The 288358-nt window shown below is 42.8% G+C and overlaps 1 protein-coding gene across 2 annotated transcripts; it reads left to right on the forward strand.

The window, feature by feature from the left end:
* The first annotated feature begins 23578 nt into the window (after positions 1-23578).
* Positions 23579-221689, forward strand: LOC126470773 (heat shock 70 kDa protein 14-like). 2 transcript variants are annotated; one of them, XM_050098779.1, is made up of 10 exons: positions 23579-23769; positions 23931-24011; positions 24157-24391; positions 123615-123813; positions 165287-165448; positions 183111-183369; positions 193503-193718; positions 213384-213572; positions 221218-221276; positions 221538-221689. In XM_050098779.1, exons 1-10 carry the CDS (start codon positions 23710-23712, stop codon positions 221626-221628), a joined length of 1551 nt encoding a protein of 516 aa, XP_049954736.1. In that variant the 5' UTR covers positions 23579-23709; the 3' UTR covers positions 221629-221689. The 2 variants fall into 2 exon arrangements, with proteins under 2 accessions (XP_049954736.1, XP_049954737.1); XM_050098780.1 differs by lacking the exons at positions 221218-221276; positions 221538-221689 and adding an exon at positions 213837-213990.
* Positions 221690-288358: the final 66669 nt, after the last annotated feature.

Raw genomic sequence — 288358 nt, forward strand, 5'->3', positions numbered from 1 at the left:
GGGTGGTTATAATTAAACTTTCCCTACTTAAAACGTTATAACACGGAACTAACTATCAATCTTGGCAGCGTTAATGTCAAGTACATGGGAAAGAGAAATAATACAGATTCACTTCAACTGAAACACTTTTAATGTGCTGCTATCTTTACATAGCAGCATAACATTCGTACCTGTACCATTACTGCTACAAAAGGATCTCAATATTTCACTATTTCACTGTCACACTTCCCACAATTTGCATTTTTTACCACAAAACTGTAACTTTTTTTCGCTTGATCACTATGAACAACCACACTAGACGCCATCTTGCCTGAGTATGTTGTCAACTAATTTCCAAGTGATTTATTTAATTATTCTGGAGTTTGAGATAAAATATCTCTCAAGTTCATTGTCTATTATATATAAAACTTTATCATATACTAAATATTTGAAACCAGTTGGTTATACAGTTTCCAGACTATCTTTATCCAGCAAATCACAAACCTATTAATCACGATGTTTTGGCAGCTTTCGAATTCTACCAAGAAAAGCAGAGTCTTTGGGAGTATCAGCACCTAGTTTTGTTGCCATATCTACACTCTCTTTCCACACACAAGTGAAACCTAAGCCTGATCTATGCATTTGGTTGAAATGATCACTTGTAGCTTCTACTAAGTTGATTGCAGAAACAATATCACAGTCTTTGCCCTGAAGGAAACCATATACTGATGCACTTTTCTAGCAAACTTGAGAACAGACGTAAAAGAAAAAGAAAATAAAAATTGAACTTTGCACAAAACCCTAATGCTTCTAAATCTCGTTCTGAATTTTCTGCCAGAATGTGTATTAGGGTTACAATGGTACCTTCAACTGTCTTATTCATAGCCAAACATAAGCCATAGTAACAAGTCCATCTAGTGTCACAAACTTTTTAATTTCATTTCTCCCCTCTTCAGTTTTCTTGTGCATCAATAAACATTTTCTGCACTGTTCCCCTACTCATAAAAGTTCCTGCAGTGTCATACAAAAAAAAATCTGCTGTGTCTTGATCCCTCCACATGTTGCTACTATGATGAAATTCAACTTATGGTTCATACAGCATGTATATATGGCTTGTGTGACTTCCCCGCTTAAAAGAGCTTGAACAACTACACAAGAACCACTTAGAACTGTAGTTTGTTCAACACAGTAATTTAAATTATCTTCACAGTGTGCTACTTTTTTTTATATGCAGACTATCAAAGGAGACGTGTGTAGTTATTTTGATGGTTCAAAGCCTAGATACCTTCGAGCGTGTTACCATGTAAATAGTATTCAAAAATGGTTCAAATGGCTCTGAGCGCTATGGGACTTAACATCTGAGGTCATAAGTCCCCTAGAACTTAGAACTCCTTACACCTAACTAACCTAAGGACATCACACACATCCATGCCCGAGGCAGGATTCGAACCTGCGACCATAACGGTTGCGCGGTTCTGCTCTGAAGCACCTAGAACCGATCAGCCACCGCGGCTGGCAAACATTATTCAACTACAGTTGATAGTTACTCAGTTTTTGAACAGTCTTTTGACTCATCAACAATTAGGGCAGAATACTGGGCTTGTTTTGCTTCATCTGGGATATGTTCTAGCACGATCATGATTATGGTGCTAAGAATTTCATTTTGTAATAGGATGACCGGAGCGAGTGTCGTGGTTGGGGTTGTAAGGCGTGGCTGGGTAGAAGAAGGTGGCTGTTATTAGCTATCTTCCTCTTTATTGTTGGTTCTCCCAAAACATTTTCCGATAGCTCAACCCCACCGCTCGTGTCGTGGTGGAGACATGCTGATGCGCGCAGTCCGGGGAATGCGACGCCGCGCTCGGTCAGTGGCTGCGCAGGCGTTCTCATGCTACTTATAGGCAGAATTAGACCCAGTTGCTCTTTTGCAAATACTGAAACACTCACTGATAAAACTAACCAATTCTGTTTTTCTGTCTTCAGTTTGGGCATGCAATAATCGATACATACAACAAAATGCAGCACCACGTATGATACTATATTCCAGCCATGGGCGAATTTCGTACCAACCTGGCTGGAATTTTCATCCATCTCAGTACAAGTGAAAAGGTAAATGCCATAATAGAGGTTGTTTTGATTCATCAGTAGGTTTTGTGGATGTATCACAAACTCAAGCAGATGCTGGGGCTATTGCTAGGAATAGAAAATAAATCGTTAATTTTATTTTCATTCAGATTTTCATTTTACAACTGTTTTAATTCTTCTGCTACTGTTTCATGATCATAAAAAGGTTTCTATATACTTCATTTCCTGGATCGTGAAATTTAAACTCTTCAGTTACAGACAAAGAGATTGTAATGTCCTAATTTGGTTTAGTAACTTTTCGTTGGCGACTCAAGAAAACTGATATGCTAAGCCGTTCTGTCATGTTACTATAATCACATACAATTCACTACAATAAACAAATCACACACCATGATGATACTAAATATGATTATATTTTTCACCATTAATGCAAACTATAAAACTTACGTGCCAATAGAAAAAAAAACTGGGGAAGAACTGTTGGTTCGATAGATCGATCGACTGGTTTGTTCGCTTGTAGCTCAGCATGTAGGCATCAATATATAGGTTGACGTTAGCTTTTTTCATAAAATTCACTTCAAATATATATGTTTCGGTTTACAGCTATAATACGGGACAATACAAATCTGTTTGACAAATTGATGGAGTGCTTTACCTGATGCCTATAAATATATACAGTTTATTTTAATTTTAGCTTTAGTCTTTTATTCTGAAATTTGACCATCTTTTTTGTGTACATCAGAAGGTGGGCCAAGAAAATTATAAGTGAGCCTGGGCCCACCCTGTTTAAAGTCCAAACAACACAAATCACCACTTGGGGCACCATCATGAGAGAGGTGCCAATGTGGAAGGGGCATCAGAGGCGTCACAACCAAATATTTCTATACACGAAATATCACAATTAGTCCTTTTGCTGTTGCAGACATGCTCTCTCCATTATATGGCGAGGGTGGCTTTTTTTTATGGCTCTACTACTCACTAAATGTTGGAATGCCCGTGCTGAGAAGTAGCGTTCTGGCCGATACGAAATAGTTACTCTGATGTCACCGCCAGACGGCACAGTTGCTAGGTGGTAGCCTTTAAATCGGCCGCGGTCCGTTAGTATACGTCGGACTCGCGTGTCGCCACTATCAGTGATTGAAGACTGAGCGCCGCCACACGGCAGGTCTAGTCTAGAGAGACTCCTTAGCACTCGCCCCAGTTGTACAGCCGACTTTGCTAGCGACGGTTCACTGACTACATACGCTCTCATTTGCAGAGACGACAGTTTAGCACAGCCTTCAGTTACGTCATTTGCTACGACCTAGCAAGGCGCCATATTCAGTCACTATAATTACTGTCTTCAAGTATGTATTCTGAACAGATAATATTGTGAATCATGTAAGTCAAGAGCGACGTTCATCATTAATGGATTAAAGTTAAGTATCAAACTAATTACGTCCGCTTTCTGAATTCTCATTCCTTGTCATGTTCCAGACCTCACGTTAGTATAGTTCTTACCTTCTCACGCCAGCCTGCGTGAGCTAAAACGCGTGCATTTCGGCCTCCACTCGTAACACGGTGTTGGCTCTTCTGCTAACACAAATGTTACCATTCGATATTTCTAAAACAATCAGATGAAAAAAATTGATATTTGCGCATCTTATAGTCGGATATCTTCACTCAATAAGGATCTGAATTTCTTTTCGCTATCCATCATACTTACTGCGCGACGTCAAATTGAGTAAAACATTGCACAAAGTTTTTAAGAGTCTGCAGAGGTAAAAGTGCATTGCGTCAACGTTGTATGTGGTTAATTTTAGCCCTAAAATTGCTGAGAATGAAATGTATGTAGGATATCGAAATTTTATTTAAAATTGAGAGGAAAACAATATCTCATTTCGTTCACTAGTTATTGGGTTTTATATCCGACGGACGGTCGGGAGCAATGAACTCATTCACATCCTTGCACATCGGGAATCACGTGGTCATAACAATAGTCATACCTCATAAACGATACAAGATATCGAAACGACGTTTTTTGCGAATGATAACACGCACTAAGGCACATACGTTGTATAATAAATACACCAAACATTTTTATTCAGCAAGACGTGTAAATAACTCGTCCACAGCAGCGGGAACTCAACAGGTCAGGACGCAGAAGTCCACAGCGCAATAGGAAAGCCCAAACGGCGAGCTTATACACGTCCACAGCACCTCGAGATCGGCATAGCAGGATGTGTATACACGTTCTCAGCAGAGAACGGGTTAGTAACGAAAACTAACATGGTCAGATGAGTATGAGAAAAAGGGGAAGTGAGGTGGGGCACCATATCATGAGTCACTTGTGTGAAAAAATATTCTCAAACCAGAGATGGGTGAGACACATTCATTACGAAGTATCACTACAAGTAAGAATTGTCAAATTACTAACATATGATAAAGATCATAGCATTTATAAGTAAATGATTTCTATTCGAAATATTGGTCTTTTATCAATGTGACTGACTCCGTACATATTTTTGTAGTTTATCAACAAAACATTCGTTTCCAGACTAAGTTGTCCACGTCTCACTACCTTCCTACAAAATTGAAAGGTGCAATTCTCTAATACAAGACAGCGATTGTTGAACACTGACACTGTATTGAGCTAATAGTGCTAGGGACATCAAAAGTGGAAGTAGGTCACTGCATCCACATTCCTGCTCCCCATAGTGGGAATGCAAATTTTGACAGGGACAGGAATTCCGAACAAGGCAACTGCAGTATGTAAAGAGGCATCTCACTCCCTCTTGGTAGGAAGTTCAAAATAATCCTATAGACCAAATTAGCAACTGTGGATAAAATTTTGGCAGGGGCAGGAAAACTCGAAACTAGTTCATGCGTACTTAGTTACAATGGAACATGACCAATCTCACCAAAACTTATGCCAAAATATTTACACATCTAAATTGTCACCAAATGAGGTAGCGCAGTGGTTAGCACACTGGATTCACATTCGGGAGGATGATGGTTCAAACCTGTTTAAGGCCATACTGATATAGGTTCTTCATGATTTCCCTAACTCGCTTCAGGAAAATGCCGGAATTGTTCCTTTGAAAGAGCACAGCCAACTTCCTTCCACATTCTTCCCTAATTTGATGGGACTGATGACCTCGTTCTTTAGTCCCTTCTCACCAAATCAAACAACCAATCTAAATTGTCAGTATTATTATTCTGTAGCTGTACAAAGCACATGTTAGCTAAAATAATATGCCTATCAAAGGTCATAATGTTAATTTCAAGTCTAAAATATATCTCAAAAATACATAAGCTTCATTAGCAACATAATGTTTATGATAATGTTATTTCCATATCCAAAATGTCTGTCAAAAATACATAAAGTATGTAACTTGCAGTACTTCCATGTCTTGTAGTATTTATCAATAATTTCTAAGCACAAACAATGATAATGTCAATATTGTTTCCACGTTTATATCATCTGTATTATTGATCTATAAACACATGTTAGTTAAAATGATGTGTCAGTTACTGAAAGAGTGCAGTTATTGTATAACTTACACTTGACACTTAAAAAATGATTATAGTCTCTCAAATTAAGTGTCACAGTGCTATTTCCAAGTCTAAATTGTCTATATTATGAGTCTACAAAACACGTGCTAGCTATTATAATGTGTCAGCTACTGCAAGAGCGCAGTTACTGTGTAACTTGGACCTGACGCATAAATCACGACTGTTGGGTCTAAAATTAAGTTTGCAATGCTATTTCTATGTCTAAATTTTTCGAGAATAGTACAAAACACATGTGGCTGAAAATAAAATGCTGCAGTAGCCGTTGACGCTTCATCCTACACCTAATTGAGGCTGTGTTGCAAGTATAAACTGAGCAAGCATCAGTTTAGGAGAAAAGAAAATGATGCACCAAGAAAAATATAATTAATGTTATTACCTGGCTACTATAGCTTTTTCAATTACTTTAGCTTTTCAATTACTTTTGATCTGGGATCTATCTTTGGTAGCATGTTTAGCCACCATTACGTTTTCTGACGCTTGAACATACCATACTGTATCAAAAATGGCACAGTTCAATGAGCTCTTTAATGCGTTGTATAGCTTAAACTGCAACACACAAGTATAACTATGAAAACTGGATAAGGTTCCATACAGAGAGGAAAATTTCGATACCCCAAAAATTCGATTATTGCACCAAAATAAAATGACTTATGAAAATATGTAAAGATTTTTTGTACAAAACACACATGGACTGTATATCATAATATGCAAGTATAAGTGCAGGTCACTGAGCATGGTCTAAAATTCAGTCTTTGGACCAAAATAAAATCGTCTGTTTTATTTATCAAAATATGTAAAAGTTTCACTTACCAAACATACATGTCAGTACTGTCATACTTTAATTGTTCTATAACATTTTAAAAAATCACATGGTTCACTTATTTGGACTACTGACATAAGTTATAGGCAAAACTGCGCTTGGCAATGAGTCTAAATCGATTGTTGTACCACACTTTAAAAACACTGAAAATTGTCTATATTATTTATCAAAAAATATTAGGGTTTGTTCCATAATATTACAAAACACACTGTCACTGTTGCTGATCTAACTTATAGCTTAAAGTGTGTACTTGTTGAAAACTGCTGTCTCACAGTGGAAAATACATGACACTTTGATGAACTAGCACACTGAACAGTAATAATAGACATTCATATAGGTAAAAAAATGAGGGTTGTTAAGCTGTTGACTACCCACTTTCAACAACTTTTGAGTCATCCAAATACTATAGTGACTCCAAGTTAGTGTATCAACTTCATTTTGCAGTACAAAATGTTTGGCATCTTCTGCTGATAATGCTAACTTATGTTACTGCACAATGGAGAGTACATGACAATTTGCCCCATAGATCGCCATTTTACAGTAAAATAGTAACAAATTGACCCCCTACACTGCTGTGCAGTCAAGGGCGTCTTGCCATGGTTTGCACTGCTCCCTCCGTTGCAGGTTCGAGTCCTCCCTCGGGCATGGGTGCATGTGTTGTCCTTAGCATAAGTTAGAGTAAGTAGTGTGTAAGGCTAGGGACTCCCCCCATGAACCATAGACCTTGCCGTTGGTGGGGAAGCTTGTGTGTCTCAGCGACACAGATAGCCGTACTGTAGGTGCAACTGCAACGGAAGGGTACCTGTTGAGAGGCCAGACAAACGTATGGTTCCTGAAGAGGGGCAACAGCCTTTTCAGTAGTTGCAGGGGCAGCAGTCTGGATGATTGACTGATCTGGCCTTGTAGCATTAACCAAAACGGCCTTGCTGTGCTGGTACTGCGAACGGCTGAAAGCAAGGGGAAACTACGGCCGTAATTTTTCGCGAGGGCATGCGGCTCTACTGTATGGATAAATGATGATGGCGTCCTCTTGGGTAAAATATTCCGGTGGTAAAATAGTCCCCCATTCGGATCTCCGGGCGGGGACTACTCAGGAGGACGTCGTTATCAGGAGAAAGAAAACTGGCGTTCTACGGATCGGAGCGTCGAATGTCAGATCCCTTAATCGGGCAGGTAGATTAGAAAATTTAAAAAGGGAAATGGATAGGTTAAAGTTAGACATAGTGGGAATTAGCGAAGTTCGGTGGCAGGAGGAACAAGATTTTTGGTCAGGTGAATACAGGGTTATAAATACAAAATCAAATAGGGGTAATGCAGGAGTAGGTTTAATAATGAATAAAGAAATAGGAGTTCAGGTAAGCTACTACAAACAGCATAGTGAACGCATTATTGTGGCCAAGATAGACACGAAGCCCACACCTACAACAGTAGTACAAGTCTATATGTCAACTAGCTCTGCAGATGACGAAGAAATTATTCAGGTAGTGAAGGAAGATGAAAATTTAATAGTCATGGGTGATTGGAATTCGAGAGTAGGAAAAGGGAGAGAAGGAAACATGGTAGGTGAATATGGATTGGGGCTAAGAAATGAAAGAGGAAGCCGCCTGGTAGAATTCTGCGCAGAGCATAACTTAATCATAGCTAACACTTGGTTCAAGAATCATGAAAGAAGGTTGTATACATGGAAGAACCCTGGAGATACTAGAAGATATCAGATAGATTATATAATGGTAAGACAGAGATTTAGGAAACAAGTTTTAAATTGTAAGACATTTCCAGGGGCAGATGTGGACTCTGACCACAATCTATTGGTTATGAACTGTAGATTAAAACTGAAGAAACTGCGAAAAGGTGGGAATTTGAGGAGATGGGATCTGGATAAACTGAAAGAACCAGACGTTGTAGAGAGTTTCAGAAAGAGCACAAAGGAACAATTGACAAGAATGGGGGAAGGAAATACAGTAGACAAAGAATGGATAGCTTTGAGGGATGAAGTGGTGAAGGCAGCAGAGGATCAAGTCGGTAAAAAGACGAGGGCTAGTAGAAATCCTTGGGTGACAGAAGAAATGCTGAATTTAATTGATGAAAGGAGAAAATATAAAAATGCAGTAAATGAAGCAGGAAAAAAGGAATACAAACGTCTCAAAAATGAGATCGACAGGAAGTGCAAAATGGCTAAGCAGGCATGGCTAGATGACAAATGTAAGGATGTAGAGGCTTACCTCACTAGGGGTAAGATAGATGCTGCCTACAGGAAAATTAAAGAGACCTTTGGAGAAAAGATAACCACTTGTATGAATATCAAGGGCTCAGATGGAAACCCAGTTCTAAGCAAAGAAGGGAGAGCAGAAAGGTGGAAGGAGTATATAGAGGGACTATACAAGGGCGATGTTCTTGAGGACAATATTATGGAAATCCCCCTGCAGGTCCGGGGTAAGAATAGGCCCGAGGTATTCCTGCCTGTCGTAAGAGGCGACTAAAAGGAGTTTCAACCGTTTCGGCGTTTCATGCGATGGTCCCCCTTGGGGTTTGACCTCCATTTTTCAAAATTCTACGGAAGTACGAACCTTTTGGGGAAGGACGCCTTACGTGGTGTCTCACTGGTCTTCAGTGCACTAAGACCTTGGCACTCAGCATTGTAACGGCGTTGTAACCACACCCACTATTCCTCAAATTGGGCCTAAACGCCTGATAGGTTGCACAAGTTACGCCCATAGTGCGTCCCCATCTGCACCTACGATCATGATGGACTTTCCATGGCACCCGAAATCCAGCACGGTAACCAGCCCGTTGTGGTGGGGTCGTCATGTACCCTCTACGTTGTAGCCCCCTGACAACACAGGGATCGTACTGCCGATACCTGAGCTGCACCCTCCCCACGTCGGCCAAGGAGTAGATGCCCGTCCCCTTGGGGCATCAGGACTCCCGGCAACGGTCATCCTGCCAGGTGGTCCTTGCTGAGGCTGGCTGGCGCCCGTGGGGAGAGCCCCGGGTCGGAGTGGGTGGTATCGGGGCGGACGTTTCGCAGATGAAACGACAACATGTATCAGGTCGCTCTGCGACCGAGTCTTTTAAAAAGAAAGGTACTGTCTCTGGTTCTGGTTCTCCTGCCCTTTCCCCCTAGGCCACTCCCTGGGAGGAAGGACAGGCCTGCCAGCTTGGGGTGAAGTACTTCCTCTGCTATTTAGTCTGTTCTCGGACCGATGGGGGGACGTTCGCCACCTCCAAGCCCATGTTCTTTGTCCAGCACATCGAGAACATCTTCGGGGAAATTGAGGCTCTCAGTAAAATGCGTTCGGTGTCCGTTCTTATAAAGACCACCTCCACCACTCAGTCGGTGGCGCTCCAGGCGTGCGACCGACTAGGGGACATCCCAGTGTCCATTGTCCCACATCTGGCACTGAATAGGACGCAGGGGGTTATTTTTCATCGGGACCTCCTGCTGCAATCTGATGAGGAGCTCAGGGCCAACCTGGAGCGCCGAGGCGTGCATTTCTTCCGGCGAGTCCAGTGCGGCCCCAAAGACCGTCGCATCGACACCGGGGCCTTTATCCTCGCCTTCGAGGGGGACGTTCTCCCGGAGAAGGTAAAGGTGATGTGCTACCGGTGCGACGTGCGACCTTACGTCCCGCCTCCTATGCGCTGCTTTCGGTGTTTGCACTTTGGGCACATGTCGTCACGGTGTGGGGCTGAGCCCCTTTGTGGCGATTGTGGACGTCCTCTTCGTGAGGAACATACATGCACCCCAACACCTTGGTGCGTCAATTGTTCTGGCATCCACTCGCCTAGATCTTTAGACTGCCCTGCGTATCAGATCGAGAAGAAGATTCAAGAATTAAAAACTTTGGATCGCCTCTCTTATTCTGAGGCCAGGAAGAAGTATGACTGCCTCCATCCCATGACGGTGACAACTTCGTTTGCCTCAGTCGCGTCCACTCCTTTCACAGTATCCTCACCCCTATCCTGCTCCCGGCCGTCCTCAGTTTCGCCGGGACGCTCTGCTGCCAGGCGCTTAGCTGGCCTCTCGTCGGCGAATGATGCTGCCCCTCCTACGCAACCCAGGAAAGTGGCCGCAGCTGGCGATGACTCGATGGAACAGGATCCGCCTCCCGCCGGTTGTAGCGTTGTTCCCTCGAAACCTGGCCCTCTGTGGCCATCGAGGTGACCAGCTCTTCACCCGTTTTGTTCCCCCTTTTTTCTGACTAGCGATGGCTTTGTTACATTGGAACATAAGAGGTATTCGATCTAATCGGGAGGATTTACAACTGCTCCTCTGCCTGCACTGTCCGCTCGTCCTTGGTCTCCAGGAAACCAAGTTGCGCCCAACTGACCGTATTGCTTTTCCCCACTATACCTGGGAGCGGTCTGACCTCACCCCTGTGGACGGTATTCCAGCTCATGGTGGGGTCATGTTGCTCGTTCGGGACGATGTCTATTACCATCCCATCCCATTGACCACCCCACTCCAAGCAATAGCTGTCCGTATTACTCTTTCTGCCTTTACTTTTTCCGTTTGTACTGTCTACACTCCATCGTCATCCACAGTTAGTCGGGCTGACATGATGCATCTGATTGTTCAGCTTCCTCCGCTGTTTTTATTGTTTGGCGACTTCAATGCCCATCATCCCCTTTGGGGCTCTCCTGCATCCTGTCAGAGAGGCTCCCTCTTGGCGGATGTCTTCAACCATCTCAATCTTGTCTGCTTCAATACTGGCACCCCGACTTTCCTCTCGGACTCTACTCATACCTACTCCCACTTGGACCTCTCGATTTGTTCTACCACTCTTGCCCGTCGGTTCGAGTGGTATGTCCTTTCTGACACCTATCCGAGCGACCACTTCCCCTGTGTCGTTCGTCTCCTGCACCACACCCCATCCCCACGTCCTTCGAGCTGGAACACAGCGAAAGCTGACTGGGGACTTTACTCCTCCCTGGTGACCTTTCCGGACCACGACCTTCTCAGTCGTGACAGTCAGGTCGAATACCTCATGGCTGTTATCATCCATGCTGTCGAACGTTCCATTCCTCGTACTACCTCTTCTTCACATTGCGTTCCCGTCCCCTGGTGGAATGAGGCTTGTAGAGACGCTATCCGTGCTCGACGACGTGCTTTACGCACCTTTCGCCGCCATCCTACGTTGGCGAATTGTATTGGATACAAATGACTCCGAGCGCAATGCCGTAGAGTCATCAAAGACAGCAAAAAAGCTTTTTGGGCCTCTTTCACCAGCTCCTTTAACAGTTTTACTCCCTCTTCTGTCGTCTGGGGTGGCCTGCGCCGGCTGTCGGGCATTAAGGCCCACTCCTCGGTACCTGGCCTGACTTCAGGTAATGAGGTCCTTGTTGATCCTGTGGATGTCTCCAACGCCTTCGGCCGCTTTTTCGCGGAGGTTTCAAGCTCCGCCCACTACCACCCTGCCTTCCTTCCCAGGAAAGAGGCAGAAGAGGCTCGGCGACCTTCCTTCCACTCGCTGAATCTGGAAAATTATAATGCCCCCTTTACTATGCGGGAACTCGAACGTGCACTTGCACTGTCCCGGTCCTCTGCTCTGGGGCCAGATGCCATTCACGTTCAGATGCTGGCCCACCTTTCTCCGGCAGGCAAAAGCTTCCTTCTTCGTACCTACAATCGCGTCTGGACCGAAGGTCAAGTCCCCATGCATTGGCGTGACGTTGTCGTTGTTCCTATACCCAAACCTGGGAAGGATAGACACCTTCCTTCTAGTTACTGCCCCATTTCTCTTACAAGCTGTGTCTGTAAGGTGATGGAGCGCATGGTTAACGCTCGGTTAGTTTGGTTTCTTGAATCTCGATGGCTACTTACCAATGTTCAATGCGGCTTTCATCGCCGCCGCTCCGCTGTTGACCACCTTGTGACCTTGTCGACATTCATCATGAACAACTTTTTGCGAAAGCGCCAAACAGTAGCCATGTTCTTCGATTTGGAGAAGGCTTATGATACCTGTTGGAGGGGAGGTATCCTCCGCACTACGCACAGGTGGGGTCTACGCGGTCGCCTGCCTCTTTTTATTGATTCCTTTTTAACAGATCGAAGTTTTAGGGTACGTGTGGGTTCCGTATTGTCCGACGTCTTCCTCCAGGAGAACGGAGTGCCTCAGGGCTCCATCTTGAGCGTAGCCCTTTTTGCCATAGCGATCAATCCAATTATGGATTGCATTCCACCTAATGTCTCAGGCTCTCTTTTTGTCGATGACTTCGCGATCTACTGCAGTGCCCAGAGAACATGCCTCCTGGAGCGCTGCCTTCAGCGTTGTCTAGACAGCCTCTACTCTTGGAGCGTGGCAAATGGCTTCCGGTTCTCTGAAGAGAAGATGGTTTGTATCAACTTTTGGCGATATAAGGCGTTCCTTCCGCCATCCTTACATCTCGGTCCCGTTGTTCTCCCATTCGTGGACACAACTAAGTTTCTAGGGCTCACACTGGACAGGAAACTTTGTTGGTCTCTGCACATCTTTTATTTGGCTGCCCTTTGTACACGTTCCCTTAATGTCCTTAGAGTTCTTATTGGTTCATCTTGGGGAGCGGATTGCACTGTCCTGCTTCACTTGTATCGGTCCATAGTCCGATCAAAGCTGGATTATGGGAGCCTCGTCTACTCGTCTGCTCGGCCATCCCTCTTACGCCGTCTCAACTCCATCCACCATTGGGGGTTACGTCTTGCGACCGGAGCATTCTACACTAGTCCCATCGAGAGTCTTTATGCTGAAGCTGCCGAATTACCATTGACCTACCGGCGCGACGTACTGCTTTGTCGGTATGCCTGCCGGCTGTTGTCAATGCCCGACCACCCGTCTTATCAGTCCTTCTTCGCCGATTCTCTCGACCGTCAGTATGGGTGGTATGTGTCTGCCCTGCTGCCCCCTGGAGTCTGCTTTCGTCGCCTACTTCGACAATTGGATTTTGCCCTCCCTACCATCTTCAGAGAGGGTGAGAGCCCGACACCACCGTGGCTCCAGGCTCTGGTTCATATTTATCTCGACCTCAGCTCGCTCCCGAAGGAGGGTACTCTGGCTGTAGTGTATTGCTCACGGTTTGTCGAACTTCGTGTGCGACTTGCCAGTCACACCTTTATTTACACTGATGGCTTCAAAACTGACGATGGTGTCGGCTGTGCCTTTGTCGTCGGGGCCAGCACCTTTAAATACCGGCTCCTCGACCAGTGTTCCAGCTTTATGGCCGAGCTTTTTGCTCTCCATCAGGCCATTCAGTATGCCCGCCGCCACCGCCATTCATCGTATGTACTCTGCTCTGATTCACTCAGTGCTCTTCAGAGCCTTGGAGCTCCATATCCGGTCCATCCCTTTGTGCAACGGATCCAGCAGTCCCTCCATTCTTCTGCTGCTGATGGCTCTCCTGTCAGCTTTCTGTGGGTTCCCGGCCATGTAGGAGTGCCTGGGAATGAGGCTGCAGTCCTCCTGCCTCGGCCAGCCTCCCATTGTGTCCCGTCATCTGACATTAGTGGGGTTGTTTGTAAGAGGCTTGTGTCTTTGTGGTGGGATACTTGGTCATCACTTCAAGGAAACAAGCTCCGGGCAGTAAAACCGATCCCAACTGCTTGGACAACCTCCTCCCGACCATCTCGGCGAGAAGAGGTCCTTCTGACCAGGTTGCGGATTGGGCATTGCCGGTTTAGCCTACCTGCTCTCCAGTGACGCAGCCCCGCAGTGCCCTTGTGGTCATGCATTAACAGTGCGCCATGTTTTATTGTCGTGTCCTCGTTTTAGTCAGTCTCGTGTTGTCCTGTCTCTGCCATCTACTTTACAGGATATTTTAGCTGATGACGCTCTAGCAGCTGCTCGTGTTCTTCGTTTCATTGCTTTGACTGGCTTGTCCAAATTCATCTAACTCCTTCACTTATTTTATCTGCATCTTTGTAAGAACTTTCTGGGGTCCCCCCCCCCCCCCCTTGAGTTTTACTAGATTCTATGTGCTCTAACACTTGTGACTGGGCGCTAATGACCTCAGTAGTTGAGCGCCCTTAAAACAAAAAAAAAAAAAAAAAAAAAAATTGTGGAAATGGAAGAGGATGTAGATGAAGATGAAATGGGAGACATGATACTGCGTGAAGAACTTGATAGAGCTCTGAAAGACCTAAGTCGACACAAGGCCCCGGGAGTAGACAACATTCCATTAGAACTACTGACAGCCTTGGGAGAGCCAGTCCTTACAAAACTCTACCATCTGCTGAGCAAAATGTATGAGACAGGCGAAATACCCTCAGACTTCAAGAAGAAAATAATAATTCCAATCCCAAAGAAAGCACACATTGACAGATGTGAAAATTACCGAACTGTCAGTTTAATAAGTCACGGATGCAAAATACTAACGCGAATTCTGTACAGACGAATGGAAAAACTGGTAGAAGCTGACCTCGGGGAAGATCAGTTTGGATTTCGTAGAAATATGGGAAGACGTGAGGCAATACTGACCCTACGACTTATCTTAGAAGAAAGATTAAGGAAAGGCAAACCTACGTTTGTAGCATTTGTAGACTTGGAGAAAGCTTTTGACAATGTTGACTGGAATAATCTCTTTCAAATTCTGAAGGTGGCAGGGGTAAAATACAGGGAGCGAAAGGCTATGTACAATTTGTACAGAAACCAGATGGCAGTTATGAGTCGAGGGCCATGAAAGGGAAGCAGTGGTTGGGAAGGGAGTGAGACAGGGTTGTAGCCTCTCCCCAATGTTATTCAATCTGTATATTGAGCAAGCAGTAAAGGAAACAAAAGAAAAATTCGGAGTAGGTATTAAAATCCATGGAGAAGAAATAAAAACTTTAAGGTTCGCCGATGACATTGTAGTTCTGTCAGAGACAGCAAAGGACTTGGAAGAGCAGCTGAACGCAATGGACAGTGTCTTGAAAGGATATAAGATGAACATCAACAAAAGCAAAATGAGGATAATGGAATGTAATCGAATTGAGTCAGGCGATGCTGAGGGAATTAGATTAGGAAATGAGACACTTAAAGTAGTAAACGAGTTTTGCTATTTGGGGAGCAAAGTAACTGATGATGGTCGAAGTAGAGAGGATATAATATGTAGACTGGCAATGGCAAGGAAAGCGTTTCTGAAGAAGAGAAATTTGTTAACATCCAGTATAGATTTAAGTGTCAGGAAGTCGTTTCTGAAACTATTTGTGTGGAGTGTAGCCATGTATAGAAGTGAAACATGGACGATAAATAGTTTGGACAAGAAGAGAATAGAAGCTTTTGAAATGTGGTGCTACAGAAGAATGCTGAAGATTAGATGGGTAGATCATGTAACTAATGAGGAAGTATTGAATAGGATTGGGGAGAAGAGCAGTTTGTGGCACAACTTGACAAGAAGAAGGGATCAGTTGGCAGGACATGTTCTGAGACATCAAGGGATCACCAATTTAGTACAGGAGGGCAGTGTGGAGGGTAAAAATCGTAGAGGGAGACCAAGAGATGAATACACTAAGCAGATTCAGAAGAGTGTAGGCTGCAGTACGTATCAGGAGGTGAAGAAGCTTGCACAGGATAGAGTAGCATGGAGAGCTGCATCAAACCGTTCTCAGGACTGAAGATCACAACAACAACAAGGCAAGGGACCGATGACCTTTGCAGTTTAGTCCCATAGAACTTGACACAAATTTCCAAATCTACCCCATACACAGGCCTGTTACAGCAAAATGGTAACAAATTGCCCTATGCATCGTTATGTTACAGCACATTTGTAATTGATTGCCACAATACATCACCATGTTACATAAAATTGTAACAAATTCCACCATACCCCAAATCAGTGGTGACAGTGTGTGTATGTGATATAACCAGAGAGTGGGTGTCAGCTACTGAATCCCAAATAGTATTCTTAACACTGGCGGCTGCCATTATCCCAATTAAGGTGTGTACCATGAGCTGAAACGCATGTTGGATACTACTGGTGTCATGATAGTAAGTTTACATGATGATTGCTGTTATCCTGATCAGTACAACTACCATTACTTTTAATGTACGATTTTACTCAACAATTAAAAAAATAATGCCCTGTCAGTTGGTCTCAGCTACTGGATCTCAAAACTGTATTCTAATACCAAAAGCTTGTAGTGTATGTGGCATAACCTGACAGTGAGTGTCAGCTACTGGGTCTCAAATAGTATTCTAACAGCAGAAGTTGACACATGTGGCTATAACCCAACAGTGAGTATCAGCTATTGGATCTGGATCTTAAATAGTATCCCAAACACCAAACAAAATTCAAAAAAATGGGTCCATTCATCAGCACTACTTTACAAAATTGTAACAAATTGCCCCATACATCTACATTGTTGCACGAAAGTGCAAGATATCACAACTCTTACACAAAATTTTCAAAAATAGCCACATACATCAACATTCTTGCACAAAACTGTAGTAGACAGCCCTTTTCATTGTCATTGTTACACAAACTGCTAAGAAATTGTTTCATACATTGTCATTTATGCTGATGTCATTTATACATATTCTTAGTTAGCAACATATGGTGCAATTTGTTACAATTTCATGTCACAATGATGACGTACGATACAATTTGTTAGTTTTGTGAAACACGAGGTGTATTGGGGCAGTTTGTTATAATTTCGTGTACCAATGACAATGTATGGGGCAATTTGTACAATTACATTTTTGCCTAATCTATAACTGTCTGCCTACATAAGTGACTGGTCAGCATAAATGGTTGGCACACGGAGGACCTGGGTTCAAGTCCTCCATACTGCCAAGGATTTTTCCTTGGTGGAGGACTGGTATGGGATGTACTCAGCCTTGTGATTGCAACTGAGGAGCTACTTGACTGACTAGTAGTGGCTCCACTGTCCAGAAAATCTGCCAAAAGGCCAAGATAGCAGTGTGCTGATCACATGTCCCTCAATAACACATCTGCTTGACACTGCAATGCAGAGGATGACACGGTGGCCAGTGGACAGCCCTTTGGCATTCACGGCCTGGCCAGGAGCTCGTTTTTTATCTATAACTGTATGTAAAATGGGAGAATTGGTTACAATGTTGCTGTATCATGGTGACATACAGGGTATTACAAAAAGATACGGCCAAACTTTCAGGAAACATTCCTCACACACAAAGAAAGAAAATATGTTATGTGGACATGTGTCCGGAAACGCTTACTTTCCATGTTAGAGCTCATTTTATTACTTCTCTTCAAATCACATTAATCATGGAATGGAAACACACAGCAACAGAATGTACCAGCGTGACTTCAAACACTTTGTTACAGGAAATGTTCAAAATGTCCTCCGTTAGCATGGATACATGCATCCACCCTCCGTCGCATGGAATCCCTGATGCACCGATGCAGCCCTGGAGAATGGTGTATTGTATCACAGCCGTCCACAATACGAGCACGAAGAGTCTCTACATTTGGTACCGGGGTTGTGTAGACAAGAGCCCCCATAAATGAATGTCAAGAGGGTTGAGGTCAGGACAGCATGGAGGCCATGTAATTGGTCAGCCTCTACCAATCCATCGGTCACCGAATCTGTTGCTGAGAAGCGGTCTTATACTTCATCTGAAATGTGCAGGAGCTCCATCGTGCATGAACCACATGTTGTGTCGTACTTGTAAAGGCGCATGTTCTAGCAGCACAGGTAGAGTATCCCGTATGAAATCATGATAACGTGCTCCATTGAGCGTAGGTGGAAGAAACTAAAATGAGATCTAACATGGAAATTAAGCGTTTCCGGACACATGTCCACATAAAATATTTTCTTTATTTGTGTGTGAGGAATGTTTCCTGAAAGTTTGACCGTACCTTTTTGTAACACCCTGTATAGGGGCAAAGTGTCAAGTAGCCTCATACCCTAACAGTACCCATCATACATTCAGGGTAATGGTACTCACCATGTCAAATGACCATCATTACGCTCAGTAGTATCAACCATGGCAGTCACCATAATTAAGGTTGTGGCAGTCACAGTCTACTGTTCAGCATGTTATTTCATCAAAGATTCTTGTAGTCTCCACTACGTAATAGCATAAGTTAGCAATGTCAGCAGAAGATCAAGAACATTTTGTAATACAAGATAAAGTTAATAACTTAGCATGGATGCACTATAATGCGTGGGTGACTTTCTAAAATAGCTGAAAATGGATAGTTCAAAGCATATCAACCCTCATTTCCAACCTGTATGAAGGTGTATCAATGTTGTTTCATTGAGGTGTCATGTAGTTTGAACAGAGTGACAGCATTTTTCAGTCATTGGCAAGTGCACTTATAAGCTGAAGGTTAGGTCAACAGTAATGTTACATGTGTTTCGTAATTTATACAACGGATCTTTAAATATTTTGATAAATAATGCACACACATTTTGTTCTCTTTAAAGCATAGTGCAGTAATCAAACTTTGCTTGTTGTGATGTGCACATTAATCTATTAGATATATCAGTAGTGCCAATAATCTGTATTTTTTTAACAATATTATAGAAGAATGAAATTACTTCAGTAGCACCTTTTATGTTTTGTACTTCAGATACACACATAGTTTGATTGCTTCAAAGACTGAATTTTTGTTGACAATCAGAGACCTGTAGCTATACTTGCATTTTGATAAATAACTTTGTTTTGATAAAAAGATCTCATTTTCAATACCTGGAACTTTCATCTTTGTGTGAAACCTTTTCCATCTTTTCCTTTTTACATTATGTATTTGGTACTTTTAACAGAGCAGAAAAGATAGATTATTACTTGCCATACAGATAACCTGCTAAGTTGCAGATAGGCCCAATTAAAAGACACTTACACATAAGCCTTTGGCCACAGTCAATTGGAAAAAGAGAAACACACACCATTCATTACTACAAGCAAGCACACCTCACGCATAGCCCGCCCAGATATCCCTGCAGTCTAATGCGCTGTTTCCCGAGTGGGAAGCCTCAGCGATTGAGGGCTGGTTCCCCTTATTCCACCTCAGTCACACTATGTCAAATTCTGTCTCCATGTACACGTAAACCATAATTACTCTACCACGCAAACATTTGGGGTTTACACTTGTCTGGTATGAGATGTTCCCCAGGGGGGGGGGGGGGTCAAATGGGGGCTGAACTGCACAATAAACCTGGATTTGGTGTGGGGCAGCAGTGGGGTGGGTGGTCTGCTGTGGTCTGTTGTGGGGTTGTGAACTGTTAGGGCTATGGCAGGACGAAGCCTCTCCATCGTTTCCTGACTGCCAACTCTGGCAGCACAGGCTGGAGTGCAACTATACTGTGAGATAGAAGCAGTAATTTGAATGGGGTGAGGGAAGGGGAAGTGCTAGCAGTGTATAGGTTAGGGAAGAAAGGAGTGTCATCTTGCGAGGTGTGCAGGTACTAGAACGCTATCAGGCACAGCGTCAGGAGGTTGTGGAGCAGGGAATTGGGGAAAATGGAATGAAAAAGGAGAGGAGCAGAGAAAGATGGGCAGGTGCATTAGCAGAGGATGACAAAGAAAGAGTGTAGGCGATGAGAATGGGGAGGAGGTAATAGGACAGAGAGGGTGGGAAATGTTGGGTGGAGGGTGTGGGGACAGTATGTTACCATAGGTTGAGTCCGGGATAATTACAGGATCACAGAATGTGTTGTAAGGGTAACTCCCATCTGTGCAGTTGAGAAAAGCTGGTGGTGGATGGCTTGGTTGGTGAAGCAGCCATTGAAATCAGGCATGATGTGTTCAGCTGCATGTTGTGCCACAGGGTGGTCTACTTTCCTCTTGGCTATAGTTTGGTAGTGGCCATTCATCCAGGTGGACAGCTGGTAGGTAATCTTCATGTAGATTGTTCTTATCCCTATGACATTTAACTGGTGAATAAATAATGCTGAAACTTGTAGTGCAATGAAAGATAGATAGCTCCATGTCATGCATTTAAAAAATGTATTAGTCATTTACAATAAAATTCAGGTACAATGTGAGATATACAATCACAGCACATTACGATGCGTAAAAACACCGATTTCCTAACCATATACAAATTACAGGGTGGTATTTCTGTTGTCACAATAAACTGCCAGCACATACAAAAATAAGAACTTGGGATATATATATATATATATATATATATATATATATATATATATATATATATATGAATATAATAGAGGGAAACATTCCACGTGGGAAAAATATATCTAAAAAGAAAGATGATGAAACTTACCAAACAAAAGCGCTGGCAGGTCGATAGACACACAAACAAACACAAACATACACACAAAATTCTAGCTTTCGCAACCAATGGTTGCCTCGTCAGGAAAGAGGGAATCTCCTTCCCTCTTTCCTGACGAGGCAACCATTGGTTGCGAAAGCTAGAATTTTGTGTGTATGTTTGTGTTTGTTTGTGTGTCTATCGACCTGCCAGCGCTTTTGTTTGGTAAGTTTCATCATCTTTCTTTTTAGATATATATATATATATATATATATATGTGTGTGTGTGTGTGTGTGTGTGTGTGTGTGTGTGTGTGTGTGTGTGTGTGTGTGTGTGTGTGTGTGTATATATATATATATATATATATATATATATATATATATATATATATATATATATATAAAAACCACAAAGATATAGCTTGTTAGCCACGCTTTAAAGTTCTCTGTAGAACATTGTGTGTGAATTCCCAGTTATAATTTAGTTATCAGAGGAAGACTAAATTATTTTTGGATGTATCTACTTTTGCATGGATGGGTACACATACAGCAACCTAGAGCACTTAATACATTACATTACATTACCTGAAATGTCAGCAGCTGTTTCCAAAGTGGTAACTTCAATGTGAGCAATGTTTGACATTCAAGTAAATCAGTTTCCAGAGGATTAGATCAGATGAGGGAAGGAAGGCGGGAAGTATTTGCTTGATTCTGTGAGGAATGCAATGAAAAAGGACATTAGTGGATCTTTCTATGTAAACAACACAAAGAAATCCTTTCAAGTTAAACATCTCTGATTTCTGCCACATTTTCTATGTTCAATCATCTCGGTAAGAGATGAACAGCTACCGATCTCTGCCATACACTGTCAGATGGCTTGCGGAGTATGGATGTAGATGTATATGAGAACCCTGTGGAAATTACAGGCCTGCAAACTGAAACTAAAATTTACTAGACTTGTGATTCTAATCTATATAGAGCAATGGACTTACCACCAGAAAATTAATTTAGTAGGCCCTTGCATTAATATGCAGTATGACTTCACATCCTCCAATTAATCTTTTCCCTTCCTATCCCAGACTGTCACCAGCCAGCAGTCAAGGTGATCCTGGGTGTAGAGGAACCTTTCTTAACTTAAATGTGTTGTCTCCTAGAGACTTCCATAGAATAACATGAAAGTGTGTATATGTGCCACTTCCATTTTCATTTATCAGTGCAATATAATGAAACTATCAGGTTTCTTTCCATGCGGAAGGAGGTGCGCTTAGTAACTGTACTAATTTCAAGTAGTAAAGGGTACCCCTTACTACTTGACATTGAAACTAAATAACTCAAAATATACCACACACAGAATATATAAATATACTTTTATAAGGATTGGATAGGAAATTTACGCTTGTATTATAGATTTTAATTAAAATTGTACCAACCATCACCACCTCACACATTATCATTGGCACTTTCGTCAGTGAAATTAATTTCATAATTACGTTCTTGAATGCGCAATGACAGAACAAGCAGTGGCAATGGCCAAGCTAAAGAAGTTTTTTTTTTGTTTTGTTTATGCCTTCTGGCTGGATCAACGGAAGCGTCCGATTCCACCCGTCTGCTTTGACCCGTGACGTAATGGTATTGTGGTGTGTGACGTCACGACGATGTGGAGTTTTTGAGTTGGTTGTGTTTCTAGGTGCCATGTTGTTATATTTGCTGGTGCCCTCTGCTGGTAAAAATAGACGTGCTCAGTTTAACGGGTAACATTGTGTTCATTTGAGTTAGGGTTGTCATCGTGCTAAAGTAGTTTTGAGTTTCTGTAGTTAGTGCGATAACGTGGGTTGTGAAGTATTTTCAGTGAATTATTTAGGCGAATAGCCTAGGAAGAAATTGACTCCTTGCGAGAAAACGTAAAAACTGAAAATTGTGACCGGAATGTTGCGGCATTTTTTGTAACACAACTAGAAAAAAAAGGAAGACCTTAAAGAATATGGTACCATTGTCTAGGTGAAAGATAACGTATGCATGAGACAATACAAATTTAGGCTGAAGTTCTGTAGAAGCCAAATTATTTTATTGTTGCCAGTGCCACATAAGCTTTCTGTGTATGTGATTCACACACTTTTAACTTTTGCTGCAGAGTTTTAAAGGTGGAAAGAGAATGTAGCAACGCATCAGGAACATTCGTTATGGTCATACAGTGCAGTATTTGTTTCATGCAGTCCCGCACTGCTAGTATGTTCTTACATCCATGTCTCAATTATTAAAGCACGATAAGATGGGTTGGAATGACACTGACGAAATTACATACAAATAGTGTTTAACAACAGAGATCAAGGTACTGCGGTGTTTGCTACGACTTTAAACAGCTTCTACAACACTAATTTATCACCCAGCAGGAGCTGGAAATCTTTCGGATACTAAAGACGAACGCAAAGTAAAATGATCTCGCGTTCGTAATACGCAGGTATCACAACAGTTCACAGGGAAAAATTCACCCATTACAAATGCAAATACTAATTAAGTCTGTCATATATGGAAATATCCGACTTATTTCATTACACATTTCTACATTATCCCACTCTTTTGTTCTTTAATTTTGGTGAGATGATAACAAATAAATAGGCAAAACGATTTTGGCTCATTTATGCACAGCCTTGACTTATCCGCGTTATTACCGACAGACGTTCCTTTACACAATTAATTATACTAAACGAGTTGATGGAAAATTGCGCTCATTGCAATTAACAAATATCAGATTTTTAAGCTACACAGAAAAAACACCATGAAACGCGAAAGATAATATGGATCACAATTTCATTTTTGTTTATTATGAAAATGTTTTCAATTAACAATTCAGTATTGATATTTTTATTTCTTTAATAATGCGCTATTTCGCTAGTGGCATCTGGGAAAATGAAATTCGTGCTAATTACTGAATATTTTCGTATTTCTTATTTTTATGACTGACATATCTCCCCTTCTAACATCCTTGATTACGTCTTTGACAGCAGAATACTTCTTTGAACGCTATGCAGAGGAAAACAAAGACGCGTGAATATTTGTATTTTGGCGGCAGTAGTGTGTTGTTTGCGCATCGTGTACGGTTTGTTGTCGTCGAAGACTAGCAAAATGGCTGGTGTTTTTGGCATTCACGTGGGGAATTCTTCGGCCTGCTTGGCGTATTGTAAGGTTGGTAATGTTTTTCATATTTGTTGTTCACTGAGAACTTCTAATGTGCCAGAAGTGAAGTCATGAACGATTATTCTTCTAGCTCGAATGTATTCGTGAGAAACGTTCTAATAAGATCATATCAATGTAACTTTGACATTATTTTACGTTTTGTTTCTCAGGATGGGAAAGTTGATATTATAGCCGACGACAGTGGCAACAGAATAATGCCTGCAATAGTCGCGTTTGTAGACGGTGAAGAGGTAAGGAAATTTTGTACTAAGCAGCAGTTTATTTGAATAGTGCCCTCTAAGCTGAAATTGCCTGTTACTTCTTAATTTAGTTGGTTTACCACTGTTCCGTAATTCCGCTTCGTGATCAAAATTTAAGAGATCGAATGTGTTTCAGACTGTTGGACTCCCAGCGAAGGCAGCTCTTGTTAGAAATGCCACATGTACAATCGTTCGCAATAAGAAACTCTTAAATGACAGTATTCCTGACGACGAACTTGAGCATCATATCAAGTCAGTGAAATGTAAAATAGTGACTGAAGGAGGCGTGAAATATGAAATCCGAGATGAAGACAAGATTGCTGTGTATACCCCAGAAGGAGCCATGACGTGCATTTACAAAAAGCTGTTTGGTATGTAGAAATGTTTTTATACGTATCGCCCCGATCTCATATTCCTACGAGTAGCTAGTATGGTTCATTCCGTGTAATCTCACAGGGGGTGAAAATGTGGCTATTTCAGAATTTAGTCATATTTGGAACATGGATGCCCACATGTCTCAGTAGTAAAACTGCCAAATAGCACTGTTCTAACTCTTACCATTTTTGATAAATTCAGGTTTGAAGATTCATGGGTGGGTACCCAGTCATTAGGAACCGGTTTCCGTATTCTCAGACACTTGCTATTCAGTAATGAGGTGACCTACAGACATCAAGTATTTTAGTCATGTACTGTGTGAGTCATTAAGTTGATATATTGCATAAAAAGTAGGATACATCTCTGTTTTTTATGACTAACGTTGAGAATTGCTCTTTCTCCGTGATGTGCTTTACATGTGTGATTTTTTACAAATTATAACTTCACAGAGGGGAAAAATGCAGACTTCATCGTACGCACTATAACTCTTTAGTGCTAGCATTAAGTATAAATAACAATGACAAGCTTTTGGCATTGAAATTAGTAGTTCTTACCTTCACTTAAAGATGACTCCATCACAAAAAAGGGCAAATTTGACAAATTTCAAAGTCCTGTGGGGTACATAGACAATTGAATCACAATATGATTTTTTGCTGAAATGTTTATATATCTGTCAGCAATCTTATCTGCAAAGAATACAGGGCATTAATAATAAAAACGTGTATTCCTTGAAAAATTGACCTGTAGGTCAGAACTGTAAACAATTTAGAGCTGAAAAGAGTTATGAATCATTTTTCTCAGTGTGTATGTTGTATTTCTCTGTTAAGCGTCTTTCCTGTGTAAAGAATTAAGGGACAATGTGGGTGCACAAATGAGGTGATACATCCGTATTCTGTCACTGCAACTTAAAAAGACAAGTTAAATGAAACATAAGAAATGGTGTAAGCAGTAATGAGACACAGTAATAACTTTAAATATGTACTTATATGTACAGATATAAAAATTTTACAAAGAACATTTTGATAAACAAATTCAAATATAAAGAAGGAAACTAACTTTAAAACCCTTCCACTTTGCATATAACTGTTTTCCTCGACATCTTGATGCAGAAGCAAAATGAGTTCACTTAAATGTGAGAGATATTATTTTTTTCCGAAGCACTTGTTGTCATGTTTATACAACTCCTCACTGTGTCTTTGTAATGATGGGAATCTGCCTGACATGTAGCAGCATTGGATAAGGGGACCCAAACAGCATCATTCCAAGCTAGCCATGAAGGGAATTGTAAATCAGCAGTAGGCATGCAGTTAATCTCAACATCTTTAAACTCATGTGATGCCTGGGAAATGGGTCCTGTGTGCCAGATTTTGTTGTATTTGAAAGCCACGTTCTGCCTGACTTGCAACTTTTTCTGCAAACCATTTCATGAGCTCCCATTGCGACACTGCTCCTTTTTTATATGTTGGAAGTCTCTTTATTATAAAGGTGTTAATTGCAGTGAGTAGTAATGTGTGGTGCAATCATATTACTGGAAATGTCATTGCTATACTGTACCTGTGTTCTGAGAAACCTTAATGTTACTTGGTCTGTGAAGAAGCAGAGCATATTAGCACCCTGTATTGTCTGGAGTGCCCTGTGAACAATGCAACCAATTTTCCGATATAGGGAGCTCCTAACTCAGAAATGTAGAATTCAGCTCGTAATGGACAGTTTCAAGTTTTTATTATCTGCTCCACCTTTATTGAGTATTGTCAGAGTAACTTCTACTGTTGGTGTCCTAGAGCACATCGGACTTGGAGAAAGAACAATTAAAGAGAGTCATGGTTTAATTGCTGCTCCAGAATGCAGGAGTGGTCAAAAGATGTTACCTGGAATTGTCAGAGAAGAAGTAGTGATATCTTACGAAAATGATAATATTTCAAGACTTTGTGCAAGGAATTAAAGACTCCTTCCACCATGGTTCATAACAAGAAGATTCACAGAAAATTGCATGAAGGTTTCTTGAAATACAAGTACAGCACAGTGACAGTTTCAGAAACCCAATTGAAACAAGCATTTCTAGTCATTGCTACTATCACCTTTCTAATGAAGAGACTTCCAATGAATGCAAATGGGAGCACTGTTGCTATGGAAACTCGTGAAAATGCTTTTTGGGAACGATTGCAAGTTGAGCAGAATGTGGCTTTCAAATTCTACAAAATCTGGTACACAAGACACATTTTCCACCAGTCACGTGAATTTAAAGATGTTGAGATTAACCATATGCCCCCTACAGATTCACAATTCCTCTCATGGTGCAGTTGGAATGATGCTGTTTGGCTACCCTTTGCCATTGTGACGTCTAAGGCAGATGTCCTATCATTACAAAGACATGGTGCACAGTTTTATAAACATGACAATAAGTGCTTTGGAGAAAAATCATATCTCTCACCTTTAAGTGAACTCATTTCATTTTTGCATCAAGATATCAAGGAAAACAGTTATATGCAAGGTGTGTGTGTTTTAAAAATGCAGTTTCCATCTTTGTATTTGATTTTTTTATTTTTTTTATGAAATTTTTCTTTGTGGAGGTTTTATATCAGCATATACTGGTATATATTCAAAGTTCTTAACATCTCTCATTATTGCTTGCTGCTTTTCTTACTTTTCACTGAAGTTTGTTTTTAATTTACAGTAACAGAATAAAAATATATCACCTCATTTGTGCACTAAAGTTATCTATTGTAATTCTTTACACTGAAAAGACAACTAACAGTGAAATAATAATAAAAAATCCCGTGGAGGCCCGGGAAAAGAATAGGCCTCCGGTATGTTCTGCCAGTCGTAAAAGGCGAAGAAAAAGGAATAACCACTAATAGGGCTAACCCCCCTTTTAGTGTGATTAGTTGGTTCAGGACAGAACTAAAGAAGCCTCGGACAAGCGCCGTCATGGTCGGGGATGACGCTTGAACCCTATGCCCGCCCACAATGGTAATGACACTGCTAGCCAACTGGAAAATGATTCAAATCCAAATAGAGGTGTTTTGCAGGATATGCTTCCTGCAACCACCCTAGAAGGAAAACAAAAACAGAGGATGATATGGTCAGATGAAGTTAATCGACACCTCATGCTCTGTTATTACCAGGCAACAAACCTAGGAACCAACACAACTGGATACAGATCACAAGTATACACAACATTTATAATCAGATGCCCAGAATTAAAATTTTTAACAGAACAACGACTAGCTGATCAGATCGGTGTAATAATAAAAAATAACAGGATACCCCAGTCAGAATTAGAAAACATCAAACAACAAGTACAACAAATACTGGAACAAAATAATGTGCAATCAGAAGAAGAAGAAAATACAGTAATGGACTCAAACATCCCAGAGCAAACAAACAAAGGACAACACGCATCAATTAAACAATCAGAGGAAAACTAAATCTTAAGACAGCCACCAGAACAAGCACAAATAGAACACGAAGTGACACACATGTTAGATATAGAAGAAAAAATTCAGCTGACATATATAGAATACAAAGACACAAATACAGACATTAGACCATTCTTGCATAGACCACCAAATAACCCACAAGTCGAAACAACAATAAAAACTATCAACACAATCATACACAACAAAATAAATGAAAACACAACTATGGAAGAGTTACAACTACTGGTTTATATAGGAGCACTCACTACACTAAATATACACACTAGGCAGAGATCAGAACCAACCAACACACAGAAGAAACCCACAAAACCAGCATGGCAACACAGGCTACAGATCAGAATAGAAAAACTGAGAAAAGACATCGGACAGCTAACACAATTTATAAGAAATGAAATGTCAGAAAAAAAGCGAAAAAGGTTAGGTAAAATCTCACAACAAGAAGCGATAGAGCAATTAGATGAAAAGAAGCAGAAATTACAAGCATTGGCCAAACGACTTAGGAGATACAAAAAAAGTGAAAATAGTAGAAAACAGAACCAAACATTCAACACAAACCAAAAGAAATTTTACCAGACAATAGATAACACACACATTAAAACAGACAATCCACCAAACATAACAGACATGGAACACTTCTGGAGCAACATATGGTCAAACCTGGTACAACATAACAGGCATGCACGGTGGATACAAGCAGAAACAGACACATACAAGATGATACCACAAATGCCTGAAGTGATAATTTTGCAACATGAAGTCACCAAAGCAATTAATTCTACTCACAATTGGAAAGCCCCTGGAAAAGATAAAATAGCAAATTTCTGGCTAAAGAAGTTCACCTCAACACATTCACATCTAACTAAATTATTTAACAGTTATATTGCAGACCCATACACATTCCCAGATACACTTGCACATGGAATAACTTATCTGAAACCTAAAGATCAAGCAGACACAGCAAACCCAGGTAAATATCGCCCCATAACATGCCTACCAACAATATACAAAATATTAATTTCAGTCATTACACAGAAATTAATGACACATACAACACAGAACAGAATTATAAATGAAGAACAAAAAGGCTGTTGCAAAGGAGCACGAGGATGTAAAGAGCAACTGATAATAGATGCAGAGGTGACATATCAAGCTAAAACTAAACAAAGGTAAAGGTCGCTACACTCCGCATACATTGATTACCAAAAAGCCTCTGATAGTGTACCCCAGTCATGGTTACTACAAATATTGGAAATATACAAAGTAGATCCTAAATTGATACAGTTCCTAAACATAGTAATGAAAAATTGGAAAACCACACTTAATATCCAAACAAATTCAAATAATATCACATCACAGCCAATACAGATTAAGTGTGGAATATACCAAGGAGACTCGTTAAGTCCTTTCTGGTTCTGCCTTGCTCTGAACCCACTATCCAACATGCTAAATAATACAAATTATGGATACAATATTACTGGAACATACCCACACAAAATCACACATTTGCTATACATGGATGATCTAAAACTACTGGCAGCAACAAATCAACAACTCAACCAATTACTAAAGATAACAGAAGTATTCAGCAATGATATAAATATGGCTTTTGGAACAGACAAATGTAAGAAAAATAGCATTGTCAAGGGAAAACACACTAAACAAGAAGATTACATATTGGATAACCACAGCAACTGCATAGAAGTGATGGGAAAAACAGATGCCTATAAATATCTAGGATACAGACAAAAATAGGAATAGATAATACAAATATTAAAGAAGAACTAAAAGAACAATATAGACAAAGACTAACAAAAATACCGAAAACAGAATTGACAGCAAGAAACAAGACAAAAGCTATAAATACTTATGCTATACCAATATTTACCTACTCATTTGGAGTAGCGAAATGGAGTAACACAGACCTAGAAGCACTCAATACACTTACACGATCACAATGCCACAAATATAGAATACATCACATACATTCAGCAACTGAAAGATTCACATTAAGCAGAAAGGAAGGAGGAAGGGGATTTATCGATATAAAAAACCTACATTATGGACAGGTAGACAATTTAAGAAAATTCTTTCTAGAACGAGCAGAAACTAGCAAAATACACAAAGCGATCACTCGTATAAATACATTGGCTACACCACTGCAATTTCATAACCACTTCTACAACCCTTTAGATCACATAACATCAACAGATACGAAGAAAGTAAATTGGAAAAAGAAAATACTACATGGCAAGCACCTGTATCATCTAACGCAGCCACACATCTATCAAGACACATCCAACACAAGGCTAAGAAAAGCCAATATATACAGTGAGACGGAAGGATTCATGATTGCAATACAGGATCAAACAATAAACACCAGATATTACAGCAAGCATATTATTAAAGATCCCAATACCACAACAAATAAATGCAGACTTTGCAAACAACAAATAGAAACAGTAGATCACATCACAAGCGGATGTAAAATACTAGCAAATACAGAATACCCCAGAAGACATGACAATGTAGCAAAAATAATACATCAACAGCTTGCCTTACAACATAAACTTATAAAACAACATGTTCCCACATACAAGTATGCACCACAAAATGTACTGGAGAATGATGAATACAAATTACACTGGAACAGAACCATTATAACAGACAAAACAACAACACATAACAAACCTGACATCATACTCACTACTAAAAGAAGAAATTAACACAACTAATTGAAATATCCATACCCAATACAACAAATATACAAAAGAAAACCGGAGAAAAAATTGAAAAATACATCCAACTGGCTGAGGAAGTCAAGGACATGTGGCACTAGGATAAAGTTGACATTATACCAATTATACTATCAACTACAGGAGTCATACCACACAATATCCACCAGTACATCAATGCAATACAGCTACATTCAGACTTGTATATACAACTACAGAAATCCATAATTATTGATACATGTTCAATTACCCGAAAGTTCCTAAATGCAATATAACATATACCACACAGTTAAAAGGAAGCCACGCTTGATGAAGGTCCGCGTCACTTTCCATTTTTGACCAGACATAACGTCTGAGAAAAGAAAGAAAGAAATAATAACAATAATGATAATAATAATTTATTATCATTCAGCTCTTACAGCAATAGACAGTCATAAGCGTACATTTCTATATGAACAACTATATCAATGTAATTTAGTTTACATGAAATAGGTAAAACTAGAAATTATATGTTAGAGAGCAGCATTTTCATTTCCAATACATTTGTCAACTGGGTAAAGAGGTTGTTTACTAGTAGCTTATACAGAAGCGTCTGATTCCACCCGTCTGCTTTGACCCATGACGTCACAAGTATGGCGGAAACGACCGTCCACTATGACTCCAATATGGCGCCTATGACTTCATTACGTAAACATAACAAACATGAAAATACATCGAAAACACACACACACACACACACACACCTTCCACGAAACACTTAGTCAAACTAATGGGACAAGTGTAGGAAATTGGGGGTTTTTGGGTGGGGACAATTAAATATAAACACACGCCACTAACCCAAACGACAAAAAACACTAAAATGACAAGACCCCACAACTTCCACTACACACAAAATCCACTGGAATCGATCACTTCCCTTGGTCGACAGAAACAACTGCTACCACACTATAAATCTCAGAAATTTCACCACCACCACACCTAATCCTACCACACAAAAACACACACACACACACACACACACACACACACACACACTCTAGGAAATCAAAATTGCAATCAAACACTTCCCTTGACCTGTTATCCTTACGACACATCCACATATAGCCATCCCTGGTCAGAGACGCCAAAACTTTAGTAAGTCTCATTGCTTCACGACACACTGAACACTTCACGACTTCAGCCAACAGCCCGCATTGCTGAAGAAATTCTATTAGAGACAACGCACTGTCCCCGAGCATCGCAGACAACCAAAAACTGTTGACCTTGTCAGTCATATCCATACCTACCAAAGACATAAGCAAAGAAATTTACCAAAATTTACACATGAACAGAAAAGAAACTACAGTAACGTCAACATAACAAGACCAAAATCATTAATTCATTGAAATATATTCCACTGAAGGCACAGTCACCACTGATACTACACACATGCAATGCTACCACACAAGTGAACCCCATATGCCACATAACACGCTACCCATAAACACACCAACAGAGAGAACCACCGACCGCAACAATACGCCACCTATAAACACGCCACACACACACACTAAACCAAAAACATCACCTAACATACAAATACACCACTGGAGACCACCACCGATCACATCAAAACAACACCTACAAACACGCCATTCTCACAAACTAAACTCCGCGCCGTGGTGACATCACACACCACAACAGCCTTACGACAAGAGTCAAAGCCGACGGGTGGGATCGAACGCTTCCGTCGACCCGCTTATACAATTTAGCTTTAAAAATATTTATAGGCAATTCTGTAAAATCTACCCTTGGCCTATTAAACATCCTTAATCCAAAGGCTAGGTAGGAGTTACGTGATTTAGATGATGTGTGGTATGGTATGTCTACATGTGTGCTGTTTCTAGTGTCAAAACTATGTACATCAGTTCTCAGTGTGAAATTAGAAAAGTTGTTTCTAACATAGAATAAAACATTATAGATGAATAAGTTTACTGTTGTCAGACGTTCCAGTTTAATGAACAGAAGTTTACAATGTTCTGTTTTATCAGAATCTGTCATTATTCTTATTACTTTCTTCTGCAACAATAAAATGTCATTTGCTTAACAACTGCTACCCCATGAAAAAATTCCGTATGATATGATACATTGGAAGAAAGCAAAATTTTGTGATCTTGCATAGTTATTTGGAACATATCTTTTTAAATTTGTGGTTATGAATATAATAGAGGGAAACATTCCACGTGGGAAAAATATATCTAAAAACACAGATGATGTGACTTTCCAAATGAAAGTGCTGGCAGGTCGATAGACACACAAACATACACATGAAATTAAAGCTTTCACAACAAACTGTTGCCTCATCAGGAAAGAGGGAAGGAGATGGAAAGATGAAAGGATGTAGGTTTTAAGGGAGAGGGTAAGGAGTCATTCAAATCCCGGGAGCGGAAAGACTTACCTTAGGGGGAAAAAAGGGGTATACACTCGCGCCCGCGCGCACACACACATCTGCACATACACAGACACAGCAGACATGTCTGTGTATGTGCGGATGGATATGTGTGTGTGTGTGCGCGAGTGTATACCCCTTTTTTCCCCCTAAGGTAAGTCTTTCCGCTCCCAGGATTGGAATGACTCCTTACCCTCTCCCTTAAAAGCCACATCCTTTCGTCTTTCCCTCTCCTTCCCTCTTTCCTGATGAGGCAACAGTTTGCTGCGAAAGCTTGAATTTCATGTGTATGTTTGTGTTTGTTTGTGTGTCTATCGACCTGCCAGCACTTTCGTTCGGTAAGTCACATCATCTGTGTTTTTAGATATAAATTTGTAGTTAAATAAATAACTCTTGAAAAGTCTAGAAAATATATTTTTAATATGTGGATTCCAGGCCAATTTATTGTCAGTAAGAACACCTAAAAGTTTAGTAGTTTTTAATTCATGATGGTTAGGAATCTCTTAGAGGCTAAAATTAAGTACATGTGTTTTACTTTCATTTAGTAAGAAAACATCGCAGTACCCACATCCTGCGAGGCCTCACTCAGTGAAAACTAACCAATATGCAAAGATGTTTTGTGTTGGCCTTGTAGGTACTGCGATGTTTGCATATGTCTGGTTATGATTAACCAATCATATCCGCTCATCTGGGGATAGATTGAGTCGAAAGTTGATCGAAAGGTAGCGATTTGAAGGGCAAAAGGGAAAAAAGTGCCAAGGCAAGAGCCAAGGGAAAGAAACCTGTGTGATAGTTGGGTCAGATTTTACGAGCAGTAGCAGTTTTCTTGCTGTCTGCAACAGGTCACGCAAGGCTAGATTTTGATTCTAGTGGGTATCTTGCAGGCAGATGCCTTTGATGTTGTGCAGTGGTGTTTCTCGGCGGCTGCAGCTTCTCGGTCAGTGTCAGCATACCAGTAACAGTTAGGTTCATCATCATTTAGTGTCTTGATAGGTTGTATATTGGATTAACAGTGTAGGGCGGTGTTGGCGGTTTCTTTGTGCGTTAGTGTGCGAGCTTGTCAGCTTCCCTGTTGTAGCCTGTTGGTCGGCTATAATAGCAACTGGCATATCCAGTCAATGTTGCTGATGTTGTCATGTGAGAATTTATAAATAAACACGGATTAGTAATAAAAACAATAAAGGACTGAACACCGATCCTTGTAGCACTCCAGGCCTAACATAAAACAAATTTGACTTCTCGCTATCAATGCACACAACTTGGTGTATGCCCCCCTGCGGGTCCGGGGGTTAGAATAGGCCCGAGGTATTCCTGCCTGTCGTAAGAGGCAACTAAAAGGAGTCCCTCCCCTTCAAGGGGGTAGTTAGCGCCTGTGTCCTGAGACGGATGGTTCCACGACCTATATTTGTGGTCATTTTGGTTTTTCACTTCTCGTTTCTTCCTTCCATTGTTGGTTCCTTTCTTTGTTATTCTCCATCTCACTGTCTTCCTTACTCTTTCCCTTGCCTTCTTTCCCTTGCCTTCTTTCCCTTGCCTTCTTTCCCTTGCCTTCTTCTCCTTGCCTTCTTCTCCTTGCCTTCTTCTCCTTGCCTTCTTCTCCTTGCCTTCTTCTCCTTGCCTTCTTCGGTCTCCGTCTCAGGGTTTGAGACAGTCTGTCCTCTCTCTCCCTCTCTCTCTTCTTTTTCCTCTTCTTCCTTCCTCCCTGTGCGCGCCTGAAGGCCGACCTACGCGTTCGCACGCGTAGCTGGTGACGGGGTAACGCGTAATTCCCCGCCCTGGGTAGACAAGTAAGGCACGCACGTACCCCCTGGTAAAGGCCAGGCCCAGGGAGGGGTGATTGCCTGAGCTGATACCTTCTGACCATGCCGATTGGTCCCTCCGTCTGTTTCTCGGGAGGTGTGACCTGAGGTGTAAATATTCACTTAAGGCGGGAGTGCCCTCTGAGAGGGTCCCCACAAGGAAGGAGCGTGCCATCGGAGACGCTGGCAATCATGGGGGATTCCTCCGCAATGGATTTCTCTTCTTCTTCTCTCTCGACTTCTGCCCACAAACGGAAACTTGACCAGCCACCAGTGACAAAAGTACTACCGCCTGCCCCACAATTCGTGGTAGTTTCTCGATCTGAGGACGGAAAGAATTTTTCCTCTGTCAACCCTTTCGTTATCCAGAAGGGCGTAGATGCCATAGCCGGATCGGTCAAGTGTTGTACCAGGTTGCGTAATGGTACCTTGTTACTGGAAACTGAGAGCGCCTTTCAGGCACAAAAACTGCTTCGGGCCACACTCCCGTACACGTTCCCTGTCCGGGTGGAGGCTCACCGCACTTTGAATTCGTCTCTTGGTGTTGTATATACTAGATCACTCGACGGATTGACTGACGAGGAGATTCAGTCTTTCCTCGCTGAGCAGGGCGTGACGGCTGTCCGTAGGGTCATGAAAAAGGTCAACAATGACCTTGTACCGACCCGGACACTTTTCTTGACCTTTGATAGTGTTCAGCTGCTGTCGCACATTCAAAGCGGGCTACGAGGTTATTTCTGTTCGCCCCTATGTCCTGACACCTACGCGCTGCTACCAGTGTCAGCATTTTAATCACACTCGCCAGTCTTGTTCCAATGCGACTAAATGTGTCACTTGTGGCAGGGATGTCCATGAGGGTGACTGTCCACCTCTGTCTCCTCGTTGTGTGAACTGTCATGGTGACCATGCAGTGTCCTCCCGCAACTGTCCCATCTACAAGGAAGAACGCTGTATCCAAGAAATTCGGGTCAAAGATAAAGTGTCCACCTCGGCTGCTCGCAAGCTATTTGCTAGTAGGAAGCCCACGCTGCTCCCAGCGGGGAGATACAGTACTGTCCTTGCCTGTCCTCAGACTACCAGGGAGGTGGCGACACAGGCATGCGATCTGACCTTCAGCACCACGGTCGTCCGTTCGGCCAGTGCTAAGATCGCGCGGTCGATGTCTCCTCTTCCTCCCGTCACCCCTCAGACACAAGCACCTTCATCAGCTTCTGCCAAGACGAAGACCCAGAAGTCAGATGCATGGGCCTTCAAGAAGGAACCGTCCCGTGCAGACTTCCTACGTACCTCGAACTCCAAGCCATCGACCAGTACTTCAACTAAACGACCTTCCAAGAAGGCTCATAGGAAGCACAGTTCTCCTTCTCCGCCACGGCACATTTCTTCTCCTGCACCACCCAGCCGATGCCGCCCCAGGCTGTCATCCCTTTTGCTTGGCCGCACCGCTGGTAGCCGAACATCTGGCTGTTCACCTGCAGAGAAAGCTCCCCCTCCTGGCCATCTTAACAAGATGGCCGATGAACCTATAGAACCAATGGACGATGACTGTCCGCCTACTGATAGCGGCGGCAGAGCTCGCTCGAAGCCAGGCCCTCAGCGGCCTTCGAGGTGACCCCTTCTTTCATCTTCCTTTTCTTCTCACGATGGCACTTATTCACTGGAATATTCGCAGCATTTGCTCGAACCAAGAGGACTTAAAGTTGCTGCTCCGCTTGCACTGTCCGCTCGTCATAGCCCTCCAGGAAACGAAGCTACACCCATGCGATCAAATTGCCTTGGCACACTACACCTCTGTGCGTTTTGACCTACACCCTGTGGTAGGTATTCCGGCTCATGGAGGGGTTATGTTGCTGGTCCGGGATGATATTTACTACGATCCCATCACATTGCACACCGGCTTGCAGGCAGTTGCCATCCGAATTACTCTCCCCACTTTTACATTTTCCATTTGTACCGTTTACACTCCATCGTCGTCTTCCGTTACCAGGGCAGACATGATGCAAATTATTGCTCAGTTATCTGCACCATTTTTGTTAACTGGAGACTTCAATGCCCACCATCCCCTTTGGGGCTCTCCAGCATCCTGCCCGAGGGGCTCTCTGTTAGCAGACCTTTTCAACCAGCTCAATCTTGTCTGCCTCAATACTGGCGCCCCTACTTTTCTTTAGGACACATATCACACCTATTCCCATTTAGACCTCTCTATATGTACTACCCAACTTGCACGCCGGTGTGAGTGGTATGCACTTTCTGATACATATTCGAGCGACCACTTCCCGTGTGTTATCCATCTCCTGCATCATACCCCCTCTCCGTGCTAAACTAGTTGGAACATCTCCAAAGCAGACTGGGGGCTCTTCTCTTCCAGGGCGACCTTTCAGGATCAAACCTTCACAAGCTGCGATAGTCAGGTCGCACACCTCATGGAAGTCATTCTCACTGCTGCTGAATATTCCATCCCTCACACTACTTCTTCTCCACGTCGCGTACCGGTCCCCTGGTGGACCACAGCATGTAGGGACGCTTTACGTGCTTGTCGACGTGCTTTATGCACCTTTAAACACCACCCTACAGTGGCGAATTGTATCAATTATAAACGATTACGTGCGCAGTGTCGTCATATTATTAAAGAAAGCCAGCTGGGCTGCTTTCACAAGCACCTTCAACAGTTTTACTCCTTCTTCTGTTGTCTGGGGTAGCCTGCGCCGGCTATCTGGCACTAAGGTCCACTCACCAGTTTTTGGCTTGACGGTCGCGAATGACGTCCTTGAGGCCCCTGAGGATGTCTCCAATGCCTTTGGGCGCTTTTTCGCAGAGGTTTCGAGCTCCGCTCATTACCACCCTGCCTTCCTCCCCCGAAAACAGGCAGAGGAGGCTAAGCCACCTAACTTCCGCTCCTCGAATCGTGTAAGTTATAATGCACTTGCCCGGTCACGGTTCTCCACTCCAGGGCCTGATTCTATTCATATTCAGATGCTGAAGAACCTTTCTCCTGCGGGTAAAGGTTTCCTTCTTCATACTTATAATCGCGTCTGGATTGAGGGACATGTTCCTGCATGCTGGCGCGAGTCTATTGTTGTACCAATTCCTAAGCCGGGGAAGGACAGGCACTTGCCTTCCAGTTATCGACCCATCTCGCTTACCAGCTGTGTGTGTAAGGGGATGGAGCGAATGGTTAACTCTCGTTTGGTTTGGATGCTCGAATCTCGACGCCTACTTACCAATGTACAATTTGGATTTCGTAGGCGCCGCTCTGCTGTTGACCATCTGGTTACCTTGTCGACCTTCATTATGAATAACTTCTTGCGGTAGCACCCGACCGCGGCTGTGTTCTTTGATTTGGAGAGGGCTTACGACACCTGTTGGAGGGCGGGCATTCTTCGCACCATTCATGCATGGGGCCTTCGCGGTCGCGTCCCACTTATTATTCGTTCCTTTTTAATGGATCGACAGTTCAGGGTACGTGTGGGTTCTGTCCTGTCAGACACCTTTCGCCAGGAGAATGGGGTGCCACAAGGCTCAGTTTTGAGCGTCGCTCTCTTCGCCATAGCGATCAATCCAATAATGGATTGCCTCCCAGCTGATGTATCAGGCTCCCTTTTCGTGGACGATTTTACCATCTATTGCAGCGCGCAGCGTACATGTTTCCTGGAGCGCTGTCTTCAGCGTTCTCTTGACCGTCTTTACTCCTGGAGTGTCGCCAATGGCTTCTGTTTTTCTGCCGAGAAGACGGTCTGTATTAACTTCTGGCGCTACAAAGAATTTCTCCCACCGTCCTTACGACTCGGTTCTGTTGCTCTCCCATTCGTGGAGGCAACAAAATTTTTATGTCTTACATTTGACAGGAAACTTAGCTGGTCTCCACATGTGTCATATTTGGCTGCCCGTTGTACCCGTTCTCTACATGTCCTCCGTGTTCTCAGTGGTATGTCATGGGAAGCGGATCGAACCGTCCTACTTCGCCTATATCGGTCGATCGTCCACTCCAAGCTGGATTATGGGAGCTTCGTATACTCCTCTGCACGGCCGTCCATTTTACGCCACCTCAACTCCATACAACATCGGGGTTTACGTCTTGCGATCGGAGCATTTTGTACTAGTCTTGTCAAGAGTCTTCATGCCAAAGCCGGTGAATTGCCACTCACATACCGGCACGATATACTGCTTTGTCGGTATGCCTGTCGGCTACTGTCAATGCCGGACCACCTGTCTTATCGTTCCTTTTTTGACGACTCTCTCGACCGTCAATACGGGTTGTATGTCTCTGCCCTGCTACCCCCTGGAGTTCGCTTTCGTCGCCTCCTTCAACACCTTGATTTTTCACTCCCTGCAACCTTTAGAGTGGGCGATAGCCACACGCCACCTTGGCTCCAGGCTCAGGTTCGCGTTCACCTTGACCTCAGCTTGCTCCCAAAGGAGGTTACCCCCGGTTCGGTATACCACTCCCGTTTTGTCGAACTTCGTTCGAAGTTCATTAATATGACCTTGATTTATACATGTGGCTCTAAGACCAATGACGGGGTCGGGTGTTCTTTTATTGTCGGGGCACAAAGTTTCAAATACCGGCTCCATGGCCATTGTTCGGTCTTCACAGCTGAGCTCTTTGCCCTCTACCAGGCTGTTCTTCACATCTGCCGCCACCGACATTCTGCTTATGTCATCTGCTCCGATTCCCTGAGCGCCATCCAGAGCCTAAGTGATCCGTATCCAGTTCACCCTTTCGTGCACCGGATCCAACGCTCTCTTCAGCAGCTGGTGGACGACGGTTCTCTGGTTAGCTTTATGTGGGTTCCTGGCCATGTCGGTATCCCTGGGAACGAAGCTGCAGATGCCGCAGCCAAGGCTGCGGTCCTCCAGCCTCGGACAGCTTCTTGTTGTGTCCCTTCATCAGATTGTAGCAGGGTCATTTGTCGGCGCATTTTATCGCTGTGGCATGCCGATTGGGCTGCACTTACGAACAACAAGCTTCGGCCCCCCAGGGGGTCCACAACTCTTTTGTGGATACGTGCGTAGCGAGCACGGGACCCCGAGCTAATATGGCCCTCCTTCCTTTCCGGGCTGCATACCTTCCTTTTCTGCATCCTTCCCTATCCCCCATCTTCGCCCCCCCTCCCCTCACCTCTGGCTCTTTCCATCCCTTTCTCCCCCTCTGGGAGTATGATTTGTGCCTACATCCGGAGACGGACGTTCGTAAATGTAACGCATTCTTCGCCGTCTCTGCTTGTATATCTTCATCCTTCCTTTGTCCTTCTCTTTTCCTTACCTCTTCTCTTTACCCTTTTCTCCGCTGCGGCGTTTGAGACCTCTCTTCTTTCCTTTCCCTTTCTTTGTTTTTCCCTTTCTCTTTCTTCCTCCCTGTGCGTGTCTGAAGGCCGACCCACGCATTTTTGTGCGTAGCCGGTGATGGGGTAACGCGTAATTCCCCACCCCGGTTAGACAGGTAGGACACGTACATACCCCCTGGTAACAGCCAGGCCCAGGGAGGGGTGATTACCCGAGCTGATACCTTCCGAAAGTGCCGATTGGTCTCTCCGTCGGTTTGTCGGGAGCTGTGAACAATCACCTAAGGTGGGAGTTCCCTCAGAGAGGGCCCCCACAAGGGAGGAGCGCGCCATTGGAGACGCCGGTAATCATGGGGGATTCTTCTGCAATGGTTTCCTCACCTTCCACTATGTCTGCTCACAAGCGTAACTTCACTGAGTCTCAGCCACAGACAGTTCTTCCATCGTTGCCACAGTTCCTTGTTGTTTCTTGGTCTGATGAAGGTCACGACTTCTCCACGGTCAACCCTTTCATTATTCAGAAAGGTGTCGACGCAATTGCAGGTCTTGTTAAGTCTTGTTCCAGATTACGGAATGGCTCCTTGTTGTTAGAAACAGTCAGTGCCCTCCAGGCACAAAAATTGCTGCGTACTTCACTTCTCCACACCTTCCCTGCCCACGTGGAACCGCACCGTACTTTAAATTCCACGCGTGGAGTCGTTTATACACGCTCCCTCGATGGATTGTCTGACGACGAAATTCAGCACTACCTGTCTGACCAGGGTGTAACGGCTGTTCATAGAGCTATGAAAAGGGTTGACACGAATATCATTCCAACCCGCACTGTCCTCTTGACATTTGAGAAAGTTCAACTCCCATCCAAAATCAAAGCAGGCTATGAGATAATTTCTGTTCGCCCTTACGTCCCAAACCCTACGCGTTGCTATCAATGTCAGCGGTTCAATCACACCAGCCAGTCCTGTTCCAATCCGGCCAAATGTGTTACGTGTGGCAAGGATGCCCATGAGGGTGCTTGTCCATGTCCATCCCCTCGCTGCATCAACTGTATGGGTGACCACGCTGCTTCCTCTCGAGATTGCCCCATTTTTAAAGACGAAAAGCTCATCCAGGAAATCAGAGTGAAGGAAAAGCTGTCAACCTTTGCTGCTCGAAAATTATTCGCCAGTCGACAGCCCACCATGCCTCAGACAGGAAAATACAGCACTGTCCTTGTTTATCCGCAGCCAACAAAGGAGGCGGCCACACGGACTTGTGACCTCACCTTTAGTGCCACGGTCGTCAGATCGGCCAGCGCAAAGATCGCCCGTTCAACCTCACCACTTTCGCCTGCCCACTCTATGGCTCACCCTTCATCGGGTTCTGCTAAATCTCGAGCCCAAAAGTCAGACACCGAGACTTTGAAAAAAGAGCATACTCGTGAAGATTTTTTACGTACCCTAACTTCACAACCATCGGTTCCTCCTTCATCTAAACATCATATTTCCAAGAAGGCTAATAAGAAACCCAGTTCATCTCCTTCTCCGCCAAGGCGTGTCTCATCTACAGCACCACCTGGCGGAAATCGCCCTCGGCCGTCTTCTGTGTCGCCGAGGCGCACTGGTGGCGACCGATCAACCGGCCGATCGCTGGTGGCAGGAGCTGCTCCTGAACAACCTATGGATCAGGATCTTCTGCCTTCGGCTGAATGCCATTCCATGCTGTCGGTCGCAAGCTCTGAGCAGTCGTTGAGTTGACGGCAACCTTGGTCACATTCCTCCATTTTCTGTTCACCCTATGTCCATTATCCACTGGAATATCCGCAGCATTCAAGCCAATCGGGATGAATTGTTGATCCTCTTACGATCCTACTCGCCGGTCATCTTCTGTCTTCAGGAAACAAAGCTGCGTCCCCATGACCGCTTTGTTCTCCCCCATTTTTCAGTCCGTCCGATTTGATCTCCCCTCTGTTGAAGGCACTCCAGCCCATGGAGGACTCCTGATTCTTCTCCGTGATACTCTCCATTATCACCCAATCCACTTAAACACTTCCTTCCAAGCTGTCGCTGTCCGTCTTTCCCTTTCTGGATATACCTTTTCTCTTTGTACTGTATACATTCCATCATCCACACCAATGGCACGAGCTGATCTCCTTCATCTTCTTGGTCAGCTTCCACCCCCCTATTTGCTGGTTGGGGACTTCAATGCCCACCACCCGCTTTAGGGATCTCCACATCCTTGTCCACGTGGCTCACTATTGCTAGACGTCTTCCACCAAGTGGATCTAGTTTGCCCCAACACTGGGGTCCCTACATTTTTGTCTGCCTCTACGACAAATTTCTCTCATTTGGACCTTTCGGTCGGTACTGTTCCGCTAGCTCGGCGCTTCGAATGGTTCGCCCTTGATGATACACACTCGAGTGAACACTTTCCATGTGTCCTTAGACTGCAGCCCCAACTGCCCTATATGCGCCCGCGACGCTGGAAGTTTGCCCAAGCCGATTGGACACTTTTTTCGTCTCTAGCGGCATTCGATGACCGTCACTTTCCTAGCGTCGGCGATGAGGTCTCACATATTACCGACGTTATTCTTACAGCTGCGGAACGTTCAATACCACGCACCTCCGAATTGCCCCGGCACCCCCCAGTTCCTTGGTGGAACGAGGCATGCCGTGACGTAATATGTGAGCGGCGACGTGCTCTTCGCGTTTTCCGCCACCATCCTACTTTGGCCAACTGTATCCGCTATAAGCAGTTCCGTGCGCGATGCCGTTGCGTCATCCGCGATAGCAAGAAGGCAAGCTGGAAATTCTTTATTAGCTCATTTAACACCTTCACTCCCTCCTCTGGAAGTTTGGAGTCGGATTCGACGGTTATCAGGCGCGCCTAGTTTCTCCCCGGTCTCTGGGCTCACTGTCGCGTGTGATACGTTAGTGGACGCCGTCGCAATTTCTAACTCCTTGGGTAAACACTTTGCTGAGATTTCGAGCTCTTCAAATTAGCCACCAGCGTTTCTCCCGAAGAAACATGCAGCGGAAGTGCAACCTCTTGCTTTCTTCTCTCAAAGTCGCGAGAGCTATAATACTGTTTTCTCCATGCGGGAACTCCAACATGCACTCTCTTCTTCTCGCTCCTCCGCCCCAGGACCGGATGGTATCCACATCCAAATGTTCCTGCATTTATCAACCCATAGTCTGCGTTACCTCCTTCGCCTTTATAATCGAATTTGGACTGACAGTACTTTTCCCAGACGATGGCGGGAAGCTATCGTCGTTCCTGTTCCGAAACCTGGAAAGGACAAACATCTCCCCTCTAGCTATCGCCCCATTTCTCTCGCGAGTAGTGTGTGTAAGGTTTTGGAGCGTATGGTGAATTGCCCTTTAGCTTGGTGGCTGGAGTCCCGCAGTCTTTTAACACCTGCCCAATGCGGTTTCCGAAAGCATCGTTCTGCAGTTGACCATCTTGTTTCTCTCTCCACTTATATCATGAACAATTTTCTCCGGGAACGCCAAACAGTACCAATATTTTTTGATCTGGAGAGAGCATACGATACCTGTTGGAGGACAGGCATCCTCTGCACACTGTTCTCTTGGGGCTTTCGAGGTCGGCTGCCCCTTTTTCTTCGTGAATTTATGACAGAGCGCACATTTAGAGTGCGGGTGAACACTACTCTCTCCCGTACTTTCTCCCAAGAAAACGGGGTACCCTAGGGCTCCGTGCTAAGTGTTGTACTGTTTGCTATTGCCATAAATCCAATTATTGATTGTCTCCTTCCTGATGTCTCGGGCTCCCTCTTTGTGGACGATTTTGCGATCTTCTACAGCTCTCAACGGACCAGCCTTCTTGAACGACGTCTTCAAGGATGTCTCGATTGCCTCTACTCTTAGAGCACCGAAACCGGCTTCCGTTTTTCTCCCAGTAAGACCATTTGTGTTAATTTTTGGCGACGTAAGGAGTTTCTTCCACCCTCCTTACATCTAAGGCATGTCAACCTTCCATTTTCGGACGTCGCTAAATTCTTGGGTCTTATGTTTGACAGAAAACTGTGCTGGTCCTCCCACGTTTCCTATCTTTCGGCTCGCTGTCTGCGATCGCTCAACACCCTCCGTGTCCTGAATGGTATGTCCTGGGGAGCAGACCGAGTGCTCCTTCGCCGCGTCTATTGCGCCTTAGTGCGCTCGAAATTGGACTATGGAATCATAGTTTACTCCTCTGCTCGGCCGTCTATTCTTCGTTGTCTCGACTCTATCCACCACCGAGGATTACGTTTAGTGTCTGGAGGTTTTTACACCAGCCCTGTTGAAAGCCTTTATGCTGAGACTGCTGAACCTCCACTGTCCAATCGGCGAGCAGTCCTTCTGAGTCATTATGCTAGCCATCTGTCTTCCATGCCTGCTAATCCAGCCCATGACATTTTTTTCGACACCTCCTTTGATGTAGGGTATGCAGGCCGCCCCTCCTCCCTACTACCACCGGGAGTCCACGTTTCGTCAACTGCTCCATTCTCTTTCCTTCCGCTTTCCTAAAACCTTCCTGACAACTTGGGGTACAGCACCGCCTTGGCTCCGTCCCCGGATCTGCCTGCTCCGTGACCTTTGTCAATTTCCCAAGGATGGTACCCCTTCACTTGTTTATCGCCGGGCATTTGCTGCTCTATGTGCACAAATGAAGGAAGCCACATTTATTTACACTGATGGCTCGAAAACATCGTTAGGTGTAGGGAGTGCCTATATTGTTGGCAACACCCTAAATCAGTTTCGGCTTCCTGACCAGTGTTCGGTTTATACTGTAGAACTTTATGCTGTTCTCCAGGCTGTCCACTACATCCACCGCCATCAGCGGATACAGTATGTTATCTGCTCAGATTCTCTCAGCTCTCTCCTCAGTCTCCTAGCTCTTTACCCTGTGCACTCTCTGGTCCACCGGATTCAGGACTGTCTGCACTTGCTCCACCTGGGGGCATCTCGGTGGCGTTCCTCTGGCTCCCGGGACACGTTGGTATCTGTGGAAATGAGGCGTCTGATATTGCGGCCAAGGCTGCAGTCTCTCTTCTTCGGCCAGCTATTCAATCGATTCCCATCGCCGATCTACGGAGCATTTTATGTCATCGTGTTGTTCTTGTATGGCACACAGATTGGTCGACACTTCCCCGTAATAAATTGCGGGACGTGAAAGCTCTTCCTTGTGCTTGGACCTCTTCCTCCCGAACGCGTCGTCGGGAGGAGGTAATTTTAACTAGACTCCGGATAGGGCACTGTCTTTTTAGCCATCGACATCTTTTAAGCGGCGATCCTTCCCCACTCTGTCCCCACTGCTCTCAGCTTTGGACGGTAAGACACCTTTTAATTGAGTGCCCCCATTTTACTCCGTTATGCGCCTGTCTACAGCTGTCGCCTGATACATCGTCAATTTTAGCAGATGACACGCGCTCGGCCGATCGCGTTCTCGAGTTTATTAGTGCCAGTGAAATGACGTCAATCATTTGAAGCTTTTTTTTTGGGGACAACCAACCCCTTTCTGTAGTGGATTTTTAAGCCTTCCTTCTGCTTTTAGTTTCTCCAATTTTTTGAGTTTCGTTCCCACTGCTGCTGGTTTCCATTTTCGGTTTTTACTGTTTCCTAAGTCACAGACCGGGCGCTAATGACCATAGCAGTTTTGCGCCCTAAAAAAAAAAAAAAAAAAAAGCTTCGGGCCTTGAAACCTCTTCCCGCGGCTTGGACGTCCTCCTCACGCCCTTCTCGGCAGGAGGAGGTTGTTATGGCCCAGTTACGAATTGGACACTGCCGGTTCAGCCATCGCCATCTGCTGACGGCTGCGCCGGCGCCGTTCTGCCCATGTGGGCAATTGCTGACGGTCCGCCACATTTTAACGTCCTGTCCGGATTTTAATACACTGCATCTTGATCTTGGCCTGCCATGTACTCTAGATGCCATTTTAGCGGATGACCCAGGAGCAGCTGCTCGCGTTCTTCGTTTTATCAACTTGACAAACTTGTCTAAGGGCATTTAATTATGCTGGTTTTTTTTTAATCCTATGTCTGTCAATCGGTCTTTTATCGTGTTTTCCCTTTTAGTTGCTGTTTTAAACTTGTGCCTCGCGGTGCATTCGTAACGTAGTCTGGGCGCTAATGACCTTTGACGTTGTGCGCCCTAAAACCACCAAAAAAAAAAAACCCTTGGTGTGCAGTTCTGTAGCAAAGATTGAAACATATTTAAGCTGTTGCCATCAAAACCATAGTAGAATAACTTATTCAACAAAGTATCATGCTCTGTGCAGTCAAAGCTCTGCTCAGGTACAGAATGTAGCTTGGGAATACCCCTTAGCCTCGAACACACCTAGGACAAATTTTACTATAGAATCCATTGCATCAGTTGTGGATTTACTTTTTCTAAATCCAAATTATTTGTCACTAACTGTATCCAATTTATCCAAGTAAACACTAACTTGGAAGAAAGGACAGATTGCTGCTTACCATAAGGAAGATACATTAAGTTGCAGACAGGCACAGTTAAAAGACAGCCTTCATCAGTAAGAGAGACACACAAACATCGTTCACACACACAAGCAAGCACACGTGACCGCCAACTCCAACATCTCGAGCCAGAATGCTGGAGTTGGTGACGGCGGTGTGTGTTTCTTTTTTTTTTTTTTTTTTTTTTCCTTCCTGCAGTTTCCATTGTTTGATAAACACTAGCTTGATCATAAAAAATTTTATAGAGTACAGGGATTATGGATATAGGCCTACAACTAGCGGGACTGTTCTTTTTGCCTTTTTTATATATAGGCACAACCCCAGAAATTTCTAGTAGATCAAGAAACTTACTATCACCTAGACATATATTTTCACAGTAAGTTAGGGGATAAATTATACAGTCAATAACGTCTTTCAACAAATTGCAAGACAGTTTATAGGTATCAACACTAGCTTAGCTTTTGAAATTTTTCACTATTTTCGGAATGGTTTTTGGACATTCTTCCGTGTAAGTAAACATGCCCAGGGGATGCTTTTCGAACCAGTTATCCATTATACTAAGTGCATTTTCATGGAGGTTTATTTGTGGTACTACTAATATTTTCAGTAGATTGGATGCAAAATTTATTAAATTCTTCTTGGGTTATGGCAATATCATTTTGTTTGGTGTGTACAATAGAGTTGATTACACTCCTGGCTTTTTATGTTTGTTATGGGACTTTTCAGTTTGCTATATTATGTAGTTCATTTGCTTCATCGATTACCTATCTATACTTCTATATAGGCACAATAAAAAAACACACACAAACACACACACAAAATTTCGAGCTTTCGCAACCCACGGTTGCTTCGTCAGGAAAGAGGGAAGGAGAGGGAAAGATGAAAGGGTATGGATTTTAAGGGAGAGGGTAAGGAGTCATTCCAATCCCGCGAGCGGAAAGACTTACCTTAGGGGGAAAAAGGACAGGTATACACTCGTGCGCGCGCGCGCACACACACACATATCCATCCACACATATACAGACACAAGCAGACATATTTAAAGGCGAAGAGTATGGGCAGAGATGTCAGTCAGCCTTTAAATGTGTCTGCTTGTGTCTGTATATGTGCGTATGGATATGTGTGTGTGTGTGTGTGTGTGCGCGAGTGTATACCTGTCCTTTTTTTCCCGCTAAGGTAAGTCTTTCCGCTCCCGGGATTGGAATGACTCCTTACTCTCTCCCTTAAAACCCACATCCTTTGATCATTCCCTCACCTTCCCTCTTTCCTGACGAAGCAACCGTGGGTTGCGAAAGCTCGAAATTTCGTGTGTGTGTTTTTTTTATTGTGCCTATCTACCGGCGTTTTCCCGCTTGGTAAGTCATGGAATCTTTGTTTTTAATGTATTTTTCCCATGTGGAATGTTTCTTTCTATTTTATTTATACTTGTATATACCTTTATACCTATATATACCTTTAGCATACAATACTTTATGCAGTTCAGGATAATTTTTATATTTGCACCAGAATACATTATGACAGTATTTTTCAATTGCCCTAACTCTGGAGTACACCAATCTTTTTTTTTTTTTTTTTTTTTTTTTTTTTTTTTTTTTTTTTTTAAAAGAAAAGCTGCTACTAATATTCCTGTAATTTTTCCAGAGGAATGTTGCTTTCAAACATATTTAAAAATGCAGAGAAAAACTCAGTGAAAACAGTATCAGAGGAACAACGTTGAAGCCTACTGAAAAGGGAGTCCCAGTTTTAACAAGTGAGGGCATGTCTAAACCTATCAATCTTCTCTTTACTAATTGCTCTAGTAGTCACAGTTTTAGATTTTGGTTTGGAGGTGTTGGAAGTTACAATACTACGTCTAATAAATACTGCATCATGATTGAGAAAGAGACACTAATTACATTAGAGGACATAAAAGTTCTCTTAATATTTGTAAATATATTACCAAGACAGGTAGGGCCTCTTGTAGATTTACAGTTAACATACAAAAGGTTAAATTGTTGAAGCACATGTTTGAGCTCAGTCACAGTTTTTTTGTGCTGCAGTATGTCAAAACTTGAACTGACATCCCCACTGATGAGAATTTGTCTGTTTCCCATTTTGGTATAGTACAGATGTACATTAAGAGGTCATCAGTGGCCTGTACACTACTCCTACATCTAGCTCAAGACTCTGTTACTAGATGTGATATTTCCAATTGCATTAATGCATTTCAACACAAAGGGTGTTGAGATATGACCTACCACAGTTTGGCCCAAGAGATGTTTTTATGTGTATTGCTACCTCCTCCTCCCCCCCCCCCCCCCCCCCCTTCCCCCATGCAAGTGATGGAGACGAGTCCTCTATTATACCAACTAGGTAATGTGTAATCATTCAGTACTTTGTACCTAAGCCCTTCCTTTTTACACCAATGTTCACTTAAATATAAAATGTCCAACATGTTTTCATTTGAAAAATCATTAACTATTAGATTTGTATCTGCCATACCTTGAACATTGAGGTAGCCTGTCCTAAACTCTACTTTTGGCATTACTTTTTTCATATATACATAATTGACGTAGGCCAATGTTACTATGTAAAAGTTGATCAGGTTGTGTTCATGTGGCACTGGAACATCCAACCTGGTCTAATCCTGTAAGTTTTTTATCATCTCAGTTGAAACATAACCCAGAGTATTGATCTGTCTTCCTACCTAAGTTTATCCAATAATATTCTTAGACTTGCATCACTTAAAACACATTTACCTAGTTTGTTGAGATGTTGGCCATGCTTGGTATGCCAAACTCTGCGGTAACTACTAGTGTTAGGTAAGGAAACATTCCTAAAGTGTTTACAGATAGCTTTGTACTTCTTCTTGGTTTGCTCCACTTCCTTAGTCACACATGACTACTGAGGCAAATCATGTTGATAAAGCACATCGATGATAATCATATTGGTGTGGGTTAACACTTAGTGTCTTCTTCAGTGTCAATGTAGCTGTCTTCCTCTCATTTCCGCTGATGTTGTTCGCTCCAGCCATTACTACTACAAAGTCTTTGTACTAGGGGGCTGTGCTGTCTTTCTTAATAGATGTTGAAACATCTTGCAAACCAGCCCCTAATTTAACAATTCCTTCTATTTTAAACTCTTCCGGCACAGAAGGTCCACTTCCCATTAACATAACTGATAATCCTCGCGCATAACTGTCTGTGTTAATCTTGATTTTACATTTCTTCTTATATACTAGTTTGCTATTTACTAAGTTTTGAGTGTCTTGCATTGCCTTATCAGATGAGCGTGCTGATGCGATTTCAATATCATCCATGTTTTGGAATGAATTGTGTTTGTTGTTAATTGATAGAACAAAATCCTTCTCATGTTGATGGTTTTGTAAGGACTCCTCTTTGATTTCATAGTTCCGCATGCTCTGCTGGACCTGTTATTGTGAGTTATTAAAGTCCTACCCTTGCTTTCTGGCAATCCTTCTGGTTTAGATATATTGAGACATACTTGATGATTACTCTCTTCCAAGGTATGCTGGAGTCTTTGGTTTTCATCACTCAGTATTTTTAAGTACTCTTGTAGCTCAGCAATAATTCATAACAAAGAATTTTTATCTTCATCAGATAAGTTTTACAATGTTACCTAGGACAAATCCACTCTGTGCTTTCTTCAGGTTGGTCATTTGTGGTAATGTTTGCACAAGTGAAGTGATTCCAATGATCCCACAAATCACCCAAGATACCATTTCTTACATTTCTGTTACATTTTACACACATTTTGGATCAACCTGTTTTTTACGGTAGCTGAATCACTACCTACTACTTCGATCAGTGCCATGTTGTGCAACATATGTACTGAGAAAAAGACTGATAACTGTTTTCAGCTCTGAAGTGTTTACAGTTCTTATCCACAGGTGAACCACACATATATTTGGGGAAAAAAAAAACAAAGAATGCACGTTTTTATTTATCGGTGCCCTGTAGTGTTGAATGTGGATGGCATGTGTAAGTGGCATTTTCATTTTCTTCTTTGCACCTAACGTTGTTACCCGATATGTAAAAATTTCAGCAAAAAATAAAGTTGTGATACAGTTGTCTATGTAACCCACAGGACTTTGAAATTCGTCAAATTAGACCTTTTTTGTGATGGAGTCATCTTTAAGTGAAGGTAAGAACTACCAGTTTCAATTGCCATTTATACTTGATACTAGCACTAAAGAGTTACAGTGCATAAGATGAAGTCTGTACTGTTCCCCTCTGGAATGTTATGATTTTAAGAAATCACAAATGTAAAGCACATCATGGAAAAGTGTGTTTCTCAACATTTTTAATAAAAAACTGAAGATGTATCCTACTTTTTATGCGATATATCAACTTACTGACTGGCGTAGTAGATGCCTAAAAAACTTGAGGTCTGTAGGTCACCTCATTAGTGAGTAGCAAGTGTGTGAAAATACAAAAATTGGTTCTTTACTAATGACCAGTACACGCCATTGTGTCTTCAAACCTGAATTTATCAAAAATGGTTAGAGTTATAACAGTGCTATTTGGCAGTTTTCTATTAAGATATGTAGGTACCCATGTACTGAATATGACTAAATCCTGTCATGGTCGCCTTAGGAGCTACCAAAATATAATTTTAAAGGAATGACCCGTACTGCTCTTGGATCACAGAGATGTATTAGTTTTCTCATCTTGACATTAAGATTTATAAGAAATGTAATTATCAGCTTGAGCTAAATTTTCTTCTAGGTATGGCTGCTTCACACTATTTAAAATTAGACCACCAGCTGCTGGCTGGAGTATGGTAGTGCCACCTATCCCGAAACAGTGATTTTCATGACAGTTTTACATTAATTTGGAAGGCTGCAATTTGATCGTGAGCAGGCAAAGTCAACGAATGTGTATCAAACATAAAGATTTTGATAACAGATTGATATACGGTGTAGCCTGATGTGTACATTTCCACCATATCTAATGCACTTTGGCATATTTGACCTTTCTTGTCATGCAAACTAGAACTGGCGGCTGAAGTCTAAATACCTTTATTGAGTAATAGACATATCTTCTCCTAGTATTCTGGTACGTACAGTGTGGGGCAAATAAAAGTAGCTCGGGCAAGAATATATGATAAGACGACCATTTGTGGCAGCATTGACAGAGAGGGAAAAGACATACAGTTACTTCCAGCACGATGGAGCAACTCCCCATACAGCCGGCTGAACCTTTAGAGCACATTTACACAGTCTACATGCCTTACTGAGTTGTTAGGAGAGGTCAGTCTTGTTGTGGACCTGGCTGGCCAAGCAGGTCACTTGATCTATCATTGTGTGATTAATTTGTGTGGGGAGCCCTCAAGTCTAAGGTGTATTGCCACAACCCTCGTTGTCTTCAAGAACTGCAGCAGAACATATCAGATGATATTGCAGTAATTCCAGCAGATCAGCTTCGATCCATCTTCAGCACCTTGCTGATAAGGGCCCAAAAGTGCCAAGAGATAAATGGTGATTACTTTCAAGATCTGCTGTTTTCTGTTAGTACTGTATTTCCTTTTCTCTGCTGTGTTTCATTGTACACTGGAACTATGTTCCCAGTGCTATTTCTGTTTGCCTCACCCCGTAGATTGTAAATGAAATTTAAAAAAAAATTGCAAGAGAAGGGGTAAGTTATGTTTCCTGAAAATTTTTGATCCAGTTTAATTCTAATGCACAGGAAAGGGAGGGAGGGAGGGTGGGTATGGGTAATGTCTGACACTGCAAATTTTGTTATACTAGTGATGCCAGTTAAGGGAGATTTGGCGAAGAAAGTTTGATCATAACCAAATCTCTCGAAACTAACTGAAGCTTCCCCACATTTGATGGTTAATCAACTGATTCAAAACCATGTGGTGTTCTGGATAATGTATCACTACCACTCCAGTGTCTGCCAGAAAAGTTTTCTATAGTAGCATAGCTAAGTTGGTGGTGAGGAGGAGGTCAGTTCTCCCTGTGCTACATCTACATCTACATCTACATTGATACTACGCAAGACACCCAACGGTGTGTGGCTGAGGGCACTTTACGTGCCACTGTCATTACCTCCCTTTCCTGTTCCAGTCGCGTATGGTTCGCGGGAAGAACGACTGTCTGAAAGCCTCCGTGCGCACTCTAATCTCTCTAATTTTACATTCGTGATCTCCTCGGGAGGTATAAGTAGGGGGAAGCAATATATTCGATACCTCATCCAGAAACGCACCCTCTCAAAACCTGGCGAGCAAGCTACAGTGCGATGCAGAGCGCCTCTCTTGCAGAGTCTGCCACTTGAGTTTATTAAACATCTCCGTAACGCTATCACGGTTACCAAATAACCCTGTGACGAAACGCGCCGCTCTTCTTTGGATCTTCTCTATCTCCTCCGTCAGACCGATCTGGTACGGATCCCACACTGATGAGCAATACTCAAGTATAGGTCGAACGAGTGTTTTGTAAGCCACCTCCTTTGTTGATGGACTACATTTTCTAAGCACTCTCCCAATGAATCTCAACCTGGTACCCGCCTTACCAACAATTAATTTTATATGATCATTCCACTTCAAATTGTTCCGCACGCATACTCCCAGATATTTTACAGAAGTAACTGCTACCAGTGTTTGTTCTGCTATCATATAATCATACATTAAAGGATCCTTCTTTTTATGTATTCGCAATACATTACATTTGTCTATGTTAAGGGTCAGTTGCCACTCCCTGCACCAAGTGCCTATCCGCTGCAGATCTTCCTGCATTTCGCTACAATTTTCTAATGCTGCAACTTCTCTGTATACTACAGCATCATCTGCGAAAAGCCGCATGGAACTTCCGACACTATCTACTAGGTCATTTATATATATTGTGGAAAGCAATGGTCCCATAACACTCCCCTGTGGTACGCCAGAGGTTACTTTAACGTCTGTAGATGTCTCTCCATTGATAACAACATGCTGTGTTCTGTTTGCTAAAAACTCTTCAATCCAGCCACACAGCTGGTCTGATATTCTGTAGGCTCTTACTTTGTTTATCAGGCGACAGTGCGGAACTGTATCGAACGCCTTCCGGAAGTCAAGAAAAATAGCATGTACCTAGGAGCCTGTATCTAATATTTTCTGGGTCTCATGAACAAATAAAGCGAGTTGGGTCTCACACGATCGCTGTTTCCGGAATCCATGTTGATTCCTACATAGTAGATTCTGGGTTTCCAAAACCGACATGATACTCGAGCAAAAAACATGTTCTAAAATTCTACAACAGATCGACGTCAGAGATATAGGTCTATAGTTTTGCGCATCTGCTTGACGACCCTTCTTGAAGACTGGGACTATCTGTGCTCTTTTCCAATCATTTGGAACCCTCCGTTCCTCTAGAGACTTGCGGTACACGGCTGTTAGAAGGGGGGCGAGTTCTTTCGCGTACTCTGTGTAGAATCGAATTGGTATCCCTAATGTCCTCTTCTACATGAATTGCCAATTAGTCGTTTGCTCATCCTCTGACTATGTATGCACACTGTTGCCGCAACTTCATTTTTACAGTGATTGCTATTCAAATATCGCCATAAGGAGACCATGCCTTTCAGTGGCATACTTATGTGACACTACTTCATCTGATTCATACAGCTGTTAGTGGTACAGTTTTAATTATCTGTTGTTGGTGATTCAGTCATATGTGTGTAGACTGTTTGCAAGTGTTCTTTTGCTGTGATAGACCAAGTGATTTGAACCACCATCCTCCTGAATGCAGGTCCAGTATTTATTACTGGGAAAGACCAAGTGGAAGTTGAACTTTCTTTCTGAAAGATTGTGGTTCACACAATCATCCAATCATTCAGATACAGATCTTCTGGGGTTTCCCTAAATTGTTAAAGACAGATGCTTGGGTTGGTCCCTGTAAAAAGGATGTAGCCAACTTCCTTCCCCACCCTTCTACTTCCAAGCTTGTGCTTCATCTCTTCCAAGCTTGTGCTTCATCTCTAATGACATTTTATTGTGAGACTTTAAATCCTACTATTTGCACAGAGAGAAAAATGTGTTCCCTCTCTTAATGTCCCAAATTCTCGGTTGATTACAGTTTGCTGCACTTTCTTAAGAGAAAGCTAACTTTCCAAACTTGTTCACATATTCTATACTGTTTCTTAATTTTGAGTCAGCTTGAATCAGTCCCAAGATAGATGTACACAAAGGGGGAATCACATAGGAAGTGTATGAATTTATTTATTTATTTTTTATTTTCACATCAAGCTCCGTATGACCAAATTGAGGAGGAAATCTCCATGGTCATGGAACATGTCAGTACATGAAATTAAAACATAAAAGTAATAACAGATAAAAATAAATGCTTATGAACCCGAAAAAAGTTAGTCCGTAAATTTGAGTAAACGCAATCAACAATACAACAAGAAGCAGCTTAAGTTTTCAAGGAACTCCTCGACAGAATAGGAGTAGTGACCCACAAGGAAACTCTTCAGTTTTGACTTGAAAGCTCGTGGATCACTGCTAAGATTCTTGAATTCGAGTGGTAGCTTATTGAAAATGGATGCAGCAATATACTGCACACCCTTCTGCACAACAGTTAAGGAAGTCTGATCCAAATGCAGGTTTGATTTCTGCCAAGTATTAACTGAGTGAAAGCTACTTATTCTTGGGAATAAGCTAATATTGTTAACAAGAAATGACAGTAAGGAATATATATATTGAGAGGCCAATGTCAAAATACCCAGGCTCGTGAACAGGGGTTGACAAGAGGTTCGTGAACTTGCACCACTTATTGCCTGAACTGCCCATTTCTGAGCCAAAAATATCCTTTTAGAATGTGGAGAGTTACCCCAAAATAATAACATCAGACGGCATGAGTGAATGAAAATAAGTAAAGTAGACCAATTTTCGTGTCGAATGATCACTCACTTCAGATACAATTCGAATAGTGAAAATGGCAGCATTAAGTCTTTTAGCAAGATCCTGAGTGTGGGCTTTCCACGAGAGCTTACTATCTATCTGAACACCTAGAAGTTTGAACTTTTCAGTTTCACTAATCATATGCCCATTCTGTGAAATTAAAACATCAGGTTTAGTTGTATTGTACGAGTCTTACTGTGATTTGGAGATAGTTTATTTTCTACAAGCCATGAACTTACGTCATGAACTGCTCTATTTGAAACCAAGCCAATGTTGCACACAACATCTTTTACTACCAAGCTAGTGTCATCAGCAAACAGAATTATTTTAGAGTTACTCGCAATATTAGAGGACATATCATTTATATGAATAAGGAACTAGAGTGGCTCCAACACTGATCCCTGGGGCATCCCCACTGAGACCCCACATCACAGCCATTCTCAACATTATGAATAATGACCTTTTACTCTCTGTTGCTAAAGTAAGAGGTGAACCAATTGTGAGTAAATCACCGTATTCCATAATGGGCCAACTTCTGGAGCAATATTTTGTGATCAACACAGTCAAATGCCGGAGTTAAATAAAAAAATATGCCTGGCATTCGAGACCTTCTGTTTAACCCATCCAGTACCTCATAGAGGAAAGAGAATATAGCATTTTCAGTTGTTAAACAACTTCTAAAGCCGAACTCTACATTTGATAGCAAATCGTGTGATATAAAATGATCAATTATCCTTACATACACAGCCTTTTCAATAACTGTAGCAAACACTGATGGCATAGAAATAGCTCTAAAATTATCTACATTATCCCTTTCTCCCTTCTTATAAAGTGGCTTTACTACTGAGTACTTTAATCGTTCAGGAAACTGACCATTCCTAAAGGAAAAATTACGAATATGGCTAAATACAAGGCTAACATGTGCAGCACAGTATTTAATATTCTGCTAGGCACTCCATCATAACCATGAGAGTCCTTAGTTTTCAGTGATTTAATTATTGACTCAATCTCCCTCTTGTCTGTTTCAAAGAGGAGTATTTCAGACATCAATCTCAGAAAGGCATTTGCCAAGAAAGTTATATGATTCCCTATAGGAACTAAATTTTTATTTAATTCACCAGCAATGCTCAGAAAATGATTGTTAAATACCGTACATATATCTGATTTATCAGTAACAGAAATATTTTTACTGCGAACTGACTTAATATTGTCGCGCTTGTGCTGCTGACGGGACGTTTCCGTCACAACTGACCATATGGTTTTAATTTTATCTTGTGAATTAGCTTTTCTGTTTGCATACCACATACTCTTAGCCTTCCTAATAACATTTTTAAGCACCTCACTACTGTCACTTGGTTGTGACTACTTCTAACATTTTCATATAATTCCTGCTTTGTTCTACATGATATCCTTATCCCACTAGTCAGCACCCAGGCTGCCTGTTACTGGTAGTACCCCGTTCAGAATGTTCGAATGGGAAGCCACTCTCAGAGAGCACGAGAAATGTGTTACGGAAAGCATTACGTTTATCATCTGTTATTGGCACTATAAACATCCTGCCACACTCGTTCCATGACAAGGTTTAAAAAACTCTCTAATGCTGTTGGATTAACTTTCCTACATAGTTTGTAATGAAGTGTAACATTTGTTTGAGTACTAAAGCCTTTGAGTGTTAGGATTTGTGCATCGTGGTCTGAGAGGCTGTTCACCCTTTTCCTAACAGAATGCCTATCCTAGTAACGAAGAAAGAATAAAAATATTGTCTATGGCTGTGCTACTGTTCCTCTGCACCCTAGTTGGAAAAAACACAATCTGCTTCAGATCATATTAATTTCGGAGCTCTACAAACAGCCTCTTTTTTTTCTTTCTCCCCACCATCATATACAAAATTTATATTGAAGTCACCACATATAACAAATTTCTGGTACTTCCTGCAAAGTGAATCAAGAACACTCTCTAGCTTGAGCTGTCTTTGTGACAGGTAATTCCAGAAGTGTAAAACCCTGTTGACCCTGCAGATTCTTCCACCAAAAGCATGTGATGTTTTACTTTGAGTAGCTCAGAGAAAATGTGCATAAGCACAGAAACTGGAAATCTGTGATAAAGAAAATAGGTTTCAGTTTTTGAGGATAAACGTTACTGGAAGATGAACTGTTACTGATTTCAACAATTTCCAGTAGGTGGTTTTTGCCAAAACTGTTTTACATTTCTGTAATCACAAGTATTCCACACATGGAAAAATTGCTACCTGAAAAAATGTATCGAAAGAAAATTCATTTGTGGAGAAAACTGTGGAATTACCGATGCGTGCCTGAGCATTTGTAAAGGCTTGGAAGGGCTTGCCTTAAAATCTACTAAGCGGTTACGAAATGGTTCCTTATTGGTCGAGCAGAACTTCTTAAGAACTCACAAAAATTGGGTGGCTATGACGTAACTCGAGCAAGGGTGTGGTCACATGCAATGATATTATTGACATAGATATCTCAGAACTAAAATGAGAATGGCATCACAGGAGATAATGGGTGTGGAACAAGGACATCAAGGAACAATGGGGCAATTGAGAAGACTGCCACCTCAACTGCAACCTTCATTTCTCCGATGCTGCATTATGGCAAGGTTCCTCCGACTTAGGCATTATGTACCTAACCCTATGTGTTGCAATAAATGGCCATACAATACTGAATTGTGAAGGTTAAGCAACCTGCACTGCCCTGGTCTTGAATTGGTACCCTCCTGGGCTCTGCTGTGCTGTGGCCGGAATGCCCTGGAAGGCAGATCACTGGTGGGAAGGTGTAAAGTCTAAGAAGGTGGACTCGGGGCCTGCAGTCAGACTGATTGTGGTGAAGGCTCAGACTCATGGTGGTTGCTTGTAGAACCATATCACCTCTCTTCATGGTTGGTGCTGCCAGATTAGAACCCGTTGGCTAGAAATACTGGGTGTTTGTACTCGTTAGGTGCTCATTTGTTGAGCCAATGCACTGCTTCTAACCACGTATGGTGTAAAAAGTCCATCACTCAAAGTTGTGGAAACTGCCCAGCCAGTCCTGCAGAAATCCTGTCCTCTTGCTGTGTCATCAGTATTGCAATGCTGAGGCTGGATCGGCCCAGAGTGTATGAACAGGCCAGTTGCCACAACTGCCATGACAGTGTTTGGGCTCCCGCCAGCTTAGAAGGCTTTTTGTACCTACTGAGGCAGAGCTACTATTTTCATAGTGGTGCCCCAAAAATAGTGGCTACTCTACATACCTCCCTTCTTCAGTATACCGGGTCTCTGCCTCTGGTTGATCTGCAAAGACTCAACGTACATGAAAAACAGTGTACAATATATTCATTTGCTCCTTATGTGCTTGTCAGCTTGAACCGCAGTGTTCAGCAGCTGTGAACTCAATCTACAATTCTAGCTAACTGGTTTTCAGTTTACGTGTATCTAGTAACGTAGTAACGTGCCTGAAATCTCCACTGCAACTGACAGGATAGTGTGCTCAAATGCCCACTCTTGCTTACAGTTACTTGACAGTAAATTCATCTCATGGACTCCTTGTAAAATTGCACAACAGAATTCAACTGTTAGCATTGTTGGCACTTATGCAAAATGTCGTTTGCCATAAAAAAAGAAATAAAAGCCACTTAAGTGTACCATGCTGTTAGGTGCATCAGCATTCTGTCACATAAGTAAAAAATCTGCAGACCATTTTAAATGCTAGGAAACAGATTCCATAGCTTTTGTACATTAAATGCTCACATATCACAACAATTTTTAACCCTTCATTTCCCACTTTTTTTGTGGATTATACATGATTGATAATCCAGTCTGCTGGTCGCTGGTGTAGTGGGGGTTCACATGGATGGGCAGCCCTCCATTTAAGGCAGATGAAGGCTGCACAGAACAGAGTCAGAAGTGTTGTGGTGCTGGATACTGTGAGACTAATGATCATAATGGTCATAACTGTAAGACACTTTTTCCTGCTACTGCTGCACATGCTGAAGGATTTATTCCACAGGTATATACTCCCTCCTGGGTTGCTACGAGTTGGTTCAGGCAGAGGATGAGGTCAGATTCTAATGTACCATTGAGTTAGGTCAGATTTAATGCTGGGAGCACCAATAGTGGTTTGTCCGGCTAGTACAACTGTGTTTATGTTATGTTCATACTGGTGGTCCCCATAACAGTAGCTGTAAGGTGAAATGTAGGCCCCGTTATTTTGTAAATTGTCTCGCTAATTAGCAATCCACAGCCATGTAATCCCAGTCACATTGTTCCTGGGTCATTCCATGTCAGACTGCCAAATTTCAGAATGTTTTCCTGCTCGGGCATCACCTTATGTAAACATTTTTTCATGTCCCTGATGAACACTGGTTAAGTTTAACATTCCTCGAAGCAATACTGGCTGGGATATAGTTGGAGTGAGTGTGAATTTCTGGCACCTTTGAGCTGTTATATCTTGGACAGCATTTTGTTGGAAGAAATGAAATGTGGCCATATGAAAAGAATTTTAAGAACCATATTCAGCCAGAAAAATTAAGACAAATTCGCTCAGAAAAGTCAGCCCCCCCTAAAATTGCTGGGACCACAATTAATGCTTACAGATACTGTGAGACTGAAAAAACTCAAACAAGCAATTCAGAACCAGAGAAGAGGAATGTTGAGCAAGGGCGTACACATTCTCCATGACAATGCTCGCCCACACATCGCTCGGCAAACCGTTGCCCTCCTGCAACAGTTTCAGTGGAACACAATCACCCACCCACCCTGTAGCCCTGACTTGGCACCCAGTGACTATCACCTGTTCCCTGGGTTGAAAGGACATTTGGCTGGAAAGCGATTCAGTTCCAACAGTGTGGTGAAAGAAGAGGTTCACAACTTTCTGAACAGCATGGCGGCGAGCTGGTATGACATGGGCATACAAAAACTGCCACAGTGTCTACAAAAATGCATCGACAGAATTGGTGATTGTTGAAAAATAGCTAAATGTTCAAGCTGTAAACTGATGTAAACTATTGTAGAAATAAACAGGTCTATGTACTTATAAAAAAAATAGGAGACCTTACTTTTGGGATTACCCTCGTACAATATCCCCTGTTAGTCGTATTTGGTACGGGTCACAGACATATGAGTGGTATTCTAGAATAGGTTGTATGAGTGATTTGTAAGCAATCTCCTTCATAAACTGGTTGCATTTCTCCAGTATTCTACCAATAAACCAAAGTCTACCACGTGCTTTACCTGTGACTGAGACTGTGATCATACCAGTTCATAACCATACAAAGTGTTAAAACTCGGCTTTTTGTATTAGTTGGCCAATTCCATCTGTGACTTGTTGATATACCAGTCATAGGATAACGCCCTTTTTTATCATTTTGTGAAGACACAATTTTACATTTGTGAACATTTAAATCAAGTTGCCAATCTTTGCATCACTTTGAAATCTTACCGAGATCTGACTGAATATTTATACAGCTTCTTTCAGACAGTACTTCATTGTAGGTAACTGAATCATCTGCAAAAAGTCTGAGGTTACTATTAATACGGTCTTCAAGGTCATTAATATAAAACATGAATAGCAAGGACCCCAACACACTTTCCTGGGGCACACCTGAAGTTGCATGTACTACATCTGATGGTGATCTCCATCCATGATAACATGCTGTGTCCTCCCTACCAAAAAATCTTCAATTCAGTCACAAATTTCACTTGATACCCCATATGAACATACATTTGACAATATGCATAGATGTGGTTGTGATTCGGATGCCTTTCAGAATTCAAGAAATACTGCATCTACCTGACTGCCCTGATCCATAGCTTTCAGTAAGTCACGTGAGAGAAGTGTGAGTTAGGTTTCATATGTTCGAAGTTTTCATTCTGTTTGTAATACCACATTATGTTTGAGCTCAGAATATGTTCTAAGATTCTACAAGAAATGAATCTCAAGGATAATGGACGGTAGTTTTGTGGATCATTTCTACTATCCTCCTTGTAAACATATGTGATATGTACTTTCTTCCAACTACTGGACACAGTTTTTTCTTTGTGATATTAGATAGGTTATAGTTAGAAGGGAGGCTAACTCGGCCCCAAATTCGGGATGGACTCTGATAGGGATTCCATCAGGCCATCAGCTTTGTTCAGTTTTCATGCTTTCAGCTGTTTCTCAGCTCCACTAACACTTACTGCGCTCATCTTTTCAGTGGTAGAAAGATTAAACTGGGGCGATTCTCCAGGGTTTTCCTGTGTAAAGGAACATTTGAAAAACAGTTAATCGTTTGTGCTTTTCCTTTGCTACCCTTAATTTCAGTTTGTATCTCATATGCAAGTGACTATACATTATCTTTGGTGCCACTAACAGCCTTTACATACAACCAGAATTTCTTTGAGTTTTATATAAGATCATTTGACAGTATTCTGCTGCAGTAGTCATTGAAGGCTTCATGCATTCCTTTCTTGACAGCCAAGTATGTTTCACTCGGCATCTCCTATCCATAGCCCTATGCTTTCTTTTACACCTGTTATGTAGTAGTCTCGGTTTCTTTAGAAGTTTCTTTACAGTGACTGTAAATCGTGGAGGTTTCCTCCCATTATGAACTGTTCTACTGGGTACATATCTTTCCAGTGCCTGGCCAACTATTCTTTTAAACTTGAGCCAGAGTTTCTCAACATGCTCCTGCCGTGTACTGATAGTTTAAAGTTCATCATTGAGATATGGCACTACTGATTTTTTGCCTAGTTTACTGAACATATATACCTTTGTGTTAGTTTACCTTTGTACTTTGGTAATCATTGTTGCAACATTCGTGTCATGATCACTAATACCAGTTTTGATGTAGACATTCTCAAAGAGATCAAGTCCCTTAGTTGCTTTATTGATCCAATATATTTCCGTCATGAGTGGGGTTCTGAACTATTTGTTCTAGGTAATTGTCAGCAAAGGTATTTAGTACATGATGTCTGGTCATGTTCACTACTAATAAAACTGCAAGTTTCCCAATTTATTGTTGGATGATTACTGTGTGATTGGGGAACTTAGGCATAAGTTAACTGAGGTTTGGTTTAAAATTTTCAGTTAAATCAGGAGGGGAATGTGGCAGTCGATAGAAGGATCCAATCACCACTTTATGCCCACTCCTGATACTGAGTCTTGCCAAGTCAGCTCTTGGATATGCCCATCATCTACAGCCCCATCACTCTTTTTTAAAATCCCCCTCCCCCAGCACCCAACCAACCACATTTGTGCTGTTGCAAGGTATTTAGTACTACGAGGACATGCCAAAAAGTAATGCCCCCGAATTTTTTATGTGAAAACTCTTAAAGCTTGCTATATAAAACAGATGTTATTACCATGTCTTCATGTCTAAATATTTGTTTCTCACCATACACACAGGTGATGGACACATTTCCACAAATGAGATACAAGTTTGTAATTTTAAAAAAAAATTTTTTTAATTTATGGACACAATCACATGTATATGACACAGTCGTAACCGATTTCAGCCATGCAATGACCATCTTTAGATTCTAAAGGCGGCATACACTGAACACAGGTTCATGGGTTCGACAACGCATGAACCTGTGTTCATTGTATGCCGCCTTTAGAATCTGAAAATTGTTATTGTATGGATGAAACTGGTAATGACTGTGTCATAAATATGTGATTGCGTCTACAAATAAACAAAAAAAAATTTACAAAATAATCAGTCACGCATTCCATAGACAAAATGTCCTTATTTCCAGAGACAAGTTTGTTGATACCGCCACTGTAGAATGTTTGACTTTGTTGATGGAGCTACAACCTCACCTCTGCTTGCAACACTTCATCACTATCAAAGTGAAGACCTCGAATGTATTCTGTAAGTTATGGAAACAGATGAAAATTGGATGGGACCAAGTTGGACTGTGTGGAGGATGATCAATAACAATGAACTCGAGGCATTGAATTGTTGCAGATGTCGCAGTGCCCATGTGGGGTTTGGCATTGTCATGCTGAAGGAGTGGGTGATTCATGTGTGGACAGGCTCTTCAATTTCAGAACCCGATTACAGCACCCTGTTTCTCGTGCACAAACTTGTTTTATGTTCAACTCGGAGACCTCTAGTGGCAGATGGCTGCAAACATGTAGACATGAATTATAAAGATGTAGAATATTCATAATTTTCGTTTTATTTAAAAAGTGTTAAGAGTTTTTATATAAAAGTGGAACTTGCCCTAGTGGACGAAGGTGCTCAGCACCAGGATACCTGCAGCAGCGTAGGACCCCGCTGCGGTTCCAGGGGTTAGAATAGGCCCAAGGTATTCCTGCCTGTCATAACAGGCAACTAAAAGGAGCCTCAAACGTTTTGGCCTTCAGTGAAGGCCCCCGTAGGGTTTGATCTCCATTCTCCAAAATTCTTGTGAAAATCGAGCTAATTGGGGAAGGGGGCCTTACATGGTGCATCGTGTCCCTAGTGCACTGAAACCTTCAGCGTTCTTTATCACCGTGACTTTGCAGTTCCACTCATTCTCCATATGTTTCATGAGGGTATCTTCCCGCGTGCCTTTTCCTCCATCCACTGTGCGGTGTCTCTTTCTGCGCTGACGATGATCGTGGACTTCTTTGCACCTCATATCCAACATGGTAGTCAGTCCGTTGCGGTGGGGCTGCAGTGTACCCTATTGGTTGTAGCCCCCTGACAACACAGGGATCACTGTGCTGATGCCTGCGCCGTTAACTCCTCACATATACCAAGGAGTAGATATCCATCTCCCTGGTGCCTTTGCTGAAGCTGGGTGGTGCCCGTGGTGAGGGCCCCTGGTCAGAGTGGGTGGCATTAGGGCGAATGACATGCCATGACGTGTACTACATCATCTCTTGCTGGTGGTCCAACACCAGCGTTCTCTATATGGTCGAGATCTAACTTTAATGCGAAGAAGTAGGACTCCAAATCGTGACCACACCAAGGGAGGAACGCCTGGCTAAGTATGGCAGTGACCTTAATTTGCCCCAGTATCTCGTACGTACGAGAGCTGATGGGGAATCTTTCATCTTTTTTGTGGAGTATTTAGAGGACAAGTTTGGGTAGGTGGAGGGATTGTCCAAAATGCGATTCTATTTCACAGGGACTTTCTTTCGCAGCCTGATGATGAGCTGCATTCCAATTTAGAGCGGCGAGGGGTTCATTTTGTGCGGCGCTTCCATCGGGGTCCGAGGGATAATGAGGTTGCCACCAGTGCCTTCATCTTGGCCTTCGAGGGTGACACATTACCTGAGAAGGTCAAGGTCTACTGCTGTGATGTCAAGCCATATATCCCTCCCTCAATGTGGTGCTGGAAGTTCGGCCATATGTCTTCCCATTGTACTTCCAGCGTCACCTGTCGAGATTGTGGACGTTCTTCACATCCCAATACTCTATGTGCCCCCCCCCCTCCCCCCCCCGCCCCATATGTGTCAACTGCAGAGAGCACCATTTGCCTCGCCAGACTGCAGGATTCTACAGAACGAAAGGAAAATCATGGAATACAAGACACTGGACTGACTGACCTACACTGAGGCTACGAGAAAATTTGAACAGCTACATCCTGTGCATATGACATCCTCTCATGCCACCACTAAGACAAAGGTTGTAGCCCCATCAGTTCTGCCATTTACAGTTGGCTCTCAGAGCTGTAAGACTCCACCTGCACCTTGATGGTGGGGGGCACTTCTATCCCTGTTGCTCCTGCAGCACCTACTTTGGAAGCAATGCCCCCTCAACCATCAGGGCATAGTCCCCACTTCTCAACTGGAGAAGCATCAGTCTTCTTCAGCTCCTCTCACTAAGAAAGGGTCTCTTGGGTCGCTCCCTTCCCAGGTTCCTATCAGTTGGAAAGTGGACACCCACCAGTGGCTGAAGCGCCCACAGGCAGCTGGTCATAGGGCTTCATGATCCTCCTGTGTCCCTTAGTCTGAATCAGCGAAGCTCTCCCAGCCAGAGAATCCTAAGGAGCAGCGAGATAAACCTAAAAAGAAAAAGACCCCCAAGAACCAAGACACTGCGGTGGCACCCACACTACCACTACCTACAGGCTCTGCATCTGAGTCTGAGGTGGAGATTCTGTCGTCCCCCGAGGACCTATATCTCGCTGGCCGCTCGGACACAATGGATATTGATTGCACAGGTACTCAGTAGGTGGTAGCATGTGACCCTGAGGCGTAAATTGCCTCCTTGAGTGCTTCATGCCTTCCCAGCCTCATGATAATGTCATCCTCCAGTGGAATTGCTGCGGTTTTTCCCACCAGCTGGCTGAAATATGGCAGATGTTAAGCTTGCATTGCCCTCCAGGAAACCTGGTTCCCGGCAAAGCGGACCCCTGCCCTCCGCAGCTATAGGGGATATTACAAGAACCATACCGAATATAATAGTGTCAGGTGTTGTTTGCATCTGTATCCTGGACTCGGTATGTAGTGAAACTGTGCCCCTTCAAACTCTTCTTGAAGCTGTGGCTGTCTGGAAATAACAGTCCGCAATGTACATCTTCCTCCAGGTGGTGCCGCATCCCTGAACATATTGGCTGCACTGATTCATCAACATATTTTTATGCCCATAACCCCTTGTGGGGTGGCACCATGCTTACTGGTCGAGGTCGAAAATTTACTGTCTAAACTCGACCTCTGCCTCTTAAATACTAGGGCCCCCACACATTTCAGTGTGGCTCATAGTACTTACTCGGCCATTGATTTATTACTTTGCAGCCCAGGACTTCTCCCATCTGTCTACTGGAGAGCCCACAATGACTTGTGTGGTAGTGACCACTTCCCCATCTTCCTATCACTCCCCCGGTGTCTTTCCCCAGATGTCTACCCAGGTGAGCTTTAAACAAGGCAGACTGGGAAGCTTTCACCTCTGCTGTTACCATTGAATCTCCCCCACATGGTACCATTGATGTGGTGGTTGAGCGGGTTACCAGAACAATCATTTCTGCAGCAGAAAATGTAATCCCTTGTTCCATAGGGTGCCCCCAGTGGAAGTCAGTACGTTGGTGGTCGCCGGAAATTGCTGAGGCCGTTAAAGAGTGTCGATGAGCTCTACAGTTACATGAGTGGCACCCTTCCCTGAAGCACTTAATAGCTTTTAAATGTCGCCGTGCCCACATTTGCAAACTTATAAAAATAGCCGGCCGGAGTGGCCGAGCAGTTCTAGGCGCTACAGTCTAGAGCTGCGCGACCACTATGGTCGCTGGTTCGAATCCTGCCATGGTCATGGATGTGTGTGATGTCCTTAGGTTAGTTAGGTTTAAGTAGTTCTAAGTTGTAGGGGACTGATGACCTCAGCAGCTGAGTCCCATAGTGCTCAGAGCCATTTTTTTTTTATAAAAAGACGAAAACAGGTGTTTTATGATAGGTACATCTCAAACATTGGGTACCATACGTTGCCTTCACAAGTCTGGACGAAGATCAGACGTGTCTTTGGGTACCAGACCCCGACAGGTGTCCGTGGCCTTAATATCAATGGAGTGTTATCTACCGACGCAAACGCAATTGCTGAGCTCTATGCTTGAGCCTCTGCTTTGGAGAATTACTCTGCAGCCTTTCGTACTCTCAAACGGCGGATGGAAGGGAAATTCTTCTCATTAACTGAACATCACAGTGTACCCTATAATGTTCCATTTACTTAGTGGGAGCTCCCCAACGTCCTTGCACATTGTCCTGACACAGCTCCTTGGCCAGATCGGATCCATGGTCAGATGATTAAACATCTCTCATCGGACTACCAGCGAGACCTCCTCATGATCTTCAACCAGATCTGGTGCAACAGCATATTCCCATCACAATGGTGGGAGAACACCATCATTCCAGTGCTAAAACCCAGTAAAAACCTGCTTGATGTGGATAGCTACCAGCCAATCAGCCTCAACATAATTCTTTGTAAGCTGTTAGAACGTATGATAAGTTGGCAGTTGTGTCGGCAGTTGTGTTGGCTCCTGGAGTCACGTGGCCTACTGGCTCCATGTCAGGGCCACTTCCGCCAGGCTCGCTCTACCACTGATAATCTTGTGTCCCTAGAGTCTGCCATACGAACAGCCTTTTCCAGATGCTTGCTGTCTTTCTTGATTTGCGAAAAGTGTATGACACTACATGACGACATCATATCCTTGCCACATTGTATGAGTGAGGTCTCCGAGGTCCACCCGTGATTTTTACCGAGAATTTCCTGTCACCTCGTGCTTTCCATGTCCAAGTTGGTGCCTCCCATAGTTCCCCCATATCCAGGAGAATGGGGTCCCACAGGGCTCTGTATTGAGTGTCTCTTTATTTTTAGTGGCCATTAATGGTCTAGCAGCAGTTGTAGGGTCGTCCGTCTCACCTTCTCTGTATGCAGACGACTTCTGCATTTCATACTGCTCCACCAGTACTGGTGTTGCTGAGTGGTGGTACCTACAGGGAGCCATCCACAAGGTGCAATCATGGGCTCTAGCCCACAGCTTCCAGTTTTCGGCTGCAAAGTCGTGTGTTATGAACTTCTGTCAGCGTCGTACCATTCATCCAGAACCTAAACTTTACCTTAATGACAATCCACTCACTGTAGTGGAGACATATTGATTCTGAGGACTGGTTTTCAACACTTGATTGACTTTGCTCCCCCACCTTCGTCAGCTTAGGCGGAAGTGCTGGCAGCCCCACAGTGCCCTCCGGTGCCTGAGCAACACCAACTGGGGTGCAGATCGTTCTACACTGCTGCATCTCTACAGAGCCCTTGTTCGGTCCTGCCTTGACTATGGGAGACTGGTGTATGGTTCGGCAGCACCCTCAGCCTTGCAGTAACTAGACCCAGTGCACCACTGTGGAGTTTGACTAGTGATGGGAGCTTTTAGGACAAATCCAGTGACCAGTTTACTGGTGGGGGCTGGAGTCATTCCATTACAGATCAGGCGTGCACAACTGCACGTGAGTTAGATCACACACATTCGTAGTTCTCCTGAGCATACAAATTACTGTCTCCTTTTCCCAACCATCGTGGTTCATCTCCCGCATCGGCGGCCCAGGTCAGGGCTTAAGATTGCTGTTTGCATCCGATCCCTTCTGTCTGAATTGGAGTCCTTCCCTTTACCACCTCTACTCAAGGTCCATTCACATACACCTCCACGGTGTAAACCTAGGCCGTAGCTTTGTCTGAATCTTTCACATGGCCCTAAGGACTCAGTTAAACCCGTGGCTCTCCGCTGTCAGTTCCTCTCGATTCTTGACATGTCCCGGGGCTCTGAAGTAGTTTACACCGATGGCTTGATGGTCACGTTGGCTTCACCTGTGTTCACAGAGGACATATTGAACAGCACTTCTTGCCAGATTGCTGCAGTTTCACTGCAGAGCTGGCGGCCATATCTTTTGCTCTTGACTGCATCTGTTCATGTCCTGGTGAGTTGTTTCTTCTCTGTAGTGACTCCTCAGCCTCAAAGCTATCGACCAGTGCTACCCTTGCCATCCTTTGGTAGCGACCATCCAGGATTCCATCTATGCCCTGGAATGGTCCCATCATTCAGTGTTGTTTGTCTGGATCCCAGGGCACGTCGGAATCCCAGGCAATGAACTTGCTGACAGGCTGGCCAAACAGGGTACACGGAACCCGCTTTTGGAGATCAGCATCCCTGTAACTGACGTTCATTCATTGTTACACCGCAAGTTTTTCAGCTTTGGGATAAGGAATGGCATAACCTCGGCACGCATAACAAAGTGCATGTCATTAAGGGGGCTGTGAATGTGTCGAAGTCCTCCATGTGGGCCTCGTGCAGGGACTCTGTGGTTCTCTGTCGACTCCGCATTGGCCACGCTTGGGTGACCCATGGCTATCTCCTGCGCCATGAAGACCCACCTCAGTGTCGGTGCGGCATCCAGTTGACAGTGGCCAATATTCTGTTGCACTGCCCTACTTTGGCTGCCATATGACGTAATATTCGGTTTCCAGACTTGTTTCCATTCATTTTAGCTGACAATGCCTCATCGGCTGATTTAGTTTTATGTTTTATATGTGAGGGTGGGTTTTATCATTCTATGTACGTTTTAGCGCATGTCCTTTGTCCCTCTGTGTCCTCCATCCTAGTAGTTTTATGCTGGAGGTTTTAATGTGGACTGATGACCATAGATGTTAAGTCCCATAGTGCTCAGAGCCATTTGAACCATTTTAATGTGTTGCAGAGTGGTTGCCTTATCCTCTCATGATCAGCCAGCCATGGTCATCTGATCTCTTGTTTTAATCCCTTCTACCTGTTTCTTGCATGTCTCTGTGGTTTTCTTGTCCTATTTTGTCAATTGTAGTGTTCATTGCTCTTCTGTCTTTCTTGTGGTTTTTTCCCTTTCTCCCAGTTTTGTGTTGTAAGTCGCATTTGTTTTATTATCGCCCTTGTGGAATTGTTTTAATAGGAACAAGGGACCGATGACCGAGCAGTTTGGTCCCATGCACCCCTCTTTAAATCAACCAACCAACCATCAAACCAATGTGGGATGGTGAATGACTGCATTGTCCTGGCCTTGAATTGTTGTCCTCCAGGGCAGAAGTCCGCTGTGGCCATAGCAAGTTGCAGGGCAGCTCGCCAGTGCGAGGGCACCAAGTCCAAGAAGGTGGACTGTGAGTCTGGTGGTGAAGGCTCAAACTTGTGGTGGCTGCTTGCAGGACCAAATTACCTTGTCAACTGACATAGCCCTCTCCTCATGGTTGGCACTGCCAGAGTGGATTCCCTTTAGCTAGAATTACTGGGTATTTTTACTGGTTCTGTGCTCATTTTGTTGCTGCGATGTACTGCTTCTAACCATGTACAGTATACTAAGTCCAGCACTCAGTGTGGAAACTGGCCATCCACCTCCACAGTAGCCATATCCTCTTGCTGTGTCATTGGTATTGCAATGCTCAGGCCAGTTCAGCTCATAATGTGTGAATAGGCCGGTTGCTGCAACTGCCATGATGGTGTTTTGGCTCCCGCCAGCTTCTAAGGCTTCTCACACATGCTGTGGCAAAGCTGCAATTTTCGTAGTAGCACACAAACAGTAGTGGCTGCGCTACATACATCATCAGGCCTGCAAATGAAAGACGTCCTTCCCACCCCTCCTAAAGTGGTATTCTGCTCCTCACCCAACCTCCACAATATCCTGATCCATCCCTGTGACACTCCCACTCCCAACCACTGTCGCGGGGGTCATATCCCTGTGCAAGATCCAGGTGTCAGACCCGCACCATTCACTCACACAGTACACCCTACTCTAGTCCTATCCCAGGCTTATCCTGTCCCACCAGTGGCAGGGCCACCTGTGAAAGCAGCCATGCCATATACCATATTTGCTGCAATTCCTGCACAGCGTATTACCCGTGTATGACCACTGCCAAACAGCAACCAGGAGCAGAGTTGACTGACCACCCAGTGGCAGAACACTCTGCTGAGCACAACATGCTAGAGTTCAACAGCTGCCTCACAACCCATGCCATTTTAGTTCTTCACCCAGGTATCAGCTTTTCTCAACTACGTGGATGGGAGCTATCCTTGCAACATGTCCTCCATTCCCACACTCCTCCTGGCATCAAATTTCTGCTAACCCACTGCACCCACACCCTCTACGCAAGTCTCCCCTCCATCTGCTCTGTCACCCCTCCCAGTGCACTTCTCCATATTATCATCATACACTATGACTCACTGGCTCTGGTGCCTGTATGTCACATTCCTATCCTGCATACCAGCTGCCTCCCTCTTAGCCATCGGCTATCTTTCCCCAACCCCTCCTGTCGCTTCCTGCCTCCTTACTTCTTCACCCGTCCACTCCCTCCCTGACAACACACAAAACACTTAACCCCAGTATACTTCCTAGACTGCAAGCCCAGTGATATGTGTTCAGCTGGCCCAATGTAACTGCAAGAGTATGTGGGTGTATGCGCATATATATGTGTACTCTAGTTTGTTAAATGATTTGTCCCTAAGCTAGTAAAGTTTTCATTCATTTTGTGTGCATGTCTGTGACTCAGCACTTATACTATTCAGTGAAGTGCCTCATTGATTTCTTAATTATTTACTTCAAGAAAGAAATAGGTATGGCATTTCTGAAGCTACTTACATTATTTTCAAGTTTTAGAGTGACAGTAACTCATGTTTTTTCCCTGATGTGGTATTCTGCAGACATTAAGGGCATTACTAAATAGCTCCAAGAGCCACAGGAATACTGTGTGATGAGTGTTTATTGTCAGGAGTGCCCTAGGGCAGTGTAATAGGACTGATCTTACTCCCTATATGCATAAATGATCTGATGGACAGGGTGAGCAGCAGTCTGTGGCTGTTTGCTGATAATGCTGAGTTGTACGGGAAGATGTCATTGAGTGTCTGTAGGAGGATACAAGATGACTTAGACAAAATTTGTAGTTGGTGTGATGAGTGATAGCCTGCTCTAAATCTAGAAAAAATTTAAGTTAATGTAGATGTGTAGGTAAAACAAGTCCATGATGACCAAATGGAGCAATACCAGTGTGCTGCTTGATACAGTCATGTCGATTAAATAGCTTGGCATAATGTTTCAAAGTGATATGAAATGGAACAAGCACATAAGGATGGTAGTAGGGAGGGTAAATGAGTGACTTTGGTCTTTGGAAAGTGGACATCATATGTAAAGGAGACTGTGCAAACCATTCTTGAATACTGCTAGAGGGCTTGGGATCCCCACCTGGTTGGGTTGGACATCAAAGCAATTGAGAGGTGGGCTGTTAGATTTGTTACTGGTAGGTTCAATCAGCACACAATTATTATGGAGATGCCTCATGAACTCAAATGGAAATCCCTGGAGGGGAGAAGATGTTTTCGCAGAACACTGTTGAGGAAATTTAAAGAACCAGCATTTGCAGCTGACTACAGAAAGATTCTGCTGTTGCCAACATACATTTTGCATAATGACCATGAAGATATACCCCCTGCAGGTCCGGGGGTTAGAATAGGCCTGAGGTTTTCCTGCCTGTCGTATGAGGAGACTAAAAGGAGTTTCACACATTTTGGCCTCCATTCTCCAAAATTTTCCCGAAGAGCGAGCCAATTGGGGAAGGGCACCTTACAAGGTGTGTCGTGTCCATCTTGAATTGAGATCTTTAGCCCACTTTCTCGTTGTCGCTTTGCAGTCCTGCCCATTCTCCATCTCTTGGGTGAGGACATCTTCCTGGGTGCGTTTTCCACCATGCACTATGCAGTGTCGATTTCTGTGTCGACGATGACCATGGACTTCTTCGCACCTGATATCCAGCATGGTAGCCAGTCGGTTGTGGTGGGGCCATCATGTACCCTGTTGATTGTAGTCCCCTGACAACACAGGGATTGCTCTGCTGATGCCTGCGCCGTTACCTCCCTATGTATGCCAAGGGGTAGATGCGCATCCCCTGGGGCATCGGGACTCCCGGCAATGACCATCCTGCCAGGTGGCCTTTGCTGTGGCTGGGTGGCGCATTTGGGGAGGACCCCTGGTCAGAGTCAGTGGCATCAGGGCGGATGATGCACGACGAAGCGTAGTACATCATCTCTTGCTGGTGGTGAAACACCAGCAGTCTCCAAGCAATGACGAGCTCAATTCAACGCACAGAGTACGACCCCAAATCGTTCCACTCCCTGGCCACACCATGGGAGGAACAGCAAGCAAAGGATGGCAGCAGATATTATTTGCCCCGGTACCTTGTATGTTCGAGAGCTGATGGCGAATCTTTCAAGACGATGAAACCTCAGTTTTTTGTTGAGCATTTAGAGGACAAGTTCGGGGAGGTAGAGGGCTTGTCCAAAATGAGATCTGGGGCAGTCTTGATCAAAACAGCATCCTGTTCCCAGTCACGGGAGTTACTTGCATGTGACAAGCTGGGGGGATGTTTCTGTAACCAACACACCCCATAAGAGCTTAAATATGGTCCAGGGTATCGTATTTCACAGAGACCTTTTGCAGTCCGATGATGAGCTGTGCATCAATTTAGAGCGGCGAGGTGTACATTTCGTTCGGCATGTCCACCGGGTACCAAAGGATAATCAGGTTGCCACCGGTGCCTTCATCTTGGCCTTCGAGGGTGATACATTGCCCGAGAAGGTCAAGATGATGGACTACCTGTGTGATGTAAAGCCCTATATCCCTCCCCCGATGCGGTGCTTTAAGTGTTTCTGTAACCATCTGTAACCATCACACCCCATAAGAGCTTAAATATGGTCCAGGGTATCATATTTCACAGAGACCTTTTGCAGTCCGATGATGAGCTGTGCATCAATTTAGAGCGACGAGGTGTACATTTCCCGCTGTACTTCCAGCATCACATGCCGAGATTGCGGATGCCCGTCACATCCCATTACACCATATGCCCCGCCTCCCATCTGTGTCAGCTGTGGAGAGCACCATTCGCCTTGCTCGCCTTTCTGCAGGATTCTCCAGAAAGAAAGGAAAATCATTGAGTAAAAGACCCTGGTCAGACTGACCTACACTGAGGCTAAGAGAATATTTGAACGCCAGCATCCTGTGCATATGACATCGTCTTACGCCGCCGCTACAACAGTTCTGGCACCATCAGCTCCACCAACACAGGTCACCTCTAAGAGCAGGAAGATTGCAGCTGCCCCCTTGATGGTGGAGGTCATTTCCCTCCCTGTTGCTCCTGCACCACCTACTTTGGGAGAAACACCCCCCCCCCCCCCCCCAATCATCGTGGACATCCATCCCCACTTCTAAGCCGGAGAAGTGTAAGTCTTCTTCGGCTTCTCTCGCTAGGGAGGGGTCCCTTGGGTCCCTCCCTTCCCAGGTTCCTTCTAGTGGGAAAGACGACACCTGCCAGTGGCTGAAGAGCCCAAAAAGCAGCTGGTCATACGGCTTCACACTCATCCTCAGTCCTGGAGATTGAGCCAGTGAACTCCTCTGAGCCAGGGAAACCCAAGGAGCAGCGAGGGAAATCCAAAAAGAAAACCCCTAAGACCAAGGAAATTGCGGTGGCACTCACACCTCGGCTACCTACAAGCTCTGCAGCTGAGGCTAGGGTGGAGATTTTGGCATCCACTGAGGACCTAGGTCTCTCCAGACCCTCAGACACAATGGATATAGACTGCTCAGGCAATAAATCGGTGGCAGTTGGTGACTGTGAGGCGTAAACTGCCTCATTGAATGTTCCATGCCTTCCCAGTCTCACGACGTCATCCTCCAGTGAAATTGTGGCTGTTTTTTACACCGCATGGCTGAGCTACGGCAACTATTAAGCGTTACACCTGCTATCTGCATTGCCGTCCAGGAAACCTGGTTCCCAGCAATGTGGACCCCTGCACTCTGCGGCTATAAGGGATATTACAGGAACCGTAGTGACTATAATCGAGTGTCAGGTGGAGTCTGCGTTTTGTCCTAAACTTGGTTTGTAGTGAACATGTGCCACTTCAAACCCATCTTGAGGCTGTGGCTGTCAGAATGACGACGACACAGGAAATAACTGTCTGCAATGTATATGTTCCTGTGGATGGTGCAGTACCCCTGAATGTGTGAGCTGCACTGATTGATCAACTCTGTAAACCTTTCCTTCTTCTGGGAGATTTTAATGCCCATAACCCCTTGTGGGGTGGTACCATGCTTACTGGTCGAGGCAGAGATGTTGAAACTTTACTGTCTCAGTTCGACCTCTGCCTCTTAAATACTGGGGCACCACACATTTCAGTGTGGCTCATGGTAGTTACTCGGCCATTGATTTATCAATTTGCAGTCCATGACTTCTCCCATCTATCCACTGGAGAGCACATGATGACCTGTGTGGTAGTGACCACTTCCCCATCTTCCTGTCACTCCCCCAGCGTCAGGCACATGGATACCTGCCCAGATGGGCTTTGAACAAGGTGGACTGGGGAACTTTTACCTTTGCTGTCACCACTGAATCTCCTCCACACGGTAACATTGATATGACTAGCACAATTGTTTCTGCCACAGGAAACACGATCCCTTGCTCTTTAGGGTGCCTGAGGCGTAAGGCAGTCACTTGGTGGTTTCCGGAAGTCGCTGAAGGAATTAAGTAGCGTCGGCGAGCTCTACAGTGGCATAAGCGGCACCCTTCTCCGGAGCACCTCGTAGCCTATAAATGGCTCTGGGCCCGTATTCGCTACCTTATCAAACATGGGAAGAAGTGTTGGGAGAGATATGTCTCAACCATTGGATGCCACATGTCACCTTTCCAAGTCTGGGCAAAGATCAAACGTCGTTTCAGGTATAGGCCCCAACACCTGTCTCCGGTGTTGCCATAAATGGCAAGTTATGTACTGACGCAAACGCGATTGTCTAGCACTTTGCTGAGCACTTCGCTCATGCCTCTGCATCAGAGAATTACCCGCTAGCCTTTTGCACACTCAAACGGCGGCTGGAAGGGAATATCCTCTCATTGACTGCACCCTGCAGTGAAAGTGAATCCTATAACGCCCCATTTACGGAGTTGGGAGCTCCTCAGTGCCCTTGCACGTTGCCCCGACACAGCTCCTGGGCCTGATCGCATCCACAGCCAGATGATTAAACATCTCTCATCTGACTACAAGCGACATCTTTTCGTCATCTTGAACTGGATCTGGTGCAATGGCATCTATCCATTGCAGTGGCGGGAGAGCACCATCATTCCAGTGCCCAAACCCGGTAAAAACCTGCTTGATGTGGATAACTATTGGCCCATCGGCCTCACCTGTGTTCTTTGTAAGCTGCTGGAACGTATGGTACGTCAGCAGTTGGGTTGGGTCCTGGAGTCATGTGGCTTGCTGGCTCCATGTCAGAGCGGCTTCTGCCAGGGTTGCTCTACCACTGATGATCTTGTGTCCATCAAGTCTGCCATCTGAACAGCCTTTTCGAGATGGCAAGACCTGGTTGCCATCTTTTTTGACTTGCGTAAAGCATACGACATGACTTGGCGACATAGTATCCTTGCCACATTGTATGAGTGGGGTCTCCAGGGACCACTCCTGATTTTTATCCAAAACTTTCTGTCGCTCCGTACTTCCCGTGCCCAAGTTGGTGACTCCCATAGATCCATACATGTCCAGGAGAATGGAGTCCCGCAGGGCTCTGTATTGAGTGTCTCTCTATTTTTAGTAGCCATTAATGGTCTAGCAGTAGCTGTTGAGCCCTCCGTCTCACCTTCTCTGTATGCAGACAACTTCTGCATTTCGTACTGCTGCTCCAGTACTGCTGTTGCTGAGCGGCACCTCCAGGGAGCCATCCACAAGGCGCAGTCATGGGCTCTAGCCCATGGCTTCCAGTTTTCAGCTGCAAAGTTGTGTCTCATGCACTTCTGTCAGCAGCGTACCGTTCATCCGGAACCCACACTTTACCTTAATGATGATCCACTCACTGTAGTGGAGACATATCAATTCCTAGGACTGGTTTTTGAGGCCCGATTGACTTGGCTCCCTCATTTTCCTCAGCTTAAGCCTCATTTTCGTCAGTTTAAGCGGAATTTCTGGCAGCACCTCAATGCCCTCCGTTGCCTGAGCAACACCAGTTGGTGTTCAGATCGCTGTACGCTGCTGCAGCTCTACAGAGCCCTTGTCCAATTGTGAATTGGTTCAAATGGCTCTGAGCATTATGGGACTTAACATCTATGGTCATCAGTCCCCGAGAACTTAGAACTACTTAAACGTAACTAACCTAAGGACATCACACAACACCCAGTCATCACGAGGCAGAGAAAATCCCTGACCCCGCCGGGAATCTAACCCGGGAACCCAGGCGTGGGAAGTGAGAACGCTACCGCACGACCACGAGCTGTGGACCAATTGTGAATTGACTATGGTAGTGTGGTTTATGGTTCAGCAGCACCTTCAGCATTGCATTTACTCGACCCTGTGCACCACTGTGGGGTTCGACTAGTGACAGGAGCTTTTAGGATGAGTCCGGTGACCAGCTTACTGGTGGAGGCTGGTGTCCCTCCACTGCAGATCAGATGTACGCAACTGCTCGCTAGTTACGCAGCACAAATTCATAGTTCCCCTGAGCATCCAAATTACCGTCTCCTTTTCTTGCCCGTGGCAGTCCATTTCCCGCATCGGCGTCCAAGATCAGGACTAACGGTTGCAGTTTGTGTGCGGTCGCTTCTCTCCGTACCGGAGTTCTTCTCTTCACCACCTCTACTTGCGGTCCGTTCACATACGCCTCGGCCGCAGCTTCGTCTGGATCTTTTGCGTGGCCCTAAGGACCCCATTAATCTCGCCGCTCTCCGCTGTCACTTCCTCTCGATTCTTGACGTGTTTCGGAGCTCTGAAGTGGTTTACACTGACGGCTCAATGAGTGTTGGTCACATAGGCTTTGCATATGTTCATGGAGGACATATTGAGCAGCACTCCTTGCCAGTTGGCTGCAGTGTTTTCACTGCAGAGCTGGCAGCCATATCTTGTGCTCTTGAGTTCATCCGCTCATGCCCTGTTGAGTGTACTGACTCTTTGAGCAGCCTGCAAGATATGGACCAGTGCTACCCTTGCCACCCTCTGGTAGCATCCATTCAGGAGTCCATCTATGTTCTGGAACAGTCCCGCCGTTCCGTCTTGTTTGTGTGGACCCCAGGACACGTCGGAATTCCCGGCAACGGACTTGCCGACAGGCTGGCCAAACAGACGACGCCGAATCCACTTCCGGAGATAGGCATCTCCGAAGCTGACTTGCTTTCTTTCTCACACCACAGGGTTTTCCGGGTTTGGGAGACGGAATGGCATAACAGCATGCACAACAAACAGTCATTAAGGAGACTATGAATGTGTGGAAGTCTTCCATGCAGGCCTCTCGCAGGGAATAAGTTGTCCTCTGCCAGCTCCGCATTGGCCATACGTGGCTAACGCATGGTTACCTACTCCGACACGAGGACCCACCTCAGTGTCGCTGTGGCTCCCAAATGACAGTCATCCACCTAATGCTGGACTGCCCACTTTTAAGCCGCTCTGCGGCAGACTCTTAACTTTCCCAGCACCCTGCCTTCGGTGTTGGACGACAGTGCCTCCACAGCAGCTTTAGTTTTACGTTTTATCTGTGAGAGTGGGTTTTATACTTCTACGTAGGTTTTAGCACATGTACTTTGTCCCTGTGTGTCCTCCACTCTAGCGCTTTTAGGGTGGAGATTTTAATGTGTTGCAGAGTGGCTGACTTTCCCTTTTTATTCTCGTGGTTGACCAGCCACTGTAATTTGCTTACATGTTTTACTCTCTTCTGTTTCTAGTGTCTCTCTGTTGCTTTCTTGTCCTCTTTTGTTCCTTTTAGTGTTCATTGCATTCCCTTCATTCTTGTGGCTTTTTCTTCCTTTCTGCTTTGTGTTATATGTTTCGTCTGTTTTATTCTCACACTTGTGGCATTGTTTTGTTAGGAACAAGGGACCGATGACTTTGTAGTTTCGTCCCTTCTCGTGCCTTTAAACCAACCAACCAGCCAACCAACCAACCATGAAGATATATATGGAAGCATATAGATAGTAGTTTTTTCCTCACACTATTTGCGAATGGAACTGGAAAGGAAGTGACTATAGTTCAATTCTTTTATCTTGGCGGTTCGCGCATGCCCGCCCAGATGCGGGAGATTGCTGCGTTGCCAGTTGTACGCGCCAAGAGAACAGCGCCATAGTATAGTTCGCAAACTTACGTTTAGGGGGGAGCGAGCAGTTTATGAAGTAAAGCCACCACGGCCGCATTAACCCTTTCGCTGCTGCAGAGACATGCTCCCCGCATTCCGGGCTGTGCGCGATTTTGTCATCACTGCACTGCTCACCGAGCGAGGTGGCGCAGTGATTAGCACACTGGACTCGCATTCGGGAGGACGACGGTTCAATCCTGCGTCCGGCCATCCGTATTTAGGTTTTCCGTGATTTCCCTAAATCGCTCCAGGCAAATGCCGCGATGGTTCCTTTGAAAGGGCACGGCCGACTACCTTCCCCGTCCTTCCCCAATTCGATGAGACCGATGACCTCGCTGTTTGGTCTCTTCCCCCAAACAACCCAACCCCCCAACTGCACTGCTCGCCTGTGCAGACACGTGGTGTTTCGACTGCTTTGACACACTTTATCATTCGATTTCACAAAAACTATTTGCCCCAAAAATTTGATTTTTACACATCTTCTTGACTGATACCTCCCCACATAACTGACTTAATTTTGTTTGGATGTTCAACGCAGTTATTCTGCAGCATTACATGTAGTAAACCACTGCACAAAAATTTGAAGAGTTTGCAGAGGTAAAAGTCCATAGCATATACTTTCCACATTGTCGATTTTAGTTGCCACTACAAATTTCAAAAAATTACATTCAAACGAATAAAATTCATAAAGTAAGACACTTCGATATTGTTTTTAAATAAAGAAAATATTAAGCATCAAACAAGATTTGAACTCACAACCTTTCGCTTGGCAACCAAAATATTTAACCATTACGCTAACGCAGCTCATCCTTCAATAAATATCCGGCAGGACTTTAAAATGGCACGCAAAATACCGACAAACACTGCTGGTATGACTATGAATTACTCACATTTCGTCGAAGTACAATAGGAAATAAACAATTACCGCTCTTCTTTATTGCGAAAAAGAGGTTAGTGAGAATGATACAGACACCTTTCCTTGTTATCGCCTGAATTGGAGGCTTATTGCTTGTTTGTTTTAATTAATTAATACAATATGAAGCAATTGGTATAAAGAATGCTTTTTCCAAACTTTCTGTAAAAGAAAGTCTGCTATCAAGACATTGCTTTTGTTCAATTACTTTATTTATGACTGAACGTTTCTAAAACTGAAGTCACTCGTCCGTGCTCTGCACTGCAGTCGAGCTCTGGCAACGTCATTCTCTGTTCATTGGCTGACTATGTTTTGTGACGTCAGATGCGCAGAACGAACCTAAACTCGGCCGCCGTCGTAAATGATGTGCACTTTAGTAGAGGGACAAGATGTCCTCCGCCATGCACCGTGAAATGGCTTGTGGAGTATGTATGTTAATGAAGGTCTACTTAATGAATATTACTAGGGGTGTTCAATGTGTAATGCAACACTTTTGTTCTGAAAACCAGTTGGTTTTTTTCAGGATTCCAATACATCAGAGCCGGCCACAGTGTCCAAGATTCATGTTTGCAGCATGTGCAGGCTGTGGGCAGGCCAAGACTCAGCCTCCCACTCTGCTTTGCTCAGTCCTTAGAAGTACGTGGAACAGTGCTATGTTTCATTTAGCATTGCAGTGCGGTATTTTTCAGTTGGTAAAACTCGGAGTTCGGCAGAATCGTACTGTCAGCGCTGTTTAACCTTCGCTGTTTGATCGTGGCGTGAAGGTCCAGTGGCTGTTTGCTCAAAAAGAGGCAATCTAGCGAACTGTCTTCACAATCTGTTAAAATGAATGGGAATGACAGGAGAGAGGGATGAGAATTAGCAATTTGCATAAGCGACAGATACTACATATTTGCTATGAAATGACATTACAATACCATGCAGAAAGAATTTAAAGATTTAGTTGACAATGAAAGAGCAAAGAATTACAATGATCAGCAGATGTAACTCATTGTTCTGTACATCAAAAAGCACTTTCTGCTAAATTTGCTGGCCTGCAGCATGTGAAGAAATTGGTGATACAAATAATAAAAATTTCTGAAGTCGCACGCATTATTCCATTCAGAATCAACAGTTTTCAGTGGAACTGAATGAATAGTATGGATACTTGATATATTACTGCAAAGTATGTTGGTTAAGTCAAGGAACATGTCTGGAATGATTTATCAATTTAAAACTTGCTATTGTTTAATTTATTAAGGACAAAGGTGTGCAAGAACTAAAATTAGAATGGAATGTAGACTTCGCGTTTTAAATGGATTTCACTGCACATTGCCCCCAGCAAGATGTTACAAAGTAACTTATTTCTGATTTGATGGGGATACATTTAAAAAGAACATCAAATTGTTGAACGCAAAGTTTGAAGAATTCAGTGTGGCCTTGAAGGAATTACAAAAATAGTTTTATAAAGATCTTGAGGGCACTGTCTATCTTACATCTGTTTCTGATCTGTTTTTGAGATCGTTTGCCATTTCAGTTGAAAGCACCACTGTGCATGTGCAGATGTAACTGATTGACCTGCAAGGTAATTCTGGTTTTAATGAGAAATCTTTTTGTGCTAAAACTGCTCAGCATGTCAGCATTGCTTTCCTCAGGTAAAGTTTCCAAGTCTCCATAATGAGGTTGCAAAAACGCTACAATACTTTGATTGACATATTTGTGTGAAGGACCTCTTTTCAATTATGAAATTAAGTAAGTTGCGATATGTGGCAAATTATGTGTCAAACTCAGTGAAATTGTATAGATCTGTCTATACACCAACAGTTTGTACCAGTTAAAAATCATATTATGTCTTCAGTGCACCAAAAATAATTAAAAAATACTGGAAATTTGTTTTGTGTGTGTTCTATGTTGTTGAGAAATGTAAAATATAAAACCAAGTAGCATGCGGTGCGACTGTACTGACATTTTAAATGCAGCACATTCACAGTTTTCCCTCTTACCCCTCTTTGTGCTCAGACAGCGTGGTGTGGTAGTGGGGGAAATGTGAAGCAAAGCTAAGCACTTTGGCACTCGTGCCCAGGCCAGGCCCATGAGCTGAATTCTTGGCCATCCATGCAATACATCATTTTATTCCCCACTCTTTTGGCTACAAAACCCTATTTTACAACATAATTTCAGTTCAGTGTGGCAGCCTTATGCCATCTTTCAGGGAGGGCTTGTATGCCCGCATGGTACTACTCTACTGGTCGATGTCAGACCTAACATCTTGCTGCTTCAACAACCGCCCCATCATCTATGTACTGCTTCCCGTGGAGTGCATCCTTCATTAGGCCAAACAGATGGAAGTTGGAAGGTGCAGCACCTGGGCCGGGCTATAGGGTGGATGAGGAAGAACAGTCCAATGAAGTTTTGTGAGCTCCTCTTGGATGCACAGCCGTATGTGAGGCCTTGCAGTGTCATGAAGAAAGATAAGTTTTTTGCATTTTTGTGACACTGAACACTCTAAAGTCATTTCTTCAATTTTCTGAGGGTAATGCAATACATTTCTGAGTTCACTGTTATGGCGTCAAAATGTATAGGCTCTAGCACAGCCAGGAAATCTGGCAAAAACCCTGGAATTTTTTAGAAGTCTGGGCTTTTGGTTTTGAGTTAAATTATTGTCATTGTGACTGGTAAGAACTGATACACTAACAAAGAATTTTACTTTAGCCCACTACTACAGCAAACTACTGCACCAATAAAACATAAATGAGAGAAAAACACCAATATAAAACTTAAGTTACAAAGAAAATGCACCACTTGCAACAAAACATGGTGCACACAACTGTCTGCCAGCAACAAAATGTGTCAAAGGCTTTAGGACAAAGACTATGCAATACTCCATAACAACAAACTGCTTTCGATGAGCGTGGCATCACAAGAGTTTAAATTCTAACAGGTTGCGGGAAAATTTGTGAAACGTAGTTTGAGAAACTTTACTTTAAAAGTAAATATACTTTTATACAAGATAAATTATGTTAAGTGTCGGACTCTGCAATGAATTTTTTAAATCACAGAGTGTTTGACTTTCATTCAAACCTTAACACTTTGTTGACCAGTCACTTGGAAAAATTTTGAGCACAGAAGACCAGCCATTGATGCCACTATTTCAAATTTTACCAGCACATTTGCGTTTGATATGTCTTGCGGTAGCATTCTCGCTTCCTGAGTACGGGGTCCCGGGTTCAATTCCTGGTGGGGTCAGGGATTTTCCTTGCCTCAAGATGATTGGGTGTTGTGTCATCTTCATAATCATCATTCGTCCGCATTATGGTCAGAGGAAGGCAATGGCAGTTGTGATGACCGGGTGGACTATCTCACAAGTGTTATCCTTACTGCTGCAGAACTCTTTGCACTTCCTCAGTTCCACGTCATGTCCCATTCCCTTGGTGGACTGAGGCATGTCACAACGCAATTCATGCACAGAGACGTGCTTTCTGCATTTTTAACTGCATCCCTGTGCTGGAAAATTGCATTCATTATTTCCAGCGTGCAAAGTGTCGTCGAGTTCTTCGGGATAGCAAGAGAGCTAGTTGGATTTTGTTCACTAGTTCCTTTAACAGTTCCACACCTTTCTCTGTTGTTTGGGCCAACCTCTGATGGCTCTCTGGAACAAAGATCCAGTCCCCCATTTCTGTCCTGACAGTAGGCGCCGCTGTCATCGTGGATCCTGTTGCTATCTCCAACACCTTGGGCCGCCATTTTGCGGAAGTTTTGATCTCTTTCCACTATCACCCTGCCCTTATCCATAGGAGGCTCGGGCGATACCCTCCTCTTCTCAGAATCGTGAGTGCTACAATGCCGCCTTCACTATGAGGTGGTAGCTAGATCATGCTCTCAGTTCATCCCGGTCCTCCACCCCAGGACCAGACACTATCCACAGTGATTTCCCTACATCTACATCTACATTTATACTCTGCAAGCCACCCAATGGTGTGTGGCGGAGGGCACTTTACGTGCCACTGTCATTACCTCCCTTTCCTGTTCCAGTCGCGTATGGTTCGCGGGAAGAACGACTGTCTGAAAGCCTCTGTGCCCACTCTAATCTCTCTAATTTTACATTCGTGATCTCCTCGGGAGGTATAAGTAGGGAGAAGCAATATATTCGATACCTCATCCAGAAACGCACCCTCTCGAAACCTGGCGAGCAAGCTACACCGCGATGCAGAGCACCTCTCTTGCAGAGTCTGCCACTTGAGTTTATTAAACATCTCCGTAACGCTATCACGGTATAGGTCGAACGAGTGTTTTGTAAGCCACCTCCTTTGTTGATGGACTACATTTTCTAAGGACTCTCCCAATGAATCTCAACCTGGTACCCGCCTTACCAACAATTAATTTTATATGATCATTCCACTTCAAATCGTTCAGCACGCATACTCCCAGATATTTTACAGAAGTAACTGCTACCAGTGTTTGTTCCACTATCATATAATCATACAATAAAGGATCCTTCTTCCTATGTATTCGCAATACATTACATTTGCCTATGTTAAGGGTCAGTTGCCACTCCCTGCACCAAGTGCCTATCCGCTGCAGATCTTCCAGCATTTCGCTACAATTTTCTAATGCTGCAACTTCTCTGTATACTACAGCATCATCCGCGAAAAGCCGCATGGAACTTCCGACACTATCTACTAGGTCATTTATATATATTGTGAAAAGCAATGGTCCCATAACACTCCCCTGTGGCACGCCAGAGGTTACTTTAACGTCTGTAGACGTCTCTCCATTGATAACAACATGCTGTGTTCTGTTTGCTAAAAACTCTTCAATCCAGCCACACAGCTGGTCTGATATTCCGTAGGCTCTTACTTTGTTTATCAGGCGACAGTGCGGAACTGTATCGAACGCCTTCCGGAAGTCAAGAAAAATAGCATCTACCTGGGAGCCTGTATCTAATATTTTCTGGGTCTCATGAACAAATAAAGCGAGTTGGGTCTCACACGATCGCTGTTTCCGGAATCCATGTTGATTCCTACATAGTAGATTCTGGGTTTCCAAAACCGACATGATACTCGAGCAAAAAACATGTTCTAAAATTCTACAACAGATCGACGTCAGAGATATAGGTCTATAGTTTTGCGCATCTGCTCGACGACCCTTCTTGAAGACTGGGACTACCTGTGCTCTTTTCCAATCATTTGGAACCCTCCGTTCCTCTAGAGACTTGCGGTACACGGCTGTTAGAAGGGGGGCAAGTTCTTTCGCGTACTCTGTGTAGAATCGAATTGGTAGCCCGTCAGGTCCAGTGGACTTCCCTCTATTGAGTGATTCCAGTTGCTTTTCTATTCCTTGGACACTTATTTCGATGTCAGCTATTTTTTCGTTTGTGCGAGGATTTAGAGAAGGAACTGCAGTGTGGTCTTCCTCTGTGAAACAGCTTTGGAAAAAGGTGTTTAATATTTCAGCTTTACGCGTGTCATCCTCTGTTTCAATGCCATCATCATCCCGTAGTGTCTGGATATGCTGTTTCGAGCCACTTACTGATTTAACGTAAGACCAGAACTTCCTAGGATTTTCTGTCAAGTCGGTACATAGAATTTTACTTTCGAATTCACTGAACGCTTCACGCAAAGCCCTCCTTACGCTAACTTTGACATCGTTTAGCTTCTGTTTGTCTGAGAGGTTTTGGCTGCGTTTAAACTTGGAGTGAAGCTCTCTTTGCTTTCGCAATAGTTTCCTAACTTTGTTGTTGTACCACGGTGGGTTTTTCCCGTCCCTCACAGTTTTACTCGGCACGTACCTGTCTAAAACGCATTTTAGGATTACCTTGAACTTTTTCCATAAACACTCAACATTGTCAGTGTCGGAACAGAAATTTTCGTTTTGATCTGTTAGGTAGTCTGAAATCTGCCTTCCATTACTCTTGCTAAACAGATAAACCTTCCTCCCTTTTTTTATATTCCTATTAACTTCCATATTCAGGGATGCTGCAACGGCCTTATGATCACTGATTCCCTGTTCTGTACATACAGAGTCGAAAAGTTCGGGTCTGTTTGTTATCAGTAGGTTCAAGATGTTATCTCCACGAGTCGGTTCTCTGTTTAATTGCTCGAGGTAATTTTCGGATAGTGCACTCAGTATAATGTCACTCGATGCTCTGTCCCTACCACCTGTCCTAAACATCTGAGTGTCCCAGTCTATATCTGGTAAATTGAAATCTCCACCTAAGACTATAACATGCTGAGAAAATTTATGTGAAATGTATTCCAAATTTTCTCTCAATTGTTCTGCCACTAATGCTGCTGAGTCGGGAGGTCGGTAAAAGGAGCCAATTATTAACCTAGTTCGGTTGTTGAGTGTAACCTCCACCCATAATAATTCACAGGAACTATCCACTTCTACTTCACTACAGGATAAACTACTACTAACAGCGACGAACACTCCACCACCAGTTGCATGCAATCTATACTTTCTAAACACCGTCTGTACCTTTGTAAAAATTTCGGCAGAATTTATCTCTGGCTTAAGCCAGCTTTCTGTACCTATAACGATTTCAGCTTCGGTGCTTTCTATCAGTGCTTGAAGTTCTGGTACTTTACCAACGCAGCTTTGACAGTTGACAATTACAATACCGATTGCTGCTTGGTCCCCGCATGTCCTGACTTTGCCCCGCACCCGTTGAGGCTGTTGCCCTTTCTGTACTTGCCCAAGGCCATCTAACCTAAAAAACCGCCCAGCCCACGCCACACAACCCCTGCTACCCGTGTAGCCGCTTGTTGCGTGTAGTGGACTCCTGACCTATCCAGCGGAACCCGAAACCCCACCACCCTATGGCGCAAGTCGAGGAATCTGCAGCCCACACAGTCGCAGAACCGTCTCAGCCTCTGATTCAGACCCTCCACTCGGCTCTGTACCAAAGGTCCGCAGTCAGTCCTGTCGACGATGCTGCAGATGGTGATCTCTGCTTTCATCCCCCTAGCGAGACTGGCAGTCTTCACCAAATCAGATAGCCGCCGGAAGCCAGAGAGGATTTCCTCCGATCCATAGCGACACACATCATTGGTGCCGACATGAGCGACCACCTGCAGATGGGTGCACCCTGTACCCTTCATGGCATCCGGAAGGACCCTTTCCACATCTGGAATGACTCCCCCCGGTATGCACACGGAGTGCACATTGGTTTTCTTCCCCTCTCTTACTGCCATTTCCCTAAGGGGCCCCATTACGCGCCTGACGTTGGAGCTCCCAACTACCAGTAAGCCCACCCTCTGCGACTGCCCGGTTCTTGCAGACTGAGGGGCAACCTCTGGAACAGGACAAGCAGCCATGTCAGGCCGAAGATCAGTATCAGCCTGAGACAGAGCCTGAAACCGGTTCGTCAGACAAACTAGAGAGGCTTTCCGTTCAGCCCTCCGGAATGTCTTTCGCCCCCTGCCACACCTTGAGATGACCTCCCACTCTACCACAGGTGAGGGATCAGCCTCAATGCGGGCAGTATCCCGGGCAACCACAGTCTTAGTCCGATCAGGGGATGCGTGGGACGAGCTGGCCGTCCCCGACAAACCCCCATCCGGACCCCCACAGTGATGCCCATTGGCAACAGCCTCAAGCTGTGTGACCGAAGCCAACACTGCCTGAAGCTGGGAGCGAAGGGATGCCAACTCAGCCTGCATCCGAACACAGCAGTTGCAGTCCCTATCCATGCTAAAAACTGTTTTGCAAAGAACGTCTGAACTAATCTACAGAGAGCGCAAACAAATCAACAAAATTTAAACGGTTATTAAAATACAAGATTGCCTAGTAAATGCAGTAATGCTGCTACTTGCGCTCCAGGCAAATGCCGGGATGGTTCCTTTCAAAGGGCACGGCCGACTTCCTTCCCCGTCCGACTTCCTTCCCCGTCCTTCCCTAATCCGATGAGACCGATGACCTCGCTGTCTGGTCTCCTTCCCCAAAACAACCAACCAACCACTATCCACATTCAGATGTTGCAGCACCTCTCTTGCGGGCAAGCACTTTTTGCTTAACACATACAACCACATCTTGGCTGACGGCACATTTTCTGGATGCTGGCGTGAAGCTACTGTCATACCCAATAAGGACAAAAACCTTCCTTCTAGCTACCGCACCATCTCTCTTACCAGTTGAGTTTCCAAGGTGATAGAACGTATGATTCATGCCCGGCTGGTGTGGTGGCTCGAATCTCGCCATTTACTCAAGAATGTACAGTGTGGATTTAGAGCGCGGCGTTCTGCACTTGACCAACTCATTACTTTGTCCACCCATGTCATGAATGGTTTTCTGCAGAAGTCCCAGGCTGTGGCTGTGTTTTTCGATTTCGAGAAGACTGACGATACCTGCTGGAGAACTGGTATCCTCCATACTCTTTACACGTGGGGCTTCCGTTGGGGCCTACCCTGTTCTTTTCGGGCATTTTTACAGGAAGAGTTTTCAAGGCGCGTGGAGGTTGTGCTTTGTCGGACACTTTTATTCAGGCAAATGGTGTACCTCAGGGTTCCGTCTTGAGCATCATCCTCTTTGCTATCGCCATTAACCCTATCATGGCCTGTCTCCCGCCAGGCATAGCCAGCTCTCTTTTTGTCGATGATTTTGCCATCTATTGCAGTTCTCCACAGACCTGTCTCATTGAGCGACATCTTCAGTGCTTTCTTGATCGTCTTCACTCCTGGAGCATCGCCGATGGCTTTCGCTTTTCCACTTACAAAACCGTCTAAATTTCTGGCAGTGAAAATGGTTTCCCCCACATCTCTACATCTTGGGCCTGTTGCCCTTCCGTTTGTTGGCACTACGAAATTCCTTGGGCTAATGCTTGATACATAACTCGCTTGATCCTCCCATGGATCTTACCTGTCAGCCCGCTGTACACAGTCCCTCAATGACCTAAGTGTCCTCAATTGTACTTCTTGGGGTGCCGATCGAACCACCCTCCTTCATTTGTACCGGTTCCTTGTCCATTTGAAACTCAGCTGTGGGTGCTTTGTTTATGCACCCAGCATGCCCATCCCTTTTACGCTGTCTCTACACTATCCATCATCGTGGCATCCGTTTGGCGACAGGCATATTTTACACCAGCCCGGTTGAGAGTCTGTATGCTGAAGCTGCTGAACTACCACTGTCGTACCGCCGTGACTTTCTCCTCAGCAGGTATGCATGCCGTTCGTCTGCCATGCGTGGCCACCCTTCCTATACTTCCTCCTTTGATGGTCAGTATGGGGCTCGTCCCTCTTCTCTGTTACCTCCTGGAGTCTGTTTTTGCCACTTGCTACCGGTGGCTTAACTTCACGCTACCTGCAACTTTCCCTTTGGGTGTGAACCCTTCACCACCTGGGATTCGTGAAGCAGCCAATGTTAACCTGAGCCTTCATTTGCTTCCTAAGGACACTACTCTAGCCTTGGTCTATCGCCTTCAGTTTCACGACCTTTGCATGGAACCTAGTGATAGTACCTTTGTATACACTGATGGCTCTTGGACAGACCATGGGGTTGGGTGTGCATTTGTCATTGGCACCTATGTCTTTCGATATCGGGTTCTGACTAACTCCTCAGTATTTACAGCCGAGCTTCTCTCCTTGTATCAGGCCGCAGAGTACATCCGGCGACACAGCCTTCCCAACTGTGTCCTCTGCTCTGAGTCACTCAGTGCCCTTCAAAGTCTCTCTGCTCTGTACACTGCTCATCCCTTAGTGCAGTGGGTACAGGAAAACTGTCACTTGCTCACTCTTGGTGGAGCCAATGTCATGTTTCTGTGGGTCCCTGGTCATGTTGGTCTGCCAGGAAACGAGGCTGCAGTCCTCTTACGTCAGCCCGTGAGTACCTCTATTCCCTCCGATGATCTCTGCGTTGCCATCTGTCAGGAGGTGGTGTCCCTTTGGCATTGCCAATGGTCCCCTTTTCATGGGAATAAGCTTGCATATTAAGCCTCTCCCAGCACCTTGGACGACCTCCTCTTGGCCCTCCAACTGAGAGGAGATTATTTTAACTTGGCTGCATATTGGGCACTGCCTTTTTTAGCCATCGTGGCGCTGCCCCACCACTGTGTACACATTGTGCCCAAATTTTAACTGTCTGCCACTACCTGCTGGAATGCCCTTTTTTTACTAATTTACGTTCCATCTTGGGTTTGCCGTGTAATTTATCAGCTGTTTTAGCAAATGATGTGCAGGCTGTTGCCCACATTTTACTTTTTATCCACAGAAGCAATATGGCGAAATCCATTTAATTTTTAGTTTGGGATCTCCATTTTTGTATGGCATTTTTTTTTTAGTCCTTTTTCCATGTGCCTTGTTTAGATTTCTTCTAATCTTTCCATTGGGACTGACATCTACTCGTTTCCCTTGTCTCTGTGTTTGCGTCCTATAGTTTTGAGTTGGGTGCATCTGACCTCAGTTGTTTTTTGCATCCTAAAACAAAACGAAACAAAACAGAACAATGAACTGCTTTCTCAGTTACCTGCCTTATCAATTTCTCTTGAGTATTGAGTCCCTGGTATTTGGAATTGATGCAGGTGAACACAAAGCTCTGCTGTAATCTTGGATTAACACTTTTTGGATGCTTGTATATTACTCAAGTCGAAAGTAATATGTCAAGTGTTTGAATTTTTTTTCCCAAAAGAAATTACGTAAGTTTTAGTTTAAATTTAGTATTACTTCAGGCTACCAGGAAACAAAACATTCTATCAGCTGTTATTGGAAAGTTCTTGTAGAATTTAAATACTGATGACCATAGATTTTAAGTCCCATAGTGCTCAGAGCCATTTGAACCATAAAAAAACACACACACACACACACACACACACACACACACACACACACACACACACACAAATCTATGCTCCTACAGGGTACTGTCTGGACTAAGACTGCAAGTGCTCTTTTTTGGCAGTCGAATTGGCTGTTGTCAGGGTAGTATCAGGTGGAGTGGGTAGGGAGGCAAGGAGAGAGATTGGTGATGGGTGGCTAGTGGCTCAGAGGGATGCGGCCAGTTTGCCTGCTTGGAGTGTGTGAGGGAGGGATGGCAAGTACATGGGCTGGCCTGATTGTAGCAGCTGGTGGGAAGCGGCACATGCTGAAGGTGATATGGGTACATGAATTAGAAGGGGATGACAGGTTGGGGTCGCACCTACAACTACTTTTCCTTTGAGGGGAAAGTTAACGAACAACTTAGTGGCACAACCATGGGCACCTTTATGACACCCTCCTATGCCAACCTCTTTATGGGCTATCTAGAGGAAACCTTCCTACCTCCAAAAACTCTCAACCCCTAGTCTGGTTCAGGTTCATTGATATCTTCATAATCATTCCTTCACAACCTCAACACCTTTTCTCCCATCCCCTTCACTTGGTCCTCCTGTACCCAACATGCTGCCTTCCTGGACGTTGACCTCCACATCTCTGATGGCTCTATCCACACCTCTATCTGCTTGAAACCCACTGACCCCCAGCAGTGCCTGAATTTTGACAGCTGTCATCCTTTCCACAGCAAAAAATGCCTGCTGTACAACCTAGCCATATATGAATGACATACCTGTAGTGACAAGAATTCCCGTGTCCAGTGTGCTGAAGGCCTCACAAAGGCCTTCACAGACAGGCAATACCCCCCAAACCTAGTCCACAGAGGGATTTCTGTGCCATATTGACACATGCAACCAGTCCTCCCACCACACCCAAGAATCAGCTACAAAGGAGTGCCCCCAATGTCACCTATTATACCCCAGACTGGAACAATTGAACCATATCCTTTGCCAAGGCTTTAATTATATCTCATCCTACCCAAGATCCTTCCCCCCCCCCCCTCCCCTTCCTTCCACAATCCTCTCAAAGTGGTGTTTCATCGCCCATCAAACCTACACAACATTCTAGTCCTAACCATGTGCCTCGGGGATAATATCTCTGTGACAGACAAAGATACAAGACCTGCCAAATCCACCCACCCAGCACCTCCTCCTCCAGTCTTATCACAGGCTTATCCTACCCTACCAGAGACCGGACCACCAGCAAAAACAGCCATATCATATTTCAACACTGCTCAGCTCTATATGTTGGTATGATTGTCTATCAGCTGTCCACCAGGATGAACGGCCACCGCCATTCTGTTGTCAAGAACAAAGTTGTCCACCTAGTGGCCAAAATGCAGCTGAGCACTGCATGTTTAAATCCAATGGCTGCTTCACAAATTGAGCCATCAGGTGCCTTCCCTCCACCACCAACTCCTCTAAACTATGCGGGTGGGAGTTACCTTTACAACACATTGTCCACACCCATAATCATCCTGGACTCAATCCGATATCTCACTGTCCCTACACCCTCCTCCCAACAGTTTCCCTTTCCTCCATCCTGTCACCCCTTCCAGTTCATATCCCCAGTTCACCTTCAGCATGTGCCGCTTTCCACTGGCCAATACAATCGTGCCACCTATATACCTGTCGCCTGTCCCTACTGCATTCCTAACTGTCAAACTGGCTGCCTCCCTGCGAGCTGCTAGCCACCCACCCCCCCAGTGCCTCTCCCCGCTTTCATCTACCTCTCCTGATAGTGGCCCCACCACAACCAGTCAACCTGCCAAAAAATAGCATTTGCACTGTTAGTCCTGTCGCCACCATGTAGGGGCATAGGCATGTGCGTGCGTGTTACTTTAGCTCATCAAAGGATAACTTTTAAAGCTAGTCAGTTTTCTTTCTTTTGTGTTTGCCTATCAACCACTGTAACACTTCTGCCGAGTGGGGTCTTCAGGGCCCGCTTCAGATTTTTATGTGCCAGTTCCTGTTCCATCGGTTGTTCAGGGTTCGGGTTGGTACCATTTTCAGTTCTCCACAGACCCAGGAGAATGACATCCCACAGGGTTCTGTATTGAATGTACTTCTATTCCTCATTGCTATAAATGGACTTGTGGTGTCTGTCGGTCCTTTGGTCACCCCTGCTCTGTATGTGGATGATTTCTGCATTTGGGTTAGTTCCTCTTCGATGGCCTCTGCAGAGTGGCAGCTCTAGGGAGCTACACGGCATGCCTCTGCATGGGCCCTCTCAAGCGGGTTTCAATTCTCTCCTTTAAAATCGCAGATGGTCCATTTCTGTCTCTGTACTACGATCCACCCCGATCTGGAGCTCTACCTCGATGCATAATGATTACCTGTGGTCCCACGGTTTCGTTTGCTGGGTCTTCTTTTTGACAACAAGCTCACTTGACTGCCTCATATTAGACTTCTGAAGGTAGGATGTTTTTGTAAACTCAATGTCCTTCGCTTACTTGCCCACATCTCTTGGGGTGCGGACCACTCCATCCTTCTCCGCCTTTATCGAGCCTTGGTGCTGTCTTGCTCGGACTATGGTTCTCAAGTTTATGGTTCAGCTGCTCCTTCCACACTGTGCTTTCTGGATCCCGTCCACCATCATGGTATCCGTTTGGCCACTGGTGCCTTCCCTACTAGCCCTGTTGATAGTCTCCTGGTTGAAGCTGGGATCTCCCCCCTTTCTGTTTGGTGGTCCCAGCTTCTGGTTTCTTATGGAATTGCTGTCCGTTCCTCCCCCACTCATCCTTCCTTTCCTGTTCTGTTCCCAGACCAAGGACGTTGCCCACCTGATTCCCGCCCTCAGGCGGGTTTACCAGTTGGGCTCTGCCTTGCGTCTGTTCGCCATGATTTTAATGGTGTTCCATTGTGCTTTCGACCAAATTTTGTGGGAGTTTTGGGGTGCTGTTGTTTTTTACACTGATGGCTCTAAATCTGCTGATTGTGTGGGATATGCCTTCACGTCCTCTGTTGGCATGGAAAATCATCTCCTGCCAACTACATGTGCCGTGTTTACTGCGGAATTGATGGCAATTTTCCAGGCCCTTACCTTTATTAAACAGTTCCAACTCCACCGTGTTTTGCTATGTACGGACTCGAGTGGCCTTCTCGCTATTGACCGGGGTTTTTCCCGCCATCCCTTGGTCTCGACCATCCACAACTGTCTCGCTTATCTTCACTGTGCTGTTGTTCTGTTGACTTCCTTTGGGTCCCTGGTCATGTGGGTATACCAGGTAATGAGCTTGATGATTGTTTAGCTCTGTGAGCAGTCACTGACGCTCCCCTTCTCTGTAACCCCTCATGGGGCGGATTTACGGCTTCACATCAAATCTCACTTCACACAATCATGGGCCAACTCTTGGGAGGCTACCTCCCTGTCTAATAAACTTCATGCAATTAAGGTGACACCTGTCCTGTGGCGTTTTTCCTTCCATCTCTCCCAAAAGGACTAGACCACCCTGTGTCATCTCCACATTGGCCATACCAGGCTGACCCATGGTTTTCTTTTGCGTAATGAGCCACCCCCACTTTGTGATTATGGAGCCTTCCAGTCAGTAGCCCACTTTTGGTGGAATGCCCCCTTCTTTTGGCTCTGCGTACTAAGTACAGACTTCCCCACACTTTACCTTTAATGTTGGCAAAAGATTCGCGGATGGTCGAACTGGTTCTCTGTTTCCTCCATGAAAGTGGTTTTTATTCTCAGTTTTAAGGTTTTTAATCTCGCTCTGGAGTAACGAGCGAGGTGGCACAGTGGTTAGCACACTGGACACGCATTCGGGAGGACGACGGTTCAAACCCGTCTCCGGCCATCCTGATTTAGGTTTTCCGTGATTTCCCTAAATCGCTTCAGGCAAATGCCGGGATGGTTCCTTTGAAAGGGCACGGCCGATTTCCTTCCCAATCCTTCCCTCACCCGAGCTTGCGCTCCGTCTCTAATGACCTCGTTGTCGACGGGACGTTAAACACTAATATCCTCCTCCTCCTCTCGCTCTGGAGTAGGGGCAGGGTGATGAGGGTTGGGGTGTCTCCCACTGTAAGCTGTGTTTGGAGATCCCTGACTCCCCTCCTTGGCCAAGATCCTCTTTTCTTTCCCTTTTACTCTGTTTTTATCACTTTTTAGAATTGGTTAGTCTCCTTTTACAATACACACTTCTACATTCTAGCAGTTGAACGCTTTTGAATAGCAGGTGGTCTTGCCTGTACTGTATCAGAGGTGGAATATTTCCTGCCTCTAGCATAGCCTTAGAGTTGCTCACTTCTTGACTTCCCTCATTTTGCTTTCACCATTGACAACACGACTGCACTTCTATGTTTTTTAGCCTTTTAGCTTTTATTGTTTTGACTTTTCTGAGATGTCAGTCTGTCTCAATGGACCACATTTGAAACAAGGGACTGATAATCTTGCTGTTTGGTCCCTTCAACCCCAATCAAACAACCAACCATTTTTTGCATAGTTTTCTGCTTGTTGAGTTCCTTCCCAGATGTGAAATCCTCAGTGCAGTACAGTACTGTGGAACATGGAGGAAACTTTGACGTGCAATTCAAAACAAAAGGCGTGGAATGCTCAGTCCAGGCATTGTGTTGCTTCATTAAATGCATGTCCCCATTCTGCTGGTTTCACACAAAACCTTGTTCAGAAATTTGGTTGGGAGCGGTTCGATCACCTTACTGTACAGCCCTGACCTTGCACCTTCTGGCTATCATTTGTTCTTGAATGTAAAGCTCAAGTTTGGAGGAAGGTGCTTTGACAGCGTTGATACTCAGAAAAAACTCTGTTCATCATTGGCTGTCTTCACTGGCAACATCTTTCTATGAACTGGACATAGAAAAGTTGGTTTCCCTCTATGACAAATGTCTGAACAATGGTGGCAACTATGTGGAAAAATAGTCTAAGAAATGATCTTTCTTGTAAAAATAAATTTTAGTTTGAAAAAAATGTTTTATGAGGTTTTTTATTTTTTTATTTTTTCCCCAAAACAATACTTACATTCCGGACATGCCTCATAAATTAATTTATTTATGCAATAATATATCTTTAATAGTATAATTGATATTACCTATCCCATTTGCGAGTTTGTCCTCCTCTATAGCTTTGTGCTCTATTCTGTAAGTTAAACAGCCAGATTAAAAAGGGGTGATTTCCAGTGTACTGATATTTCAGTGAGTGTGACCACCTTATTGCAGCAACTTTCCCAATTTCTTATTCTACTTGGGTACTTCAATCCACACTACCTCCTTTACGGGCATACCACTTCTTCTGGTAGGAGTCTTCTGACTGACCAACTTCTTATTGACCGTGAACTGTGCGTCAACAGTGAACCCACTTCTGTGCCCCCATGACATCTTTTCGCCTGTCGATCTACCATCTCTTCCCCCAATCTCATGGCTTTTCTGTGTTGGTCACTACATGATACTGCCAGATAGATTGACTACCACAGCGGCTGCTTTGAAGAGCCAACTGGCAGATGTATAACTATACTGTTAACTTCGCCCCCTCTCTATTAGACTGCATTGATGAGGATGTGCAAGATCTCTGATGCGATCACCCATGCTGCTAGAGCTGCTGTTCCCCATTTTACGGGTCCCCTCCATCACCGACTGGTGCCATGGTGGACTAAAGACATTTCAATAGCTGTTCAGGATTGCCAAAGTATGTTGCAACATTTCTAGCAACATCTTTCGCAGACGATCTGTATCACCTTTAAGTGACTTCATGCTAAGGCTTACTATCTAATTAAACACAATAGTAAGAAATTCTAGGAGTGCTAAGTCTCCTTCCTGGGAACGTATGCCTCTGTACCTCAGGTGTGGGCCAAGCTCTGTAGTTAACTGGACTGCCAAAGATTTACAACTTTCCGTCCCCCTTCATCACGATGGTGGTGACCTCTTCTTATGCGACTGCTTTCAAGATGCGTAAGCGACGAAATGAAAACATCCCCTTATTGTTCACATCTTGGCATGCCGAATTATGTAATGAACCTTTCACTGATACAAGTCTGACTGTTACTCAACTGCTGCCTTTTCTCAGGATATTAAGCCGTATTTGGCTCAATGGTGTCTTCCCTTCACAGTGGCAAGTTAGTGTCATTGTTCCATCATTAAGCTGATCAAAATCCAATTTCCATTGATAGTTACTATCTGTTTAGATGGACCGATGGTCTCTGCAAACTGGTTGAAAGGTTGGTTGCCTGCCAGTTATGCTGGGATCTTGAATGTTATGACCGCTCTTTCCGTGTGCCGCTCTTTCCGTGTGCCGCTCTTTCCGTGTGCCGCTCTTTCCGTGTGCCGCTCTTTCCGTGTGCCGCTCTTTCCGTGTGCCGCTCTTTCCGTGTGCCGCTCTTTCCGTGTGCCGCTCTTTCCGTGTGCCGCTCTCTTTTTCCTCTGCTGCGGTGTTTGGGGCCATTCTTTCTTTCCTCCTTTCCTTCATATCTTTTTTTCTCCTCCCTGTGTGTGCCTGATGGCCACCCATGCGTTTGTCGCATTGCAAGAGACTGAGTAATTGGTAATTCCCAGCCCTGTGTTGGAATATAGGCCCCCCATGTACCCCCTGGTACAGGCCACGCCCAGGGAGGGGTGATTGCTTGAGCTGTTACCTTCCTCCTCTGCCGATTGGTCCCTCTGTCTGTCGTTCGGGAGGTGTGACCTGAGGTGAGGACAATCACCTGAGGCGGGGAGTTCCCCTTTGGAGGGCCCCTGGCTGGAAGGAGCGCACAATCGGAGACGCTGGCAATCGTGGGTGACTTTCTCCCAATGACTGACTTTCCTTCTCTTTCTCTGAGTGTTTCCCGTAAACGAAAGTGGAATGAGGCTCCTGCCTCAATGTCTCTTCCTGTTGCACCTCGATATCTAGTGGTCTTACGTTTAGACGAAAACCAGACTTTTACTACTGAAAACCCCTTTGTTATACAGAAAGGCGTTGATGGCATCACCGGCCCGGTGAAGTCATGCTCTCGACTCCGCAGTGGTACTCTGCTTTTGGAAATTGATAGTGCTCTCCAGGCCCAGAAACTATTCAAGGCCCAAATCATCCACAAATATCATTTAAAAGTGGAGGCTCACAAGGACACTTAACTCGTCCCGTGGTGTTATCTACAACTGGCTGTTGGATGGTTTGACAGAGTGTGAAATAACTAATTATCTATCGGATCAGGGTGTTAATGCTGTTCATCGAGTTATGAAAAAGGAAGCTGCCTCGCACATTGTTCCTGACTTTAGTTCAGTTAACGCTTCCTACCAAGATAAATGCAGGCCCCGTGCGCCTGTAAATTCCCAATCCGTTCAGATGTTATAAATGCCACCAGTTCAATCATACCAGAATGTCATGTAGAAATGCAGCCAAATGTGTCACTTGCAGCAGGGATGCACACGAAGGCACCTGTCCACCTCCTTCCCCCCACTGCGTTAATTGTCATGGAGACCATGCTGCTTCTTCTTGTGTTGTCCCGTCTATCAAGACAAGCGGGCTGTTCAGGTGATAAGGGTGAAGGAGAAGGTACCTTTTCCTGTTGCCCGGAAACTGTCGGCAAGCCCTTCGTCTGGAAGCTACAGCACCGTGTTAGCCTCTCCCCATCCCACGAAAAACATGGCTACGCAAACTTGTAACTTACAGTTCAGTTCGATGGTGGCCTTCAAGCTGACACTCCATCTCCCGCTTCCCTGGCTGCGGATTCTGCTACCCGTTCTTCACCCTCACCGACGAAGACAGTTGCAATGCAGCCAGTGAACCGTCAATTCATAAAGGAATATTCCCAGGAAGATTTCTTGCGTACCTCGAGTTTGCAGCCGTCTGGCCATTCTGCCAATTGCCAAAAGCTAAAACAATCATCTAAAGGCAAACAGTCTTCCCCCTCTTTGACTCGTCAGCCCTTTTCAACTGATCGACACCGGGGAAGCTCCATTGATCCTGCTGAATTGATGGACAAAGATCCTCCACCCGTGGATTCCAGTGGCCATCCTCCCTCGACGGCTCACCCTAAGCGGCCGTCGAGGTGAGTGTTTCTTCTTCATTCTCCGGTTTTCCTAAATTTTATGGCCCTTTTACAATGAAATATCCATGGCCTTCAGTCTAACAGGGTGTACCTCCAGCTGCTCCTGCGATCGCAATGTTCGCTTGTAGTTGGGGTCATGCTGCTTCTACGAGATGATGTTTGTCATCATCCTATCCCATTGCACACCCACCTGCAAGCAGTTGCTGTCCGAGTTTTCCTTCCCGAATTTACCTTTTTCCTCTGCACTATTTACATCCCTTCGTTTTCTGCTGTCACTAGGGCAGACCTGATGTAGCTTGTTGCTCAGCTTCCTCCACCCTTTCTACTCCTCGTTGACACCAGTGCCCATCATCCTCTTTGAGGCTTGCCTGTCGCCTGCCCGAGAGGTTCTTTTTTTGGCAGTTCTTCTTAATCATCTTAATCTTGTGTGCCTTAACGCTGGCAAAGTCACGTTTCTCCCTGATTTCACGCACATTTATTCCCACTTAGACCTTTCGATCTGCTGTGCCCAGCTCGCTCGACTTCTCAAGTGGTGTGCTCTTTCCGATACTTAATCGAGTGACCACTTCCCTTGTGTGACTCGCCTGTACACTCATACCCCACCACAGCTGCCCGTTCATTGGTAATTCTCTCTTGCTGACTGGAGGTTATATTTCTCCTTGGCAGTCTTTGACAAACGGCCAATTCCAGCTGTGATTATCAGGTCGAGCACCTCATGGATGTTATTCTCTCAGCTGCCAAATCCTCTAGCCCTCATACTACTACTTCTCTCCATTGGGTCCGGGTCCCTTGGTGGATTGTGGAGTGCGGCAATGCGATTCGTGTCCGACGACATGCGCTTCGTGTCTTTCACTGTTGTCCTATGTTAACGAACTGCATCCGCTACAAGCAACTACGTGCACAGTGCCGTTGCACTATTAAGGAAAGCAGGAAGGCATGCTGGGTTTCCTTCACCAGCTCGTTCAACAGATTTACTTTACTTTACTTGGGGTGTCCTGCACTGGCTTTTCGGGACTACCACCCCCTCCCTGATTCCTGGTCTGACTGTGGCGGGAAACGTCATAGTCGTCCCTGACGATATTTCCAGTGCTTTGGGCCGGTACTTTGCGGAGGTTTCTAGCTCCACCCACTACCATCCTGCCTGCCTTCCTCGGAAACAGGCGGAGGAGGCTCTTGCAACCTCTTTCCTCTCTTTGAATCGAGAATGCTACAATACTCCTTTTACTATGAGGGAGCTCGAGCGTGTTCTCTCCTCATCCTGGTCTTCTGCTCCTGGGCCCGATACAATCCACGTCCTCATGCTGCAGAATCTTCCTCCTGCGGGAAAACGCTTTCTCCTGAATACCCACAACTGTATTTTGACTGACAGTGTATTTCCCACGCTTTGGCATGGAGCTACTATTGTTCCCCTACCTAAGCCTGGTAGAGATAAAATCTCTTCCTTCCAGCTATCGTCCAATTTCCCTTAGCAGCAGCGTTTGTAAGGTGATGGAACCCATGATAAATGGTCGATTAGTGTGGTGGCTCTAGTCACACCATCTTCTCACTAATGTTCAGTGTGGGTTCCGAAAGCGGTGCTCAGTGGTTGATCATCTCGTCACCCTGTTGATGTTCATCATGAATAATTTTCTGCAGAAGCGATAAACAGTGGCCGTTTTCTTTGATTTGGAGAAAGCCTATGATACGTGTTGCCAGACAGGCATTCTACGTTCTACGTACTATGCACACGTGGAGCCTCTGTGGTCGTCTTCCCACTTTCATCTTGGAATTTTTAACGGGTATGTGTAGGTTCCTCCTTATCTCACACCTTTTCACAAGTAACAGGGTGCCTCAGGGCTCCTTACTGAGTGTCGTCGTCTTCGCCGTAGCCATCAATCCTATTATGGACTGCCTTCCAGCTGGCATTTTTGGCTCTCTTTTTGTTGAAGACTTTGCTATCTATTGCAGCTCCCAGTGGATGTGTCTCCTGCAATGCTGTCTTCAGTGTTGTCTGGACCATCTCTATTTGTGGAGTGTCATAAATGGTTTCCGCTTTTCTACTACCAAATCCATTTGCGTCAACTTCTGGTGGAACAAGGCGTTTCTTCCACCGTCCTTGTGACTGGGCCAAAATGCTCTCCCGTTCGTGGATGCAATAAAGTTTTTAGGGCTTATGTTCGATAGGAAACTCAGTTGGTCTCCCCACATGTCCCACCTGGCCTCACGCTTCACCCGATCCCTCAATGTCCTTCATGTATTGAGTGGTACCTCTTGGGGAGCTGACCGGACTGCCCCCCTCCGCCTCTATCAATCTCTTGTCCACTCCAAGTTGGATTATGGATGCATTGTCTACTCCCCTGTGCGGCGTTCTATCTTAGGCCGTCCGAATACACCATTCGGGGATCTGTCTCTCCGCCGGTGCCTTCTGTACTAGCTCTGTTGAAAGTCTCTACGCAGAAGCTGGTGAACTACCACTGTCATACCAGCATGACATCATACTCGGTAGGTATGCGTATCGGCTTTCTTCCATGCTGCCAGGCCACCCAACCTTTGACCTTTTCTTGACCGCCAGTATGAGATATATGTTTCTTTTCTGTGGCCTCCCGGTGTCTGCTTTCGTCACCTGCTTCAACAGCTGCAGTTCACACTTACTGCCACTTTCCGAATGGGGGAGAGCCCTTCACCACCTTGGCTTCAGACACAGGTTTGTTTCCATTTTCACCTCAGCTTGTTCCCGAAGAATTTGACTCCCCAGCTGACCTATCGCTCACAACTTGCCGATAGCATATTTTTGTACAATGATGGTAGAACGGGCCACAACAAGAAAAAAATTGTCAGATAAACGTGGACTCTAAATTGCACATCTTTAATAGCTTTGCTACTGTGAGAGATATCTTTTCTACTGAACAAGGGTTCACAGCTCTTAAGGTATGAATTTTAGAGCCTATGTTTACTACACAATTTTTTTTTGGTTTGGTCCATGCTACCCCCTACCAAAATATGGAAAGCAAAGAGCTCATGGTAGAAGAGATTTGGTTCACAGTATCGAATATGAGGTGTTCATAGCTCTTAAGACATGCGTTTTGGAGTCCATCTTTACCAGATTATTTTGCTTCGAATGATCGTTCCTTTAATATCCCTGAATATAGACCATTCAGTGTTGGCTGTGCTTTTGTCGTCAGGACCGATAAGTTTCAATACCGGCTTCTTGACCAGTTCACAATTTTTACAGCAGAGATTTGTGCCCTCTAACAGGCTGTTCACTGTGTCCGTAGGCAGCAGCTCACTCGTTGTGTGATCTGCTCCGACTCTCTCAGTACCCTTCAGAGTGTAGATGATCCCGATCCAGTCAACCCCATCGTCCGGCGGATGCAGGACTGCCTCCATTTGTTCCTGGATGGGAGAGCCCAAGTGATGTTCATGTGGGTTCCTGGTCATGTTAGTTTGCCTGGGAATGACGCAGCTGATGCTGCAGCCAGGGCCGCCGTCCATCGTGGTCAGCCCGCCTCTTACTCTGTTCCCTCCCAAGATATTTGTACTTTCCTCTATTGGGGCATCATCCCACTTTGGCATGTGGTGCTCCCTTCATGGGAACAAACTAAGAGAAGCCAAAGCTCACCCACCAGCCTGGTTGACTTCGTTCTGGCTGTCTCGCCGTGAGGAAGTACTGTTAGCTTGGTTACGAGCAGGGCACTGCCGCTTTAGTCACCACCATTTGTTGAGTGGTGACCCTGCAACCAGCTGTCCTTTCTGTAGCCAGCCATTAACGGTCAGACATTTCCTGGTCGTCTGCCCATATTTTAGCCACGTACATCTCAGGGTTGCGCTACCACCGCTTTGCCAGACATTTTGGTAGATGACGTGCGAGCTGTGGCTTGCTTTTTAAGTTTTTTAAAAAGCAGTAATATGACAAGAGATTTGATTTCGACCTGGTGACTCCGGTGTCTTGTCGATGTCTTTCAGATACTCTTTCGTAACATCTTGATGTTTTAGATTTTTTTTTCACCTCGCAACGATTTTTTACCCTTGCGGTCCCAGCATTCTGTGGTTCTCTACTGGGTGCCCATGTCCTTAGATGTTTTGTGCCCTAAAACCCCACAAAAAAGAAAAAAAAAGACAAATTGGTTAACTTCTGCAGAAATTGTTTTCTTACCACCACAAACAACAAAGCAGTTTAAATCATTTTTAGGACTCTGTAATTACTATAGGGAATTTGTTGAGAAGTTTGCCAAAATTGCTAAGCTGTTGAATCATTTGTTGAAAAACGATGTGGAATTTCCGTAGTCAACCTTCAGACAGCATTTGAAAAATTGAAGGGAGCATTGACAACGAACCTGGTACCAGTGTTCCCAAACTATGAGTGAGAATTTATTCTGTCGTGTGACATGAGCAGTCAGGTGATTGAATGTATTCCCAGTTACGATGTAGATGGCAACAAACACTTGGAAGAATATGCATTGACACAGATGAATAAGCAGAACAGAACTATTCAACCACAGAGATGGAAATGTTGGCTGTTATTTATGCTATTACGTATTTCCATTGTTATTTGTACACGAAAAAGTTTAAATTTGTTAAGTGATTGCTGGGACCAGAAGAGGCTCGCAAGTATGTCAACATATTGTGCTCTGAAATCAAGTGAATTCAACTATGAAGTCATACACCAATCAGGAAAGAAAAACAGAATTCTGAGAGCCCAAGAAGGAAGATTTGATTTAAAGTATTTAGGGCACAGCTGCAGTCCGCAAAGCACTATGGCCTGTTGTGTAGGAAGATGAAATACAGCCCCAGTGTGGTGCCAACTGCGCTTGACATGATTAACGACTATCATATGACCTTATACATGGTATTTCATTACGAATGGTCTAAATCCAGTGATATTAAAGGAACGATCACTTGAAGCAAAAAAATCTGGTAAAGATGGACTCCAAAACGCATGTCGTAAGAGCTATGAACACCTCATATTCGATACTGTGAACCAAATCTCTTCTACCGTGAGCTCTTTGCTTTCCATATTTTGGTAGGGGGTAGTATGGACCAAACCAAGAAAAAATTGTGTAGTAAACATAGACTCTAAAATGCATACCTTAAGAGCTATGAACCCTTGTTCAGTAGAAAAGATGTCTTTCACAGTAGCAAAGCTATTAAAGATATGCATTTTAGAGTCCACATTTACCTGACAATTTTTTCTTGTTGTGGTCCATTCTACCTCATCCCAAAATATGGAAAGCATGTTTCATAGTATCAAAGATGAAGAAAGCTCATAACTGTTGCAGTATGCATTTTAAAGCAAGTGCAGTGGCAAAGACAATGGTGAAAAGCTGGTTGCTGAAGTTTAGTGTTCCTGATGCAATAATTACAGATCTACATCTACATTTATACTCTGCAAACCACCCAACAGTGTGTGGCGGAGGGCACTTTACATGCCACTGTCATTACCTCCCTTTTCTGTTCCAGTCGTGTATGGTTCGCGGGAAGAACGACTGTCTGAAAGCCTCTGTGCGCACTCGAATCTCTCTAATTTTACATTCATGATCTCCGCAGGAGGTATAAGTAGGGGGAAGCAATATATTCGATACCTCATCCAGAAATGCACCCTCTCGAAACCTGGCGAGCAAGCTACAGCGCGATGCAGAGCACCTCTCTTGCAGAGTCTGCCACTTGAGTTTGCAAAATGTCTGCGTAACACTATCACGGTTACCAAATAACCCTGTGACGAAATGCGCCACTCTTCTTTGGATCTTCTCTATCTCCTCCGTCAACCCGATCTGGTACGGATCCCACACTGATGAGCAATACTCAAGTATAGGTTGAACGAGTGTTTTGTAAGCCACCTCCTTTGTTGATGGGCTACATTTTCGAAGGACTCTCCCAATGAATCTCAACCTGGTACCCGCCTTTCCAACAATTAATTTTATATGATCATTCCACTTCAAATCGTTCAGCACGCATACTCCCAGATATGTTACAGAAGTAACTGCTACCGGTGTTTGTTCCGCTATCATATAATCATACAACAAAGCATCCTTCTTTCTATGTATTCGCAATACATTACATTTGTCTATGTTGCCACTCCCTGCACCAAGTGCCTATCCGCTGCAGATCTTCCTGTATTTCGCTACAATTTTCTAATGCTGCAACTTCTCTGTATACTACAGCATCATCTGCGAAAAGCCGCATGGAACTTCCGACACTATCTACTAGGTCATTTATATATATTGTGAAAAGCAGTGGTCCCATAACACTCCCCTGTGGTATGCCAGAGGTTACTTTAACGTCTGTAGACGTCTCTCCATTGATAACAGCATGCTGTGTTCTGTTTGCTAAAAACTCTTCAATCCAGCCACACAGCTGGTCTGATATTCCGTAGGCTCTTACTTTGTTTATCAGGCGACAGTGCGGAACTGTATCAAACGCCTTCCGGAAGTCAAGGAAAATAGCATCTACCTGGGAGCCTGTGTCTAATATTTTCTGGGTCTCATGAACAAATAAAGCGAGTTGGGTCTCACACAATCGCTGTTTCCGGAATCCATGTTGATTCCTACAGAGTAGATTCTGGGTTTCCAAAACCGACATGATACGCGAGCAAAAAACATGTTCTAAAATTCTACAGCAGATCGACGTCAGATATATAGGTCTCTAGTTTTGCGCATCTGCTCGACGACCCTTCTTGAAGTCTGGGACTACCTGTGCTCTTTTCCAGTCATTTGGAACCTTCCATTCCTCTAGAGACTTGCGGTACATGGCTGTTAGAAGGGGGGCAAGTTCTTTCGCGTACTCTGTGTAGAATCGAATTGGTATCCCATCAGGTCCAGTGGACTTTCCTCTGTCAAGTGATTCCAGTTGCTTTTCTATTCCTTGGACACTTATTTCGATGTCAGGGCACTAATTTTATATCCAGTATGATTAAGCACCTATGTCATTTACTAAGCACTCACAAGCTGAGGACTAGCCCTTGGCTCCCTCAGTCTATCAGGAAAACAGAATACATTCACTGTACCGTTAGTAAGATGTTGAGTAGTTGTTGTGAACTTCCATCACAATGATTGGTACATTTACCTTCCATATGTCGTGTCAGCTTACAATTCTGATGTCCAGTGTAGTGTTGGTCTATCACCATGTGAGGTAATATATGGTACAAACCTGCCTTCTCTTTTTGAGGTGATTAAGCCTAAAATTGGAAAAACTGGGAATCAGTTACGAAGTTTGCAAAGACGTTACATGATGTTTGTAAGAAGTTAAAGAAAGCAAACACAGAAGCACTCGAGTGTCAAGAGCAAGCAGGATGACATATTGGCCAATTACTGCAGTTTGGAGTTGGCCAGTGGGTCTTAGTGACGAATCCCTGCTCACCTAAGGACAAAGCATAGAAATTCCTGACAACACCACGGACCATAGCAGATCATAAAAATGAATTCACTCATTAATGTAACGTTGTAATTACCAACAGAGACCCCCTCATTGTTCGCGTTGGACATGTTAAGCCATTTAAGGGAACTGTGATGCTCCGCTGCAGATGCTGACATCACCGCCAATAGAGGGCACTAAATCTAAGAAAGCAATGAAGGAAGGATCAGCAAAGTGTGCATTAAGTGCCTTACGCAATTAGATCACAATGATGAGTAATAATGATTGTTTTGTTTTGTTTTAAGGTGCTAAAACAACTGTCATACACGCACATCTCAGAAGAGGAAAAAGGAGTTAAATGCGACTACAAGCCCAATTGATGGACAGCCATTCCCTTGGAGAAACAGCCATAAAATATGGAGGTCCTGAACTAAAGATTAAATGTCCTTCGCCATACTGCTACAAAGGATAAAAAGTAAAACACGGTTGACGGCTCTCTCGCTGCTCACTAAAATGGCCGATAATTCAGACAGCAAACATACAGTAGAACATAGGTGGTTAAAAAATAGGGACATTCCATCTGGAAATGGCGAACCATAAAAGTTTGATGACAATGAGCATACAGTGGTGAGGGATTCCACTTAACAAATGGTGATGGTTAAAAAGACAATGCCCAACACGCAACCTAGCTAAAATGATCTTATCATGGTGAGATGACCAAGAGGAGGTCGGCCAAGCAGTTTTAATTCCCCGGATCTTGTTCGCATGAAGGGAAGACCAATGGTCTTACCAAAGTGACACGACTTGCTGACAGATGGCAATAAGGAGATCATCAGAAGGAATGGAAGAACTAGCTAGTCAAGATAGGAGGACTGGAGCCTTGGCAGCAGTAACAGCAGCCTCATTTCCCATCAGACTGACGTGACCAGAAACCTGCATAAACATCACAGTGGCCCCATCAAAAGTGAGGAAGTGAAAGCGTTCCTGGACCCACTGCACTAAGGGATGGATGGTGTGCAGCACGCGAGAGGCTCTGACCCACCCAGGGGGTCCACAACTGTTTCGTGGATGTGTGTGTGGCAAGCACGGGACCCTGAGCTAGTGTAGCTTTTTCCTTTCTGGGCTGCATACTTTCCCTTTCTGCATCCTCCCCCCACCCCGCCCCTTCCCTTCCTCTTCCCCTTCTCCCTCTCTTTGGAAGTATGTTTCGCATTTACATCTGGAGACGGACGCTTGTAATTCTATGACGTGGTTTCTCTTCTTTCATCTCTATAATGGAAAGTCTCTGTCCCTACTTTGTCCTTTTTCTTTTCCATGATTCTCCTCTTTATCTTCTTCTCCACTTGGGCTATTGAGAATTCTTCTCTTCTATCCTTTTTCTTTGTTCCTCCCTTCCTGTTTCTTTCTTCCCTGTGGGTGTCTGAAGGCCGACCAATGTGTTCTCACGTGTAGCCAGTGATGGGGTAATGCGTAATTTCCCATCCCGGGTAGACAAGTAGGACATGTACGTACCCCCTGGTAAAGGTCAGGCCCAGGGAGGGGCGATTAGCCGAGCTGGTACCTTCCGAACATGCCCATTGGACCCTCTGTCAGTTCTTCGGAAGGTGTGTTCTGAGGTGTGGACAATAACCTAAGGTGGGAGTGCCCTCAGAGAGGGCCCCCACTTGGAAGGACTGCGCCATCAGAGACGCCAGTAATCATGGGTGATACTTTCGCAATGGTTTCTTCCACTTCTACAAAAGAAAGCTAGTGAGTCTCAGCCACAGAAAACTCTTCTCTCACTGAGAAAGTTCCTAGTTGTTTCTTGATCTTGTGAAGGTCAAGACTTCTCAACAGTAAACCCTTTCATTATTCAGAAAGGTGTCCTGTAAAGTCTTGTTCCCAGTTATGCAATTGGGACCTTGTGGTTAGAAACAGACAGTGCCCTCCAAGCACACAAATTGCTTCGAACTACACTGCTACACACCTTTTCTGTCCGGGTGGAAGCACAGCATACATTAAACTCATCGCGTGGGGTGGTTTATACCCGATCACTTGACGGATAATCAAATGAGGACATTCAAAATTACCTGTCTGATCAGGGAGTAATGATAGTATATCGAGTAATGAAAAGAGTTGAAAAGGAATTGGTACCAACCCACACTCTCTTCTTGATGTTTGACAGAGTTCAACTTCCATCGAACATTAAAATGGGATATGAGGTAATTTCACTTCACCCGTACATCCCCAACCCTACATGTTGCTATAGGTGTCAGAGGTTTAATCATACCACCCAGTCGTGTTCCAATGTGGCCAAATGCGTTACCTGTGGCAGGGATGCCCATGAGGGTGATTGTCCACCCCCCATCCTCTCACTGTGGCATTTCTCTGGCTCCCAGTGCATGTTGGTATCTGCGGAAATGAGGCAGCCAATATATTGGCAAAGGCTGCTGTCTCTCTTCCTCGGCCCACTGTTCACACGGTTCCCTTTGCCGATCTACAGAGCATTTTGTGTCATCGTGTTGCTCTTTTATGGCACACACATTGGTCTGCACTTCAGGATAATAAATTACGGGACATAAAACCTATTCCCTGCGCTTGGACCTCTTCCTCCCAGCCTTGCTGTTGGGAGGAGGTAATTTTAACTAGACTCCAGATTGGGCACTGTCTTTTTAGCCACTGACATCTTTTAAGTGGCGATCATCCCCCATTTTGTCCCCACTGCTCTCAATTGTGGACGGTGAGACACCTTTCACTTATGATGCACGCTCACCTTATCGCATCCTTGAGTTTATCAGTGTTAGTGAGAAGACATCGGTCATTTGAAGCTTTCTTTTGGAGAAAACAACTCCCGTCAATAGCAATTTTCTAAGATTTCCTTCCGTTTTTAGTTTCCCTCCTACTTGAGTTTTGCTCCCATTGCTGCTGATTTGACATACGGTTTTTTTACCCTTCACTAAGCCACAGAATGGGTGCTTATGACTGTAGCAGTTTTGTGCCCTAAAAGATGATGTGACTTACCAAACGAAAGTGCTGGCAGGTCGATAGACACACAAACAAACACAAACATACACATAAAATTCAAGCTTTTGCAACAAACTGTTGCCTCATCAGGAAAGAGGGAAGGAGAGGGAAAGACGAAAGGATGTGGGTTTTGAGGGAGAGGGTAAGGAGTCATTCCAATCCCGGGAGCGGAAAGACTTACCTTAGGGGGAAAAAAGGACAGGTATACACTCACACACACACGCATATACATCCACACATATACAGACACAAGCAGACATATTTAATATATATATAGGGCCAGCTCTGTTGTAAATACTGAGTAGTGTTCTGAAAGCTGATATCAAAAATGTTTAGTGCCAGTGATGAAGGCATACCCAATATCGTGGTCAGTCAGAGAGCCATCAGTGTACACCAAGGTACTACCATGAAGTTCCGTGCGAATATCAAGAAACTTATGGGGACAGAGCAAGTCCTTAGGAATCCAATGAAGTAAAAGGTGAACACAGACCACTGCACGAAGCTAAGGTGGTGAAGGGTTCACACCCAAAGGAAAAGTAGCAGGTAGCATGAAGTTAAGCTGCTGTGCATTAGCCGAAAGCAAACTCCAGGAGGTATTAGAGAAGAGGGGCATGCCCCACGCAGGTGGTCAAAGGAGTTATTGGAGGAGTTATAGGATGAGTGGCCAGGTATGGCAGACAAACAGCATGCATATCAGCTGAGAAGAACATGATGTCGGAATGACAGTGGTAGTTTGGCAGTTTCAGCATAAAGACTCTCAACCAGGATAGTGTAAAAGGCGCCAGTGGCCAAATGGATGCCACAGTGATGGATTGTACTCAGACAGCATAAGATGGACGGACGTGCAGATGCGCAAACAAAAGACCCATAGTCTAGTTTGAAATGGACAAGGGACCGGTACAAGCAGAGGAGGGTGGTCCAATCCGTTCCCCAGTAAGTACCACAGAGAACACACAGTATACTGAGGGACAGGGTACAGCAGGCAGTCAGGTAAGACACATGGGAGGACCAAGAAAGTTTCCAATGGAGCACAAGTCCTAGTAATTTCATAGTTTCAACGAACGGAAGAGCAACAGGCCCAAGATATAAAGATGGTGGAAGAAACTCGTTGTGCCACCAGAAATTCATACAAACTGTTTTGTCAGTGGAAAACTGAAAGCCATTGTCGATGTTCCATGAGTAAATAAGATCGAGACAGTGCTGAAGACACTGCTCAAGCGGACAAGTCCATGGAGAATAACAATTGATGGCAAAATCGTCGCCGGCCGCGGTGATCTAGCGGTTCTAGGCGCGCAGTCCGGAACCGCGCGACTGCTACGGTCGCAGGTTCGAATCCTGCCTCGGGCATGGATGTGTGTGATGTCCTTAGGTTAGTTAGGTTTAAGTAGTTCTACGTTCTAGGGGACTGATGACCACAGTAGTTAAGTCCCATAGTGCTCAGAGCCATTTTGAGCAAAATCGTCAGTGAAAATGGTGCCGTAAACAGTCGGGGGCACTGTGTCGTCGGCTTCTTCGGGACAGCAAAAATACTAGCTAGATTCCATTTACTTGTTTTCTCTCTTGGACCTAGGTCCATTCCCCAATTTCCGGCCTAACAGTAGCAGATGGTGTCGTCTTGGACCCCACAGCTGTCTCCAACACCTTAGGTCGCTATTTTCTGGAGATTTTGAGCTTTACCGACTATTGCCCTGCCGTCTTCCATCTGAAATGAAATGAGTGGAGACAGCTCGGGTGATACCCTTCTCCTTTCATAATTGTGAATCCTGCCACCTTTACTGTGAGGGAGCTAGATCACACTCTCGCTTCATCCTGGGCTGGACGATGTTCACATTCAGATGTTGCAGTACCTTTCTCTTGTGGGTAAGGCATACAATGACATCTGGGCAGATTTCCAGCGACTGCCCCATTTCTCTCACCAGCTGTGTTTGCAAGCTGATGGAATGTATGATTAATGCCCGGCTGGTATGATGGCTTGAGTCTCGCAGTTACTAACTACTGCACAGTGTGGATTCCTAGCCTGCCGTTCGGCAGTTGACCATCTCATGACTTTGTCAATCCATGTCGTGAATGGTTTTCTGCAGAAGCACCAGACTGTGGGATGTGTTTTTTGATTTGGAGAAAACTTATAACACCTGCTGGAGGACGGGTATCCTTCATACTCTCCATACGAAGAGCTTCAGAGGCTGCTTGCCCCATTTCCTTCAGGAATTTTCACAAGACAGAGTTCTGAATGTAACTGTGGTTTCTGCCTTGTTGGACGCTTTTAACCAGGCAATTGGAGTGCCTCAGGGCTCCATCCTGAGTGTCATCCTTTTTTGCTATAGCCATTAACTCTATAATGGCTTGTCTCCCACCAGGCATCTCTGGCTCCTGTTTCAGTAATGATTTTGTGATTTATTGCCTTCAGAGGCATCTTCAGCGATGTTTCAATCGTCTTACTTATGGCACATTGACAATGGCTTTTGATTTTCCACTAACAAATCCGTTTGTATGAATTTGTAGTAGCGCATTGGGTTTCTTCCACCATCTTTACATCTTGGGCCTGTTGCTCATCCGTTCACTGGAACAATGGAATTCCTCGGGCTCGCACTTGATGGGAAACTTTCATGGCTCTCCCATGTGTCTTGCCTTGCTGCATGCTGCACCTGGTCCCTCAGTGTCCTGTGTGTCCTCAGTGGTACTTCCTGGGGAGGGGATCGGACGTTTGTACTGATCCCTTGTCCATTCAAAACTAGGCTATGGGTGTTCCGTTTATGCATCTGCATGTCCATCCTTCTTACACTGTCTAAAAACTCCCCTGCGGGTCCGGGGGTTAGAATAGGCCTAAGGTATTCCTGCCTGTCGTAAGAGGTGACTAAAAGGAGTCTCACATGTTTCAGCCTTTGTGATGGCCCCCTGTTGGGTTTGACCCCCATTTTTCAAAATTTTCCTGAAGTGCCCCTTACATGGTGCATCGTGTCCATCGTGCACTGATACCTATCACATCCTTAGTTGACGTGGATTTGCACTTCTGCTCATTCTCCAACTGTTGGGCGAGGTCACCCTCCTGGGTATGTATTTTTCCATCAACTGTGTAGTATCATTTGTATGCTGACAATGATGATGGACTTGTTTGCTTGGTTGCACCTGATGTCCAGCACCATAGCCAGTCAATTGCGGTGGGGCCACCATGTTCCCTGTTGGTTGTAGCCCCCTGACCACACAGGGATCTCTCTGCTGATCCCTGCACCATTAACTCTCCTCATATGCCAGGGGTAGATACCCATCCTCCTGGGGTATCGGGACTCCTGGCAATGGCCATCCTACCAGGTGGCCTATGCTGTGGCTGGATGGCACCCGTGGGGAGCCCCCCTGGTTGGAGTGGGTGGCATCAGGGCGGATGACACCCGATGAAGCGTAGTACATCATCTCTTACTGGTGGTCAAACACCAGTAGTCTTTCAGCATTCACAGGCTCAATTCAACACACAGAATTAAGACCCCAAATTGTTCCCCTCCCTGACCACACCATGGGAGGGACATCAGGTTAAGGATGGCAGCAGCTCTTATTCGCCCCGCTACTTTATATGTTTGAGAGCTGATTGGGAATCTTTCATGATAATGAAGCCTCAGTTTTCTGTTGAGCATTTAGAGGAGAAGTTTGGGGGGGGGGGGGGGGGGTTGAGGGATTGTCCAAGATGAGATCTGGGTCAGTCTTGATCAAAACAGCATCCTCTGCCCAGTCACGGGTGTTACTCAGTTGTTGTGACAAGCTGGGGGATGTTTCTGTAATCATCGTGCCCCATAAGCGCTTAAATATGGTCCAGGGTATCATAATTCACAGGGACCTTCTTTTGCAGTCCGACGATGAGCTGTGCACCAGGTTAGAACGGCGAAGTGTACATTTCGTTCGGCGTGTCCATCAGGGTCCGAGGGATAAGCAGGTTGCCACCGGTGCCTTCATCTTGGCCTTCGAGGGAGATACATTACCTGAGAAGATCAAGGTGATGGTCTACTGCTGTGATGTGAAGCCCTATATCCCTCCCCCAATGTGGTGTTTTCAATGTTGGAAGTTCCGTCGTATGTCCATCCAGGGGGCCGACAGTCCCTTTGTGGGTACGTGTGTGGCGTGCACAGGACTCCGAGCTATTTGCAGTCTCCTTCCTTTTCCCAGACCTGCATTACCGTCCCTGTTCCTCTCCTTTCCTGTCCTTGCTCCTTTCCCCCTGGCCCCTCCTTTCCCTCTTGGTGGAATTCATGTCGACTTGGCTTTCCTCCCGGCTTTGTTTTGGTATGTGCAACTGTTTAGTTTGCTGTTTCCATCTCCTTTTCAGCGTTTTGGTCCCCTTGGAGTTTGACCTCCATTTCCAACATTTTCCGTCAGTGTGAGCATTTGGGGATGAACTCCCTACCTAGTTTCCATGTTGGAGGCTCATCTCACCCTCCCCTCCCCACCCCTCCATTTTCCCCCTTGCACCCTGGCCCCCCTTCATGCTAGGTCACCAGCATGGTAGCCAGTCCGTGTGGTGGGGCTGTTAAGTACCCAACTGGCTGAGCCCCCTGACAACACAGGGATCACACTGCTAGTACCTGAGCTGTTAACGGCTCATGTATGCCAAGGAGTTGATGCTCATCACTTTGGGGCATCAGAACTCCCAGCAATGGCTGCCGTGCCAGACGGCCCTCGCTATGGCGGGGTGGTGCCCACTGGGCGAGCCCCTGGTCAGGGTGGGTGGTACTAGGGCAGACGCCTTGCATATGAAGTGGGAAAGGCTTCAATATCCTGGCCATTCTTTGGCCATTTCTAAGAGTGATAGTAGACATGATAGTCCTTCTGATCCTTTGGCCTTCCCCTCGTCGCCACCCCATGGGAAGAAGGTCAAGCTTGCCGACTTGGGTTGAAACCTTTCCCTCGGTACCTGGTTTGTATCAGGACAGGTGGTGAGAGTTTTGCCACGACCAAGCCTTTGTTTTTTTGTTGAGGTGATTGAAGATAAGTATCATGAAGTGGAATCCACGAGTAAAATGCAGTCCGGTTCTTTGCTCATAAAGACATCTTCTCCTGCCCAGTCTGCAGAGGCCGGCCGGAGTGGCCGAGCGGTTAAAGGCGCTACAGTCTGGAACCGCACGACTGCTACGGTCACAGGTTCGAATCCTGCCTCGGGCATAGATGTGTGTGATGTCCTTAGGTTAGTTAGGTTTAAGTAGTTCTAGGGGACTTATGACCACAGCACAGTCTCCGTCGCACCCCACCAATCTTTGAACTCGGTACAGGGTATCATTTTCTACTGGGATCTTCTTCTCCAAACTGACGAGGAGCTCCATGCAAACCTCGAGCGGCAAGGAGTCCGATTTATCCACATTGTACAGCGAGGCCTTAAAAATAATCACACTGATAGAGACTCCTTTTTTCTGGCCTTCGAGGGGGATATCCTCCCAGAGAAGGTAAAGGTGGTGGTGTATCGGTGTGATGTAAAACCTTACATTCCACCACCGATGAGATGCCTTAAATGCTTACGGTTTGGACACAGGTCTTCCCGCTCCACCAGTTATCACCTCTGTGGTGACTGTGGGCGCCCCCTCCATGAGGGGAGTGCCTGTGGTCCTCCGCCTGTGTGCATCAGTTGTGATGCGCAGCATCCTCCGCACTCGCCAGCATGCCTGGTGTATGTGAAAGAATGACGGATTCAAGAGTACAAGACTTTAGATCGACTTACCTACACCGAGGCTTGTCGAAAGTATGACCGGCTCCATCCTGTGCCTCTAACTTCTGCTTTTGCTTCAGTTACGTCCACTCCCCTTCGTACCCCCTCCTCTTCCAAGCCGCGCCCAAATTACCCCTCACCCTCACCCTCACCCTCACCCTCACCCTCACCCTCACCCTCACCCTCACCCTCACCCTCACCCTCACCCTCACCCTCACCCTCACACTCACCCCTTTGGGTGCTAATCCCCCTCCCCTGCCAGAGAAGCGCTCCCCTTCTTCGGCAGCCGATGGTACTGGAGCTCCCTCCCGGGACTCCTCTTCCCGGCACCCCCTGAAAGGCGATCTGCAGCTCCACATAGGCCGCACGATCTGCGGCCGGTGGGGGCCGCTATTGTCAGGTGTAATTCCTGGAGTTGCAGCCCCTTCTTTCCTCCTACTCTGCTGCTTGTATTGTTCTCCAAGAGACCCATTTTGTCAATTCTTACTCACCCACCCTTCATGGGTTCCATGCTTTCTGTTGAAACCAGATTGGCCCTGTGCAGGCTGGTGGTGTTTGCACCTTGGTGCGCAAAGACAATTTTAGTAAATGGGTTCCCCTCCATACCACTCTGGAAGCAATTGCTTTCAGGGTCGATCTCACCACTCCAATCACAATCTGTAATCTCTACCTCCTGCCTGACAGGCCACCCACATCCCTTGCCCTAACCACCCTTCTTCAACAACTCCCTTCTCCCTCCCTGCTTGTAGGGGACTTCAATGCCCACAACCCTCTTTGGGGTAGTCACCCGACTATTGCCCTGGGCAGGACAGTTGAATCTGTTCTGGCAGCGCTTGACCTCTGTAACACCGGTACTCCCACAGACTTAAGTGTGGCACACGGCACTTTCTCTTCCATTGGCCTCATCATCTGCAGTCCCAGCCTTCTTCCCTCCATTCAGTGGGGTGTCCACGATGACTTATGTGACAGCGATCATTACCCGATTGTTTTGACCTTCCTTCAGTATGTCTTGCTCCGTCACCCTCCCAGGTGGGCCTTCTCTACAGCTGATTGGGGTGCCTTCTCTTCTGCTACCATCCCCCCCATACTACCACACCGTAGTATTGATGAGTCTACACAGACTTTAACTGCCGACATTCTTGCCACAGCTGTTTCAGCCATCCCTTCTTCCTCGGGGTTCCCCCCTCCCCTGTCAAATGATGGTCCCATAGTGGACTCTGGAAATTGCTGCAATCAAATTTCAGAAACGGATTTGCTGGTAATGGTATGTATCTGCCATAGGACCACACACCTGCTCTTCACAAGACTGGGCAAAACTCAGGCAAATTTTTGGCTATTGTCCCGTTGCAGGAATTTCTGTGCATGGTGTTGTCCTTCCCATCTGTACTTTGTTGCAGTGTGTTTCGCTCAACACTTTGCCCAAGCCTCTGCGTCGACTCAGTATCCGCCCTTCCTCCTCCTCCTCCTCCTCCTCCTCCTCCTCAAACAGCGCTCGTAACGACTGCCTTTGTCTTTCATTTCTCGCTGCTTGGAGCCTTGTAATGCCCCATTTAGCGCGTGGGAATTCGCCAGCACCCTCACCCTTCGTCCTGACACGTCTCCTGGACCGGATTGGATACATAACCAAATGCTCCATCACTTATCGGTGGCTGGCCACTGTCGTGTACAGACCCTTTTCAACCATCTGTGGAGTGAGGGGGTATTTCCTACCCAGTGGCAGGAATGCATTGTTATTCCGGTGTTGAAGCCTGGGCAGCCACCTCTTCAGTTGGATAGCTACTGTCCAATTAGCCTTACCAACACCCTCTGCAAGCTCGTTGAACGCCTGGTGAGTTGGCGGCTGTTTTGGATCCTCGAATTCTGCGACCTTTTGTCATCGACTCAAGGTGGTTTCTGCCGTGGCCACTCTACATTGGATAACTTATTCCACCTGGAGTCTGCTATCGGGTCGGCTTTTGCCCATTGGCAACACCTCATTGCAGTCTTCTTTGACCTGCATAAAGCCTACGGCACCAACTGGTGCCACCACATCCTCACCACCCTTCACGACTGGGGTCTTTGTGGTGCTCTGCCCATTTTTATCCATAACTTTCTTTCATGTCGCTCTTTCCGGGTCCAAGTTGGTTCCTCCTACAGCACTTCCCGTCGGTAAGAAAATGGGGTTCCACAGAGTTCTGTACTGAGCGTCCTTCTTTTTTTCATCGCCATTAATGGACTGGTAGTGGCTTCTGGGCCGACAGTGTTCGCGTCTTTGTTGACGATTTTTGTACGTATGTCGCTTCCTCTGTCGTGGGCGCTGCAGAAAGCCGTCTACAGGGGGGGCAATCTACCGGGTGCAATCCTGGGCTCTCTCCCATGGCTTTCAGTTTTTGGTGACCAAATTGTACGTCACGTATTTCTGCCGTCGCCATATAGTCCATCCTCATCCGGACCTGTTCCTCGATGGCCAATCCCTCGAGGTGGTGGACACCCGTCTCTTCTTGGGTCTGGTCTTCATTGTCCGGTTGACACGGCTCCCTCGTCTTCGCCAGCTGAAGAGGATGTGCTGGTTACGTCTCAATGTTCTCAGATGTCTGTGCGATACCACCTGAGGTGCAGACCACTCTATTCTCCTGCGATTGTACAAAGCACTGGCCCAGTCTCGTTTAGACTATGGGAGTCTTGTCTATGGTTTTGTGTCACCTTTGACATTGCAGATACTAGATCCCATCCACCATTGTGGGGTCCGACTTGTGACTGGTGCCTTCCGGACTAGCCCCGTGATTAGTCTTCTCACAGAGGCAGGGGATTCCACTTCTGCAAGTTTTGCACCAACAACAGCTGATATCTTATGTGCTCTGCATTTGCTGCACCCCAAAACACCCTAATTATGGTCTCCTTTATCCAGACACTCCAGTGCTGTAATTCAAGAAAAACAAAATACACTATACCTGTCCATCCCTGGCCAGCACCACTGCTTCCACAACCCACCACTTCACAGCCTCTGTATCTTAGAGGCCCCAGTGACCCCAGGTCACTATAGTATCGTGCACACGTGTGATCACATTGACGTAATCACTAATATGTTGGCCACTACTGACCTTAAGCAGCTAGTTGTTTCTGGGTAGAATCATGTTCAGTGCCAAGTTTATTCCCTAGGTGGCACAAATCACAGATCCCCTAGATCGACTATGCAAGAAGGGTGTCAAATTTGTGTGGTTGACCACCTGCCAATTGGCATATCAGAACATTAAGTACAGTTTCAAGGTGGCATTGTGACTGACACTATATTCATTGGACCTGCCCTTGACACTCGAGACAGACACTTCCCGATATGGTATAGCGGTTGTTTTGTCCCATAAGGTGTCGGGTAGTAGTGAATGGCCAGTTGCTCTCACCTCTGGAATGTAGACTGTATGGCAGCAAATTACACCTGTTGAGCGACTGCAAAGCTCAAAGCCTTGATTTTGTTGTTTGTGCATTGTTCTAAACGCCTGGAAAAGATGATGCATTGTATGCAGAATTGGGCATTGTTTTTGATTGGGTATCAATTAAAATCCACTTTCACCCAACTAACCAACGTGAACACCCTACCCCCAATTCCTCTTGGTGCCAATGTGCAGTTCAACCACAAGGAAACAGTTTGTTTCCCCTGGACCAACATCCACAATAAATCCTGGTTCAATTCCTTCTGACTGCACGTGAGGTATCCACTGTGTTGTTTCACGATCCTGTCCTGTTGAAAGTTTTGTCTGAGGTACTGGAGAGGTGTCCAGAGAATGTTTTGAGCCTTACTGATGTAGCCTTTCACAATTATTTCATGTTATGCTACTGATTCAATGCTACAAATGATGTTTTAATGATGGCTGCAGAGAACTCTCGAAAACCTGACCATCATTCTATCCTCGCTCTGTCCCCGCATCCTCCAGCTCCTTTGTGCTTGTCATTGGTGCAGGACATGTATGGAGGCACTAGCCCCACAGCACGTGTACTGGCCCAACATCAATGCAGACATTGAATGCGCATACGGCTCGTGTCATGCCTGATCTCTCAATCACTTGCCCCACGGTCAAGGTTCCTCGTCGTGGCCCCATCCTGATAACTTGTCGGAGAAGGTCCTCGTTGATTTTACCGTGACATTTCAGGTTGTTATGTGGCTTTTGGTGGTGGCCACCCTCTCAAAACTTCCCTTACGTGGCATGGATGCTGTTCATTACCACCATTTTTACCACTTATGACCTCATGATGGTATTCTACCTTGAGGGAGTGCCACTTGTTCCCTGGTGTTGGAAAATTAGCCCCCATTTACGTAGATGCAACTTTAGGCTGTCTGTGGCTGTAATGCGATCACCACCCTGTTTCACCGTGCTCCTAATGGGGAGATTGAGCAGATGGTCCATACATTTAAAACACAGCTGCTGAAGACCTTGCAGACATCATCTGGCTGAAATACTGCATTTGAGTTGGTATTGTACACCATTAGACCTCCTGCATCTTGTGCTGTGTGCCAAACCTGCCTATAGGCCTGCCTGTGGGTGGAATGTCTGTCTGGGCATGCATATGCAGTTGGTGTCTGGGATGGACCCAAGGGGTCATCATTGGTGACAGAGAGCATCAGTGGCTTGATGTTAAGGCCAGACATGACTGTCTGACCCACCAACACGAAACAGCTCTGGCTGTGACCACAGTCGCATTTGGCACCCTGTCGTCACTTCCGATGCTCAGGCTGGAACTAAGATGACCGCCACCTGTGCCTCGTGTCCCTTCTCACTGGAGGATGGTTGAGAGGATCACAGTGTGTGTGCCTGTGGAGGTGGGGGACCAGTCCCTCTGTCCTGACCTTCCATCACTCTTGTTGTGACTGTGCAATCTGCTGGCCTCTGCTACCCATGCAGTCCTCGGGCCTGGGTTTGTGTCGTAAGAATGAACAAGAAGTAATAATTGCTTTTGCTACTTTTTTTTCCATTTGAAATGGCTGATATGATTACATGTGTTTAATAAAAATGAATCTTTCACTTTACATTGGAGTGTACATGTAATGAAATTTTCCTTCAGAATAAAACTTTTCACTTGACTGAATCTCAGACTTGAACCTATGCCTTTCGTAGTCAATACTTCTACTCCCTGAGCTGTATGACCACAGGTGCAGTGTGGCTCTCACAGTTTGTCTGCGAATACCTATCCGCTCATTCACATGCTGTAATAGTTTAATTTCTGTACCTCGTGCTATTTCTGTTGAATTTATTTAAATTTACGTAATACACATTTATGGGAAGAAATGTGGAGAACTGCGGGATGAACCACTTAAAGTTTCCAATATTCATTTTCATCAATTTGTTGACATATTTCTCACAATGTCTGCCAGATCACATGTGTAGCCTCTGACTTTATCAGAGCTTCAGTCACTCACCCCAGATGGTTGAGGAATATTCCATAGTAAATTTGTAAGGATACCACAGTTTTCCAATATTTTACTAATAAACTGAAGCCCACCATGGACTATGATCATGATGGGACCTTCAGATTATTGCTTTGCTTTGCAGTTGTTATCCCCCATGTGACTTGCTGTGAAATGCTTGTTACTGACATAACTCTGGTTAAATATCTGAGATGAATCTGTCTTTTTAAGTATGAGTACAGTAATGAATCAAATAATTACCTTGGGAACTTACTGAATTCAAGCATAATTTATCTGTTCAACAAACAGTTATGATCAGGAGTGGTTTTAGATTTGTACATCAAAAACTGTATAGGGAGTGTAAAGAATAAGATGGAGTTTTACCAAAAGTGTGTGTAGACTTCTTTAGGCTTCACTGATGGAATGTGGTGGTTAGTGATCAAGAATGCTGTTCTTGTATTTTGGAGGAAAGTTGTTTGGATCCCAGTCCAGCCAGCCTGACTTAGGTTTCCTGTGGTCCCCCAAATTCATTTTAGTTGTATACATCCAAGTGTACCATGGAATGGTTGTTGACACCATCTTTGGCCAAATAAACTAATACTTCACCTTTTATGACACAGAGGGGTGATGACTTTTTAAACTTTCCATTCTTTACAGTAGAGCTCACCAATGCCGCTACTAAACTAAATTCACAGAGATTGTTCTTTTGTTAGAAAGTAGTGCAAACTTGGTTTTCAGTTAGCAAATTTGTTTCTTGATGAAATGTATTAAGCTACTCTAAGAAATGTATCAAACTGCTTTGCTCCAAAGTAGAAAAATTGTAATTACATTTTATACTGTCTAGTGTTGTAAGAGTTGTAACTTGTGTGTGTGTGTGTGTGTGTGTGTGTGTGTGTGTGTGTGTGTGTGTGTACACAACTTGAGTAGGCAATACAGCTTACTCAGACATCACTGATCACTGTCCACCCTACCTTAGACATTATTTTTCCTTCTTTTCTTTATCTTTGTCTGAAAACATGGTTGACTGGATTTCCATTATTCACTAATTGCTAGTGTAAGCATAAAAACTACAGACAGAAGCTACAGACATTATTAAGAAAAGATACTAAGAGCACTGACCTTCAGGCACTTATATATGTTGTCTGATAGTTGTTTTCAGAAATCTGTAGCAGTATATTTACTCATATTATTATGATTCTTTGTTTGTCAGTTATGTATTAATACTGTCTGTTTCATGTTTTTCTTATAATACAACTAGTTTATAAACTGACAGTAGGATCTTAACTACTTAATGATCCATTTGGGCATCATAGGAGATATTCCTCAGAGTATAAATTGTATCATTCGACACTCCATTCTTAATACTATACCCGCATTGTTAGATTGTGAGTAGTAATTACTTAAAATGATTCTGTTGTTCAACACACTAGCTGGAAAAAATTGCAACATATCTCTGTTGTAATTAATCCAGAGACTGACAAAGGTGTTATGCACAATCCAGTAACAACAGTGTGACCACTGCCTATGTTTGGAATCAGCATGAATAACCACTCACAAACAGCAGGTGGCAGCGCCAGCAGGGGAGGGTATATAAAGTGTGTTGGGGAACATGGAAAACATTGCAGTCGTTATAATGTGGAAACAGAGCGGTTTATCTGACTTCCAGAAGGACATGATCATTGACTTTCAGGCCAAGGGTGGAAGAATTTCCAAAACAGCTAAGTTATGAAACTGTTTGTGTGCCATTGTGTTTAAAGTATACCGTGCATGGTAAAATAGGTGCTATACAAAACCAGCACAACGGTAGCTATAATGCACTACGGGCCAGAGATGACGGGGTGAACAACAGCTGTGTAGATATGTATGGGTGAGCATCAGACTGCCCAGATAAACCCATGGCTACCAAAAATGTCTCCTCAATGACCGTTCAGCAAACATTGCTGTGTATGGTTCTCTGCAGCAGGTGCCTGGTTTGTGCACTCTTGCTAACTGGTGTTCATCGGCAACAAAGACTGGAATTAGCTCGCCAGCACTGCAGCTGGGTGTCCACTGAGTGGTGACAGGTTGCCTTTTCAGATGAATCACGTTTTATGCTCCATTGGACAGCTGGCCATTGGTGTGCACAGTGTGAATCATCTGAAAGCAAAGGGGTCCAGGCTGGAGGAGGGAGCTTTATGGTCTGGGGAATATATTCAAGGCATTACCCGAGTTATTTTGTCATTCTGAAAGGCACAGATGATTGATATAAGTATGCATCTAGCCTTGGTTACCATGTTCACTCATACATGCAGTTCGTTTTTTCCTTCACACAATGGCATTTACCAGCAGGACAATGTAATGTGTCACAGAGCTCACAGTGTGTGTGTGTGTGTGTCTGTGTGTGTGTGTGTGTGTGTGTGTGTGTGTGTGTGTGTGTGTGTGTGGTATGAAGAGCACCAGGATGAATTTACTGTACCCCCCTGGCCACCAGACCCTCTGGATTTAAACCCGGTTGATAATCTGTGGGACCACCTCGATCGAGCTGTTCTCGCGGTGGATTCTCAAGAGAAACCTGTCAAATTCTGGCCATGGCACTGGAGTCTGCATGGCTCCATATCCGTGTCGTTACCCTCCAGAACTTCACTATCACTATTCCTGCATGTCTCGCAGTGGTCTATGCAGCAAAAGGTGGTTATTCAGGCTTTCGACTGATGGTCACATTAATGTGACTGGACAGTGTATATGTAACATGTCAAAATTACAATCTTACTTTGGTTGCTATCTTTGCGAGCAATCTGTACAGAATTGGATCCTGACAAGGCAGCCAATTTGAAGAAGTTTTGGGCTTTAAAATTTTATACACATTTTTTGTGCAGGATAAAAAGACATAGCCACCAAAGAGTGGCTACAGATTTTATCAGGTAGTGCAATGGTTAAATACATCCATCCTGTATTATCACAGACATACTTCTATCTTCTAAATGCTGACTTCCTTTGGTGTAGTGCTTTGACATGTATTGCTTGTAGAAGCTGTCAAGTGGGAATATGATTGCTGAAATAGAGAGAATGATTTGGTCTCGGTGACTTTTCACTCATTTTTTCACACTGTCCTATTACACAAAATGATTAAACTATTAGAGTTTTCCTTTTGAACATGTAACTAATAAGTACTCTCACAGTGGAATCAATACTTTGCAGTAACAAAACTCTTTGGCCCATTCACAAAATGTTCCTGCCCCTAAAAAAAATGAATTACAAATTTTTGATGCAGGTACCGAACTAATCTATGGGTAGCTTTTCTGATTCTGTAACTTTCGAGGAATTTGGTGGTAGAACAAAGCAATTTACAGGAATACTTATGTTGCGAATGCAAGATCCTGCTTTTAATGGGGTCGCATGTCAATTTAACAAGTTTTCCAGTGCTGCATCATATTTGTACTGTGAGTTTTTTAAGTGTTTCAAGTTATTTGATGGAAAAGAATAAGCTGTAGGCATTGACTCTACTGACGACCAGCCAGCTAGCTGTCAATCAACAATAAATATAGTGTTTGTATACAAATATGAAGCTTGTGGTTTGGTAGTAATGTAAAGCATTTCTTTATTTTTTGTTATTTGTTTCAGGCTTTGCTTCCACATGTGTACCTCCAGATACAGATCTGCGCACAGTCCTGTGTGTCCCCTTAAATTTTTCGAAGTGTAGTCGTCGGGCACTGGCACATGCAGCGGAAGATGCAGGATTCGATGTTCTGCAAGTAATTAGTGAACCTATAGCAGCCTTGCTTGCTCAAGGCTATGGTGTTGAGTCCCCAGATGAGAGAGGGTGAGTGCTGTAATGCAGTATGTTATTCTTGGTGTTCGTGATAAGTTATGAAACAGTCTGCATGATCTTTAGCTACTAAATGAGGTGTTCAACATTGTTAACATATATTTTAGGGCGAATATGCTGCTCATTATTGAAATTGTTGTTTCCACTATTGACTAGCCTACATAAGATTGGAGGAATGCATGTTTTCTCCTTAGACTTTACTCTGAGGGCTTTGGCCCCAAAACACTGCATAGCATGTGCACATAGGCTGATGTTTTCATCAATAGAGCTGATAAACATTCCACAGTGATACGTTTCAGTGCTGTGTTTTGTGGGTTACATTTCTCCAAATAAATTATTAATTTCTTATTAACAGATGAAACTTTTATGTTAAGATGTCAGTGGTTCAGTTTGTTGAGGAAATCTGCACAAATAGCAGTAAAATATTATTTTATAGTGAAGTGTATATGAGAAAGACATGTTTACTGTTGTTACATGAGCCCACATCAGTTGCTTTATCTTTTGACCCTGGGGTCAATGATCCTGCATGATCTAGACTACGGTCAGATTGCTCATTATTAGGTTTCCAATTTAACGCAGATGATGGATCTCCTCGGGGAAATAACAATCAGATCATAAAGGAAGTCCTTTGGATATCCCATATGTTTACTGTGGGAAGGTCTCGTCTGAGATACAGAAGCAGCTCTGCAGCCATCTGTTTAGTGCAATGGTTACAGCTGGTTGTAAGTAATGCTTGTCATCATCTTAGTTCCTTTTGGTGGTGTCACTCGTCTAATGGAATCACAGTTCACAATTTGTTCATTCATGCCCAGTATTGATTGGAATCCTTGGTTTGGAGCCAGGTGGATTTAAACTAGAGGCTCCATTGATTTTTTGGTGATCTTGGGTGCAGATTCCTTGACTTAATCTGTATTGGATGTAGAATTTTAAAGTGCCTCCCTGAATTGGTTAGGCATGCAGTACCCGCAGAAAGGATTTCCTTCAATAGCGCAATATGAATAGTTTGCATCCTTTTTTTTTTTTTTAGATATATTACTTTGTAAGCCTGTTTACCTTTAGATGTTGAACACCAAAGAGCCATGATCACTTCACATGTATTTCATATTGAGGAGATCAAATAGCCATATAAGTCAACTGTGAAAATGAAAACTGAATATTAGGTAACTGGACAAGTATTCAAGGCAAGATCACTGAATTACTGTGACTTGCTTAAACAGCATTGCTTGTGTAGCAAGTGGAACAGAAAATTGGGTAAAACTAGAAACAAACGGAAACAAAATCTTAAATTCTGACTGGAATATATATGTGACAAGTCTCTTTTTGTGTAATGAGATAAATGCAGTCAACAATAGATAATTTGGGTAAAGTTAAGCCTTAAAGGTGGGCCAAAATTTCTTACTAAAACTATCTATTGGTGACACACTACATCAGTTGAGATGGCATGGAATGCTACGGAAGATTTGTGGAAAAATATTTCTGATAAATTACCTGATCATGTTTTAGCCATAGGAGAGGTTCCTGTTAGCCAGCCATGCATGACACAGGTGGCAGGGATGGCGGTTCAAGTGAAATTGTACTAAATATCTTATCTGAAAATTATCTTGGACAGCCAACTAAGTAGAATACATATGATGTAAGTATACAATATATGCTGTCAATAAAAAAATGTGAACTTTTCAATTCAGTGAAAATAAATGGATGAATCAACAAACACAGAGCTACAGCCGCATCATTGATCAGTGGTGTTGAATGAAAAGTTGTGCATGATGTGTCAATAAAATAACAAACTATCTGAGCAACTATTTACATCTGGGAAGGAGAATATTGATTAATTGGAGAAATTCACAAACCTTGTCAGAAACATGCTGGTTGAGTTTGTGTGATGGGATGTAGTGAGATGTGGGGAAGGACCCACCAAGGTTCAATGACAATATTACTCATTTAGCCCCTGAGGGCTCACAACTCTCGTGTCAGTACCTACCTGCTTGGCTACCATGGGGCCCCATGCTTTGCAGCATTACTTCGTTTCTGTCCTGCAAGCTTATACTTCCACTGTCCCTTTCTCCCTCTGCCTCTCCATTGTATGGTTTTCTTGATGCAGACCCAGCTCAGATCTCGTTTGTGACTGGGATTAGAGTTTCCGCTTTTTTTTGTTTTCTACAACTTTTCATTAAGTAAAGACATAGTCCCCGTTGTTAGGTTTGACCTGCCATCAGTTTTCAGTTTCTCCAGAAATGTTTACCATGCCGGGAAGGTCACCCAATGCAGTGTAAGCTCCAGCATGGTGGCCATCCTGTCATGGTGGGCATCAAATAGCTGCACAGTGGTAGCCCCCTGGCCACGTGGGTATCGTATTGTTGGTGTCTGAGCTGAAAACTTCCCATGTATGCCAAGGTTTATGTGCATGTGCCCATTGTGACTGGGACACGGGGACTCCGAGCAACGGATTACTGGTCACGTAGCCATTTTCTGCGGCTGGGTGGCGCACATGGCAAGAGCCCCCATTCGAAGTGGGTGGCACCATGGCGGATGAGCCGCAAATGAATCGGATGAAGTTATCTTCCGCCGGTAGCTGTATGATTCCAGCAGTCTCTATGGAAGGAAAGTACTATTTAAGTGCAGAGAGATATGACCATAAAATGTTTCCTTCCATAGGGCTAAGCGGCAAGCAGAGAAATATCCCCCCCCCTGTCCCCCCAATAATTAGTTTGCTCAAGGATTGATGGGGATTCCTTCTTGGCTACAGAACCCTTCTTCTTTGTGGAGAACATAGAAGTCAAGCTTGGGGAAGTGGCAGCCATTTCTAAAATGAAAAGTGGGTCAATTTTGATCAAAACAGTATCCTCTGCCCAATCACGGGTGCTACTAGCTCTTAACAAGGTGGGTGACATACCGGTGACTGTCACTCCCCATAATAGTCTAAATATGGTTCAGGGACCTGCTCTTACAATCTGATGCTGAGCTATGCACCAACTTGGAGTGCCAGGGTGCACACTTTGTTAGTCATGTACATTGGGGACCAAAGGACAACAGTGTCGCTACCAGTGCCTTCATGTTGGCCTTTGATGGTGATTCATTACCTGAAAAGGTCAGGGTGACATTATACCGAAGTGATGTGAAAGAAAGCGTCACTCCTATGGACGCCTGCCCAGATGGACTCTCAGCCGTGTTGACTGGGATGCTTTTGCCTCTTTTGTTGCCCTTGGCTCCCCACTGCATGGAGATATTGATGAGGCAGTCCAGAATACAACTACAACCATTATTTGAGCAGCTGATTTTGGCGATTCCCTGTTCCTTCTGTGCACCCCGACAGAAGACAATACCTGGATGGTCATCAGAAATTGCAGAGGCCATTAGAGATCGTAGGCGAGCTCTCCAGCACCATAAGTGGCACCCATCGATGGAGCACGTTATTGCCTTTCAGTGGCTCCATGCCTGGGTCTGCCATCCAATAAAACGATGGAAACAAGAATGCAAGGAACAGTACGCTTCAACCATCAGACCGTGAACCTTCCCTTCATAGGTTTGAGCCAAGGTCAGATGTATCTACAGATACCAGACACCTGCAGGTGTACCTGGTGGTGTTCCGTTGAATGGTGCCATCTACACTAACACAGATGCCACATTTTTCTCTGTATTATGCTAGAGCCTCTGAGTCTGAGAACTGTCAACCCTTTTTTGTGTCCTAAAAAAGTGAGTAGAGCAAAAGCAGTTATCTTTTACTGCACACCACCTGGATCCGTATAATGCTCCATTCAGTGAATGGGGAGTTGTCAGTGTCCTAGCCCACTGCCCCAGGATCGGACCACATCCTCAACCAGATGATCAAGCACCTATCTGTGGATTGTCAGTGTCATATCCTTGCCATCTTTAACTGCATCCTGGAGTGAGGGCGACTTCCCATTGCAACAGCGACAAATCATCATCATCCCAATACTGAAACAGGGCAAGCACCCTCTAGAGATGAATAGTTATTACCCAGTTAATCCCACCAGTGTTCTCTACAAGTTGTTTGAATGCATGGTGAGCTGGCGGCTGTGTTGGCTCCTTGAGTCTCGGGGTCTTCTGCCTCCATCCCAGGGCGGTTTTTGCCGAGGTGACTCTATACTGAAAATCTGGATTGCCTGGAGTCTGCCATCCAAACAGCTTTTGTCCAATATCAACACCTTATAGCCATCTTCTTCGACCTGAAAAAGGCTTAAGACCCCACATCCTAGCTACTGTACACATCTTCTTATCCCACCATACTTTGCAGGTTCAACTTGCTGCTTCCCACAGTACCACCCCCCACCCCCCTCCCCTCCTCCCCCAATCCGACGAGAGAATGGGGTACCACAGGGCTCTGTTAGTATGGATGTCGCTGAACATCAACTGCAAGGTGCCATAGGAAAGGCGCAGTCATGGGACCTCACCCATGGCTTTCAAAACTCATGTTATGCACTTCTGTCAACATTGTAGTGTTCACCCACAACCAGAACTTTACCTCAACAGCCAACTACTCAATGTGGTGGGAACATTTTGGTTTTTTGGACTGGTCTTAAATCCTAAGTTGACGTGGATTCCCCATCTATGCTAGAGTGATCGAAAGTGTTAGCTGCACCTTAATAGTCTTCACTGCCTGAGTAACACCAGCTGGGATGCATATCGTACTACCTTTCCACAGCTTTACAAAGCCCTGATACAATCCCGTCAAAACACCGGAATCCATCCCCCGCAACAGCAGTCCAGATCAAGGATTACAATCGCAATCCACATCCTGTCTCTCCTCTCTGAACTCCAGTTGTTTCCTCTATCACCTCTCCTCCAGGCCCATTCACTACACATTCATGGTGCATCCCTCGGCCACAGCGTTGTCTTGACCTATCACCAGATCTGAAAGACTCTGTTCCTTCTGAGGCCGTCTGCCACCAATTTTTAGCCATTCTTGTCATATCTTGGGGTTCAGAAGTAGTCTGTACTGATGATTTAATGGGTGCTGGTCATGTGGGCTTCGCTTATACTCGCATGTGACACTGAACTGTGCTCCCTGCCAAATGGTTGTAATGTTTTCACTGCGGAGTTGGTAGCCATCTCTCGTGCTCTTGAACATATTAGTTTCTGCACCGGTGGATCCTCTCTCATCTTCAGCAACTCCTTGTGCAGTTTGCATCTCTTGACCAATGTTACCTTCACCGTCCCTTGGTAATTGCTATCCAGGGTTCCCTGTATGTCTGGACCCCAGGCCACATCAGGATCCTGGGAAATGAACTTGCTGGTAGCCTGGCCAAACTGGCTACCGTAAACTGATTTGTGATGTTGGTATTCCAGTAATGGACCTCTGATCGGTATTATGCCATGAAGGTTAGGGAATCAGGAATGGCTCACTCTGACTTTGCCAAACAAAATAGGGTGATGAAGGAGACTACAAATCTGTGGAGGTCCTTCATGTGGGCCTCTCTCAAAGACTTGATCGTCCTTTTGCTGGCTGCGTATTGGCCATACTTGGCTAACTCTTGGTCATCTCTTCTGTCGCAAAGACCCACCTCTCTGTCATTGTGGTTCCCATTTGCTGGTGGTCCACATTTTGCTGGACTGTCCGAACTTAGCCACCATGCAGTGGGCTCTTAATCTCCCTCGCGCGCTGTCTCTGGTGTTAGGAGACAGTGCCTCAGTGGCTGACTTAGTTTTATGTTTTATTCTTGAAGGGAGCTTTCACCGCTCTCTTCAAGGTAGGTCCACTTACCCATATTGGCCCATTGATGGGTTGGCAGAACACTCTTTGCCTCCTCTGCCAAGTCTGTGCTGTGGCTATCTGGGCATTGTGGTGCAGCCTGGTCCTCACCTTACCTGCTCTTTTACATTTGGTCAGGAAACAGCTAATGGTCAAAGGTTGATGACAGTTAGCACAAAGTGATGGTGGGTCACCACTTGACAAATGACGATGGCTAAAAAGACAGTACCCAGTACGTAACCTAGCTAAAATCAGCTCCTTGCGGCGAAAGGGCTGAGAGAGGAGATCGGCCAAGCTTCTGGGAGATGTTTCATTCCCTGGAGTTTGTTCCCATGAATGGAAGACCAATTTTAATGTCAAAGTGACACCACCTTCTGATAAAAGACAACATGGAGATCATCGGAAGGAATGGAAGAACTAGCTGGATGATGTAGGAGGACTGCAGACTTGGCAACAGTGTCAGCAGCCTTGGCAACAGTGTCAGCAGCTTTGTTTCCTGTCAGACCATCCATCAAGACAGAGCAAGTGGAAGCTTTCTTTGACCTGTTGCACTAAGGGATAGACAGTGTACAGCATACAGAGGCTCTGAAAATCACTGAGAGAATCCGAGCAGATGACGAAATTGAAAAGCCTGTGTCGCTGGATGTACCGTGTGGCCTGATACAGAGCAAAGAGCTCTGCTGTTAATACTGAGCAGTGTTCTGGAAGCAGATATCGAAAATGGTCGGTGGCAATGATCAGGCATACCAGACACCATGGTCATTCAGAGAGCCAACAGTGTACACAAAGGTAGCATCACTAAGTTCCGTGCAAAGGTTGATAAACTTACACCGATAGATCGAATCTGGAGAAGTTTCCTAAGGAAGCGAATCAAGTTCAAGGTGAACATGGGCCACCACAGAAAGTCAGGGTGGTGAAGGGTACACATCCTTCGGGAAAGTGGCAGATAGCGTGAAGTGAGGCTGCTGGAGCAGTAACCAAAAGTGAACTCCAGGAGGTAATGGAGAAGAGGGACCCACCTACTGGCGGTCAAATGAGCCGTTGAAGGAGGTGACATAAGATGAGTGGCCAGGTATGGCAGACAAATGGCATGTGTATCTGCTGAGGAGAACATCATGTCGTTATGACCGCAGTAGTGAGGCAGCTTCTGCATAGAGACTTTCAACTGGGCTGGTGTAAAAGGTGCCAGTGGCCACATGGATTCGATGGTGGTAGATTGTATTTAGACAGTGTAAGATGGATGGATGTGCAGATGCATAAACGGAGCATCCATAGTCTACTTTCAAAAGGCCAAGGGATCTGTACAAACAGAGGAGGGTGGTCCAGACCACTCCCCAGGAAGTACCACTGAGGACCCGTAGAACACTGACGGACAGGGTACAGTGGGCAGCCAGGTAAGACATGTGGGAGGACCAAGAAAGTTTCTATCAATCATGAGCCGCAGGAATTTCGTAGTTTCAACAAACGGTAGAGCAACAGGCCCAAGACCGGGTGATCAAAAAGTCAGTATAAATTTGAGAACTGAATAAATCACGGAATAATGTAGATAGAGAGGTACAAATTGACACACATACTTGGAATGACATGGGGTTTTATTAGAACAAACAAAAAAAAATCCAAAAGTTCAAAAAATGTCAGGCAGATGGCGCTTCATCTGATCAGAATAGCAATAATTAGCGTAACAAAGTAAGACAAATCATAGATGATGTTCTTTACAGGAAATGCTCAATATGTCCACCATCATTCCTCAACAATAGCTGTAGTCGAGGAATAATGTGAACAGCACTACAAAGCATGTCCGGAGTTATGGTGGGGCATTGGCGTCGGATGTGGTCTTACAGCATCCCTAGAGATGTCGGTCGATCACGATACACTTGCGACTTCAGGTAACCCCAAAGCCAATAATCGCATGGACTGAGGTCTGGGGACCTGGGAGGCCAAGCATGACGAAAGTGGCAGCTGAGCAAACGATCATCATCAAACGACGCGCACAAGAGATCTTTCACGCGTCTAGCAAAATGGTTTTTTTTTCTTTTCTTCGGTTATAATAAAACCCCATGTCATTCCAAGCATGTGTGTCAATTTTTACCTCTCTATCCACATTATTTCATGGTTTATTAAGTTTTCAAATTTATACTGACTTTTTGATCACCCGGTATAAAGAAGGTGGAAGAAACCCATTGTGCAGCCAGAAATTCATACAAATGGTTTTGTCAGTGGAAAAGCGAAAGCCATTGTTGATGCTGCATGAGTAAAGACAATGAGACAATGCTGAAGACTTCGCTCAAGGAGACAAGTCCATGGGGAACTGCAATAGGTGGCAAAATCGTCAACAAAAAGGGACCCGGAAATACCCAGCGGGAGACAGGCCATAATAGGGTCAATGGCAATAGCAAGGACAACGAATGTCAGGATGGACCCCTGAGGCATCCAATTTTCATGGATAAAAGTGTCCTACAAGTCACATTCCACACGTGCTTTGAGAAGTCTGTCTTTTAAAAATTCCTGAAGGAAACGTGGCAGGCAGACTGGAAAGCCCCACATGTAAAGAGTACAGAGGGTACCGGTCCTCCAGCTGGTGCCGAAGGATTTCTCCAGATCAAAAAGCACGTCCACCGTCAGTTATTGTTGCAGAAAACTGTTCATGACATGGGTTGCCAAAGTGGTGAGATGGTCAACTTCAGAATGGCACGCCTGAAATCCACACTGTGCAGTCGTTAGTAATTTGCGAGACTTGAGTCACCATACCACCCGGGCATTAATCATATGTTCTAAACCTTGCAAACATAGCTAGTGAGGGAAATGGGGTGGTAGCTAGAAGGAAGGTCTTTGTCCTTACTGGGCTGAGGAATGGGTATGATGAAGGCTTCATACCAGCGTCTGGGGAGCATGCCATCTACCCAGATGTGGTTGTATGTATTAAGCAGAAAATGTTAGCCCGCAAGAGAAAGGTGCTGCAACATCTGAATGCGAACATCATCCGGCTGTGGGGTGAAAGATAGGGATACAGTGAGAGTGATCAGCTCCCACATAGGAAAGGCTGCATTGTAGCATTTAAAATTCTAAGAGGAGAAGGGTATTACCCAAGCCTCCTCCATTTGTTTCCAATGGAGGAAGGTAGGGCGGTAATGGGTGGAGCTTGAAATATTTGCAAAATAGTGGCCCTAGGTGGTGGATATAGCAATGGGTTCCACAATGACATCATCTGCTCCGATCAGGCCAGAAATTGGTGAATTGACCTTGGGCCCAGAGAGTCGTTGGAATTTAGCCCACACAATGGAAGACAGAGCGGAACTGTTAAAAGAATTAGTAAATGAAATCCAGTTAGCTCCTTTGGCATCCCAAAGAGGGTGATGACACTGCGCACGCGACTGTTCACATCAAATGCAGTTCTCCAGTGTTAAAAATGCTGAGAGTGTGTCTCTGCACATGAATTGTCACGGTACGCGTCAGTCCACCAAGGACTGTGACATGATGTGGTAAAGTGGAAGTGTGAGGAATGGAACAGTCTGCAGCGGTAAGGATAACGTTTGTAAGGTCATCACAACTGGGGAAATGTCGTTTGTCAAAGGTCACCTGGGAGGAGTAAAGCCTCCAGTCTGCCTTTGAAAGCTGCCAATTAATTTAGTAAGTAGATGAGGGAGGAGTCGGCAGATAGGATGTGGTGAAATGGTTGCTCAAGTATGTCTAAAAGGGAACACACCACTCGAGACGACGGGCAAGCTGGGCAGTGCAGAATGAGAGGTCCAAATGGGAATAAGAGTGTGTCGAGTCTGAAAGGAACGTTGGTGCTCCAGTGTTAAGGCAGAAGAGGTTGAGTTGATCGAGAAGGTCAGCCGAGAGGGCACTTTACGGACAGGTTCACAAAGAGCTGCAAAGGGGGTGATGCGCATCAAAGTCACTGAGCAGCAAAAAGATTTGGGACTTTCCCAACGAGCTAGAGGAAGTCTGCCCTGCTGAAACCGAATGACAGGGATTTAGGCGGTACAAAGAGAAAAGGTGAAGCGAGGAAGGAGAATGCGGACTGCAACAGCTTGCAGCCGGATGTTGAGTGAGAGGGTTTGACTACGAATGTCATCACGAATAAGCAGCACGACTCCACCACGAGATGGATTGCCGTCCTTGGCCATATGTTCCTTTTTTCATAAACATTTTCTTCTCCGGAGAGCAAAAAAAAAAAAAAAAAAAAAAATTACTGATAGAAAGAAAATTGGCTTGATATTGTCTACATTGTCTCCATAAGTTATAAAGTGATTGAGTCCCCTGTTCAGCATGTCTTTGAGACAGAGTACCTTTAACATAATTTGTACAGGTCATTTCCAGCCTAATTGATACTTTTTATTTACAGACGAGTCTTTCCACTATTTTAATAACTGATTAAATGTTCATGCTTTTGTTGGGTAGCTGCAGAAAAGAAGGCTGTCTCAAAACACGAACCATGATGAGATGTAATATGATGAGCAGCCACCTACTACTGTCAAACTTCTTTCACTACTTGCATTATAGTTTTAATTTTGTTTAGAGGTCTACTTACTGTGTTGATGCAATGAATTGTTTTATCCTGTATTTTTGTAGAGCTCTTGCCAGATATGCTCTGCAGTATTAGATTTAAATGCCTATGTTGCAATAGGACCCATATCTCTAAATCTGTTGTTTGCTGTTGTGGAATGTGAGTCTGTTTCAGTGTTGGGGCCACTCCTGTTCCTTATTTATATAAATGATATGCCGTCTAGTATTATGGGTAACTCTAAAATATTTCTGTTTGCTGATGACGCTAGCTTGGAAGTAAAGGATGTTGTGTCCAACATTGACCTAAGTTCATGGTTTGTAGAAAATAAATTAACTCCAAATCACAGTAAGACTCAGTTTTTACAGTTTCTAACACACAATTCAACAAAACCTGACATTTTAATTTCACAGAGTGGGCATATTTAGTGAAACTGAACAGTTAAAATTTCTAGGTGCTCAGATAGATAGTAAACTGTCGTGGGAAGCCCACATTTAGGATCTTGTTCAAAGACTTAATGCTGCCATTTTTACTATTGGAACAATATCTGAAGTGAGCGATCTTTCGACACAAAAATTAGTCTACTTTGCTTATTTTCATTCGCTTGTATCATATGGTGGTATATTTTGGGGTAAGTTCTTGTTGTATTGTAGATTGCATTTACTTAAATTTATGGATTGACTTTTTTTGGGTTCATATACATTTTATTTTTATCTATTATTACTTTTATGTTGTAATTTCATGTACTGACATGTTCCATGACCTGGGAGATTTTCTCCTCAGTTTGGTCCTATGGAACTTGACATGTAAATAAAATTAATTTGAATGTTGATTTTTGTGCATCATTATCTGACAGGCCATTACTAAATTTGATCACAATGTGCTTCTCAATTTGAAGACAAGCTATTGAAAACAATACGTATGATCCTGCGACTATTTCCCCACGCTCTAGTTGCAAAGTGTGACATCTTTATCAGATTGGAAGTTTATTAATGTTATTTTTGCTGTAAATTAGTCAAAAATATAATATTGAAATCTTTACCAAATTAATTTGATGTGTATCTTATAAACTGAGATTGACAAAGTCCTAAGTCTGGAATGTAAAGCCATCTCACCGAAGTGAGAGGTGAAGTGAAAACTATACTTAAAAATAACCCATCTTTAATCCAGTTTCTAAAAATATGGATTGTACCTAGTAAGATGTCCTAGGTCTTTGAGGCATGTGGTTTACAATATATCATGTGAGTTTGGAGTGAATTATTACAACAGTGTAATCACATTATTGATGAACAGTGCAAGAAACACTCCAAAATGTATAACTAAGACGTTGTGAGAAACCATTCATTGCAAAGCATGGTGTTACCAACACACACAAATTATTATTTGACAACACTGAAATCCTGGCACACACCTTGTGTTACTGGGATTCATTTATCAAGAAAGCAGTGGAGATCCACAAGTGTCCTAAATTTTTTAATGGAGTTGATGGCGTCACCTGAATCCCAACATGGTGGAAAGATCTAGAAAACAATATAAACCCCATACTAATGTGAGTGGCTGATCTGTTTCCTTATCATTGTTGTGGTATTATTGGTAAAGCGAGCATAAGCATGAGCATGAGCAGTACTAAAGAAAGCACGAGAGCTTTAAATCTGACAGATATGTGTTGACTAGAGTTTGTTTACATCTTACAGTTTGTCATACCAAGGTATTAAGGAGACATTTTGGGAACTTGCTTACCTGTTTTACCTGTTTTGGTGAATTTCAGTAGTTGTTTCTGTTCGAGTGAGTGTATGTTCAGTGAATTCTGGAAGTAGTCAAAGTTACAGGTTTTTAGTTATTCCAAGATAGATACCAGAGACTATATGCTCATTTCATTAACAATGTATCAAGTTACATCTTCATTTTAATATTTGGTGGCTAAAATCTGCTTCATTTTAAATGATCAAGACTTTTTATTTAAAAAAAAAAATTACACGGACATGATCAAATCTGGTAGAAGTAATATTGCTGAATATATTGCTGTGTTAGTCTAGAACAAAATTAGGTAAGTAGAACCCAACAACATACAGATACTAACTTTATATAAATTAATCCATTGAGTAGGAGGAGTTGTCAAACAGAAATTATTTCAGTTGTTTTTAAAACTTTTATTATGTGCCTGCACCCTTAATTTGTAGGTGATGTTTTCAAATATTTTTACAGCTGAGTAAGTTAAGTTGTGAATAGTGGAGGCAATTCTTGTTCCAAGTGTTAGACTTACAAACAATACTACTATTTTTAAATTGTGCCTGATGCCTCACAACAAACTTCATAAGAGAGGTTGTTAGGATGCCTAAATTTTTAAACAATTGCCTTCATGAAGTTTGAGGATGACCACCAGATATCCTTACAGAATATTTCTGTATGATGAATACTTAGTGTCTGTATGTAGAATTGCCTCAAAAAACTATTTCCAGTCACATCAATGAATGACAGTGTGCAAAGTAAGCTGGTTTTTTAATGCTAGCATTAAAAAATCAGCAATTACATGTAGAGAAAATGTTGCTGAATTCAAGCATTTTAAGAAATCTGTAATATGTGATTTTCTATTCAAGTTTTGGTCTATATGTGCACCTAGGAATTTTGAGCAATTGATTTTACATGCTTCCCATCTCCCAGTGCTCTATTATTGTTGCTGGTGATATATCTTGCCTTGTACAGATTTCAGTGAAGTGTATGTTTTCTAAGTAATATTCCGAGAATCAAAATATTTTAGCATTTCTTTTATTGATCAGTCTGTTGTCACACCTCTGAAGGTCTTGATTGTGATTGTTGCATTATCATCAAAGAACACCATTTCTGCTTTATTACTGTAAGGTGGAAGATCATTTATACATATCATGAACAGGAGTTTTCCCAGAATTGAACTCTATGGAATGCCTGTAATAATTTGTCCACACTCAGGGGGAGATTCATCATTAAAACTTCATGAGCTATCTAACATGGCCATTTTCTTCCTGTCAGTGCAGTATAAATTCAACCACTTAAAGCATTGTACCTTGAAAACTGAACTTTTTAAGTTTATCCAAAACAATGTTGTGATTTACAAAATCAAATGTCATACATACATCACAAGAACGTCCTGGTAGGTATTGACTCGCCAGTCAGATATTTCAGTATGTGGTCAGTGAAACGGTAGATGCCATATTTAGTGGAGAGACTCATCTGGCATTCAAATTTTGACTGACAGTATATTTGTAGATAGGCATGACCATTCTTCAATACATTACCTTTTGCAGCAACTTTAGAAAATGTTCATAGTGAAATTAGTCATTAGTTATTAACGTCTGTCCTATTACCTTTCTTAAAAAGTGTTCTAATATTGTTTGGCTTTGGCTGGTCTTGAAAGATACCTTGTGAAAGTGATGCATTAGAAATATGGATGTAAACATCAGCTGTAACTGAAGTATATGCTTTTAATATTTTGCTTGAAATACTATCATCCTTATGGGAAATTCTTACTCGTGAGAGTTAAAATCCTGGTATCTATTGAAGAAGTTGGAGTGATCTGAAATTTATGCTTGTGATACTGGTTATTGCATATGCTGCAATGCTTTTTCCTTTCTTGAATTTTATGTGATTGGCTATTCGAGAACTGACAATAGTACTGATGATGTATAGGATAGGTGGGCAACCAGTTGCCTGCAGGCCGGATTCGGCCCATCATTGGTTTCAGTTTGACCTGCAGAAGAAATTTTTGGAGAGTGTGAGGCGCTCACATTGTACTCCATCCAAGACCTATTTTTGGATATTTCTGCTGATGCTCACCTTGCCTCGGGTTTGCAACTCGTGACACAGACCACTGTCAGTTTTGCTTACTCTGCACATGCATAATGCAATTATACCACCGCTGACTCCCCCCACATGTTACTTATTGCGTACTGCCTACATCTGTGTTACACATTGATGGATTGTAAACATTGGTAACAGGTGACAATGACATGAAAACTACTGACTACTCAGGAAATGTGCTGATTTAAATGGCAGCAGGGTGCCATTCATAGTGGTGTGTCACTCCCATAAACATTGTCACAGGTGCTACAGTTGTCACTTCCTGCACCTGAAGCACTACTATTGCATCACTTGAAAAGTGGTCTGTGAGCTTTAGTAATTATGTGAATTAGGCCCGCAGGTTACCCGTGCCTATCCTACAGCAAAGTAGGAGTGTCTGGGGGTGGCACCTAGTAGCTCGAATTCGATTTCCTGTCTATATGGGCGAGAAAATTGAAAGCATGAGTTTCAACTTTTGATTTGTCACAATTAAATAATTTTCATTTCAGGAAAACCTTGTGATCAGATGTGCTGTGCAGTTCTACACTGTTGCATAGTAAATAAGCTATATGCTTTTAAAATATCGGAACAGGCATGAAGCAGGATTGAAGACTTGCTTGCAAATAAGAGTCCACTATGTTGTTAGTAAAGGGATCCACAGATAGAAATAAAGTAGCATCCTGTGTACTGAATGGAAGTGCAGTAGGAATATTATTAGAACTGTGGGGGGGGGGGGGGGGGGTGTTGCAAGTCGTTTCTGGATAACTCCCTTGGTAGAGCAAAAGGCAAAGGTTCCTACCAGTTCAGATCTTAATTTGGCTCACAGTTTTAATCCACCAAGAAGTTTCAGTAGGATTACTGTTCACTTTATTGTGTTATGTTGTGCCAGATAATACTGACATTAGGAAATTGTTACAAATTCCAGAAAGACTTGTAATTTATCAGTACTTGGTGCAAAGACTGATTACTGACTGTCAGTATAAATAAATCTAATATTGTGCTTCTAGATAAATGAAAAGTATAATAATGTTTGAGTACCCAATCAGTGATCAGTCATAGAAATCAGGATGTAGAGTTCATGTGCTTAGTGATATAAGGTGGAATAGACACAAAAATCTGACTTTGGGGAAATCAGATGCCAGCCAGGCTTTTATTTGTTGAAAGGATTTGTAGGAAGTGCAATTTATTCACAAAGGAGCTCACCTATGAAACCTTCATTTGACCAATTCTTTGGCAATTTGGTGTCCTTACCAAGTTGGGTTAATGGATGAGATTCAAATAAGAGGTTTACAATTTACATTTGTTTAACCATACCAAGAACATCACAGAAGTGCTTAATAAATTGTTCCAATACAGGGTTGCCCTCAGGAAGTAGTACTTTTCATTTGGTTATTACGAAGTTTAGCTTATATTTAGACCAGTATAACTTATAGGTAACTGTTCTACACACGTTACCATTATTGAAAAGCCAAACAAAAGTTTATTTCATAAAATGTACATCATTGGTGATACATTGCTAAAGAGGTTTGTGGAAGGTCCTTGTTGAATTCTCAACTATTTCTTGAAGAATTTTCTCTGTGTCTTTATGTATCATGGCTTTCAATTGATCAGTATTGTGGAGCCATGAAAAAAGCTTTTTTCTTAAGGTGATCCCACAGAAAAAAATTTGCTGCCGAAAGATCAGGTGCTCTCACTAGCCATGGGATAACACTGAATCATAATAGTAATCGATGTGTAAAGTGGCACCTCAGTTTAGTAATTGAGTTAAAAGCCCCATCTTTCTCAAACCATATTGTGTTTAGATGAAAACTTCCCTGCACTGTGTGGACTGAAGAAATTATTGATAAAGGCCGCATACTGCTCAGAACTGACACGTACTGACTTCCCATTGTTGTTGTCTTCAAAAAAATATGGCCCAATGATTCGAGTGAACTGTCAAAAAGCACACCAGATGATGACATGTGAGCTATCCTGCAACTTTTCATGAATGAGCTACAGATTTGTGTCTAGAGTAATATTGAAAGATTGATTTATTGATAAAACCTATTCATATGAAAGTTTGCTTCATCAAACATCACGAGATTCATCAGAAATACCTCTTACTGGTCAATTCTATCCAGTAACATTGCGTGGAAATTGTACCAACTCACTTTTATCTCCCTGCTGTAACTGTTGAGCCACTTGCATCTTATAAGGAGGAAACTTCAAATCCTATTTCACAATCCCCAGCAAAGACGTGTGAAGGATCTGTGATGGTCTGGAATGGTGACAGACTGATCACTGTGGGCTTTGTTGCAGAGCTGCATGAAATCATTGGATATTTACTGGCATTCAGATTGTCATTTCAGGTCCCTTATGTTTCACACTGGCTCCACAGTCTGTCTTACACCATTGTTTCATCTGTCTGGAACATGGAAAAGGCAGACTCTACCATGGAGCATAGACTGCTGCAATGCTCTGCACGTGACATAACTCCCCTATTGCCTCAGTATGCATATGCACTGGCCAGTGTTCCATACTGAACTGAATGGCATATGATGTGGACCTGATTAGATGCAGTAGATGGTGTGAATAATCTACACCTTTGCAGGGTGGCCAATTGAAGATATACTATTTCCTGTGGGCCAACCTTTATAAGTATTTTATAGAAAAAAGAAATTAAACAAATTTTCTTTAAATATCTGAGCTAGCAGGGGGAAAAAGTGGCTAATATGGTGGTCTGACATTCAAGAGGTCAGTTTTTCAAATCCCCATATGGCCATCCAGAGTTTTATTTTCTGTGGCTTCCCTAAATCTCTTAAGACAAATCTCAGGATGGCTCCTTTGAAAAGGACACTGCTGATTGCTGATTTCCTCCCCCCCCCCCCCCCCCCCCCCAACCAATCCAAGCTTTTGTTCCTACTCTGATGACTTTGCCCTTGAGAGGACATTAAATCATAATTTTTGGTCCTTTTAAGTATCTTCACAGAGATTAAAAAATGTTACTTGCTCTTTTCATGTCAAAAATTGTGCAGTGGTTGTAGGTTGTGGCACTTGAATAGATGGCATATTTCTTGATTTTTGGAAACTACAATATATTAACAATTTTGCATTTAGCATATTGTACATTTGATGAGTTTATTGGAACATCATTTATTTTTTTCTGTGTGTTTGGTATATGTGATAGACTGTTTCTGTTTATACTGCACATGAGAATCTCAATAAACAGTTTAAGCAGCACTTACAGACAGTCCCTTGCTTTGTAGTTTATCAATAAATACTCTCCTTAGAAAACAGAAGTGAAATTGTGTATCTATAGAAGATTATTATTATACACAATGTCTTACGATAGTCTGTAAATGAGGATGAATGGACTGCCTTGAAACATATTGTTGATAAATTCCTGAGTTCAGTTTCCAAATACTGATATAAGAAGCAGTTTCAGGTAAAAGGGCATATGAAACTACTAGTGTATAAAACAAATTACAGATTGCTATTCATTGAGAGAATATTGAAAGTGTTGATTCGCCAATGGTGAGGCTGGATTTGAAATCCCAGTGCTGCCCATGTCCCATTCTAACCAGCTCTGATAAATGTTTGACAAATTTAGTAATTACTGCCATGTTACAGTATTTGAAGTGGTTGTGCAGTTTGCTTATACTGTAATACAGTGCTAAAATTTGGAGATGTTTTTCTATTGCTTTGTTGAAATTGTCGTGAAATGTACTGCTTACTCATCCAATACTGTTTAGGGGGAAAAAAATTGGAACACACCAGAAAGCAGGTATCTTACTGTGAATGGTCAGTCCAGTGGAACTATAGAAAGGAACTAAAAATTATCTGCATTCTCAGCCAGTTCATAATGAATCATTTGGTTTTGTTTACCTGGGCTTATAACCTGGGAATGCATATTCGATTGTTGCTGTTTACGCTAGGTATTATCAGAAATAATTGGTAGGCTTTGCTGTATTGTTGAAATTTGCAATACTGCCTGTATTTACTGTGTGGCTTTAAAAGTGATAACTGCACAAACAGTCATGTTGTATATTGCCACAGTTAGTTACTTTAAATTTGCTCACACTTTTCTCAGTCCACAGTTGTGGAGAATGTTATATGGGAGAATCAATGCAAAACTGGATGAGCCAAGTATTAAACAATGCGTGGTCTTTTGTGTGACTTTACTTCTTGACACAGTCTCTTAAATCTCTTAAATTCAGTGAATATTTCCTGCACTGCTCTTGAACTTCAAATTTTTTGAATGGAAGCTCTTCAAAAGAGCGATGTGCAACAGTCACCAAATTGTAATATGGCAGAAATGTTTTTAGGAGCTGGGATTTTGTGCAGATTGTGGCACATAACAGGCAAAGGTGAAATTAAATTCAGCATAATGTTGATGCTATAATGTGTCTGTAAACTGAACAGTAACAAAGTGAGTCCCCACTCTGTGTACACAGCTACATCATAAGTCTGTTTTGCAAAATCATACTGCTCCTGCCAGATTGTCCCTTTGAATTAGTGGTGATGCAGATGGACCCAAGGAGTGTTCATTTTATATTAACACTATATGTTTTTTTGTTGTTGTTGTAGTCTTCAGTCCAGAGACTGGTTTGATGCAGCTCTCCATGCTATTCTATCCTGCGCAAGCTTAATCTCCCAGTACCTACTGCAACCTACATTCTTAACACTATATAGAGTATAGAAATTAATAACTCATATAACTAACACAAGGAACACACACAAGTAGAATATACATTAATCACAGCGAACTTCACTGCACTACTAGGATTCAAATGTCACTGCACTACTGGGATTCCAATACAATTCTAGCATTTTCTGGCATTAGCACCCCCCCCCCCCCCCCCCCCAAATTGAGAGTTGAAATAATGGTAACGATGATTGTAATGGCTCAACAGCATCCAAGGGAAATATCTGTAGAGTTTTAAGTGGGCAGTACCAGTGCATATTGTAATGACCACATTGGTCGACTACCGAGGTCCCTGTCAGTGATGGGTAGATCAAGGTCAGAAGGTCATTATTAGTCACCCAGGTCAGGGTGAGCAGCTGTGAGGTGAGTGGATACCTGGCAGATTCCTTTTGGGATGTTACGAAAACAGTATTGACAACGTTAACATTTGTTATTCAGAGAACAACAGTAGTCGGGACTTTGCTCCAGGCCAATAGTGCTTGTAGGTCGAGCAGTACGCGCCCAGTCGAGGGATGCTATTGTCAGCTCATGGCCAGTATTGTCGTGGTGATTGATGTCAGAAGCAGCAGGTCATTCTCCTGCTTGTCTGCTGCACTGCCTAGTTGTAGCAGAACATCTCGGCACAGGGTTCGCAGAGGCGTACCAGACCACGTTGCGGCTCCCAAAACAGGAGATGCAACCCCCAGCATTGGAGTCTGCCAACAGAAGCAGAAGTGGGTAACAGGAAGCCCACTTACCCTTGCAATGGTGGAAGTCTGGCTGCAAGTCTCCACGCTCATACTGTAGGCCACCAGGAAACCCGCCGGAAGAGAGGCACTAATATTGTTACATCAGACACGGCACGAATAGTGGCACTGTGACTAGCAGTAGTAAGAGTTCCCAGGATGGGATTTGTGATTCTGTAGAAGCTTGCAGACTGTTAGATGAGTAGACAGCAGATCAACATAGGTTGCTCTTCGTAGCTGGGTGTCAGTAGACTTAGCATGTCTGGGAACATCTGAGAATAGGGATCCGATACAGGGGCGGTGAAGTGACTACGAGAGTCTGCTGGTCACTTCAGACAGTGGCACCCCAAGCCTAGAAAAGGCAACAAACCGTAGTAGCCTCACACCACTTTCGACTGGTGATAAATAAATTCGTTCTGCCGTTCTTGTTTTGTCATCTCCTGAAGGAACATAACCAGAGAGGTAATATTAACCAACTTCACTCTTTGGAGGCACTGGCTAACATCTTCTGCTTTGTCAGATCCCTGAATGAATGTTCTTACATTCTGAACAAGTTTTTTTTTTCTTCATAGTTTGTGATCAACAGAGTGCTGCCACGTCTCTCCATATGTTGTCGTTTTACAGAATTGGCGTCAGACTAGGGCATTGCTTAACACTCATGCTTTCTATGGCTTCTTGCAATACCAGGGAAGGTGTCTTAATTTTTACCTGGCTACACCAAGTACAATATTTTGTGGTGCCACACACCCCTCTCCTTTAAAAAGTATGCCCCAGATTTTGTTTAAAGTGCTTCTGTAACTCTTGATATATATTCACAAAATGACCTTTGTATATGGGACACTTTGTTTCTTCCTTATTCTAGTCTGGTCTAAATCACAAGTTCATTGACAATATTCTTAATGGTGAAACGTCTTAACTAAGGTCAGTCCTCTGGACAATCTTGTGCCCCCACGAAAATGTCTTCCCACTGAGTTATTTAAAAACTAGTACAATCATTTGATCCCTTTCTCGCATCTTAACACATTCTCTCAAACATTTTACAATTAGCAATCACACTTATTCCTTGTCATTTAAAAAGTAGGTTGTACTTCTATCTTACTTGGGTAATCCTTAATTGCTACCAGTTATCCAGTAGATTGGTGTTTGATGTACTTCTCAGTTCAAGGTTGGTGTTTAGGTTTCTATTTAAGGTAGATATAGAGAACAGAAAATGCTGTCAGAATCAATACAACACTAGAAACTGATGTAGTTAAAACACTGTGGTGTTGCTTATTGCGATGCTCCCATACATACTGTGCCATGTGTTCAGTGGCTGTCTGTCCCCCTTGTGATGCTGTCAACTCATCTAATGAATTGAGGAGATCCTGGGTGTTTCATTCAGAAAGGTTAGGTTCTTAGTAGTCAACATGTCTGGCTGTATCTCCAGCCAATACAATAAATGCTGGGTCAGATTTCTCATCGTTATTCCAGTGATAGTAGCTGGAAGCCGAAACATTGTCCCTGCTACGTACCATTGACTAGCATTCCGTCGTCCTGTAACTCTAACCTTGTGATTCCCTTCGGCCTTTCTTGCTCTTAGCAGTTCACTGTTGCCACCTGTGGGGGAAAATACATAGTGAACCTAATTTTGGAAAATATGGGTGCAATGTTAGTCCTCCCTTCTGACATCTGGCTACTTCTGGCTCCTCTGAAAGTAGTTGTGTTTCACATGCCAGCACACTAGCCTGAACCCACCTCTTCAGACATACTGTAACGTTCCCTCTTCGGCACGATCGTATGCCAACATCAGTACGTAGGTTTCCTTCCGGTCTAAGACTAGTGACACTTCCTCTGCTTTACCAATACAAATTGTCCTATGGCTCTCCATTTCAATGAGCGCAGATGAACCGTGTATCCCCACTCAACAGTGGGAACTACACTGATATTTGAACTGTTACCCCATCCTTGTTAATCTCACCAATGCTCGTCGTGCTAAGTCCGTTACCTAATATAACTGTTCTCTCTGTCTCTCGTACAAAAGTCATAACCGCTGGTATTCTCCCTGTATTTTTGTTAATACTCCTTTTTCTGCTTCCCAATGCAATTACACAAATGTTTCCTGCAGTCTTTGTATTTTGTTCCTTATCTCTTGTGCATCACGTCTCAACTTCAGTAGCAAGAGGTTAAAACTCTTGTTTTGAATTGTCAGTTTTGTAATGTGTCCACTACACCTCCCGTGAAGGGATGTGGAATCACGAGGGTTATTGCACCCATTTGAATGTTTGTGAAGGAAGCCCCAAAACACAATGCGCCCCCACCCACCCCCCAGGAGTGTCGTCATTCTTTGGCGAGTTCATGCTTGGCTACCACGAAGCCCCAGCCTTTGCAGCATCTTTTCCCTTTCGTGCTGCACGTCTATCCTCTTGCTTTTCTTTTTCCCCTCCCTTGCGGAGCATGTACAGCATAATTTTGGGAATGTATCCTGCATTTTCAGTAGCCTGATATCATAACAGTCATTCCACTGTTTTTTTCCCCATTCTCCTATCTTTCCTCCACTTCAGTGTTTGAGAATCCTCTTTTTCTTCTTCCTCTCTGCGCTCTCCTGAAGGCTGGCCCATGCATCTGATACATAACAGATGACTGGCTAATGTGTAATTCCCATCCCCGGGTCGACAGGTAGGGTTCACACCTATCCCTTGGTACAGGCCGGGCACAGGGAGGGTTGATAGCCTGAGCTGTCACCATCCCAAATTGCCAATTGGTCCCTCTGTCAGGCATTTGGGAGGTGTGAACAATCACCTAAGGTGGACGTGCCCCCCCTCTGAGGAGGGCCACCACAATTGGAAGGAGCGTGCCATCAGAGACGCTGGCAATCGTGGGGTATTTCCTTCAGTTAGCCAACGTCATCATCTCAGTACACAAAACATAAACTGAAAGAATCTAACGATTCAATGACCCTCCCAGCTGCACTGCAGTTCCTTGTGGTTTCGTGTACTGAAGACGTCAGTCTTTTGCAACGATTAATTCAGTCATTATTGAGAAAGGTATTGATGCAACCACTGGCTCTGTAAAATCCTGCTCTCGTTTACATAGAGGCACTGTACTTTTGGAAACTACTTGTGATTGTTAAGCACAACTGTGACGAGGCCCGTGGAACACTGAATTCTTCGTTGGTGTTATTTACAGTAGGCTGATCGATGGTCTGTCTGAGGCAGAAATCCAAACTTATCTCTTTGATTAAGGCTTCATTGAAGTCCATTGGGTGACACTCGACTGTCCGGTCGACACCTGGCCAAATGTTTAACCTGTGGTATGGATGCTCACAATAACAAGTGTCTGCCTCCTCCTCCTCCTCCTCCTCCTCCTCCTCCTCGCTGTATCATTCCATGGCTACCACGCAGCCTCCTTCCTTGATTGTTCCACGTATCTTGATGAGTGGGCTGTCCAGGAGATCTGGGTGATGGAAAAAGTACCTTACCCAGTCAGTCGTAAGTTATTGGCTAGTCAGAAACCCTGCATTTTACCATCCGGCAGTTAACGATACCATTCCTGCTGCATCTCGTTCCACAAAAGATGTTGTAAAATCGCCCTCTCATGGTAGCATCCCAATCTCTTTCTGCTCCAACTGTGCAACCGGCCACCAAATTTTCACCTCACTCGGCGAAATCACCTGTTCCACAACCAGCAGGCTGGAAAGAACAGAAGGAATACTCCTACAAAGACTTTTCACGTCCCTCCAGCCAACAAACACCTGAATCATCATCTGCCAACCACAAAGACTCCAAGAAGTAAAACAGAGGCAAACGGTCTTCTCCTTCGCCTGCATGGAGATCCTCATCAATGGTTTCACCATGTGGTACCCTCACCTGGCTGACCTCCGTGTCACCAGTGCGCAACACCAAATGTTTTTCTGCCCTGGACTCCACAGAGTGACTGTGGGAGAATGTCGATGCCTCTGTAGATCTCGTGGAGCAAGATCCTCCAGCCTCTGCGCCATTCCCTGTAGCAGAGTATCTTTGAAGGCTGGCACTTGGCAGCTGCCTAGGTGACACCCCTTCACTTTTTCTCCCCTCCCCTTTCCTCGTTAAGACCTCTCATCCAGTGGAACATTCACGGCCTTAGATCCAACAAGTAGGAATTATGGATGCTCTTGGAATAGCATTGTCTTCTTATTCTGTGCTTCCAGGAAACAAAATTGTGTCCTCACAATCACTTTGACCTTCTGCATTTGTATCTGGTCCACTTTGACCTCCCCCATGAGGATGGCATTCCATCTCGTAGGAGAGTCATGCTGCTCATCTGGGATGACCTTCATAGTCACATCGTCTCCCTGAACACCTAGCTGCAAGCTGTTGCAGTCCGCATTTTCCTTCCTTGCTTCACCTTTTCCCTTCGTACTGTTTACATTCCTCCATCTTTCGGTGTCACCAGGGCAGACTACCTCCAGCTGATTGGGCAACTCCCTCACCCCTTTTTGCTGCTCGATGACTTTAATGCACATCATCACCTTTGGGGCTCTTTGCAAACCTGTCCTTGACATGCCATCTTGGCTGACCTCAATTAACTCAACCTCATCTGCCTTAATGCTGGAACACCCATGTTCCTGTCAGACTCGACACCCACTGATTCCCATTTGGACCTCTTATTCCGCACTGCCCAGTTTGCCCGTAGCCTCGTGTGGTCTATTCTCTGTGATAAATACTTGAGTGACCATTTACTACTGTGCACTATCCATTTGCTGACTCCTACACACTCCCCCCCACCCACCCCCCCTCCCGCCCCCCCCAATGTGCAAACCAAAATGGCTGCTTTCTAAAGCCGACTGGCGGCTTTACTCCTCCGTAGCGACCTTTGGCAAACAACTTTTCCACAATTGTGATGACCAGGTAGAATCCCTTGCCAAAGTTATCCTAACCACCACAAAATATTCCATTCCTCGCACCTCGTCTTCACCACACGATGTCCCTGTCCCATGGTTGACTGAGGTATACTGTGATCCAATTCGCACACGGAGACATGGGCTCCTCGTTTTTGACCATCATCCTATGATGCAGAACTGTAATTGTTATAAACACTTGCATGTGCAGTGTTGTCGTGTTCTTTGGGATGGCAAAAAAGACAGCTGAATACTAGATCTTTTAACAGTTCCACTCCCTCTTCCATCGTGTGGGCCAAACTCAGGCGGCTCTCTGGGACCAAGGTCCATTCCCCAGTTTCCGTCCTGACCATAGCAGATGATGATGTAGTGGATCCTATCGCTATCTTCCAACACCACTATTTTGCGGAGGTGTTGAGCTCCACCCACTGTCACCCTGCCTCCATCCATCGGAAACGAGGGGATGAGGCTCAGGTGATACCCTTCTCTTCCCAGAATTGAGTGTTACAACACTGCTTTTACTATGAGGGAGCTAAATCATGTTCACATTTCATCCCACTCCTCCACCCCAGGGCTGGACGATGTTCACCTTTCTATTTTGGGCAACCACTTTCTCCTTCATATGTACAATCGTATCTGGACAGTGGGCATGTTTCCCAGATGCTTACGTGAAGCCACTGTCATACACGTACCTAAGCCCAGTTAGGACAGACGCCTTCCTTCTCTCTATTGCCCTATTTCTCTCACCAGCTTTGTTTGCAATGTGATGGATTGTATGAGTCATGACAGGCTGGTATGGTGGCTTGAGTCTCGCAATTTACTAACCACTGTACAATGTGGATTTTGAGCACGCCGTTCTGCAATGGGTGCTCAGTGGGGCCAACTGGACACTTCATAGCCGGTTGGCCCATTTGGAACACTGTGCGGATGTTGAGGCGTGGGTGGATCATATTACAAAAATGGTCCACCATGCCACTGCAGCATCCATTCCACAGTCCACAGGCCACCGGAAGAGGCAACCTGTCCCTTGGTGGAGTGCCGAATGATGCTCTGCAATCAGGACCAGGTGTGCGGCTCTGCGCCAGTTCCAGTGTCGGCCGACTGCTGAGAATCTTGCAACCTTTCAGGTGGCGAGGGCAAAATGTCGCCGCATTATTAGAGAGAGCAAGACGAGGTGGTGGCAACAGTGCCTGAACGCCATTAATCGTTCCACCAAATGTTCGATTGTGTGGGAGACCATCAGGAGAATTTCTGGGAGAGGAGGGAGGTGACCCATGGCTGCTGTAATGAATAATGGCACTCTCCACACGGATCCACGAGACATTGCCCACGCTATGGCAGCGTATTTTGCCACGGTTACTGCAACAGCCAGTCAGGATCCGGGTTTCCAGTGCCATAGAGCGTTTGCTGAGAGGTATACTCTGGACTTCCAGTCCACTTCTAATGAAATTTACAATTGCCCATTTTCCATGTGGGAGTTGGATTCTGCATTATCGTGACACATCACCTGGTCACGACAGGATTCATTACAGTATGCTACGGCACCTCACAAGGCGCAACAAAGAAATTCTCCTCGCACTTTTTAATGCCATTTGGGCGTCATGTCACTTTCCTGACTCGTGGCATGAGGCAGTTTTAATTCCCTTTTTAAAACCTGGAAAGACCGCACGAGCCCAAGTAGCTACCATAGTGTTGCCCTCACTAGTTGCACAAGAAAGACCTGGGAGTGGATGGTCAACCGGCGCCTTGTCTGGATGTTAGAATCCCGGCAAGTCCTTAGTCGCTTTCAGTGTGGGTTCAGGAGGGTTTGTTCCACCTTCGATAACCTTGCCCTCCTGGAGGCGGCTATACAGCAAGTTTTCCACCACCATCACCACCTTCTAGGTGCATTTTTTGACATCGAGAAGGCCTACGATACCACTTGGAGCGTCTCATCCTGGAGCAGCTTCATGAATGGGATTTTCGTGGTTGTCTTCCTCTTTTTATTCAGTCTTTCCTCTCGCCACGATATTTTAGATACCAAATTGGTGACTCCTGTTTGACTGCTTTGAGCAGGAGAACGGTGTCCCTCAGGGTAGTGTTTTAAGTGTGACTGTATTTGCCATCACTACTAATAGCATTACCTCCATAGTGAAAAGTCCTGTCCAGTGTTTCTTGTTTGTGGATGATTTCTCTTTGTTTTGCTCTTCTTCAAGCCTTGCAACAACAACGCATCAGTTGCAACTTACTCTTAGACATTTGGATGACTGGGCACAGAAGAGTGGTTTTAAGTTTTCCACTGAGAAGTCCACATGTGTTCTTTTTCACCGTTCTCGTTCATTTGTAACCTTTTACTGAGTTGAGGATGAGGGACACTGTCCTTGCTTTTAAAGACACAGTGAGATTTGTGGGGCCCATTTTTTGCTCGAAGTTTACACGGTTACCTCATCTTAAAGACCTAAAACGACTGTCACTTAGGCTTTAAGTATTTTAAAATATCTTAGCCACAGTACATGGGTAGCCGACAGGACTTGTCTGCTCCAGTTTTACAGGGCGTTTGTGCTATCTCAGCTCGATTATGGGTGCATGGTGTATGGGTCTTAGAGGCCTTCTTACTTAAAGATGTTGAACGTTGTGCACCATGAAGGGCTTCGGTTGGCCACTGGGGCATTCAGAAGTAGCCCCATACCAAGCCTCTGTGCAGAGGCTGGTGAACCACCACTTCATATGCGGTGGCGGCTACTTATGGTGCGCCAGGCGTGTAAAACTTTGTCCACACCATACACACCTGCATACCATACCATTGCTCAGCTTCCTCTGGCACGGCTATTTCATAACCGGCAACGAGCGATGCGGCCCTAGGGGATTCACGCACGGGATTGCCTCTCTGCGATGGATATGGCTTGTCTTCATGTTTTCCGTCACGGTTGGAGCAGATTTCCACCTTGACTCCTCCGGAGACCCAGACTTATTTTAGATTTGACTAATTTTAAGAAAGATAGTACACCAGATTTTACATTCCAATCTCTGTTTTTTGACATTTTAGGTGTGCGTCACGGTTTTACCGTCATTTACACTGATGGCTCCAAACAGGAGACTTTCATTGGCTGTTCTGTAATGTTACCTGATATGTTACCCGGATTCGCCTCCCTGATGAATATACTGTTTTCGCAGCGGAGCTCCATGCGATCCTGAAGGCAATAGAGTGGATGGATCATGTTCGGGGCAATCGATTTCTCCTCTGCTCTGATTCTCTTAGTGCCTTACAATCACTGCAGAACCTGTACCCAACTGAGGAGATGGTTCAGCTGATATATGACCAACTGTACTTGCTCCAACGGCATGGTAAGGAGGTGTCCTTCTGCTGGGTGCCTGGTCATGTAGGAATATGGGCCAATCGGGCTGCCAAGGAGGCCTGCAGAGAGCAGTCAGTCATTTCTGCACTCCACAAGAACTGCGTGGAGTTGTGAGAGGAAGAATTGCTGGCGGTGACTGCCAATAAACTGCTGTTGGTGAAGTCAACAACTCGGCTGTGGTGTTCATCCTGCCGGTTGCTGAGGTGGGAAGAAGTGACCCTCATGCGTCTTCGGATTGGGCACTGTCCTCTCACACGTAGCTTTCTATTACGGGGGTGGGGGGGGGGGCGAGGGGAGGGGAGGGGAGGGGAGGATCCCCCGTTTTGTGATGCTTGTGGTGCGCACATCTCTGTCTGGCACGTTTTAACAGACTGCATTTCATACTGTGATGCAAGGGCAGAAGCACAAGTTGATGGGGATCTGCCCTGTGTTTTAGCTAATGATGAGATGTATGTGTCTAGGATTTTAAAGTTTTGTGAGGTGTCTGGACTCTGGTCTAAACTTCTAGGCTGGAGGTTTTTGTGTCTTGCAAAGTGGCTGGCTCCTCCCTTTTTTCCTTGTGGTCAGCTAGCCACTCCCATCTGCTATATTGTTTTAGGTCCCTCTACCACTTTCTTCCTGTGTTGTCCAAGTTTCACTGCTGACAGCATGCTTCATCCCACACTTCGGTGTGGGTAGGCACATATTTTTCCAAGCTTGTTAACTGTATTTTACGTTCTGTTTTATCTTACTATTCTGAGTATTTTCTTGGCACCCATCTTAATCTGTTACTGGGAGCGGGCGCTGAAGACCTTGCTGTCGTGCACCCAAACAACCCACTACATACTGTACATACATGCTCTCCTCAGCAGGTATGCATGCCGTTTGTCTGCCGTGCCTGGCTACTCATCCTATGCCTCCTCCTTTGACCGTCAGTATGGTGCATGTCCCTCTTCTCTGTTATCTCCTGGAGTTTGCTTTCGGTTATTGCACCAGCAGATTAACTTAAAACTACCTGCCACTTTTCCTTTGGGTGTGAACCCTTCACCACCTTGGCTTCGTGCAGCGGCTCACGTTCACCTTGTACTTCATTTGATTCATAAGGAGACTACTCCAGACTCGCTCTATCCCCATAAGATTTTTCGATCTTTGTACGGAACATCGCTGTAGTACCTTTTTGAATGCTGATGGCTCTCCGACTGACCATAGTATTGGGTGTGCTTTCGTTATTTCCACAGAGCATTTTTGGTGTCAGCTTTTGGAAGACTGCTCAGTATTTACAGCAGAGCGGTACCCTGTATCAGGCCACATCATACATCCAGTGACACAGGCTGTTCGATTGTGTCATTTGCTGTGACTCTATACCCTCAGAGCCTGTGTGTGATGCACATCATCCATCCCTTAGTGCAGTGGGTCCAGGAAAGCTTTCACTTCCTCACTTTTGATGGGGCCACAGTGATGTTTATGTGGGTTCCTGGTCACATTGGTCTGATGCGAAACGAGGCTGCTGATGCTGCTGCCAAGGTTGCAGTCCTCCTACCTCAGCCAGCTAGTTCTTCCATTCCTTCCGATGATCTGCTTATCGCCATCTGTCAGCAAGTGGTGTCACTTTGGCATCACCACTAGTCTTCCCTTCACACTAATAAGCTGCAGGGAATTAAACCTCTCCCAGTATCTTGGACAACCTTCTTTTGGCCCCCTTGCCATGAGGAGATCATTTTAGCTAAGTTGAGTGTTGGGCACTGTCTTTTTAGCCATCATTTGTTAAGTGGTGTTTCCCACCACTTTCTTAATGCTCATTGTCATCAACGTTTAACTGTTCGGCATTTCCTTATGGGATGCCCTTTTTTAACCACTTAAGTTGTACTGTATGTTTGCTGTCCAATTTATCGGCCATTTTAGTGAACAGTGAGAGAGCTGTTGACCGTGTTTGGCTTTTTATCCGTTGTAGCAGTATGGCGAAAGATATTTAATCTTTAGTTCAGGACCTCCATTGTCTTTATGGCTGTTTCTCCAAGAGAGGCTGTCCGTTGATTGTAGTTGCTTTTAACTCCTTTCTCATCTTTGTGTTCTACTGTTCTGATATGGATGCATATGACCTTAGTTGTTTTAATGTCTTAAAACAAAACAAAACAAAACAATCATTGTTACTCCTCATTGTGATCTAATTGCGTAAGGCACATAATGCACACTTTGCTCATCCTTCTTCCCTTGCTTTCTTAGATTTAGTGCTCTCTACTGGCAGTGATGTCAGCACTTGCAGTAGAGCATCACAGTTCCCTTAAATGGCTTAACATGTCCATCATGAACAATGGGAGTCTTTGTTCGTAATTATAACTTTACATTAATGAGTGACTTCATTTTTATGACCTGCTATGGTCTGTGGCGTCATCAGAAATTTCATTGTTTTGTTCGTAGGTGAGCAGGGATTCATCACTAAGACCCATTGACCAATTCTGAACTGTGGTAATTGGTCTATATGTGATCCTATTTGCTATTGACTCTCTAGTACATCTGTGTTTGCTTTCTTTACCTTCTTCCAAACATTGTGTAATGTCATTGCAAACTTCATAACTGATTCCCAGTTTTTCCAATTTTAGGCTTAATCACCACAAAAACAGAAGTCAGATTTGTACCACATATTACCTCACATGGTGATAGACCAACACTACACTGGACATCAGAATTGTAAGCTGACATGACATACAGAAGGTAAATGTACCAATCATTGTGATGGAAGTTCACAACAACTACTCAACATCTTACCAACTGTACAGTGAATGTATTCTGTTTTCCTGATAGACTGAGGGAGCCAAGGGCTAGTCCTGAGCTTGTGAGTGCTTAGTAAATGACATAGGTGCTTAATCATACTGGATATAAAATTAGTGCCCTGATTTGTAATTATTGTATCAGGAACACTAAACTTCAGCAACCAGCTTTTCACCATTGTCTTTGCCACTGTACTTGCTTTAAAATGCATACTGTAACAGTTATGAGCTTTCTTCATCTTTGATTCTATGAAACATGCTTTCCATATTTTGGGATGAGGTAGAATGGACCACAACAAGAAAAAATTGTCAGGTAAATGTGGACTCAAAAATGCATATCTTTAATAGCTTTGCTACTGTGAAAGACATCTTTTCTACTGAACAAGGGTTCATAGCTCTTAAGGTATGCATTTTAGAGTCTATGTTTACTACACAATTTTTTCTTGGTTTGGTCCATACTACCCCCTACCAAAATATGGAAAGCAAAGAGCTCACGGTAGAAGAGATTTGGTTCACAGTATCGAATATGAGGTGTTCATAGCTCTTACGACATGCTTTTTGGAGTCCATCTTTACCAGATTTTTTCGCTTCGAATGATCGTTCCTGTAATATCCTTGAATATAGACCATTCTTAATGAAATACCATGTATAAGGTCATATGATAGTCATTAATCATTTCAAGCGCAGTTGGCACCACACTGGGGCTGTATTTCATATTCCTACACAACAGGCCATAGTGCTTTGTGGACTGCAGCTGTGCCCTAAATACTTGAAATCAAATCTTCCTTCTTGGGCTCTCAGAATTCTGTTTTTCTTTCCTGATTGGTATATGCCTTCATAGTTAAATTCACTTGATTTCAGAGCACAATACGTTAACATACTTGGAGTCTCTTGTGGTCCCAGCAATCACTTCAACACACCATGGTCTGTCACAACTTTAAACTTTTTCGTGTACGAATAACAATGGAAATACGTAATAGCATAAATAACAGCCAACATTTCCATCTCTGTGGTTGAATAGTTCAGTTCTACTTATTCATCTGTATCAATGTACTGTATATTCTGTCAGGTGTTCCTTGCCATCTACATCCTAACTGGGAATATATTCAATCACCTGACTGTTCATGTCTATTTATTTTATTTATTTATTTATTTACAATACAGGTTCTGTAGGACCAAATTGGGGAGCAAATCTCCAAGGTCATGGAACGTGTCAGTACATGAAATTAAAACATAAAAGTTATAACAGATAAAAGTAAATGTTTATGAACCCGAAAGTCAGTCAGTCCATAAGTTTAAGTAAATGCAATCAACCATACAAAAAGTATCAACTTAACTTTTCAAGGAACTCCTTGACAGAATAGGAGTAAGTTATGAGGAAACTCTTCGGTTTCGATTTGAAAGAGTTTTGAATTTTTGTGGTAGCTTATTGAAAATGGATGCAGCAGTATACTGCACACCCTTCTGCACAACAGTTATGGAAGTCTGATCCAAATGCAGGTTTGATTTCTGGCAAGTATTAACTGAGTGAAAGCTATTTATTCTTGGGAATAAGCTAATATTGTTAACAAGAAATGACTTTAAGGAATATATGTATTGAGAGGCCAATGTCAAAATACCCAGACTCGTGAACAGGGTTCGACAAGAGGTTCATGACCCTACACCACTTATTGCCTGAACTGCCTCTTTCTGAGCCAAAAATATCGTTTTAGAGTGGGATGAGTTACCCCAAAATATAATACCATATGATATAAGCGAATGAAAATAAGCAAAGTAGGCTAATTTTCATGTCGAATGATCACTCACTTCAGATATCATTCGAATAGTAAAAGTGGCAGCACAAAGTCTTTGAACAAGATCCTGAACTTGGCTTTTCCACAACAGTTTACTATCTATCTGAACACCTAGAAATTTGAACTTTACAGTTTCACTAATCATATGCCCATTCTTTGCAATTAAAACATCAGGTTTTGTTGAATTGTGTGCTAGAAACTAAACACTTAGTCTTACTGTGATTTAGCGTTAGTTTATTTTCTACAAGCCACAAACTTAGGTCATGAACTGCACTATTTGAATCCGAGCCAATGTTGCACACAACATCCTTTACCACCAAGATATTCATCATACAGAAATATTCTGTAAGGATATCTGGTGGTCATCCTCAAACTTCATGAAGGCAATTGTTTAAAAATTTAGGCATCCTAACAACCTCTCTTATGAAGTTTGTTGTGAGGCATCAGGCACAATTTAAAAATAGTAGTATTGTTTGTAAGTCTAACACTTGGAACAAAAATTGCCTCCACTATTCACAACTTAACTTACTCAGCCGTAAAAATATTTGAAAATATCACCTACAAATTAAGGGTGCAGGCACATAATAAAAGTTTTAAAAACAACTGAAATAATTTCTGTTTGACAACTCCTCCTACTCAATGGATTAATTTATATAAAGTTAGTATCTGTATGTTGTTGGGTTCTACTTACCTAATTTTGTTCTAGACTAACACAGCAATAAATTCAGTAATCTTACTTCTACCAGACTTGATCATGTCCGTGTAATTTTTTTTTTTAAATAAAAAGTCTTGATCATTTAAAATGAAGCAGATTTTAGCCACCAAATATTAAAATGAAGATGTAACTTGATACATTGTTAATGAAATGAGCATATAGTCTCTAGTATCTATCTTGGAATAACTAAAAACCTGTAACTTTGACTACTTCCAGAATTCACTGAACATACACTCACTCGAACAGAAACAACTACTGAAATTCACCAAAACAGGTAAAACAGGTAAGCAAGTTCCCAAAATGTCTCCTTAATACCTTGGTATGACAAACTGTAAGATGTAAACAAACTCTAGTCAACACATATCTGTCAGATTTAAAGCTCTCGTGCTTTCTTTAGTACTGCTCATGCTCATGCTTATGCTCGCTTTACCAATAATACCACAACAATGATAAGGAAACAGATCAGCCACTCACATTAGTATGGGGTTTATATTGTTTTCTAGATCTTTCCACCATGTTGGGATTCAGGTGACGCCATCAACTCCATTAAAAAATTTAGGACACTTGTGGATCTCCACTGCTTTCTTGATAAATGAATCCCAGTAACACAAGGTGTGTGCCAGGATTTCAGTGTTGTCAAATAATAATTTGTGTGTGTTGGTAACACCATGCTTTGCAATGAATGGTTTCTCACAACGTCTTAGTTATACATTTTGGAGTGTTTCTTGCACTGTTCATTAATAATGTGATTACACTGTTGTAATAATTCATTCCAAACTCACATGATATATTGTAAACCACATGCCTCAAAGACCTAGGACATCTTACTAGGTACAATCCATATTTTTAGAAACTGGATTAAAGATGGGTTATTTTTAAGTATAGTTTTCACTTCACCTCTCACTTCGGTGAGATGGCTTTACATTCCAGACTTAGGACTTTGTCAATCTCAGTTTATAAGATACACATCAAATTAATTTGGTAAAGATTTCAATATTATATTTTTGACTAATTTACAGCAAAAATAACATTAATAAACTTCCAATCTGATAAAGATGTCACACTTTGCAACTAGAGCGTGGGGAAATAGTCGCAGGATCATACGTATTGTTTTCAATAGCTTGTCTTCAAATTGAGAAGCACATTGTGATCAAATTTAGTAATGGCCTGTCAGATAATGATGCACAAAAATCAACATTCAAATTAATTTTATTTACATGTCAAGTTCCATAGGACCAAACTGAGGAGAAAATCTCCCAGGTCATGGAACATGTCAGTACATGAAATTACAACATAAAAGTAATAATAGATAAAAATAAAATGTATATGAACCCAAAAAAAGTCAATCCATAAATTTAAGTAAATGCAATCTACAATACAACAAGAACTTACCCCAAAATATACCACCATATGATACAAGCGAATGAAAATAAGCAAAGTAGACTAATTTTTGTGTCGAATGATCGCTCACTTCAGATATTGTTCCAATAGTAAAAATGGCAGCATTAAGTCTTTGAACAAGATCCTAAATGTGGGCTTCCCACGACAGTTTACTATCTATCTGAGCACCTAGAAATTTTAACTGTTCAGTTTCACTAAATATGCCCACTCTGTGAAATTAAAATGTCAGGTTTTGTTGAATTGTGTGTTAGAAACTGTAAAAACTGAGTCTTACTGTGATTTGGAGTTAATTTATTTTCTACAAACCATGAACTTAGGTCAATGTTGGACACAACATCCTTTACTGCCAAGCTAGCGTCATCAGCAAACAGAAATATTTTAGAGTTACCCATAATACTAGACGGCATATCATTTATATAAATAAGGAACAGGAGTGGCACCAACACTGATCCCTGGGTCTGCCCCCACTTGACTGTACCCCACTGAGACCCCCACATCACAGCCATTCTCAACATTGTGAATAATAACCTCTTGCTGTCTGTTGCTAAAATAAGAGGTGAACCAATTGTGAGCTACTCCCCGTATTCCGTAATGGTCCAACTTCTGGAGCAGTATTTTGTGATCTACACAATCAAATGCCTTAGTTAATTTAAAATACATGCCTACTACAATAGTACAAGTTTATATGCCAGCTAGCTCTGCAGATGACGAAGAAATTTAAGAAATGTATTACAAAATAAAAGAAATTATTCAGATAGTGAAGGGAGACGAAAATTTAATAGTCATGGGTGACTGGAATTCGGTAGTAGGAAAAGGGAGAGAAGGAAACGTAGTAGGTAAACATGGATTGGTGCTAAGAAATGAAAGAGGAAGCCGCCTGGTAGAATTTTGCACAGAGCACAACTTAATCATAGCTAACACTTGGTTCAAGAATCATAAAAGAAGGTTGTATACATGGAAGCAGCCTGGAGAAACTGACAGATTTTAGATAGATTATATAATGGTAAGACAGAGATTTAGGAACCAGGTTTTAAATTGTAAGACATTTCCAGGGGCAGATGTGGGCTCTGACCACAATCTATTGGTTATGAACTGTAGATTAAAACTGAAGAAACTGCAAAAAGGTGAGAATTTAAGGAGATGGGACCTGGATAAACTGACTAAACCAGAGGTTGCACAGAGTTTCAGGGAGAGCGTAAGAGAACAAATGGTAGGAATGGGGGAAAGAAATACAGTAGAAGAAGAATGGGTAGCTTTGAGGGATGAAGTAGTGAAGGCAGCAAAGGATCAAGTAGGTAAAAAGACGAGGGCTAGTAGAAATCCTTGGGTAACAGAAGAAACATTGAATTTAATTGATGAAAGGAGAAAATATAAAAATGCAGTAAATGAAGCAGGCAAAAAGGAATACAAACGTCTCAAAAATGAGATCGACAGGAAGTGCAAAATGGCTAAGCAGGGATGGCTAGAGGACGAATGTAAGGATGTAGAGGCTTATCTCACTAGGGGTAAGATAGATACTGCCTACAGGAAAATTAAAGAGACCTTCGGAGAAAAGAGAACCGCTTGTATGAATATCAGCAGCTCAGATCGAAACACAGTTATAAGCAAAGAAGGGAAAGCAGAAAGGTGGAAGGAGTATATGGAGGGTCTATACAAGGGCGATGTGCTTGAGGACAATATTATGGAAATGGAAGAGGATGAAAATGAAGATGAAATGGGAGATACGATACTGCGTGAAGAGTTTAACACAGCACTGAAAGACCTGAGTCGAAACAAGGCCCCGGGAGTAGACAACATTCCATTAGAACTACTGACGGCCTTGGGAGAGCCAGTCCTGACAAAACTCTACCATCTGGTGAGGAAGATGCATGAGACAGGCGAAATACCCTCAGACTTCAAGACGAATATAATAATTCCAATCCCAAAGAAAGCAGGTGTTAACAGATGTGAAAATTACCGAACTATCAGTTTAATAAGTCACGGTTGCAAAATACTAATGCGAATTCTTTACAGACGAATGAAAAAACTAGTAGAAGCCAACCTAGGGGAAGATCAGTTTGGATTCCGTAGAAATATTGGAACACGTGAGGCAATACTGACCCTACGACTTATCTTAAAAGAAAGATTAAGGAAAGGCAAACGTACGTTTCTATCATTTGTAGACTTAGAGAAAGCTTTTGACAATGTTGACTGGAATACTCTCTTTCAAATTCTAAAGGTGGCGGGGGTAAAATATAGGGAGCGAAAGGTTATTTACAATTTGTACAGAAACCAGATGGCAGTTATAAGAGTCGAGGGGCATGAAAGGGAAGCAGTGGTTGGGAAAGGAGTGAGACAGGGTTGTAGCCTCTCCCCGATGTTATTCAATCTGTATATTGAGGAAGCAATGAAGGAAACAAAAGAAAAATTTGGAGTAGGTATTAAAATCCATGGAGAAGTAATAAAAACTTTGAGGTTCGCCGATGACATTGTAATTCTGTCAGAGACAGCATAGTACCTGGAAGAGCAGCTGAACGGAATGGACAGTGTCTTGAAAGGAGGATATAAGATGAATATCAACAAAAGCAAAATGAGGATAATGGAATGTAGTCGAATTAAGTCGGGTGATGCTGAGGGTATTAGATTAGGAAATGACACTTAAAGTAGTAAAGGAGTTTTGCTATTTGGGGAGCAAAATAACTGATGATGGTCGAAGTAGAGAGGATATGAAATGTAGACTGGCAATGGCAAGGAAAGCATTTCTGAAGAAAAGAACTTTGTTAACATCGAGTATAGATTTAAGTGTCAGGAAGTCGTTTCCGAAAGTATTTGTGTGGAGTGTAGCCATGTAAGGAAGTGAAACATGGACGATAAATAGTTTGGACAAGAAGAGAATAGAAGCTTTCGAAATGTGGTGCTACAGAAGAATTCTTATGGTTAGATGGGTAGATCACATAACTAATGAGGAGGTGTTGAATAGGATTGGGGAGAAGAGAAGTTTGTGGCACAACTTAACTAGAAGAAGGGATCGGTTGATAGGACATGTTCTTAGGCATCAAGGGATCACCAATTTAGTATTGGAGGGCAGCGTGGAGGGTAAAAATCGTAGAGGGAGACCAAGAGATGAATACACTAAGCAGATTGACAAGGATGTAGGTTGCAGTAGGTACTGGGAGATGAAGAAGCTTGCACAGGATAGAGTAGCACGGAGAGCTGCATCAAACCAGTCTCAGGACTGAAGACCACAACAACAAGAAGCAACTTCCCCACCCCACAAAGAACTCCTTGAAAAACAGCCAGCTAATCTGTATCCTGGTAAAGGAAGCCCCTGAATTGTCAAATTATTTTGTGGTACTCCAATATACCAATAATTCCAGAATCACATCTGTAAGCAGTTCACTAACTTTATCTCTAATACCTTTTATATTTTGATGAAATATGCTAATTCTTTCTCTTCTTGGAAACATGACTTCCTCTGAATATAAGCCTTTAGTTAGAGGGACTTCCTTTTAGCAGGTATACATATCAGCTGTCTTCACTCTAAAATAGGTGCAGCTTCAACATCAACTACTACAGGAATTTTTCCATGAGTGATCCTACCAACACCCACTACACTGTCGTCTATAAGCTTTGCTAGCTTCCCCTTCCCATACCTTCTGAGGTGGAGGCCATGCCTAGTGAAACATGACAGAATAAATTGTCCCTCATAGTTTGGGAATATCAGTACCTGGTTTGTTGTCAATGCTCCCTTCAATTTTTCAAATGCTGTCTAAAAGTTGACTATGGAAATTCCACACCTTTTTTCAACAAATGATTCAATAGCTTAGCAATTTCGGCAAACTCTTCAATGAATTCCCATTATTAATTACAGAACCATAAAAATGATTGAAACTGCTATGTAGTTTGTGGTGGTAAGAAAACACATTCTGCAGAAGTTAGGTGTGCGTCAATATTCACATCTTCCTCTCATTACAGTGTGTTAACTGTGCTGGATTTAGCCTCTTAAAGAATTCCTCTGACCATTGCATGTGCTCTTCCATATCCTTAGAAAATGCAGTTATGTTGTTGAGATAAAAAACAGTCTTGATTTTAATCCTCTGAGCACTCCATCGGATACTAATAGCCTCCGAGATAGCTGGCACATCCTTCAGACCAAATGGCAGCCTAAAATATTGATAGTGACTCCAAGGGACAGTAAATGTGGTCTTTGGCCGCCCTTCCAGAACCACTTCCAACAGTGATAACCACTCCTCATACACATTGTGAAGTATTTACATTGACTTAAGTTCTCTCTAATCTCCATTATATTTAGTACAGGATGTCTGTCCATCACCGCTCATGCAGCAAAATCTATGCTTTTTTGTTCCATTCTATGATTTTTTCAGGACTATTACAATGGTAGCTGCCCATGGACTGTAACTTGATTCAGTATTGCCCTCAGCCAGCAGTTGATCAATAAATTCTTCCAGTATAGGTTATAGGTGCCTAGGTATCCTGTACGGCTTCTTATACACTAGAGCATTGTTAACCGTTGGTATGGTATGGCGAGTTACCAGTATTGCAGGTAATGATTGACTGGGATTGAACAGGTTGACAAATCATATTAACAAGTCTTTCATTGTTGACTTATCTCTTCCCTCCAAATTGTTTTACCTTCTCGCATAATGCAATTGTGTTGATGGTCTGGTTGTGGCAAAGGTCCTCACACGACCTACCCAGATTATACTCGTCCATGATCTCCAAGTTTGCAATCTATAAGCTTAACTTATCAGAGCTAAAATCATCCACACTTTCCAAAACCATACAATCCCCATCTATTTCCTTCACATGTACCAGGCTTCAGTGCACAATATAGTGCAACATGTCCATCTTGTTATTGCATTCCAGTACCTCTGCAACACGCATCATCTGAAGGTCAGTACCCACCCACATTTGTAACACTGAAGTTTTCTGCATTGCTTTTTAACATGGTCCATATGTCCACAGCTGTAGCATTTCACCTTTGTGTGGAAAAAGAAACACACAACCCTTATCTTGTCCTCAGGCCACAATATTGATCTCTTCCACTTGCTTAGCAGCCATAATGGTGGCAGCAAAATCCTTCGGGTTTTCCATTGTCGCTCTCCTTGACATGTCTGCTGGAAGTCCTCTTAAAAACACATCTGATTCCTGTTCTCCTCTTCTTGTGGAGTAATTCTGTTTGCTTCTACTTTCTGTGTAAGCTCGTACAAGTTAGCATTGATTTTCCTAATTCTGCCTATGAATGCCTCTACCAACTCACTTCACTTTTGAGACAACCCATTAAGCTGTTCTCTAAAAAAGCCTTGCAATATTCTGCTTGCGATAACGTGGTTAGTGGGCCTTCTTAAGCTGCTTAAATGTCTGTGCTTTATCCAGCACTTGATGGTACTGATGTATGCTGCTTGCATCACAACCAACTGTAATTTAGACACATCCAAGGATGTCTTGTCTGACCAACTGCCCAACCTAGCGGCAGCTTCCAGGTCATCACTGAACATTGAGACATCCTCGGTTGCCCTATCCGAAAAAGGAGTTGCTAGATTAGCTGTGACAGGATCCAGAGAAGGGATAGGTGAACTAACCAAAGCTTTTGCTTCCATTACATCCACTTGTTTATGCTCATTCTCGCTATTAAAAGTCTCCCTCTCTTTGCAAAGCTTCATTTATCTCCTTTAGCTCGGCAAACTGCCTTGCCAAGAGTTCATCCATTTCCTGGATTGTCATTGTTTCTGTTTTTGGCATTTGTGCAAACTCTTAACACACCACTCTAATGAAAGCATCAACCACAATACACACAGGCACGGTTACAAGAACAAACTACACTATTCCTTATGAAGGATAATAGCCCAGTGTTGTTCAGAACACTGATGCACTTTGTGGCCATTGCTTCGCCTTGTGCTGCACACAGCTGGCACCACTCACATGCATAGGAAGTCATTCCCAGCCAAATTACAATACTGGCACCTCACTGGTTGTAAGTAACATTCCTTATAATTACCCCTATACAACAGAATCCCAATCCCTGAAAAGGCAGCAGGTCATAGTTATCGGGCAGTGCCATTGGCTGGTGATGACTTCATTCATTTCTGGTTGTTTGGTTTAGTTGGCTCCGGAAGTAACAGTTTAGAATCGCAGACAGTCTAGTACCGGCTGTACAGCTGTTCTACATTCTGAGGCTCTGTCTCTTTTGCATTTTATGCTAAGGAAAATTCAGTAACAGGGTGTAATTTTTCAGAACTGTAAAATGCAGATATTTGGTTATGTTATCTATGTAAACCAAAGTGTGTTTGCAGAGACTGTGGTAGATGTTATAGATCTTGATAATGATCTTAAACCTACATAGATGTGTGAAAAAATACTAATATAATTTAGGTGCAAATCCCCATGTCCTGTATGGGCATCCATTGTTCAGTGTGTTTATGGTGGTGAGGTATGTGGATGCTTCAGACTTTTATTGAGAGAGAGAGAGAGAGAGAGAGAGAGAGAGAGAGAGAGAGAGAGAGAGCTGCAAAAAGGGACATAATTGAAATGTAATCATCAAATGATTCTCTTAAATTTTTTCAAATTGAGTTGATATAACAAACCAAAATCTGAACTCACTTTCAAGATGAGTGAGGTTCAAAACTCCACCTGGCCATTTTAATTTAAGTTTTCTGTGATTTCCTCTTCTCACTTCAAAGAAATGCAATAATAATTTGATTCCAGTGCCATTTCCTTCACATCTCCTCATGAGCTAATGTTCTGTTCCTAATGTTCTGGGTTGACAAAATGTTAATCTTTTATATTTCTTCCTTTTTATCTGATAAAATAAAGAAACCACATACAGAAATATGTGCATGTGTTATTCAGTTGTTTCTGCTTGGACTGTGTTATAATGAAATATGTTGTTTTAATGGTGACAGCATCTTTCAAGAACCTAGAGGACAGATGTCATGTGAGAAAATTTATGTATTCTTCTTGTTATTTTGTGTAATCCTTAATTTGGATGGTAGGATGTGGAATCAAACCTGTATACTCCCATATATAAATTAGTCAGTTCTTGTAAATAATTACTGGGTTTAATTTTTTGTGTTTTTTTTTTATCCAGAAATTGAGTAATCGTTGTTTAGTATAACATTGTTTGTAATTATATAATTTGTATTTATAAATAATGTATGAGTAATGATTACATACCTCCTGCAGGATGTGCCTCGTTTATCGCCTGGGGGGAGCTACAATGGATGTTACAGTTGTATTGTGCTGTGCAGGAATGTACACAGTGAAAGGCCATGTGTATAAAGCAAACTTCGGAGGGGACAAGTTCACAGAAATACTTGCCAACTTCCTCGCCGAAGTATTTCACCAGTGAGTTCAATTGGTCTCTGTTATTACAAGATGTCTCTCTTCTTGACACTGTGTTATTGTAATATTGTTGATAATTACCCTATGTATGATTTGTGATCAAAAAGTAATGGAAATTTTTATTTTCCTAAAGAATCTTTGTTTATTCATAATCATCAGCCTTTTCCGCTTCAAAGTAATCCCCCTCAGATATGATACACTTACGCCAGCACTTTTTCCAATCTTGGAAGTGCTTCTGAAATTCACTTTTCGTTATGATGTTCAGCTCCTTCAGTGATTCTGTTTTTATCTCATCAGGGGTGGCAAAACAACGTTCTCTCATTGTTTTCATCGACCTCAGGTATAGGAAGAAGTTGCATTTGGCCATGTTTGGTGAGTATGGTGGCTGAGGCGACATAACGTTTTTGGCTTTTGCCAAAAAATCGTGATCAAGCATTGAGATGTGAACGGGAGCATTATCGTGGTGCAATTTCCACGAGTAGTTTGCCACAGTTCTGGCAGGTTTTTTTTAGGACTGCTTCATGCAAACAGCACTTAACTTACAGGTAGTGTTCCTTATTGACTGTACAACCATAAGACAAGAACTCTTGATGCACTATCTAATTGTCATTGAAGAAAACAGTGAGAAGAACCTTGGCATGTGATCGAATTTGTTGAATTTTTTTCAGTCCTGGCTCTTCAGGCAGTTTCCATTGGGATGATTGGGTCTTGGTGTTGGTGTCATACCCGTATACCCATGTTTTGTCACCTGTTTTAATCTTATTTAGAAGTTCTGGATTGTTGTCAACTTTGTTCAGCATTTCCTGAGTGGAGTCTAGGTGGCGACGTTTTTGGTCAAACTTCCATGATTTTGGAGCAAACTTTGCTGCTGGTTCACGTTTAATTCCCAAAACACCCACAAAAAAAAAAACTTGGCATGAGCCAAAGGATACGCTGACATCATCAGCAACGTCTCTGATGGTGATTTGGTGGTTTTCCAGAGCCATTTTCTTTACTACTTCCACTTTATAAGTAATGATGTGCTAGGGCATCCAGAACGGTTACTGTCTTTGTCTTCTCAACCCTCTTTGGAATGTTCATACCCCTCATAAATTCTTGTCTTACTCATAGTAGACTTGCCAAAAGCCACAGTCAGTATTTCAAATGTTGTGCTACACTTTATTCAATTTTTCGAGCAAAATTTAGTGCAACAATGTGGGGAAAACATAGATTGCTACTTACTGTAAAGATAACACACTAAATTGGAGACAGGCACAGTTAAAAGACTCAAATAAGCTTTTAGCAATGGCCTTCATTGGAAAAATAGAAACACACACCATTCATTCACGCAAGCAAGCACACCTCACGCACACATGACCACCAACTCCAGCATCTTAGGTCTGACCCCAGCTGCCGGAGTTGGCGGTCAGTAGTTCATGAGGTGTGCTTGCTTGTGTGAATGAATGGAGTGTGTGTCTCTTTTTGCAATGAAGGCTGTTGCTGAAAGCGTATTTGTAAGCATCTTTTAATTGTGCCTGTCTGCAACTAACAGTAAGTAGCAGTCTATCTTTTCCTATGTTGGATATTCCTGCCTGGAGTTTCCATTGTTTAAAATTTAGTGTAAATTCTTTGATCCACCTTTTTCGAAAGTAAAACATTTTCCAGGGACTCTGAAAACACGTATAACCTTTTCGACTGTGAACAATAAAATAAATATTTAAAACAGCTGAAAATCCCAAACATATATCAGGAACATGTGTATCAACAAGAGAAAAAAAGGAAAGAAATTGAAGATCAGATGTATGAAGCCCACGAAATAAAAAAATTCCCATTACTTTTTTTATCACACTTTGTATTATGTGTAGTGATGATTGTTGTCCCGCTCCTAGTAGTTGGTCATTTTGACAATATGTGCAAAATGCACCTGTCTCCTTTGAAAATATAATATTTTACTGTTAATTCTTTTCCAAACACTACAGAAGACTGCCAGTGGTGTATGAAATACAGTAATATTGTTGTTGTTGTTGTGGTCTTCAGTCCTGAGACTGGTTTGATGCAGCTCTCCATGCTACTCTATCCTGTGCAAGCTTCTTCATCTCCCAGTACCTACTGCAGCCTACATCCTTCTGAATCTGTTTAGTGTATTCATCTCTTGGTCTCCCTCTACGATTTTTACCCTCCACACTGCCCTCCAATACTAAATTGGTGATCCCTCGATGTCTCAGAACATGTCCTACCAATCGATCCCTTCTTCTAGTCAAGTTGTGCCACAAGCTCCTCTTCTCCCCAATTCTATTCAATACCTCCTCATTAGATATGTGATCTACCCATCTAATCTTCAGCATTCTTCTGTAGCACCACATTTCGAAAGCTTCTATTCTCTTCTTGTCTGAACTATTTATCGTCCACGTTTCACTTCCATACATGGCTACACTCCACACAGTAATATTAAGAACAGTAAATTGTCTTGGGTTTATTAATGAGTTTTCAGTGATGGTGAAAAATATAAATTGCCTTGAAATAGAATACATGTATGATGCAATTTGAAACAGTATTGAGATGTATTCATAGTCTTATGTTTGTTGTGTAAACTGTGTTACTAAACATCTAACCCACTATTTGGCATATGGTTCATGATTCCAGTTACAGATTGCCTATCTGATGGCTTCCAAGGGCAACAAAAATTTGACTTTCAGTATTTCATTTAATTATTGGCCAAATTTAAAACATTAAAATTCTGTCATAATTTACTCATTAAGAGGTATAAATCTTATGTTAAAAGTCGGGCACAGTAATAAAAGTCTTATAGTTAGAAATGATGTACGTATCTTGAGGCAGCGTAACTGAGGGCGTGCAAGTTGTCCAGGCTATATTCACCCAGAATTTGAGAATGAGAGCACTTAGCAACTTCCAACTAACTTTACACGTAATTTCAAATCTTTTCTAAACTTTTCTCACTTACATGTTTAATGTCAAATATATTTAACACATTAACTCGTTTGTAGAGTAATCATACAGTCTGAAACTGTTTTATACATGAGTGTTAGATTCTTTAAAGAATCTTCATTGAGGTTTACTGTTAATTACTAGGATGTGATCAGAAAATTGGCTATAGCAGTTGTCAATGCAAGTATTGCAAACCCATGCAAGGTTGCATTTATATGGTGAAATGTATTATAATGTGAGATAATGTAATGGAGAAAAACTGTGTAGCTTTAATACAGGGTGTACATAAAGTCCGGGAACACTTTCAATTATTTATTGCGTAAGAACCAAACATTGTACAGATATCATACATGTCGTCTTGAAGAGAAACCCTGTAGGTTTTTTTCCATGTATACCATGTAGTTTGGTAATTTGCCGATAGTCAGGGCTAGTCGCAAACGTGGCAGGTTTTCTGTGTGTTGGAGTTCGACAAAAACGAGTGTACTACAGCTGTTCAATGGATGCTTAAAACCAAGTATGGTAAGAAGCCACCAACAAGGAACGCCATTTAGCACTGGTACAAAAAATTCATTAGGATGGGTTGCTTGTGCCCAGATAAGAGAAGCATGTATGAGAGACTGGGAAGGCAATTTAATCAACCAAGATAGCATAACTCTTGTTACAGATCCTTACCATTTTGAAATGATGGGAAATATTAGCTCAGAAAATAACTGGATATGTAACCAAATATTTGCTAAGTAAATGTTGATAAATATAAATTTAAAGATAGAAGGAACCAGGGCATAAACAGTGGAATTACATCTTGATAGCAAAACGGACAGTGTGTGACATAAATTTGAGCCCTGTGCATGATTACCCGTAAACACTATTTCTAAGTTTTTCTTTGGTTTCCTTCACTGCTTGCTCATTGTACCAGTTGAATAACACCAAGGATAGGCTAGAGCCCTGTCTCTTTCCCTTCTCAATCACTTCTTCCCTTTCATGCCCTTCAACCCTTATAATTGCTATTAATCTTTCCTGGTGTTGGCTTCTACCAGTTTTTCCCTTTTGTAAATAATTTCAGTATTTTGCAACCGTGAATTACTGTACTGATATTTTGGTAATAGTCACTCCTGTCAGCAACTGCTTCCTTTGGAATTGGAATTATTCTTCTTGAAGTTTGAAGGTATTTTGCCTGTTGTCTCATATATTTTGCACACCAGGGTGCATAGTTTTGTCATGACTGGTTCTCAAAAGGACATCAGCAGATGTTACTGATAAAAATGTACCTCAGGGGCCTTGTTTTGGCATAGATCTTTTGGTCCTAGGTCAAATTACCCTTGCAGTATCGTAGCTCCCATCTCATCTTCATCTACTTCCTTTTCCCCTTTCTATAATACTGCCTTCAACTTAATTTCCCTTGTATAGCTCATCTATATATTTCTTCCACATTTCTGCTTTCCCCCGTTTGCTTGGTACTGGTTCTCCATCTAAGCTCATGATATTCATACAGCTGCTTCTCTTTTTTTCCAAATCCCTCTTAATTTACCCGTAGGCAGTATCATTCCCTTGCAAACATTTGCTCATGTCCTGGTGGAATGTCCGCCTTATAAAAATATCGTAATCTAGTCAGTTACTTTATATTTTAAGATTAAAAAAGAAATGTTTATAGATTTTTAATGAATTCTTCTACCAGATTCTGCAAATGCTTTAAAATTTTCAGTTAAATTTACCCCAAAAATTTTAATCTTAGGATTAGATGTCACTTTCCCAGTGAATGTCATACTAAATATTTTCAGGTTTAGGTCCATACTTGCACATCAGTAACTATTTAAGTAGTATGTTGTAAATAAAAATCTTGATGAAATTTCCATTTCTTAAATTATTTTTACGGCGGGCTTAAAGTAGCACTCATTGATAGCCCACATTACTGAAAGTGCGTTGATATTACTAAGAGTTTGGTAAAAGATATTTTTAGGTTCTGGACCCTACTTACATATTAGTATGTATTTAAAAAGTATGTTGTTGATGCAAGTAAAGAACAAATAATGAATATTTTTGTTTAAAAAAATTTTTTTAGGGTAACTGTCGCGAAAAATGTGTTGGTATTGCTAGAATTAAACAAATATCTTCAAGATGATCATGAGTGAACGTTACATAATATTCTGGGCCCACATTTTTGAGCAACGAAGACTTACAAAAGAAAGATGAGTTACCCTAGGACATTATTCCATATGACATTATTGAATTAAAGTATGCAAAATATGTCACCTTACTGATTTGTCTCCCCAAGGTTTACAATGATTCTAAGTGCAAATGCAGCTGAACTAAGCTGTTTTAAGAGTTCCAAAATTAAATCCCTGGAATATATTGCTAGACTTATTAAGTACAACATTCTGCAGTCTTTTGTGTAGCTATGGCATTGATTGGTTGGTTATACCATCAATCCCACCAAACTTCAATTTATCTAAGAGAATGCTGCGATTCACATAATCGGATGCCTTAGATAAGTTGCAGAAAATACCAGATGGCGCTATTTTATTATTTAGTGCTCGTAAAATTTGGCAAGGGAATATGTAAATGGAATTCTCAGTAGAGCAACTCTTCTGAAACCCAAACTGTGGTTCGTTGAGGATATCAGTGCTGCTAAGGTGAGATAATATTCTAGAATACATCACTTTCTCAAACATTTTGGAAAATGGTGTCAGCAGTGAAGCTGGTCAGTAGTTATTGAACTGACATCTCTTTTTATCACCTTTCTTAAAGAGAGGTTTGACAACAGAATATTTCAGCCTCTTTGGAAAAATGAGTTATGTTAGTGATACATCACATATTTCAGATAAGACCATGCTTTTTATATTGGAACAAAACTTTATAATATTGTATTGGAAACACTATCTAAACCAGATGAGCTTTTATTTTCAAGAGTATGGATAATTTTCTGAATTTCAGAAGGAGAAGTTGGTAATACATTCATATGATTGAATTTTATGAGAGTTTCAACACACTGCTGTGATTTTCCCCTTTAACTGTTTGTCCCTATACTTTCTACCAGTTATTAAATGTACTTACTACCCGTGACTCATCATTACATCACTGCCATTCAGTTCAGTAGTGGTGATATCCTGTGCCTCGTTGTCCTGTCTCTCGTTTCACTGCATTCCATAAAGCCCCAAGTCTGTTGTCAGAATTACTGATTTCTGACGTGATGTGAAGGTTTCTTGAATTTTTAATAATTTTTCTTAGTAATTTTGAGTAGTTTTGTTGTGTGCAACTACAGCTGGATCAATACTTGTTCTTGCTAATAGGTACATTTTCCTTTTCCTTGAAGATGATATTTTAATCGCTGTAGTGATCCATGGTTTTCATATGGCCATTTAATATTCTTTCTAATTAGCATATATGGAAAGGTATTTTCAAATAATTAAATGAATTTATCATGGAATAGATAAAATTTAATTTAGCATTTGGTTCAGCATAAATTTCATCTCAGGTTATCTCTTGTAAGCTGTTCTTAAAAACATCTGTTGTGGAGGCATTAATTATTCTGATTTCCACTTAAGTGTATCCATACTGTAAGGCACTAGGTAATTTATCCTAACAAACAGTGCATCATGTTCAGAGAGAGCATTTGTTACTGGGTAAACGGTATTTTTCTGGCTTTGAGCTTTAAAACCAATTAGGGTCCTACAGTCTTTATCCATCTGTGTTGGAAAGTTAATTACTGGAATCAAATTGTGTGATCCAAATAAAGTTCCCTATTTTTCCTATCAGGATCCTTTAGAAAATGTGCATTGAAGTCACCACAGACCATTAACTGCTTGCTGCTGCCTGACAGATAGCACAGTAAGGAATCCAGATTCCTTATAAATAGTTTAAAATTTCCTTGTGGGTATCTATATAATTCACAGATACACTTCTCTGTATGCTGATCACTTCAAAAACTACTTGCCTTAATGTTTTTGAACTTGTGTTCTGTCTTAATATATGTAACAAATCTTCCTTTTCATATATTATTTCTGCATGAGTAAGCTGCTGGAGTTAATGTTTTATACATAATAATAACAAGGAGCATATTAAGAGTATTAGAAAATAATCTTGCTGCATATAATGTTAATTTATAGCAGTGCACTTTAGTAGTATCTTTACACACCTTGTGATCACATGGTTTCTTTGTCAATGAAAGTCTCTCTATTGTATAACAGATTTGTTTTCGTGACCACTCACACCATTAATCCTCACATAAATCCATATTTTATGATTTTAGTCTCATTTTCCATTTCTTAATAGCTGTACTTTATTTACATGTATCATCTTGAACATGCAAATCTGAAGTGTCCTCCAGTTTCCCCCGTTCGTGTTCTGTGAGAGCCTACACTCACCTACTTTGTCTTATTTGTTGCTGACAGCCACCTTTACCTGTGCACTCTAATATGCATAACAAGAAGTTACAAGCAGAGGATTTGAATGTAATTTTTAAAATATTAAATGTAAATCACACCATTTCACATAGTTTTACACTTCCAATTTTTATCTCTCTTATTCCGTCATCATCATTTACAAAATTCAAACGAATAAAGAAATGTGTTGATGAACTGCTATGATAAAAATGTGTCTTTGCTTACAGTATGAACGTTACAACAGCTACTAGTGATAGTTAGCACTCTAATCGACCTACCGTATGCGGCCGATCACTACATACACTCCCCCCTGCGGGTCCAGGGATTACAATAGGCCCGAGGTATTCCTGTCTGTCCTAAGAGGTGACAAAAACGAGTCTCATACGTTTCGGCCTCTATGGGGTGGTCCCCTGTAGGGTTTGACCTCCATTTTTCAAAATTTTCCCAAAGAGTGAGCGAATTGGGGAAGGGCGCCTTACATGGTTTATCCTGTCCATTGTCTATAGAGATCTTTAGCCCACTTCCTCGCCGTTGCATTGCAGTCCAGCTCATCCTCCATCTCTTGGGCAAGGAACCTTCCTGAATGTGTTTTCCACCATGCACTGTGCAGTGTCGCTTTCTGCACCAACGATGACCATGGACTTATTTTGCACCTCATATCCAGCATGGCAGCCAGTCCGTTGTGGTGGGGCCACCATGTACCCTGTTGGTTGTAGCCCCCTGACAAAACGGGGATGGCTCTGCTGATGCCTGCGCTGTTAACTCCCAACATATGCCAAGGATATGCCTGTCACTCTGGGGCATCAGGACTCCCGGCAATGGCCATCGTGCCAGGTGGCCTTTGCTGTGGCTGGGTGGCGCCCGTGGGGAGGGCCCCTGGTCAGAGTGGGTGGCATCGGGGCAGATGATGCGCAATGAAGTGTACCACATCATCACTTGGCGGTGATCAGCCACCAGCAGTCTCTAAGAGTTCCACGTCTCAGTACAATGCAAGAAATTCTGACCCTAAATCATTCCCCTCCCATGGGGGAACGCCAGGCTAAGGATGGCAGCGAACCTTATTCACCCTGGTACCTCGTACGTAAGAGAGCTGATGGGGACTCCTTTGTTTCGATGAAGTCACAGTTTTTTGTAGAGCATTTACAGGACAAGTTTAGTGAGGTGGAGGGCTTGTCCAAAATGCGTTCTGGGTCAGTCTTGATAAAAATAGCATCCTCTGCCCAGTCATGGGCTTTACTCACTTGTAAAAAGTTGGGGGATGTTTCTGTTACCATCACACCACATAAGAGCTTAAATATGGTGCAGGGTCTATATTCCACAGAGGCCTTCTTATACTGTCTGAAGATGAGCTGTGCGCCAATTTAGAGCAGCGAGGTGTACATTTCGTCCGGCATGTCCTCCGGGGTCTGAGGGATAATCAGGTTGCCACCGGTGCCTTCATCTTGGCCTTCGAGGGTGATACATTGCCTGAGAAGGTCAAGGTGGTGGTCTACCGCTGTGATGTAAAGCCCTATATCCCTGTCCCGATGCGGTGCTGTAAGTGCTGGAAGTTTGGCCATATGTCTTCCTGCTCTACTTCCAACGTCACATGTTGAGATTATGGATGTCCATCACATCCCAATACTCCATGTGCCCAGCCTCCCATCTGTGTCAACTGGGGTGAGCATCATTCACCTTGCTCGCCAGACTGCAGGATTTTACAGAAAGAGAGGAAAATTATGGAATACGAAACCCTGGACTGACTGACCTGGACTGAGGCTAAGAGAAAATATGAGCGCCTACATCCTGTGGCTATGACCACCTCACACGCTGCCGCTATGAGAACAGTTGTAGCTCCATCAGTTCCATGAATTCCACTCGACTCTTGGAACCAGAAGGCTACGTCTGCCCCCTTGGTGGGGGGGGGGGGGGGGGGCAATTCCCTCCTGTTGCTCCCGCATCGCCTACCTCGGCACTGCCCCACCAACCATCGGGGACACCAGCCCCACTTCTCAGCTGGAGAAGTGTAAGTCTTCTTCGGCTCCTCTCGCCAGGAAGGGATCCCTTGGGTCACTCCCTTCCCAGCTTTCTGCTAGTGGGAAAGATGATGCTGCTAGTGGCCAAAGTGCCCAAAAGTAGCTGGTTGTAGGGTTTCACAATCATCCTGAGTCCCGGAGACTGAATTAGTGAAACCCTCTCAGCCAGAGAGACCCAAGGAGCAGAGAGAAAAGTCCAAAAAGAAGACTTCTATGACCAAGAAAATTGTGGTGGCACCCACACCACCGCTACCTACAAGGTCTGCATCTGGGGATGAGGTGGAGATGCTCGCATCTGCTGAGGACCTACAGTACTGGCCATAAAAATTGCTACACCACGAAGATGACGTGCTACAGACCCGAAATTCAACTGACAGGAAGAAGGTGCTGTGATATGCAAATGATAAGCTTTTCAGAGCATTCACACAAGGTTGGCGCCGGTGGTGACACCTACAACGTGCTGACATGAGGAAAGTTTCCAACCAATTTCTCATACACAAACATCAGTAGACCGGCGTTGCCTGGTGAAACGTTGTTGTGAAGCCTCGTGTAAGGAGGAGAAATGCCTACCATCACTTTTCCGACTTTGATAAAGGTCGGATTGTAGCCTATCGCGCTTGCAGTTTATCGTATTACTACATTGCTGCTCGCGTTGGTCGAGATCCAATGACTGTTTAGCAGAATATGGAATCGGTGGGTTCAGGAGTGTAATACGGAACGCCGTGCTGGATCCCAGTGGCCTCGTATCACTAGCAATCGAGAAGACAGGCATCTTATCCGCATGGCAGTAACGGATCATGCAGCCTTGTCTCGATCCCTGAGTCAACGAATGGGGACGTTTGCAAGACAACAACCATCTGCATGAACAGTTCGACGACGTTTGCAGCAGCATGGACTATCAGCTCGGAGACCATGACTGCGGTTACCCTTGACGCTGCATCACAGACTGGAGCGCCTGCGAATGTGTACTCAACGACAAACCTTGGTGCACGAATCGCAAAACATCATTTTATCGAATGAATTCAGGTTCTGTTTACAGCATCATGATGGTCGCATCCGTGTTTGGCGACATCACGCTGAAAGCACATTGGAAGCGTGTATTCGTCATCGCCATACTGTCGTATCACCCGGGGTGATGGTATGGGCTGCCATTGGTTACACGTCTCGGTCACACCTTGTTCACATTGACGGCACTTTGATCAGTGGACGTTACATCTCAGATGTGTTACGACCCGTGGCTCTATCCTTCATTCGATCCCTGCAAAACCCTACATTTCAGCAGTATAATGCACAACCGCATGTTGCAGGTCCTGTACAGGCCTTTCTGGATACAGAAAATGTTCGACTGCTGCCCTGGCCAGCACATTCTCCAGATCTCTCATCAATTGAAAACGTCTGGTCAATGGTGGCCAAGCAACTGGCTCGTCACAATATACCAGTCACTACTCTTGATGAACTGTGGTATTGTGTTGAAGCTGCATTGGCAGCTGTACCTGTACATGCCATCCAAGCTCTGTTTGACTTAATGCCCAGGCATATCAAGGCCGTTATAACGGCCAGAGGTGATTGTTCTGGGTACTGATTTCCCAGTCTCATGATGTCATCCTTCAGTGGAATCACGATGACTTTTTCCACCGCCTGGCTGAGCTACGGCAACTGTTAAGCTTGACACCTGCTATCTACATTGCACTTCAGGAAACCTGGTTCCCGGCAGTGCGGACCCCATCCCTCCATGGCTATAAGGGATATTACAGGAACCGTAGCAACTATAATAGTGTGTCAGCTGGAGTTTGCATTTATGTCCTAAACTCAGTCTGTAGTGTAACAGTGCCCCTTCAAACCCCTCTTGAAGCAGTGGCCGTCAGCATAAGGGCGACACAGGAAATAACTGTCTGCAATGTATATCTTCCTCCAGATGGTGCAATACCCCTGAATGTATTAGCTGCACTGATTAATCAACTCCCTAAACCTTTCCTACTTTTTGGATATTTTAACACCCATAACCCCTTGTGGGGTGGCACCGTACTTAGTGGACAAGGCAGTGATGTCGAAGCTTTACTGTCTCAGTTCGACCTCTTCCTCGTAAATACTGGGGCCACCACACATTTTATTGTGGCTCATGGTAGTTACTCAGCCATTGATTTATCCATTTGCAGCCCAGGACGTCTCCCATATGTCCACTGGAGAGCACATGACGACCTGTGCAGTTGTGACCACTTCCCCATCTTCCTGTCACTGCCCTGGCATCAGGCCAACGGTCACTTATCAAGATGGGTTTTTAAACAAGGTGGACTGGGAAACTTTCACCTCTGCGGGCACCATTGACTCTCCCCCACAGGGTAACATGGGTGTGATGGTTGAGCAGGTGACTACAACAGTCGTTAATGCAGAGGAAACGCAATCCCTCGCTCTTTTAGATGCCCCCTTGGTGGTTGACAGAAGTCACTGAGGCAATTAAGGAGCATCAGCAAGCTCTACAGCAGCATAAGTGGCACCCTTCCCTGGATCACCTCATAGCCTTTAAGCGGCTCCTTGTCAGCGTTCGCCAGATTATCAAATTACGGATGGAGGAGTGTTGGGAGAGATAAGTCTCATCCATTGGATGCCGTATGTCACTTTCCCAAGTCTGGACGAAGATCAGACATCTTTTTTGTACCAGATCCCAACAGATGTCCGTGGCATTAACATCAATGGTGTGTTGTCAACCGGCGCTAATGCGATTGCAGAGCACTATGCTTGAGGCTCTGCTTCGGCGATCTAACCCCCCCCCCCCCCCCCCCCCCCTTTTGCACCCTGAAACGGTGGATGGAAAGGAAAGCCCTCTCGTTCGCTACACCCCACAGTGAACCCTATAACGCCCCATTTACATAGTGGGAGCTCCTCAGTGCCCTTGCACATTGCCCTGACACAGCTCCTGGGCCAGATCAGATCCATGGTCAGATGATTAAACATCTCTCATCTGACTACAAGTGACATCTCCTTGTCATCTTCAATCGGATCAGTTGCGTCTCGTCTTTCCATCCCAGTGGTGGGAGAGCACCATCATTCCGATGCTTAAACTCGGTAAAAACCCGCTTGAAGTGGATAGCTATCGGACCATCAGCCTCACCAATGTTCTTTGTAAGCTCCAGGAGTGTATGGTGTGTCTGTGGTTGTGTTGGCTCCTGGAGTCACGTGGTCCACTGACTCCATGCCAGGGCGGCTTCCGCCAGGGTTGCTCTAACACTGATAATCTTGTGTCCCAAGAGTCTGCCATCTGAACAGCCTTTTCCAGATGCCAACACCTAGGTGCCGTCTTGTTTGATTTACAAAAAGCATATGACACCACCTGGCAACATCATATCCTTGCCACATTATACAAGTGTGGTCTCAGAGGCCCACTCCTGTTTTTTTTATCCAAAATTTCCTGTCACTTCATACTTTCCGTGTCTAGGTTGATGCCTCCCATAGTTCGCCCCATTTCCAGGAGAGAGGGGTCCTTCAGGGCTCCGTATTGAGTGTATCTCTATTTTTAGTGGCCATTAATGGTGTAGCAGCAGCTGTAGGGCCATCCGTCCCACTGTCCCTGTATGCAGACGACTTCTGAATTTCACACTGTTCCACCAGTATTGGTGTTGCTGAGTGGTGCCTACAGGGCGCCACCCACAAGGCGCAGTCATGGGCTCTAGCCCACGGTTTCCAGTTTTCGGCCGCAAAGTCGTGTATAATGCACTTCTGTTGGTGTTGTATTGTTCATCTGGAACCAGAACTTCACCTTAATGTCGATCCACTCACTGTAGTGGAGACATATCGATTCTTAGAACTGTTTTTTGACGCCCGATTGACTTGGCTTTCTCACCTCAGTCACCTTAAGCAGAAATGCTGGCAGCACCTCAATGCCCTTTGCTGCCTGAGCAACACCAATTGGGGTGCAGATCGCTGTGCGCTACTGCAGCTCTACAGAGCCCTTGTTCAATCCCGCCTTGAGTATGGGAGTGTGGTTTATGGTTCGGCTACACCCTCAGCATTGCGTTTGCTCGACCCAGTGCACCACTGTGGCGTTTGCCTAGTGACAGATGCTTTTAGGATGAGTCTGGTGAATAGTGTCCTGGTGGAGGCCGGAGTCCCTCCATTGCAGGTTAGGCGTGCACAGTTGCTCTCCAGTTACATTGCATACGTTTGTAGTTCTCTTGAGCATCTGAATTTCGGTCTCCTTTTCCTGCCCGTGGCGGTTCATCTCCTGCATCGGCGGCCCAGGTCAGGGCTTACACTTGCAGTTCGTGTTCAAACCCTTCTGTCTGAACTTCAGTTGTTGCCTTCACCACCTACACTTGAGGTTCATTCACGAACACCTCAGTCGTGTACATCTAGGCTGCAGCTTCGATTCTCGTCATGTACTGGGGCCATGAAGTGGTTTACACCAATGGCTCGATGGCTAATGGTCATGTTGGCTTTGCCTATGGTCACGGAGGACATATAGAGCAGCATTCCTTGCGTGATGGCTGCAGTGTTTTCACTGCAGAGCTGTCGGCCATATCTCGTACTCTTGAGCACATCCACTCATGCCCAAGTGAGTCATTTATCCTGTGTACTGATTCCTTGAGCAGCCTACAAGCTACTGACCAGTGCTACCCTCATCATCCTTTGGTAGCGACCATCCAGGAGTCCGTCTATGCCCTGGAATGGTCCAGTCATTCAGTGGTGTTTGTCCGGACCCCAGGTAAAGTAGGAATCCCAGGCAATGAATTTGCCGACAGGTTGGCTAAACGGGCTATGCAGAAACCGCTTATGGAGATTGGCTTCTCTGAAACTGACCTGAGCTCAGTATTACGCCGCAAGGTTTTGTGGCTTTGGGAGACAGAATGGCATAACCTCAGTACGCACAGCAAGCTGCGTGCCCTTGAGGAAACTACGAATGTGTGGAAGACCTCTGTGCGTGCCTCTGCGTGCCCATAAGGAAACTACGAATGTGTGGAAGACCTCTGTGCGTGCCTCTCACAGGGACTCTGTGTTTCTCTGTCGGCTCCGCATTGGCCATACGTGGCTGTCTCATGGTTACCTCCTCCTTCGTGATGACCCACCTCAGTGTCACTGTGGCTCACGAATGACATTCGTCCATCTCTTGCCGGACTGCTCACTTTCCGCCGCTCTGCAGCGGACTTTTAACCTTCCCAGCACCCTACCTTCAGTGTTGGGCAATAATGCCTCAACAGCAGCTTTAGTTTTACATTTTATTCTTGAGGGTGTGTTTTATCATTTTCTCCAAGTTTTAGCACATGTCCTTCATCCCTGTGTGTCCTCCACCCTCGTGCTTTCAGGGTGGGGGTTTTAATGTGTTGCAGAGTGGCTGGCTTTTCCTTTTTATCCTCATTGTCAGCCAGCCATGGTAATGTGCTTTTTTGATTTAAGATCTTCTACCTGTTGTTTGCGTTTTTGTGGTTTTCTTGTCCCCTTTTGTCCATTTAAGTGTGTTGACCTTCAGTCGTTGTCATTTTTCCTTTCATTCTGTTTGGTCTTGTCTCATTGTCTTACTCTCACCCTTGTGGCATTGTTTCCTTCGGAACAGTGGACCGATGACCTCATAGTTTGGTCCCTTCCTCACTCTTTTAAACCAACCAACTAGGCCACTCTTTGTGCAGTCTATTGATTACTGGCTTTCCCAGCATTATTTGTGCCAGGTTTACTTAATTGGTACACTACATGGCTATGACAATTGAAACATGATGTCCTCCCTCTCTCAAAAGAAGAAGAAGAAGAAGAAGAAGGAGGAGGAGGAGGAGGAGGAGGAGGAGGAAGACCTTATAGATGTGTGCTGATAGGATGGATGACCATTGAGGCGAAATGGTCGTTAGTGGTAACCTCAGGTGAACCTGCCACACCGTAGTGTTATAACACCTACATAGGCAGTCAGTGCCCTCTATCTGGGTGGACTGTACAGAACCCAAGCTGTTTGTGGGAATGCATGTGGATCCCAACTAAGACGAAAGAAATATCTCCATGTTACGGGTGGGTCATTAGCAGTCACCAAAACCCTCTGGAACTGCACCAGGAAATTGAACTTTGATCATTGTTGAAAGGCACAATCTTGTCAGAATGTCTTTGTTGTGGAGTAGAAAAACACGATACCCTCAGCTACCATAAGGCCTTGTAAGTTGTAGGGACGTCATGGACATTGACACTGCTGAACTGAAAAAGTAGTGGGGAATCGGAAGCATAACAGAAGAGAGGAATTTGATGATGTAAGTGAATGGTGAACTGTAGAGAACTGTTGCCTTCACCATAACATTCAGTTGGCTATCCTAGAACTCATCAAGGTTTTATTTATTATACTAAAAGTAAAACTTTAGGTACCCAATCTAATGTGGTGCTACAAATGCCAATGGTGTGGTAACACCACAGGAAAGACACCTTCAAAGCCACGACATTATGTTCAGTGCCAGACTTCTGTCTAAATTGCTCAGATAGTCAGCTGCTGACCAGAAGAAGGGATTGGTTGGTAGGACATGTTCTGAGGCATCAAGGGATCACCAATTTAGTATTTGAGGGCAGCGTGGAGGGTAAAAATCATAGGGGGAGACCAAGAGATGAATACACGAAGCAGATTCAGAAGGGCGTAGGTTGCAGTAGGTACTGGGAGATGAAGAAGCTTGCACAGGATAGAGTAGCATGGAGAGCTGCATCAAACCAGTCTCAGGACTGAAGACCACAACAACAACAACAGTCAGCTGCTAGGAGCAGGCTTTGCGTGGTATTTTTAGAAGAAACGAAAATTTAAAAAATTATGTTGGTCATTAAAATTTCCTGTACTGAGAAAGAAATAACATAATACCTTGCAACCTCCTCTGTTCTGCATCTACATACATACTCTGCAGGCCACCTAATGGTGCCCGACAGAGGGTAACTTGTACGAATGCTAGTCATTTTCTTTCCTGTTCCACTTGCAAACAGAGTGAGGGGAAAATGACTGTTCATATGCTACCATACGAGTCCTAATTTCTTTTACATTGTCTGTGCAGTCCATATGTGATGCTATGTTGGTGGCAGTAGAATTGTTCTGCAGTTGGCTGCAGATGCTGATTCTCTAAGTTCTCTCAGTAGTGTTTCGGGAAAAGAATGCCAGCTTTCCTCCGGGGATTACCATGTGGGTTCACGAAGTATCTCTGCAATACTTTCATGTTGATTGAACCTACTGGTAACAAATCTACCGACACGCTTTTGAATTGCTTTGATGTCTTCCTTTAATCCATCCTGATGTGGATCCCAAACACTCTAGCAGTACTCAATAATGGGTCTCACAAGTGTTCTATACACTATTGCCTGCCCCCCCTCCCGTTTCCAGGGAAGAGAATGTTTTTATCACTTATATGAATGATATTCCATAACAGAATATTTGTTTGTAACCTATATAAAATCAGGTCACAGATATCAGGATATTTAGACTCAAAACTAAAGAAAATCCACTTCCGAACAACACTGTCTTCCATGCTCATGTGCAGTCAGGTGTCTGCTTATATGAACATGGTCTCCTATATAACGGACTTGTAAGAACTTTACAGTTAGTTGACTAGTTTTTGAAGCGATTGTCTCTGAAGCTGGGCGTTTTGCATTGAAATGCAATTTTGACGTTATTTTTGAATAGACTCGTCATTGATTTTGAAGGATATTATTGCGTTTTACTTAATAACGTGTACACATTTTATGGAAGCTTTAATGCAGCTTGGAAGTCCATGTTCAAAAGAAATGGACTTGGCTGTCTTTTAATCTAGGTACCTTAAATATCCTGTTAAATCATTGGGTCTTATCAATTGGTATGAGCCTCTTATGGTGGCTGTGAACCAGCACGCAATTAAGTTTTGCCATTTCATTCCCCCCCCCCCCCCCCCCCCCCCTTTTTGTCATCTCTGCCTTTTGTGGTGCTACAATAAATGCAGAACACCATGTATTAAGAGATACAGTCTAAATGTGTGTATTTTTAAACAGTGGAGACATTGGGCCATAGTGTGTAGATGGAGGGGGGGGCGGGGAGGAGAGAGAGAGAGATTGTCTACATCTGACAAAGGACTTAGTATTTTAGCTTACAGTGTCAAACAGTCTTCTTTCAGTGTGCCTGTTTGCCACCAAGCACCTCCCATATGTGGTGAGTAGTAATCTATCTTTTTGATATGTAATTATCAGTTCCCTTAATTCTACTATAGAGTTTCTTATTGGAACACATCAAAAACTGAGCAGTTGTTGTGGTGAAAAACTACTATAACAACCTTAACTGTTTGCTTTCCAATTTTTTAATAAAAGAAGGAAGACTGACTAGTGATACCATTATTCAATATGTGTGGGCCATTTAAACATAATACTTTCTTCTTATTGCAGGAAATGGAAGTTGGATCCAAATGACAGTCGGCGTGCTATGGCTAAATTGTACAATGCTGCAGAGCAGTGCAAACACATTTTGTCCACAATGAGTACAGCTCATTGTTTTATTGAGTCTTTGTGTGAAGGAACAGACTTTAGCTACAATGTTACAAGAGCACGATTTGAAAATTTGATTAGTGCAGCTGTGAAAATGTGCACTGCCCCCATAGAAGAAGCACTGAGCCAAGCAGGTATCGATTGCAGAGACATAAACAAGGTGAGTCATCTAGTAGAGTTACTACCATTTTACAACATTACCCTTTCTCCATCCCTTCCCCAGTCCCTCATACCCTTCCATGCCCCCAACCCTCCCATTTACCATTCCCTTTTGCACTGTGTAACAATTCTGAGTCAGGTGTTTCTTCTTGTGATAATGCTCATGTTCTATTTCTTATTTTTTATTTTATTTTATTATACTGTATTGCTCTTCTGTGTCAGTGATTCAAGGCTATGACCATAGCATCATACTTTCAGGTGAATTTTCAAGCTCTATGTCTACATATGTACTCGGCAAGCCATCTTATGGTGCATGACAGAAGGTACCTTGTACCAACACTAATCATTTCCTTTCCTGTCCACTTGCAAATAGAGCAAGGGAAAAAGCAACTGTCTACGTGCCTCCATATGAACTGTAATATCTCTTATCTTATTGTCATGGTCCTTAAGCAAAATGTACTACATTGATGGCAGTAGAATCATTCTTCAGTCAGCAGCAAATGCTGATACTCTGACTTTTCTCAATAGTATTTCACAAAAAGAATGTGGTCTTCCCTCCAGGGATTTCCATTTCAGTTCACGAAGCACCTTAGTAATAATCATTTGTTGATCGAACCTACTGGTAACAAACCAAGCAGCCTGCCTGTGAATTGCTTCGATGCTTCCTTTTATGCGACCTGGTGGGGATCCCAAACACTCGAGCAGTACTCAAGAATGAGTTGTACTAGTATTCTATACTTGGTCTCCTTTATGGGTGAACCACACATTCCACACGATATTAGGCAAGTGTACTAGTTTCTTTGGCTCTTCATTGTATGTCACAGATGCAAGGTGGTGGTGGTGGTGATGATGATTTTACATTATTCTCCAGTTCTTTTCACTTACCTATGTTTCCTGTTAGGAAACACTGTGTGTGTGTGTGTGTGTGTGTGTGTGTGTGTGTGTCTGTGTAAATTCTCAAAATATGTGAATGCATAATGTTTGCCTAAAAGAACAGACACCACGGTGCAGAATCTGCAGCTATGAAAAATTATATGTAAATTGAAGGGGGATAACTGCTGTCAGCTGCCGCAGGACGTTAAGTGGAATTGGTGGCGATGAGCGAAAATGTGTACCGGACCGAGACTCAAATCTGGGCTCTCCTGCATACTAGACAGGTGCAGTAACCACTGAACCATCCGGGACACAGTGTGAAATTTAAACTTCTGTGATTTCTCCAAATAAATGTAGGCAAATGCCAGAACGGTTCCCTTGAAAAGGATGTGGGCGATTTCGTTCCCGATACCTGCATACACTGAGCTCGTACTCTCACTTCCTTGTCATTGGTGGGCTATAAGACCCTAATCTTCACTTCTTCTTTTATTTACCATGAGTATTGCTGTCTAGTGTATACCAGCAGCAAGTGCAAGGCAAATAAATGAGAATATTAGTTCATATGTCTTAGCTGCTTCAGTTCAATTGTCAAGATTTTCAGCTCCGATTAGTCTGTCGCAAGCTGTGCTGCTGTATGTAAGAAAGCAAAATGAGTGAACTCTGGAAGCACTCAGTATTTTTAGATATGTTGGTCACAGAATATGGGAAGTAGGCAGAACTTAAGAGCTCTTTTTTTTTATAGTGCATTTTGCCTGGTCTCAAGTTGATCATGGTTGTCTGATGTGTCAGTATGCTCAGTCATTCTAGATGAAAACCTGTGAAGCAGTCAATCATGCGGAAATAGTGTTGGCCACCAAACCTTTTATGATCAGCTCCACTGTATGCTCTGAAGCTAGCAAACCACCTCTTGTAATTGCATAGCAGCTCATCATGGTGTGAGAAGATTATAAAGTTTCCTCAGTGCAGAAGACACAGGCACACCATATCGTCGGTCACCCATTGACAGAAAAACACACTGAATAACAATTTGTGAGCACGTATCGAGCCTTTGGAATACATAGAAGTCAGGGGAAGCTCATGGAGGCCAGACGGATTGAACTTTAAAATGGTAAGTAGGTTATTAGTAAATGTTACTACATGCGACATAAGAGGGTGAACCTTGCATCTACTAGCCACAATTACAAGAATTGTGCAATTGAACATCTCACAGACAAAGTTGTAATTGCTGCATGTGCCTTTAGAGTTGTTACCAATGCAGAATGTAAAATTTATTAATCAAACTCTAGAACCTGACCTAATCCATTCCCTGGAATGATTTATTGCTGTGCAGGAAGGGGTCATTTCAGCCAAGCACTTAATGCAACACGTAGAGCATTTCAGAGAAGGATGACGACATATGACAATGATTGTGAGTGCTGCAGTACCAAGTGCTACAGTGGCTCTGACTCTGGTGCGTGTAGCTTTTATTCTTTTGAGGTGGAGAGCCAGTCATCAGCATAAACCACCAATACTCCAGGTTTTAGTAGACTAGATCCATAGAGCATAAGAGAGAGTGAGAGTATAACTTTGTAGTGTGAATGTAGAGTAGGTGTAAATTTAGGATTAAGAGAAAAGGAAGCACTGGGACAAGCCATGAAGGTTTAAATTGCCCGAAGTGAAAACAAGTGCAAAAAGAAGACTTCTAAGCAAATAGCAATAAGCAGCTTAGTAAGAAAGATTTGATGCCGTATCTAACACGTCAGCAACTTGCTAGTTGTTTTGGGTATAAAATTTATTTGTAATTTGTACAAACAAGTAGTGTGATATGAAAATGGTGCGTCTTGTTCGTGTGTGTTGTGTGTGTGTGTGTGTGTGTGTGTGTGTGTGTGTGTGTGTGCGCGTGTGTGTGTGTAAGGGGGGGCGCTTGTAAAGTAGTATAACACAATATAGTTAGCCTTACTCAAATTCAAAGAAGCCATCGAGGCAACTATTTAATATCGGAAGAATTTTTTAATTAATATTGTATTTAACTTTTCTTGCAATATAAGACACACAGATAAATAACATTTACACTACCAGAAAAAAAACTTAAATAATGAATGTAAAGTACATTCTTTTTGAAGCATGCAGAAATTTTTTAGATCTTCACTAATTTGTCAGGTCCTTTCTCTCCTAAATTATTTCTTAATTTTGACCAAACAAGCCAGTAGGTGGAGAAGATCCTCTCAATGGATGCAGTGCTAGCAGGGCAAGAAAAGGGGCCTAATAAAGTAATTGTAAGAATGGGTTACATTTTGAATAAGTTAATAATAGGAATTTTAATTGAACTATCGTCAATGTGAAAAATAGAAAAAACAATAAAACCCACAAAAACTAAATTTGACCCACTGGGTTGGATTTTTTTTTTTAATACCCGAGTTTATCTCAACTCTCATGTATGGCCATATTAGAGTAAATCTGAGCAGTGCATTGCCACAGCTATGAAAGCAGGCGAGCACGGGATGTTGTCACTGTAATAATTCAACAAGGCCAGTGCAGTGTTTTGATGTAGATTACCTTGTTGAATCAGTGAACTCAGCAGTACTGCATATACTAATGCAGCAAAGGGCAAGGCAGTTGTCCAAACTGACAGTGGCAGTGGATTTTTTGGATACGTGACTGATAGTGCTGCATATGCATGAATGAATGGTGCACTGCTATTGACAATAAGTACAAGTAATTTTTGTAATGGATTTATTCTTAGTCTTGCAGCCGAATTGGGGCGACAGGGTTTTGCCAAATGAGGATACCACGTGGACCTGCCAATAAAAAGTCACTGGTTTGAGGCCACAGATGGACAACAGCTCTATACACTAAGTCCCTCCCCACAATTACTCCCAATTTGCAGTGGACTACACCAGGTCATCTCCAGTAGCATGGCTGACCACTGCTCAGAGTGCAGCAGGTATCCACACTAGGCATCTTCACATGGTAGGCATCCCCTACTGTGACTCAGCTGGGTGTCAGCCGGGGCCACACAGCATCGTCAAGAACATGCTGCAAACGCTCGGGGCAAAAGCCGCATCAGTATTGTGTGGAATGTGAGCAGCCAGCACAGTGGAATTCAGTGGCCAGCTGGCCACTGATAGAGTCTATCGAGCAGCTGAGATGCCTCAATGTAAGAACTTGTTAGATTTGCAGCTGCCTTTCCCTGGAACCTCTCGGGCTCCCACCTCGCCTCCGTCGCCTGTTTGCACCGTGCTGGCTCGTAGCCACTCCACCCTGCACCAGGGAACACTGTAGTTAGCACACTGGATTCATATTCAGAAGGACCAGAATTCAAATCGACATCGAGCCATTCACACTTAGGGTTGTCATAGTCCCTCCCTCTCACCCTCTGAAATAGATATAGCATTTGCTGGGATTGTTCGTTACAGAAAAGCTTGTCCTATTTCCTTCCTCATTTTGATCATATCTGTGCTTGTGTTCTCTCTCTCTAATTACAATGAACGGTACATTGCAATCTATTATCTTCCTTTTCTTTTCTTTGTGGTTTTTGAGAAGGACATTGAGTGCTATTGCATCAGTTGTCACTTTGATTCCATACTAAACTGCAAGCACAAGGTTTCATTTCATATCGGTGTGATTCAAAGGAAGAATTACACAGTAATTAAATTTCCAGAGATTTCCATGAATTTTGCCTTTAAGCAGGCAAAATATCTGCTTGCCATCTTTTTCCAGGGCAATGATGTGGAGCACATTTGGTAATGCACAATTCATCAGTTGTCATTTATAGAGTCTACTTTTCACAAATTTTTAATCCTGAAAGTGGTTCTTCATGTCAGAAGGTGACACTGGCATTGACAGACAGTCTGTCACTCCCTTGCCATTCCTAAAGCAGTTGACCTGATCTTAAACATATTTTATGTTGGCATCTTCTATACTGTTGCTGTTTTCCCCAATCTGTAAGACATGGTGTATACGACCCGGGACAACCGGGAGATCTGGGAAAAACCCGGGAATTTGTTCATCTGGGAGAAAACCAGGAAAAACCAGGGAATTTTTTAGAATTCTGGAAATTTTTCGTTGTTTTAGTTTCCAGTTAAATTTGTGTAACTTTGACTGGTAAGAACCAATACTCTAACAAAGGATATTACTGTATCCCACTACTCCAGAATAATACTGCAGCATTAAAACATGAACGAGAGAAAAAATGAAAATAAAACTTAAATTGCAAAGGAAATGCACCATATAAATTAACACAGTGCACGTACAAGCGTCTGTCAACAGCAAAATGTGTTAAAGGCTGTAGGAAGACTATGCAATGCTTCATAACAACGAATTGCCTGCGATGAGTGTGACGACACAACTGTTTAAATTTGATTCATTTAAGTAGTTACGAGCGGGCTCGTGGACACGCGTATGAGTAATACCTTCTCCCGCTTCTGGCTACAGAAATGTGGCTGTTGGCTGTGCAAGCAGCAGTAGCAGCAACCAGCCACATGGGGTACCTGGAAAAAATTTACTGGCGCGCCCAAGCTGCCACATTCGAGCGTGCGCAGCAGTCCTGGATCTGGTGGAGGGGGGGCGGGGGGGGGGGGGGGGGGGCGTCAAACAGTTGTATCTGAACCGGGCAACAGTTGTGGGGGGAGAGGGCAGATTCATATTCTTGAGGGGGAAAAAACCTTTTACAAAGTACCTAGCGTCCAGCGCACGTCGGTCTGTCGATTGTTCATATGAGTTTGAAATGCACCTCTGCTGGTTTTTGGACATTTTTGAACACATTCTAAGTTGATTTTTGAATGCGTGCATAGTGTACATGATATCTCTGCCAGGGGAATCCTCATCACATCTAGACATGAACTTTCCTCCAGACTAAACGGGACGGGGCTATACGAGCTGAGCGGAATAAAGCCGAACCGGTGAATGCCAACTGCTGCTTGTTTATGTGGTTGATTTGGTTTGCAAATGTTCAGCGTTGTTATAATTACTAGCGAAATCCATAGATTCAGATTAGCAGAGTTGAAATAAATGACTAACAGGAATAACAGGTAAGAAAGTTTATGTATTACCTTCTCGGTGTATCCAAGAAAGTGAATTTTGACGGAAAATTTTTGGCCACATCACTACATTAGACAGGGCCAGTTGTAGTCACGAGCTAGCAGCTGCTTAAGTTCCATTCTGGGAGTAGTGCGGAAAATGCATTGTATGAACACATACTAACACCTAACCGGAGAATAATCGCTGGATAACTAAACCAGTGATTGTGGCAGGGTTAGTAAAGTTAAACGGAGAATGAGTTTTGACAGTAGTAGGAATAGTTACAGAGTTAGTGATGACAAGATTGTTTGTTAGTACGAGGAAGGAGAAGAAATGGGGACATCACACAAATTATGGAAGAATATGACGATTCCAAATTCATAAAAAAATTTTATTCTCGTGCATGAAACTGGAGCATATGAATGAAATTTGAAACTAGTTCCTAACATAAAGCTTTTTGATTGTAGTAGGAAAATAGATATTTTGTGTTGCTACTTTGTGAATTATATTGCTGTAATATAAAAATGATCATTATTGCCAAAACAGTCTTCCTTATTTGGTGTGTGTTACAATTGCTGCAGTATTGGAATGGCCTATTTCGTTTTATCCAGGAAACAGTGACAAAACAGATGTAGTTAGATTGAGAAACCACACCATTCTTGGGTACTATTTGTATTAACAGCTTTTTCAGTATTAGACGACATTTCGATTTATCATGTAGCAAAATGTAGCAAAATGTTTGACAAACTTTGATGAGGTAATAGCTCTTTCGCAGAAAGGAAAGCACACCATGTAAAGCTGTAGCAAGATTAGAGAGAAAAATCACTAGGACTTAAGGATTGAAGTAATGTGTACTGTCTTGCATGTCTCTTGTCTTTACTGGTTTTAGGTATCCTATATTTAATTTTATGTCACACAGAAGAGCAAGTTATTAGCTAATAGGTAATAAAGAGTCCTGATTTTGTGAATAGTTCTCGTTCTCCTGGTTACAAATAATCCCATCCAGTATTAATTGCATGTTTTTTAAAAATAAGAGGGGCAGAATGTCAAACCGGCTGACTGGGAGAAGGAGAGACACTACAGGAATTTTAATTTCCACAGTCCTGAAATAGTTTGATGGGATCCGTTACAAAATATACACCTTTGAGTTACACAGAGCGAAATACAGTGATGTGTGGTATAAGAATGTTGTTTGAAGAGGCGTGGCACTGCAGTTCGGCACACTTAAGACCAAATAACATCTCTTACATTTCCTCTCAGATATATGTTTTATGTATCAGACTCTTCAGAAAGATGTGCGCTACAAAATGAACTTTTTTGAAAATTTTTTTTTTATGTGTGCAGAGCAGTCTGAGCTATAGTGGAGGGTCTCTACGTGACACGTGTTTACGTTTAGTGATTTTTGTGTTTCCTCTTCGTTTACTGCTCTCACGTCAAATGAAAACAAGACAGATTTCTGTGGTTGGGAGCTATCAAGTGAATTAAAATACATTCACATAATTATGGTAGGCCAAAATGTGTTACTAGTTTCAGAATTTATTTTACTTCCACCTTTCTGACAGTCAAGCATTAATCACCTTGCAGAACAGTGTAGTTATTTTTGTCGGTTTTCTAAAGAAATTTGGCTTTTATTAAGCTTTCCTGCTGAGGCAGTAAATTTGACACGCAGTGTTTAATTCCACTCCATTGGCTAGTTTCAACTGTCCACTGCATTTCAAGTGCACGATTCCATCTTCTAGCACGTACGGAATTATGCCATAATAAAGATCCAAACATGAGATAATACAGTACTGGTACTCCAAGAAAATTTACATCCTGAAAACCACACTGAAAAGCTTAATATGAGGTTGAGGCCTACATCATTGGGAATCTGGACATGCGAATGTGCGCTTTAAGTCAAACTATGCTTTTTAGTATGGTTCACGAACTTCCGATGCTCTTGGTGTGTCCTCTGATGTCTTGTTTCTCTTATGACATAATGTAAGAAAGATCTTTTAATGTTTTAAATGTACGAACATACGGGCTTCCTACGTCACCGTAGCTGTGCAAGCGTGGTGACGCCTCTTATCTGGTGCTCTCTGGCAACTGCTGAAATGAATCTATTTTTAACAGGTCGCAGGAAAATATTGAGAATTGCGGTTCGAAAAGCGATATTTTCAAAGTAAATTTCCTTTTACGCAAAAGGAACTATGTGCAAGAATGTACAATGAATTTCTTAAATCGCAGAGTGTTTGCTCTCATTTAAAAATCAACTCTTTGATGACGAGCCATTTAGAAGAATTTTGAGCCCAGAAGATCAGAGATTTATGTCGGTATTAAAAATTTTACTGGCGTATTTGTGTGATGTATCTTAAAGTGGAACATGCACTGAACAGATCAACATTATATGTGAAAGCTTAGCTTCTCCTGTAGCTTATTAATATTCGAGACAAATATTCTATGTGAAAGCTTTGCTTTTCGTGTAGCAACACTATGGATATTAACTTAAGCCATCAACTTTTTCTTTGGTGGAATTCGAATTTATACTTTCTTAATACAAAAATATGCAGCATACATGTTGCTGCCCATCAAAGATCTTCCGAGAACGTGTTTTTTTCCCCCTGAGTTTCATTTTGTAAAGTGCTGAGAAATTCTATGCTGCTGTATGAAACCATATCCGTTCAAAGGATTGACAAGTTTTACAGTTCTGACGGAAAGTATAATGTCACTTAACAGGGAAAAAGTGTATTTTCACACGGGAGAAAATGTATTTTTCACTGGGAGATCCAGGAATTTTTTCTCCTTGTCCCCGTATACACCCTGTAAGAGATCTGTGTGTTCCATAATTGTTCTATTCCAATGTTATAAGACTTATTCCACTGTCTACAGTAGATATCCTGTGGAGAGTTTGCTGTGTGAATGCCATGACATATATCAAAATGGTCATGTGCACTGATGTACATCCAGCACACATTGACACTCATATAAAGGAAAATTGGCTGCTCTTTTGGCTAGGCCATGTACCTTTTGTAGCTCATACAGTATATTCTGTATATTGTGTCTTTTGTGATGTACGTAGATTGCTGGGCTTCGTTTAGAAGGAAGATATCAACTCAAACTAACATTTATTTGTCTTGTAAAGTAGTTTTTTCTGTCAGATTTATACCTTTTGTGTTTATATTTTGAGATGTCTTACACATGAAGCTGTTCTCATCCTTATTGGTAACAGGTATAGTTGATTTGAAATAAATTTGTGATTGACTGTTCAGTGAGTCAATGGGGAAGAGGCATCATACAATTGTTGTTCTTTGTTGCACTGCACATGCTTATTGTGATGCTGTCTCTAGAGAGCATGAGGATTTATAAGTGATACCATACTGCAAATTGTCTAGCATTGCTGCTGCTCCTCCATTGACTCACTTGTGAAACACAAAGCTGTTTCTGTCAAACAAAGTGTGCTACTTTACATATCATTTCACCTCTGTTATGATCTCTTCAAATACTAGTGTCTCCGTTTTCTTGTAATGAAGACGAAATACAAATTGAAGCAAACCGTTCTCTTATTTTTGTACAGCAAGTAAATGAACGATCTCTCATCATCCATTTGCACTTTTTGTACATCATCCACCTTTAATATACGTCCATGATTCTGCCTGAGATTTTGTATAATGTTTGTATGAGATTTGTCTTAGTGGATGGCGCGCTATTGTTTTCCAACATTTGTATACAAGAATTCGTTTCCTGACGGATGCATCATTGTAGCACCTGGTTATTGAAATATATTGTTCTGCATCAGTTTTGGGACAGAATGATCCATAAAGTGAAACAGCATGACTCTGTTATAGTTATGCTAAATAGCTTACAAATTACTGACAGATTGCTACTTACCGTAAGCATTGTGGCCCGAGATGCTGGAAATGGTGGCTGTGTGTGTGTGTGTGTGTGTGTGTGTGTGTGTGTGTGTGTGTTTTGCCTTCTACTTATGAAGCTGTGGCCAAAAGCTATAAGTGAGTGTCTTTTAATTGTGTTGTCTGCAACTTGTTGTTTCTTCTTCACAGTAAGTAGCAATCTGTCTTTTCCTACATTGCTGATATTCTTTTCTGGAGTTTCCATTGTTTGATTACACATCACTGAATTGTTTAAGAATTACTATATTGACCAGAGTAAGATTTATGTTTCTAGTTACATAAGCTCCCTCTTGGATGTCTATTTAACTTTCCAGACCTTTTCTTATTTCTACTAATGTTATGAGTGTACTACAGAATTCTGAAATATTTCTTTTAGGTGCTCCTGTGCGGTGGATCTGCGAAAATCCCGATAATTCAGCAATCTGTCTCAGAAATGTTTCCCAATTCAGAGTTATTATGTAGTGTAAATCCTGATGAACTGATTGCCCTGGGTGCTGCGAAGCATGGTAGTTATCTGAAAGAACCATTTGACCCAGGTTGTGATCATCTATCATATGATATCCCAGTTGTAACAAAATCAATTTTTATGAAGGTAAGGAACTCAGTTAGTGTAGTTCTGATTTAGTCCTATATCATCACATGATCTCCTTGTGAAGATCAGCAGTTAGGAACTTCTTGAGTGGCTTTGAATGGTTGGTGTGCGTAAATACTTTTATTATTATTATTTCTTTACTTTCTCAGACGTTAAGTCTGGTTAAAAATGGGACGTGACGCGGACCTTGATCAAGCGTCACTTCCTTTTAACTGTACGGTGTATGTTATATTGCATTTAGGAACTTTCGGGTAATTGAACATGTATAAATAATTACGGATTTATGTAATTGTATATATAAGTTTGGATGTAGCTGTATTGTATTGATGTAATGGTGGATATTGTGTGGTATGACTCCTGTAGTTGATAATATAATTGGTATGATGTCAACTTTATTCTGATGCCACATGTCCTTGACTTCCTCAGCCAGTTGGATGTATTTTTCAATTTTCTCTCCGGTTTTCTTTCGTATATTTGTTGTATTGGGTATGGATATTTCAATTAGTTGTGTTAATTTCTTCTTTTAGTGGTGAGTATGATGTCAGGTTTGTTATGTGTTGTTGTTTTGTCTGTTGTAATGGTTCTGTTCCAATATAATTTGTATTCATCATTCTCCAGTACATTTTGTGGTGCATACTTGTATGTGGGAACGTGTTGTTTTATAAGTTTATGTTGTAAGGCAAGCTGTTGATGTATTATTTTTGCTACATTGTCATGTCTTCTGGGGTATTCTGTATTTGCTAGTATTTTACATCCACTTGTGATGTGATCTACTGTTTCTATTTGTTGTTTGCAAAGTCTGCATTTATCTGTTGTGGTATTGGGATCATTAATAATATGCTTGCTGTAATATCTGGTGTTTATTGTTTGATCCTGTATTGCAATCATGAATCCTTCCGTCTCACTGTATATATTGCCTTTTCTTAGCCATGTGTTGGATGCGTCTTGATCGATGTGTGGCTGTGTTAGATGATACGGGTGCTTGCCATGTAGTGTTTTCTATTTCCAATTTACTTTCTTCGTATCTGCTGATGTTACATGATCTAAAGGGTTGTAAAGGTGGTTATGAAATTGCAGTGGTGTAGCCGATGTATTTATGTGAGTGATTGCTTTGTGTATTTTGCTAGTTTCTGCTCGTTCTAGAAAGAATTTTCTTAAATTGTCTACCTGTCCATAATGTAGGTTTTTTATGTCGATGAATCCCCTTCCTCCTTCCTTTCTGCTTAATGTGAATCTTTCTGTTGCTGAATGTATGTGATGTATTCTATATTTGTGGCATTGTGAACATGTAAGTGTATTGAGTCCTTCTAGGTCTGTGTTACTCCATTTCACTACTCCAAATGAGTAGGTCAATATTGGTATAGCATAAGTATTTATAGCTTTTGTCTTGTTTCTTGCTGTCAATTCTGTTTTCAGTATTTTTGTTAGCCTTTGTCTATATTTTTCTTTTAGTTCTTCTTTAATATTTGTATTATCTATTCCTATTTTTTGTCTGTATCCTAGATATTTATAGGCATCTGTTTTTTCCATCGCTTCTATGGAGTCACTGTGGTTTTTCAATATGTAATCTTCTTGTTTAGTGTGTTTTCCCTTGACTATGCTATTTTTCTTACATTTATCTGTTCCAAAAACCATATTTATATCATTGCTGAATACTTCTGTTATCTTTAGTAATTGTTTGAGTTGTTGATTGGTTGCTGCCAGTAGTTTTAGATTATCCATGTATAGCAAATGTGTGATTTTGTGTGGGTATGTTCCAGTAATATTATATCCATAATTTGTATTATTTAGCATGTTGGATAGTGGGTTCAGAGCAAGACAGAACCAGAAAGGACTTAATGAGTCTCCTTGGTATATTCCACGCTTAATCTGTATTGGCTGTGATGTGATGTTATCTGAATTTGTTTGAATATTAAGTGTGGTTTTCCAGTTTTTCATTACTATGTTTAGAAACTGTATCAATTTAGGATCTACTTTGTATATTTCCAATATCTGTAGTAACCATGAGTGGGGTACACTATCAAAGGCTTTTTGGTAATCAATGTATGCGTAGTGTAGCGACCTTTGTTTAGTTTTAGCTTGATATGTCACCTCTGTATCTATTATCAGTTGCTCTTTACATACTCGTGCTCCTTTGCAGCAGCCTTTTTGTTCTTCATTTATAATTTTGTTCTGTGTTGTATGTGTCATTAATTTCTGTGTAATGACTGAAGTTAATATTTTGTAGATTGTTGGTAGGCATGTTATGGGGCGATATTTACCTGGGTTTGCTGTGTCTGCTTGATCTTTATGTTTCAGATAGGTTATTCCATGTGCAAGTGTATCAGGGAATGTGTATGGATCTGCAATGTAACTGTTAAATAATTTAGTTAGGTGGGAATGTGTTGAGGTGAACTTCTTTAGCCAGTAATTTGCTATTTTATCATTTCCAGGGGATTTCCAATTGTGTGTAGAATTAATTGCTTGGGTGACTTCATGTTGCAAAATTATCACTTCAGGCACTTGTGGTATCATCTTGTATGTGTCTGTTTCTGCTTGTATCCATCGTGCATGCCTGTTATGTTGTACCGGGTTTGACCGTATGTTGCTCCAGAAGTGTTCCATGTCTGTTATGTTTGGTGGATTGTCTATTTTAATGTGTGTGTTATCTATTGTTTGGTAAAATCTCTTTTGGTTTGTGTTGAATGTTTGGTTTGGTTTCCTTCTATTTTCACTTTTTTTGTATCTTCTAAGTTGTTTGGCCAATGCTTGTAATTTCTGCTTCTTTTCATCTAATTGCTCTATTGCTTCTTGTTGTGAGATTTTACCTAACCTTTTTCGTTTTTTGTCTGATATTTCATTTCTTATAAATTGTGTTAGCTGTCCGATGTCTTTTCTCAGTTTTTCTATTCTGATCTGTAGCCTGTGTTGCCATGCTGATTTTGTGGGTTTCTTCTGTGTATTGGTTTGTTCTGATCTCTGCCTAGTGTGTATATTTAGTGTAGTGAGTGCTCCTATATAAACCAGTAGTTGTAACTCTTCCATAGTTGTATTTTCATTTATTGTGTTGTGTATGATTTTGTTGATAGTTTTTATTGTTGTTTCGACTTGTGGGCTATTTGGCGGTCTATGCAAGAATGGTCTGATGTCTGTATTTGTGTCTTTGTATTCTATATATGTCAGCTGAAATTTCTCTTCTATATCTAACACGTGTGTCTCTTTGTGTTCTATTTGTGCTTGTTCTGGTGGCTGTCTTAAGATTTCGTTTTCCTCTGATTGTTTAATTGATGCGTGTTGGTCTTTGTTTGTTTGCTCTGGCTTTTGTTGAAGTTTGGAGAACAAACCTTCACCAAGGAGTCAAAAAGTATATTGCTCCCTCCTACGAATATCTCGCGAAGAGACCATGAGGATAAAATCAGAGAGATTAGAGCCCACACAGAGGCATACTGACAATCTTTCTTTCCACGAACAATAAGAGACTGGAATGGACGGGAGAACCCGATAGAGGTACTCAAGGTACCCCCCGCCACACACAATCAGGTGTCTTGCAGAGTATGGATGTAGATGTAGATATTACTATATAACTAATTCCTTGAATATAATAGAGGGAAACATTCCACGTGGGAAAAATATATTTAAAAACAAAGATGATGTGACTTACCAAACGAAAGCGCTGGCACGTCGATAGACACACAAACATGCACACAAAATTCTAGCTTTCGCAACCAGCGGTTGCTTCGTCAGGAAAGAGGGAAGGAGAGGGAAAGACGAAAGGATGTGGGTTTTAAGGGAGAGGGTAAGGAGTCATTCCAATCCCAGGAGCGGAAAGATTTACCTTAGGGGGAAAAAAAGGACAGGCACACACTCGCGCACACACACACATATCCATCCGCACATACACAGTCACAAAACTGTGACACTGTGTATGTGCGGGTGGATATGTGTGTGTGTGTGCGCGCGCGCGCGAGTGTATACCCCTTTTTTCCCCCTAAGGTAAGTCTTTCCGCTCCCGGGATTGGAATGACTCCTTACCCTCTCCCTTAAAACCCACATCCTTTCGTCTTTCCCTCTCCTTCCCTCTTTCCCGACGAAGCAACCGCTGGTTGCGAAAGCTAGAATTTTGTGTGCATGTTTGTGTTTGTTTGTGTGTCTATCGACGTGCCAGCGCTTTCGTTTGGTAAGTCACATCATCTTTGTTTTTAAATATAACTAATTCCTTGATGTGATAACAATCCATTTTTATATTTCAAGAAGAAAACTTAAGTTCACATTGTCATAAACAAGGGTATTTCATATAAGGAGGTAAAAAGCTAATAATTATAGTGGAAAACTAGTTGAAATGGAATTGTTGAAATTTACATCACATAAAGAACTTAAACTTTAGGATTAAAGACCACTCGATGAAAAGCAGAAGTGTTGGGATGTTGACAGGCACAGACAAAAGAAATAACACTTGCAGACTTTTGTAGTTATCCATTGAAGAGTTAGAGTATAACACACACACACACACACACACACACACACACACACACACACACACACACACAAAATAGACTAATGGTGCCAATGCTGTTTTGCGGCAGATGCAGTGGTTGTGATGGGGGTAGAACATGCTGGGTGCTTGGATTGGGCCTTGGTCTGCCACAGGGATATAATCCCTGTGTCATGGGGTTGGGAGTTAGGGTTGGCATAGGGATGGGCTAGGCTGTTCTGTAGTTTGGGTGAGTGACAGAACACCACTTTAGGAGGGATGGGAAGGATCTCTGGTAGGATGTCCCTCATTTCAGAGCAGGATGAGATATAATCATAGCCCTGGCGATGGATATGGTTCCATTGTTCCAGCCAGGGTGATGCAGGTTCACAAGGGAAGTGCTGCTTTGTAACTGACTTGTAGGGATTGTGGTAGGATTGGGGATGTGTGAGGCAATGGCACAGTAAATATGTTTGTGGACTAGGTTTGGGGATGGGGGTTGTATCATGTGTCTGTGAAAACCGTTGTGAAGGCTTCAGCATGTTGAGCAAGGGGGTTCTCACCACTGCAGATATGTCATCCTTGGGTGGCTACGCAGCATGCGAGAGATTTTTTCTTGTGAAAGGGATAACAGCTGTTGAAATACAAGTATCGTTGGTGGTTAGTCAGTTTAATGTGGACAGAAGTGTGGATGGAGCCATCAGAGAGGTGGATGTCAGCATGCAGGAAGGGTACACGTTTGGTAGAGAAGGACCAGGTGAAACGTAGGGGAGGAAAAGGCGTTAAGGTTGTGAAGGAATGTAGATAAGTTTCAACCCCACCCCCACCTCACTGAACCTAGTCAATGAACAGATTTCCTGTGCCGTATCCTCACACACCCTCAATCCTTCCACCACCCCAAAAATCAGTTACAAAGAACCGCCCCCTTTGTCACCCAGTATCACCTTGGCCTGGAACAACTGAAATATAGCTTTCCCCGGAGCTTTGATTATCTCTCATCCTACGCTGAAATGAGGGACATTCTATCCAAGATCTTTCCTACCCCTCCTAAAGTAGTGTTCTGTCACCTATCCACCCTACACAACATGCTAGTCCATCCCTATGCCACTCCCTACCACTTGACACAGGGATTATATCCGTGTAGCAGACAAAGCTGCAAAACCTGCCCAATCCATCCACGCTGCACCACCTCTTCCAGTCCTGTCACAGGCATTTCCTACCCCATCAGAAGCCAGGCAACCTGTGAAAGCAGCCATTACTCTGCTGCAAACGCAGGACAATCCTTTATGTCAGTATGACTACCAAGCAATAGTTGCAGATGAGTCATCTTGAAAACACATCATCCAGTCCCATAATCATCCTGGCCTCATTATTTGGTAACCCACTGCCCTTGCACACTTCAACTAACATGCCCCAGGGGGCTCAGAATTCTTCCATGAGTTCGTGCATGGTGCTCACAGGGCCCCAAGTTACTGCAAACCATTCTTCCTTCCTGGGCTGCAGTTCCTTCCCAGTGTCCTTTCATTGCCTTCTCTCCTTCCCCGCTGCCACCTCCTCCCCCTTCCTTGATTATCTTATTTACGTCGACCTGGCTATCCATCTGGTTTTCTGTATTCCTTGCAGTTTTGTTTCCCTCTCTTTTTCTCTTTCATCCTTTTTGGCATTATTGGTCCCTCTTTGTGGTTTGACCCCACTTCTAAATTTTCTTACATGAATGTGTAGTGTCTGTTCTTTTGAAGCAACAGACACCACACAGATCCCACAGCTGTGAACACTATATGTAATTGGAAGGGGACATTAAGTGGAATCAGCGGTATCAAGCGAAAATGTGTACTGGATCGGTATTTGAGCCCGGGATCTCCTGCTTACTAGGGAGGTGCGATAACCATTGCGACATCCACGACACAGCATTATCGCAACTGCGTGAACTACTTTGGTACGTCTCACGGCCAATCCACACTCCCGCCAAGCGGTAACTATCTGCAGTCCCTGTCAATTATACTCCCGTCGCTACTCAGTTTCCCACAGGAGGTCAGATGTATTTCGTGCATTCACACTGAAGAAAGTGGATCCATTGCCCGTCCAGACTTACGTGAATGCGTAGTGTTTGTTCCTTCAAAAGAACACACACCACGTAGCTACTGCAACTGTGAACACTATTTGTAAATGGAAGGGCGGTCACTGCTGTCAGCTACACAGGGACATTAAGATGATTCCACTTAATGTCCCACTGCAGCTGACTGCAGTTATCCTTCTTCCATTTACATCTAAATTTTCTGTTTGTAGTGTGAGCCATTTGGGGAAGAACTCCCTCCTTAGTGTCTATGGCATGGATTCCTCTGCCCACTTCCCTCCTCTCTTCCCTCCCTGCCGTAGCCCCCCTCCACTTCGATCACCAGCACGTCTAGCCAGCGCGTGTGGTGGGACTGTTATGTACCCATCTGACTGACCCCCTTGACAACACAGGACACACTTCTGATGCCTGAGCTGTTGCCTCCTCATATGTGCCTAATAGTGGTTGCTTGTTATTCTGGAGAATCAGAACTCACTGCTGTGGCCACAATACCAGATGCTTCTTGTCATGGCTGGGTGGCGTCCATGGGGAGAGCCCCTGATCGAAGTGAGTGGTATCGAGGTGAATACTTTGCACAAGAGGCATATCGAGCTCCAAAAACCTGGCCGTTCTCCTATGGCCGTGTCTTAAAGTAGTAATGTATCATTGAATGCTGCTTCTCATGATTCTGCCACCGTCCCTTCCCTGGCCACACCCTGGGAGGAGGTCCAGGCTCGCCGGCTTGGACTGAAACACCTTCCCTGCTACTGGGTCTGCACTAGGATGGACAGGGACACATTCACCCCCACAAATCCGCTATTTTTTGTGGAAAATGCAGTTGGGTTCCCTGTCGATCAAAGGTTCTTCTTCCACCCAATCTGCAGCTATTCTTGCTTGTGATCATCTTGGCAATGTCCCGCTGTCTGTTACACATCACCAGTCTCTGAATATGGTCCAGGGAGTCATTTTCCATAGGGGCCTCATCCTTCAAACTGATGAGGAACTGCAGGCTAATCTGGAACAATGGTGTGTTCATTTTGTTTAACATGTGCAGAAAGCTCGTAAAAATGCCCACACCAATATCGCCGCCTTTATTCTGGCTTTTTGGGGAGATACCCTCTCAAGAGGTCAAGGTTATGAGAGATTGGTGTGACGTGAGCCTGTATAGCCTGCCACCCACGAGTTGCTTTTGGTTCTTGGGTTTCAGGCACATGCCTTCCCAATGTACAGCAGACCCTCTATGTGGTGGCTGTGGCCACCCACTTCATGGGGGGGAGCCCCTGTGTTCTGCTACCTGTGTCCATAAATTGTCATGACCATCACACTTCGTGCTCACTAGATTGCCCAGCTTACAAGAAAGAAAGGAAGATACAAGACTATAAGTTCCTGGATCGACGATGTGTTGATGTCTTCAATTTTTGCCTCTGTTATATCCTTTTGCCCTCTTATGTGTCTCTTATCAGAGTCCTGCCCCCTCTGCTTGGCCCCTCCCCTGTGGTTCTCACGCTCTGCCTTCTGGGTGCCACTCCACCTCCTCGGTCATAGAAGTGCTTCCCTTCTTCAGCACCCAAGAGTGACGGGTGTCCCTCCCGTGACCCCTCCTATCAGCATCAGCTACCACAACTCGGCTACAGGGCATACAGTCTGTGTGCCCCAAGGTTGCCTCCTCTTTCTCAGTTCTGGATCTTTCAAATCGTGCTCTCCCTCTGTGTTCTGCCCTCCTCAACCTATGAAAGAGAAGAAGAGAAAACATAAATACCAGGACAAGGCCCCCTCCTACAATGTCTCCTGTAGGTGTCATCTCCCCCACTCACAACCTGAGTCTGACATCAAATTTATGTGACGTGACTGGCTCCAGCCCATTCAACTCCCATTTCGATACCCGCTCAGTGAGGAACTGTAACGAATACTACCTTCACTTCCCAGAGTTGCAATCCCGTATTGCCTTTCACTCATCAGCTTGTGTTGTTCTTGAGGAATCTCATTTTACTAATGCTCACTTACTGTCCCTTACTGAGTTCTGTGCTTTCTGTCAGAACCAGGTTGGCCCATTGAGGGCTTCTGAGGGTGTCTGCATGTTGGTCTGTATGGATATTGTTAGTACATGGGTCTCATTCATACCACATTGGAAGCGGTTGCCGTTTGGGTCCACTTGGACTCTGCCATCACAGTTTGCAATCTCTATCTCGCTCCCTGCCAGGCCACCTATATCTGCTGCCCTAAATGCTCTCCGGCAACTCACCCCTCCCTTCCTCCTCCTTGGGATTTTAGTGCCTATCACCCTTTGTGGGGCAGTGCTTCTTCATCTAGTCAGGGGTTCCTCCTCGACCAGTTTCTTGTAGACCATGACCTGTGTCATCTTCATGATGGTTCCCCTACTCTTTTAGTGCTGCATGTGGCACCTCTGCCACTGATTTCCTCTCTTCCCCTCTCCTCCTTCGTTCCTGGCCGCCACATGATGACCTCTGTGTAGTGACCATTTCCCGTTGGTTCTCTCATTCCCTCCCCACCTCCTGATGACCAGGTTTCCTTGCTGAGATTTCTGTCATTGTCCTACTTACACACATACACACATAAGTACACATAACAATATCCAAATTGAAGGAAAATTGCAATATATGAAAAAAAATTACACTTTATAAAATATGGAGCAACTTGTACAGTACATGACATATGAACACTTTCTTACCTCTGCCACAACCAAATTAACTCAATGTAGAAATCATAGCATTTTGTTTATAATATTTAAACATTTTGTCAAAAACCAATATTGTCAATACTGCACAAAATGCTGGTGCTGCAATCTGCATTCAAGTTGATTCAGAACTACACGTGATGAGACCTTTCAATGCTTAGATAATATTTTTTTGTATTAGAACCCCTTTTCTTCCACCAACTTTGAGGACTCTTTGCTCGGAGAATAAGTACGGCATGTTGCTGTGGGGATATCAATTTCACACAGAATATGAGAGAAAGAAACATCACAAATATCATTATCAGGCCAATAGGAGGACGGTGATGCATGACCTTACTGTAACATATCCTTCACAAATAACCTTCTCAACAATTCCCAAATACCAAGAAGAGTCTCATGCACATGCAGTATAGCAGTTGGGCTGCACAGTGCATTCTGGCCTTAGTGGCACAAGTGCATCTGAGAAATCATCCACAATACTAAAATCTGTATCACAGCTCAGCCTTTTTGCTCCAATCTCGGTTGGTGATATTGGTACAATGTGATGCATAGATCGTGTTCCAGCAATTGTTTTTGCACTTGGGAAGTGCTGAGAAAGATAATGTCTTGCTTGTACCATTTCATTTTTTGAAACAAAGAGAATTGAAATGCCTTGCAGGTTCTCGTGACAGAATTCAAATACCTGTGAAGCTGTAAGTATTTGATCTTTATAAACTCTTTGCAAACTTGTTTTTGTAACAAGTCTTTCAACACTGCCACCAGTACAATCACAGGGAGATTTGCCATGGCGGGTAGCAAAAAATGACCCACTGCACTTTACGTTGAAGTTGTGTTCGTGGTAGCAGATATTTCTGAAATCCTTACCATTTTTGTATTGTGTAGTACAACCATCAGTGAAATATTCAACATACACAAGATGAATTTCAGGGAATTCACACTTTAAAAAATTCAATACAGTTTCTGAGGCTGGTAAACCAAGGCAACATCATGTTCTAGGTCATCAGAAACAATACAAATACTTTTTGCATGCAACTGTTTGTCCTTTTTGTGATATACGTGGACAGTGTGAAGAGTGCAGCTGCCATTGATCCAATGGTACCCCTGTACTTCATCTTTAACAACAAAATTGCAAGTTTCACTGAAATCCATTAAAGTTAACACTGATCCTTCTTCATTTTCATATAATCAGACTGTGATTGAGAAATAAGAGTGTGGAGTAATTTTTCAATTTTCTTAGTTTGTCGCAGGATTCTGATAGAGAAGTGATGTGAACAGTTAGTCATTCTATGAGTTGATACCCATTGACTGTATTGAACCATCTCATCAGGAGCATAGTCTTCTATTTCATTTTCTAGGTGAGTTTGAAGCAATGAACTGGTGGGGCATTTTTCACACAGATGAAGCATAAAGACTGTTATTTATATCACATGTTATTATTTTAATTAGATCTTGGTATGTTTCCTAATAGAAATGGAATTTAGAAGCAATTTAACATTTTGGTGGTAAATGCACACACATACGGTATGTGTTCCTGATGATCCTGCAAGCATACATTGTTTTGGTCGAAGAGAAGCAAATTTTGAGAATCATACTTTGCTTTCAGGATAGTTTTTTTTTAAATAGAGAGAATACAGCAAATTTTCTTATGTAGAGAGAATCTGTGCAGGTACTTGTCTTTGTGTTTAACACACACACACACACACACACACACACACACACACACACACACACACACACACGAAACACTTAAATCACAGTATGAATGACCATTGCTTCGCCATAATAAAAGCTCTTATTCTTCACTAGTCAGTTCATTCACACAAGTTAGGGCATTATCACATATATCTTGCAGATACTGTCCAAGAAAAGACTGCCTACTTGTACTTTCCATGATGCTTCAGTCATAATACCAATATTTGTCGTAAATAATTCAAAAGATGATTGGTGTAACCTAAAAAGTAGTTAATTAATGAAAAATCATTCTATCCCATTGTTTCATTACAAAAGTATTTCACATTATTATTGTAACATTAGGGGACTTACTTTTGTTTTGGAACGAATAGTTAAAAACTGCAAAAATTGAATTTTTAACCAATAATTGTCTCTGTGTACAGCTCGGTACAAGAGCTCAGAACTGCATGCTCAGTGGACACGTGACACAAAATCAAAGGAACTGGATGATGCAATACATATAGTGGCAGCAAAACGGTGTTCTCAGATATGATTTGTTCCCAGGGAAATCCAGCGTAGCCAACTCCAGCAATTTAGTGGTGACATGGTAGTCATCAATTAGCAACTTAAGTGTTTCTTTTACAGTAATGTTGTTTTTTACACTTCGCATTATTTCTACAAACTGATTCGTTTTGCATGACATAATGGAATACGTAGTGTGTTCATGGTGTTTGTAAATTTTTCAAAAGTATCTGTGAGGAGGCAATACCTTTAAAAAAAAGCTATAATGTCCATGCATGGATTTTGTTTAAAAGAAATTATTTACAATTTTTTCTGAGATGTAGATGATGGATATGTACTACAGGAAACATGACTATAAAAATATAAATATTCCTCCTTAACCCTTTAACTGCTCTGGACATGTTAATGCGTGTGCCTTTGTACCTGTCCGTGTGTGCTCTGAATGTGTTTACACGCGCCACCAGTCCTTCTATCTGGTACTGTGAACGTGTCTACGCGTAGGCATGTTCAGAGTACCAGGTAGGAGGACTGGTGGCGTGCATAAACGCGTCCAGAGCAGTTAAAGGCTTAACTAAAAAAAAATATCAAGTTTCCACTGCAAAAACTGTACAAACTATTGCATTTTTAAATTATAAAGGAGCTCGTTTATGAAAGCTTGAATTCCTGAATCTATACAACTTCTTTTTGTGATAAGTGAAAAAGTAATTTACCTACAACATTTACATTTTGAAAATGTGAATATATCTAGGTAAACTTCTGCTACCCAAAATTTCAAGGATTTGCTTGTCAATGGGTGTCATTTCCTAAAAGTTCTGGATGATTTGATGGGGAATGACCCCTATGCAATATTGGGACATGCGTTACCATGAAGTAACAGCACCCTTTGTCACACACCATTAGACAACAGTGGTTTTTGACGGACATGCTGCTTCATAAATATTCTTCATTCTCCGATGTGATGTCTACCGGTATGTGTTTACTGGTATGTGTTTTTCCGTTGCTAAGAAAAGAACACCACCACGTTGATCCTGTTTGGACGCATTGGGTAATAATGTCGCCATTGTTTACCTTGCTGCATTTACTGCACGAATGTCAGAAAGGCACGAATGCCACACTAATACCTTGCCAACAAATTGGTACTTATATGTCCGCATCAGACTCACCACACACAATTCAACAAAAACTGACATTTTGATTACACAGAATGGGCATATGATTAGTGAGTCTGGACAATTTAAATCTGTAGGTATTCAGATAGATGGTAAGTTGTCATGGAAAGCCCGTGGGTAGGATTTTGTTCAAAAATTGAATGCTACTACTGATGAAGTTCAACCATTAAAGATGTTTTAGAACCTGTGACTGTTTATTCAATGTAAACACACAGAACTGGAACCAATCACTGTTTTGCAATAGTTATTTATTCATTCCATGCACCAGTTTTCAAGCCTTTTCAGGCTCATCTTCAGATGGTTTTCAGAAGTTGCATAGCTATTTCAAGCATAATGCTGGATGCTGGTTTGCAACAGTATGGGCTGCTTTTGTTGTTAGTATCCATCTGTTTGCCTCCATTGTGATGACCAGTTGGTACCACAACACTCACTTTCCCACAATATGTATGCACATGCTAGATGCTGGCAAGGTTTCATTATCACAGTGTATATGTGCAATATTGTGTAAAATTGAGTGATGTGGAATGAACTGGCCATCACAATGGAAGCAGTCAAATAGATACTAACAACAAAAGCTGCCCATACTGTTGCAAACTAGCGCCCAGCATTATGCTTGAAATAGTTATGTGACTTCTGGAAAACCATCTGAAGATGAGCCTCAAAAGTTTTGGAAACCAGTTCATGGAATGAATAAATAAATATTTCAAAAAAGTGACTGGTTGCAGTTTTATGTATTTACTTTTAATGCTGCTATATTCTCCATTAGAACAGTATCTGAAGTACGTGATAGCCCAACATGAAAATTAGTCTAAGTTGCTTATTTCCATTCACTTGTGACCTATGACATTGTATTGTAGAGTATTTTTGGCTTAGAAAAGAGAGTTCAATCAATATGTTGTGTAAGTTTGAGAATCTCTTGTCAACCCTGTTCAGGAGCCTTGAAACTTTGACATTGGCATCTCAATATATACACTCATCATAAAAAGTTAAGCATATTTGCAAATTACCTACCAATAATCACTATGAGCATTACTTTTGTGTTTATGTAGGAAGGTGGTTGTGTAAATGTTGTGAACTCATTTGTCGTTGCCACTTTCCCTCATGGGCGTTCCTTTTATGTGTATGTATGAAGGTGGTTGTGTACATAATGTGAACTCATTTGTCGTTGCCACTTTACCTCATCAGGGGCAGTGCAATCACGGCTTGTAAACAAATACAGTACACCAGAGCTATGAATGCACAGTTGTCCGTGTGCTTCTTAATGCAGCAGAATGCCTCAGCACAGGCTCTCCATGGCAGACTGTATCAAAATTGTCACATAGGTGGGATTAAACACAAGACAAGTTGACATTGTGAATATTGTTCATGTTAATCAAAGTGTTGTCTCCAGACTGTGGAAAAGTTCCAGGAAATGGATTCAATAGTGGATCGACATCGCGAAGACCGTCCACGCAAAACTACAGCAGCTCAGGACCGGTATGTAATGATATCTGCACAGAGACACCCTATAAGGAGAGTGACTACTCCGTGTCATGAGCTTCAAGAAGCCACGGGGGTTACCGCAAGGACCCAATCTGTGCACAACAGACTTTATGATAGGGGTTCGTACAGCTGAAGACCTCTCAAGACTCTAGCACTTCGTCCACATCACAGGGGTGCTTGCGTAAGAGGGGCTAGAGCACGTGAACCTTGGATACGACTCCAATGGACCAAAATGCTGTTAACAGGTGAATTGCAAATAGGCTTGCATCCTGACAACAACTCTATTTGCATATGGAGGCGAAAAGGGGAATATAGACATCTCTAAATGACTGTGGAATGTCACCAACAATCCGGTGGCTCAATTTTATTATGGCCAGGTATCGTGTAGGGCCACCGCACACCACTCATTCCAATTGAAGGCAACATGACTACTGCAGTGTATGAAAACAACATTCTACAACCCATAGTCAGTTGTTTTGCAGAGACTTCACAGTGTGTGTTGGTATCTGACAGGATGTGAGATCTGAGGAATGGATTGGTTAGCATGCTCCCCTGATACAACTGCATAGAGCATACATGGAGCGTGTTCAAAAGAGCGATTTCTAGTCGTCAGTATCCTCCATTAATGACTGAAGCTCTCAGGAATGCTGCCATTGAGGAGTGGGACAAACGTCCCAAGAGGCCTGCAATGATTTGGTACTGAGCGCGCCCTGTCCCATTCAAGAGTGCCTGAGGGTTCGTTGAGGACCTACGCATTACTGAACAGTGTGCTATACAAACCATTTAATGTTTTTTGATGTTGGAGGTCATTGCAACTTTTTTTCCCAAATGTTCCTTTTTCATTTCATAATTGGTTCCAAGAGAATGTATAGCTTTCATTTGCATAATACTCCGTGACATCAAAAAATACAGTATAAGATATCTATCTTATTTTGAGATGCGAGAACCAATTATATGCTTAACTTTTTTTAATGGGTGTCTATTTTCTTTAGTGTCGTTTGTTGTTAACAATATGAGTGTATTCCGAGAATTAGCAACTAGTAGGCAGAAATCGAATCTGCATTTGTATTGCGCCTTGACTCTTGTACAGAAAGGCATGCAGTATTCTGCTGCATTCATTTTCAGTAAGCTGCCACAAGAATTAAAAAACCGTAGCAGTAATCTTTGCACTGTCAAGTCTAAACTGGAGACTTTCCTCATGGCTCGCTCTTTTCAATTTTTCAGGGAGTTCCTGGAAAACAATTAAGTTAATTCTGTATTATATTGTTGATTATGCTAGTATATACTCGCAGCTTGTCATCTGCATGGGATTTGTGTGTATTTAATTTTTTGTGTTATTACTTTTCTGAAGTCAATTTCATATACTGACTTCATTCCATGACCATGGAGATTTGCTACTTAATATGGTCCTATGTAGTACATGTAAAATACATTATAAATAAATAAATAAATAAAACAAAGAAGATGAGCTCAATACCAGGGATGAATTTCAGGCTGAACTGAAAGAAACTTTTGGTGACAATCAACAGAATGTTACAACAACAGAAGAATTCATCAAGTGGTACAAGCACATCAAGGAAAAGCAATAGAAAGGAAGATGGTTGATTCCTGAAAGTAGTCCCTGTGGAAGTTAAAGAAGAACACCATGATCTCACTACTCTCATATACCAGATTGTAAGAGAAGAGAGACAGCATTTTGTGGCAGCCAGAACTGTCAGACCAAGTACACTCAAGAATTGGTGACCAGTAATGTACACCCCATACATCTGGAGGTAATAGAAAATGTTGAAGGAGAAGTGTATTGTTCTTTGACACTAATCTCCACCACCTGTGGGATGTGCCATGAAAAATGGACTTGGACTTATGTTGCTGTTGTCAGATGATAACCCAGCATCCAACTAACACAGGTACAACCAACTAATCCACCATGTAAAATGCCCTGCAGAAGAACAGACATTTGAGGGTGGAGGACAACAAACAGTTTGTTTTCACTGTTGGTGGCGTGGATACTTTGTACGCTACTGCAGCGGAAGAAGACTATTAGATGACTATTATGCCACAAGACATCAGCAATCACAACAGTGCTATTCGTACCAGTCAACTGCAAACGATTACAGTCGATCTGTGGACCGAAGCTAATCACTGTATCCACAATGGGTCACTTCCCAACACGCCATAGGCATTTCCTGTCACTGTACGGAGGTACTGGCCACTCGGCTAACCACCGAAAGGCTGCCACAGATGAAAATCGTCTGCGGACAACAGTTATCGAGATGTCAGGAAAACTCACTGACATCATTCACGGCCGACTGCGTCAGGTGCTAGTGAACTCTGGGGCTTCTTTTTCTGTTATGTCAAATGCTTATTGCTAGCTAAAGAATACTGCATTCTGTGATATGAAAATAATTGTGTGGAAGTCACAAAAAGGAAATATGTGTAGCTGACAGGAACACATATTGCAGGAATAACTATCGATAACAGAACACGGCCTTTAAAATTTGTCATTTAAACAGAACAAAGTCACGATATTATTTTCAGGGGAAACTTGCTGCAGGCATCACAGTGTGGAAGATCAGAGCTCCAGACTGATAAAGCTATTTCAACAACCACAGATAACAAAGATTGCTTCCGGGCATTTGTTCGCCACCGAAGTCGTCGTTACCCCTTCCTCGACGTCGAGACATCTCCCGAAAGAAATCTACAAACCGGTAGTGACAATAAGCATTCTAGATGGGCGAGGAGTGTCACGAGCAGCCACAACTCGTCCCTAAAGGTACATGCTCAGAGATAGCCGAACCAGTCCAGGAGGGTCAGCTTAGTGACACCGGTGAAGAAACGTGCTCTACTACCACTACAGACGACACAGGGAAGGATGCTAGTATCAAACTGCCGATAGGACCTGACGTCACCGAGGGACAGTGTCAGTTGTGATCCTTCTGCATCAGTTTTCGGACGCTTTCAAATCCCGAGTGAAGAGCAGCCAGGGAAGCAGCCTATGGTAAAACACCGAATCGACACTAAGGATAATTCACCGATTGGCCAGCACTCGTATAAAGTTTCTCTGGTAGAATGACGGATGATCCCGGAGGAAGTGGAAATGATGCTGCGAGGTAACATCATTGAATGTTTAGTGTGTCCTCGGTCCTCTTCGATGGTCTTCTCTGACAGTCCTTGTGAAGAGCAAAGATGGCACATGGCATTTCTGTGTCAGATCTCGGGTACTGAACAATATCACAAAGGAAGATGTCTGTCCGTTGCTGTGTGTCGATGACACCCTGGACTTCTTCGACGGAGCAAAGTATTTCTCAGTTACGGACATGCTGACAGAACATTAGAAAATCAAGGCTGACCGGGAAAATACTGCACGCCTTCCACACGCGAATGGCCTCGCAGTACACTTTAGTAACAGGTTGGCAAGTACGGTCTCTATGTACGTCAACACGGAACAGAGAGAGTGGGATCGATACTGCCTGTAGTGACATTCGCACACGACTGAGCGAAGCGAGAAACTGAAAGCTTCTCACTTTTCTTTCTGTTCTGTGGTTGCGAGGCCAAAATGACTATGGATACCCTATTCCTGTTTCGGCTGGACGATACTCGGGATGACTAAATGAAACGCATTACAAAGACCGAAGGAGCAAAGCAGCTGGCTCGAATATAAACCCTGTATGCCCAGATTAAATACCGAATGCACTCTTAACGCCGAGCACCGACCGGTGAAGTACAGCCGAGGGGAGTCGGTACGGAGTTTTATACCTGTGCGGATAGTGAGACTATTGAAAATGTTACTGTAGTCCTAGTTTGGGTCTCGTCGTATCCTTAATCGTGTGTCGCATAATAACGTATGACATTGAGAACTGTAACCCTTTGTCACGAAGACGAAAGCACGAGTCCTCTGTGTGAAGCCCTGGTACACTCCAGAGACACACACTGACGGTGGGAGGTTCGAGAAAACTGAAGACCGACTCGAGGATCCTGGAGCTTTGAAGGGAGGGGCTACTTTCGATGCTCGTACTAGTGAAGGGGATATAATGACGTGACCACAACGTGAGAATCCACCAGCACTGCCATACGGAGGACCGTTGACGAGATCTAGATCTAGGGTGCTGTAGTCTGCTCCAGCGAGAACTAATGATGAAGCGAGCTGTGGCACGTGAAGTGTAGTGGTGTAGTGTAGTGGTTAGCATCGTCAGCGGGTGTGCTGTTGGTCACGAGTTCAGATCCGACCACCAGCAATTATTTGTTATTTAGTGTTTATCATTTCTGGGAGGTTCTAGAAATATCTTACGTTTGTAATGTTTTAATAATCTGGAGTGTTAAATGTCTGTATAAATAGCTGTAGTCTCTATGCAGGAGGTCAGTTCTGGTCTGGGTACTTTGGTGTCGATAATAAACATGCTTTGAGTTCTAAGTGTCGTGTTTTTGTTTTGATGTGACAATATTTCTCACAGACAGCAGCAGTGATCCACTACAATTCCAAACTAATGGTGATGGTATGCTGTCTTATATTTAATGAGGTAAGAGTCGCATTCTGTTATCACAGTACATTTACTTGCTTATGAGATGTACAGTTGGCACCATAGCATTGTTTAAAATGAAATGCAGCATCCATGCAGACAGGGGAAAGTTGTGGATGTATTTTTTAATGTTCTATGACTGGGTGTCATTGACAGAAAAACTGGTTTTTCTGGAAACAGCTGCCGGTCATCTTGCAGGAAAATTGTTGGTTTCTGTTTTGAATGCTGACACTAATGACTGAGTTTGCATATTCTTCCAGTAGTTTCATTCAATGATGTTTTAGGCAGTAGGTGAAACAGTGAAGGGTTGGCATTGTGTGGTCACCTAGGGCTGATGTCTTATCAGGTTTTTTTTTTTTCTGAGATAAAGAACAGTGTGCAGTAGTACAAACATCAGGTATTAATCTATAAAATTTCTAAACTATGAGCAGTTATATAGGTTTATGACCAAGGAATAATGGATAAAAATGATAATGTCCTAATTTCTTCTCATGTATATGACAGAGAGGTGTATGATGCCTTTTGTTAATACATTTGTGCTTAATAGATTTAGTGATAGTGGCTGTGTTGGAGAGACAGCATGATTGTAATCAAAACAAATGGAATAATTAGGTATAATGTGATAAGGATGCTGTGAGATCTTCTATTGGTTGTTGGAGTAACAGTTACGTGCCCTATTACAAGAACAGACAATTTTGCCAGAAAATGCTTCAAAAAGTAATAGAGAGAGAGAATCCTAATTAATAACTGATTTTTAAGTAGACCAAAATAATAATATTTAAATCAATTGAACAAAAAGTGTGAGAATACCTTGAATGCACCACATTTCCTGTATTGCTATTTTCAAGTTCAATTCATTGTGACATAACCTTCATCCACTTTCGTGTGAGATAACATAAAACTATATAAAACCAACAAGAAATCAAATTTTTTTAAACTTTTGTCATATTTTTCTGTCAGTTTTCTTCCTAACTTCTTTTGTGTGTTTCATTTTTATCTACTAATTCACTTTGCTGTGGTTCTTATTTCTTTACTGAAATAAATATTAAAAATGTTGAATACTTTAATATGTCATTTGGCAGTTTCATGTGGTCTCTGCATTTCAGGCAAATGATGATAAAGTGTTGGTTATACCAGCACAGACACCTGTTCCGGTCAAGGTCACAAAGAGTCTTCCATTGACACTCTCAGGAGAGAGTATAGTAGTTCAGGTTCTTGAAGCTGATGATGATGATGATGATGATGATGATGATGATGATACAGACAAAGAACAGGGAGCTGTAGTTTTAGGAAATGTAAGTAAAAGTTTGTACACATTCCGTCTAATAATTTTAGTAGATTTTTTTGTAAAAATTTAGCAGACAATTTAATTTTAAAGATGATTGTGTCCCAATTCAAAGAGTGGCATTCTTAAAGAATGGTTTAATCAATATGTGAATAATTTGTTACTCTGCTAAGTTCAACAGGCACCATATTTCAACATTATTGAACACCTTTTGTGACGGGGCCCTCACACACTTAATATGTATGCGCAGTAATATTGTGCCAATATATTGCAGGAAAGTGCAAGGCCAAGAACAGCACAATACAATTGCGCAATATTCATGCCTTTGTAGTGAACATGTTGGTGCGCAAAAATGTGGAACTCATTTGTATTGTTGCTTGCCTTGCAAAACACAAGCGGAAATTATGCAGAATAGATGAAATTAGCCTGAAAATCTTCCAGTACATGTTTCAATGGGCCACTGGCTCATTCACTGTGTCGTAGCTTCATAAACAACAAAAACTAATTAAAAATTAAACAAGGAAATTGTAAATTATTGTGTACACATGCTGTGTTTTCTGTGTGTCCTCTACTGTAACAACTGTTGCAAAAAAAAAATAAAATAAAATAAAACAATTATTTACTGATTACTAATTGAAAGCTTATGTGATCTGATGTCTGTGGAGTGCAAGGAAGAAAAACATTTATGCTGACAGGACAGCTGCCCTGATCCTATTTGCCAATTCTGAAAACTGCTATAAGTAAAATAAACTTTTCTGCTGACTATCATGACACATGGGCTTCAGTTCCCTCTGCCATTTTGGACAATGAGGTATATGGCATCTGAGAAATGAAGTTTGTGCCTGTTTACAAAGTACTGCATGATGCTTTAATATACATACTCCAGCACACGCCCTGATCTTTTGTCATCTAATTTTTTCATTTCTCTGCAGAAATTCATTCAGTGTAAATTGAATTTCTCTTGATCTCAGTAGGAACTGCTGTTTATTGCACATCACTGCCCTTACATGGTACAATATACATTGCCATATAGTGAATGTGTGTCAGAATTGTTTAAAGCTCTCTAGTCTCCTTCAATATATTGTACAGACTGTCAATACTGCTCATAGAGGTTCAGTATTATTGCAAAATAAATATTGAGCATGGGAGGGCTTCTCAAGTTTTTGAGCAGATAATTCAGTACGTGCTTCCTCCTCAGTTAAAGGTTGTGAAATCCCTCTGTGGGTCCAGGGTTTAGAATAGGCCCGAGGTATTCCTGCCTGTCATACGAAGTGACTGAAAGGAGTTTCACACGTTTTGGCCTTTATGTGATGGTCCTCTGTAGGGTTTGATCTCCATTCTTCGGATTTTCCCGAAGAGCGAGCCAACTGGGGAAGGGTGCCTTATAAGGTGGATCGTGTCCATCGTGCATTGAGATCTTTAGCCTACTTTCTTGTTGCTGCATTGCAGTCCTGCCCATTCTCCATCTCTTGGGCGAGCACACCTTCCTGGGTTCATTTTTGACCATGCACTATGCAGTGTCAATTTCTACGTCGACGATGACCATGGACTTCTTTGCACCTGATATCCAGCTCGGTAGCCAGTCCGTTGTGGTGGGGCTGCCACATACCCTGTTGGTTGTAGCCCCCCGACCACACAGGGATCGCTCTGCTGATGCCTGCGCCATTATCTCCCTATGTATGCCAAGGGGTAGATGCCCATCCTCCGGGGTATCGGGACTCCCGGCAATGGCCATCCTGCCAGGTGGCCTTTGCTACGGCTGGGTTGCGCCTGTGGGAAGCGCCCCTGGTCAGAGTGGGTGGCATCAGGGCGGATGGCACATGATGAAGCGTAGTCCATCATCTCTTACTGGTGGTGAAACACCAGCCGTCTCTAAGCGATCATGAGCTCAATTCAACGCACAGAAGTATGACCCCAAATTATTCCCCTCCCTGGCCACACCATGGGAAGAACGTCATGCTAAGGATGGCAGCGGATCTTATTCGCGCCAGTACCTTAGATGTTCGAGAGCTGATGGGGAATCTTTCATGACAATGAAGCCTCAGTTTTTTGTTGAGCATTTAGAGGACAAGTTTGGGAAGGTGGAGGACTTGTCCAAAATGAGATCTGGGTCAGTCTTGATCAAAACAGCATCTTCTGCCCAGCCATGGGAGTTACTTGCTTGTGACAAGCTGGGGGATATTTCTGTAACCATCACTTACATGGTCCAGGGTATCATATTTCACAGAGACCTTCTTTTGCAGTCCGATGATGAGCTGCGCACCAATTTAGAGCGGTGAGGTGTACATTTCGTGTGGCGTGTCGACTGGAGTCCGAAGGATAATCAGGTCGCCACCGGTGCCTTCATCTTGGCCTTTGAGGGTGATGCATTGCCCGAGAAGGTCAAGGTGATGGTCTACCGGTGTGATGTAAAGCCCTATATCCCTCCCCTGTGCTGGAAGTTTGGCCATATGTTTTCCCGCTGTACTTCTAGCGTCACATGCCGAGATTGCGGACGCCCATCACTTCCCAATACTCCATGTGCCCTGCCTCCCATCTGTGTCAGCTGTGGAGAGCACCATTTGCCTTGCTCGCCTGACTGCAGGATTCTCCAGAACGAAAGGAAAATCGTGGAGTACAAGACGCTAGACAGACTGACCTACACTGAAGCTAAGAGAAAATTTGAATGCCTGCATCCTGTGTGTATGACATAGTCTTAAGTCGCTGCTACAGAATTTCTGGCACAGTCAGCTCAGTGGTGAAGGCTGGAATTTGCATGCCAATACCACAATTGGACATTCACTGAGTGACGATAAATGGCCTTTCCAGATTAATTGGTCAGGTGACCGTTGGTGTGTATGGCATGAAACATCTGAAAGCAAGGGGTATCAGGCTGGAGGTGGGAATGGGGGTGTGGGACATTCCAGCAGAAATGCGATCTATTGGCTGGAGCCCGCTGACATCACAGTGAGGCAGCACAGCATAGCATAGCACAGCAGTTTGATTATTCAGTAAATGTACTGCACCACACTTGCTTTGGGGTGTTATTCATTCATTTTACTTTCAATTTGGTTCAATACATAGTTGAACAAATTAAATAAAGTGGCATGACAGATGTATTACACATTAGGAAATGATAATTAAGATGAAACATAACTCACTTGTTTGGTGTAGAAACAGATGGTAGTGTAGACTGTTCCACATTTCTGTTGCCGTTTATCAGATGAAGGTGAAATCCATAGCAGCTTCCTCCTTGTGCATATCTCTTTATAGTTTCCAATTTTGCTTATTGATTCAGAGACCTAATCCTTAAATGAATGTTCTTTTTCCTACATAAAGAGCAATAACTGTGTGGAAACTGTTTCAAAATAGAGCACAGACACTTTACAACATTTTTTTGTTTGCGCACTCTGTTTCCATTAAAATCAACAAATTCTCCTTCAAACTGCAACATGTTGTTTTTCCATGCTCGTATTGGAGAGTAATGATCATCGTGAGATGTAATTGATATCCAGTCTGCAATAGACTCTTCTAATTCACATTTTGCTACTGGAATACCTAACAATTTATCATTGTTTTGGTACTTAAATGCAGTATAACTTGCAATGTATTTCACTGCATCTGGAAGAACATCCAGAATTGCTGCACAACCACACAGTTTTACCTCATCCATACAAATTATAAAAGTGGGTGTGCGTATATATGTATGCATGTATGGGGCATTCAGAAGCCAAGCTGACTGACTACATCAAATGAAAATGTTCAGTACAAACAATTAGTTATTGAGTTATTTTAAAAAAAGCTCTAAAATTTTTCAGCATATTTAGAATAAACTGATGTTAAGGTTACGTTTTCAGCACTTTATAAATATATAAAAAAATTCAATGGCTGTCTCTCCCATAAGAAAAACTGCTTTGTATGGAGTGAGTCACACTGCCGACTGAAAGGTGTTGACAAAATATTGTGTGGTTTGAAAACAGGCAATTTTATGAAACAAATAAACACAAGCAGGACCATTTTACATGAAAAAATCACAAGTATTAATGTAAGTAATTAAATAGTACTTAATGTACAAGTAGAAAATGCGGTCTCCCCCCCCCCCCCCCCCCCCTCTCGCACACCATGGAGATCAGTCTTCATGTACTATAAAGAAGACCATGTGGAACATCAGCTAGACTTTCTAAAGGTCAGTTTCCATTTTTTGTGGGGATATTAATTTTTCCAAATGGCATTTCTGGCGAGAAAGTAGTTTTATATTGGATAGCAAATGGTTCAGCCGTCTCAGTATTGATCCATCTCATTGTCAGCTAGTTAATTGTTTCACCTTCAACATTTGTTTTCCTATGGGTGATACATTTTTCTAAGTTTGCTGTTGAATGGAAGTTTTCGTGGTTCATTTCTGTTAGGTAATCAGTGTTACTTTCCTTGCAGCTAAGAACATCATCATACTGATCTCTTAGACAAAAGATGTGATGACTAGTTTTTAGTCTCTTTTTAATAAAAGAAAAATCTGTATCATTTGGAAGGTAACTGTGTCCTGGCGGAAGGAACTTTTAAGACAATAGTTTGTGTTACCTCTCGTATTTTGCAGGTATTTTATAAGACGGAGAAAAACATTTGTGTTGCAGTTTTGATTGCTGCATGAGCGAGAGTATGTGAAAATATGTTTGCCATTACTGCCATGGAGAGTCAGGTGTTCTATTAGACAAGAGCTTATTTCTTGCAAACCTCTCGAACCACCAGTTTGGGACCATACATACATACATGTTATCTATTTTGTAATTAAACATGAACACCAAAATCATGGACATAAGAGATCTGTACGACATTTAGTTCGGGAGGTATGAGGTCATAAACAGTGAATCCGTGAAAAACTACTGCATCAAGCATGATGGTTAAATTTATTACTTCTTTGCTGCTAACTCAATTTGCAACACATTTCGGAAACAGTAATCGCATGTGCCACTGAATGTACCTAAAAGACTGTATCATTACATGACATACAGTACAGGAGATATGACATTACACACAGAGAGATTCTTGAGAAACGGCCACACCATGCATGATTTTTTAATTTATTACTTCATTACTACTAACTCTATTCACAGCACATTTTGCAGACTGTATCACATATGCCACTTTATGTACCTGCAAAATTATGTCATTATACAGCATGTAGCTCAGCAGATACGATATAAACATTAAGATGCCTGAAAATGAAACTGCAGGTTGAAATTCGCTAGACATATAGTCGAAATATATGTACAAATATGCATGAAATATGTTAAATATGTGTGAAATAAATTTGACATGTAGATATACGAGCAAAGCCGTCTGTAAACAACTCATCGTAAACCCCTGGAAAAATTTCTGATTTGGTACACACACTGGTTACAATTTGGAAAGAAATACTGATGGGGTAGGAACTGCCAGTCTCTTGTTTGGATGACTGTGATAATGTGGGGAGAGAAAGGAGGAGGAGGGCAGATACTGAGGGGGGAGGAGGAGAGAGGCACAGATAGGAGGAGACGGACAGAGCTAGGGGACAGAGAGGGGAGAGGAGGAGATTGACACAGAAAGGAAATGGCAGGAGATGAACATAGAGGGGGGGGGGGGGGGGGGGAGAGACTCATAGATAGAGGGGGACGAGGAAATGGACAGAGAAAGGAAAAAGGATAAGATGAGATGAACAGAGAGAGGTGGAGGAGGAGAGGGAATGAGCAGATGGACGGATGAGGAAGCAGCATATTGACAGGGTGGAGGTGGGGGGAGGAGGAGGATATGGACAGAAAGAGGAATGGGAGGAGGTGGTTAGACAGAGACAGGGGGAAGGAGGTGGACTAATAGAAGATTGGAATTAATACGTACCATGGCAATTCCAAATACTCAGCTAGCATGTTAATAAATTTTCTTAGACATTCACAGCTTCTGGGATTTCTCGCGTTGGTGATCCCTCGACAACATTTATACAGAGTTAATTTGTAATAAAACTTAGGGATACAGAATCTGGGTCGACATACACTGAAAAAGACTCTGCATTTAACTCTTCAGTAATTGGTGTGTTTCCAGAGAAGGAAGTATCACTTGCATTACCTGGAAATTTAAGGAGACACACCTCATTTCTCTCTTCAAATACAAAATATTTCTAATCCTCATACCCTAGGAGAAAATTTTTCCAAGCGATCTTCATTTAGTCTGGAAGTTAATATGTAGCTGACTTTCATACTTTTTAGACTTTCAAAAAGTCCAAAGAGAGATCTTATTGACGTAATGAAACCTTTTTCGAAAGGCAACAAACTGTCTCTATCACCACCTTGCACTCGGGAACAAATGTCTAGGAGTCTCTTTAGAGTATTCTCCTGAATTGTGACATTCATTCCACATCCCCGTTGCAGAGGTGAGCATTCATCTTTTGGAACTCTTAGAGCTCGAGAAATCAAAGACACCAATAACGAATTCATTCTGCTTTGCACGTCGTCTTAGATTTAAGTGTGCTTCAGTAATGTGGTGTGTTGTCATTAGGTCACTTTTTTATGTTTAAAAATTTATTTTAAGATAATTTTTTAGCTATAATTAATTGGAGTGTTATTTATGCTCTTGCTTCTTACCTCTTTGCTTACATCCTGGCTTTGTGTAGTTTATTCTCCATGTCAGTTTGTGCTGGGGATTGCTTTGGGTAGTAGCTTCCTTCTGGAAAGTAACCCTAGAAGTTTGTTTCTTGAATCTCATTCATAATCTTCAGGCCAAAATTGAATTGAACGTGCATGTACAGTTACCACATTCACTTTGGCTGCATGTTTGTGTCGAACTGTTGCTCATCTTTGGGAAATGCGTGATAAATAATGTTTGTTATCTTTTGAGCAATATTAATGCATTGTGCCACAACCCAATTTCAGTGACCCTTGCTCACGATTGACACAAAACAAGTTATTTTCTTTACACGCACAGCCACAACAGTTCTCAAAGTGACATCAAGGTGTACAGAGGCGTCGAAGAACTTCTTGCTCACCAGGAGCCAGAATGGTTTACCTCCTTATTCTGCTGTCCGTGGGAGGAGGGAACATTATGGTCTGGGGAATGTTTTCATGGCATTCCCTTGATGATCTTATCATTGTGGAAGAGAGAGTGCAGCAATGAAAGTATGCATCTATTCTTGGGGACCATGTTCGCCCTTACTTGCAATTTGTTTTTCCTAGGCACGTTCACATGTACCAGCAGGACAAGGAGCATGTCGCACAGCTCACTTTACACATGTGTAGTTCGAAGAGGGCCAGGATGAGTTGACTGTGCTCTCCTGGCCACCAAACTCCCCAGATTTAAACCCGATCAAGAATCTCTGGGACAACCTCGATCAGGCTGTTTGTGCCATGGATCCTCGACCGTGAAACCTAGCCTAATTGGCCACAGCACTGGAGCTGGCATGGCTCCACATCCCTGTTGGCACCTTCCAGAACCTTATTGACACTTTTCTTGCATGTCCTGCAGTGGTCCGACACTGTGTGTGTGTGTTCTTGCAATAATTATATCAGTTATCAGCATCACTCAGTTCAGTTTGTGTATATATTGTTATTTTTGCAATTTGTTTAAACATTATGTTGAAGTCGAAGAATATGTTTTTAATAAAGCAAGCAGTAGCTTTAAATGTCCTATACAGTAAATGCAATAAATTGTTTCAGCTGACGCTTGATGATGTGTCGGCTTCCAGCAGTTTAACTGCTGAAATAAATGTAAACAGGTATGTAAATTTCATATTTTTGATTGTGAAGAGGGAGGTGGTTGTTGTTATTTTAATGTATGAATAGTCAGCAAATAAATGTATGCCTACCACATATTTGACCAGTTGACTGACCCGCATTTTTTTCTTTTTTATTTATTTTTTTAAATTTTTATTATTTGCTGATGTTCAAAGTTTAAAAATTTATTTTTATGGTATGTGTTGCAACTTTGCTTTGCTACTCTGTTGCCTTTGATATTCATTCACTTTTCTCCCTTTTAGTATTGGAAGTTTGCATGCAAGCATAACTGATACTGCAACAGAGAAGAAATCTTCCTTTCGACGAGGTCCTCCGGCATCAGATGGACAATAATTCATTTGAAAAATTATATGTTGATATTGCCTGTGATATTAAAATAAAATGTTTTCATATACTTATTGAGCATTCAGCCATCCTCTCCCCTTTCTCTCCTTACTTGTTAACAGTAGTAATTAGAGACTGGTTTATATGCATTTGGATGTTGCTTATGCATTGGCATATTTGGCTCCTTCTCACTGGTTACTGCATATTTTGACTAAAAACTAGTGACGATGCATATTTTCACCTATGTTTACAATATTTTAAAAATTTAGATGGGCAGTCTCTAGCTCGATCTAGTTTTGATGTCTTACAGATTGACCGCAACCTAGAACTGCATGCAATCACTAACCGAGAGGCCACTGCATAGTGAAATCATTACAGAAGAGGAACAGGAACAGGCAGACAGTCAATGCTCCTGCACTGGCTAATCCAGGTTAATCCCCTCCACTGTCATACCGTACGCGTCGGTAACAGTTGAATTAAACTAATCAAGCTTTCAGTCGCATGTCCGTGGTTTCAGTTTAGCTTTCCATTTACACACAGTTGAACGTGTTTACAACATGTTGTGTGCCATGTTGCCTTAAAAAAAGAAACGTCATTTCGTGGATAGCTGACCATCCTGAAACATTTACATATGACGAAATTGCTTTATATTGTCAAGTTTGTGAGAGAAACGTTCCGTGCAAAAAAAAAAAAAAAGTGTCAAATAGACCAGCATGTCAAGACAAGTCGTCGTATCACAGGAATGCAGAAGAAAGGACCAGCAAGTTGCAGTACCAGGGATTTGTCCAAAGGAAAACAAAAAGTTGGTTGAACATGGATGTGTGTGAAGCATTCACTGCAAGCACCATTCCTCTTCACAAACATACAAACCCTATCCTCAAAGGCTTCCTGCACAAATAATGCTTAAATCATAATATATACCAGATGAATCAACACTGCATAAAAATTACATACCGACAATTTACGTAAATGTTCTGGAAGAAATACACTATGAACTCGAGGACAGCATTATCTGGATTTCAGTTGATGAAACTACAAACACTTGTGGCATTTACATTGCAAACTTAATTGTTGGTGCTTTAAAAGAAGAGCCTTCTTCTACCTATTTAGCGGCCTGCAAAGAACTTGAAAAAGTAGATCATCCTATGATTGCCAGATTTGTGAATGAGGGTATTAGAAAAATATTTCCAGAATCTTCTGCAGATGAAAGGGTGTTTGTGTTTATTTCAGATGCTGCTCCCTATATGATCAAAGCAGGAAAAGCCCTCAGTGTTTTATCCCAATTTGATTAATGGGACGTGCTTTGCTCATTGAGTACATCACCTTGCTGAAGGAGTACGTTCCACATTTGTGAATGTCAATAAACTGATTTCATCCTCAAAGACAGTGTTTCTAAAGGCTCCTGCTTGCATCAAGACGTACAAAGAAAAAAACACCAAATGTGCCTTGACCTCCCGAACCAGTGGTAACTCGTTGGGGTATGTGGGTTGAAGCTGTGTTTTTTTTAAATGAACATTTTGAGGCCATTAGAGGGATAGTAAACAATTTCGATAGTGCAGAGACGTTGGCAGTTTGCCAGTGCAAGGAAGCTTTTAATGATTCCTGTATTAAAAAAGACATTGCTGTGATTAGTACTCATTTTCTCCCATATACCTGCAAGTATCAAAAAGCTTGAAACTCAAGGTTTGGCATTGAATGAATCTATTCAGTTAATGAATAAAATTATTCTAGTGAACTCCTCATTGCTGGAGGTATTCCCAAGAAAAGTTCGAAAACATTTTAAACAATAATCCAGGCTTTGAACCCTTGTGCCAATTTGATAGTTTTATTAATGCAACAGGTGAACTTTTACCAGAAACCATAAGTGCCAACATATTGTAACTGTGGGCATGTATAGTGTCAGTATAAGTGGGTATAATTTAGCATCTTACACTTGTAGATATAGGATGGATGAAGGAGTTTCAATTTTCATAAAACAAGGGTTAAATGCAAAACTGTAGAAGTAAGCAAATTTTGTGTTGATCTGCACTTTGAGTTTTGTGCATGTGAACTTCAGCTAGATAATGTAGTATTGATATTAGCAACAGTCTACAGGTCCCCATTAGGAGACTGGGAGCTATTCATGAAAAAGTCTGTCGGACAAAAAGTAGTAGTCATTAATCTGTGGTGATTTCAATGTAAACTTTCTAAGTAATTCTGATAGGGAAAGTGAACTATAAGTGTTATTAACAACATATAACTTAGAATCAGTGATCAGTTTCCGTACATGTATAGCGCAGGACAGTAGCTCGCTAATAGATAATGTATTTGTACAGAAAGAGGATGTATAACACACGCTTTCCCTGTGGTATATGGATTGTTAGACCATGATGCACAACTGATTAACTTACAGAACCTAACAGGGTGTAGAGTCCAGAAACCATTAAGTAAAAGTGTGAGCTCGCTCAACCCGGCATCTATAGAGCACTTCAGAGAAAGCTTAAGAAATGTTAATTGGGGAGATGTATATAATGAGCCAAATGCTAATGATAAATGCAACACATTTCTTGATAAATTTATATCCCTTTTTGAACATTGATTCCCAAAGAAAATTACTAAATGTAACACCACACACTTTTCAAAGAAACCTTGGATTACTACAGGTATTAAAGTGTCTTCATAAAGGGAAAGAAAACTGTGTGAGACAGCAAGAACTAGCAAAGATCCAGCAGTAGTTTTACACTATAAAAATTATTGTAACATACTAAGAAAAGTTGTAAGGGAATCAAGAAATATATATGTTAGAGAAGAAATTAACAACTCCGTAAAAAAATCAAATCGATATGGAATGTTGTTAGGAGGGAGACACGAAAAGTAACTGCTGGGGTTGAATGAGAGCATCCTAACCAACAGTACACAAGTAGCTAATGTATTTAACAACCATTTCTTAAGTGTAGGAGAAAAAATTGGTGAGAGCAGTTCAAAAGAAAAAGCCAGACAGTACATGGAAGAGTCTGTTTTGAAAAAATGTAGTCACATTAACTTTCACCTAACAGCCTCTTGTGAAATAAGTAAAATTATTAAATCTTTGAAAAATAAATGTTCTGTTGGAGTAGATGAATCTCTAATAAGATATTAAAACAATTGGAGCAATTACAGCTGATGTTCTGATTCACACATGTAATGCATCACTAACTCAAGTTATTTTCCCAGACAGGTTAAAATATGCCATTGTCAGGCCTCTCTACAAAAGGGGGACACCACAGATGACAATAATTATCGGTCAGTATCCTTGCTTAGAGCATTTTCAAAAATCTTCGAGAAAGTAATGTACTCGAGTGGTTAGCCATCTCAACAGTGATGGGATACTTAGTAAATCACAATTTGGATTTCAAAAATGCTGTTCCACTGAGACAGCAATATACAATTTCATTGTCCACATAATATAGTCTTTAAATAGTAAAATGTCACCAATAGGAATTTTCTGTGACTTTTCCAAAGCATTTTATTGTATGAACCATGACATTATGTTGCAGAAATTACAACTATACGGTATAAATGGAATAGCATACGAGTCATACCTATGGAACAGGAAGCAAAAAGTTTCCTTACATAGGTCCAGTGAATTAAATAAGTTTGCCACTTCATCTAACTGGGATGAAATTACATTAGGTGTTCCACATGGTTCAATCATGGGTCCCCTTCTGTTCTTGATATATGTGAACGACCTCCCTTCCTATCTGAAACAGGAAGCTGAACTTACACTGTTTGCTGATGATACAGGCATAATTATTAATCCAGTTAAAGAAACTCCAATTGAAAATTATACAAATAAGGTCTTTGGAAAAGTCATTAATTGGTTTTCTGCGAATGGGCTTGCTCTAAACTTTGAAAAAACACAGTAAATCCAATTTTCTGCTGCAAAAAGTACAGTTTCTTCAATAAATATAACACATCAACAGAAGTCAGTAGACAGGGTAGAGCATACTAAGTTTTTGGGTGTACATATAGATGAGAATCTTAATTGGAAAATTCATATTTTGGATCTTCTAAAGCGACCAGGCTCAGCAACTTTTGCAATCAGAATAATTGCCTATTTTGAGGATGTAGAAATTAGTAAGCTAACATGCTTTGCATACTTTCACTTTCTGATGTCATACGGAATAATATTTTGGGGTAACTAAACATTTAGACAAAAAGTATTCACTGCTCAAAAGAAAGTGGTTAGAATAACTTATGGGGTTCATAGTCGCACATAATGTAGGCATCTTTTTAAAAGATTGGGAATTCTTACAACAGCCTTGCAGTACATTTACTTACTAATGAAATTTGTTCTCAACAACATGGACCACTTTAAAAACTACAGTGACATTCATGATTATAATACCATAAAAAAGAAAGACTTACACTATCCTTTACTCAACCTATCATTGCCACCGAAAGGGGTAAAATATGCTGCTATAAAAATTTTCGACAAATTACCGGATGAAATAAAATGTCTGACAGACTGCAGTAATAGCTTCAAAAATAAATTGAAATCATATCTCCTTGACAACTCCTCCTATACCATAGATGAATTCTTGAAGAGGAGTAAATAAATACACAAGTATAGTATATCCATTTTGTGCAATTTAAAGGAATGGGGTAAATAATAGAAATATTACTCTTTAACTTAGTATTGTGGAAAAATTCTTATTTCATATGTGCATTGCTTGTGGACTTGACACGTTCCACATGATAACGGCTACTGTACCGTGTGATTGATCAATGGAACATGTAAAAAAAAAAAACAACCCAAATTCAAATACTGCTCGGTTATCTCAGTTGATGTAGAAAGGTCATTTTCTGCGTATAAAAATGCTCTGAGTGATCAAAGACACAATCTTACTACCGAACATTTGGAACAGTACGTGGTTGTTTATGTTTACAGTAGTAGAAAAATGTAAAATAAATTGTGAATGATTTGGTCCAATAGTATTAACTAAAAGTTAATGCTGTTCAAAAAAATTTGTGATTGTATGTTGTTTTTTAAATAAAATATTTCGGAGTTTTTGAGCATGACCCTCTGCATGCGATATATCTCGAAGTTGGTCCTGTACATATCGATTTTTTCGCTGCGACTCACTCGTACCACATCTGCTTGTTACTGACAACAATAGCAAAGAAGGAAGTTCTTGAAACATGGTATGCATCCCCATTTTGCAAATTTTTATAAAATAATTACAGAAAGGTCTCCTTCCTAACCTCTACCAGAAAGTATTCGGAAAATGATGTCAGCTTTCTAAATGTACAGATTTTTTGTGTGGCCAGTGCTCTTCCTCATAATTGATAGGCACAGGTTCGACTTTGAGATATAATGCACACAGCAACCATGTTTTTTTTTATTATTTGTTCTTGCATATTTCATCAATTTTCATGCATTTTTAAGCACGTTTCATGCATATTTTAAGGTTTTTATTATGCATATAATCCGGTCTCTAGAAATAATACTTTAAACTGCAAATTATGTATCAAGAAAACATAGGTGTGTGTTCGTTGATTCATAGGGTTTTGGTAGAAATGTAATGTACCATTGATCATGTTTCTTGAACACTAGTAAGTGTTACACATATCATGGATTTATTTCAGGATGCATCAGGATGAGTAGTTATGGGGTGTGGGAACATTAATGCCAATATACGTAATTCAGTTTGTTGTAAAAGTCTTTACTCCTTACCGCTATTACATGTATGTGTGATCACATTGAGCAGAGTGCTGGAAGAATGACTGATAATTACAAGCCTATACATGCTTCCACACTTCTAGTCATTTGCTTGCTATGTCTCTGACATGTTCATTGCTGCTGCCTCTTGCTGATGTTGCATAGTCAAACTGCGAGGTCATTCACACACTGTAGATAGTTTCACAAGAGCTGAGTGGCAGTATGAACCTTCATGTTGTAAACACAGGATGTATTGTGTGTCCCACAAATCATGCCCACTGACAACATAATAACTTCCAATTTTCGCGGTAGTTCGATGAACTGTTTCGAGCTGTACATTCCTCTCAGGGAATTTGCGTCACCATTAGCTCATTAATTATCAGCAATCTGCGTACTTGCTGTAACAAGTTGGAAGTAAAATTGGAAACTTGGTTGCTACTTGTAGAAGACAGTGAGCTCTATTGGAAGATCCAGTGTAACTAATAATACGCACCACTTTGGTCCAGAATTGGTACCATTATCTTGAAAAGTGATCTAGAATGGTCAAAATATAATGATTCTCATTTTTTTTATTTTGCTAAGGAACAAGTAATATCCAAATCAACACATTCAAAAAGTTTCTAGGAGTTCTTGTAGAGATCGTTTTGTTTTGCCCATATCATTCTGCTTATTCCATAATCATAACATGGAACATAACTGTAAGCATCTGCTTTCCAGTTTGACTGCCAGTAGAGTTGCACTACTCATAGGTTACTTGCTCTTTCGCGTCTGTCTTGGGAATGGACTGCCATGACTTTCTGTTAACACTTGTTCTCATAGGCTTTCAGGTACAACAATAAGGTTACATTTATCACTGCTCTTGTAAGGTGTTACGCCAACTACTTCAAATTTAGAATCTTGTTTCCAGGATTGAAAGTACATATTGACTTATCACATGTTCATCAATTTTGTTCTCTGCCTTTTGGGGAACACACTCTGATGCTCTTACTTAATTAGTTCACATTACTGTGTAGTTTTCAATGTCGATGAACTACTGTGAATTGGTACTCACCTAAATGTGATGCCCACCTAGGTAATCTACTTCTGGGATCCTTCAGTTTTAGTAGCCAATTCAGTTCTGCATGATACGTGATGGCAGTGAATTCTTTTCTCACTTGTGGTGGTGGTGGTGGTGGTGGTGGTGGTGGTGGTGGTCTTAAGTCCTGAGACTGGTTTGATGCAGATCTCCATGCTACTCTAGCCTGTGCAAGCTTCATCTCCTACTACCTACTGCAGCCTACATCCTTCTGAATCTGCTTAGTGTATTCATCTCTTGGTCTCCCTCTACGATTTTTACCCTCCACGCTGCTCTCCAGTACAAAATTGGTGATCCCTTGATGCCTTAGAACATGTCCTACCAACCGATCCCTTCTTCTAGTCAAGTTGTGCCACAAACTTCTCTTCTCCCCAATCCTATTCAACACCTCTTCATTAGTTATGTGATCTACCCATCTAATCTTCAGCATTCTTCTGTAGCACCACATTTTGAAAGCTTCTATTCTCTTCTTGTCCAAACTATTTATCATCCATGTTTCACTTCCACACATGGCTACACTTCATACAAATACTATCAGAAACGTCTTCCTGACACTTAAATCTATACTCGATGTTAACAAATTTCTCTTCTTCAGAAACGCTTTCCTTGCCATTGCCAGTCTACATTTTACATCCTCTCCACTTCGACCATCATCAGTTATTATGCTCCCCAAATAGCAAAACTCCTTTACTACTTTAAGTGTCTCATTTCCTAATCTAATTTCCTCAGCATCACCCGACTTAATTCGACCACATTCCATTATCCTCGTTTTGCTTTTGTTGATGTTCATCTTATATCCTCCTTTCAAGACACTGTCCATTCCGTTCAACTGCTCTTCGAAGTCCTTTGCTGTCTCTGACAGAATTACAATGTCATTGGCGAACCTAAAAGTTTTATTTCTTCTCCATGGATTTTAATACCTACTCCAAATTTTTCTTTTGTTTCCTTTACTGCTTGCTCAATATACTGATTGAATAGCATCGGGGAGAAGCTACAACCCTGTCTCACTCCCTTCCCAACCGCTGCTTCCCTTTCATGCCCCTCGACTCTTACAACTGCCATCTGCTTTCTGTACAAATTGTAAATAGCCTTTCGCTCCCTGTATTTTACCCCTGCCACCTTCAGAATTTGAAAGAGAGTATTCCAGTCAACATTGTCAAAAGCTTTCTCTAAGTCTGCAAATGATAGAAACATAGATTTGCCTTTCCTTAATCTTTCTTCTAAGATAAGTCGTAGGGTCAGTATTGCCTCATGTGTTCCAACATTTCTGCGGAATCCAAACTGATCTTCCCTGAGGTCGGCGTCTACCAGTTTTTTCCATTCACCTGTAAAGAATTTGCGTTAGTATTTTGCAGCTGTGACTTATTAAACTGATAGTTCGGCAATTTTCACATCTGTCAACACCTGCTTTCTTTGGGATTGGAATTATTATATTCTTCTTGAAGTCTGAGGGAGTTTCGCTTGTCTCATACATCTTGCTCACCAGATGGTAGAGTTTTGTCAGGACTGGCTCTCCCAAGGCTGTCAGTAGTTCTAATGGAATGTTATCTACTCCCGGGGCCTTGTTTCTACTTAGGTCTTTCAGTGCTCTGTCAAACTCTTCACGCAGTATCACATTTCCCATTTCATCTTCATCTACCTCCTCTTCCATTTCCATAATATTGTCCTCAAGAACATCGCCCCTGTATAGACCCTCTATATACTCCTTCCACCTTTCTGCTTTCCCTTCTTTGCTTAGAACTGGGTTTCCATCTGAGCTCTTGATATTCATGCAAGTGGTTCTCTTTTCTCCAAAGGTCTCTTTAATTTTCCTGTAGGCAGTATCTATCTTACCCCTCGTGAGATAAGCCTCTACATCCTTACATTTGTCCTCTAGCCATCCCTGCTTAGCCATTTTATGCTTCCTGTCGATCTCATTTTTGAGACGTTTGTATTCCTTTTTGCCTGCTTCACTTACTGCAGTTTTGTATTTTCGCCTTTCATCAATTAAATTCAATATTTCTTCTGTTACCCAAGGATTTCTACTAGCCCTCGTCTTTTTACCTACTTGATCCTTTGCTGCCTTCACTACTTCATCCGTCAAAGCTACCCATTCTTCTTCTACTGTATTTCTTTCCCCCATTCCTGTCAATTGTTCCCTTCTGCTCTCCCTGAAACTCTGTACAACCTCTGGTTCTTTCAGTTTATCCAGGTCCCATCTCCTTAAATTCCCACCTTTTTGCAGTTTCTTCAGTTTTAATCTACGGTTCATAACCAATAGATTGTGGTCAGAGTCCACATCTGCCCCTGGAAATGTCTTACAATTTAAAATCTGGTTCCTAAATCTCTGTCTTACCATTCTATAATCTATCTGAAACCTTCTAGTATCTCCAGGGTTCTTCCATGTATACAACCTTCTTTCATTATTCTTGAACCAAGTGTTAGCTACAATTAAGTTACGCTCTGTGCAAAATTTTACCAGGTGAATTCCTCTTGCGTTTCTTACCCCCAATCCATATTCACCTACTATGTTTCCGTCTCTTCCTTTTCCTACTGTCAAATTCCAGTCACCCATGACTATTAAATTTTTGTTTCCATTCACTACCTGAATAATTTATTTTATCTCATCATACATTTCATCAATTTCTTCATCTGCAAAGCTAGTTGGCATATAAACTTGTACTACTGTAGTAGGCGTTGGCTTCGTGTCTATCTTGGCCACAATAATGTGTTCACTATGCTGTTTGTAGTAGCTTAGCCGCATTCCTATTTTTTTATTCATTATTAAACCTACTCCTGCATTACCCCTATTTGATTTTGTATTTATAACCCTGTATTCACCTGACCAAAAGTCTTGTTCGTCCTGCCACCGAACTTCACTAATTCCCACTATATCTAACTTTAACCTATCCATTTCCCTTTTTAAATTTTCTAACCTACCTGCTCGATTAAGGGATCTGACATTCCACGCTCCGATCCGTGGAACGCCAGTTTTCTTTCTCCTGATGACGACGTCCACTTGAGTAGTCCCCACCTGGAGATCCGAATGGGGGACTATTTTACGTCCGGAATATTTTACCCAAGAGGATGCCATCATCATTTTTTTTTTTTCCTCACTAGAAAATGTCAATTGTAATTTATTGCATAGAGAAGCTCACATAGTTCCTTTTTCCATTGTCATTCCGCTCTGTTCAGAAGGTGAGAAGCAAATGCGCTCACATTCAGTCAAACGTGTGTCAATTCGGTATAGCATAACTGTGTTGTTTCACAGTTTTGGTATTACCTCACAGACACTAGCATTCGTTTGAGTCTGATTTTTAGAATTTCCGTTGCAGCCATAATTGGGAAGACCAAATTGGATTTCTCATTGTGCTACATTGATCTGAGCATGGTTAGCTACTGGGAAATCTAACACCAACATGTACTTTTCTCATGTTTTTCTCTGTTTATCACTTTTCTGAAGCTTATTCATCTTGGTCTGTCAGGAAGTCAAATCACAACTTCCCTTCAGTTGTGCACCCAGGTGCCATTTAACCCTTTAGCTGTACAACTTGGCCGCCACCAACTTTCTTCCTTGATTACACAGAACATATCACAGAAATCTGATCCCCTGTATTTTCACCATGGTAAATTGCATTAATCAGCAGACCTTTGTGCGGTCATTAGTTGAGCTCACAGTAACTTTTGCTTTTTGGTAGGCTGAAGTAATGTTGGTCCTTCCTTTCCCTCTATCATTTAACATACTCCTACCAAAGCCCCCCCCCCCCCCCCCCCCCATTCGTGGCCATATCTTCTGTGTTCCCCTTCTTGTAGTTTTGTGAAATGTGTCCTCCACTCTACAGGCAAAACATTGAATTTTGTCTTACATGAAGTTGTACTTTGTTGGCTGCTCCTACAATAGTTTGTTTCTGGTTATGGTTTGAAAACAGGATGATCCAGTTTCTCATCAAGTTGAGGCCTCCATAGCTCTTCTATGAATTGAGCTACCATTTGTATTGTTTCTTCAAATGTCTTGCAGTGTTCCAGTCTAACCGTGCGACCAGCTTTACTGTGTAGACCATTCAAAAATGTATGTTATGCCCTTTGTTCAGCTTCAAACAGTTCTGCCTCATTGCATGAATTGTTCTCTCTATGGTTCTGTGTGTTAACATTAATTTTCCTATTGATGCTCAGTGGCATCTCTGTCCAAAATATGCATATTTTGGAGTAGCTCCCGTGCTTTTCTTCTTGTTCTGTTGCACAAGTGACTGTTTAAATTGGTCCTATATAGCTTAACAACTGTGTATATAATCACATGTGACAAGACAGATTGCACCATCATGGATTCAAAGCTTTGCCATGGTCCTTTTCTGAGAGTCACTCCAGAATCCTAGGCTGCTGCATTCTAGAATTTACCAAAAAGCAGGTGAACATCCCGATCTTATCTTCAGAAAAAAATCGGAAATGTAGGGATCAAAGAAATGTTCTCCAGATCCAGAGTGGTGCACAGTGGCGTGCTTTTGCGACCCAGTCCACCACATACGACACGGCCATTCAGTGCTACGGAGGGGCACGAGCGCTGAGTGATGTGCGGAAGCAGCACGTGTGTCCTGCCATCAGCTACCCTTACTTTTTTGTTCTCAGGCACTATGCTCATATTTATGAGATATATTTTAAATGACTACAGTGAGTGTTTCATGATGGCTTCATGTGTTACTTTTGAAACAACATTCTTGATTTTTTGTTCTGATTATTACTCATTGCAGTGGGTCATCAGGCACATTTTTTCTTTTATTTTCATCAGGTATTTGCAGTTTCATTCTTGCAATGTGTAGATGGGGTCCACCTGAACAAATACTTCTCATTAAGTCTCTCGTGCAACGAGGTCCTGTCAGAAAGTGTCGGCTTCTTTTCTGTTACAAAGAAAATTATTTCTAAATCAGAATTTTACATGCCCATTCAACAGAGTGGTCCCAAATTAGCCTAATGCAATATTCACTATATAGATATGTACTATTTCTGCTGCATGGTGTTAGCAGTAAGTGGGAATCAGGACGGTGCTGTCACTGCTGGAGTACTGGCTATCTTGTTTTGCTGTCCTTGTTAACACATATTGGTAAAACGAATATCCCACTATACTAATTTGTCATCAGTCTGTCAAATGGGCATGTAAAATTCATTTTGTTTGTAATGGGAAGCAAAGCGATGCTTTCCATCGAAGCTGGACATTGCTTGAAAGACGTGACGGGTACCAAAATATATGCGGAAACAATAGAGAAAATGTGCCTGCTGACTCTCGGGTGAGACACCCTTACAAAAATTACAATCAAGACACTTGTGATTAAAGACATATATTGTTCAAAATACTAACTTCAAAACACAACTCCCCCTGCAGGTCCGGGGGTTAGAATAGGCCCGAGGTATCCCTGCCCATCGTAAGATATGACTAAAAGGAGTGTCTCATTGTTCAGCCCTATAAGTCCAGGTCCCATGTTACGGGTTGACCTGCCACTTTCCAAATTCTACAGAAGTGTGGGCCATATGGGGAAGGACACCTTAAGTGGCGCATGAGTGCCCTTAGATTCAATCTCCTGAACCTCTGGATCTTCACCTGCCATTCAACTATTTGGGTGAGGACACTTTCTGGGATATGTCATCTTCTTCCATTGTTTCCTGTCCTCTTTCACCCCCATGACAGGATTGGATTTCTCTGTACCCAATATCCAGCACGGTAACCAGTCCGTTGTGGTGGGGTCGTCATGTATCCATTTGGTGTTGCCCCCCTGACAACACAGGGATTGCACTACTGATGCCTGAGCTGGAAACGCCCCACGTATGCCAAGGAGTAGATGCCTGTCTTCCTGGGGCATAAGGACTCCCAGCAATGGCCATCATGCTAGGTGGCCTTTGCTGTGGCTGGATGGCGCCCGTGGGGAAAGCCCTTGGTCGGAGTGGGTGGCATCAGGGTGGATGACCCGCAATGAACCGGACTAAGTCATCTCTTCCTGGTGACTGTATTGTGCTGGCAGTCTCCAAGAAGGACAAGATTGAGTACAATGCTGACAGATATGACCCTAAATCGTTCCCGTCCCTCGCTATGCCGTGGGAGGAACGTAGGGCTACAGTAAGAAGAGAGCCATATTCACCTCAGTATTTTGTCTGTAGCAGAATGGTCGGGGACTCCTTTCTACCACTGAAGCCTCAATTTTTTGTTGAACACCTTGAGGATAAGTTTGGAGAAGTGACAGCACTGTCCAAGATCAGAAGTGGTGCAGTCTTGATTCGGATTTGTGACTGGCTGGGTGATATTCCTGTTTCTGTCACTCCACATAAAAGCCTCAACATGGTCCAGGGGATTATTTTCCATCGTGATTACCTCTTGCAGTCTGACAACAAGCTCCGTGCCAATTTAGAACGTCAGGGTGTTCATTTCATCTGGCGCATTTACAGGGGACCCAAAGACAACAGGGTTGCTACCGATTCCTTCATCTTGGCCCTCGAGGGTGATTCATTGCCAGAAAAGGTCAAGGTGATGGTTTACCGCTGTGACGTTTAACCATACGTCCCTCCCCCTATGCGGTGCTTTAAGTGCTGGAAATTTGGGCACGTCTTCCCGCGGCACTTCCAACGCCACATGTTGAGACTGTGGACGTCCACTGCATCCAGATATTCCCTGTGCACCTCCTCCCACTTGTATCAACTGCGGAGAGCAGCACTCCCCCTGCCCGCCAGACTGCACAGTACTCTGAAAGGAGCAGAAAGTCGTGAAGTACAATACTTTGGACTGGTTGACTTACCAAGAGGCTGAACATAAATTTGAACGATTACACCCCGTTTGGTTGACATCCACGTACGCTGCAGCTACGTAAACATCACCATCACAAATAACAGTCGTGCCACACTCTGTGCCATGAACAGTTGGCCCTCTGGGCCTCCAGACTACATCTGCCCCCCTTGATGGTAGGGGGGAAAAATCTCCTTCCGTTGCTCCCAAAGTACCTTCTTTGGGAGCAAGGCCCTTCCAAATGCAGGGGACATTGGTCCCCTCCACCCAGCTGGAGGAGCAACAGCTCCTGTCGTGTGGAAGGGGTCCCTTGGTATCCTCTCTCCCAAGTTGTCCACTAATGCCACAGTGGACACTCGCCAGTGACTAAAGGAGCCAAAAGTTGCTGGATGAAGAGCTTCTCGGTCTTCCTCCATGCCTGAAGCTACTTCAGAGAAGTCCTCCCAGCAAGCCCCTAACGAGAAGTGAGAGGCTAAGCAAACAAAGAAGTCTGCTAAGAAAAAGGACCCTCTGGTGGCCCCAACACCACAACTTCCTACCCATTCTGCACCTGCAGATGAGGTGGAGATCTCACTATCCCCTGTGGACCTGGATCTCACTGATGGCTCATCCACAATAGGAATGGATACAAATACTTAATCGGTGGCAGCAGGTGACCCTGAGGCGCAACCTGCCTCATTGCATGCTTCATGCCTTCCGAGCCTCACGATAATGTCATCCTCCAGTGGAATTGCTGCGGTTTTCTTCACCACCTGGCTGAGCTATGGCAACTGTTAAGCTTCACACCTGCTTTCTGCATTGCCCTCAAGGAAACCTGGTTCCTGGCAATGTAGACCCCTGCCCTTTGCAGCTATAGGGGATATTACAATAACTGTAGCGACTTTAATAGTGTGTCAGGTGGAGTTTATGTCTATGTCCTAAACTCAGTATGCAGTGAACCTGTGCCCCTTCAAACCCCTCTTGAAGCTGTGGCTGTCAGGCTAAGGATGATGTGGGAAATAACTGTCTGCAACGTATATCTTCCTCCAGATGGTGCAGTACCCCTGAATGTGTTGGCTGCACTGATTCATCAACTCCCTAAAACTTTCCTACTTTTTGGAGATTTGAATGCCCATAATCCCTTGTGGGGTGGCACTGTGCTTGCTGACCGACGTAGAGATGTCAGAACTTTCCTATCTCAACTTGACATCTGCCTCTTATATACTGGGGTCCCTACACATTTCAGTGTGCCCTTAACTCGGCCATTGACTTACCCCTCTGCAGCGCAGGACATCTCCCATCTGTCCACCGGAGAGCCCACGATGACGTGTGGTAGTGACCACTTTCACATCTTCCCGTCACTCCCCCAGTGTCATTGCCCCGGACGTCTACCAAGATGGGCTTTAAACAAGGCATACTGGGAAGCTTTCACCTCTGCTGTTGAATCTCCTCCACATGATACCATCGATGTGATAGTTGAGCAGGTCACTAGAATAATTGTGTCTGTGGCAGAAAACACGATCCCTTGTTCCTTAGGGTGCCCCCCCCCTCCCCAGTGAAAGTCAGTACCTAGAGCACCTAATAACTTTTAAACGGCTCCGTGCCTGCATTTGCCAGCTTATAAAAAGATGGAAACGGGCATGTTGGGAGAGGTATGTCTCGACCATTGGGTGCCATATGTCACCTTCCCAAGTCTGTACGAAGATCAGGGTACTAGACCCCGACAGGTGTTAGTGGCATTAACATCAATGGCGTCTTATTTGCCGATGCAACCGCTGTTGCCGAGTGCTTTGTTGAGCACTATGCTCCAACCTCTTCATCAGAGAATTATCCCCCAGCATTTACACCCTCAAACGGCGGATGAAAAAGAAAGCCATCTCGTTCACCGAACGTCACAGTGAACCCTATAATGCTCCATTTACAGAGTGGGAGCTCCTCAACGTACTCGCACATTGCCCCGACACAGCTCCTGGGCCAGATCAGATCCACAGTCAGATGATCCAACATCTCTCATTGGACTACAAGTGGCATCACCTCGTCACCTTCAACCGGACCTGGTGCGATGGCGTCTTTCCATTGCAGTGGCGGGAGATAACCATCATTCCTGTGCTCAAACCTGGTAAAAACCTACTTGGTGTGGATAGCTATTGGCCCATCAGTCTCACCAACGTTCTTTGTAAGCTGCTAGAATGTATGATAAGTCGGTGGTAGTGTAGGGTCCTGGAGTCAAGGGGCCTCCTGGCTCCATGCCAGGGCGGTTTCCGCCAGTATCGCTTTACCATTAATAATCTAGTTTCCCTCTAGTCTGTCACCTGAACAGCCTTTTCCAGTGCCAACAGCTGGTAGCCGTCTCTCTTTATTTACGAAAAGCTTAAGACACAACCTGGCAACACCATATCCTTGCCACATTATATGAATGGTATCTCCAGGTGCCTCCGCCTGATTTTTATCCAAAATTTCCTATCGCTCCGTACTTTCTGTGTCAAAGTTGGCGCCTCCCACAGTTCTCCCCATATCCAGGAGAATGGGGTCTCGCAGGGTTCTGTATTGAGTGTCTCTCTATTTTTAGTGGCCATTAACGGTCTAGCAGCAGCTGTCGAGCCATCAGTCTCACCTTCTCTGTATGCAGACGACTTCTGTATTTCGTACTGCTCCTCCAGTACTGTTGTTGGTAAGCGGCGTCTACAGGGAGCCATCCACAAGGCGCAATCATGGGCCCCAGCCCACGGCTTCCAGTTTTCAGCTGTGAAGTCATGTGTCATGCACTTCTGTCGGCATCTTACTGTTCATCCAGAACAAAAACTTTATCTTAATGACGATCCACTTACTGTAGTGGGACATATTGATTCTTACGACTGGTTTTCGACGCCCGATTGACATGGCTTCCTCACTTTCGTCAGCTCAAGTGGAAGTGCTGGCAGCACCTCAATGCCCTCTGCTGCCTGAACACCACCAACTGGGGTGCATATTACTCTATGCTGCTGCAGTTCTACAGAGCCCTTGTTCAATCCCACCTTGGCTATGGGAGGCTGGTTTGTGGTTCGGCGGTGCCCTCAGTGTTGCGTTTACTCGACCCAGTACACCACTGTGGCAATCGACTGGCAACAGGACCATTTAGGACTAGTCCGGTGACCAGCGTCCTGGTGGAGGCCCAAGTCCCTCCATTAAAGGTTAGGGGTGCACAACTGCTCGCCAGCTACGTTCCGCACATTCATAGTTCTCCTGAGTATCCGAATTACCATCTCATTTTCCCATCCACGGCAGTTCATCTCCTGCATCGGAGGCCCAGATCTGGGCTTAAGATATCGGTTTGCGTCCAATCTCTTCTGTCTGAAGTGGAGTCCTTGCCTTTACCACCTGTTCTCAGGGCCAATTCACGTACACCTCCATGTACACCTAGGCCAAAGCTATGCCTGGCTCTTTCACATGGTCCTAAGGACTCAGTTAACCCCAGAGCTCTCTGCTGTCACTTCCTCTCAATTCTTGACATGTACCGGGACCATGAAGTGGTTTATACTGACAGCTCAATGCCTGATGGTCACGTTGGCTTCGCATTTGTCCATGAAGGACATACTGAACAGCACTCCTTGCAAGATGGATGCAGGGGTTTCACTGCGGAGCTGGTGGCCATTTTTCTTGCTCTTGAGTGCATCTGCTTGTGCCCTGACGAGTTGTTTCTTCTCTGTACTGACTCTTTGAATAGCCTACAAGCTATTGACGCTCGCGATCTTTTGGTAGTGACCATCCAGGAGTCCATCTATGACCTGGAATGGTCCAGTCATCCTGTGGTGTTGTGGACCCCAGGCCACGTCGGAATCCCAGGAAATGAACTTGCCAACATGCTACATGGAAACGGCTTCTGGAAATCGGCATCCCTGTAACTGACTTGTGATCATTATTACACCGCAAGGTGTTTCACCTCTGGGAGGGGGAATGGCATTGTCTAGGTACGTACAACAAACTGCGTGCGATTAAGGAGACTACGAATGTGTGGAAGACCTCCATGCGGGCCTCTTGCAGGGACTCTGTGGTTATCTGCCGACTCCACATTGGTCATACGTGGGTAACACATGGCTACCTCCTCCGTCGCGTGGACCTCACTTTGGTGTCACAGTGGCTCACATATGACTGTCGTCCACATTTTACTGGATTGCCCACTTTTATCCACTCTGTGGCAGACTTGTAACCTTCCCAGTGCCCTACCTTCGGTGTTGGGTGACAATGTCTCAGCAGCAGATATAGTTTTGCGTTTCATTCGTGAGGGGGGTTTTTATCGTACCATCTAAGGGTGAGCATTTAGCCTTCTCTCTAAGGTCGCCACCCTCCCTCCATTTTAACTCTGTCGCACTTTCTTTGCATTTGTTTGTCTTGGTGGTCATGTTTTCCCTATATATGTTTATCTTGCCTTGTCTTTTTGGGATGGACATTTTAATGTGTTGCAGAGTGGCTGGCGCCTCCTCTTTCATTATTGTGATCAGCCAGCCCAGACTATATGCTCTAAGGTTTTAAGACTTTCTTCTTCTTTTCCTTGTGGTGTATGTTTCCCCTGTTTTTTGTTCGTTCCATTCGTTTTCTTTTTAGGTGTGGGGTTGGGTGTTTTTATACCCCAAACAAACAAACCAACCAATCAACCAAAACATGATAAGCTAAGGCTGATGTAAAGCTCCCAACATTGGCCCTGTTGCTCAACAATATTTTGGATACAAGCTAAGTTTTATTTCATACCAAATAAGAAAAGTAATATGAAAAACTGCATATGTAACTCAGAAATATGCAGCAAAATGTGCAGTAAACAAAAACCTTTCACCACTACATACAGCAGAAGCTGAAGATTAATGTCTGAGTTCCAGCATATATATCACTCATTTGTCTCTGACAGAATTATTATGAATAAAAAGAAGAGCATAAGCACTGTGCGGGTGTAAAAGCGACTGTGGTGTTGAAAATGAAAACAGCAGCAGTAAAATTTCTTTCAGAGTCAGAGGTAGATGCTGGTACGCACAATATTGTGCTGGCGATCTTCTGAAGAGTGAGAAAATTTTGACTGTTCATTTTCCAATAAGAAGCCACATTTTCTTCAATTTTGCCGGTTTGATTTAAATAGTATGTGTAGACACATTCAGAGTACCAGGTAGGACGAGTGGTGGCACACATAAAGACATTCCTAGCACACACAGACAGGTACAAAGGCACGTGCATTAACACATCCAGAGCAGTTAAATGGTTAATGCATGAGTACGCAAATGCAGAACAGTCATTGGAAGCAATCATTTCATAAAATATTTAGGAGTATGTGAATGGAGCAATTTAAAGTGAAACAACCACATAAAAGTAATCACAAGAAATGCAGATGTGAGACAGGTTCATTGTAAGAATCTTGGGAAATTTTGTCCGTCAACAAATGAAGTAGTATTTCAAATCCTTTGTTCGAAGAATACTTGAATATTACTCGTCAGTGTGGGATCTGTACCAGATAGGATTGATAAAGGAAATACAGAAGATCCGTTGGAGGACAGCACGCTTTGTTACAGGTTCATTTACTGAGCATGAAAGCATCCTGGAGATGGTCAACTGGCTCCAGTGGCAGATGCTGCTGGAGAGGTGTGGTCTACTGTTGAAGTTCTGAGAGTGTACATTCCTAGAAGAGTCGAGAAATAGATTGCTTCCTCATACATATATCTCGTGAAAATACTGTGAAGAAAAAATTAGATGGATTCGGGCCATGTGGAGGCTTACTGGCAGTCATTGTTCCTGTGAACCATTCCTAACTGGAGACAGGAAAAGGGGGAAGTGACAGTGGTACACAAAGCCCTGTGACTTGTGCTACATAGATGTATAACGAACACGGGTAGCAGTACAGGAGTATTTGCATTTGATTGTTGTGTCTACTAAAAATAAAAAAAAGAACCATTGCTGTAAACATTGTGAAGGCATTTCTTGTAATCAAGTTTTGGAGCTGAAGGCAACTGTTAATGGATTATGGTTGATGAAAAGAAACAGCTGTGTGTTGTAAAAGTACGAGGTGCTACCCAAAATATCTGGGATTAGTGCTGCCATCTGTTGAAAACCTTACCTTTGGATTAATGGTCACCATAACCCTCGAAGTAGTTCCCGTCCACACGTACACACCAGTCCCAGTGCTTCTGCCACTGGTCAAATGTTTCCTGGAAGTCCTGTTCTTTGAGAGTGTTTATCACTGCCAGTGATGCTTCTCAAATCCTCTCTAGAGTGTCGAACGGATGGTCTTTCAACTTGAGTTTCAGTTTTGGCAATAGCGCGAATTGCAAGGTGCAAAATCTGGCGAGTATGGTGGGTGCCATAAAACCACCGTGTTGTTTTTTGCCAAAAAAGTTCCTGGTGAGCAAGGACGTGTGACAGGGTGCGTTGTCGTGTGCAGCAGCCTGTTCCCTCGACATCAGATTTTGGGCCATCGTCACCGTACGTTTCCACGGAGCCATCGCAAAATGTACCAGTAGTACACGGAATTCATTGATTTGTTGGATGTGACGAATCCTTTGTGCACAATTCCCTCGATATCAAAGTAAACAATGATCACGCTCCTCACCTGTCTCACTTTTTTGTGTCTTGGAGAGCCTGGGCTCTTCCCCCAAACACTTGTTGAATCATTGCAAGGGTCTCCGTAGCACTTTTCCTGAGATTCACACAGAATTTGATACACATATGCTGTTCTGTTCACGGATCCATCATAAAATCACCACACACCAAACGCATAGTATTATGGAAATCACTGTGGGCACACAACACATCCTCCCAGCTTAATGCCACTCCGCACAGACTCATCAGATATCCAGCTGTTGCCACTTAGCAGTGCAAAGATCTACTACTCTTACTTTCCAGATGGTAGCACCAGTCCCAAAAATTTTGGATTCCACCCCATGTAGTTTTAAATTACATAGGTTATCACTAATGTCTATTTTTCAATACATGTATAATTTTATTCCACCATCATTACCATTCTTCATGCATAAGGAGGTCTGTCTATGGATAGTCATTCCCTGATGACAGAAATCTGGACTGCATGTGGATGTGCCTGTTGGATGATTTGTTGTTACGTCATATATATATATATCTGTGCACGTACACGTGGGCGTGGGCACCCTGGCAAGGGCATAGCAGCCTGGACCCTCACATTGTACTTCAGGATAACAGCAAAGTGTGAGCCTGCCCTTGGTGCCCGGCACTTAGGTGGGATGCAGTGGTTCGTGTGGCAGTGGAGGCAAAGGTGTCTGCATCATCAGCACAGCATGGAGCAGTGGAGTGGTGGCATCACATAACTGCCTAGCTGTTCAGTGATGACAAGCTGGTTCGTGCACCCTTAAATACCGCAGCCCCATGCTGATTTCACACTAGTAGTGGAATTAGTGTGTTATAAAGAATAGTCTAGAACAGGCAATGGCCCAGTTGTTGCTGTCAGGCTGCAATACTCCCTGGAGGCTGGTGCACTGTCAGCACACGTGACCTATCATCATGGAGGCGTTGCAAAGCTGCCAACCACGCTGTCCACTGGCAATCACTGACTGACCTTGGAGGTGTCCCATATTTTCATTCTGCACTTCAAAGTCTCGTTTATAGTTGTACCCATTACATTTTCTCCCACCTACAGAGAAAATTTGCCCTCAGATTTTGCAGAAACACAGGTACTGGTTTATTTACAACTATTCACAATTCCACCTCCACTCACAGTATCCCTTTGTCCTTTGCACTATTTACATTATCTGTCTGACTTCACTAGCATTTGGCTCTACATTGAGGTCTTCATTTATGGTTAACTTTGTCCCATGTCAAGTTGCTTCTGGTTGTGACTGGTTTGAACCCATAAGTTGAAGGTTGACAGAGATAGGATTTGCTTTTTGTTTGAATTTGTGGTATATCATTCCTGTTTCTGTGAAAATCAGACTTCTGGGGCTGACGATCCCCTAACCAGTAATTACAGCTCCCAGAATGAGACTTTCACTCTGCAACAGAGTGTGCGCCATTATGAAACTTCCTGGCAGATTAAAACTGTGTGCCGTACTGAGACTCGAACTCGGGACCTTTGCCTTTCGCAGGCAAGTGCTCTACCGACTGAGCCACCCAAGCACGACTCACGCCCCATCCTCACAGCTTTACTTTTGCCAGTACCTCGTCTTCTACTTTCCAAACTTTACAGAAGCTCTCCTGCAAACCTTGCAGGTCCTGAGTTCAAGTCCCGGTTCGGCACACAGTTTTAATCTGCCAGGAAGTTTCAGTCATTACAGCTGATTTTTGGTGTTGTATTTCTGTTATATGCTCTAAAAGATGTTCCATCAACATGCGGCCGTGCTACTTGGTTAACATTCAATTAAGGAGGCAAGCAGGGTGAGGTCTAACATGTTATTAAGGAAGGTTAGATTTCCGTGGATAAAATATCAAAGGCACGATCAGGTACATAAATCAATGTGTGGGTTGTATTCAGGGTGATGGTTCCTGTCACAATGGTGGATAATCAGAACATTGGTCCATTATGTCCCATTGGGTACCACTGATTAACAGTTCTTGACCTTGTAGTTCTGTCTGCTGTGTGCCACTCTGTCGACCCTGCTTGTAATGAGCACAGACACCAGCTGCTTGGTTTGCTATGTAGTACAACCAGTGTAGACCCGCTCTTTGGAAACATACTGTTTTTTTTTTTTCTGGCATTACTTCTTTTGGGCATTCTGTAGCAGAATTTGAGAGGGGAACAACAAAAAGCCACAGGACCTCATAATGTCCCAGGCCATCGGGACTCGCAGCAGTGGCAGCATACTGGGATCCTGTCACGCACCTGGTCAGCTTGATGGAGCAGGACAATCAGCTGTTATTGTCGGTTGAAGACACCCAGCCAGCCCCTGACTCGCTGAAGTGCACCGGGGGTCCTAATCAGCATGAAGCAGGTCGGTACTGGCCTCTATCATACGCGCCATCGGAGAATATTCCAGTGGTACTGGATGGATAGAGTGAGGATGTAGTGGATGAGAAGATACCAATTAAGTCCTGTGCACCACTACTCTTCTTTTCAGTGTATAATTTAATCGCTAGCGGTTCGAAACGCTTACATATTGGTACAGAAGCAACCACAGACAGAGAGTGGCGTATTCTGATAGAGATTGAGAATGCAGCTAAAAGTATTAAGAGTTAGGTTTATGGAGGTGGAATGGGATGAACTCTGTCGTGCAAAAGCGTATATCATGCAGCAGTTGACCGCCGGCTATCACCCTAGCCGCCCTCCTCCGGACACTTACAATACTGCTCTAACCCTATCCATCACAACAGATACAATGAGTCTGCACTCCGTGTGAAATCAGGCAACACATCCATTTATCTACAGTATTCCACCAATCAAAACTTTTTCGATCTACAGATGGTACTATCCAGTGTGTTGGAAAGACTGAACAGATGGCTGCCTTGTGTTAAAGCTGTGTACAGAGATATTGCAGAGTATCTAAGTATGAACAGTGTGCATGTAGACGACTCTGAACAGTGGGTCAGTATGGTGCTGGCGAAAGCTAATGTACCGGCAATAAGTTTGAGAGAAAACCGTGCTGAATTCTATGCTTACAAGAAGGCTTTATTTTTTATACCCTGTAATGGCGTTAAGATAAAGAAAGAACCAGTTGATGTAGTGCATCCTGTGTACGATTACTGAATAAGTAAATGTATATGACCATGTATGTGTTTTTCATTTCTTACCTCTTATTATATTGCAAGTACTAAAGCTATTGCCCCACTATTTTCACTGGAAACATGCAACAGCAGAAAGTTATGTCATTTAACTAAATTCTCATTAAAACCCCATTGCACGCCAGTACTTGAAATGGTCGGCACCATAGAAAGGGCATAGTGTTCATTATCTTCTGTAAAAATGCATTGCACGCCAGTACCTGACGTAGTAGGTATCATGGCAGAGTGGGTGAAGCATCAAGACTTAGTTGTAAGCGACTGGAGCTGTGACGGTGCACAAGAAGACCGGATGGAGAAGAATGGCGCACTCCTTCCCCACAACATAGTGCAATACAGTAGAGACCCATTAATCCGAACTAATTGGGACTGGACCTTGTTCGGATTACCGATTTGTTCGGATTAGCCGGAATTATGGTGACGAGTTTCTAGAATGAAGTATACCAAGCAGATAATAGGTACACCAAGGTAACAAATGGGAACAAGTGTGGGAACAATGGCTCACTCTCACTCCCTGCCCTTGTTGTGCATTGTTGAGACCTTTGTAGTGTCTGAGGTCAGTGCACTGGCAGCTGGTTCGCAAAGTGCTTGGTTATGTTAGTTATCGATCGCTGGCACGCGTAACAGTTGTATTGTATTCATTCAGGTGTAGTGGTGTACGTATTTTCGTCATGAGTAAACGGAAACGTACAACGTTAGCTCTCAAAGAAGAACTGAATGCCTTGAAGCGGATAGACAAAGGTGATAATGTATCTAAACTGGCAACGGAGGAGTGGCCGAGCGGTTCTAGGCGCTTCAGTCTGGAACCGCGCGACCGCTACGGTCGCAGGTTCGAATCCTGCCTCGGGCATGGATGTGTGTGTTGTCCTTAGGTTAGTTAGGTTTAAGTAGTTCTAAGTTCTACGGGACTTATGACCTCAGATGTTAAGTCCCATAGTGCTCAGAGCCATTTGAACCATTTTGGCAATGGAACTGGGTGTTGGTAAAGCAACCATTTGTGATTGGAAGAAGAACCGAGTGAAGCTTGAACAGTCCTGTGCAACGTCTTCGAGAAAAACACTCCACATTCGGCAGACTTTGAAACAGTCCCAGTACGATAAAGTGGATGAAGCTCTTTTCCTTTGGTTTACGCAGGAAAGAGAAACAACTCCGTTGAGAGGAGAAGGCTGTTTACCTGAACAAGTTAATGAAAGGTGACGCGTCTTTTAGTGCGAGTACGGGTTGGCTGGACGGATTCAAAAAACGTCATTGAATCCGCCAGCTAACAATTAGTGGAGAGAAGCTTTCTTCTGACCATGATGCAGTGAAAGAATACTTGGGTGAGTTTGAAAAAATGATAAGAGAAGGAAAGTATTCTCCCCAACAAATTTATAAAGCTGACGAGACTGGCCTTAATTTTAGGGCATTTCCAATAAAAAGCCTCGCATCAAAAGCAGAAGACCATGCTCCTGGTTTTAAAATGTACAAAGATCGTGTGACTTTATTAGCGTGCAGCAACGCTGCTGGTAATCACAAACTGCCTTTAATACTGATCGGCAAATCTGCTAGGCCCCGAGCTTTTAAAAACTGCCACATGAAGTTCTTGCCATATACAACCAGAAAAAAGCACGGATGGATGGTAAGCTGTTCAAAGGATGGTTTCGCGGTCAGTTTGTTCCCTCTGTTCGACGGTTTTCTAAGGAAAATCGTTTGTCTCCCTGTGCAGTTATTTTGATTGACCGAGTGCCATCTCACCCCAGCACTGAGGAACTATGTGATGGAGAAATTGTGGCGAAGTTTTTGCCGCCGAATGTTACACCACTTCTACAGCCGATGGACCAGGGCGAACTGCTAGCATTAAAACTGATTTACAGAAAACAATTTTTAAGATTGCTGATCCAAGATGATAGCACTCCTTTACTGGACAAAATTAAAAAGACCAATATGAAGGATGTTGTTTATTGGGCCGCTGAGGCATGGCAGAATATTTCAGAAAATACTCTGAGAAAATCGTGGAGAAAACTGTGGACATCTCTCGAATTTCAGGACAACCTAGTTGAAAATGAAGAGGAAGATGTACTACAAATGATACAGACAATGCCTGGATGTGAAGAAGCTAGTGAAGGAGACGTAGATGAGTGGATGGCAGCGGATGGGGCACAATCTTACTGACGCTGATTTAGCTGCTGTTGTGACTCATGACCAGGAAGTAGTGGACTACTGTGACGGAAGTGACAACGAGCCTGAAAGTGATAAAGGAGAGCCGGTGCCACACAGTGACGCAGCAGAAGTTCTCTGACTCATGACCAGGAAGTAGTGGACTACTGTGACGGAAGTGACAACGAGCCTGAAAGTGATAAAGGAGAGCCGGTGCCACACAGTGACGCAGCAGAAGTTCTCGACCTCGCGTTACGTTATTTGGAGCACCAGCCCACTGCTACACCTGCTGATTTGATGTTTAACAGACGATGGCGCAACTATGTGTCATATAACAAACTGTCTTCATTACGCCAAAAAACAATGAGTTTTTGTTATCTAAAAAGTAGGGATAAAGTGTCCGCTGTATTTTAGTAAGTTTGATAGCTTTCCGTTCATTGTTATGCATTGTTTAAACCTAATGTTTTCTTGCCAATTTTTCTAATATATATTTACTATACTGTGTAAATTACAATAGTGTGTATGTACAGCAGTTTGCTATACTTAGACTAACATTCTTAATGTTCGGATTAAACGAACGTTCGGATTACCAGGGTTCGGATTAGCGGGACTCTGCTGTAATTGTAGGTCCATCCAACTGTGGCAAGACACATGTTCTCATGTTGCTGCTAACACATCCAGATGGAGTCCGCTTTGAGCATGTGTGGGTATTTTCAAAAACACTGTTTCAGCCCAAATACCATCTATTACAGGAGATTCTGCAGGGTGTGACATACGCGACATTCAATGAGAGCAGAGATATCCCTCCACCGGAAAAAGTAAAGCCAAATACAGTGTTCATATTTGACGATGTTGTTGTGGGAAACCAAGATCAAGGTAGGCGATATTTCTGTTTCTGTCGCCATATGGCTGTTGATGTATCTTATCTGAGTAAGACATATTCCAGAATCCCAAAACAGCTGGTGAGGGATAATGCAAACATAATTATAGCATTAAAAGAGGACAATCTGAATTTCAAACACATTTACCAGGCTCATGTAGGAACCGACATGTCATTCAATGATTTTGTAAAGATATGCGCAGATTGCTGGAACCACAGTATGGGTTTCTCCTTACTGATAAAACAAGAAAACTGAATGATGGTAGGTACAGACGGAACTTTCATGAGTTGCTACATATACAGCCATGCAAAGACTTTAGTACATCAGTACACGCATCACCATGGATAAATTCGCACGCATGCCGGGAGCTCAGTTTGGTAGGAAGGGTGTACATAGACAAAACATTCGCTTTTACGTGGACGCGAAAATTCAAACTCTGGAACATAAGGTTGGAGCTGTACGCAAGGTACTAGAGACGTATTGTCAAACTCTTCAATACACTGAATGATCGGGTTAATGTAACCGAGAAGAGAGAAGAAAGTAAACAGTTTAACTGGAGGGGGAATAGCTGTCATTGAGAACGGGACAGTGTACGAACGGGTTAACGCAATTGAAAAGAAGATAGGCAACTTAACTGAAGGGAAAATAGCTGTTGCCGAGAACAGTGACTAGCATAAGAAGAAGAAGAGCGGATATATACAACCTCACGCTGCACAGAAGTCCGATTAGTATACACCGAGAAGTTCACTAAGCATAAAGTCATCGATGCACGGAAGGCCGTTCGCGACAAGTTACGGTTGCTGAGGTTAGGCCATTTGAAGCAAGAGCTGACACTGCGATAAACCTTTAAACCAGTTACTGAATCCGTCGATGAACCCTCAGCGAAATTCCGCTACGACGACGATGACGCTATTGCCGATTCCATTAACCGTCACAGGATAGACAAAACATTCGGTATTAGTCGTGAGAAACCATACATGTTCGGCACACAGCCTATAACTTTAAATGAAAAAACGATACAAATCGGCGATAAACAATTTCAAAGAACACCCAGTCTGCTGAACCTTATTTTCCTAAGATTCACAAAAACTGTAAATTATTCGCCTTAGATCTGGAAATGTTTCGCGAAATAATGCTTTTAACTGATTTACATAAGAATACAAAAACCCGAAGCAATGTGAAATACAGATCCCTTTAAGAACTATTTTGGATGGTGAAAAAATAGCAGTGGTGATGATACTGACATGCAGCATAAAAGAGTGAGCAATCGACGCCCGCAGTGTATGTATATTACGACGACGCCATTGAGCTAATAGACAGCCTACGACTGCTCATGGCATCAACTGCCGCTGGTAATATAGCTCATTCGAATGAAGTTTTTTCAATAATTTCTGAGCTTAGAGAGACAGGCATCATCGAATAAGTAGCTAGACAACTGCACAAACCAGCAAACGACCTGTGGCAGGCGGATCTTGTCGACATGAGGGAATATTCAAGTGTGAATAACGGATTCAAATATATTTTAATGGTCATTGATACTTAATATAAATATGCCTGGGCATTACCTGTGACAGCGAAAACAGGAAAGGAAGTCGCGCATGTGTTTGATGGAGTGCTGCAGACGGGGACAAATCGAAGCCCAGACAACCTTCCAACAGATCACGGCGCTGAGTTTTTCAATAAATATGTCAAGGCTGTGATGGAATGGTATGGAATACATCACTACTCGACGTTCATCCACCTGAAGGCGAGTATCGTGGAACGTCTGAACATAACAGTGAAAACCCAGATGTGGATGCAATTCATCTTTGTGTTTCACGCAGATGAATCGATATCCACCCGCAAATAATTGCACAGTATAATTGAACCAAACATCGCACAATAACAATGAGACCAATCGATGTTCGTGATATTTTCATATTTATTTCATATTTATTTGGTTGCCTGTAGACAACTGTTGTGTTGTATAGGTATCGTTAGATGGTTATACAAATGGTTATACATAAGATCAGTAGTTACATAGTTATACAGATTCTGGTACAAATGATTACACAAAAGTTAACATATGGTATATGATTATATAAAAGGTCAGTATGGTTGTATGACATAAATTACAGTTTCTTTGATAACATTCACATTTATAATAATAGAGAATCATATTTTTTCATTATGTAGAAATTCACTTATGCTATAGAATGTTTTCTCTTTCAACCATGTCTGTACCACCATTTTAAATCTATTCTCATGCAATTCCCTCGTTCCATGTGATGTATTGTTGTAAAATGTTTTGCCACCACGTAAAAAATTATTCTGGATTTTACTCAAACATGTCCAAGGAATGTCTAATAAGTTCCTATTTCTGGTTTCATAAGATTGCACATCTGACCTGCTTTCATACATGTGGGCATTCTCTTTGGCATGCATAATAGCTTTAAGTATGTGTAGACTGGGAACTGTAAGAATTTTGTGCTCCATGAAGTACTGTCTGCAAGAAGTTAAATTGCTCACACCAAAAATACATCTAATGGCTTTCTTCTTCCAGAGGGAAACATCTTTTGCCCCAGCAGAGTTTCCCCAAAGAGGTATTCCATAATACAGATGAGTATGGAAAAAGGCATGGTATGTCATAAGTATGCACTCCTTACCGACACAATCCTTCAGTTTTCTAAGGAGATATACAGGATGATACAAAAAGGTACGGCCAAACTTTCAGGAAACATTCCTCACACACAAAGAAAGAAAATATGTTATGTGGACATGTGTCCGGAAACACTTACTTTCCATGTTAGAGCTCATTTTATTACTTCTCTTCAAATCACATTAATCATGGAATGGAAACACAGAGCAACAGAACGTACCGGCGTGACTTCAAACACTTTGTTACAGGAAATGTTCAAAATGTCCTCCGTTAGCGAGGATACATGCATCCACCCTCCGTCGCATGGAATTCCTGATGCGCTGATGCAGCCTTGGAGAATGGCGTATTGTATCACAGCCGTCCACAATACGAGCACGAAGACTCTCTATATTTGGTGCCGGGTGTGCGTAGACAAGAGCTTTCAAATGCCCCCATAAATGAAAGTCAAGAGGGTTGAGGTCAGGAGAGCTTGGAGGCCATGGAATTGGTCCGCCTCTACCAATCCATTGATCACCGAATCTGTTGTTGAGAAGCGTACAAACACTTCGACTGAAATGTGCAGGAGCTCCATCGTGCATGAACCACATGTTGTGTCGTACTTGTAAAGGCACATGTTCTAGCAGCACAGGTAGAGTATCCCGTATGAAATCATGGTAATGTGCTCCATTGAGTGTAGGTGGAAGAACATACTGACGAAACTAAAATGAGCTCTAACATGGAAATCAAACGTTTCCGGACACATGTCCACATAATGTCTTTTCTTTATATGTGTGTGAGGAATGTTTCCTGAAAGTTTGGCCGTACCTTTTTGCAACACCGTGTAGAACTCTTGCCAACTTACTGCACAGCTTTTCTGTGTGCGTATTCCAGCACAGTTTGGTATCAAGATGAATGCCTAGCAGTTTTACTGAATGTCTGAGTTCATTAGGTCCATCATTAATATCTCTAAGGGAAAAAGAGGATGTGTTCAGTGTTATTGCTATACTATTTTAAGAACTATAAATAAATAATACTTCCGACAAGCATTTAACATACACTCGTCGATGCATCTTGTTTCTTATAACGATTTTTATAATCAGTGTGGCGAACACCATAAAACAGTTCAGCTTTTCAACCTCCATTATAAGCACTTGACTGTGAATAAACTCCATTGTGAGTATCAGACTACCCACGCGTACTAATGGGAAGGTAAAGCAACCCTCAAAAACTGTGGCCACTGGTAGTCGATGGCCACAACACTGTGTTATTTAACGCACATGTAGCCGCTACAAGTTGCGTCTTCAGACGTAAGAAAATGGGCCCGGACCCATCCGTCTGCGGTACGACCTTGGGAACACGCCTATCCTTATATTAAACGCTCTGAGTAACCGGATATCACCCACTGGGATTATTTGTGATCTCTCAAAGACTTTTGATTGTGTAAATCATGGAATACTTCTAGATAAGCTCAAGTATTAATGGGGCAGCGCTCAAATCATTTAAATCATACCTAACTGGAACAGTGAAGAAAGTTCAAATAAGCAGTTCACATAATATGCAAAAAATAGGTGATTTCTCAAACTGGGGAACAGTCAAGAATGGGGTGCCTCAAGGTTCGGTCTTGGGTCCTCTGCTGTTCTTAATATATATTAATGACTTGCCATTCTATATTCACGAAGATGCAAAGCTGGTACTTTTTGCCGATGATACAATATAGCTATCACACCCAACAGACAAGAATTAACTGGTGAAATTGTAAATGATGTTTTTCAGAAAATCATTAAGTGGTTCTCTGCAAATTGGCTCCATTAAACTTTGACAAAACACAGTATATACAGTTCCATACAGTAAATGGAATGACTCCAGTAATAAATATAGACTTCGATCAGAAATCGGTAGCTAAGGTAGAATATTCAAAATTTCTAGCTGTATGCATTGATGAGGGGTTGAACTGGAAAAGGTCTGCTGAAACGTTTGAGTTCAGCTACTGATGCTATTAGGGTCATTGCAAATTTTTGCGATATACATCTCAGTAAATTAGCTTCTTGTTGTTGTTGTGGTCTTCAGTCCTGATACTGGTTTGATGCAGCTCGCCATGCTACCCTATCCTGTGCAAGCTTCTTCATCTCCCAGTACTTACTGCAACCTACATCCTTCTGTATCTGCTTAGTGTATTCATCTCTTGGTCTCCCTCTACGATTTTTACCCTCCACGCTGACCTCCGATGCTAAATGTGTGATCCCTTGATGCCTCAGAACATGTCCTACTAACTGTTCCCTTCTTTTTGTCACGTTGTGCCACAAACTCCTCTTCTCCCCAACTCTATTCAATACTTCATCATTAGTTATGTGATCTACTCATCTAATCTTCAGCATTCTTCTGTAGCACCACATTTCGAAAGCTTCTATTCTCTTCTTGTCCAAACTATTTATCGTCCATGTTTCACTTCCACACATGGCTACACTCCATACAAGTACTTTCAGAAACGTCTTCCTGACACTTAAATCTATACTCTATGTTAACAAATTCCTCTTCTTCAGAAACGCTTTCCTTGCCATTGCCAGTCTACATTTTATATCCTCTCTACTTTGACCATCATCAGTTATTTTGCTCCCCAAATAGCAAAACTTCTTTACTACTTTAAGTGTCTCATTTCCTAATCTAATTCCCTCAGCATCACCCGACTTAATTCGACTACATTCCATTACCCTCGTTTTGCTTTTGTTGATGTTCATCTTATATCCTCCTTTCAAGAGACTGTCCATTCCGTTCAACTGCTCTTGCAAGTCCTTTGCTGTCTCTGATAGAATTACAATGTCATCGGCAAACCTCAAAGTTTTTATTTCTTCTCCATGGATTTTAATACCTACCCCGAATTTTTCTTTTGTTTCCTTTACTGCTTGCTCAATACACAGATTGAGTAACATTGGGGAGAGGCTACAACCCTGTCTCACTCCCTTCCCAACCACTGCTTCCCTTTCATGCCCCTCGATTCTTACAACTGCCATCTGGTTTCTGTACAAATTGTAAACAGCCTTTCGCTCCCTGTATTTTACCCCTGCCACCTTTAGAATTTGAAAGAGAGTATTCCAGTCAACATTATCAAAAGCTTTCTCTAAGTCTACGAATGCTAGAAATGTAGGTTTGCCTTTCCTTAATCTTTCTTCTAAGATAAGTTGTAAGGTCAGTATTGCCTCACGTGTTCCAATATTTCTACGGAATCCAAACTGATCTTCCCCGAGGTCGGCTTCTACCAGTTTTTCCATTCGTCTGTACAGAATTCGTGTTAGTATTTTGCAGCTGTGACATATTAAAGTGATTGCTCGGTAATTTTCACATCTGTCAACACCTGCTATCTTTGGGATTGGAATTATTATATTCTTCTTGAAGTCTGAGGGTATTTCGCCTGTCTCATGCATCTTGCTCACCAGATGGTAGAGTTTTGTCAGGACTGGCTCTCCCAAGGCCGTCAGTAGTTCTAATGGAATGTTGTCTACTCCCGGGGCCCTGTTTCGACTCAGGTGTTTCAGTGCTGTGTGAAACTCTTCACGCAGTATCGTATCTCCCATTTCATCTTCATTTTCATCCTCTTCCATTTCCATAATATTGTCCTCAAGTACATCGCCCTTGTATAGACCCTCTATATACTCCTTCCACCTTTCTGCTTTCCCTTCTTTGCTTATAACTGTGTTTCGATCTGAGCTGTTGATATTCATACAAGTGGTTCTCTTTTCTCCTAAGGTCTCTTTAATTTTCCTGTAGGCAGTATCTATCTTACCCCTCGTGAGATAAGCCTCTATATCCTTACATTTGTCCTCTAGCCACCACTGCTTAGCCATTTTGCACTTCCTGTCGATCTCATTTTTAAGACGTTTGTATTCCTTTTTGCCTGCTTCATTTACTGCATTTTTATATTTTCTCCTTTCATCAATTAAATTCAATATTTCTTCTGTTACCCAAGGATTTCTACTAGCCCTCGTCTTTTTACCTACTTGATCCTTTGCTGCCTTCACTACTTCATCCCTCAGAGCTACCCATTCTTCTTCTACTGTACTTCTTTCCCCCATTTCTGTCAATTGTTCCCCTATGCTCTCCCTGAAACTTTCTACAACCTCTGGTTCTTTCAGTTTATCCAGGTCCCATCTCCTTAAATTCCCACCTTTTTGCAGTTTCTTCAGTTTTAATCTACAGTTCATAACCAATAGATTGTGGTCAGAGTCCACATCTGCCCCTGAGATGTCTTACAATTTAAAACCTGGTTCCTAAATCTCTGTCTTACCATTATGTAATCTATCTGATACCTTCTAGTATCTCCAGGATTCTTCCATGTATACAACCTTCTTTCATGATTCTTGAACCAAGTGTTAGCTGTGATTAAGTTATGCTCTGTGCAAAACTCTACGAGGCGGCTTCCTCTTTCATTTCTTAGCCCCAATCCATATTCACCTACTACGTTTCCTTCTCTTCCTTTTCCTACTTTCGAATTCCAGTCACCCATGACTATTAAATTTTCATTTCCGTTCACTACCTGAATAATTTCTTTTATCTCATCATACATTTCATCAATTTCTTCATGATCTGCAGAGCTAGTTGGCATGTAAACTTGTACTACTGTAGTAGGCGTGGGCTTCTTGTCTATCTTGGCCACAATAATGCGATCACTATGCTGTTTATAGTAGCTTACCCGCACTCCAATTTTTTTTATTCATTATTAAAGCTACTCCTAATTTACCCCTATTTGATTTTGTATTTATCACCCTGTATTCACCTGACCAAAAGTCTTGTTCGTCCTGCCACCGAACTTCACTAATTCCCACTATATCTAACTTTAACCTATCCATTTCCCTTTTTAAATTTTCTAACCTACCTGCCCGATTAAGGGATCTGACATTCCACGCTCCGATCCGTAGAACGCCAGTTTTCTTTTTCCTGATAATGACGTCCTCTTGAGTAGTCCCCGCCCAGAGATCCGAATGGGGGACTATTTTACCTCCGGAATATTTTACCCAAGAGTACGCCATCATCATTTAACCATACAGCAAAGCTGCATGCCCTCGGGAAAAATTACGGCCGTAGTTTCCCCTTGCTTTCAGCCGTTCTCAGTACCATCACAGCAAGGCCGTTTTGGTTAGTGTTACAAGGCCAGATTAGTCAATCATCCAGACTGTTGCCCCTGCAACTACTGAAAAGGCTGCTGCCCCTCTTCAGGAACCACACGTTTGTCTGGCCTCTCAACAAATACCCCTCCGTTATGGTTGCACCTACGGTACGGCCATCTGTATCGCTGAGGCACGCAATCTTCTCCACCAACGGCAAGGTCTATGGTTCATGGGGGGTAAATTAGCTTACCACGCCTATTTTCATTCTCTGCTTTCGTATGGCGTCATATTCTGGGGTAAAAGAGTGTTCATTGCACAAAAGCGTGTAATCAGAATAATTGCTGGAGCGCATCCAAGATCATCGTGCAGAAAATTATTTAAAGAGCTAGAGATCCTCATTGTAGCCTCACAATATATATATATATATATATATTCACTTACGAAATATGTTATTAACAGTCCGAACGAATTCAAAAGTAATAGCAGTGTACATGGCTACAACACTAGGACAAAGGATGATCTTCACTACTCAAGGTTAAATCTAACTTTGGCTCAGAAGGAGGTAAATTATGCTGCCACAAAAGTCTTTGGTCACTTACCATTGCATCATAAGTCTGAGAGATAGCCATATAGCAATTAAAAGGAAATTAAAAGAATTTCTTAATGGCAACTCCTTATACTCATTAGATGAATTTATGGGTATAGTAAGTGGGTAATTCCCCTCCCCCCCCCCCCAAAAAAAAATTAATAATATTGTCATGTAATATTTTGTGTAATGTAATATCTTGTATAGATACCTTTTATTAACCTGACACGTTCCACATCATTACGAAGTGTCGTATTCATGATCTATGGAACAAGTACTCATCTAATCTACAATGTGCATTAATATCCGTACCATGTAATCACGTCATATACCACAGCGCTGGGTCCGTATTTCTTGCATTATTTATCGCTTGAAAGTTGCGTTAACAATCGCCGATGTACCTGAGCCTAAGGTTACGTTCACAGTGGCAGCGACAACGGTCGTCAGATGCCACGGCCAGAGGTCGCCCGATAACATCGGCCGACAGCTTGGCCACAGCGCGTCCGATCTCCCTCTTCAGTGTTTGATGGGGCCAATGAGAGGTTTGATTTTAACTTCAAGGATGAGATGAATAACACAACGTCTCTGTGTGCTTGGAGACGAGTGCTACAATGCGGCTTTTGCTATTAAAAAGATGCCGAATGCATGTGTATGAGCTATATATCTGTCTTGAAAAGAACGTGGCGAGTACTGTATCCTCTGCCCTTAGTTTCTGGAATTAACAGACACGTTTTACAAACATATTACATGAATGAGAAATTTTCTGTTACTTACTCCAGATGATTCGTAGTAGCCTTGAAAAGCATAATTAAAACACCCTGTTTTGCTGAATTTATTTTAAGTTGTGCAGACATACGTTAATTAACCTTCAGCGGCTGTCATTCAGAATACTCGTGAAAGACAAACATAAAACTTCGAATAAGATACTCTGAACACCTAAACCACTGAAAAGTGGAAAAGGATATGCCACATTTGCAAACCACTTCATGTAAGAGAATCACCATCCTACTGGCACAAAAACACCACTAAGCTGAAGTAATAATTTCTAGGCAATTAATGTACACCAATTACAACCCACAACAGTTTCACTGCAGCGACTTTAAGACACCATCCCTTTCAAGTGAACAAATTATTTTTGAGGTTAAATTTCCAACACAAATTTTGCCTGCTTGTGATTCGCAATAAACCTGCGATTTCAGTCCATATATTCTGAATTATATCCAGATTATATATGTCATCCTCAGGATAACACAATCTCCTTCTTTGAATGAAATTGTCAGTTTTCACAGTCTATATTTCGTGTTACGTCAGCCAGTATTACTTACGAAAACGAACTGATTTGATTTAGGCCGGCCGGAGTGGCCGAGCGGTTCTAGGCGCTACAGTCTGATACCGTGCGACGCTACGGTCGCAGGTTCGCATCCTGCCTCGGGCATGGATGTGTGTGATGTCCTTAGGTTAGCTAGGTTTAAGTAGTTCTACGTTCAAGGGGGCTGATGACCTCAGAAGTTAAGTCCCATAGTGCTCATAGCCATTTGAACCATTTTTTTGATTTGTATTTCATCGGTTTTCGTCCTAAGTCTGTACGTTCGATCAGCTACATTGTGATTCTGCACATAGTAGCGTACTGATTTTAAAAATGGCTCTGAGCACTATGGGACTTAACTTCTGAGGTCATCAGTCTCCTAGAACTTAGAACTACTTAAACCTAACTAACCTAAGGACATCACACACATCCATGCCCGAGGCAGGATTCGAACCTGCGACCGTAGCAGTAACGCGGTTCCAGACTGTAGCGCCTACAACCGCACGGCCACCCCCGCCGGCTGATTTTAAAAGATCAGACATATTCGTCCGATGTCGGTAGCCAGCGGAATCCACCGATATCGGCGCCACTGTGATCGCAGCCTGAGGCTAAATATTCGTCTTTTAATGCAATTTTTGTGCGACAAATAAGGCAAAGCATATGGACCCAGTGTTGTAGTATATGACGTGGCTACGCTGCATTTAAAATATAAAATTCCCCACACCAGTCTGTTGTCCTACAATGCAGCAGCTCCCTTCAGCTCAACCATTTCCTACTCTGAGGGACATCAATCTCGCCTCATTGTCGAGCCTGTGAATTCCATGAACTTTCCGTGCTTCAGTATGGTACAATTTCGCCAAAACCTGGGCAAAGTATCCAATTCAGCAGTGTGTAGTGAACCGATGACAATGCTTCCATTGTTTCCACATCTACCACGCCAAACTCACGTCACTTCACACCAAACTGGCCAATTAAATATTTTGATTTCCCTGTGTGCCTTATCAGGGACAGCACTGTAATGATGCCAGTTACTATTTGCCTAGAAATTCGGCTATGACAATGAATGTGATTCCAGCTGAACAATGGCTTCCTGCTGTACCATTTCTTAGTACAAATAGTACTTGAGCTCCCATGTGGGAAATAATAACACTTATCCCCATATACACTCTTTAAGTCCAAACCAATTTACAACAATTTACTGCCTCATGGACAAAATAATATGGGTTCAAGTGATCTTCCTGGACATAAAAGCAAACTACCCGACACATACCATGTTTTCATGCAGCATTCGCCCATATCATCTGCATCGCAATTGCTGCCACGTCACCTGAGTAACATCACATCTACACCCCTCACCCACGTTCACATGTATCCACTAGCGCTACACGTGATGCTCACACACTGCAACTACTCTATGCATGTGTAACGTCCAGATTCAACAAACTGCCTCAATAGATTCATTACCTCATGAGGATACCATGTACTCACAGCATCCAGCAGCTCCCGTGTACCTGCCGGTCACGCCCACCTCCACACTTGGCTCATGTCTATTGCAACGCATATTCATTTATCTCCTCATGACACAATCCGTCCGAATGCTTCCATACCTGCCACGCATATTGTGTCACATTTCTCTTTCCCATGTTATGATGCGCTGCTTCCCAATGCTTCCATGCCTACTGTGCCTACAGTGCTGTGCATCTCTTTGCCACTTTATGATGCGCTACTCCATGACACCTCTGCTCATGCTGCATCTACCGTGTCAGGCAGTGCTTACCTCATGTTGCTGCCAGCCTCACATAACCATGACCCTTATCATTCTGCATATCCTCAGCAAGACTCCATCTGTTGAACATGGACTCGCCTATGCTGTGGTTCACTCTTAGTGAGTGCATAATGCAGTCCACAGGCATCACTGAGGACAATGACAAATTTGCAGTACTTCTTAAGCACCTCAGTGATAACGCCGATCCCATTAGTGACTTTCTGCTTGATGTCCACACACAAACAAACAAATACAAGCGTCTCAAGGCCCTACTGTTTCAACGCCTATCCCACTCAGCAGAGGAACAACCTCATCTAGTGATAACTGAACCTCACTCTATCGCAGAAGACCTTTCACACTGTGGCACAAGCTTCACCTGCAAACTGATATGAGCCTACCCTGGATTATGCCCTGTGGAATTTGTGACTATTAAAACTGCTGGAGAGCATTCAATCAGTGATGCTCATGTACAAGGATGCTTCACCATATTTCAAACTATGCATGGCTGACAGAATGTTAGCGCTTGCACAGAGCTGCCTCTTCATTACTTCTCATTGTAAATGCGCTACAGCTGACAGCATCCCCACCTAAATTTCGGCAACAAAAGAACCCAGCTGAGCCTAGCCAACACACTGCCTGTGATCTTGGTCACCACTGTGCACTTCCTACCACGCAGAAGCCAGCCACCCAACGTCTACTGGATTCGCTGAACCTTACATTCACTACTGCTCCATGAGGTTTTCTGGGTGCCAAACATAAAAAAATGCCTACAGTGCAGACTATCACTGGTGCGCCTCCGCCCGGTCGCTGATCCTTACCTGCCAGTAAAAACAGTGCGGGTCGGCTGGGCACTACACCTGCTAGCATGCTCTGCCTCTGCTGGTTCCACCCTCACTTTAGCTCTGACACACTACGTTGCATACAGCCTTGTTCATACCCAAACTGATCTCACGGCCTGGTACCAGTGCATCAGGTCACTCGTCCACTTCAGGTCTCCACAAATAATCACTTTTTACACCATCTGCTGGTCTCATCTACTACCAGATGGCTCTCGCCTCTTTGTTTAAGATGCACAACTAAATTCTTTCCTTCTAATCAACAGAGCTATTGTCAGCTGATTACGCAATCTCTCACTCTTGCTACATTTTCACCTTCACCCATGCAACTTTGCACAGCTAATGACTGGGATACTGGTGGTTGGCACCACCTCCATCACCTATGCTCTGGATGTTCTTGGTGGCTGAAATGGTGGAACCCATCTTAGTAGTTGACTTCCTCAGGCCTTACTGTTTACTCCCAGACCTGAACTGTGCTCTGCTCCTGCACCACGATGGCCAAAAGCTGATCAGCAGCAAGTCCAGTGACTCGCTTCCTGCGAATTATATGCCATCATATCCTACTTCGCAGTCAGAGACGCCCCTCGATGTTATCTTGAGATGCCAAATGCTTACTGGTGAGCTCCACATGACATCTGTCATGCACTCTGAATTGTGGTGTTCCAACTGAGATGTGCGAGCAGCCAATGACATTCTCCATTTATGCATCGTCAAGACATTTAGTGAGCTTCATACAGCACAACAACTCACTGTTCTGCCACATCTACACCCATTTCCTGATGATGAAGACATTGCGTCGGCCTCGAAACAGTTCATTCAAGTTCCATTACCCAAATGTTCTCCCCCAACCACACCCAGTGTTACTGACAGTGCCTCTGCGACCAGGTTGTCTGTTGATGATGGTGTTACAATAACACCTATCACTATGTCCTCAGATCCCACATCATGCCGGACCATCTGGCCACAGACTATTTGTACCATCTCTGACAGGATAGTTCACTGCATCAACAACAACCCCAGCCTGCTAGTCTGCCATCATCTTCGTTTCCTACCTCCCAACAAACTGAAAGCGGCAAAAGCCACCATGGACAAACTCTTGCATGCTGGTATTGTACAGAGCCATCCAAAATGCCTGGGCTTCTCGTATCAAGCTCGCTGTGCGTTTTTGGAATACAACCTACTACCAGCTCAGAGACAGAAGTGATGACACTTTCTGCAGGACGTGACCATCATTTTGCAGGACAATGCTCAAGCACGTACAGTGCAAGCTGTTACTGATTTGTTTGACTGATGGGGCTGCTAAGTGCTGTGCCACCTACTGCATGCACCTGACTTAAGCACTCGTAAGTTCAACTCGATTTCTAAACTGGAGGAAACACTTCATAGCATTCACTTCAGAACTGCGACAAATTCGTCGGGCAATAGACTGTGTCGCTCGAGCAGTTAACACAACTGGCACGGCTAAGAGTCTCCTACGACTTCCACATCGCTGGCAATGGGTTATACACAATTCTGGTGACTACTCTGAAGGTCAGTAAAACTTTGAAACACGTATCTATTTTGCGCGAGCTGTAAATAAATAATTGCCATTATTAAAGTGCCGACACTCGTACTTGGCGACTGTTTGGCGATTATCTGTACTTCAACGCCCTGATTGTAATAGACAGCTGCCCTGTACTGAACTTACAAGACTTCGCACATGAACTTGCTGGTTCAAAAAATGGTTCAAATGGCTCTGAGCACTATGCGACTTAACCTCTGAGGTCACACGTCGCCTAGAACTTAGAACTAATTAAACCTAACTAACCTAAGTACATCACACACATCCATGACCGAGGCAGGATTGAAACCTGCGACCGTAGCGGTCGCGCGGTTCCTGAGTTTAGCGCCTAGAACCGCACGGCCACTCCGGCCGGCCGAACTTGCTGGTACTACCATAGTCAGTGTTACTGAATCCAAAAGGATCTATTTTCGGATACCTATGGCTGATGAGGATATACCAAAAATTACAATAATCACGTCATTCGGTCGTTTTTATTTTTTATTTATGACTTACAGGTTAAAAAAAGCGGCTCGGACCTGGCAGAGGTTTACTGACAGCCTGCTATTTAATATCTGTTATGCTTACCTAGTTGACGTGATAATTTTCTCGCAGTTTCCTGATGAACATGAGATTCATTTACGCACCATGTTGGGCAAGTTAGTGGCACAATTAATAACAACATATGACAACTACAGTAACTGTGTCAACTTCGTTGGACATTTGGTTGACACTTTGGGGATATGCCCCACGCTGGAGAAAAGAAACAAATTCGCCTCCTCCCTCATCCCTTGGACCATCAACACCTACAAAGTTTCCTCGGAGTCATTAATTTTTACAGGCATCCCGGCAAACGAGCATGACGTGGACGCCTGAAATGAAAACGGCCTTCGAAAAGTTTAAATCTGACCTCACACAAATTGTCACCCTCGCCCTTCCGTCGCTGGACGCACACCTCGTCATCTACATCTACATCTACATCTACATGGAGACTTTGCAAATCACATTTAAGTGCCTGGCAGGGGGTTCATCGAACCACCTATACAATTCTCTAGTATTCCAACGTCGTATAGTGCGTGGAAAGAACGAACACCTATATCTTTCCGTACGAGCTCTGATTTCCCTTATTTTATCGTGGTGATCGTTTCTCTCTACGTAGGTCGGTGTCAACAAAATATTTTCGCGTTCGGAGGAGAAAGTTGGTGATTGGAATTTCGTGAGAAGATTCCGTCGCAACGAAAAACGCCTTTCTTTTAATGGTGTCCAGCCCAAATCCTGTATCATATCTGTCACGCTCTCTCCCATATTTCTTGATAATACAAAACGTGCTGCCCTCTTTGAACTTTTTCGATGTACTCCGTCAGTCCTATCTGGTAAGGATCCCACACCGTGCAGCAGTATTCTAAAAGAGGAGCGACAAGCGTAGTGTAGGCAGTCTCCTTAGTAGATCTGTTACATTTTCTAAGTGTCCTGCCAATAAAACTCAGTCTTTGGTTAGCCTACACCACACATTTTCTATGTGTTCCTTCCAATTGAAGTTGTTCGTAATTGTAATGCCTTGGTATTTAGTTGAATGTACGGCCTTTAGATTTGGCTGATTTATCGTGTAACCGAAGTTTAACGAATTCCTTTTAGCACTAATGTGGATGACCTCACACTTTTCGTTATTTAGGGTCAACTGCCAATTTTCGCACCATTCAGATATCTTTTCTAAATCGTTTCGCAATTTGTTTTGATCTTCTGATGACTTTATTAGTCGATAAACGACAGCGTCATCTACAAACAACCGAAGACGGCTGCTCAGATTGTCTCCCAAACCGTTTATATAGATAAGTAACAGCAAAGGGCCTATAACACAACCTTGTTCAACGCCAGAAATCACTTCTGTTTTACTCGATGACTTTTCGTCAGTTACTACGAACTGTGACCTTTCTGACAGGAAGTCACAAATCCAATCTCATAACTGAGACGATATTCCATAAGAACGCAATTTCACTACAAGCTGCTTGTGTGGTACAGTGTCAAAAGCCTTCCGGAAATTCAGAAATACGGAATCGATCTGAAGTCCCTTGTCAATAGCACACAACAATTCATGCGAATAAAGAGCTAGTTGTACTTCACAAGAACGCTGTTTTCTATACCCATGTTGACTGTGTGTCAATAGACCGTTTTCTTCGAAGTATTCATAATGTTCGAACACAATATATGTTCCAAATCCTGCTGCATATCGACGGTGATGATATGGGCCAGTAATTATGTGGATTACTCCTATTACCTTTCTTGCATGTTAGTGTGACCTGTGCAACTTTCCAGTCTTGGGTACTGATCTTTCGTCAAGCGACCGGTTGTGAATGCTTGTTGAGTATGGAGCTAATGCATACTCTGAAAGGAACCTAACTGGTATACAGTCTGGACCAGAATACTTGCCTTTATTAAGTGATTAAAGTTGCTTCACTATTCCGAGGATATTTACTTCTACGTTACTCATGTTGGCAGCTGTTCTTGATTCGAATTCTGGAATATTTACTTCGCCTTCTTTTGTGAAGGCATTTTGGAAGGTTTTGTGAAGGCATTTAGGAAGGCTGTGTTTAGTAACCCTGCTTTGGCAGCACTGTCTTCGATAGTATCTCCATGGCTATTGCGCAGAGAAGGCTTTGATTGTTTCTTGCCCCTAACATACTTCACATACGAGCAGAATCCCTTTGGATTTTCTGCCAGGTTTCGAGACAAAGTTTCGTTGTGGAAAATGTTATAAGCATCTCGCATTGAAGTCCGCGCTAAATTTCGAGCTTCTGTAAAAGATCGCCAATATTGAGGACTTTGCGTCTGTTTAAATTTGAAATGTTTGTTTCGTTGTTTCTTCAACAGTATTCTGACCGGTTTTGTGTACTAATTAGGATCAACTCCGTCGTTTGTTAATTTATTTGGTATAAATCTCTCAACTGCTGCCGATACTATTTCTTTGAATTGAAGCCACATCTGGTCTACACTTACATTATTAATTTGGAAGGAGTGGACATTGTCTCTCAGGAAGGCGTGAAGTGAATTTTTATCTGCTTTTTTGAATAGGTATATTTTTCGTTTGTGTTTGAGGGTTTGGGGGTTACAATATTAAATCTCGCTACGACAACCCTGTGTTCGCTAATCCCAGTATCGGTTTTGATCCTCGTTTTTAGGATTGTTTGTTGCTAAGTGGTCAAGTGTGTTTTCACAACCGTTTACTATTCGTGTGGGCTCAGGAACTAACTGCTCGAAATAATTTTCAGAGAATGCGTCTAGCACAATTTCCGATGATGTTTTATGTGTACCTCCGGAATTAAAAACGTATTTTCGCCAACATATCGAAGGTAAATTAAAGCCACCACCAACTATAACCGTATGAGTCAGGTGCGAGTTGAAATCCAACTCAAGTTTTCTTTGAATCTTTCAGCAACTGTATCATCTGAATTGGGAGGTCGGTAAAAGGATCCAATTATCATTTCACTCCGGTTGCCAACTCACAGGAACTATCTACTTCAATTTCGCAACAAGATAATCTACTTCTAACGGCAACAAACACGCCACCGCCAATCGTGTTTAGCATATCCTTTCGGAACACCGTTAGGTTCTTCGCAAAAATTTCGGCTGAGCTTCTTCTCCCGCTTTCAGTGCCTATAACGATTTGAGCATCAGTGCTTTCTATTAGCGCTTGGAGCTCTGGTACTTTCCCAACACAGCTACAACAATTTACAACTGTTATACCTATGGCTCCTGTATCTACGTTCTTCCTGTGTTCACCGTGCACCATCTGCGACTGAAGCCCTTCTTGTGTCTTCCCGAGACCCTCTAACCTAAAAGACCGCCCAGTCCACTCCACACAACCCCTGCTACCCTGTAGCCGCCTCCTGCGTATAGTGGACACCTGACCTATTCAGTGGAACACAAAACCCAACCACCCTTTGGCGCAAGTCGAGGAATCTGCAGCCTACATGGTCGCAGAACCGCCTGAGTCTCTGATTCAGACCCTCCACTCGGCTCTGTACCAGAGGTCCGCAATCGGTCCTGTCGACTATGCTGCAAATGTGAGCTCTCCTTTCATCTTTCAAGCAAGACTGGCAGCCTTTACCACTTCTGTCAGCCGCTCGAAACCAGAGAGAATCTCTTCTGATCCAAAATGACAAGCATCTTTGGTACTGACGTGAGCAACCACCTGTAGTTTGCTGCATCCTGTGCTCTTCATGTCATCCGGAAATATCCTTTCCACATCTGGAGTCACTCTACCCGGTATGCACATGGAGTACACATTGGTTCTTTCCCTTCTTGGCAGCCATGTCCCTGAAGGACACCATAACACGCCTAAAGCCGTCGGCACACGGGCCGTGCATTCCAACGTTGAGCGTTGAGTGTGCCGAGTCCACCGTGCTGCTGAACGCTCAGAAACGATGCGACTCGTGCATACGGTACGCGCGACCCAGCGTGCTCACATGCGACGGCAGCGTGCTCCAGCGGCAGTTGTTGACTGCAGTTGACGCGCGCGAGCTAAATAACATATAGACAAGTGTTTACGAAACGAAGACGCCTAAACTGGCTGCTTTAGCTTTACTAGCAATTATCGATGACGAGAGGAGAGGTAGTTGCATTAACCACTGCACCAACCAGACACACTGTTTACCACAATTGCATGGACTGTCTCACCATGCCTCCCATCTGACCAAAACCCCCGCCCATGTCTGAAAGAACAGACCATGCGGAATATGCCGCTATGATACATATTATGTAAACTGAAGGTAGATGGAGAGGAAAGGAAAGAAAAGGGAAGGAACCATTGATGGCAGCTGTATCGGGAGTTCATGCAGAATCAGCAGCAACAAGTGAAAACGTGTGTCACACAGAGATTCGATCAGGGATCTACTGTTTACTAGGAAATTGCATTAACCACTGCACCACCTGTACACAGTGTTTCTGGCAACTGGGCGAACTATCTTGCCCCCCTCCCCCTCCACCATGGTTGACCCACACTCCCACCAGAACCAGCCTATCAGCAGTCACTGTTCGTGTCCTCCACACTCTCCATCTCTACTTTGAGATTTCTGCAGGACAAATGTAATTGTGCATCCACACTGAAGATGTGGATTCATTCTCTATTGAGATAAATAAGTTAAATGAATGTATGGTGTCTGTTCTTTTGACATCTGTATAATTTATTCACCTTGATGGGCAACCAATTCACCACAGTCAGAGCAGATGCACAATTATGTTCAAGCTTCTGCAGCAATCTCGAGATAATGAGCATGGAGGATATGATGGGGACTGTGGATAGGTGGTACTAGATGGGTGAGTAGCTTGGCTATGAGATACTGGGAGATAGTCATGCAACTGCAATAAACACTGTGATAAACACTTTGTCCAGGTGTTCAGCGGCAACCAGTAGTAGACGTCTCCTCCAAATGATCAGAGTTAACTGTGTGGACCACTGGTTTACATCCTTCGACATTGTACAGCATGGGCAGTAAGTAAATGTTTACCACGCGTCACACATCCCCCATGTGGCACAAGTTTCTGGTCCCGATTACCCTCACACGTCATAAGTTGATGACGATGGAATCCTTTGTCTGTACCGGGATGTTATTTAAAGTTCAGTATTCATCCTTGCCCTCCCACAGGAGGATGGTGGAGTGGGCTTATTCCATGTGCCAGACAGAGTTATGGCACTTTTTGTTAACTCCCGACTGAAAGTCTGGCGTCGCTGCCTGACGAGCCTGATCGGACTGTTTTTGCATGAATGCACGCCAGTCTCCATGTCAGTCCCAGTCATGTTGTAAGACATTACAACCCCCTTTTATCACTTTCGACACTTCTTTCTTGAATTAAGTTACATCCTGCACTCCTTACCCCTTTATGTATACTCTGGACAAAGACTGTAGATGACACATTACAACTTTGTCGATCCCCCAACTTCATTGAACACGTTTCCCCAGATCACATGGCGTCGTGTGTGATAAGCGCAACACGCTGGTTATATTGATATCAGCGTCCAGTCCACCTGGCATATCACCATCAATGGCAACACAGGTCAACCAGTTTCATTTGCACCACATCCGCCTCACTGCACACCCACATGCGTTTACTGTGGTGTGGAGGACACAGACGCTCCTCAGTTCTCATGTGGTCCATTATCTGACGTCTGGAGGTTCGTGCAGCATATCTTAGCTTTCCTTACCCAACAGACACCTGCTCAGATCATTTTCCTGTTGCTTTTATTCCTGGATGTGATTCACTACCCTGCACCAAAAGCTATTGCTGTGAATTGGATACGCTGCCATACGGTCCGCTACATTTTTGGCCCTGACGAGAATTCAGAACTAGGTTACTGGACGTACCCTAACGATCGACACTGTACACTTGTTCACAACCCCAGATACAACATGTTCTTTTCCAGTTTTCTACGGAGCGCCTTTCATGACCCGCCCTCCAGCCGAAACGCCCAAGCCATGAGATGCTGATACCTTTTTCCCGAATTGATGTTCTGAAGCCACTACAAACAGAATCTCCATTAAATTTTCGAGAAGACACATTTGGACGTTCCGCCAATCAGAAGGCGTTAGTGACTCCTGGAATTCTGGTACATAGACTAATTTAATTTAAAACATTTAAAAATTAAAAAAAAAGTAAATAAGTAAAAGAAAATAAAAATATATATACAGGGTATTCCATTGATTGTGACCGGTCCAAATATCTCACGAAATAAGCGTCAAACGAAAAAACTGCAAAGAACGAAGCTTGTCTTGCTTGAAGGGGGAAACCAGATGGCACTATGGTTGGCCCGCTAGATGGCGCTGCCATAGGTCAAACGGATATCAACTGCGTTTGTTTAAATAGGAACCCCCATTTTTTATTCCATATTCGTGTAATATGTAAAGAAATATGAATGTTTTAGTTGAACCACTTTTTTCGCTTTGTGATAGATGGTGCTGTAATAGTCACAAACATATGGCTCACAATTTTAGACGAACATTTGAGAACAGGTAGGTTTTTTAAATTAAAATACAGAACGTAGGTACGTTTGAACATTTTATTTCGGTTCTTCCAATGTGATACATGTACCTTTGTGAACTTCTCATTTCTGAGAATGCATGCTGTTACAGCGTGATTACCTGTAAATACCACATTAATGCAATAAATACTCAAAATGATGTCGATCAACCTCAATGCATTTGGCAATGCGTGTAACGACATTCCTCTCAACAGCGAGTAGTTCGCCTTCCGTAATTTCACACACGCATTGACAATGCGCTGACGCATGATGTCAGGCGTTGTCGGTGGATAACGGTAGCAAATATCCTTCAGCTTTCCCCACAGAAAGAAATCCGGGGACGTCAGATCCTGTGAACGTACGGGCCATGGTATGATGCTTCGACAACCAATCCACCTGTCATGAAACATGCTATTCAATACCGCTTCAACCGCACGCGAGCTATGTGCCGGACATCCATTATGTTGGAAGTACATCGTCATTCTGTCATGCAGTGAAACATCTTGTAGTAACATCGGTAGAACATTATGTAGGAAATCAGCATACATTGCACCATTTAGATTGTCATCGATAAAATAGGGGCCAATTATCCTTCCTCTCATAATGCCGCACCATACATTAACCCGCCAGGGTCACTGATGTTCCACTTGTCGCCGCCATTGTGGGTTTTCCGTTGCCCAATAGTGTATATTATGCCGATTTACGTTACCGCTGTTGGTGAATGACGCTTCGTCGCCAAATAGAACGCGTGCAATTATCTGTCATTGTCCCGTAATTTCTCTTCTGCCCAGTGGCAGAACTGTACACGACGTTCAAAGTCGTCACCATGCAATTCCTGGCGCATAGAAATATGCTACGTGTGCAATCGATGTTGATGCAGCATTCTCAACACCGACGTTTTTGAGATTCCCGATTCTCGCGCAATTTGTCTGCTACTTATGTGCGGATTAGCAAAATGGCTCTGAGCACTATGGGACTTAACTTCTGAGGTCATCAGTCCCCTAGAACGTAGAACTACTTAAACCTAACTAACCTAAGGACACCACACACATCCATGCCTGAAGCAGGATTCGAACCTGCGACCGTAGCGGTTGCGCGGCTCCAGACTGTAGCGCCCAGAACCGCTCGGCCACTCCGGCCGGCGTGGATTAGCCACAACAGCAGCTAAAACATTTACTTGGGCATCATCATTTATTGCAGGTCGTGATTGACGTTTCACATGTGGCTGAACACTTTCTGTATCCTTAAATAACGTAACTATCTGGCGAACGGTCCGGACACTTGGATGAAGTCGTCTAGGATACCGAGCAGTATACATAGCACACGCCCGTTGGGCATTTTGATCACAATAGCCATACATTAACACGATATAGACCTTTTCTGCAATTGGTAAACGGTCCTTTTCAACGCGAGTAATGTATCACGAAGCAAATACTGTCCACACTGGCGGAATGTTATATGATACCACGTACTTATACGTTTGTGACTACTACAGTGCCATCTATCACAAAGCGAAAAAAATGGTCCAACTAAAACATTCATAATTCTTTATGTACTACACGAATAAGTAATTAAAATGGGGGTTCCTATTTTTAAAAAAACCAGTTGATGTCCGTTTGACCTAGGGCAGCGGGCCAACCATAGCGCCATCTGGTTTTCCCCTTCAAGCTAGACGAGTTTCGTTCATTGAAGTTTTTTCGTTTGACGCTTATTTCGTGAGATATTTGGCCCGGACATTATCAATGGACCACCCTGTATCTAAGCATAAAGACAACAAAAAATAACATAAAAATGCAATAAAATAAACAAACTAAAACAAGCCCATACACAACTACTTTCATTTTCATCGCTACTCTCTATGTTCTTCCCCCTTACTTTTTTCTTTTCCTACACCCTTGTAGTAATAGGTTAGTTGTTTTGGGATAGGTCTAGATAGGCACCAACGCCTGAAGAGGTGCATTTTTTTTTTTTGTTAAGGACAAGTGGCAATGGCAAGTAGATATTTTTGTAGTTTTCCCTTTCTTGTCCAGGGGCAAAAAAGAAAACAAAAAAAGAAGGTGGCCCAGTTGTTACCACAACTGCCTAATAAGCAGGAGATCCCTTGTTGAATCCGAGTCTGGCACACACTTTCGCTCATTACCACTGAATCGACATTAAGTCCCAATTCAGCTGACATCAATAGTTCCTTTTCTTTTCTTTCCTTCTACCCCCTCCACCTTCAGTTTACATAATATTTGTTACAGCTGCGGATTCCACTTAGTGTCTGTCATTTTGGTCATTTCTGAAAGAACAGTCACCATGCGTTCATATAACTGATTCGTATCCATCACCTTCAGTGCAGATGCACAGTTACGCACAACCTTCTGCAGGAATCTCAAAATAGCGAGCATGGAGAACATGGACAGGGACTGCATATAGGTGACACTGGGTGGGAGTGTTGTTTGGCCAGAAGGTGTGCCAAGATAGTCTGTGTCGTCGTGATAAACACTGTGTGCGCGTGGTGCAGTTGTTAATCCAACTGCCTAGTCAGCAGAACATTCCATGTTGACTTTTTCAGCACATATTTTCGCTCATCGCCTCTGATTCTACATAAATTCCCAATGCAGCTGACAGCAAAAGTCCCTTTACCTTCAATTTACCTAATGTGTTTTACAGCTGCAGATCCCGCGTGGTGTCTGTCGTTTTCAGTGTGTCCGAAAGAATGGAGACTATGCATTCATATAACTGATTCACTTGATAGGTAATGAGTCTTCTACCTTCAGTGTGGATGCACAATTACGTTCAACCTTCTGCGGAAATCTAAGAGTAGCGAGCAAGGATGACATGGAGGGGGACTGCAGTTAGGTGGCACTCCATGCCAGTGTGGGTCAGCCGGTATGTGTGCTGAGACAGCCACGCATTCGCGATGAACAATGCGTCTGGGTGGCGCAATTTCTAAAGCAAGTGCCTAGTAAGCAGCTGAGTCTTGGTTTGGCACACATTTTCTTTCATCACTGCTGATTCCGCATAAAGCCCTAATGCAGCTGACATCAATAGTTTCTTTCCTTTCTCTTCTACATAATGTGTTTCACAGCTGCGAATTCTATGTGGTGTCTGTTCTTTTAGACGTGTCCAAACCAGTGTCGTAGCGTGAGGGGAGACTTTGAGACTTAGTCTCCCCTGTATTTGTGCTTAAAAAAGATTCAATAGTAATTCATAACAAAAATATAAATAACTTTCTGCTAAGAGCTCTAAATGTGACATCAGTCTTGTAGCCCGCGCCGCACCCTGGGTATTGGCGTATTTGTCTGCTTGAGACTCGACTGCTCTGCCTCCCTTCCCTTACCTTCTCTTACCTGGCTGTGTGCGCCTGCGCCCCCTCCACTTCCTCTCTTCCAAGACCGGTGCGCTGCACTTGCTAGCAGGCATCGAGACTAGTCTCCGCCGCTTCTATGCAGTATTTTAACACAGAAGTGAACAGTCGCGCGGTTTGTGTTCATAGTCATTCTTGTGAGATTTTAGTGCATAATTTCGTTGTGTCACCAACATGAGTGAGCGAGCAACTGAACACCTTACAGAATTTTTATTAAAAACGCCTTTTTCTACATTAACATACCGTACGAATAAAAGTTCGAATTGAAGGACAAACGACCTACTCCTATACTCAGTGTAGTTTTTAAGTGAAGCCAAACAAAAACTCACTTTTCAGACAGCCTGGTACGAAAAGTATACTTGGCTGACTGCGACTGCAGTTAATAACAGATTATATTGTTATATATGTCTTCTGTTTGGTGGTGAAAAGGAATAGTGCAATGAGGGCATTTGTACAATAAAAAACTTTGACTGGAATGCACCAAAGCACCAGATATCAAAACATCACCTGCAGAACAAAGAATCATTTCTGTTATTGGGCAAAAGTAGAATTGAGAACGCCCTTTCTGAAGCCGCTAGGCTGACAGCAATAAAATACAACGAACAAGTTGTATCCAATAGGAGAGTATTGGCTTGTATTATTCAGGCAATTGTAATTCTTTGTAAACAAGAACTAACCTTTCGCGGCCATCGAGAGGATGAATCCTCCAGCTACAAAGATAACTATCTGGAATTGTTGGGTTTACTAGCTCAAGGAGAACAGTTAATCCAAGACCATTTGTCATCTCTTCAACCTTTAAAGGAACTTCTCCAGATATACAGAATGATGTAATAGAAATGATAACTCTCGCAGTTAATGAGAAAATAAGGTCTGAAATTCAGAACTGCAATTTCATTTCAATTGAAGCTGATGAAATATTAGACATGTCATGCAAGAGTCAAATGAGTATAATATTCAGATACTGTATTGCAGACAAATTTGAGGAAAGATTCGTTGGATTTTACGATGTTTATGGAGATATAACTGCTTTTTTCAGCAAATCATCAAAACGAACTGTATTGCTAAGAGAAAGGATTTAAACTGCCACATGCAAGCAATACTCGCTGGAACTTTCATTCCAGGGCAGTTTGAACAATATCTAGTCAGTTCCCAGAGCTATATAGTGTTTTAAATTATACAATTGATGATACAGACTCTCAGTGGGACCCTGAATCTTTGAGCTGTGCTGTGAGAATGAAACGACGGATGGATGATCCTACGTTTGTCTACTTGCTTTGTTTCTACCGAGACTGCTTTGTTTATGTTGTTCAATTCTTTAATGTTCTTCAGCCAAAATGTGTCAGTATAACTGCTTGGCACGACGAAATAAGAACTGTTCTGAGAAACTTACGGCAATTAAGAACGGAAACATTCGTTGATGAATGCATTAAATGCAGTTTGTGTTTGAATGGCAACTTATCATCCCATGACAGTCAAAAGACATCTCTCAGGGCACTAACTTACGAGATACTGCATTTGCAGATTGTTCAGATGGAAAGAAGATTTCAAGCGTTTCCCCAAATTCAATTTGTGAACTTTAGAACGAAAAGTGTTTCTCGAACTATCAAAAAGAACTCCCAAAGTTGAAACTGCTTCAGTTATTAGAACCGTACCCTCTTTTCAAACAAGAACAACTTGAAAATGCACTCTGTAACATATACGCTGATGTGAAAAAACAACCATCTCCAAGAATCCTCTTAAAGTACACTGTCAACAATGATTTAGACTGTGTTTATGAAGAAACAACGAAGTTCCTGCGTTTGGTTTTGATCCTACCTGCAACTACAGCAAGCAGTGAACGAAGCATGAGTACTCTTAAACGAGTGAAGAATTATTCAAGGAATTCAATGTCCAACACCCGGCTGTCGTGTTTGAGCACGTTAGCAATAGAAAAGACACTAATTGGTGAGCTATCCAGTGATCAGATCTTTTTAGACCGAGATATAGACTCATTTGTGGGAAGAAAAGACAGGCGCATTGCGCTTGTATACAAGAAAATGTAAGTGCTTCTTCTCTTGCTGCTGGAGTTCTACAAATTTGTCATCGTTTCTTGAACAAGTTAGTTATTATTATTATTATTATTGTTATTAGTGGCAGCAGTAGTGGTAGTAGTAATAGTAGTTGTTGTTTTATTTGATGCATTTTGTTTCATCTGTTTAAATTATAGTTTATTGTACTTTTTGTCTACCTATAATAAATATAGTCTCTCCCCAACCTTTACAACCACGCTACGCCACTGGTCCAAAGGAACAGACACCACTCATTCATATTAAAGTCGTACATATCCGCATTCGGTTGCGGGATGAAATTTGCGCCGTATCATTAGTGGATGGTGAATTGTGTCTTGTTTCATGAATTACGGCTACAGTGCTATATGTGATATTTGATTCATATTCATGTGGGACAATTGTGCATGAACTCAAGCTGAATGGTCAGGGAAGCAAGCTGTATAGACAAAACAGCTGCTTCAGGAAGATGGCTACAATTACTATGTTACCGGTACATCAAAAGAGAGATGGGTCTGCACTAATAAAACGATTAGTTACTCCATGTTCGGAAGATGTGCTGAATCCGCAACCCTCTTCCTTTTTTATTGAAGATCGCTCAAGTTGGCATTGAGAACTTTATTGCGTCCACTACTGGTTTCGTATTTTGCAGCAGGCCATTTTTAAGTTCTTCGGAAAAATTTTGTGCAGAGGGACAACGTGGACACAGTAGTTTCCAATAGCATCTGGAGTGGTTTTCATTAAATGAATGTGAAAACTGTATTTTCTTTCGAGTCCAACGATCGCACAAAATGTTTTTACTTTTCTGACCCTTTACTATCGCAGACTGCTGTCAACTGTTTCAAAATTGCAACCGACATTCACCACTCCAGTGGTAGGCCTTTGGTACTCGTGCTGGGACAGGTGCTACTTACGTAACGTAGAACCATGTTTATGGAAATAACTATGTACACAATGGCTTTGTTTGTCACTGCTTGGGGAGTTCTCTTTTCGTGCAGAAGATTTAAAATCGTTCTCCAATATTTCTTGGGTCAGCCAAGGGACCAAAAGCCTCAAGAAGACACACATCCAAATGAAGAAGAAAAAAGGGAATGAGTTTTTCTTTTAGTACTACGTTAATGCAAGGTATGTAGGTCTATAAAAAACCGCACAATTGACACAGTCCTATCAGTAAAACATTCTCTGCTGTACTTCTCACTCACATTCAAGTACTCTTCCTGTTTGAAATAGGGCCAGGTAAGTTCACCTAGTTGCAGAAGCTTCAAGGATATGTATTTATGGGATTTCTGTTTACTGCAGATGTTTATGTGTAGTTTCATCATGTATTCATCATGATCTTGGAAGCAGTTTATGACACTAACATCCATCAGTCACAGTTGGAATCCGTCAATTCATACAAATACTTGGGTGTAACTCTTTGTAGTGACATGAAATTAAACGACGACGTAAGCTCAGTCATGGGTAAAGCAGCTGGCAGACTTTTGGTTATTGGTAGAATATTAGGGAAATGCAGTAAGTCTACAAAGGAAACACTAATAGCTTATAAATCACTCGTGTAACCCATCAAATAATATTACTCATGTGTGTGTAACTTGTATACCAAATAGGACTAACAGGCGATAATGAACGTATAGAGATGATGGCAGCAGGAATGGTTACAGATTAGCTTTATCTCTGGATGAATGTCACAGAGATGTTGAAAGAACTGAAATGCAGATCCTTGAGGATAGACATCAAGTAGCCCACAGAAGTCTGCTTACAAAGTTTTGAGAAGAGGCTTTAAATGATGGCCTGAAGAAAATACTACAATCCCTTGCTTATCACACCTATAGTGATTGTTAGGACAAACTTATCGATTAAGTACGGCACACACAGTGGCATTTCAAGAGTCATCCTTCCCACATTACATATGTGAGTGGAACAGTCAAAAGCCCTAGTAACTGGTGTTGGTATGATGGGACATACCCGATGCCATGCAGTTAGCAGTGGTTTACAGAGTATGAATATAGATTTTAGTACCATACAATTCTGCTGCCCATATATAGGTGCAAATTTTAATCTAACTACAGATATTAAATATTATGCCACAACAGGCTCACAGCCAGTTAGATGCAGTGCATCAAAAGCAGAAGAGAACATCATGCATATGTCTTTACACTTATTTGTTTAATTGTTCAGTAATATAAAAAAAATTATTTTCATTACTGTCTTTGACATGGTACTTAATAATATTTGATCGTGTCAATGGCCACTTCTTGTCATAACAGTACTGCTTCCATCACACCAGGATCCTGCTGCCATTATTGTTTTGAAAAGTTTTAATTTATTATTGGTATCCAATATCTGTTACGATATTTCGTCCCTTATTTACAATCCAAGAAGTGTGTGAGCTTTACAGAGGTAACCAATGGAGTTAGAGCAAATATGGATCATCCTGATCAATATACGAGGTATTTTAAGATCATGAGAATCTATCTTCAGTGAGGGGATAAATGGCATATATAGTTTTCTCTTACCACATACTACCACCACTCATCCTGTCCCAGCTGGCCCTTGTGGCCGAGCTGTTCTAAGCGCTTCAGTCCGGAACCGTGCTGCTGCTAAGGTCACAGGTTCGAATCTTGCCTCGGGCATGGATGTGTGTGATGTCCTTAGGTTAGTTAGGTTTAAGTAGTTCTAAGTTTAGGGGGCTGATGGCCTCATACGTTAGGTCCCATAGTGCTCAGAACCATTTGCACTGTTTTTGAACAATCCAGTCCCACACACTTACAAACAAACACACATATTTATTCCTGTTTAAGAAATACACTTTTACATGATAACTCCCTGGCAGACACCATCTCTAATATGCAGCACCATACCTTGCAGACTTGTAACTCTCCATTTTAATAATCTGATATGTGTCATTTACTTCAAAACATTGCTAAAATCATCTTCAACAGCGTTTCAGCTAGCACTGAGAAGATAATTTAGCATCCCACTGTCATTGAGTTCATTAGAAAAGGAGTCATAGCTTAGTTGTAGAAGCGTGGAGAAAGAGAACAACTATAGCTTATATGAAGGATTTCTCAGTGTGAGATACTGACATAGATGTTTGCCCCTAAGTTTCGCCACAGTTACATGTTCTGTCATATTATAACCAATGGTTGTGGGAAAATGAATGCTAGAAATGTGATTTTATGCCACTCAAAGCTGATGGAAAATCAGATGCTGTCTAATTTGTGTCTTCATTATTGATTTTATAGGCATAATGGTAATCATAAAGGCTAGTTTCAACACTTATAGTAGTGGGAGTGAGAGAATTCTTACCAATTTCAGCTATAAGTAGCCTGTAATCAAACCCCATTCTTATCTACTATTGAACAAGTGCACTTCTGACCTAGTGTAGGTGCTGCTAAAGAAATTAATGCAATATGTTGATGACACTGCCCAAGGAAATGTTCAGAATCTCTGTCAGTTTATTTAATTATCAGCAGTTTCAACTCATTTATTCTTGATGAGACACACTAATTAAACCTTGTAAATGGAGATTTGACTGCAGTTATGTTACATTCATGCTGCTACATGTTCCTTAAGTAGTCCTTCCTAAATAAACTAATGCTATGACACAGTTATGTGCCTTTTACATATGGGGGTGACATTGTTCTTTTATTGGTATAGACTTCCAACACTTCACTGTATGAATTATGACATCTGAAAATCTTCCTAATGATAAATGTCCTTCTTTAGCCAGCTAAGGCAGATTATGAAAGAAATGAATGATAATACCCATCAGTTCAACGTTTAATTGAAATAATTTTATGTCCACATCCCCCAACAATGTGTAATGTGAGGAACTTTAGGATGTTATTGGCATATTCAGTGAAAATTAGTTTTAGAATTTACTGAAACAAATTTATTATAGACAGATAATTGGTCACATTTCCATGCATCTACTACTAGACATGATTTTTTTTTTGCAGGGAAACAAAAGCATCACCACTAAGACAACCTATTTTCCCATTTCATCTATCCATTATCAGCCTCATCTGGATACATTGTACACTGTGCAGTAATCTGGTAGAGGCTTCATTATCATTTTCTTAGCAATTTTTCTAATGAAGGATGTTAAAGTAAATAAAAACTGCTTTACATGTTTTAATATGAACATGACTAATTTGAGAGTGTAGAAATTGCTGCTGATTCTCCAAAACTTTCACAAATACATAGGTTTTTATCATTTCTTTTAACTGTGACTGACCTTAGAAAACCAACTTTATGTGTCAACCTACAGTGAGTTATTTTGTTTTTATTGGTACTCCAAATTGAGAGTCATTTTTATGAAGTGTTCAGCTGAAGTGCATCCTATGATGGAAGTTACTTTTACAGTAGTGGATTTTGTTAGGCACCCATTTTGGAAGTAAATTGACATTACTGACATGTACTGATCAGTCAGAACATTATGACCACCTGCCTAAAAGCCTGTATGTCCACCTTTGGCATTGATAACAACAATGATGCATTGTGGTGTGGAATCAACCAGGCCTTGCTAGATCGCTGGATGGAGCTGGCACCACGTCTGCACACGCAAGTCAACTAATTCCCGTAAATTACTGGAATGGGGTGGGGCGATGTCCTTCGACGCCACGTTCAATCACATCCCGGATGAGTTTGATCGGGCTCAGATCTGGCAAGTTGGGGAGGAGGGCGGGGGGGGGGGGGGCAGCATGCTAACTGGAAATCGCTACTGTGTTCCTCAGACAACTCTGTCACACTCCTGGCATTGACACATGTCACATTGTCTTGCTGGAAGATGCCACGGCTGTCAGGAAACATCATCCTCATCAAGCAGTGTGCATGGTCTGCAACCAGTGTACGTTAATCCTTGGCCATCATGCACCAGCTCAACTGGACCCATGGATGCCCACATGAATGTACCCCAGAGCATAATGGAGATCTCACCGCCCTGTCTTGATCCTATGGTACAGCTGTCAAGAAGCTGTTCCCCTGGAAGATGACTGATTTGCACCCTCCAATTGGCATGATGAAGAAGGTATCAGGATTCATCAGCACCAGACCTTGTGGCACTCTGCTACTGCCCCACCATCCAGTACCAATCGTCACGTACCTATGTCAGTTTCAGTTGTAGGCATCATGATGTTAACATTGGCACATGTATGTGTCGTCGGCTGCAGACTCCCATCATTAGGAGTGTCCAGTGCACTGTGTGTTCAGAAACACTTGTATTCTGCCCAGTATTAAAGTCTGATGTTAGTTCCACCACAGTCCACCATGAATCCTGTTTTACGAGTATGCCCAGCCTATGAAATCTGACACCTGTAATGAGGGGTGGTCACCCAACTGCACAGTGTCTGGACGTGGTTTTACCTTGGTTTTGCCACATGTTGAAGACACTCACCACAGAACTCCTCAAACACCCGGCAAGTTATGAAGTTTCTGAAATGCTCATGCTGAACTTCTAGGCTATCACAATCTGCCCTTGGTCAAACTCAGACAGGTGGTGTGCATTACTCATTCTGAACATGGTCAGCACACTCACTGATACTACATGCACTGTGTGTGTGTCTGACTAGTAGTCATTCCTTGCGCATCACTTTGCTGTCACCTGGAAGGGTTTATATCGATAGTGGGTTATTGGTCATAATGTTCTGGCTAATCAGTGTTAAGGAATTATGTAAATGTTACTCTGGTGCACCATTTGCACTCAATACTTGATGGAAATGGAAATGTCGTGTGGCTAGGGCCTCCCGTCGGGTAGACCGTTCGCCTGGTGCAAGGCTTTCTAGTTGACGCCAGTTTGGCAAATTGCGTGTCTATGGGGATGAAATGATAATGATATGGACAACACATCACCCAGTCCCTGAGCGGAGAAAATCTCCGACCGAGCCGGGAATCGAACCCGGGCCGTTTGGTATGACATTCCGTCGTGCTGACCACTCAGCTACCAGGGGCGGACTACTCAATACTTGATGAAAAATGCAATGTAATGAAAGTATTTTATGACTAGCCTTTCCCCTGTGGCCTTGACCATATACGCATTTTATACATATATTGCATATATTTCCTCCATCCCCCTTCCCACCTCTAACTCTTCATCCTCCTGTCTTTGTGTCCACCTCATTCTCCCTTCCTGCTCCCTCCGTAATTACCTATTCTCTCCTGCTATCTCTCTCTGTCCATCTCCTGCTCTATTTATTTCGACATTCTCCCATGTATGCCCATGTGCATGTATGGCTCCTCTATAACAGGTCAAAAAAGCAGGTCGATACTACTCCTATAACACACCTATCATATGTGAGCGAGACAGCCTACAAATCTGGGGCTTGGGAAACCTTTTCGGAAATCATTGTGGACTTCAATATTCCAAGATCCACAGTGTCAAGTGTTTGCTGGCAATACCAAATTTCAGGCATCACCTTTCAGAAAATGCAATTTCCAATGGCCTTCACTTAATGAGGGAGAGCAGTGGCTTTTGGGTAGAGTGTCAGCGCTAATCAGACAAGCAACACTGCATTAAAAAAAAAAAAAAAAAAAAAAAAAAAAAAAAAAAAAAAAAAAAAAAAAAAAAAAAAAAAAAAAAAACCGCAGAATTCAATGTGTAATATATGACAAACGTATCTGTTAGGACAGTGTGGTGAAATTTGCTATTATTGGGCTGTGGCAGAGATGACCAATGTGAATACCTTTGCTGACAGCACTAAATCACCTGCATTGCCTCTTCTGAGCTCATAATCATATCCTTTCGACACTAGATGGCTGGAAAACCAAGGCTTGGTCAGATGAGTCCTAATTTCACTTTGTAAGAGCTGATGGTAGGGATCGAGTGTGTCACAGACCCCTCGAAGCCATGGACCATGTTGTCAACAAGGCACTGTGCAAGCTGTTGGCGGCTCCATAATTGTGTGGGGTGGGTGTACATGGAACAGACTGGGTCCTCTGGTACAACTGAACGAATTATTGAATGTAAACGGTTTTGTTTGGCTATTTTGAGAGCATTTGCAGCCATTCATGGACTTCATGTTCCCAAACAATGATAAACTTTTTATGGATGAAAATGCACCATGTCACTGGGCCACAGTTGTTTGTATTTGAAGAACATTCTGGATGATTTGACCAAATGATTTGGCCATCCAGACTGCTTGATATGAATCCTGTCAAACATTTATGGGACATAATTGAGAGGTCAGTTCATGTACAAAAATCCTGCATCAGCAACTCTTTCACAATTAAGAATGGGAATAGAGGCAGGATGGCTCAGTATTTCTGCATGTGACTTCCAATGACTTGTTGAATTCATATCCTCAATGCTGGCAATTTTCTGGAGGGAAGTTTATGTTCTTGTCATGAAACACCTATTGAAAAAAATTAGAGAATAAGCTGCTGTGAAAGACCACAGAACAACTTTATTGCCACAGTAAAGATCATGAAAAGAAGAAAAAAGAAATTAGTGTTCATATTTAAGCAAACAGACATTTATTTCTCCATTGTTCGATTTGTGAGTGAGATAGGAAAGGGAATTATTAGTTGTGGTACAAGGTACGTTCCACCATAGTGGATTGTGAAATAAAAGTAGATGTAGAAGGTTAGAAAGTAAAGGCAGGTCACTATAACCTCATGATGAGGATCTCCTACAGGTGAATTAATCTGATGTTGGGGCCTGGGTGAACTGCCTTCCTTTTTTAACCTTCAGCACTCAAATCTCTCTCTCTTCCTGGAGTTTGCTATTACATATGGTTTTATTTTGGTTCTGAATGCCAGAAGACAAAATAATTGTATTTCTGACAACTTATACACTAGTGACTAGAGTAAAATGTTAGAGAAGAATGAGACAATATATATTTGGAAATTGTGTTTGTGTTTAATTTCATGATTCATAAAACTGTGTTATTTCAGAAACTTAATTTCCTTATTAGCGCTATATTTTGTTGAAGATAAATGCACAAATACTTAAATGTTGGATGTTAATGTCTCTTTCAACTCACTTAAATGTATCAAATACAACAACCTCATCAATCTTAGGATCCAACAAATATGATCAAAGTGCAAGTTAATACTTATTCCATCTAATATTATGGGATACCCAAAAAGAAAAACTGGAATTATTTTTTAGAAGCTATATATTTTCAAACTATGTACAAAATGACCTGATCCCCTTGAAAATACTTTCCATTATAACTAATACTTTTCTCCCACTGGCACTTCCAATGTTCAAAACATTTTTTGTAGTCATCTTTAGAAATAGCCGAAAGCTTCTACCTCCTTTTTTGACTTCTTTAATGTTGTCAGATTGGTGTCCTTTCATGCACCTTTTCATCCATGGAAATAAGAAAAAGTCGAAGAGAGAGAAGTCAGGTGAGTAAGGTGCATGCCAATTTTACCCAAAAACTGTCTAACAGAGATGGCTGTGTGTGCAGGTGCATTGTCGTGTTGGTAGAACCATTTCCTGTCTTCCACAAATCAAGTCTTTTTTGATAAACACTGTTGTGTTTAAAACTTCCAAGTAAAGGTTTAATTGATGGTCTGACCCAATGGCACAAACTATCATTGATTTGGGCAGTTGACTGATGTCCAGAAAAAGGTTTAACATCAATTGACATGTCGCCAGTTTTAAATTGAGCAAACTACTCGTATGCTTGAGTTTTTCCCATAGCTTCATCTTGGTAAGCTGTTTTCAACATTAAAACAGTTTCAGCAACATATTTACCAAGTAGAAAATAAAATTTCACAGCTAGGTGTTGTTCACTTAAACTTGTCATCATAAAAGTGAAACAAGAATAAAACAGTACCAGCAAAAACAATCACTGCAGATGAACAGAACAAGCCAAATGACAACACAGGTGCACTGTACTAGCAATAAGTTGCACTATACGTGCCTAGTGGCAGAAATACATATGACACAAGATTTGCCCACAGTATTGTTATTCTGGTATTTAAGGGACACCCTCGTATACCCATCAGTGTGAGCACTCATTTGCATGACTTGATGTGAAAATCCAACTGTGCAAGAATGATAGCTGTAGTACTGTAAGACAGAATTTTCTCTAGTCAAATGTTCACTACCAAATCCTATTTCTTGCCAAAACTCATAAAGGAAAGCTACTTGTTTACTTTTTCTCCTTGACTCTCTTAAAATTTCACAAACTATTAGAAATATAGGTTTTCTGTTGTGTAGCCCTTACTGTCTGATACCAGAAATGCCCATACCCTTTCCTAGAATGTGATTAATCTGTTATCGAACACAGGAACAAATCTCATTTACAGTTGCCATCCATACCATCAGTGTGATTGTTTCATTTGGTGAGTGTTTTCTCTTTGTATTAATCATATGTTTCTGATCCATTGTGTATTGTGTACATAATTCAGTTTTGTGGCTGCAGTTATTTGATTAGCTCAGAGTGAACTTTCTCATACATGTTAATGTACACCATTGTTGGGCATATTTTATAAGAAAGCTGACTTCACAGATGTTACTAAATATTGACAACTCTTACCTCTTATGTAACTTTCTTAATTGTTGTCATCCCTCTGACTAGTAATGAGATACTTACAAAATCACCGTTGGGATCTCAAAAGAATCACTCTATTGATAAAGCTGATAATGCCTTCAGTTAACAGATAGTAAAATTTTTTAAATGGTAAAGGATCATCAGCTGGAATTGTCTCTGACTTATTAAAGAGTTTTTATTGTTCAATCACAATGTACCATAAGAGAAATTAAGTTTTTATGCGATAGCTTGTTCAGCACATGCCAGATTTAGTTCCTATTTATGAATCAGGATGAAAAATGTTACACTAGGCTTGTGGGTAATACAAAGAGGGACACAGGCTTCCAGCATGCTAGGTTGTTGAAGGGCCAGCAAATATCTTGGAACACCTAAGGCAGGCAAAGTACTTTTTGATGCTTGTCCTTGCAAGCGAATACCATCAAATATTGGTGGATGAAAAGGACAGCGATAAGATGGCATTAAGCTCAAACCATCAACATTATGAGTATAACCAAATACCAGTAGGACTGAAAGGAGATCCATTTTGTTTTCAGTGACTGATGAACAAAGATTTGGCAGGTCTGCAAGGGATAACATGTTTTGTGTATCTAGATGATATAGTGTGGTAAAGAATAAATCTGCAGGAGCATAATGAGAAGCTCTGTTTAAATTTTGATAGGGTTCGAAAGTATAAATTAAAGCTGAAACTAGATAAGTGTGAGTTCTTAAGAAAAGATACGATTTTCTTGGGTCATTGTATTACAGACAAGGGAATCGTACCAGACATGGTAAAGGTGGAAAAGGTGTAATTCTTTCCACAGCCGAGAACAATGAAAGAACTGTAGATCTAATTGGTTACTACTGATGGTTTATTGTGAAGCCACTTCATGAATTGCTAAAGAAAGGAATAGAATATGAATGCTACAAAAAACAAAATGATACATTTGAGGAACTAAAGGAGAAGTTGGTTAATCCACTATTACATCAGTAGCCAGATTTTTGAAAGCCATTCATAGTGACAACAGAAGCACGCAGTGCAACTCTGGGAGCAATTACATCACAAGACAAGAAAGTTGGTGATGACTTGCCCATTTTATATGCACCTGGGTCATTAAACAAGGCAGAATTAAACTATAATGCCAAAGAGAAAGAAGTATTGGCTACAGGATATGCAGTGAAACAGTTGCGACAGTACATACATTGACAATGGTTTACAGTGCCAACAGAACATAAGTCATTAATATGGATGTTCAGTGGAAAGGATCCTAGTTTGAGGTTCCTGAATTGGAGACCTACGCTTGAAAAGTACAATTACAAGGTTATCTACAAGCCAGCTAGGATGAATATCAGTACAGATGCTCTTAGTAGAATACATCCCAGTGAGCTAATCCATACTGATAGGGATCAGATGGACAGAAAGGAAAGGGGTAGTCAGGTGACTGTGTGGCAGGCACAGGTAAATGCTGAATGTGTCAGCAGAAAATGCAGGGCAGAGGTTAAGGAAACTGAAATTAGTCTGGAAGAAAAGAAAAATATTCTAAATAAAATAAATGTAATCTGTTAATAGGGCAATGGGCAGCTATAGAATGTTCAAGAGGATAAAGCAGTAGATACAACAGAAAGGATTGAAATGTGAGGCAGAAGAATATGTACAGAAATTTCCATCATGCCATAAAAAATAAATTTATGCAGGTGAAGACAAAAATTGCCACTGAAAGTAACAGACATTGAGAAAAGTATAATTGAAAAGTGTTCAGTGGACATAGTGGGCGCTTTAGAGTTATCAAGCACAGGTAAGAGATACATGATTACATTTCAAATAGTAGTAGTAATCACAGAAAGCACCAACACATAACAATTTCCAATGGAGTTCAAAGTTTCAGAAATAGAGACATCTTCAGAACTGTACTATAATTATTTAGGAGAAGTACATCATGAAGAATTGTATATCATGCAGAATTGTAACATGTGTAAATTTTGATGGTATACATGAGCTTTTTCAGAATGCTGAACAATGTGGCAAATTAACAGTATAGAGGTGTAGTGGCACTCTGAAGGAACTTCATGTAGGCTGAATAGGATGTTGCTTGCTAGGCAAATATGTGACATGTCATACAGAAAGAATAACAGAGTTACAGAAGTTGGTGCATCAATTGAAACAGCATGAGACAATGAGAAAAAAGAAGAAGAATGGCCTGTTTAACTTCATTTGGAGCTAAGGATGATACTACTTGGCACACTAGATGAAGCTGATGCTACATATTGCAAGGAGCACAGAAAAGAGGTGGAGAAAAATTCAAAAAGGCTTTTGAGATGATGTAAAACAAGTGGCAGTTGTAAGAGCCATATTATCAGGGGTAAACAGAATAGTAAGTGTGATAAAGGAAAACAAAAATGTTTAAAGTTTGGAATGAAAGATTTATCAAATTGTGTGTTACAGAGGCAGACATAGGATTTAAAAGAGTTTGAACATTTGTAACAATATGCAAATAAGTGCCACAATTGGTAGATGTATTTAGAGATAAAATCAGAATATGAACAAATGATAAGTGCTATAGTTAATGCATAGAATAGAATATTGCAGCCTCACATAATAATTGCTCCACAAATTGTGACGTTCCTCAGTTTAACAAAAGGTGAACTTAGACATGAAGTTCTCTGTTCCTCTAGTTGAATCATCAGATAACTCTTATTAAAGGTTATCAATGTAGATGCCTTTGTAGGGGAAAGCATGTTAGGATATATAAAAAAAGTTACTTTTAGTAGCTAATGACATATTTATGTTATATGGAATGTTTCCTTTACTATAAGCAATCACTCAGCTATCAGGGAAGTATGTTTTCATCCAACCAGAGGAGGAGATCTTACTTATCAATGATGCAAAGAGAGAGTATGCAAAACTATTGGATTCTAAAGAATTAAATAAGAACAGAATGCTTTGCAGACAAACATTTTCACTATTGTCAGCATTTGATCAGGAAGATGTGTGAAGCAAAGTTGCTTCAGACAGTAATTAATATGCCAAGTGAGTGTGTAAAGATGACTGTATCTTTAAATCAAAGTATTTGAACACATTTAAATAACAATAAGTGGTTATACATGGTTCCTAAGGAGGAATGGCCTGACAGTATTATGTGGGAAGCAAGCTCCAAAGGATGTAGTACTGGGAGGAGTTGGAAAAGTGCACTTCAACAGTCAATGTAAAGGGTATGGAACAAGAACATTCATACAAACAGACAAAATAATATGTACAAATAAAACTGAGAAGGGTTTAACATGACAAATAGAGTTAAAAATCGATGGTTGTATAGTAAATAAGGAGAATACACACATTCCATTGCTAACTTAGAAGTTACCATTAGATCATGTAGTCACACAATTAGATGATATGAAAGTTGTCAGAAAGAGTTTAAATGATGCAGAAAGAATGGTCACTAAACAGCAGGAAAAGATGAGGCAATTCAGGTGTCTAACACACTATTCCATCACTATATATGAGTATAACACTGATTATAATAGTTATGATGATCTATTTTTGTAGATAATGTACATGTTGTATGGAATGCTTTAGAACTGTATGGAAACACTTTAATGACAGTGATTGTTGTGGACGAATATGTGTACCAACTATCATTGTAAATCAGGGCCCAGAAAACATTCTAGTGCAAAGATCTTGTAACAGTAGTACTGAGGAAATAGTGATCTATGAAAGGAATCCAAAAGAGCAAGACTGCTCCACATCTTTTAGAAACAGACAAAGAGAAACTTTTATGGTGTAACAAAATGTAATTATCTCATGTCAGAAAAATATTATAATTGTATCAAAATGAAATATAAAATTGACACAAAAGAAAATGTAACCATATGGACAGAAATATGACAAAAATGGTTATAAATGTCTAAAAAAACTGGATTTTAAGTTGACACTACTCTACTTTTGCATCTATGTAGATATTCTGCAAGCTACCATACAGTGCATGATGTAGAGTACCCTGCACCATTACTAGTCATTTGATCTCATCTTCCACTTGCAAGTAGAAAGGGGCATAAACAATTGTCTGTACGCCTCCATATGACCCCTAACTTCAACTATTTTATCATCATAGTCCTTATGCGCAATATATGTTGGTGGCAGTAGGATCATTCATCAGTCAGCTTCAAATGCTGGTTCTCGAAATTTTCCCAGTAGTTTTCCTCGAAAAGAACATTGCCTACCCTCCAGGGATTCCCATTTGAGTTCCTAAAGCACTTTGATAACACTTACATGTTGTCTGAAACTATCAATAACAAATCTGGTAGCCTGCTTCTGAATTGCTTCAATGTCCTCATTCAATCTGACTTGGTACAGATCCCAAACACTCAAGCACTATTCAAGAATAGGTCACACCAATGTCCTATAAGCTGTCTCCTTTACCAATGAACCACACTTTCCTAAAATTCTCCCAATAAACTGAAGCAGACCATTCGCCTTTACTACCACAACCCTCACATGCTCATTCCATATCATACCACTTTGCAACGTTAAGCCCAGATATTGAAACGGCTTGACTGTGTCAAGCAGGACACTTAATAATACTGTATCGGAACATTACAGGTTTGTTTTTCCTACTCACCCACATTAAGTTACATTTTTCCCACATTCAGAGCTAGCTCCCATTCATCACACCAACTAGAAATTTTGTCCATGTCATCTTGTATCTTCCGACAATCACTCAACTTTGACACTTTAACATACACCGTAGTGTCATTAGCAAACAAATGCAGATTGCTGCCCACGCGGTCTGCCAAATCATTTATGTATATAGAGAACAACAGCAGTCCTATCACACTACCCTGGGGCACTCCTGATGATACCCTTGTTTCTGGTGAACACTCACCATTGAGGACAACATTCTGGGTTCTATTAG

Source organism: Schistocerca serialis, chromosome 3 (genome assembly GCF_023864345.2).
Source record: "Schistocerca serialis cubense isolate TAMUIC-IGC-003099 chromosome 3, iqSchSeri2.2, whole genome shotgun sequence".
NCBI classification, from domain to species: Eukaryota; Metazoa; Arthropoda; class Insecta; order Orthoptera; family Acrididae; genus Schistocerca; species Schistocerca serialis.

Excerpts from the sequence above, each read along its gene's own strand:
- LOC126470773 (XM_050098779.1), top strand. The coding sequence starts at position 23,710 with ATGGCTGGTGTTTTTGGCATTCACGTGGGGAATTCTTCGGCCTGCTTG. Across the intron at positions 183,370-193,502 it reads ATTGCAGAGACATAAACAAG|GTGCTCCTGTGCGGTGGATC; the intron begins GTGAGTCATCTA and ends TATTTCTTTTAG. Across the intron at positions 221,277-221,537 it reads GCTGAAATAAATGTAAACAG|TATTGGAAGTTTGCATGCAA; the intron begins GTATGTAAATTT and ends TCTCCCTTTTAG.